General features: G+C 38.0%; 1 pseudogene; it reads left to right on the top strand.

The window, feature by feature from the left end:
• Window positions 1–124,746: 124,746 nt before the first annotated feature.
• Window positions 124,747–266,612, top strand: LOC143394658 (chorion-specific transcription factor GCMa pseudogene; annotated as a pseudogene).
• Window positions 266,613–288,358: the final 21,746 nt, after the last annotated feature.

Here is a 288,358-nt window from a genome sequence, read left to right as displayed (position 1 = left end):
GCTCCTAATCATACAGACAAAGCTGTGGTCCCACTCTGGTAGAGACCAGCTAGCCAGAAGTCTGTGTTATTTTTGGAATTTTTCTAAAGAAAAATCAGAGCTCATAAGTCTGGGCTTAACTGTTCCTGTCGTCCACATATACAAACACACTTACCAATGTTAACCTTGGGTTTCCAGGTGGCTTAATTTTCATTATTCAAGGAAAGTTCTCTCTTTTGCAAGGTGTCTAAAATACTACTAGGAATTCCAAGAATCATAGAAAGCTAGGAAGTTTAGAAATTCTCTACATAGAATTTTTAATATGCAAAGTGTCAGCCTTGTTTGTTTTTCCCATCCTAACTGCATGGCAGACATTATTAATCAATCTGCCTTTCCTAAGACAGCTTCGGACTTCCTCCCAGGAGAGCCCAATCAGTCATGAACACTCCCTCACAAATGATACAAGAGAACAAGCCTGCTCATTGAATCAAGAGCTCATTGAATTCCTTATTTGACAGAAAGAAAGCAGAACATTTTAGATTCTGTGCAACAAAAGTAATGCATCTTCAAGTCTGCACACAAGTTTACATTTTAATAGGATCCCCAGGTGATTTGAAAGCACATTAACATTTGAGAAGCACTGATCTAGAACACTGGATTGAAAATGACACAGAAACAGACCAGAGAGAGGCTGCCTTACAGCCATGGGCAGGACCCCATGGGAATCAATACCTTAGAGAGATCATCACATGTGACAAGTTGGTCCTTCTCAGGTTTATTTTTGACCATTAGATGTCTAGCTTATAGGCGACTGGGTCTTATTAATGAAACTTACAAGGCATTTGCATGCAAATCAGAATTCCTATGTGCTAAATAATAGTACAAAAGTTATAGAATTTTTTTTTTTGGTACTTTTACATAACTTTAGTTTTTTTTTTTTTTTTTTTATGGAGAACACTGTTATGATTTGGACGTAAGGTGTACCCCAAAAGCTCACATCTGAGACAGTGCAAGAAGATTCAGAGGAGAAATGATTAGGTTATAAGAGTCTTAACCCAACCAGTGAATTAATCCCTAATAGGGATTAACAGAGTGGTAACTGAAGTGGTAGGGTGTGGCTGGAGGAGGTGGGAATTGGGGATGTGTGGCTTTTGGGTATATACCTGTATCTGGCAAGTGGAGACCCCTTTCTGCTTTCTGATCACCAAGATGTGAGCTGCCTTCCTCAGTCATACTCTCCCACCACAATGTTCAGCCTCTCCTTGAGTCCCAAGAAATGGAGCTGGCCTTCTATGGACTAAGATCTCTGAAACTGTGAACCCTCAAATAAACCTTTTCTCCTACAATTGTGCTTGTCAGGTCTTTTAGTCACAGCAATGAAAAAGCTGACTAAAACAAGCACCTCTGTGCAGGTATCTACGTGAGAGGCCTAAATATCCACTGGTCAACACAGGATGATAACAATGAGACTGGGTATTTCTGCATGACGATTTCTTCATATGAAGGTTGTTTCTTCTTCAAGAGCATATGATATATCATTTTTAAAGACTTTTCACCAGAGCTATCTTTGCCTAATGCCAAGTAATTTTGGGGAAGCCTTTTTTTTTTTTTTCCTATTTGCTACATTTCACCATTTTCCTAAGGATATTTGTTGATTTCTCTAGTTTCTGGAGCAGTGTCCTTGTAAGCTATTCTATAGGGGTGTTTGCTTCTATAGCTTTCTAAACCCCATTATATTTTTAGTTTTTATGGACTTAATTCCCTAAAAAGGCCCTTTCCCAACTTCATAAATTCTAGGAGCTCTTTACTGTGGCTCCCAACAATGATCACTTTAGTTAGATCTTGGCTCCCCAGTTGATGTGGGACAAATTGCTTAACCAATAAGTATTCAAGTTACCTTTTTGAAAAGCAGTGGTCAGGAAGTTGGAAGGGATTACAAAAAGAATCAATGCCTGAACTGTGAATGTATTTGAAGAGAACAGAATCAAGACGTTCTTTAAATTGAAAGCATTATATTCTCTGCCAGATGGAAAAAAGTACAGTCTTATGGTCATGAAGGGCTGGGTTGGGCCTATGTGGTGCTGTTAACTCCACTTAAAGCCAGACTTCTTGGTTTGCCAAGAGTAGCTACTTCAGACTAAACTGCTAAAGAGCAGTTGGGGATACTATAAATTTGCTTGACACGCATCATTTCCAAACATTTCCTATTTCTGGTAGAGGGGGGATATTCGACTTCTCTAACAAGTGTGAGTGGGAGGACATGTTCTTGGAGAGCTGTATATATTATGGTACATCTATTTCCATAATCAAAAGACAACCCCTACTATTTTATATTATTTGATAATAAAAAAGCCCTTTAGTGCTTTATAGTCCTTTTCCTCTGATTTTTTTTCTGGAACATGGTTACAAATCAACCATTTATTACATGAGGGAATCCATGATGTGGATTCAGCTTTCAATTGATTTCAAGTCAGATCCAAATTTTAAGAAGAAAAAAAATCAATAAATCAGTTATTATATAACATTAGCCAAATGTCTTTCTCAAAGCAAGGCAGATTTTACATTTTTAGGACGCCAGTTCCACTAATGGTACCATCTTATTCAGCAAGGTAGAGATGCAGATACTTAAGTCAGTGTTTTAGAACCACGAACACTGAACTGCAGACACAACCCAGACTCAGAAGAGGAGCCTCATACCTAGTACATATGTGTGATGCTTAATATAAAACGATACAGCAAGGATTTTGCAAAATACTAAATAATGCAAAGGGTTTACAGCTAAGTAAAATGTTTTTATACATTTGGTTCCTACCAGTCTGTCCAGGAACCAGAGAATTTATTTTCTCAAGCTGCTTTAGGAAATGCATTGTCTGAAGATGGGTTCGAGGTCACTATATCCACAGTAGACATTTTCTTCTGTTACCCTCAACACATTTGCCTTTTCTTCTTTAATTTCAAAACCTGAAGTTAGATCTATACCTTGACTGTCCTCTCCATATGTAACAACGCTCAGCCTATCCTCTGTAACTTTTTATCTCTTGCCATGAAATTCCTACCTAGGTGAAGTTTGAGCACAAGTACCAGCTTTTCTGAAGAAGTTGATTTCTCCACAAAGCCCCTCTGAATTTCATAGCTCTTTGAACACTTATTGTCTGGTCTATGCAGCTGAGCCTGATTACATGCTGTTTTACCTTGCTTTTTAATGGTTTCATCTGCATAAGGGTATTCAACAAAACTATACATTGCTTAAAATCCAGAGCTGCTAATGCCTTTTCAATGGTCTCTTGTTTCAACTCTATTTTTATTATAGTACAGAAACCATATTTTATGAGTAAGATAATCAGATGCATATTGAACTCCAAGTCTGTCCATGGGGTAGAATATTTGAAACCTGTTTAATTCTGGAAAATCCAGGATATATTGTTTCTGAATTTATGGTGTTATCTTATACTCCTGTCAGAACTATACATCTATTTTAATAAAAGTAACAGTACTGGCAATCTTTGTATTGCCAGTGCTCAGTACTGTTGGCAATAATGTTACACAGTGTTAGCTTCTATGCCAGACCCTGCACTAAGTACTTTAGATAAATTATCTCATCTACTACTTACAAACTTCATCTTGTTAAGATAATAAAGTTCACTTACTAAGAATGAAGCCACTGGGCACAGTGGCTTGGGAGGCCGAGGCAGGAGGATTACAAGTCAAAGCCAACCTCAGCAACTTTGCAAGACCCTGTCTTGAAATAAAAATAAAAAAGGACAGGGGATGTGTCTCAGTGTTTAAGTGCCCCTGGATTCAATCCCCAGTGCAAAAAGAAATAAAAGAAAAAAGAATGAAACCTCACTGGTTCATATTGGGAGGCACACAAATAATTTTAGAATAACGAATGAATCAACGCTGAAGTGATTGATGTCCAAGACACATGCATGGAAATACTACTCCTCCTGCACCAAGGTAAGGTAAGTTAGCGGCTCTGCCTCTTCCTCCTCTCTCCCCTTCTTCTTTCTTAGGCAGATTAGGAAATGTGAGGATATGAATGCTCATTTTTATCCCATAGTTATTATTGTATTACTTTCAGTGTGGCATTTGCTTGTGAAATAGCTATTGGTTTGTCCTTGTTTAGTCATATCTCAGTGGTAGAAATTATCAACCTTTCTGTATTAAATTGAGAGATTTGTGAAGGACTTCTTTGGGGTTACAGGGGGGTGGTGGAGAAAAATAGCCATGGCAATATTCATGTCATCATTATATGATTTAAACTTACATTTGACCAGTGGCACTCTGGATTCATTTAGTGAAATAGAAATACCACAACTAAATAAAATAAACTCTTGGAATAATAAATTGAAATTCCATATCAAAAATGAAGAAAAATATAGTTTAGAAAATGAATATTTCATGTCTTTTGTGAGTAGAAATTATTTGATAAACTTGATGAGTGTATCAGAGGACTAGAAATTGCAAATTAGTTTACTTTTATGAATATGATTGCCAATTGATGATTTATTTTGATGCAAAAGAAAATAGATGACACATTTCAAAATTACCAAAGCTTCAGGCAACATAATTCTTGTTAACTGTTCCCTGGGATTATTAAATAGGAAAAAACTAAAATTTGACATATACAAAACTCTAATACATGGAAAGTTCAAAACTCTATGTGAGCAAGTATTTTAGTCAGCTTTTTCACTGCTGAGACTAAAAGATCTGACCAGAACAATTGAAGAGGAGGAAAAGTTTATTTGAGGGCTCATGGTTTCAGAGGTCTCTGTCTGTGGACAGCCAGGTCCGTTCCTCAGGGCTCAAGGTGAGGCTGACCATCTTGGCAGAAGAGTATGGTGGAGGGAGGAAGCAGCTCAATGATGATCAGAAAGGAGGGAGAGACTCCACTTGCCTAATACAAAATTTATTCCCTGAGGCCATGCCCCCAGGGACCCACACCCTCCAGCCACACCCTACCTGCCTTTAGTTACCACTCAGTTAATTCCATCAGGTGATTAATTCACTGATTGGGTTAAGGCTCTCAAAACACAATCATTTCTCCCCTAAACCTTCTTGTATTGTCTCACACATGAGTTATTGGGGGACACCTCACATCCAAACTGTAACAGCAAGAACCTGTAAAACATTTTTTGACCTAATGATGGCAGATTGGGTAGAAATCTCTCGTCTGTCATAGTACAACATCATGATGCATGGCTTATTATTATCAAATCTCTGAAGAAACAAAATTTAATAAATTAGAAGACATTATTCCTTGCTCATTAGAAAGTATTGGGAAAACATATAACGGGAGCAGCACCCCAGAGAAAAACTCCAGCATGGCGTCTAACGACCCTCTTTCTCCTCTTTGTTTTTTTCACTGGCGTGAAACATTCCTGCGAACGCCAATGTTCAAACCCTGCTGGTGGGAAGACTTAGCCCCAATAAGAATTAACTTCTTGGGCTCCGGAACTGACATATGGAAGAGCTTGCCAATAAACGGGCGACCTGTTATCTACCTCAGCCCTGCTACCTCTCTTAGACCTATATAAACACACAGCCTTTCGTAATAAAGGGGAAACCTCTTTGGTGATCTGTGTCGTGTGGTGCGGCGTCTTCCAGACTTACAGAAAGGGACTAGTTACAGGGATGTTCATTAACTATTACAAAAAACTGAGGATACAGGATTACTGGTTTTTTGTGTTTTTTTTTTGAGATGGGTTCAGATCTCCAAATTTTTTTGCCCGATTATTTTCTTCTTCTTTTTTTTCAATTTGAAAATAACTTTATTTTCTCAGAGTTACTTGATAATTTGAATGAGCATAGAATTCTAGACTGAAAAATATCTGAAAATATTCTGTCATTGTCATCTAGTATCCATTGTTACTAATAAGACTGACCCTCATTCCTTTGTTGATAACATGTCTTTTATATTTAAAAACTTTTGGGATTGATCATTGTTATTATTATTGGGATTACATTGGAATGTCTCCAGGTATGCCTTATTACTTTCAACTGGGGGTGTGGCTTAATCATCTCAGTGTGGGCAAATTCTCTGTGAGGAGAATCCACACCTTCATGTTTTCTTATTGTCCTCCAGGTTTCAAATTTCTTGCTATATTTAGCCTCACCTGGGTTTTCCTGTAGCGTCCTGGTGATCTGAGATCTAAAATGAGGGTCTTGCAAGATTACGGCTTGGGTTATAGATGGTGGCAACAGCCTGTTTGAGAATTCAGCCAGCACTAAGTGGGCTTTGGATGACTTCTGATCTGTTCAACTACTTAATTATATGTTAAAAATAAAAAAAAGAAGATCCCTGCCACTTTTGCATGGATGGCATTGCAGGTGATTATGCCAAGCAAGTCATTGTGTTATCCTTCTGAGGAGAAAACACTGTGTGAGAAAGTAAGGACTGTGTTAATTAACATCAATTGGGGAAAGGGGATGTATGAGTGAAAACCAAGGCACACATGGAGAGTAGCTGCTAAGATAATAAATGGATATTTTAAGCAACCCAATTAAAGAATTTTAATAGTCCCTCATTTTTTGCAATTCTGCTTTCTGTGCTTTCAGTTATCCATGGTGAGCTGCAGTCTGAAAATATTAAGCAGAAATAGTTCATAAATTTTGAATTGCACACCCTCTGAATAATGTGTTAAAATCTATCTGCTGTGTCCTCCTTGGGAAGTGACTCATCCTTTTGTCCAGAGTATCCATGCTGTATACATTGCCTACCTGCCCGTTACTTAGAATGGCCAACTTTGTTATCAGATTGATTATAGTAATATTGTGATTATTGTGACATTGCAGTGTTGGTGTTCAAGTGACCTTTGTTTTTCATAATAATGTTTCCAAACTAGAAGAGAAGTGATGCTGGAAATTTGGATATGCCAAAGAAGAGACACAAAGTGCTTCCTTTAAGTGAAAATGTGAAAATACAGGAAGATATTTTGAGGAAGAGACATAACATTAATACAAATTTTATTATAGCATATTATCATAAATGTTCAACTTATTATTATTAATCATCTTATCCTATATCTAAGTTATAAATTAAATTTTATCATGACTAAGAATATAAGAAATAGCACAATATGTGCTATGCACAGTTTCAGGCATCCACTGAAATATTTCTTCCATGGATAAAGGGGGATTATTATGCTTAGATTTGGTGCTGTAAGTGAATGAGATTACAAAATAACTGGGAATAATCTTTGCTTTGGTTGAAACTTTGAAAGGTTAAACTTTGGAAGACGGCAAGAGAGAATAACTTTGTGCCTAACTCTACCTTTCAAGTGTCCTAGAATATTAATATTTCTAGAATTAAGTCATGTAATGTCTTGGTTAGGAGTAGGGTATCCAGAAACAAACTCCTTGGGTTTAGTCCTCACTCTGCCACTTAATAGTCCACTGACCATGGATAAATCCTCTCTAAGCTAGTTTTCTCTCTTTAAGTTGAACTTAATTATTGTAGTTCTGAAAACTAAATGTGATAGTGGGTATGAATGCTTATTTAGTACAGTGCCCAGTCCCCCAAAAGTGGGTGGGTTCTGTCAATTCTACCTCCAAAATGTTTTTAATTCATCCACTTCTCTTCACCTCCACTGCCCTCTCCCTACAGCAATAACCCCCAACTCCTCTTCCTCTTTCATGCTTGCCTCCTTAGATCCCTTTATTATGCATAGTCAGAAGCATTGCCTAAATTCTTTAACACTTCTTTCCACTTCATGCAGAATGAAGTTGAAGTTTCTTGCATGGCCATCAAGACCCTAGGAGGTCTGGCTCCTGTTCACCTCTGTGACTTCATTTCCCACCCCTGGGCTTCAGCTACAGTGGCCTGTTTTCTATTTTAAATAAGCCAAACTTGGTCTTGGAGCTTATGCTTTTTTTTTTTTTTTTTCTTCCTCTACCTGAAATTCTTCCTCCTTATTTCTAACTTCAGGTCCCAACTCCACCATGAAGAGGCCTTCCCAGACCACCCCAGCTCTGGGAGGGTCGGGTCTCCCTCCCCTACATATGGTCATTTTCTGTCACATTTTTCACTGTGATTAATTCATAGGATGTATTGTAATCTAACTTACCTCCTTATTTATTTTTATTTTTTTTCCTGCAATCCTGGGGATCAAACCCAGGACCTTGTGCATGCCAGGCAAGTGCCCTGTTACCTAACTACACTCCCATCCCCTTAAAATCTTTGTATTAAATTGTTTCACCGTTTCCTCCATGTTAGAATGCACATGTCAGCCTCACTGTTCCACCTCATCATCTAGAGCAGAACCTGGTGTGTAAGAGGCATTCCATAAGTGTGTATTGGATGAGTGATAAATATCAGTTGCTGCCATTGCTTTGATGATCACATCATGCTTTCTGTCACAGCTGAGTTGTCCTGCTGGCAATATGGCTTAGGAGCAAAGCATTTGACAGCTTTTAAATGTGGTCATCTTTGGATAGAGAGAGGAAAACAGGATAAGCAAACCTCAAGGCGATATTTAAATAACATAACTACTTTGAAGACCCTGTGAAGTATTGGATAGAGAGCCTTGGTCCACCACATTTCCTGGGGGACCATGGTAAAGCACATCAAGTCAGATCTTAGAATGTCTTGAAAGTAAAAACCATCCTTTTTGTAGTAGGCTATTGGCATTGTGTGTACAACTTTGGGGTTATGTTACTTTGTGGGTATGTAGCCAGTTTTCCAAACAAAATCATAAGAACGATAAAAATATTTCTGATCTTTGTCTATGGACTCTGCCCATGGTGAGTACTGAGTCAGTAGTTCAAAAGACCTGAAGGCCCTTCATGACCATGCACAAGTGTTATTTTTCTGTCTTTCCTGTGGAGTTGTAAATATCTCCCAGAATTCATGCATTTCAGCGACTTTTTCTTCATGCCACTCTCCTATGTTTATGATGTTTATGATTCTCAGACCATCTGTCTTTTCTTTCAAAATATACTTCGTTAAAATATTACCCTGAGTGTTCTTATGACTGATTTTCCTGTCTGATCAGAAGCCAGCCCTCTTGACAGAATAGCCTCCATGTGTTGGGTCCCGGGAGTTCAACCATTCACATTCCTGGAAAGCATTTGGAATTCAGAGGAGTATGCTGCTTCTGTATTACCAAAGAGATCGGCACATCTTGGTTTTCTCCATTTTTTTCTTACTGTAGCCTAACTTCAAGGGAAAATTTCCAGTGTTCCTTTCACATTACTTTTCTTTGTTTCCAGCCTCAAATACTTACTTTTTTAAAGATCCTCTCTGCTCTATTTTGCCCATATTCAATACTCCTACCAGCAGCCTCAGAAGTTTTGATGGGCTGTTAATTTCAGTTATTATATCAATTCAGAGAGGGCTTCATTCTTATTTAGCTATATTCAAAGAATGGTTAACATGCGTGCTGGCTTAAGAAACCAATTGAAATCTCAGTAGGCACTGTAGAAATGAGGGCAGCCAGGGAAAAAGTTCATGATTTTCAGCTAAGTGACAAAAGAAACTAAAAGCAGATGTTTAGGACAGTAGATCTATTTTAGAGTGGTAATTTAAACTCTTCTTAATATTCTTCAGGGCTTCACCGTTTTATGGTCATTGTGTCTAAGTACATCTTTTCCATCTATTCCATGGAGCTGTGATCTTTTCCAGATCAATCAAACTGGGCCAGACTGGATGCTATCTTTAAAGCTGGAGCAGAGAACTGGGCTAGGTTCACCCTTTTAGTTGCTGGATGGTGGGAAGATCTCAAATATCCAGGGAGAGGAGCCAGGGTAGCTAGGGTGGGGGAGCCAGCATGGGGAACTCAGTGCCACAGCTCCTTACCAAAAAACTGTACAAGTAAGTGTTTCATTATTTTGACAACAGTATGACCAATGTTTTAGTCTGCTTTCTTGCTGCTCTGACTAAAAGACCCAACCAGAACAATCCATAGAAAAAAGTGAGGCTGAACATCATGGCAGATGAGTATGGAAGAGGGAAACAGCTTACATGATGATCAGAAATCAGAGAGGGAGCTCTCCACTTGCCAGATACAAATATATATCCCAAAGCCACACCCCCCCAATACCCGCCTCCTCCAGCCATACCTCACCACTTCAGTTACCACACTCAGTTAATCCCTATCTGGGTATAAATTCACTGATTGGGTTAAGACTCTCACTACCCAGTCATTTTCCCTCTGAACCTTCTTGCATTATCTTACATGTGAGTTTTTGGGGGACACCTCACATCCAAACCATAACAATCAAATTGGCTTTTATCAGTGGCATTTCAGTTCTACAAGTTGTGCATTAGTCTGTGAAACTCCATCTATCATGCTGCCTATACCAAAGTCACAGTGTGCTGCCAGCCAAGATTGGTGTTGAAGGCCATATTTTTTTGTGTTCATCTCATCACACTACACTTTCTCCTATTAAGGTGGACACAAAGTACTGGTGGAGTAGAGCTGAATAGAAAGAGTTACTGTTGTAGAAGGAGGAGCTACTGGGGAAAATGGGTCAAGGGGGAAAAGCACTGGCTATCAATCACTCATCCCAGCAGAGATTTCAACAGAAATTTAATAAGTTGGTCTCTGTAGTGACTGCAGAACTCTTACGCACAGTTCAGACAAAATCAGAGTGTAGATGGAGGCCAGCTGCCTTTGATAAATTATTCGACATGGCTGAGTGTTCTACAAAAAGAAAGCTTCAGTACTGTGAACATGCACAGATGATGTCATGAGCCCTTCAAATGGATGAAGGCTAATGGATCAAAAGCAGAGCCTGGTGCCAAAACAAAAAAGCCCTCACTGAACAAGAACTTGGGGTTGGAGTTATTCCTTTACACGGGGACTCAGCAAACTTCCTCTTCTTCAAGGCCTTAGTTTGTGAGTCTACTTTAGATTTAACTAGAAAATACTAAATGTTCTTGGACTTTAATTGCCTAATGGGTTTTAAACACTAAAGAATGTTTTTTAATCTAAGATTTATAATGTGGATAATTGCTCTAGGGATTATTCACATTAGCAGAGGAGATTAAAGAGACTGGCTGGTAAACCTTGAATACTCATAACCTTTGGTGCAATTCTGCACACTTCTTGATCTCTGCCGATTTCTCATAATGTATGAATGCATGTGAGCAGAGGAACTGACTTGGGCAGATGAGTCTCAACATTTAACCTTTCAAATGATTGGCAGGATTTGCAGGTAGATTTGTGTCACAATGTAGGTAATGAATGACATAAACAATGATGCCAGAGTGGACGAAAGTCTAGAAAGATTTGGTAAATATAGGTTATACTATTAGAAAAATGAATGCTCTTAGAGATTTATGTTCTCCTCCTTGTTCTTAGAAGTTCAGTTTTACTTAGAAGAGCAGTTTGCAGAAAACAATGTAAGCATTGTGGTCATACGTGTCTATTTTTTTGTTGTTTGTTCTGGGGATTGAACTCGGGGCACTCAATCACCCAGCCATATCCCCAGCCCTGTTTTGTATTTTATTTAGAGATGGGTCTCACTGAGTTGCTTAGGTCCTCACTAAGTTGCTGAGGCTGGCTTTGAACTCATTATCCTCCTGTCTCAGCCTTCTGAACTGCTGGGATTACAGGCCTATACCACTGCACCTAGCTATCCATGTCTATTTTAAGAAATAGGTCATATCTTTTACCTGGGTTAGCACATCCAGAGTTAGGAGAACTTAATTAACAATAGTGGCAAGTTAGCCAAGAAACTAGGTGAAAGGATGACAATACCAGATCTGAGCACAAATTGCCTTAATGGATGGGCAAATAATAAGCTGGACAAGATTTGTTGAAAACAAACCAAGCTAAACAATCCATTGTTGCTATACCCAGAAACAGCAATTTAACTTTTGGGAGACATGGAAAAATAGTAGCTTGGACTGGTGCCCAGGGCTCTCCAAGATAATGTAAAAGGGGAATGTGTGTCTTGGAACAGGGCCAGAAGATGCAAAGCAAGGCAGGGAGTCTTGGGGTGATCTTTCCTTAATATAATGGAATCCCCCTTCAGAGATGCCTTGGTGACTCCTGGTCTTCAAGGAGACAGTGGATTCTAAGCTCTTTTCCCAAATAAGGCTTAATTAAATTGCACTGGGACACATGCCTTGTGTGGCTTCTTAGTTTTCCACAATTGCTGCTCTCTTCCTCTCTTGGTTTTTGCCCCACTTTCACCTGATTGCCCCGTCCCTTCTGGAGTTGGAAGAAACACATCTCTTCAGGTATCAGACAGGGCATCATGGAGGACTTCTGAGGGGCTGGATGATGTAACCAAGAATTGAGTGGTGTTAGCTCCCCATGGAGTGGGACTTGGCCAATGGGAAAGGAGAGATGAGAGGGAGCAGGGCAGATAAACTCCCGCTCAGCTGAATATTCTGAGGTGCAATTCCTCCTGGCAGCCCTTCTGGAAAAGCCCCTTGTGTCATGTAAAGATTCCTGCTTAGTCACCTGCTGGGTTTCTTCCTGGTCATGTGTGTCTGTGGGTGGGGAGCAAAGTGCATCACATAGCAGTGCATTTTCTTTTCTTTTTTTCTCTGATTGCCTCTCTGGCCTTACATTTCCCAAATAAAATGTCAGAACCTGGACTCCTTGTCTCAGACTCTGCTTTCTAGGACACCAAGACTTTGAACATGAAATTGATCATTAAATACTTAGCCAGCACATTAACAGATTGGCCTATGATCAATATATGATATGATTCTTCCTAAGATAGGACTGCTGTGGTTTGAGTGTCTCCTCCAAAATTAATAGTGGAATTTAATTGTCACTGAGATATTAAGAGGTGGAACCTTTAAAAGGTAATTAAACCATGAGGGCAGAACCCTCTTGAATGGATTAATGTTATCACAAGAGTGGGTTAGTGATCTCAAGAGTAAATTTATTAAAAACTCAGCTTCCTTTTGCTCTGTCTCTACCTTGTGCCCTTCCATATTGTAAGGCAGTAAGAAGGGTCTCACCAGATGCAGCCTCTTGGTCTTCAACTTCCCAGCCTCCAGAATAATGAACTGAATAAACTTTTTTGTTGTTGTTGTTCATAATCTACCCAATTAATGGTATTCTGTTATAGCAGTAAAAAATTATGTAAGACTCAGAAAACTGATTTAAACCCTTTTTATATTTATAGCTTAAATTTGTGATAACAATATCATCCTTTCTCAACCAGAGTGTGAAAAAAATTGAGTCCTAACACCCTAAGCCACCTGTTGTAATGTAATGAATCAACTATTGCATCTAGAATGTACCATCCCTGAGTGCATTAAGAAAAGTTATTCAAATCATTTGTTTTACTTAATTCTCTTGAGGAATCCTGATTATGAAGGACTGGTGTAGATATTTGCCTGAGATTGTTCTTATTCACCTTGGCATAGATAAGAAAGGTGTTTTTAATTTATTTATGTTTTTCACCTATGAACCTTGTAAGTAACAAAGGAAGTGGATTGCATGGTTCTCATTTACTGAGTAAATATCTGAACACCTACTAAGAGCTTGATCCTAGGAAAACAAAGATGAATAAACAAAGATGGTGGAGGTTTGCTATTTGACCTCCTGGGGCTCAGAGTCAAGGGGGAATTAATGTAGACAAGATCACACTGTATTGACTGGGACAGGAATACGTGGAAGCTGACTTGAGAACAGAGGAAGCAAATTGTACATTGCCTTACTTTCATGCCACGTGTAATTTAGTTGTATCATAGAGAACATTACTGAAATAAACTACCCATAAGAAAGCTATGATCACATTTTCTTGATCATTCACATTGAAAAAAATTATTTTTGGGTTCTCCAAAAGAAGCTTAGTTCTACATGATATCAAACAGGAAAGAAGTTGAAACTTGCTAAAACGTCAAGTTTTTAGTGTAGCAAACCATCTCTGGGCTGTGTGTGTGAGCTATGCTCACTTGAACGTTTGAGGGGACTGATCTGGCATTGTGTGCTGATTGGGCTGTGCAACACAAATGTGGCTTTCCTCACCCTCTGCCCGTGATCCCACACGGCACCTGAGATGGGTGTGACTTGCTAAGATGTCAATCAATCTGCTGACCACAAGACATTCCAAAGCAAGACTCCACCTCTGAAGCCCTATTCCATGCCTTATTTAGCAAAGAACATTCCATGGACCCTCCCTTGTGTGTTTTCCCCCTATAAAATAAAAAGAATCCAGGTGCACGCTCTTTTTCCAACACTGCCCAGAGTGGAGCTGACCCTTGGGGTCACTGAGCAGTCCCACCCTCAACCTTAGAAACTCCTGTTCGTGTTTTGCATGGTTTCTTCTCTGTTTTCTCAGTTATTGCTGCATCCACTCCTTTGAACGTAGCTCATCTGGCCAGGCTGGACAGCTGGCAACACTTTAGTTCACCAGTTAAGTTTCCAATAACTAAGTTTTTGGTTTGATATAATTTCTTTTTCTTCTGACACTTTCTAAGAAGAAAAAGGTAGACTATTGAAATTTCTATATATTGTTTTTATAAGTTATAAACAAATAATATGTGGGAATTTATACAGGCTTTCAAAGTATTCTTGATGATCTTTCATCAACATGGATAGGTGAGAAGTTTGATGCCAGAATCTAAAGGGTATTTGTCATTTTTATTTTTTATCAAAGAAGCAGATCTTCAAAAGATTTTGCTAAGTGAGGACCCATTTAAATTCTACACACATATTTGTATTTGTGAAAATTATATCTGCTAGTTTCTAGGGTAGAATATGTTTATTACTGAAATTTGCAGTTTCAGAAAATACTCCAAAAATATTTGAAATTACTTAAACAGTTCTAGCAGACTCCCTTGAGAAAACATGGTCTGGGAGAATGACCTTGAGGTCTGTTAATTTATATGCCTCTGAGAAAGGGTGAAGTTAGTTGCAGAAATTGTATTGTATAAGGGAAAGTAAAGACTATACTTGGCATATAATTTTTCAGATACAGATTATAAATTTCTGACACTTATGAATTTAAGTTGTAATGCAATAATGGAGTGAATGTTTTTATTTCAAATATGATGAAAATTTTTAAAATCAAGTGAATAAAACAGAGACATATTTTCTTTTCTTTTCTATTTATTTATTTATTTTGCAGAATTGAACCCAAGGTCTCACATGAGCTAGGCAAGTGCTCTACCATTGAGACACATCCCCAACCCTTTCTTAAATTTCATTTTGAGACAGGGTCTCACTAAGTTGTGGAGGCTGGCCTTGAATTTGTGATCCTCCAGCTCAGCCTCCCAAATAGCTGGAATTATAGATGTGTGCCACTGTACCTGGAGGGACAGACTTTTTCATTGGAACATAATTTCATTCTTAGATCTTAAAATGAAAATTAAGATCCTATGATAAACCTTGTTGAAAACCTTACAGAAACCCATTTTTTTAATGCCTTAGAAAAGAAACTAAACATTACAGCCCTTTAATCATGCACATCCCTAGTTTCCATTGTGGAATATCTATTGAACCTCTCTCCCATTTTCTATAGTACCTGTTGGTCAATAAATGCAAATCTTCCACCTTCTGGACCCAACTTAGGGATCATAATTGGAAAGAACTGCAATCTTAGTTACATTCTTGATGCATGAATCTTCATAATAGTCATTCTTTTCTCTGGGCAAGTGTAGGAGGGAACCTATTTTCCATTTCTAGGAACAATTCCATCAGAAATGTAAGCAGGACAAAATGATTACAATGGTTTTCATTTCTCTGTGACTTCATTTCTCTCTGATTTTGGAGTCACTCCCCATCGGAGAGAAATGAGTACTGCATTCTCCTTCCTCCACCCAGGAATTCTTACTTGTTAATCCTTCATTGAATTTTAGACACAGCCTCTTATCCTGACAGGAATGCAAGAAATACATACGGGCTGTTGGACTATTCTCTTTTCTGCAGCAATGCATCCTTCTAGAATTCACCAGCAAGCAATCTAGGAGTGAGCTATCTATAGGCATTTGGGTGAAAAAGTCAGAGCTTTTTATGTGTAGGGTCAAAGCCTCTGTTCTTCAGGCTGCATGATTTGCCTCTGAAGTCAGCCTTGCCCTTGAATCAATGAAGTTCACAGAATGAACTCTTCAGGGCTCCCTTGGTCGTGAGCCAGGGATAACTGTGCCTGCAAAGCAAAACAAGTCTCCAAAAAGAATGTGTAAACAAGGATTTACTGACTAATGGCTGGTACTAAATGATGCCTGGCATATGTACTTTTGGTGGAAATGTGTGCAAAGGAGTAAACTGATTTTGCTTTTGTTACCAGTCTTTTCCATTGCATGTTCTGGAGAAGGATCATTGATTTGGAATTTATATCTAAGGTGGGGTTAGGATGACTTTACCATGCATTTTTTCTCCTTGTGTAGATGATCTTCCTTTGTTTTTTACTATTTCAGATCATTGGGGAGCAATTTTTGTTTAAAAACAAATTCCAATCTAAACTCCCTAGTTGATTTCTTTAACATGGGACTTATCCCCGGGAACTGACTGAAGCCAAAGAAAACCTTCAGTTCCCCTTGGGAAGCTGAGAAAAAGAGCAGGCTCAGGAAACACTTTTAACTGAGAAATGTTGACTCTTCAATGCTTAATAGTAATATTAGTTGTCTTTCAGTGAGCATATGTTATATAATAGGTACTGTGATACTTGCTTTAAAAGAAAAACTTTTACAATGTCGAGCTTACTGTGTGTTACGCATTGTCACGAGTGCCTAACATGTATCACTCCTTTAAATTTCCTCCTCCTAAGAAGAAGGTGGAATTATTATCCCCACTGAATAACAGAACCTCCCTGGGGCCAGGGACTCTGTTTCACTTACAGCACCCAACATGTACCAGCTGCCCAATAAACAAATGATCCTTTTAGACAGCTGCAAAAACTCTAGCCCAGAGTTTCTCAACCTCACCACCAAGAACATGAATTCTTTTATTTTCTGTTTTTCTTAAGTTGGTTCTTCTTAGTTATACATGATAGTAGAATTCATTTTGATAAAACTATTCAAGCATGGAACACCTCTTATTCTAATTAGGGCCCCGCTTGTATGGGCAGACAAAGTGGTGGGATTCACTTAGGTACTTTCAAATGTATACATAGAAAAATTGTTAGATTTATTCTACTGTCTTTCCTGTCCCTATCCCCCTTCCTTCCCTTAATTCTTAAGAGCACAGAAGAAAGGTGTGGAAGTAGAGTGTCACAGAAGAGATGGAGGCTATGCATGAGTTCAACCGTTAGGACTCCCACTTACCATGGCAGTTCCACACCGGGTCAGTGCATGTCCAGCTGCCCAAAACACAGGCTGTCACTTGGTGGCAAGTTGGCTACCTTTGAACTCTTCTCATCATGAAGGGGTAGTGATTTATTTTGTCAGATACACACACTTATTGCAAGAATGAGTTTGCCTTCTCTGTCTTCAGTGCTTTAAATCGCGCTAAAGATTTTTCTTGAGATTTCTTGGAGGTATTTGAAAAAGCATAAGCCTGAGCGGGAGTAGGGAGCATGGAGAACACCATCTTTTGACTTGCACATAGACTTAGCAGTTTTGTTGTTCCTTCGTGGGAACACAATTATCTGGTTAATATCTGGTGAATATTTTTTTTTTAAAGAGAGAGAGAGAGAATTTTTTAGTTTTTTAGTTTTAATTAGTTTTTTATTTTTTAGTTTTAATTTTAATTTTAGTTTTAATTTTTTAGTTTTTTATTTTTTAGTTTTCGGTGGACACAACATCTTTGTTTGTATGTGGTGCTGAGGATCGAACCCAGTGCCGCGCGCATGCCAGGCAAGTGCGCTACCACTTGAGCCACATCCCCAGTCCAAATATTTTTTAACATGGGATGAGATGACAGGAAAAATGCCATGGGTCACAGTTATATTTAAATTAGCAACCAAACTGGAGTTAGAAAGGTAGGGTAATATGGGGTGCATATGTAGACACTGAATTGTGGGAACTGCTAATTAATCTACTTATTACCTTCAGTCTTAATCACCTCTTGATCTTACATCCTTTCATTAAAAAATTCTTGAAAAACTGCAAAGTAGGGCAATGGGAATCATGAAAAATTTAAAAACAAGATCAGAGAAAAAGGTTATAGTTATTTTTTAGCCTGCAAATCTTTGCATGTAAAAGCTAAATGCAGTTGGTATAAACGAGGAGGGGGCTCTAAATTAATTATGCTATTGTGTAAATAGCTTATGTTGTGCTAAATGGGAGTGATCCACTAACAAATGTAAAGCACCACAGATATTAGTTTTGATGGTTATGTGAGCTTTTCATTGCTGTGACAAAATTCCTGAGAAAAATCAAGTTAAGAGGAAGAAAGATTTATTTTGTTTCTGGGCTGTGGCAAGACAGAACGTCCTTGTGGAAGGATGTGGAGGAACAAAGCCGTTCACCTCAGGACTGTCAGGAAGATGAGAAGTAAGGAGGAAAAGGGAGAAAGAAAAAGACACACACACACACACACACACACACACACACACACGACAGAGAGAGAAGGCTCAGGGCAAGAAATGTCTTTCCAGGGCATGCCCTCAGTGACCTATGCCCTCTAGCTAAGCCCCACCTCCTAAAGATGCTACCACCTCCCAATAATGTCATCAAATGTGAATCCATCAAGGGATTAATCTGCTGATGAGATCAGAGCCTTCATGATCCAGTCCCTTCCCAAAGCCCCACCTCTGAACACTGCTGCATTGGGAACCAAGGTTTCAACACATGGGCTTTTGGGAGACATTCCAGAACCCAACCCTAACAGTGGTTGAGGAAGGGCAGATTTTTAAAGAGTTCTTTCAAAATTTGAAGTCTTCTCCTTGGCACAGCTACCGGACAGAATACAGAAACATGGCAAAAGAGAAATTTTGGCAAGTTCAGGACTGGAGAAAGGAGGAAAAAGCAGAGTCTAAGTTACTGAGCCCATCCCTGGGACTCTCTGGCTCAAATTTGATTTTCTGTGTCAAGGTCTGAATGGGGATCATGAACTTTGGCTCTGAACTGGCAAAGAGCATGGAATAGCAAAGGATGGCGTGTTTGGGTAGAGGAGAGGCGGGAGGTCTGAGTGTGGTTGGGGAAGACATTCTTTATGAAATGTTTTCTAGGGAGAGGGTCATGGTTTGCATCTAATTTGACTGAAGAACAGATTACAAGTCACTGGCCTGACAACAAGGATCACAGTCACACTGAGGGTAAAAGATCTCTCCTGCTGCATTTCTAAGCTGCCTTTCCAGCATCAACACGTCCCCCAGGCCATTGTTTTCTGATGACCATGACCCACTGCTCTTGTTTCCCCCTGGCCATTCTTCGGCATTCCTATTCCTGTTCTCTGGATTGCTTTTCTCTCCTCTTCCTTTAGGATACCACTCCCCTTTGTTTGGAGAACCAGATGAGCTGTTATCTTTTCCACATGGTTTTCTTCTGTGCCCAGCCAGAGTATTTTGTACCCATCTCCACTGCATCCTGATGGGGATGATTCCTTTACTAGACTGTAAATTCCTTAGGCTGAGGGCTGCCTTGCTTTCTTTCTATACTTGAGTGCTTGGTGTATCATATAGCAGGTGCCATAAGTTTATTGAATGTGTAAATTTAGAAATTAGTAACTGAGATGACTAGTCAGGGCTCTTCAACTTGAGTCATGGGTAAGAAAAGCATTTTTTGCATGCAAAGTAGGAGTGTGAGTTTGTCCAGGGAAGAGCATAGTAAGTGCAGTTACTTCTCCAATTACTTTGGGGTTACATCCTGATAAACCTATTGTAAGCTGAAAATGCACTGAATCCACGTAACATATTGAGCACAGTAGCTTAGTAACACAGCATACTGTAGAATGCTGGTTGTTTCTCCTCACAGTGGCCTGGCTGGGAGCTATAGCATATTGCTAGACTGGGAAAAGATCAAAATTTAAAATTGAAGTAGATTGTTATTGCATATCATTTGTGTACCATCTTTTAAAATTTTTGTAATTTGTTCTTTTTAGTTACACATGACAGTAGCATGTATTTTGACATACATACATGGAATATAACTTTCCATTTTTGTGGTAATACATGATATGGAGTTACACTGGTCGTGTATTCATATATGAACCTAGAAAAGTTACGTCCAATTCATTCTACGCCCTTTCTCATTCCCATCCCCCCTTTGCAACCAGCTTAAAGTAAAAAATCTTAAATGCATATGTAGGAAATATCTCTTTCCTTCCTTCCTTCCTTCCTTCCTTCCTTCCTTCCTTCCTTCCTTCCCTCCCTCCCTCCCTCCCTCCCTCCCTCCCTCCTTCCTTCCTTCCTTCCTTCCTTCCTTCCTTCCTTCCTTCCTTCCTTCTTTTCTTCCTAACCCAGGGCCTCTCACATGCTTGGCCACGGAGCTCTACCACCTGGCTACATCTACAATCCTTTTTATTTTAATTTAAGACAGGATCTCATTGGGTTTCCCATGCTGGCATTGAACTTGCAATCTTCCTCGCTTCATCTCTCCAGTAACTGGGATTATAGGCATGTGCCACGGTGCCCCACGTAAGAAATATTTTCTATGGAATCTAAGACCAAAATAGAAATCCATCTGTGTCTGCTGACAGAGACATAATCTGGCTCTTGTTTTCTTTTCTGTGATCTTGTGATATAGCTGATAAACTAGACAAATGTCAGAATACAGACAAGGAGCACCAAACGTTTCCTTTATTTTCCCTTCTCTTTGTTGTGACACTCAGTCAACTATTTCCATCATGGTCATGCTCAAGGAGAAAGGACTAAAATAGATGCTTGTAAAAGGGTTGTATATTTTGGTGGAGGAAAGCACTCTTTTTAATGTCATGTTTTCTTTTGGTTATGAAGTATTATTTATTGTTCATGATCTCCTTTTATTCAGTATTTCCATAGAATAAGATCTCACAACTTTAGATGAAATTAAATGACTATAAAAGTTAAATATCATCAAATATTTTTAAAACAATTCAGCATTAGCACTTTTTAGTGTTTCATTAAAGAAAACATTAAAAGAATACAACAAAGCATTGATGGAGAAATCTATTTAGGCATGTTTATGCAAAGAATTAAAGAAATGTTTATGCAAAGATTGATAAATAGGTGACTCAGTGTTTAGAAGTTTAAATCCTTTTATGTGCAAATAATCACTATAAAGTACTTTCAAATTTAGTTGTCACAAGTAGGACTAATATGGTTTGCTATGTTAATATAATGTCTTCGTTTATTTATACTATACATTTGCTTAAACAGCTTCTTTTAGCATAGATGTTAAATATATAAGCATCAGTTCAATCAGGTCTAATTGTTAAGAATAAAAAAAGAATGTTTATGCAAAGATTGAAGTTTTAACTGTGCTATTTTTATTCTAAGTCAGCTATCTGCATTGAATGAACTATTGGCTTGCATCAAGAAAATACTGAGTATATCTAGAAACATTTTTGAATATTGGGGGAAGAATTTGACCAGCAGGGCATCTTATAGTATAGTCTGCTTGCTCCATGGTGGGAGGATCTGCTTTCTTAACAGATTCTGAAGGTGGAGAACAGAAGGGGTTGGAGGACTCTTGTCCTGCGGTGTAAGCAGATAATGACACTTCAGCTGCAGGAGGTTGGACTTAGCAATTTTGTTAGAGACTTCTTATTTCTTAATATTGGTATCATTAGTTGACAGATGGATTTCTGTCTGCAATCTCATTTCAAGAAAGCTGCCTCCTGCTAGATAATCTCCTTAAACTATAATTGACAAGGAGGATGAATTTCATTTCCCTGCATTTTGGATGAATATTCTAAAAGTTGTTCCCTCTTTCAATCTGTAGAGCACATTGTTTCAATAAATATTTATTGAGCATTTATTATGTGCCAAGGATTATGCTAGAAACTGGGATACAAAGGGGAATAATGATACTATTCTTCAGTGATAGCAACAAACCAGGATTTGGGTACAAATATGTTCACGTAAGAGGAGTTTTCATGGTTGTCAAGAATGTTGCGACAAAAATTCATTGTTCTTTAACTTTTTAGGTGGAAAAGGAGGGACTTTACTAGATAGCAACTTTGCTTTTATTCTGTACAAAATGAGCAGTCAATCTCTCCAATTAATTTTTTCAGACTACAGTTTCTTAATTTGGAAAAGGTTGCAACTGAAGTCACAGAGAAATTTTCTTTGAATTTTGAAGGCTGGTCATTACAGATGTGTCTGTTAAACCACAACTGACTTCTCAGCCCAGCCCTGAGGACTTTGCTGTTGGTGGGAGACTCCATCTATAGTTTGTTCTCCTTGTACTTACTAGTAATATTGGGGAAGGAAAGTTTCCCAGAAGGTATGCTTTGGCTTCCAGGGGCGTCACATATATCAGTCACCGGTGTGCTGAGATATGGCTTCCTCTCCACTCTCTGGGAAGTCAGACAGGCCTGGGGCACCCTCTCATAGCAAACTCGCCAGTCCATTTATCCTGATGTACTGTATGAATTCATCATACCCTGAGTCTATTATGTGTCGTGATCAAGACTGGGAAGGACCATCTTGGCATGTGACTCAGAGGAAAGGACTTCTGTTAGGAAAGGATTATGATGTATTCCATCACCCAGGCCGACTTGGATTTCCAGAAGCCATCAGGAGTAGGGAGAAGATGGAAAGGGAATCCAGAATCCTTATGCACTGTAACATAAAAGACTCTTTCTATTGTGGGCAGAGAAAAAACTTGGCATGTTTTTTGTTTGTTGAAGAAAATATTTTTCTTTGTTAATACAGTTTTGGAGTGCACCGCTTCAGAGAATTACTTTAGTTTTTAGGATATTCATGCCTGCACCATGTGTGCATGTTTCCCCAGAAGTTATCTACAGTACCCTAAGTGGCTAAAGGAAGGATCTGGGAGGAATATCACCTGTGGGGAGATTTCCCCAGGGACCGTATTTGAAATCTGAAAGCCCAGCTTGAATCACTGAGCACACAACACTTTGGAACACTGAGCACATATCACCCTGGAGCACTGAGCATTTTAATGATCGCCCAGGACTAAGAAGAAGTGTTGCTGAACACTGTGGAACCGACAGTGTTTCCTGGTGGGGTAGAACATTGGTCCTAGAGAGGACTGGAGATTCACTCTGGGAAGGACTAAAAAAGTAGCTCTCTTGGGCTGGGGATGTGGCTCAAGCGGTAGCGCGCTCGCCTGGCATGCGTGCGGCCCGGGTTCAATCCTCAGCACCACATACAAAAACAAAGATGTTGTGTCTGCCGATAACTAAAAAAATAAATAAATAAATATTAAAAAAAATTCTAAAAAAAAAAAAAAAAAAGTAGCTCTCCCTCCAAGGGATAAGAAAAAGATGAACTTCAAGACAGAAAATTGCATTTTAGAATTGAGCTATATTTTAAGGATAAACCTTAAGAAGGGTTTACCTTGGTCTGTTGCTGGTGTCACTAAACAAACTTGTTCAGTATGACATTTGTTCCTATATGTTGCAGTATTCTTTAGCTATCTCCAATCCTTTAGCAAGTCTTTTGCATCCATATTCTCTGTGTGTTGAGGGAGGAGCTAGGTGAAGGTGTGCTGAAGGGTTCGCCTCCCAAAGTTCTCTCTGCTTTCGCTAGTAGGAGGGTATCCTATGTCTAGGGGAAACAATGTTCTTAGCTTTCATGTGGTCTCCAGGAGCAACACAAATAGAGACCCAAAGTACCCTTGAGACCAATGTGAGGATCAAGTGATGGGTGAACAGGATGTCAGTCAAAACTTTCTTGCCCCTTGTCTTGTGTACTAGACTAAGATCAGCCTCCAAAGGGAGTGAAGGGAGCCTGGCTCCCACGGCTCACACAAGCCCTTGCATACACATCCTTCCTGGTCCACACTGAAGGACACCTGTTGTTTTCCTATCCCAGAGTGTGCCATGTGTTATGTGCAAAAGTGAAGAAGGAAATATCAGCCATCCTCAGCTAGAATATGGAATGCAATAGACTCTTATAATATGTATATCCTATCTTCAACCTGTTATACTTGGAACAATGGTAAAGTGGAGGTCAATTTTATGTGTCAGCTTAGTTAGGCTGTGATATGCGCCATCATTTGATCAAACACCTGTCTAGATGTAGCTGTGATGATATTTTTAAATGTGATTGACATTTGCAATCAGTAGAATTTTAGTAAAGCAGATTGTCCTCCAAAATATGGGTGGACCTCGTCCAATGAGTTGAAGTCTTTAACAGCAATGACTGAGATTTCCTAAATAATGAGTTCTGCTTCAGGACAGCAGTGAAGAAACCCTGTGTGATTCTTCTGCTTGCTGAACTGCCCTGCAGATTTCAGACCCAAGACAGCACCACCAAGCTCTTATTGAATTGTTGGCCCACCAGCCTACTGTACTCATTTTGGATTTACCAGCCCCCATGGTCACGTAAGCCAATTCTTCAAAATAAATATATGTGCATCTCTCACTGTGTGTGTGTGTGTGTGTGTTCTGTTTCCCTGGACAATCCTGACTAATACAGGCAAACTGTAAGGGAAAAGATATTTAGTGTGTTGCACTGAAAATACTTGACATCCTAATAGATGCAGCATATTTGATTGAATTCCACCTAGAATCCATAAGAACATACAGACTGTTTAAATAAGCGTGGCAAACTCTGCCCTTAGTCCAAGGCCCCTGGTTAAATCTTCTGAAAGCACTGCCTGCCTGCTTCCTATCTCCTTGAGTCCTGTCCCGTGGACCAGAAAAAGGCGATGCTCAGACCCTTATGTCATCCTGTGTTGTCCTTGTCCCATCAGCAACCACCCGTGGCTGTCTGTGGTCAGAAATCCAACAATTGCTCAGGGAAGTGCATGTGCTAATGGTGCATGGCAGCTTTACAAACACTGTCTGTTTGAGTTAGACCTGAATTGTTCTCTGATTTAAAGATTCCTCTGTGACTATCAGAGCCTTGGGGATGATGCTGGCCAGAAAGAATGTGCACGACCATTATTGTGCCAATTTTATAATTCATCTTTTAATAATCTGTAACTGAAGAGCTGAGTGGAATTCATCAAACCCTGCCTTGTTTCTCACTGGGGAGCTTTCTGTGTTTTGTTACGAAGCCAAAGCTGAATGCAGCTGTTGAAGCTGTCACCGGGATTCTGGTTCACCCAAATATTGATAATAATTAGTCCTGCTTCACATGGAAAGCATTTATTTAAATATTTGGAATGGAAAGACTGTTATTATTGATATTAAAGCTTTACAGTGAGAACATGAAAATGTGGACATGACATTCCTAAACCGTCTTTGGAAATCGTTATGCCTCCCTCCTATGTGGTACTCAGGGCCCTAAGCTGGTATTGTGGATCATCTGTTCTTCATAGAAACAAGGAGAAGTTATTACCAGAGAATAATTAAACCCCACAGAAACGTCCAAATACTGGCAGGCTACAGCCATCCCTCACACCACACCACAGCCCCTTATGATCAGCAGAATCAAACAGCCAGGGCTTTGAGTCTGAGGGGGGTAAATAGTGTAATGAATTTTCTTTACCCTGTTATTATTCTTCCCCTGGCTTTCCTGGATTACAGTCACAAGCAGGTCACATCACATTTATGTGCTCTTCATGCAAAGTGCTTTGGAGTGGAGCCCAGTGTAACTGGGAGTGACCAACGTGTCACTGTGAGGGATGAAAAGCTGCTTTTGACCCTTGCCAGCCACATCACTGGGAAGCCATGTGCTAGTGTGGACCGACTGTTCCACGGTCATTCCTCTCTTTTCTCTTTTCTGTTCTCCCCGCCTTTCCTTATTTGCCTGCCCTGGGTGGTCTTCTGCCTCCTGAATCAAATTCTCTTTGTTCTTTACCATGAGGGGCATTTGAGACTATTCTTCCGTTTGAGCTTATTTCAAAGAGAATGTCTGATCACCTCCAAGGGAATGTTAGGACCCTTTCCTGAGGTTTCAGTGGCTGCCCAGGGTGACGAGGACCGGGGCCAGGGTTTAGGGGCATCCACACAATGGGTGGACCCGATGATTGTCAGTTTGAAGAGGGCTAAGGAGATCTTGTGAGAAACACCCCTTGGGAAGAAGAAATTCTATATCAAAGCCTTACCTGTCAGAGGTGAGGAGGGAGGCTGAGTCTAGCTCTAGGGCTGTTAGGGGACTTGAATCACTGTTTAGCTCCTGGAAGCTCAGCTGAGCCTGGAGGAGAGAGAGTGCTGTAAGTAAAAGTGGTGCCATTATGCTCTGTGATAAATTGGGGCTAAATGGCTTGCCTTTCTAGGACTCATCTGCCCGATTCTAATGCAAAGGGAGGGAGTCTCTCCTCTGCTCCAGGAGGCCCGGGGTGCCTGGGACAACTGGGGGAGTAGCTATCACCCTGGCTGGTCTGCTAAGTGGCCATGAGCAGAAGCTTGCTGCACATTCCTCCCAAGCAGCAGCACCCAGCCAGATAGGAGAGCCATCCTCAGGCAGTCTGAATTCCCCTAGAATATTCCTGAACTAATGCACAAGGTACCTTTGTCCTTCTCTCTTGCATGTATTAGGTGGTCCATCCTGAGTGGTCAGTTTCTCACTCCATGTATCATGGATCCTTTTGCCAGGAAGACTGAACTAAGTTCCTTAGGAAGAACACCTGAATTTTCCAAGTGAATTCTGGCATCCTGATCCTAGATTAAAGCAGGAATAAGAATAGGTTTGTCTTAAAATAGAGTCGAAGTCTACAATTTGACCAACTTTCCAATAGTCTGCTGGCTAATGAGGAAGTTAGTTTTCAAGGAGTAGCTTTTTATAACTGGAGTCACTGGAAAGAAAAAACTGGAGAAAAATTTAGGAGACATTATCTTTTAGATAGAAAAATACTGGATAAAAAAGAAAGTGATGAAAAGAACGCTATGCTTAGCCAAGTCAGCCATCTAATGACAAAACTCCTTTTGTTTAAGTTGGGAACTATCTATTTTGGCCAACTAATGTGGTCTTAAGCATATTTCTGATTTCTGAAGGCTTTGTTAAAAGAAAGTCAAAATAAGTGGGACTTACTGATAAGTTTCGGAGCACTTTTCCCATTTGAGGGACTGTTTGAGGTTGAGAAAGATGAATCATGTAATTTCATAAGAATTCTTTATAACATAGTATGAAATTATGCTCACATGCTCAGAAGTGTTTCTAAATAGCTCTGGCCACATCTGAGATATTCACTGTCTGAGAATGTATAATTTAAGAAATCAACAAGACAGCTGAATTTTCTTCTAAAGGATTTCCAGGAGTAGAACTTCACTCACTTCTAAGTTGTGTAACTTCTTTTCTAAGACAACACTCCTGCCATTGTCTCCTCCTTTGCCACAATTTTCAGAGATTTTTTTATTTTTCTGTGGTGCTGGAGATGGAACCCAGGGCCTTGTGTATGTCAGGAAAGCTGTCTGCCAACTGAGCTATATCCCCAGCCCAATTCTCAGAGCTTTTAGGATGAACTCTTCCAACTGGGAATGGTGGTCTGTACCTTCATTGTACAGAAGATCTAGATCCTGGGGACACTTTGATTCACTGCCATGAATTTAGGGTCTAATATTTATTCTCAGCTGGTTGTCAGTTCCTTACGAAGCTGTGATAATTAAGACTCTAGGTGAAGGCAGGGGACTGACCCACTACAATATTTCTGGTAGATGAACATATTTAGGGGAAACTTCTGATCAGGAGAGTAAAGGGTTTTGTAAGCTTAGAGATCTAGAATTTAAGGAATGTGCTTACTGAGCAGATACCCAGGAGCTCTGGGATAAAGTTAAATAATGATGAAATGATTGGTGATAGGACAGAAAATTTAGGACCTGGGAACATTAAACAACACCCTTTAGATTCCACTATTTACAAGGCTGGCTTTGTTTGTGGCTTTCCTAGAAGCTAACACTTTATCTTTGATATAAATCCATAGTTGGAGTAAGTACGTTTTGTGTTTTGTTCACAGGTGTAGTTCTTTTTTTTTTTTTTTCTTTCTTTCTTTTTTTTTTTTTTTTTTGGTAGTACTGGGGAGTGAATTCAGGGGCCTTCTACCACTAAGCTACATCCCCAGCTCTTCTAAGAATTTTTCATTCTGAGACACATTCTTGCTAAATTGCAGAGCGTGGCCTGGAACTGAGATCCTCCTGCCTCAGCCTCCCACCTTGCTGGTATTATGAGTGTGTATGCACCACCACAGGTACAGTTCTCTCAGAGGACCTGTTCCAGTCCAGAAGAGTTTCATGAAAAGAATGTAGGATAAATGGAACACGGCTTTAGCTCCTTAAGTTAACAAACTTTTATAGATTTTTTTGGGGGTGTAATGAAGGATGCCTAAATAATTCACTTATTTGGGAAACCTAGGTCTTTCATGCTTTAATTCTGCTTAAAATGGGGAGCAGGGTGCAGTTGGTTCTGAACCAGAACTTTCAGCTGAGAGGTCACATAAGGGAGTCAGATTCCCTGTCTGATCCTGTGCTGATGCTTCTTTTCTACTTGGACATTGATTAAAATAAAAACCTGTGACTGAAGATTTGGTTTATAAGGAATAGAGCTTATTCAAGAAAGGAAACTCTCAGAGGATTAGAATTATGAATTTTTTTTCAGGAGGATAAAATTGCTCACGATTCTCAGGGAAAATGGTAGATCCTATATCGGCAATGTAAGTTTAATATTTTGAATTTCTTTTATTGAAAGCATGCAAATTTAGAAACAAAAATCCCATGATATTCAATATTTTTCTTAATTTGCATGCACCACTGCACCCAGCAATTTTTAAAGCTGATTTAAGAAAGTACACACTGTCGTTTCTGAATTATATTTGGATATATAACTATTTAAGTACTGTGTTCCATTTTTCTTTTATTGCTATTGCTTTTCCCTAAGGAGCATTGCAGGCACCAACCTTCATGTGGGCTGGACTGAGGCAAGGGTTGGGTGGGCATCCTGGGCCAGGGAGAGCATAAAGAGAACTCCATGTTTGCCACCCTTCCAGTTCTCTACCGGTGACCAAGTGGGTGTGGTTAGTCTGGCTTGCAGGTGGCAGGGTCATGGGATAGCATGGGGGGAGCAAAGGAAGCTCAGCAGTGGGTCAATAGAGTAAAAAAATGTAGAAAGGACGAGAAGAGCTATGGTAAAGAAATAAAGGAGACCCTTTCTCAAAATGAAAAATCAAAAAAGCGCTGGGGATATGGTTTAAAGGTTAAGCTCTTCAGGTACAATTCTCCATACCAAAAAAAAAAAAAAAAAAAAAAAAAAAGCAATAAAGGAGAAAAAGATATGGGAAAGAATTGGAGAATTGGGACATATACAGAAAAGGGAAGGAAGGAGCAGACATTGAAGGGAGAGAGACAGGAATGTAAGTGAGAGTTTGCACTCCATTGTCGGTGGCTGCTTCCATTTCATCATCTAAGTAAACTTGGGTAGGATGTGCTGGGGCCAAGAAACGGGTACAGAGTGGAAAGGGCTGAGAGACGCAGAGCAAGAGATAGGTGAGGGAAGTATAAGCTATATGAGGGTTAAAGAGGGAGGGGACAGAAGAGAGGGCCTGGCCACTTCCAGAGCACTAGGATTTGAGGTGAATTACATAAGACCCAGAGCAGAGGGTTGGCCTCAGAGGAAGGAGTTATCCAGGGTGTTCTGCTGCTTTCTGATTTGCTCTCTGCCACTAAGAACAGGGATAAGGGCTGTGGGGAGACCCTCTTGCACTCCTCCCAGCTCAGGGCAGGGTAAAGTGGGAACAGGTGAAGTTGGGTCCAGATAGTCTTGCTGGGGGGTGGAGACACAGTCCCTAAAGGCAGGCAGCCAGCTGGATGGAGAAACCATGGCTGCCAGGGTCAGACAGATCTTCCTTTGTATGCCTTCCTCAGTGACCTTGGCAGATGTGAAAATCTTTCCCTTCCAAGGTTGCTGCTGTAAATGAGATCTTGGGCAACGTGCCGGAGTTGGATTCATAATTTCCTCTCAGCCCCTCTCTGTCAACTGCCTTATGGGTGTTGACTCTTCTTGCTCTGTTGGAATGTCTTGGGACAGCCACTGAGAAACATATGGTCCCTTGGGGATTGTAGTGCTTTGGTTAATCATGGGCCTGGTCCCTGTTTTCCCACATAGATGTGACAGAACTAGCTGATGGGCACAGTATGTCCAAGATGGGTGGCCTGCAGGGCCTTGATGTTCCAGCTCACCTTCTGCAGGATGAGCTTTGTGTGCCTTACACATATTTTTGGGATAACCTGCTTAATTATGCTACAGTCCAAATGTATACAAGGTGAACATAGATAATTGATTTTCAAATTGTAATTTTGATTATAATAATTACATATGTTCTTTAAAATGTACCTGTAGACCTCCTCAACATGAAGTCATTATAAGTAATGGTGGAATGACTGGTAACAACAATGATATTGTAGGGACTGAGAACCTTGACTAACACCCTCTAGATTCTGATAGAAAAACTGGCCTCTCCTGTAGGTTTTGAAAAATGGCTCCGTTTTCCCTTGTTCCTATGAATCAATGAGTTTTGGAGTCTAGGATCTGTGCCTTGTCTCCAGGTGCAATTTTCTTTTCTTCAAGCTCAGGGTTGAGATTTTTTTCCCCCCTCTCCTCTGTACTCTTCCTCTGTGTTCCTATTCTCATGTTCTTCCTTCTCAACTCCTACTTGCTGGATTCAGGCTCTTATTCACCTTGTTTGTCTGAAACACAGTTTTTGGACCCATAGAATGGAGCTAATATTACTTTCCCCAAGCCATTGTGAATACTAAAAGCAAGAGCATTAATCCCCAGGATATATAAAGAACTAAAAAAAACTTAACATCAAAAATCCAAATAACCAATCAATAAATGGGCTAAGGAACTGAACAGGCACTTTACGGAAGAATAAATACAATCGTTCAACAAACCCTTGTTCCGTGTGGTCCCAATGTCTGACTAGATCTCCATTGTTGAGTTTCTTGAGGCACCACGAAGGGTTTCAGATTTCAAATATATGAAAAAAATGTTCAACATCCATAGCGATTAGAGAAATGCAAATCAAAACTAAGATTTCATCTCACTCCAGTTAGAATGGTAATTATCTGGCAAGAATACAAACAACAATAAATGTTGATGAGGATGTGGTGGAAAAGGTACACTCATACATTGCTGGTAGGAATGCAAATTGGTGCAACCATTATGGAAAGCAGTATGGAGATTCCTCAGAAAACTTGGATGGAACCCTATTTGACCCAACTATCCCACTCCTTAGTTTATACCCAAAGGACTTAAAATCAGCATATCATACTAATGTAGTCACATCAATATTTATAGCAGCTCAATTCAGAATAGCTAAACTATGGAACAAACCTAGGTGTTCTTAAACAGATTAATGGATAAAAAATGTGATATATATATACATATATATATATATATATATGTACATATATATATATATACATATGTACATATACATATGTATACACATATACATATGATAGAATATTACTCAGCCTTAAAGAATAATAAGATGATGGCATTTGTAGGAAAATTGGTGGAGCTGGAGAATATCATGCCAAGTGAGATAAACCAATCCCCCCAAACCAAAGACTGAATGTTTTCTCTGATGTGCAAATGGTAATTTACAATAAGCTGGGGCGACGGGGTGGGGGTTGCAAAGAATAGAGTTACTTTAGATTAGGTAGAGGGGAGTGAAGGGAGGGGAGGGGGTGTGGGGTGTCCCAAGTATAGTAGAATGAATCAGACATTATCACCCTATGTACATATATAACTGTATGACTGGTGGGATTCTACTTCATGTACCACCAGAAGAATGAGAAATTATACTCCATTTATATATGATGTATCGAAGTGCATTCTACTTTCAGGTATAACTAATTTGGACAAATAAAAAAATTTAAACAACAACAAAAACTTTCCCAAGCTTCCCATTGTCTACAAAGGCAGCTCAACACCCTGGCCTCAGAGTTCTCCAGGACAGGCACCAGGAAGGGTTTCAGATTTCAGCTTCCTCTACCTTCTTTTCACTCTTGCCCTCCAGCCCTTAGACCTGCCCCTGGGACCCCAAAGGAGATGTCCATTTCCTGTTTTCTCCAAAAAAGAAAAGAGCAAGTATGTAGCTGAAGCACATAGAACATGCATAAAGCCTCTCAACAAACAATGTTCACGAATATTGATTCATTTTAGAAAGAGATCCTGTATATATTTAAATGATTAATTTGCAAATGACAGGATGAGAGATCGAGCAGGAAAGGCAATTGAGAGCAAGAAGTTCTAAATTCCTGTATGGGTTCCTTTGGAACATTTTGTTCTATATGGGCTTTCTGGAAATTTTCCTTCTACCCACATTATTGCAGTGGGAGCAAGAATGTTATGATGGGAATGGGTTTCTGGGCTGATTTGGTTGAGGGATGGATTTTTTTTTTTAATTGATGTGGAAAGTTGAGGAAGCAGGTTGAGAGAGAAAGAGAGCTGAGCACAGCAGAGCAGCTGGAGAGGAAGCAAGGCTCCAGGTAGGGCCAGTACCCCTTGTTCCATGTGGTCCCAATGCCTGACTAGATCTCCATCGCTGAGTTCCTTGAGGCACCCTCAAGAAAAAGGAATAGTTTTGCTACATATCCTCATAATAATTATTCTACTTTTTGCTTATTCTGGGCTGAAGTTTTATTGCTTGCAACTAAGGGTCTGCTGTAGTTTGAATGTTCATGTCCTCTTCAGAGTTCATGTTGAAGCTTCATCCCATGCAATAGAATCAAGAGGCAAGGCCCCCGGGAAGTGATTATGTCATGAGGCTCTGCCCTCATAGATGAGATTACTGCCTATGAAAGGGCTGGAGGGAACTAGCTGGGCCCTTTTGCCCTTCCCTTTTCCTTTGTGAAAACTATTTCCTCTGGAGGATGCAGTATTCACCGTGCCATCTTGAAACAGACCAGCCCCTCAACAGGTACCAAACCCCTGCCTCCTTCATCTTGGACTTTCAAGCCTCCAGAACTGTGGGAAATAAATTTCTAATCTCAGGAATTTTATTATAGCAGCACAAGTGGACCAAGAAATCAAATACAAAGATTAATAGATATAAAATATCTCAAAACCTGTTTTTCCATTCGTATAATGAATGGCATAAACTGAATTGTCTATACGTTTCCTTTGATTTCTATGATTTGTGTGTGTGTGTGTGTGTTTGTGTGTGTGTGTGTGTGTGTGTGTACGAAGTGATGGCAGGGTTTGGTCAACCATGAGGCCCTCCATTTGCTGCCAGATAAATGCTGAGTGGGCCATAAGTATTAAGTGGAACCATAAACTTCAATTTTATGGATGGCAAACACTTTGAGGAGGTTACTAACTGAATTATAGGGTCGTGATTACATAGGTTTTAGAAATAGTTTTTTTTGGAGCGGGTGTGGGCGGTACCAGGGATTAAACCCAGGTCTTCATGCAAACTAGGCAAATGCTCTCCCACTGAGCTCCATTCCCAGCCCTTTTTATTTTGAGACAGGGCCTCACCAGCTTGCTGAAGCTAGCCTCAAACTTGGTCTTCTTGCTTTGGCCGCCCAAAGTAGCTGGGGTTATAGGTGTGTTCCTCCCTGCCCAGCTGGGAACACAGCTTTTGATTGCTTTCAAGTTACTTCTTAACTCTGAGTGTTGGTGAACATAGATATGAATGAGGCAAAGAAAGGTTTTAAGTCATCATTCCAGGAAAATAAGGAAATACAATTAGAAATTGGTATGATGCTCTGAACTGAGGTGATTACAGCGCCGTGTGATTGTTTCTGACCCCTGAATCTGAGACAGCTCTTTTCAAATAATTTCTGAGAAATGAGTGGTGTCTTGCCTTTGAAACAGGAATGACCGGTGCCCTGCAGCTGTTCCTTCAGAAGGGAATGTGCCAGGTGCAATATGGCATTCTGGCCTCTTGATGATGATTTATGAGCCTTGGGCTCAATTACCATGTGCTTGATGGAGAGGTGATTTGTCCTAGTTTTAGGAAATATAGTTCTAAATATTAAAAAAAATAAAACCCAGTCCTATCTCATTTATTTTAAGGGTTCTTTGTGCCAGTAACTTTAGATGGGGGACATTAGTGGCCTTACATCTGAGCTGGAAAAGCCGTTGACTATGTTTGTTTGCTGGAGTTCACTTTCATCCATTCTAACTTAATTCAGTTTTCTCTTTTCAATACACATCAAAAAGCCATAACTTACCAATCAATACATTGAGTTTGCCTGTAGGGTGGAGCCTGCTGCCCACGATGTTCTCTTATTGTCTCTCTCTTGATTAGTGACCAAGAGGCCAAAGTCTTTCACTGGGCTGCCTGGATCCAAATCCTACCTCTGCTAATGATTATTTGTGTGACCTTGGACAAGTTACTCAGTGTCTCTTCATTTTTCAGCCACTGAGCCAATCCCCAGTTCTATTTTGTATTTTATTTAGAGACAGGGTCTCACTGAGTTGCTTAGTGCCTCACTATTGCTGAGGCTGGCTTTGAACTCACGATCCTTCTGCCTCAGTCTCCTGAGCTACTGAGATTATAGGTGTGCACCACTGCGCTCGGCTTCATCTTTAATATGAGCATAAAAATAGCCTTAACTAAATTGGGAATACATGGCAAGTGCTTAGTACAGTGCCTGGTACCTGGGAAATGCTATGTAAAGGTTTCTATGATTCTTTTTAATTGGAGACAGTGACATTTCTTTATTAGAAAAATAGGCTTAAATATCAATTCTTCTCCCCCCAAAGAGAGATCACCTAAGGCCACACTAAGGTAAAAGTTTTTGATAGCTGAAGTTTTTCTGGGTATAAATTCTGAAAGGATAGATTGGGGATCCAATGATGTAAAAGTCCCTTGAAAAAGCTCAGGACGTTGAGAGACGTCCTAAGGGAGAAATTTGACTCAGACCATCCCTGGCTGCCAGCCTTCCACTTCCAAGCAAGGAGCTGCAGCAAGGAGCTGGGAAATTTGCCTCTTCTTCCTGCTCCTGCTGCCGTCTCCTCAAAACCCCACAAGCCAGTCAGAACTGTTCTGCTCTCATAACATGGCACAATCGTCGGGTGAGTTGACATAAGTTATCTTCCAAATTTTCACAGTGTACTGATGAAGAATAGGGTTCAGGTGAGGGAAATTACCAATCGCTTCTTATTATCCAGGGTATCCATCACCCACTCCAAAGAGCTGGATTGAAGCAGCTGTGAGGATACAGAGCATCAGGCCCCAAACCATCTGGCAGATCAGAAGGGGTGTTTTCTGGCTCGGGAAAGCTGATATTCAGTCAATTGTTGGTACTGGGATCCCGCAGTGATCAGCGGAGCTTTAGGCCACAGGAACTTATGGTGGGGAAAAATGGAGACTTAATGTGTAGGTTGCATGGTCTCATAGACAGCAGCTTTCTCATTCATCGCCTTGTTGCATTGTTGGCTAAAATTCTCCATGGGTCTCTCACGTATTTGCTCATCTCTTGAGTGAGATGCTGGCTACTCTTTGTTCTAAATGATCTTTTCAAGAATATTTGTACAGGGGTTAGCCTGGCAGATGTCATCTCCCTCTTGAGGGCAAGGGAAGCATGTTTACTGTCCAGTAGAATAAAGTCAGTGCTTTGCTTTGGAGAAAGGGCAGGCCCGCTTGCTCTATCTGTTATACGGACTGGGGTGCTCAGGATGGGATTCCTCTCCTGGAATGTGACCCACTATGCATGTAGCTATCTGTCTTTCCCTCTTCCAATGGCCTCAGTATTAGAGATTGAAGTTTGAAGAACTGGCACAAATGAAAACTGATACACTGGCTGCTGCTATTCATGTGAGGAATAGATGGTCTTTCATCTTTGACCCAGGAGTCATGCGTCTTCCACTAGCATCTGGAACAGCCTATTCTGGATTTTTTTTTTTTAATATTTACTTTTTAGTTGTAGTTGGACACAATATTTTTATTTAATTTATTTATATGTGGTGCTAAGGATCAAACCCAGGGCCTCACATGTGCTAGGCAAGCATTCTATCACTGAACCCCCACCCCAGGCTATGGATTTTTTTTTTTTTTTAATCACTGTGAAAAGCTGAGGAAGCAGGTTGAGAGAGAAAGGAGGCTGAACACAGCGGAGCAGCTGACTTGTCAGCTTGCAAGAAGGGTAAGATCCTTTATGATTCTTGATGTGCATTCTCTTTCAGCTTATTGAGATTATGGAGCATATCATGGTATATCAGCAACTTACACAATTGGACATGATTCTCATGGCACATACTAGCTTTATGGTCTGTGTCCCTTTGGGGAGAACTTTTTATTTCTGTTTAGAAATTGAATATCTTTGCTACAGTTCAAGATTTATTAAGATAACTTATATATTATCATGGTCTTCCAGGGAAAAAAGTCTACTTCCCCAAGATCCATCCTGCTTTTCCCCTTCTAACCCTCTCCAATAAAGAACTCAACCTCTGGACTAGAGGCATGGTTCAGACAGAAAGTGCTTGTCTAGGTTGCATGAGAGCTTGGGTTTGATCCCCAGTCCTGGCAGGTGAGGGGAAGAAACTAATTCCTCCAAGATTCCCCTCCTGAAAGATAGTTGTGCATTTGCTTAGTTCTATAAATAGTAAGTTACTGAATAGGGCCTTGTACATCCTCTCCAAGGTCTGTCTAAATCCAAATCTCATATGCTTTCTGCTATATTATTCTGCTTTTCCAAAATAAAAGGTGCAACCACTAATGTGTATTGAAGACTTATTCCGGCTAGGTGCTGAAATAAGAGCTTCAGATGTATTCTCTTCTCTAATCCTCACAGCAACTCCATGGGGTAGATTCTATTATTATCATTTCCACACAGATGAATAAACTATGGCTTAGAAAGTTAGCTAATGTCTGCAATCTAACACAGCTAGTAAATGGTGGGAAGGGATCGGGAGCCCATGTCTGTCTTAACTGCCAGACCACACTACCTCCCAGGGAGGTCCTGCCCAGTTGGTACCCAAATTACATGGTAAATGAAAGAGGCTTTATTGAAATAAATGATGTCTCTTGCAAAATATTCATTTTAAGTTGTAAAGATGACCTAAAGCTAATTGCAATGAAGTGAAGATTACAAAGTCTTGATTCTCTATTGTAAAGATTCTTTGAGAAGAAACAGTATGCTTCCCATCACATTTTTTCAGACTTGCTATTTTGGTCTTTGATAATGTTTTTATATCCATTGAGATCCTTTCTCTCCACTGATGATGAATATCAAGTGACTTACTCATTTTACTTGGTCCAACTCAGACGATGTTGCTTTTATAGTAATGATAATAAGAGTATACAGATATTTTAACCATAATACAATCAGAGATCCTTTTTCTCTTTTGTTTATACCAGTGCCAGGTATAAATAACTATCAGATGGCCCATCAGCTAAGAATTATTTTTGGTCTTTGTTTTGTTACTTATACAAGATTGATCTTGCACAGTATTCTTTTATTTAATTCCTTTGTTAGATCTTTTAAATTCCATCTAGTGAATGCCATATTATTTGAGCTTTTCCTATATGTCATAATATTAATGAGTATTTAATCCAGATAATGGGAAAGAAAGACTTAACAAGGCTAAGAGGTACTTCACAATATCATAGAGGCAGCATGGTAAACAGAAAACAACAAACTGGGTCAAATATGGGTCCACGCTCATGTTTCCATTTACTGTCCGAGTGATTTTGTTTGATTCCTTAATCTCTATAAGCCTTAGTTTTTCATCTGTAAAATGAGATAATGTTATTTAGCATGCACAGTGAGGATTAGAAAAAAAAAATGTATTTAAGGTAACTGGCACACAGTAGGAATTGAAGAAGCTAAACAATCATTGTTGTTGTTTTTCAGATAATTATTATCATGATTATTAATCCATCATTATTTATTAATGTGTCTGAATCTCTGTAGATCTATTTAGATGTATAGGTCTGAAGTGTTGCTCACTAAATAACAATTATGGAGATAATTCCTTTTATTACTTTTTATCTCCAAGCAGATTTAAGTAATTTTCCGACTATCTGCCTTCATGGAATATATTCTACAGAGTAGATATTTCATATTAAGCATTTAATTAAGAATTTAAAACTTTTAACAATAATAAAATTGACCACAGACCTCTCCTCATTTGCAAAATTTGAACCTCGGAGCACCAGGATACCGTTTTCTTGGTTCTGCTACAAACCAGGGTGTCCAGCTTCCTGTATGGCATATGACAGCTATATTTCTATGGCAACTACCTTAGCATTTTTACAAGGGTCAAAAGAAACCATTCTGTTATGTTAGAAGCACCAAATAGCAATTGTTGTTAAACATTAATTCCAGTCTTACTTCCAGTGTTTTCCCTCCATTCAAACACTTCCTTCAATTTCTGAAAACACATCACGTTTCCTTATTTCATTTTGTTCTCTTAGAATGCTCTCTCTCTTCTTTTCTCCTATTGAAATCTTATTGGTCTTTATTCATCTTTCCAGGGAGAGATACAATATCATTTTTCCCCGAGGCCCACCCGACTATTATACAAGCCTGTTTTTCCTACCCATAATAATATATTGAAATTTTCTTGCTCATTAGTGCTTTCACTCAAATATATTCAGGTGGGTGAGTCATTTGTGTGTTTAGATCTTCCAAAGGAAAGATTGTTGCTTCACATCGTTGTGTGCTGAACTGTGTCTAAGAGAGACCTTTGCAATTGCAAATACCCAATTTAGGCTTATGGAAAAAGTAAATAATAAATGACTTGTTTGAAAATAAAACAAACACTGGCTTACGTAAGCAGGAAAGTGACACAAGACAGGGCAGGCGACCCGGTCTTGCCTATTACATGTGTGACTTGGGAAAATAACTTCTTTAACTCAGTTTCTTCATCTAGAAAAACACAAATGATTTTGCCTCTGTCCTTGTCCTGCTGAATTAGGGACAGTTGTAGGAACCAAATAGAGAAATGTATGTATATCCGGAAGTGCACTATACATGCTCACCTAGGTGATTAAATTTCTAGATAGCTGGATAACTCAACTGATATTAGACATTTGAATAGTGAGCTTTATTCACTATTATCTCACCTCATTCAAGCATATTCTATCAAACTCTTTTGATATCACATAGCAAAGAAGATTGGCTTACTCCCTCTGCTATTTTACTTTTGATTAATCCAGTAAACACAGAGTTCATACTAATATATCAGGCATCATGCTAGGTATTAGGTTACGTGCATAAAAAGAACAGATGTAGTCCCTTACTCAGCTTCACGTTCTTATAAGGAGCCCTTATAAGGCCTACAACTGAGCTGACAAGTAACACAATTTTAGATGAGGGTAAGTGACAGAAAGCAAATAAAACAGGGTGAAGTGCTAGAGAGGAAGTGAGAGTAGGCTTCGTTAGAGTGGTGAGAAAAAGAATTTGGAATGACAGAATGAGGAGAAGGAACAAGCTCTGCAAAGGGAGCTCAGCAAGTGATGATGCTAAGTCTCAGGCTTGGAAGAACGAAAGGGCAGAGAGGCCGGCGGACGGGGGCAAAAGTGCCACAGACAAGGGTGGTGTTGGATGGCGGAGAGGTGATCTGTTCGCTCAGGAAGATTAGGAAAGAGAAAAGCAACATATTTTCTCTGGCACTAAAGATCAAGGAGTTTAAGGCTGGTGTAATCCTGGTAAGAACTCACTCCACGGGGTAATACTTTAGGGTATTTACATTTACATAACCATATCAAAAGGGAATTTTGAGCTTTCCATATTTTTATTATTTAAACATTAATAAAAGCAAAGGGATCTGAACATTGTCCAGGACTGCCAGGATTTTACCAGAATGATAATTTTACTTTTGTAAACTATTTTGATGATTTGTGACCTCTCTATTTATCCATGATCATCAATATTTAGTGGAAAGTCTGAACTGAAATACTTAAAAAGATACTTAATAGCACTTTTTTTGGCACGGGGCGGGGGGAGGAAGTACTAGGCTCTTTGTAGGTATTCATTAAAGGGGAAGAAAACTGCACAGCTCCCAAGGAGTTCTTGGGTGTCACGTACACATACACAAATAAAAAATTCAATTGTGATGAGTCCTGAGAAAGAGGCTGCATGGTACTGCGAGAATTCCTAACAGAAGGAATCGACCAAGCCAGAAAGGTCAGGGAAGGGTTAATGCAATCCAGTGTTGTAAACCAGCAGTCCTACTTTAAAGATTGAATTAGAATGGTCTATAATAAGCTTCTACCCTCACTGTAGCTTTGCCTTTCCTGAGAGATAAATTGCACGTAAATAATATAGATTAAAATCTTTCCAATCATTTTGGTTTCAAGTGTAATTTTTTCCTTGATAATCTGCTTCTCCTTTTGATTTACTCAGCAAACCAGTGCCTTTTCCCCTCCTTTTGTAGATTTACAAAAGGGAAGCCAGACCGGCAGTTGCACATATTGTCACTAATGAATGATCACGGATATTTTGTTGACGGAGATATTTATCCCGAGTCCCCTGAGTCCTCTTCTCCCTTTCTGTACACTCCACCTGGGAATTCTGGACACAGTTGCCAGAAGCTGCCCTGTGCTCCATTTGGCCTTCCTCCTTCCAGGCTTCCCCGCATGTCATCTCTCTGGTCACAGTGGTGCCCCAACCTGTGGTCCCTGCTGCTTCCTGATGCTGAACCAGCTCAGCCAGACGGCGTGACTCCCTCCAGGCGGCCACTCTGTGCCAGGCATCGGACTTCCAGGCTCATAAATGTGGAATCTGTCAGGCCGAGAACATAAGTGCTCCAGCCTATTATTAGCTGATAGAAAGCTTATAAAAAAGGACTTTATAAACCAAGGCATGAATAAATAATTTCACGAGCAAAGCGGCAGTGTGGCAGTCCTGGGTTATAGCCGAGAGCCTTTCTAATGTGTTGCCAAAGGATTAAATGCTATCACCATGTTTCAGGCAGTGGTTCTTATTGCATGTTTCATTCAGGATTTGGCATTGGAAAAGAAAGAATTCTGTACACATCAAATTGAAATTAGAAGTCAGTGCACTGCTATTTGAAGACTGGATGCTATTGTTTTGAGGACATTATCTGCAGTCGAGGCAGTCTCTCTCTCTCTTCATTTTCAACAGATACTTACCACCTTGCAGTTCCTAATAAATCCTTTCCATAATGCCTGGTGCTTTTTAAAATTATTGTTTCACAGTGACAAGCACAGTGGTGGATTTGAGTATTAGGAGGGTAACAAGCTCATAGTAGTGGACAAATAGATCTGGGGCCCTTGTCTCTTATGAGAAAAAAAACAAAACAAAACAAAAAAAAAACCCAACATGGGAGGGGAGGGGAGGGGGGATAGTAGGGGATAGGAAAGGCAGCAGAATACAACAGTCACTAATATGGCATTATGTAAACATTGTGAATGTGTAACTGATGTGATTCTGTAATTTGTATTTGGGGTAAAAATGGAAGTGCATAACTCACTTGAATCAAATGTATGAAAGATGAAAAAAAGAAAAAAAAACCCAACAAAACAAACAAAAACCCTCCAACAGAACAGAATTCATGGACAGGCCCCTGGGAACAAGGTTATGGCCTCAGATGGGCCACCTGGGGTTAAGGGGAAACTTGAGGTCTGAGTCTCCTTTAAAAATCATTTCAAATCCTGGTTGATTGACATTATGCTAAGTGAAATAAGTCAGGTGCAGAAAGACATGATATTAGTCATGTAGAATGAATTGGTCTCATAAAACTTGAGGGTAGAATAGTTAGTACCAGAGACCAAGGAGAGATGGGGAGAGGAAAAAAGAAAGGGGAGTGGGGAGAGGTTGATCAGTGTTACAGTTATATAGGAAAAATAAGTTCTGGTATTCCATTGCACAACAGGGTAAATATAATGAACACTATTATGTTTTTTATTTCAAAATATTTAGAAGAGAGGATTTTGAATGCACTCACCATAAATAAGTGATGAAGGTTTAATTACCCTGAGATGACCTTTGCTCACTATTTATATGAATTAAAATATTACATTTTACCTTATAAATATATACAAATATTATGTCAACCAAAAAAAATTATTTCAAGTCCTAGTTAATCGAGCCCTTTAAGAGGGTAGGCCACACTTCAGTTTTACTCAGAGATGGCAGCAGAAGTCCTTAACTCCTTACAATTAGCTCTGCTTCCTTTTTTAATAAAGTGGTTCCCAATTATCTGAGGGTTTTGCCTTCTGAGGTTTTAGTTACCCACAGTCAATCATGGTCTTAAAATGGAAAATGGAAAATTCCAGAAATAAACAATTCATAAGTTGTTAATTGTACAGTGATTCTGAGTAGTATGATGAAGCCTGTGCCATCCAGCGCCATCTTGTGTTGTCCTGCTTGAATGTGAATCATCACTTTGTTCACTGTATCCTCACTGTATGTGCTACCCTCCTGTTAATTATTTAGTAGCCATCATGGTTATCAGTTATGGTATCACAGCAATTGTGTTCAAGTAACCTTTATTTTAATAATGGCTCCAAAATGCAAGAGTAGTGATACTGCAATTTTTATTACATTATATTATAATAATTGTTCTACTTTATTATTGTTGTTGTTAATCTCTTACTGTGCCTAATTTATGAGTTAAAGTTTATCATAGTTATGTATGTATAGAAAAAAACATAGTCTATATAGGGTTTGGTACTATCTGTTTTTTCAGGCATCATAAGGAATCTTGAAATGTATTCTCTGTGTATATAGGGTACTAATATATTTTCTATCCTTATTTTTTCCCTCAAATATGGGAAACAAAATTTTATCCTTATAATGAGGATACCAGAGTTCTTATTTGTAGGGTTACCTTGTTGGGAAAAGGTACCATATTATTAATAATGACAATTAGGAATTGAATATAAGACACAAGAACAGGGGAGCAGGTTGTTATCAATGCTTCATCAAGAAAGGCAAAAAAGTTCTGCCTAAAACCAAGAGGGCTATAATTTCAGACAGGGCTGAGAGGGAGAGGCCATGATAGGGGCCTGCAGGCTGATATTGTGGGGTGAGCAGCTCATGGTGCTCTGGAGGTGGAGAGGCTGAAACTCACTTAACAAGGTAATGCCAGTTTTTCCATTTGCATTTCTGAGATGTAAGTGCCTCCCTCATCTTCCTATCATGTCCTCAGTAAACAAAGCAATGCTGATGAGTCATGCAGAAGACAGGTCCCCAGAAAAGCCTAGTTCATGGAGATGTAGAACAGACATATCCAATCTCTCAGAGGGAGGCAGGAGGCCACCAAAAGGCTGTGACACCAAAAGAGTATGACCCTTCAGGATTTTGTTTTGTTTTTAAACCTCAGGGGTAGGCACTGGACTGTCTTAGTTGTAAAATCTAGAGATTAGAGCTCAGTTTTCCTGGGTCTTCAAAGATCAGGAAAACCTGTTGACTTTGAAAATACTAGATTTTAATGGGCCTACAAATCAGTATTTTTTTTAATTGGTTCTTTTTTAGTTATACATTATAGTAGAATCCATTTTGATATAATTATACAAGCATGGAATATATCTTATTCTAATTAAGACCCGATTCTTATGGGTGTACACAATGGTGGGATTCACTATGGTATATTCATACATGTATATAGGAAAATTATTTTGGACTCATTCTACTATCTTTCCTTTTCCTTCCCTCCTCCTTTCTCTTTATTCCCTTTAATCTATTGAGTAATAAGTGCCATGAGAATGAATGGTAGTGAGGTGGTGTGCAGTGATCTTGGCTTATAGCCAGATAAAATGAGGGCAAAAATATACTTGGTGCCATCAGGCAATTAAGTGATGTTTCTTTTTCTTTCTGTTCTTTTTCATTTTCTAATTCCATTGTAGAATAAAATGCTATCCCATTTTGTTTATATAATCATCTTTCTATTGTCATATATTAGAATCCATAGAAAATCCAGTTATAACTCATTTGGGCTCAAACTCCAACAACATTCTTAGAAATAAGACTGTCAGAAAGATATCGTTATATTTCTTGTTCCACATATTTTCAGGGAACATGGAACATTCTGTGGATTCTTTCTTTCTTGGGTTGCGCCCCGAGGCTCTCCTTTTTTACCTTTGTTTCCCTTCTCAGCTATGAGCATGGAAGCAGTACCACCTTCCCTCTGGACAGCCACAACAGGTGGCTGCCACGTTGTGGGGCTTACATTCCCCTCCTGACCCCTCCTCCAGCAGTTGCCTGGGATGCCCCTCAGACCTCTCCCAGTCCTCTGCATGAGCTGCCTCAAAGTCATCTCAATCAAGCTTCCTTTCAGAGCTTTTTACTCAGTTTCTTATAGCTGGGGACTTAGGGGAAGAGGCTGGTTTTCTTCCCATACATAGATGATAGAATTTCAGGGTGGGTAAGTCCTTGAAAGGACTTTCTTCTGTTCAGAGAGGCATTTACTGTTAGCTCAGAGCAGTGATTTTGGCCATCAAACGGAGTGAAAAGAAGGCAAGGTATGTAGCCGTGTGTGTGTGCGCGTATCTGTATGTGGAAAAAGAATAGAAAAGGAGGGACAAGGTAATATCGTGACTCAGTAGTGTGCAATTATTTTTCATGCAGGGCAATTATGGAGAATGTTTTAAAACATTATCTTTTGTATCGGCACGTGCAATATCAAAACCTGTATTGCAATTGTTTATTATCTTGTCACCAAAAAGATTTCATTTGGGGAGGTCAGATGTCAAAAGACAAGCAGCATACACTGCAGAACTTAATGGGTGTACCATGTCTTTGAAAACTTGTGTCTTAGAAGCTAGTGGAGCTGAGAGGAGGGTTTTGAGGAATTTGGGGATGATGATGTGAATTGTTATTAACATTTAATCATAGATTGGGGAGTGAAGCTTTGGTGGTTGGGAGGCTGGAGGGCAGAAACTGTCATTTGAGAATATATTTTGACAAGAATGGATTTTAAGTCTTCTGTGAATACCTGTCTTTACTTTTCTACCCACAACTTGTGCCTTTTAGGCTTCTTGGTTTCAAGCCACAGAAATGGACTCTATTTATTTTAAATGAAGGGGAATTTGTTACAAAGGATAATTTGGCCTCACAGCCTAAGGCTGTATGAAGAGTGAGCTTTGATAACACAAAGCAACCAGTCACCTCAAGACTAGGTGACAGAATTGTAACATCCCAGGTCCCACTGCAGGGACAGGCTGCTCTGCACACCATCTGCACAACAGTGAGACGTGTGACCTCCACCCACCCATCCTGTTCTCACATGCTCAAGATTTAGAATCCTGGGAGACAATGCTCGCTTGGTTGAGTCTAGCTCAGGGGCTGTGCCTCCCCTACCCCCTCCAGGAGGCTGCACAGGACTGAAGGAGGGGCAGGGCCTGGCCCCTGTGGCATTCACGTTGTTTTCCTTCTTTCCAAGACCATACAAAATGAGCCTCTTCCAAAAAGGGAGATTGTGGAGTGCTAACAGGATGTTGGCAGGAAGTTGAAGAAGGTCACACTAAAAAGCGATTCAAATGGACCACAGACCCTGCAACTTAGAATAGACTGTGTCACTATAGCATATCCTTACAGGGTTGTTCCTGGTTGGTTTCTTTTTGCTTCTGCCCCAGGCCCAGTTTCAAATGCCACATTTCTGTCCAGGTGGAGGCAGTGAGAGGCAGGCTTCGTTTGTTTACCTGTCAAATGAGGATAACATCACCAACCTCAAAGCATTTTGGTGAAGATTAAATGGGCTGTTTGTAAAGTACCTAGTACAGTGCCTAGCCCTGAGCCATGTTCAGCAGATGTCAGGCCATGTCCCTCATTGTGTCGGTTCCCAAAGGATGGGGTGAACCAGTTGTCATTTCATTTATTCTAAAAATATTATTGAAGGCCATTGTCCTCAGTAGGCAAGTTCTGGTGAAGACTTTGGGAATGTTACCACTCACTAGTTTTGCCTCCCTAGGCAAGTGATTTAACTTCTCTGAGAAGCATTGTGATTTCCTATAAAGGGAAAATAATAATCATACCTACATGGAAGAATTCTCCCAAGTATGGCTTATCATAGGAAACATTCAGTGCATGTTAATTATTAATAAGAACCCAAACAGTTTAAAACATTTTTTTCCTTGAACCCCCTTATATATGCAGCCAAATAGTAATATATTCCACGTATTTACCACAATCTCTCTGTTCTAAATGTAGCTCGTTTCTAGGGACCAGGAAACCTCATGTAGACTTAGAGCTGGAAGCGCGTTAGGGATGATAGTTCAACCTCTTTGTCATATGAAGGAGGGCACGGAAGCTGCTCAGTGGCAGATTTGCTGACCCCCAGTCTGCTTCTCTATCAAGCCCATCTCACTTTGATTATTGTCAGAAGCAATAGGCTTAGTTTCTCTTTCTGCCCACCCCCAATTAAAGCAAAAAAAAAAAAAAAAAAAAAACCCCAGATGCTGGTTGTAAAGCAAAGTTTAGCCTCCGTGGGGTTCTGCTGTATGCTTTCCCATTTCTGTTCCTGCTGTTTGAGATGGAGGTGGTTTGGCTGCGTAGGGAGGAGGAGAGGCCTGTCAATCTCACCTTATCTAATCGTTCACATTGACTTATGGCACATTGCCATAGGTAGGAAATGGAAATGGCACTGGGGGGCTTTGGCTTTCTTTTTTTTCCTATCGTTCTCTAAGTGGTTACTTAAAATTCCGTTATTCCTTACATTATTCTTTGCCATTTCCAATTGCCATTGTTTCTCATGGAATTAAATTAGTTTCAAATTATTTTTCTCATGCTATGGTAGTTTGCATTTTTCTAAGCTGACTCTAGCTTATAATTTCCTGGCTCCAGATCCATTTCCTTCAGATCTTTGTGTATTTGAGCACAGTCTTTGCCTATTCAAAACAGAACTTCTACTAATATCAATAACTGAATGCTTGCTTTCTATTCCAAGTCATTAATAAAATTTTTATTGGGACCAGAGAGAAAGACCTCCTGCCAAATATCTTGTCTCAATTGAATACTAAGCCATTTATCAATTTCCTTTGTTTAATGTAGTTTAGCCAATTTTTAATTTATTTGATGATGTTTATTTCCAAACTAATTTAAATTGCTTCAGATAACATTTTATTAAATGCTATATAAGATACCTTATTAATACCCTCCTTCACATAATTCTATGTATTTCCTCAGAAATTTATATGGTTTTGTCAAGAGCAGCTATGTTATTTTATCTGGAATAACTTGTTTAAATAAATGTCTGATATTGCTTTGCTATTGCTAGGAATTTTTAAATTACTTTTTCTCAAAGTAATTGCTTTAAATTAAGAGTTGCATTGGGGGTAAAATTTTGAAGGTTATAGTTCTGTTTTTTCATATGCTCAAAAACATGTGAGCCACATTGTTTCCTTTAATAAACAATTTTTATGTTATAAATACTCATATTTTCCTATACCAAATAAAAAAAGATACTTCTTTAAAAGTGGATGTTTGTAGAGAAATAGCTTTTTCTTTCAAGTTGTGTCCAGTGACTTTAGAACTGAAAATTTTTGTTATTGTTGCAATTTTCTGAACTGCAATATACTTGAAATTAATGTTCTTTAATATTATTTTTAAAGACAGATTTTAAAAATAAAAGAACCTCACATATACATTTTTTTAAAAGTCATTTAGTTCACACCATACTTATTTAAGTTGTGTATATTCTCTGTAATTTCAATTTTTTGGATATGCTTACTGAAGCTAGGCTTTCCTGGGTGGCTCTTATTGATGTGAGACTTAATGTAATCATCGGGTACTTTCTTTGGGCTTATTTTTGCACTCTCTGGCTCAAAATTGCTCTTCATATAATTTGAAATTTTTGGTGCCAAGGGATGGCTTGTGAATAGTTAATGTATTCATTCATACAGTATCATGGGGCATAACCATCTTGTAGTCAGTCTCATTTTCCTCTGTTCCTGAGGGTTTTAAACCAGCAGGCACTGCAATTTCCTTTTCCTGTTTCCAACTACATACTCTTTTCTTGGACTATAGGTGTTTTTTTTTTTTTTTTTTTTTTTTTCCCCTTCCGGAATTGATCCAAATAGCCTCTAGCCACTTTGTATAATCACAGTATATTGTGTTGATATTAATACTATGTGCTCTACTGTCGGTGCACTGTGCCATTGCTCAGCTTCTTTTCTATTACTTTGAAGTTCAATTGACATTATATTCATGAGGAACTCTCTTAACGTTTACTCTGAAGTGACTGGTGACATTCTCAATTAAATCTCAATATTTAGCTTAATTAATCCCTCACATCTCTTGTAGATGAGAATGAAATGACCTGACATTTTCCATTTTCACAGAATTTAACTTTCTTGATCAGGGCTATATTCTTACACAGGATCTAATATATACTAAGTTTTAAAATTAAAAGTGTACATGATCTAGAATGGGATCCTAATTAGAAAAAAATATGTATGTATAATATATAAAAATATAGTCTACTGTCATGTATATCAAAAAAGAACAAATAAAAATTGTACATATCTAATATTACACACACATGCGAATTCCCTTCCTTTACCTGACACTATTCCTACTACTTTATCTGACTCAAACTCTGCTTTTGAGCAGAAATGTTCAGTTCGTGATTTTCTGAACTTTTCTCTTATTTTTCCCCCCAGAGATCTTTTCTTCCTTTGCTTAGAAAATATTATAGTTAAAAAAAATAGAGAATAGTATATAATAGTAGTAGTAATTTATGGAAATAGTAGTAATTTAGTAGTAATAATAGTGGTATTACTATTACCATTACTAGTAATAATAGTAGTAATTTATGGAAAGATATGAAAATAAAGAGACCAAGATTAAATACAAAATAAGCCTCTGTCCAGGGCTATCTACTCCAGTGTCACAAGACAGTGCTAGTTTCTTGGACCTCAAGAGAGTCTGTTGAGGGCTGGCAGAGAATCAGCACACTTCTTTTTTTTTTTTTTTTTTGAAATTTGGGTTTCCTTTATATCCAGCTCTAATTTAAAACTTACTGATTAGTAACTTTAAAGTAAATAATGCAACAGTAGTAATGCAACAAATTTGTTTTTTTTTTAATGTGGTAAAATATATGGCATAAAGTTTATCATTTTAATAATTTTTAAGTGTACAGTTAGTGACTCTAAGTAGATTTGTATTACTGTGTAACCAAAACTACCATTCTTTTGCAGAACCCTTTTCATCTTACCAAGCCTAAACTCTACCCCATAAGCAGTAACTCTTTATTTCCCTCTTTCTCCCAACTCCCTGAACCCACCATCCTACTTCTTGTCTCTGGGTATCTGACGACTCTATGTGTTTGAAATAAGGGGAATCATACAATTGTCTTTCAGTGTCTGGCTTGTTTCGCTTAGCATAATATCTTCAAAGTTCACCCAGGTGGTAACTTGCATCAGGACTTCTTTTCTCTTTAAGGATGAATAATGCAACATTGTATTATATAAATCACATTTTCTTTATCCACTCACTTGTCAATGGGCTTCTGGGTTGTTTCTATCTTTTGACTATTTTGAATAACACTGCTATGAACAATAATATAACAAATATTTGTTTCCAATCTCTGCTTTCAATTCTTTTGGACATATACTAGGAGGTGGAATTGTTGGATCATTCCATATTCAACTTTTTTGTGGAACCCACAAATTTGTTTTTACCTGTAAGATGTTCATTTCCTCTGAACATAAGCCCTTTAGCAGAAATTTTACTCTCTTGTGGCTTCCAGATTCATTTTCCATTTTTAACAGGTGCAAAAACGCTGGTTAAGTAAAGGGCCAGAATTTATGGCACTCCTGGTTTCAATTAAAAAAAAAAAAAAAACTGTGATAAAATTAACCTTGAGGAATGACAAGCTATATTTTTTCTTTCTGTAATCACAATTTAACAGTCTCTAACAAAAACAAGTTTTAAAAATTTTTTCCAAAACTATCATTTAAAAAACAATTTTATTTATGATTGTCCTTTTGTAAGCTTCTAATATTAGAAGTTTTCAAAAAGTTTTTTCTTTGCCATTCCTAAAGTTTACTTTAAAAGAAAACAAGGATATGTATGCTATCTTAATGAGCCAACATCCAAGGTGTCCCCTTTTCAAATAATCCATTCTTAAAGATCTGAACTTAGGAAACAATTCCATCAGAACAAAATTATCTCTGTTGTCAAAAATTCTTGAATTGATCAAAGGTCTCTTTTAACAAGCTGCTTTTTTTTTTTTTCCAAAAGGATTTGATTTATTAATGATTTTCTAAGAAGGCATCGTAAAGACATTATAGCAAAATTGCCTTGATTTGTAGTTGAGTGATTAGAATTTGTGATATTTGTACAGGGGTCACGAAGTTGGCTTTTTTTTTTTTTTAGTCAAAGTTGTCTGGGGGAAAATAAAAGCCTGTTAACAAGACTATAAACAGGATTCCAAAGGAAAGTGATTGCCTATTGAAGAAAGGCAGATTGTTTTCAAGCATTTGCGAAATGGTAATTTAGAGATGAACTGCCATTTGCATGTCCTGCAGAGGCTAACAATGCTTATACTGAAGCCGGTGTATGCTAGCTTCCAGCCATTCTTATTGATTAATGCTTTAATAGACTTTTTTTGCTAAGCAATATTTAGTGAGCACAGTTATTATACACGTAGGACTGCATAAAATTGCATTTATTGAATATCCAATTTGGGGAAGGGAAAAATTATACTCTCTTGAGTTGCCTCATGGCATTATTTTAAGTTGCTGTCACGAAATTAAATCTTTTATCCTGAATTATCATAGTATTTCTACTTTATTTTCTGAGTATGTTTCCACAGTTACTGCTACTGTCAAAGAATGGAATCTGGATAATGTAAATTGGAGAAAAGGAAGAGAAAAAAAATGATTTCCCCAGAGATCAGGATTTTTGGTTTTGGGACAGACATTTATCAACATCTGTTTCAAAAGAGAAAATAGAAGCCCACCCTAGAAGTCTAAGGGTCATCAGGAAATATACAAACATCAGGATATTATATGAAAGCACATCTGTCTCCACTTTGGCATGGAAAGCCTATTTTTAGATGATATTATTTTAAGAGCTAAGTTGAAAAATGCTGATAGAGTGGATTCCATGCTCATTTTTTGGTCAAGTGTGTTATTTTTCTTTTTCACAGATGTGCATACTTAGTACTATAGTCTGAATATATGTTCTACCAAGATCAAAGCTTAGAAAGGAAAAGTGTAGCATTCTTATTTGCTACAGCTTGGCTTATAAACTTCAGAGCATACCTTAAGTAGTGGAGGCATCCCTGATGTGGACACAGACGTGTGTGTATGATGGTACTTTGTTGGGGCCTCCTCTGGCCAAGGGAATATTGCTGGTCTTGAATCATTTGGTCATACCAAGGCCTGGCGGAGGTTTGCTGCCTATTTGCAGCAAATCTGGTCATTACCTTCTGCAGACCTAATTGTTTTATTTATTTGAGTTATCATAGAAAAGAAATTCTATTTGATCCTGAGAGTTAGGCCCACTCTCATCACTGCCTAGAGCTCTGGTTGTGGCTGTCCCCACTGTGTATGCTGAAGCCAAATTTGGGGATAGTTGTGGAGATAGGCAGCATTTGTTTTACACTTCTAGACTTCAAGAGCCTATTAGGAGGTAGGTTGAGTTATTTGATGTAGTCTCTTAGATATTTCAGGCTGCTGTAAAAAAAATATCATGGACAAAGTAGCTTAGTAGAATTCTCATAGTTTTGGAGGTTGGCAATTCCAAGATCAGGATGCTGGAAGATCTGGTGTTTGGTGAGAACTGTCTTCTCATTCTATTTCTATATGGGAGACAGAGAGACACAAAATCTCTCTTGTGTCTCTTCTTATAAGTGCACTAATCTCATTCATGAGACCACCATCTTCATGATCAAATTGCTTCCCCAAACCCTGCTTCCAAATACCATCACTTTGGGGATGTAGCTTCAACATATGAATTTTGATAGGGGGCAACACATTCAGTCCATGGCATGTAGTTGTGGATTCTTACATCATAAGATTCATTTATATTTTTTCTCCTCTATTATCTTTCTGGTCATTGGTTTGCACTCTCCTTTTGGAGAAAACTAAGTGATTTCCCCCTTTGTTATAATTTTTCCTTGAAAGCCCACTAAACCCACTAGCAGAAGCAGGAGTTTATAAGTTTGGAAGGAACAATAAAAGAGATGAGAACAAAAAAGAAAAAAAATGCATTTTTATTTTTCAGTTATTAAGAAACAGAAAAAGTCTTAGTTTGGTGCTAATTGTCTTTAACACTTCCCTAAAATATGCTTTTTAAAGAAAGAGGAAATCAGGACTCAGTCTCAGAGTTTATTAGCAGGTAATTGTTTCCAGTGAGCATTTACTAGCATTGTTGTGCTTTTTAAATTTTTTTTCTTTTTTTTTTTTTCTATTCATGGAAAATAACACAGCTTTTAAAGTATGTTTCTACCTGTTGTTTGGCCAGAAGTGGTGGTAAACTATATAGATTGTTTTAAGTAATCCTCGCAATCACTTGATGTAGTTGCAGCTATTTAAAACTTTTAAAAATGAAAAAAAAAAAAAAAACGGAGACTCAGGAAGATTAAGTAACTTGCCTAAGGTGGTGTAGATTATGGAAATCCAGAATTCAGATGCAGCTGAGTCCGAGTCCAGAGCGTAAACTCTGACACATTACACTCTGTGCATCTCTGAACTGTCCTCACCACAACACCAGAGCCTTGGGCACAGACAGAAAAGGATCAAGTTTCCAGACTCATCCACTGAGGTCTCGAGGTCTCACAGTTCTGGCTGTTGTTCTGTAAGCAGCACAGACGTTTATATGTGCCTGACTTCTGCCCCCAGACTAGCTGTAGGAATGTGGACTTGATCTCAAAGGCAGTAGCATTCTGATGGTGTTTTTTCCTTTTAGAAGTGGGGATTGGTAAAAAAAATACAGTTACTTTCCCCCAGGACTGGTATGTTTTTGTATATAGAGAGAAACAAAATGAGAGAGGAAAAAAATTCAGCAAAAAATATTTAATCCAATTTATGGTCACTCACAAGCAGCTGGGTATACTGGGAGAGACATTAGACTCTCCACCAGGGAGGGGTTCTGACCCAGAGCAGCGAAATCTTTTGCAGGCTGGTTTGGGAACTGGGGACTTCTGCTACTTCACAGACCTAGGCAATGGTTAGATTAGCACAGTGATTTTCAACTAATTAATTAAAAAACAAATCACATACTTCTTAATCTTATGCATAAAAATAGATAAAAGTAGAGCTGTACTGATATCTAAATTATTAGGGGTAGTGTTTCACCTAAGTGTAGTTCCAGACTCCACCTCCTTACTCTGTGATCTTCAGCAGGTTGCTTAACCTCTCTAAAGTCTTGGTCTCCTTAACTGTAAAATGGGGGATAATAAGAGTATTCATCCCATACAGCACTTATGAAGATAAATCTAAATGCTATGACCAACATCTGGTACCTAGGACTTTTGTTTTTATTTTTTTTATTTTTATTTTTTAAAGAGAGACAGAGAGAGAGAGAGAGAGAGAGAGAGAGAGAGAGAGAGAGAGAGAGAGAGAGAGAATTTTAATATTTATTTTTTAGTTTTTCGGCAGGCACAACATCTTTGTTTGTATGTGGTGCTGAGGATCGGACCCGGGCTGCACGCATGCCAGGGGAGCGCACTACCACTTGAGCCACATCCCCAGCCCCTTGTTTTTATTTTTTAAAAACTTGTTTTGGTGCTGGACATGGAACCCAGCACCTCATATATGCTAAGTCCAAGCTTTGTCCCTGAGCCACGTGTTATGTTGTGATTTTATTTCTATTAGAAGGCAGTTGAAAGACACTGATTAAGAACCATTTGGCTGATTGATCTCTCAATTTTGAGAATTCTATGTTTTATGCCAGATATTTCTAGAGCATAAAACACTATAACACAAGAATCAATTAAATAAGTATATTTAGGAGTATTTTGTGATAGCTCATTAATTTTGTGTTTTAAAAAATGTTTCAGGAAACGTTGTTGATAACTGTGTGTCTATCACTTGTGTTCTTTTTCTCAATGTGGTCAGTCTCTAGGAGGCTGAAATCAAAATGTTTTGGAAGTGATTCCACAGAAAATAAGTCCAAGTTTAATTTTTTTTCTTTTCTCCTATTTGTTGTGAAAATGTCTTCAACAACAGAATAATAACATTTGCATGAAGAACCTGCCTTTTTTGGATGTCACATATCGTGTTATTTATTACATCTTGGGAACAACGGTGTGTACGCCAGGTGCATATTGCTGAAGAGCTTAATTTGCCCAAATCCCTCGATTTCATCTGTTCCTCTGGGTCCTTGACCTCTGACCCTTTTGGCTCCAGAAAGGCTGCAGGTACAGATCTATTTGTCTGTTCAGAAGCTCATATGGAGTCTCCTCTTTGCCCCACCCCTACCCCCTTTTTCAGGAAATGATACATTCTAATAAAATAGATGGCCTGATAGCTTATCAGGGAAACTGCCAAGACCCCAGGGCCTCTGTCTATTGGAAAATTACTAAGCCACCTTTAATACTACAGAAATCAACTTCCTGAAACTTGGACTTAGTGTGCCCTCTTGGAATTAAGCAGTCCTGCTGATATAATCTAAGCTAAAGGCAGAAGAGAAAGGGGGATCTGTTCCTAACTGTTTGAAAATAAACACAGGCAAATCTTTGGAAGGACTTCATTACATTTTAAAATTCAGAAGGATGTAAGAATCTGTGTAAATAGATAACCGTGAACAGAGAGAGGATATATGCCTTTGGCACAAATTCTTCATTAGATGGGAATTAGAGTAGATGCTAAAAAAGAATCAATCTGTTCTATATGTCATATCTCCAAAAGTTCATTATCATTTTAAACGAATTCACAGGGGTGGCTATGCTTATAGGCTTTTGAGGCAGGTGGCCTGAGCTGGAATCTCAGCTGTGCTACTGATGAGGTGTGTGACCCAGAACAAGTTATTCCAAGCATTGTGATTTCCATCTGTGAGCTGGAGTTTCAGCCATCCACTGCTGTATAAGGAACTACCTAACCACTAAAAGCTAACATGATGTCCATTTTAGTAAATCTCAAGATTTTGTGCATCAGAAATTTGAGTAGTACTCTGATAGCAATTCTATGCTCTGGGGCACTGCCTGGGTCATTTTGTGGTATTCAGTTGGCAACTGCTCAGGTCTAAAGGGTCCAGGAAGTATTCCTTTATAATCTGGCACCTAAGTAGGTATGGCTGGAAGGCTGGACTCAGGGCCTTTCCTGGTGGTATCTTTCTGCAGGGTAGTTGTGTCTTACACTAGAGGTTCAGGGATCCAAAACCTGCTGTATCAGGAGAGGAAAAGGGATGTTTCTAAGGGTTGGGCATGGAAACTGGCACTAAAATATTTCCCCATAAACTACTGGCCCATGCAGTTACAGAGTCTGCCCAGATTGAAGGATTGGACTTCACCCTCATTGGAAAAGTGTCAAAGAATTTATGGCCCTCTTTAATTAAACACAGGAATACAATAGTATTAAATCGATAAAGTAATTATGAGGATTAAATAAGATGACATATATAAAGTGCTTAAAGGCATTCATTATAGACTAAATGTTCCATAGTGTTAGCTGGGCATGGTGGCTCATGCCTGTAATCCCAGCGGCTTGGGAGGCTGAGGCAGGAGGACCATGAGTTCAAAGCCAGCCTCAGCAACTTAGTGAGACCCTGTCTCAAAATAAAATAAAAGTGGGGGTGGTGGGGGAGAGGGACTGGTGTTGTGGCTCAGTGGTTAAATCCCAGGTACCAAAATAAATAAATAAAGTGTTAGATGTTATGTCATATGTTTGTATATACTCTAATTCCACATCAATGTACATATGTAGGTGTTGAGGATGTAGCTCAGTGGTACAGTGTATGCCTAGCATGTGCAAGGGCTCAGGTTCTATCCTTAGCATCATACATAAAAATGTATATATTTATAAAACTTATGCAGTATATATTTATAAAACTTATGCAGTATATATTTATGTGCTGGCATATACACATATGTGTACAGATGGTCCCTGAGATAACGATGGCTCAGTTTATGATTTTTTGACTTTATAATTGTGCAAAAGTGATATGCATTCAGTAGAAACCATACTTTGAATTTTGACTTTTCAAAAATCCCAAATCTGAAATGTTCCAGTATCTGAAAAATTTAGAGCACTAACGCGATAGCACAAATCTGATGTTTCAATGTACACAAATTCTGTTTCAAGCATAAGCTGATTAAAAATATTACATAAAATTATCTTCAGGCTATGTGTATGGATGCAAATTTTGTGTTTAGATCTGTGTCCCATCCCCAAGATGTCTCATTATGTTCATGAAAATATTTTTAAAAATTCAGAAATCCAAAATGCTTCCAATCTTGAGCACTCTAGATAAGAGATTCTTAACCAATATTTTACTGTTAAGAATTGTTTTTACAGTTTTGTGTATTTAAGGCTCAACTTTAAGAAATCACAATGTAAGAAGACACAGTGGAGAATAAGTTTTCATTTTGAAAGACAATGAAAACGTGGTGGTCTCCTAAGAAGAGAGATTTTCAAATGCAAAACAGGATCCTACATGAAGAGGAGATTGTGACCAGTGTGCCAGCCTGTTCTAAGAAGGCCAAGGATCCAGAAAAGAAATGGGAAATCCTATACACAGAAACATCAGCAGCAGCCTGTACTTATCAAAAGAAAAAGTGTTAGATCAGAGAATGGGAGCATTCAAAGGAGCTAAAGAGGTTTTGGAAAGAATAGTGCACCCCAGCAGTGACCCTCCTCAGAAGGTGTTATGTTACAAAGCTGTTGGGGTAACATTTCCAGGCATGAGATGCAATACTTGCCAACAGGAAGGTAGAGGAAGGAAGAAACTCAATTAGGTTTAAGCAACAACGACACCAGGATCCAATTCATTTTTCCTCTTACAGTTGAAAGGGGAAAGTGTCAAATGAAAAAGTAACTCCTGCCTGGGAGGTTAGAAAAATTCCCCATTTTTCATTCCTAATTCATTTGAGTGAGTTTATCTTTTTATATCATGCTAACATGAAAGCCGTTCAAAATCGTCACCCTAGAAAGCAAACCACAGAAGGTTGTTGGTTACAGCATGTGGGCATGTGGACTGGCGCTGCCTGTGAACAATCATTCTCTGTGCCCGGCTGGTACAGTGGTCTGGTCTGAGCACAGTCTTCAATCCTCTCTGGCCTCCTTGACAGAAGTGTGGGCCTTGTGTTCTTGCTTTTATTCCTGGTGTTTATTAACTATTAGAACCTCATTTCTACAAGTTGTGTTCATGAACTGATTGCCTTAATTCATTTATTTTTTTTAATTGAGCTGTCAATTATTTTCTATTTGATTAGGATAAACTCTTTGCAAATTAAAAAAAAAAAGGTCCATTTTCCACATGTCTTAAGTATCTTGCTAGTTTATTGTCAACTGACTTTATGACTTTTTTTTTCCAAAAAGGAGTTTGGATGAATTCGACCACATAAATATTTGAATTTCCCTTATGGTGTCTAGGTCTTAAATGTATTGCCTAGAAAGTATTTCTTATGCTTTTATTTAGAATATATTAATCCATTGTCTTCTATTCCTATAATTTTTTAAAAATCACTGATAATTTGATAGTTCCATTAAAAAAATTCTCTGATTAATCTAGATTTGCTCAGGGTAAAGTTCAAAAGGTATCTTATCTTTTTCTCGGTGGATAGCCAGTTTTCCCAGTGTAATTTACAGATTAATTCATTTCCCCTTCTGATTATAATATGCTAAATTCCCACATGAATTAGAGTCTATTTCTGCATTCTCTATTCTATCCTTTGATCTTCTCATTTTCTCTTCAGTGACAAACTATTTCTAATTATTGTAGTTCCAACGATACATTTTAATATCTGATAGGGTTCACCCTCCTAGCTTTTTTATATATGAACAAGATCAAATAAAAGAACATAATGAAAAAGAAAGCTGTTTACAATATTAATAAAAAATAATTTGGGAACTTAAAAAATTGTGCCCCTCTCTCTCTTTCTCTGTGTGAATGTGTATATACACACACACAGATATATTTTTAATAATTATACTGAGTACCTAAGGAAAAAATGTAAAGATGTACCTCTATATGTGTTCTCCTTCAATAAATCCACAAATTTAATATTATGCCAATTAAAATACAAGATTTGAGGAAAACTAATGAAACAGTTCTGGGCCTTTCCTGGAGGAGCAAACTTGCAAGCATACATAGCCAGAAAACTCCCCTTCCTTCTGATAACCTGTCTAATTCTCATCATTCTCTTCATGTAGGCTTTTTAATTTCCAGAGGCCACTCCTGCTGGGGGTGAAATGACTTCACCCATCACAGAGGGGTGACAGAATCTCCATCACTGTCAGCTAGCAGCTGACAGTGATGGAGATTCTGAGTGTCTCATGTACCAGCTGTTCATCACCATATGACATCCCTGTCAATTTACCATCCTCACTTTACAGATGGGTAAATTGAGGCACAGGGGAAATAAGTAACTAGCTCAAGATTAACTTAAGTGGAAACCTGTGGAACCTGTTTTAAAATATTTCTTTTGGGGGGCTGGGGTTGTGGCTCAGCTGTAGAGCGCTCACCTAGCACTTCCGAGGCCCTGGGTTCGATCCTCAGCACCACATAAAAATAAATAAATGAAGATATTTAAAAAATCTCTTTCTTTTGGTGCTGAGGAGTACCCTTGGGTCTTGTGCTTCCTCTGACCTACTCCCTCAACCTTTGAGGCTGTTTTATTTATATTTTTAAACCAGTACATTATTTTTTCTTTCATTGAGGAAATAATTTAAAAAGGGAAAGCCCTTTCCATACCCTAGCCCCATTTCCCAAACTCTGTGTATCTGGTTTGTTTATGTACATATAATCATATGAAATGTTTTTATTAAATAGGGTAATTTATTATATACAATGTTCTGCACTTCATCATGATATACCACATAAAGGGTTTCTTCCATGTTGGCACATATAGAGCCACTTACTTTTTATAGTCATTGCTCAGGATAGAGATGCACCATAATTTAACTATCCTTTATTGATGTGCATTTAGGATGTGGCCTCTAATGGTTCCGGGGCTTCCTTCCTCAATCAGCTCTCATTAATGCTCACTGTTTCATTGTGGAGCTCATCACAATCCTCTCCCACGTGCTGTTAGAAGCTGAATGCTGGAATTCTCTGCCATTTCCCCTAGAACCCCGGAGTGAGTCTGCTCCACCCGGGAGCCCTGTCTATTTCCCAATTTGACATAGAGGCTTGCTTTTTGAGCTGTTTTTGTTCAATAAATTGTTTGAGAGCTATACGTTCTTTTAATCCTCAAACATTGCTCCACATCTCTCTCTGCCTTTCTTTCCCCCCTGCCCTTGATTTAGTTCCCCAAAGGCATCCTACATGCTGTCCACAGTTTCTCTTTCAGAGTAATCTGCCGATCTTTATCTCCTGAGGTTGTCATAAATAATTAATCATCAGCATGAGCATTCATTGACTCTTCCCTATGGGCCAGATCCCACATTAGAAGCACCGTCTGCCTGTCACTCACTCCTCACAGCAACCGTGCTAGAGAAAGTAATACCAATGTAAAAATCTTTCTTTTCTCCAATTTTACGTCTAAAGAGAAACTGAGGCATACAGACGTTAAGAAAGTTGCTTTAAAAAAGAAAAAGAGGGAAAGAAAGAAAGGAAGAAAGGGAGGAAGGGAAAAGTGCCTGACATGGAGCTGAGGATACAACCCAATGTGCCTAACCTTTAAACTCAGCCTCTTAGCCTCTATTCTTTATTGCTTCTTTTTTGAACTATCACGACTTCCCTACTCTTTTGTGGGGGGAGGTACCAGGGATTGAAATCAGGGGCACTTGACCACTGAGACACATCCCCAGCCCTATTTTGTACTTTATTTAAAGACAGGCTCTCACCAAGTTGCTTACCTCTTTGCTGTAGCTGAGGCTGGCTTTGAACTTGCCATCCTCCTCTCTCAGCCTCCAGAGCCGCTGGGGTTACAGGTGTGCACCACTGTGCATGGCACTTTTCTACTTTTTGAATATGAAAATGTTCATGAGAAGAAATTCCCTTCATCCTGAATCTCCCCTTTCTTCTCTTCCTGCCTTGATGTTGTCTCAAACATTTCTCATTTGTATGTTTCTTTGTTTTTTGGCTTCAGTTCCCTTCTTTCCCTCTTTCTCTGGGCATTTCATACCACCACAGCTGGGAGCATTTATTTGCTTTTTATCAAGACGCTGGCTTTCTCCCTTCCTTTGAGTTCTCTTTGTATCATTTTTTTTTCAACGTGCCCCCACCACTCTCTTATCCTTTCCAGAGCCAGGAGGGCTTCATCAACTTGACCATTCCTCTTACATATTTATTTCTTCTTGTTTGAAGAAACTCTGGTCCTCTGCCATATATCTCTGCAAAATGTCCCTCTTTTTGATAACTTATTTTCAGTGATTTTCTTTTTATTAATAAAGTAGCTTTACTTCTTTCATAGCTATTAAACTCTTTTGGCCCAATGTTCTTTCAGGGGAATGTTAGCTTGTGAGCCAAATAAGTAACTTTTCAAGTTATCTGTTCTTATTGAGGGATTCCAAATGTTTGGATTTGGGGTCACTTTAGTTTGCTTCCAATGCTATCACCTTTTCCAAAACCCACCTTGCAGTTTTTTCTTGCTATTGCTGCTTCTAGTACCATACTTCGAAATGAGAATGAAGCACTCTTTCTCCTTCCCCCTTCCTTCATCCTGATGACCACGCACATCCCCACACAAGGGCTATTTCTTTTAAATTTTCAGAGTATATTCTTAATAAAAGGAAAACCACTCTAATCTCATGCTCTTTCTGTGTTGACTAGGATGATAGAGTTCCTAGACTTTTCTTTTATAACCCAATTTATTATTCATATTTAGACATGTTTTCTTTTTTTAAAGAGAGAGAGAGAGAGAGAGAGAGAGAGAGAGAGAGAGAGAGAGAGAATTTTAATATTTATTTTTCAGTTTTCGGCGGACACAACATCTTTGTTTGTATGTGGTGCTGAGGATCGAACCCGGGCCGCACGCATGCCAGGCGAGCACGCTACCGCTTGAGCCACATCCCCAGCTTTAGCCATGTTTTCTTATCCTAAAACTTTATTTCATGTGCCTCATCCCCCTCACATCCCAGAGAATTTCTAGTGTGGAGAGACCATGTGATATCAAAGCTTTGGGGTAAGACAGATCTGGGTTTCAATCTGGCTCTGTCATTTACTATCCATGTGACTCTGAATAGACTACTGCATGTCTTCCAGATGATTTTCTCATCTTAGTGCTAAGAGAATTTTTTTTTTTTTTTTTTTTTTTGGTACCAGGGATTGAACCCAGTAGTGCTTAACCACTGAGCCACATCCTTAACCCTTTTTATTTTGCATTTGAGACAGGGGCTCACTAAGTTTCTTATGGCCTCACTAATTCACTGAGGCTGGCTTTAAACTCGTGATCCTCTTGCCTCATCTCCTGAGCTGCTGGGGTAAAAGAATCTAATTGTGGTTGTTTTAAGTACTAGAGGAAATGAAGAAAAATGTGTAAAACAAAGCCTGGATCCAGCAGATGGTCCCTAAATGGGAGCTTCGGTTATTATTATTATTGTCAGTATTATTTATTGTTAATGATCTTATGGTTCTACATTCTGTAAATTGGATTTATGGCTCCAGTAATCTACTATGATACCATTTCAACTGGGTAACATCTTCAAAGGCCTTACCTCCAAATGAAGGTCACATTCACTGGTGCTTGGGGTTAGAATTTTAACTATTTTATTTATTTGTTCTGGAGAACACAATTAAACCCACGACAGAAGGGGAAAGAAATAAGATAAGTTAACATGGACATGAGATAACAGTGATCAGAAGGACCACACCACCAGATGCCTGAGCTATGTGGTGGTCCCATCGGCCTTCCCTGCTGATCATGTGGAGCTGAGGTTTGAGTCAGGGGGTGCAATTACACAGGTGTCTGATTGAGTGACAAACTGCATTGGAGAGAGACAACTGCAGCTATCAGTTAGCCTCCTGAGAGCTAGGGGCAGATGACACAATGGCCCAGGATAGGTGTCACCAGTGTCTAGTCAAATTAGCCCTCATATGAGACATGAGAGTCTCATGTCGCATATGACTTGTCTGCCTTTTCTTTGCCTATCTTGAAAGAACAAGACTTCTATTCTTTTGCCATCCTCTTTCTTTCACATTATTTTATCATTTTTGTTGTTGTTGTTTTTATATATACATGACAGTAGGGTGTATTTTGGCATATTATGCATACATGGTGTGCAACACATTACAATTTTGATCCCATTCTTGTGGTTGAACATGATGTAGAGTTCCACTGGTCAGTGTTCATATATAAGCATAGGAAAGTTATGTCTGATTCATTCTACTGTCCTAGCTACTCCCATCCCTGCCTTCCCTTTATTCCCCTTTGTCTAATCCAATGAACTTCTATACTTCCCCTTCCTACCCTCCATTGTTACGTGTTAGCAGCTGCATATTACAGAGACGATCCAACCTTTGGTTTTCTGCAACTGGCTTACTTCACTTAGCACGATATTCTTTTTTTAATCTAGAAAAACATAAATAGACTATACTCAACAAGTCTAAATATGTTTTTCATGTATGTGTGTGTGTGTGTGTGTGTGACACAAGCACCTGTGTGTTTAATACAAGTTTCATGCATCCCATGTGCTTTCTTGCCCACTGTAGCAACATCAAACTTTCCTAAACAGTACAATAAGCACAGGTGACAAGTATTTAAACAGCAGAAAGCCTTTCCTGAGACCTTACTATGTATCAGCATGTTAGAAGCATTAACCAAGCTGAATCTCACAGTGACTCTAGAAGGAGCTGGTTGTTAATGGAGTAAATGGTAACCAATTCATAAGAAACCAAGAAGATTTTGGTACCCAGAGGTGGGGATGCTGCAGGATTAAAAACTTGGGAGGGGGCGTGGAAGGAGGATGGCCTTTAAGAGAGTGCTGGCAGAAGCTTGAAGGGTCTTGAGGAAGTGGTCAGTGAGGGTAGAAAGGTAATTCAGGACAAAGTTACTGGAAGCTGGAGGGAAGAGGACCCTGACTGTGCAGTGGTGGGAGGTGCAATGTTGCCTGCAGTAAAGTGAAAAATGGGAAATGCACCTGATGCGTGCTCAAGCTCAAGGAGATTTTCAGAAAGGATTTTGCCTGATTTATTCTCATTATCTACAATAAAAAGTGAAAGGAGATAGAAGAGCTGAAGAATGAACTATGAACTATAAGTAAGAAGCAGAAACTCGCTGGATTTGAAAGTAGAGCTATTCCTCCTTTCTACCTACTCCAGATGGCAAACAATTCTCAAATTAAGAAAGGGCCTGAGGCCAAAGAGCAAATCTGGAATGGGACCACCAGATCCTCTGTGAAGACTTCAGAAGGACCAGGCAGCACCCAGCAGAACTCAGAACACAGGTCTTTTAAGTATCCTAGGGATGTCTCTGTTTCATAACAGTTCTGCTGGGAGCCTGTGTAGAGGAGGGCTCATCCTGAATAGATCTGCAATTGTGGCTATTGTCTAATGAAATGAACCCAATATGATTTATATGAAACTCGCAAAGTTTTTAAGGGAATTGTAGTGGACTCACCACCCCCTTAGCATAAGTAGACTAAAAGTACAAAATAAAAAGAGACTTGATGTATAAAAGGAAGAGTTTTGGGGGCTTTGGGAGAATGAATTCTTCACATGGGGGCATTGTCAACATTTGCAAGAGCAGATTCTTACAATTTAAAAATAAATTTTTTAGATGTTGATGGACTTTTATTTTATTCATTTATTTATATGTGGTGCTGAGAATAGAACATGCACTCCTCCACTGAGCCCCAGCCCCAGCCCCTGACTCTTATAATTTTAAAACATGAAACCATAGTTCTTTGACATTTTCCCCATTGAGAGCTGTGTCTGGCCCTGTGTCCTTTTCTCTTGAGTCTGTTCACTGTGACTACTTGGCCAATAGAACAGGACATATGCTAATCTCAGTCTCAGCCGCAAGAAACTGGCAGTTTTTACTTTGTAGAGACACTTGCTTTTGGAACCCAGCCATCATGGCTTAAAGAATCCCCCAAAGCCTATGGAGAAATCCAGAATGAAGAAGTGAATCCCTAGCCCATAACCCTGGCCAAGTCCCTAGATAGCTGTCACTCCCAACTCACTACCAGTTATGCTGAGGCCCCACATTAAGCCTCCCCAACTCGCATTATATGGAGTTCATATTGGTTGTTTCTGCCAAGCCCTGCCCAGATGGGCAGATTTATCAGCAAAATGAATTATTGTTGTCTTATGTGGCTTTATTTTGGGTGTTTTTTTGTTGTAAGAATAGATAACCAGAATGCTCCATTTAATAGATGGAAAAATTAAGACAGGGTTATCAACTGGCCCAGGGCCCTGTGGCTAGCATATGATGAACACATGCTCTCTAGTCCAGCCTTTTAACCCATTGCCACAGGACTTCTCTTGTGCTGATGCCATCTGCACCAGGTGATCTTCCAACTGTTACTGCTCCCCTCTAAAGACTGCCTGCAGGAAGAGTGCCCTTCTGTGTACATAAATTGATATCCTGGTTTACCCATCTCTGTGAGCCTGGGCCCTGAATCCAGTTCCAGTGTTGGCAAAATTTAGCTTTGAGCCTGCAAGTCTGAAGGCCAGACCCTGGAGCTGAGTGGATCCACCCCATCATCAGAGCACGCCAGGCTACACGGTAGGGATGGCAACCAGCATCTTCTTGGGCGCAGAGGTTGGTGATCTTTTATATTAAAAAGCCCTTACTCTTACAACATGAATTCATGAAACGCCTATTTTTTTTTCCCCTGAGCTATGTGTTTCCTGCTAATGTTTTTCTTGCATTCATTAGTTTCTTATTATTCCACCTGTTTTACTCAGTGACCTCTCCGCTCTCACTCCTAAATTCTAAGTTCATGTCTTTTATTTTTCTCATTTTCTTCGGGAAGCCTCTTCCCCTCTGCCTTCTCCTTTTACAGCCTCTGGAGTCTTCTCTACATTCATTTGGCAGATGTTACTGGCTCAGTTGTTCATTCATGTTAACTGGCCAGCTGGGTTGGCTTCTTCTTGTTTTGATATGAACTGGACAGTTTGCTTAAATATATTTGAGTTTTATCATTACAAAGATTGTATAAAATTATTTGAAAGGATGCAACACTAGTATCTTGTTCTTTTAAAACACCCATTTGATGTTTTTTTTTTTTTTTTTTTGTACACATTACCTTATTCTTTGGATTGACTTGTCATTCAGTGGAAATCCTTATCTCTACAAACCCATCCATCTGTCCTTCATCCTTCTGTCATGTATTTTTGGTATCTCATCTTAATTTCTCCATCTTTAATTGAGAAATACATCATAAGAATTTAATACCACCCCTTCTTTGCTATAATTCTTTTCCTTTCCAGATCTATCTATCTATCTATCATCTATCTATCTATCTATCTATCTATCTATCTATCTATCTATCTATCTATCATCATCTGTATTTTAAATCATGTTGCTACTCTGCTTCTAATAGTTAAAACTTTATGAGGTCCTTTTTAACTTGAGCTTTTTTGTCACTATGGAAAAACCGAATATTTACCCACAGCCTGCTCAAAATTATTTTTGTAGGCTTAACCTTTTCCTCTGAAATAGGCTTTTAAAATATCTCATCCTGTCAATGATTCGACACTGTTTTATTTCCTGGAATTTAAATGATTATGAATGGTGCTCCGTGGGTGCATCTGATTCCATTACAGAGCTCCTACCTTGATGTCTCTTTGCAGGGAGCTGCTCTCAGCGTCAGGCAAAAACCACACCACAAATCTTCCCCTGAAAGGCCCTTCTGCTGCCCTCCCTTCACTGACTGGCTTAGCCTTTCTTATCTTCTGCTGAGGCCTTGTGGTAGATAAAATTGACAAGCTAGCATACTCTGCACCGCATCTCTTCCTGGGCCACCCCCGCCTTTTTGTTCCTTCCCTTCTTTGTCCTGCCTCAGTTGTCAGCTTTATCCAGTCTCTCCTCTTTAGTGCTCCCATCTGCTGCTGGTCATGGATGCTTTCCAGATCTCCCAGGGAATCAGGGGAGAAAGCAATATTTAGCCCATCTCAACTTTCACAGTCCTTTTCTCTCTCCTACTGTCTTTGAAGTTCCTACTTTCCCACCCAATGTTTATGTCTTTTGTCCAGAGTATACTTATATCATCACTTTCTCCCCCTCCCCTAAGTTAGCTCTTCTGAAGTGCTACATTAGTCTTCTATTAGCTAATTCACTGTAAATTATTTTCTATTCCCTACCCTTACCACATTAGGAGGCCAGTTGTGCTTCCTATCTTTCTCATACAGAATATGTAACAACCAATAGAATTGATTTGCTTAATATGCAAATACCCATTTTTAACTCTTTCTAGTGCAGTGGCCTATGCAGGCTCATTCGAAACTATTAGATCCTTGGGCTGTGAATGTAGCTCAGTGGTGGGGAACCTACCTCACATGGATGAGGTCCTGGGTTTGAGTTCCAACACTGCAAAAAAAAAAAAAAAAAAAAAAAAGAAACCTATTAGAAATCTATTGATTTTGCTTGAGATGATGGTAATCAACTTACTTTTCATGAAGCTCAATTGGTTTTCTTCCTTTTCTCTTTCAAAATCTTAAAAGTTTTTTTTTTAAAAGATAAAGATATAATGTTTTGAAATTACAACACATGAGTAACTCAGTGTCAAAAATATTTGAACAAAAACTCAATGAGAATAAACGTGACTGGATTCTGTAGGACTTTTGCATATGATGCTTAGATCTAGGAGGCTGGATGACTTTTATAGACATTTACTTATGGAAGATAATACTTTACTTTTTCATGCATAGGAAAAATTTAAGGGGAAATGACAGAATGTTTTCCTTTCTCATTTATTTCCAGTGAAAATCAGACAGCTCTTTTTGTTCTGTGTATAACTTTCTGTTGGCTAACCCACGAAACACTTGCATCGCTCCTAGGAGGGATGCATAAAATTATTTCACAAAAGAAGGGCAAGTTGCTAGAAATGCTTCCCATTATTAGTTTAATACACCCCTGAGAAACAGATGTACAGAGAGCAATCTTTCCTGTCTGGTCTCAGGAGATGGGATCCTTGCCTAAGTGTAACATCAAGCAACTTGCAAGCACTGATTTCCTGGAAGTTGAGAAGCATCTTCAGCCTAGTGCATTGACAGCAAAGCCAGACCTAATAGGCTGTTTTATTAATTTATTGTAGGTTGAGTCGCTTTCACCTCTGGGCATTCCCGTGTTCAGCTGGGACTTTTGCCAAAAGAGCCAGAGCTGCCTTAGTCTCCTCATTCCTCATTAAACTCACAGCTTTGGTTGGTCACAGATCTTGCAGATCTTGGCAGGGCACTCTTGCTCCCTCGTTTTGTCTCAGCACCATATGGCTTTTGACAAAGTCGGGCCACAGCTCCAACCCAAACAGTCCAACATTATCAAAGCCCAGCCCACAGAGGAAATGACCTCTGTTTGTTTCTGTAGGCCATAGAACTGTGAGTGAGAATCGGGTAGCAAAGGCAGCTTGGTGAGAGACGATCACGTGGAAAAGGGAAAGAAAATTGCAAATTGTGGGAGGGGGGCTTGAGGGTGGGGAGGGAGACATCTTACAGACAAGATGTAGTCGATTCTGAGCAACATTTTCGTGTCCAAGAAAAATACTTTGCTCACATTCATTTCTTTCTAAGGATGAGGAACTTTCACCTGGATTTAAAAGAAAAGAGGATCCAAAGTCTGGATTCAATTAGCATGATTTAGAATACACAAGGAGTGTTTTCTATAACCTACCCCGGATGTTTAGGATATAACCATATCTTCTGTGCTCCTACGTGGGAATGTGAGCATTGGGGTCCTCAGGGCTGGTTGTTGTTTTGCCTATCCTGGGTCCTGGGTCCCAGATCTCATTCTACTGTGTGCTATTTTTGGCTCGCAATCTCTTTCCAGGCAAGCCTGATGAATGTCTAAACTTTAAGAGCAAAATACAAGGAGCTAAATGTCTCCCCACCCCTCATATCAAATTTCACTCAATTCCATAAGACCTACAGCACCAGAAACAAGTTTCAAGCCTCTCTACTCCAACCCAACAGATTGTGAATCTGGAGTGAAGATGGATCTAACAACTGCTAGGATCCAAGACTGCCAGATACATCTTTATCTGGTCTTCCTTTAAAAAGTTAGGCAAATTTTGCACCCCACTCCATAATGTCTGGGCTTATTCTAGTAGAAAAACCATTGTGTGTCAATACCTGTTGCTGAATAAATAAAACTTCTAAGGCTGGAAGTATCCCTTGGCAGATCCTCCAGGTTGAGAGAAAGGGAGACTTTCCAGAATAAGGTTCAGATTCATAAGCATGAAATATGAGGGATGTCATGAACTGATCTCTGCTGACATTTTCCAGCACCAACTTGTCTCTGCTCCCTTTATCCCCACTGCCAGCCTAAGTTACAGCATGCCTGACTTGGCTGTATTCTCCCCTGCCTAGCTCCTGTCTATGGCTTCTCACTAATGATTGTGCTGCCCTGAATGTCCTTTAACTCATTTCTGCTTGACCAATTCCAGTTTACCTGACAAGCCTCACACTCCCCAAAGAGAGAATTCTTAAATGTTTCCTTCTTCATTATCCTATTGTTCCTTCTTCCTCTCTGTGATATACATCTTGTTTATTTATATATTCATTTTTCTATTGACTCGAAAGCCTTTGGAAGCCAGAGAATTTGTGTCTTCGTGTCTCCAGTTTCTAGCCAGTGCCAGAGTACATAGGCATTTAGAACCTAGGCACTCATAACTTTTTATCTAAGTTCATAGTAAGTAAATTAAATAGGCATGTAATTTAATATTCTCAGAAATCTTCAAATATAGTATCATAGTATCCCCATTTTACACATCAGAAAACTGAGACACAGAGAGATGAAGTAATTAACTGTGTACTGAAGCCAGGATTGTGACCTGGGCAGTCTGACTCTAGGGACCAGACTCTTAACAATATACTCAATAGCATAGGATAATGAATGAATGAATGAATGAGAATAAATGCAGAAAAGTGTATTCTCATGTGGACCCTCCTCTCCTGTATCTCTATATGCTCCCTGGGAATCTGCTCCCTCCAATGTAAAGCCCATCATGTCTGATGGCAAGGAATAGCCTTGGTGGGAAACTAGGGATGGGCTGCTGTGACCCTGCAGGGCTTCAGAGGCACCAACCTGGCATGGAGGAAATCTCTCCGGGAGCTGAGGAAGCTATGTTCTCTCTAGAGCCTGAATTAACTTCTGAATAAATCCACTAACCTTCATGCTTCTCCTTGAATTCAGTTTGGCCTTGGATAGAAACTTGGCCTATAAGACTTCTGAGGACAGACCTGCACCTTTGGCTCTAACTCATCTTGACTCACAAAAGTCCACTGTCTTGAGATGAAAGATCAGGGATAGGCTGGGCCTGCTGGGGTTCCTCTTCCATGACTGTGCTAGAAGTGGGCAGCCTTTGCGGGGAGAGTGACTGCCTGGTCCCATACCCACCTTCTGTGATAAATGGCAGAACATATCACCAATTTAGTCACCACAAGAACTCGTGTTTTGCTGAGCTTGTAATTGTGGTTACTGAAGCGAATAGAGCATTGCAATGGCATGGGCTACTAAGAGCATTACATAGCTGACCCTGAGATACATAATATTTTTAACTAAAAAAAAAAAAAGTTCCTCTGAACCATTCCTTATGAAAGGGCACATTAATTTAAATTTTCTGGAAAACATTTTTATAATATGTATCAAATGTCTTAAAAACTCTAATATCCTTTGATCTAGTCATTCTACTTCTAGGAATTTATCTTAAGTAAATAATAAACATTATATTTATATTCAGGGATGGTCCATGAAGCATTAGTTATGTAAGCAACAAAAGATTTAGCAACAGAGAGTTTGGTTAAATGAATTATGGCTTTGTCATACATGATAATACTGTAAATAAATCATGGAATAATGAAGTGATATCATAGGGTAAACATGGATATGGAAAGATATTCATAATACATTAGATTTCTAAACCACAATAGGAATAGTACAATGTAGTCCTCTTTACAAGAAGGAAAAAATCCTGGAAGAGCATTCATTAAACTACTCTCTCTTGGATGAGATTAAAAGTGTTTTAAATTTTCTTTTAGTTTTTCTATATTTTCCAATTTTCTGCAACAGCCAGGTACATCTTTTTGTTATAATATTTTAAATTTCAAAACTAAAAAACCACCCAACATGGGCATCTGAAGATTCTGTCCTATGCAGTTGGTGATCAACTTCCCCAGCTTGCTCTGGATGTTCAGTGGACTTGTCAGGAATCGGCTGTTATCTGGGAGAGGCACCCTGAAGCTCTGGGCTGGAAGATCTCCATGGGAGGATGAGCAGACACTGTTCTGCTCTATAGGATATGAAATGAGGCATTGGGAGCCTGTGGAAAGTACTCAAAGCCTTGCTTGCAAAGGGTTGGAACTTGGCCATATACATCTGCATCAGGCAGTTTTATTTTTCGAATATTACAGTTTTATTTAATCTTGAAAAAAATTATTCTTTTTTTCTAAAATTGCCCAGGTAGTCCAGCTACTTCTGCTTAACTTCCAGGCAGTGTCCCCAGATTCCTCATAACACAAAATGTAAGAATATAATTTGGTGACAATTGCTAAAGTAAAGAAGTCAGCGAACAGACTTTAACTCTCATTTGAACAACTATTTCTGTAGTAACGTTTTGTTTTGATCTAAAGAATTGCATTTTGGTTCTTCAGTGTAATCATTTCCAGAAGGAGTTCCAAAATCTGCATTGTGAATCCACTAGAAGAGAGTGAGCATCAGAAAGTCAAGAAAAAGAAACATATTGGATGGTGGTATTCCAGAAACTTCTGAAACTGCTAAAGGCCAATAGTGCAACACATTTTTAAGAAGTGCAAACTTTTCAAACCTGGAATCAAAAAGGTTTTTAAATTTCTCAATCAGTAAAGATTTCCCAAGCACCAGTCATGAACCAAACACATTGCTGGATCTTACAGGGTAATTATGATTGTCACCTCCATCCAGGGAGAGGGAGGGATGAGTTTATTATTGTGCTTGAGGGCTTCTGAAAAGCAGCAAATGCATTAGGGCTAAATATGGCATACAGCCTTACCTTTAGTAAGTTTGAGGTGTTTCCATCTCTATGTCATATGATTTTGGAAAAGCTACTAAACTTCTGTAAGCTTCAGAATGAGGCCATAATGACATTTACTTAACTCATGGATTATCTAGAGAAACAAATGAGATGATACATGCATGTTGTGTTTTAAGAGGCACTTAATGTGTGCTCAACTCGATTAGCTATAATTATAATTGTTTTATTATAAATTTTCTTTTGATGGGCCATGATTTTTTCTCATGAGAGCTTTGCATCATTGAAGCAGCAAATCACAAGTCAGAGGCTCCCTAGCTGATGGGTATTAGACAAAAGGCGCAGACTTGGCTGCAGCCTGCTCTCTTCTGCCCACCAAATTTCCAACGCAGTTAATGAGAACTTCCCTCACAAAGAGCAAAGGCCAGACCATGTTTTTATTTTGGGCAATGAACTGGAAAAGTTATTGGTTATGAAATACTAGAAAGCCTTTTAGGTTTATCATGTAATGTCTGAGCAGGGAGAAAATTGGCATGACCCCTGAAAATGGAAGACAAAGAACTATCAGTGGGCATTTGCAGACCACATAATTTTGAAAATGTACTTCCTTTTTATTCTTCTCGAGTCTACCACAGCATGAGGCATGAAAACAATTTGCTAGCTGGCGAAAGAGAACATTCCCTGAAGAACATTTGTGTCCCAGCTCACATGAAACTTTTAAAAGATATGCATTTATTATTTAAACAGGATGGTGAATGTAGGCCCTCTGTTTTTGCAACAGGTGTAATGAGGGACATCATGACATTGAAGTGCTCTAACATCATCCAAGATGATCACCCAAGATAAGCCAGTTCTGGGGGTTCTTCAGGAAATAGAATAAAATAATTTTGGCTATGTTACTTTGTTTCCACCTGCAAAGGATTTGCATTTTCAGAGAACTAAAGAAATACAACCTGTTGGTTATTCTTCAGCAGCCTAGCCACCACAAGGTGCAAAGATACCCTTTTTTGTTGTTGTTGTAAGCTGGACTCCAAGGCCTGTTGAGAATCCAGGTGGGTTGCTGGTGGACAGGAAAAATGCAACCAGACTGATCCATGGTATTTTAACTTTAGACTTTAGATATGACAGCCAGGTGGGAGAAAACAGCTGTGGCCCCATTCCTCTCGTAAGCCTAACTGGAGAATATCATTGCATAGAGCCTTTCTGTACCCCATAGGATCATATCATGTCTCACACATACTGTACATAGCTATTTTCAGAAGAAAAAGTTAAAATACTGTCTTGACGGCATAGTATAATTCTTGAAGTTAAATGTTAACTAGTGCCATTAAGTTAAAGAACTCTTAAGTTTTTGTCAAAAAATAAAACAAAACAAAAAATACAATATTAGGGAAGCCTGGTTGGACAGTGCTTTGCCACAATGAAAGCATTAGGTTTATACAGGCGTTTTTCTGTAATTTGCTTTACAGACGTTATTGGCTGTCACTTAAAAGAGATAGTGTGAATGATCTTCTCTTAGTCTGATCAGCTTCCTTGTCATTTTAGCAACTGGATATGGAATGAATGCAGAGACCAGTTGCCACAGCAACAGCATCTTCAGTAAAGGTGATGAGAGAAATCATTTCTCTCTGAATTCTAATAGGTTGTCACTTTCGTTAAACCGGCTGTTTCCCACTGTTTCCCTGATTGCCACAGAGCTGGAGAGATTATCCACAGATTAAGGGCTGCCGCTTCACCTGATCATCTCTGTCCTAATTTATGCTGGATCTTCCAGGAGAAGAAAAATAATAATAATTTGAAGCAAAACATTAAGGAGAATATTTTCTGAGATTTGATATTTGTGACTTTTACTCCAGAGAAGTAAAACTTTTCTATGGTAGACTTAGAAGGTCACTCTTAGCAGAAACCATGTAGCATTGAAACAAATCCAGCTACCATCTGTAAATTACCCAGTTACCTGTGCCTGAAGGTGGACTGGTTGTGAGACCTGGTTCTCTCACTAAAAGGCAGCTTGAGGATGTGAAGATCATCCTAAAATACATCTGCTCTTGAGATTGTATTTCCAAATTTTAGAAGTCGCTTCGAACAAAGGATTTTAGTTTTTCTCATCTATAGTTCTAGAAGCCAGGATTAAAGATCTCATTCACTAATGGAAATAAAGGATTATGCAAGTTTCTTCTACAAATGACCTGCTGTTCAGTAAATTGTGATTGTGGGATGGGATGAGTTTACTGCTGCAAGTCACCCTCTCTTTTTTTCAGAGTAGAAATTATGATTGGGAAAGCATGAGATGAATTATACCCAATGTCCAATTCTCTGGATTAATTGAGGTTCGGTCCTAAGCCTACCACATACTAGAGTGACCTTGATTAAGTTAATAACTACCTTAAGCTTCAGTTTCCTTAGGGGAAACACCAGAAAAGCAATAATTTTGTGTTAAAAGAGGTTGATGAAATTAACTGAGGTAATCCATGAGAAGTGCCTAGCATGGTGTTTGACATATAATGGGAACAAAAATTATCCAATCCATTACTATTACTATTTTCTTGACATGAAAGGTCTCTGATGGCCTTATGCTAAGGTACAGAATTAGAAGAGGTGTTTATTTACAGTGTATATCCCAAATATCAAAGTGTACTAGACTAAAACAATGTCCATTTGCTGTGAGTGGTTTTCAAATTATAGTATGAATTGTGAGTGGTTTTCAAAAGTGGAGTTGAAGCAAATATGTTTTGAAAAGTAAAATTTGTCCTTGAATACTTACCATCTTCTAAAAAAAAAAAAATGGAAAAAACTTTAAGGACATGGGAACATGCCCAGGATATACTGTTAAGTGAAAAATGTGGATTACAAAATAGTAAGTATGGTAGATGTTATGGTTTAGATATAAAATGTCCCCCAAAAGCTGATGCGGTAAAGGCATGGTCCCTGATGCAGCCATTCTCAGAGGTGGGGCTTTGGGGAAGTAATTGGATCATGAGAGCTCTGATCTCATGAATGGATTAATCCCTCCATGGGTTCATAACTGAATGGACTATTGGGAGGTGGTGAAACTGTAGGAGGTAGGGCATAGTAGGAGGAAGTAAGTCCATGGGGGCATGTCCTTGAAGGATACATCTTGTTCCCAGCCCCTTCTCTCTTTCTCTTTGCTTCCTGGGTGCCATGAAGTGAGAAGTTTTGCTCTACCAGGCCCTTCTGCCATGATGTTCTGCCTCACCACAGACAAGCCCAAAATGCTGACCATGGACTGAAACCTCTGAAATCATGAGACAAAATAAACCTTTTCTTCTCTAAGTTGATCTTCTCAGGTAATGTCACAGTGACCAAAAGCTAACTAGCAAAAAATGATTCTATTTTAAAATGGTATACAAGAAAAGAAGAGATGGTGAACAAGGCATACACACATTCATGTACACATGCAGACATACTCATTGAAAGAATATTCTTGAAAATATTAAGATTAGATATCTCTGGATTTTGAGATTATGAGTGATTTTATTTTTTATCATTATCTTTTACTTAATGTATTTCTCACAATGAACATGTACTGCCTTTGCAGTTAAAGAAAAAAAAATAGTCACTTTAAAAAATGAAAATGGAATTGACCCTGAAATGTGAATTGACCAGAAGCTTCTTGTCTTGCTATTATTAAATCATGCCTATGGCTGGAGAGCAGAAACAGAAATCCCCGAGGGGCTTTGCACACCAGCCTGGTGCCTCATTAGAGTCATCTTTTGTTTTTCTGGGAATTCTGAAATCAGCTGTATCTGTTCTTGGGCTCAGGACCCAGGAAGATTGAGTCACAAGTGTCACCTTGTCATCCTGAGATCCTTCTCAAACATGTCTTCTATGGACATGACCCCTGACAATTCCATTCATGCCGATGTCTAAACTGTAGCAGTTGAGACTGAGCTCTTCCCAACTGCTTACTGTGGCTTTGATTGACCACTCTGAGCCCAGGGAACTCTCTCACTCTGTATCTGCAGCCAGGGAGAGTGGGACTGTGAAAGCAAGTAGGAAGGGGTCACTTTTCCTCTTACCCCTGGGGTTTATGTGATTTTTTTCAACAGAGACTGGATGAACTTTCTTAAAAAGAAATGATGCCATTAGATTCAGAGGCATGCTTGGACATAATCAGAGGTTACCTTTCCAAAGTGGCACTTTGGACTCCCTATGTTGAAATCCAATTACTTCCTACTGGTGACCTATATCTCACTCCCATGAAGTGCTGTGAAACTGCAGCCTGGGGCATAGAGGAAATGTCCGTGTTGCCTTTATGAAGGTGAGCAAACCTGGAGTTAAGAACTCAGAAATCCACTAATGAGACTGAGCTCTTGGTGTTATTGTGTTAGAGAAAATAACCTGACTCACTGCCTCCAGTTTACACAATTTTTAAAAAGCAAGTTCTTTTTTTAAATTTCTCACCTAGGAAAAAATAATCCCAGAAATTGAATTTAATGAATAGAACCAATAGAATATTGCCATTGAACCATATTAAAATTTAAGAAAAAACAAAAACCCATTACAGTAGAAAATTTTTTTTCAATAATAGGCATTTCAGAGAGGCTCTGGAAGAAACTGTTTATTTTTCTAAGACCAGGAAATTCATTATCCTATAATCTTCAGAGTGCCTTATGCATGATATGGGGTAATAAATTAAGTGCAAAGTAGCTCTTGCCTAAGAGAGCTACAAAGGGCTGCTTTGGGAGCACCTTAAGATGATAAATAGGCATTGTCTATTGCTGAATTGGAAATGTTGTCAGGTCCCCACTGAAAGCTGTTGGGGAAGTGGTAGGGTAAAAACTGGGCTTTAAGAAATTATCGGATAAGTGTGTGTTACTAGGAGTCCTGGAGGAGAGATAGAGTTAGGGACTTAGTAAAGAACTTGCCAAAGGTATAGAAAGAAGGGGATGGAGTGAGAGATGACAGGAAAGTTGATGGGGTGTACTCAACTGCTCTAGCAGCAAATTAGCTGTGGAATTGGGTCACTGAGAGTTTTATGGCTGGGTGAAAGGTATTCATCATGGGAAGGGAAACCTGGAGGAAGAGCTGGTTTTCTCAGAAGGCAAGAAGAGAGAGTCTCACCTCTGCTTGCTAATTTGTGAACCTAGCAGAACAAGCAGCCAGAGATCTCTAGCAGGAAAATCAAAGAGACAGGTCTAGAAATAATTTCTTTGCATTGGCTGCAAAGAAAGCACTGGGCATCATCCAAGTGGCGAAATTTCAACAAGTGAAAGGTATGAAAATACCATGCAAAAGGGTTTAGAAAGTTAAAGAGCACTGAAAAGAAAACTTTTAGGGCAAGAGATAGAAGGAGAGTGAACAAGCATTCTTTTAGTGACTAATATGATTTTTTCCACTAGTCTCTTATGTTTAAAATAAGTTAGTTTTACTTTTTCTTCTCAAATTGTCATATTTAATTCATTAGCTCCCATTGATTATTCTTCTGAGTGACTTGTTTTTGGTACCGGAGATGAAACCCAAGGGCTCTTTACCACTCAGCTACATTCCCCAGTCCATTCTATTTTATTTTTTATTTTGAGACAGGTTCTTGCTAAGTTGCTGAGTCTTACTAAGTTGTTGAGTCTGATCTTGAACTTGTGAACTCCTGTCTCAGACCCCCAAGTCAGTGAGATTACAGGCATGTATCAGCATGCAAGACTTGCTTAGGTGACTCATTAATTTTTTTCCTCTCCATGAAGGAAACTTCCGGAGTTCTTGTTTGTGAAGGAAATAAAATTCAAACATAAAGCTAGGGTTTATGTGGCCTAGAATAGTGCAGCTGGAATGCATTTCTGCATTTCTCCCTATTTATTTGTGATACCACTTTCAGAACTGTTAATCTAAAGGAGCTCTTATGTTCTCACTATTTCACCGTCTTTCAGTAGTTATCAGAAGGTAAAAGTTAAGCTATTGGCATTGCCTTTAAGGCCCTACCCTACACAATTTGGTCTGTCTGGAGATTGAACCCCAGTGCACTTAACCATTGAGCCACATCCCCAGCCTTTTAAAATATATTTTATTTATAGACAGGGTTTGCTAAGTTGCTTAGGGCCTCACTAAGTTGCTGAAGCTGGCTTTGAACTGGCAGTCCTCCTGTCTCAGCCTTGCAAGCTGCTGGATTTCAGGTATGTGCCACTGTGCCTGGCTGTATTATTATTATTATTATTATTATTATCATTATTATTTATTTTTACCATTCTCCCAATGGTATGTTGCAACCACACAAAACTACTTACCAGGCTTAAATAGCCTATGTTTTTGTGCTTGTTCTCTCTACCTGTCATACCATAGCGACTGCTGAGGTACTCCTCATTCTTCAAGACTCAGAGCAATGTTATCTCCTTAGGCAGCTTCTTTGGCCTTCATTCCTGTTCTTTGGTGGAGGTAATTTCCCCCTCTTCTATGTTTCCATTTCATTTATTCTACTTGGGGAATCATGAATTCAATGTGTAATAGTTTATTCTCCAAGACTGTGAAAAGTTTGAGAGAAAGAACCACGTTATTGTGTTTCCAGTGTTTGAAAAACTGCCTGATTTATAATTAAGGTTTTAAAAAAAGTTTTATATATTAAAAGAAGCAGAGAATGAGCTGCGAGAGACATAGGAGGAAAACCAGATTAATGTCAGTGTAGTCAAGGAAATAAAAGGTTGAAAAAGTGAGTATGGGCTACAGGATCAAATGCATTCCAAGAAGGGATGTTTCTTGAGTGATGACAGCCTTCACTTTCTTGTCCCCTTCTCACCCTTAACCTCCTGCAGCCTGAATTCTGTTTCTATATGTTTACTGTTGCTGTTCTCCGGAGGGTCATCACTGATATCTACTATAGTTTGGGTCTGGAATATCTGCCAAAGTCTTGGTCCTCAGGTTGGTGCTGTTGGAAGATGGTAGAGTCTTAAAGAAGTGGGACCTTAATGGGAGGATTTAGGTGACTGGAGGTGTGCTCTTGAAAGGAGTTATGGGATGTGGGTCTCATCCTCTCTCTCTTTACTTCCTGACTGCCATGAGATGAGCAGCCCACTCATCCTTATGTTCCCCACCATGATGTGCTGCCTTGTCACAGATTCAAAAGCAGTGGGGCCAACCAAATGGACTAAAGCTGTCAAAACTGTGGACCCAAATAAGCCTTTTCTCTTTCTGTTATAGTAACAGAAAGCTGACTAATATACACAAAGTTGGTACTGAGAAGTAGGGCTGTTGTTGTGATTATATTTGAGAAGATGTGGAAGAGCCATTGGCTTGTGGGAGGAATTTGGAAAATTTTGGAGAAGTAGGTTAGAGAAAGCCTAGAATGCTGTCAGTGGAGGTTAATGGGAGATTTGGTAAGAAATCAAAAGACCAGAATGCTGATAGAAATTCAGATCGTGAAGGTTCTGATCGTAAGTTTCAGATGAAGATAAGGAATCTATTTAGACTAAAGGCCAATCATTTACAGCATGGCAAAAATTTTGAATGCATTATGTCCATTTCAGTCTGTGGGAACCTGAAATTCTCAGGTGCATGAAGTTTCAGGACTACACAGGATTTGGGCAGTAGCATAGATATTTCTGGATGCTTTTTGCCAAATTTACTAAGAGAATTATAAGCAAAGAAGAACAGAGAGGAAAAATTTGCAAAACTTGCAATTTGGCCAGAAAAGGAATGTTTTTTAAAGGTGCTTCTGAAGAGGGCATAGTTGCTAAAGAGATCAGCTCCTTTAAAAAGAAGTCAAGTACTTTGCCCAGAGACAATAGGAAAGATGCCATAAGTGTATCTCAGGAATCAGTGGCCAATATCCCCATCCCAATTCATAGGTCCAAAAGTGTACATGTGAACTCATTTCAAAGACTTTCTTTTGAAAAGAGAGCTCCAGGCACTCTGATTGCACAGGGCCTCCTAGGGAAATGTTTCCTAGGGATTTCTCATGTTCAGTCTTAAAGATGCTAAGCGGGAACTGAAACTATGGTTCAAGTGGGCTCTGGTACAGCTTACATCAGTGCTAGATCTTGGCACCATCTGCATGATGTTAGTTTTGCAGGCATGCAAAATTGCAAGATACAAGAGATACAGGATGATGGAGGTTTCCACTGAGATGTCAAAGGAAAACCTGGGAGGTGAGGTAGTGCTGGGTCAGAATTCCTGAAAGAAGCCCAAGATAGGGTAAAAAAATGTGTGAAGCTATGAGAGTGAAGCCAAAGCAGCAATGGAGAAAGCCCAGGAAGTTATAGTTGCCATAGATACGGAACACCTGCCAAGAAAAGATGCAGGCAGTAAGCAGAGCCATCAGGAGTGTGGCCATGTGGGTTTCAGCCAGCCAGGCCAGAGGGGTAGATAACCCAGGGCCTTGGGAGTCCACATTTCACTACAGTGGGTCAGACAGAGAACATTGAGATTTAATGTTTGACCCACTGGGTTTTTGTCTTTGTTCTGATTCTTCCTTTTCATGCACCATTACTGCATTCCAGAATGGGAATGTTACCCTGTGCCATTGTATCTTGGAATTACCTAACTTGATCTTTTGATTTTTATAGGTAAGAGTTTGCCTTGAGTTTCAGAGGAGACTATAGTCTTTAACTTTAGACAATGCTGGAACACTTAAGACTTTAGGGATTCTTGGGGATAGACTATATGCATTTTGCATTGTGAGATGGACATGTATCTTTGGGGGTGGGGCAGAATGGTATAGGTTGGATCTGGAATGTCTCCCAAAGTCGCACATGTTAAAGGCTTGGTCTTGTGTTTGGCACTACTCGAATGTGGTAGAAACTTTTACAAGACAGGACCTAGTGGGAAGATTTATGTCATTGGGGGCAGCTCCACCAAAAAAAAAAAAAAAAGGGGGGATTATAGGCTGCTCATTTTGTCCTCTCTCTCTTGTACTTCCCAGCTGTGTGAAGTGAGCAACTTTCTCCTTCACATGCTTCCTGCTATGATATGCTGCCTTACCACATACTGAAAGCAACAGAGTCAATAGAACATAGATGAAACCTCCAAAACTCTAAGCCCAAAACAAACCTCTTTTTAAGTCAATTTGTGTCAGCCATTTGTTATAGTTACAGAAAGTTGACTCGCACACTATCTTAACCACAGAACCTGATGGATTCCCCTTCTTTCTTATACCATCTTCAGTGTGCCCCATTCTGTTCTTACATATGTGGCCATATCTAAGGTTGAGTAACATGAAGTGGTAACAAATGGCTACAGAATTGAAGAGATTAATTAATCATTTATCAGGATGTTATAGTGGTCATAATCTTGAATGCTGATGCTGCTACCAGAGGGTTGGGATGGGGAAATACATAGCAAAATACCTAGCAAAAGGTGAGAAAGGGTACCAGAAATAAGGAGGGGAGGTAATTGGAGGTGATGATGAATGGGTGGTGAAGGGAAGGAGGGAAGGTTGCCCATTGATGGTAGAAGAACAGTCACTGGAGAAGGAGCTATGGGAAGAAAGGTGTGCTCACCCAGGGAATCGGTTTGACTGAAGGGAGCCAGGTTCCAGCCATAGTGAGGAGCAAAGGGAAACGTGGACTGTGATCGTGATATAACAGGGGTTTACAGGGTTACCTGAAAGGGTAAAGGGCAGGCGGGGGAGGACTGGAGTAGAGCCTGGATGGGGAAAAGATTATATGAGGACACAACAAGGGGCAGGGTTTACTCCCAAAGTGGAAGGGAGAGTTCAGTGGCTCTTTGACATAAAATTTTATGGACTTGTTTTAAAAAACGGTGATTACTTAAATTCCTTTGACTATCATTTTGTGAAAGCTTAAACATTTGAATTTAATTTCAGAAATCAGGACAATTTAAAAGGTTCTGTGTATATTTTTACATTGTCATATTTTAAAATCTGATTTATATTTTAAAATTATATACATTTACTAGAAAGTCACTATATTATAGCTCAGTTGGTAGAGTATTTGCCTCATGTGCACAAGGCCCTGGGTTCAATCCCCAGCACCACCAAAAAAAAAAAAAAGTCACTATATTGTTTTTATTTTTTTCAGTTTTCCATGTAATGTTGAAAATTATGTTTATTTATTACAATTACCAGCAGTATGATCTTGGGGCAATTATTTAACTAATCTTGGTTTCCCCTTTTTAAAAATAGATATAATTACATTATCTATCACACAGTTTTTGTGAGGATTAGATGAGTTAATAGTATGTAGAGTATTTATAGCAGTGCTTGGCACACACTGAGCTATGAATCAGCATGACTAAGATGATGAGATAAGGGAAGCAGGGAATTGGATAACAGATAGAATCACATGTTAGTGACAAGAAAATAAATTTTATGATGTAGAATTTTGTTACTGGAGGAGGATTAACTATCTCTTAAGTTCCCAGTGAGATGTTGCAAGCTTACTTCCCTGTGGGACTGACTGAGTTCAACGGGCTCTTGGTTCATTAATGAATTAAATAAAAGATTGAGGCTTACTTTTTCCTCTACTGTAAGTATTCTTCTGTCCTCTGTTGGCCTTAGTCCTTTTTCTGTGGCTATAGAAGAATGCCTGAGACCAATAATTTATAAAGAAAGCCAATCCCAAAAAACAAATGCTAAATGTTAGCTCTGATATAAGGAGACTTATTCATAGTGGAGTTGGGAGGGGGAGCATGGGAGGATTAGATGAACTCTAGATAGGGAAAAAGGGGTGGGAGGGGAAAGGAGGGGTTATGGGGGTAAAAAAGATAGTGGAATGAGATGGACATTATTATTCTAAGTGAGGAGCAAAGGGAAACATGAACATGTATGAAGACTCGAATGGTGTGAATATACTTTGTATACAACCAGAGACATGAAAAATTGTGCTCTAGATGTGTGATATGAACTGTAATGCATTCTGCTATCATATATAACAAATAAGAATTTAAGAAGAAAAGAAAAGAGGTTTATTTTGACTCATGGTTCTGGAAGTCCAAGAGCATGGTGTAAGCATCTTCATGCTCTACTGAGGGTATCAGGTGAAAAGCAGAAGAGCAGGTGAGAACATGTAAAGAGAGAGGGAAGAGATGAAGGAATTGACCTGCTTTATAATAATCAGGTCTCCAAAGAACTAATCAATCTCTAAAGGAATACATAAATCTCTCTTAAACATCTAATCACCTTTTAGAGGCCCCATCTCTCAACACTGCTGTGCTGGCAACCAAGTTTCGACATGAGTTTTGGTGGTGATAAACCACATTCACCCCATAGCAAGGCCTTCTCTGTTTCCTTTTCTTAAATATGTCTTTGTTTCCCACATAATTTCCTTCATGTGTTAGTCAGCTTTTCATCACTGTGACTAAACTACCCCACAAGAACAATGTATAAGAGGAGACGTTTATTTTGGCTCACAGTTTCAGAGCCTCAGTCCATGGTTGGCTGACTCCATAGCTCTAGGCCCAAGGTGAAGCAGAGCATCACGGTGGAGGGGTGTGGCAAAGGAAAGCTTCTCAATACATGAAAGCCAGAAAGCAGGGAGCTTGAGTTCAAGGAGCCAGGAATAATATAATCTCCAAGGGCATGCCCCAGTGACCTTCTTCCTCTAGCCATGCCCTACCTTCCCACAGTTGCTACCCACTAATCTATTCAAACTATTAATCCACTAATTAGATCATAGCTCTCATAATATTATTATTTCACCTCTGAACATTCCTTCATTGCCTTAAGCTGGGACATGAGACTTTGGGGACACTAACAATATTCCACCCCTGATCCGTAAAAGCTCATGCTCATCTCACAATTCAAAATGCACTTAGTTAATTTCCAAAAGTCCCCATAGTCTTAACAGTTCCAGCATTGCCTGAAAGTCCAAGTCCAAATTTTCATCTAAGACTCAAGGCAAACTCTTGAATATTTTTCTCTATAATGATCAAACCAAGTTACACATATATCTCCAATATATAATGGCACATAGTCAACATTTTTATTCCAAAAGAGAGAAATAGGGCCATAGAAAGAAGGGATGGGACCAAAGCAAGACTTATATCTAGCTAGGCAAACAAGTTCTGTAGCTCCACATCCAGCATCTGGGGCACATGGCATTGTGATGTTTTCTCCAAAGGGATTATCTAGCTCTATCCCTTTGGCCTTTCTGGTTGGAGCTCACATGACCTCTTTCTTGACCATTTCTTCTTTATTCCTGCAGCTTTCCTTGCAGACAATTCATGTTACTGGCATCTCTTAATCCCAGGGCTCTCCACTGCACTTTGGCTTCCTTCTCATCTTTGCACATCACCTTCCCAGGGGATGCTTGCAGGGATTCCCACCCTGCAAGGACTTCCTTTGAAATCTTGGTGGAAGTCTCCATGGCTTCCCTACTCCTGCATCCTACATTCCTGCAGAACCAGTGCCAAGGTCTTCCACCATATTAAGCAGTAACCAGGCTTCCTGGGACCACGGCTGCAGCAGCCTCTGAGTGCCTGAGTGAGTGAGCATGGTAAGACGACTTTCTAGGCCTCACTCTGCAAGTAGGGTGTCCCTGTGGTCTCTTCTCAAAGGAATTTTTTACTTTTACACCCGTGAACCAGTCATGCCCACAAACCAGCTTTCCTATTGTCTTTGTATGAAGTACTTAGCATATCTTTAGTAGCTATGATATTTTCAACAACCACACTTTCCTTGGCCCCAGTTCACATGCACTGTTCTGGCCAAATTTCAAGCATTTCACATCTTTCTACTCTGATTTCTGCTTCTGCTTCTCTCAGTAACCTTGGCTAAAACATGAGCTTCAGGGGACACCTCATATCCAAACTATAACACATGAGAACATGGACTTCCAGTTTGATGAGTCCCAGCACCTAATGCAGGGCCTTACACATTGGTCATTATTTATTAAATAAGTGAGTGGAATACCTAGGCATATACATTTTCCAGCCCTTATGATGTTTCTGTTTCTTTGCTAGTTGTTCTAACACTTATGAAAAGACTTTAAAGTAGTTGATAATTTAATTACCACACATACACAAAATGGAAAAGGTCTAACTTTATCCATTTTATCCATTGAAAAGATCTGACTTTATCCATTTTATCAATCATGGTAAATGATGGTTTTCTAGATAAATAAAATTGCTATTCTTTAACTGCTAATATTTCTCTTTTTAGCTATTATACATGTATTATATATGCATATAGCATATTATATATGTATATATTGCATATTTAATTTTTATTAATTGTATGTATGTCCTTGGCTAAAGCAGAATTTATCTTGATATATTGATAATTCAAGATTATTATTATTAACAATGATTTTTCTTCAAGACTATTGAGATATATGAAATTGTCCCTATGATAAATCAGTTCTTCCATCTGATATTCATAAGAAGAGGAGAAAATTAGGGTTGTTTAGTTCAGGAGATACCATTAGGCTGAACATTATTAGTTTTCACTATAGAATATATTCCTTTCCTAGCAGCCTTTGTCCTTCTAGTGTGATCTATCTGACTGAAAGGAAACTGAGAAACATCTCCTTTATTCCAGGTATCCATGTGTTCCCATAGGCATTGGTGGTTTTATTGTCATTTATTCATTTGAGAAATTTTTACTCAAGACCATGTATGGTGGTAACTCTTAAATTTTTTTTTATTGCTGGATACTAATTAGACAAAATAGTGGGTTTCATTGTGGTGTATTCATATATGCATACAACGTAATTTAATCAGTTTTATTCCCCAATACCTCCCCTTTTCCTCTCCTTCTCACTCCCTGATTTTCCTTCCTCTACCCCTAATGGTCTCCATTCTATTTTTATGATATCCCCCCTATTTTTTCTCTTTTTCTCTTGTGTCTTTCACATATGAGAGAACATATTCAACACTTAACTTTCTGAATCTGGTTTATCTTGCTTAATGAGGTACTCTCCAGTTTCATCCATTTTCTTGAAAGTTACATAATTTCATTCTTCATTATGGCTGAATAAAGTCTCTGTTGTGTGTGGAGTTTATGCGTATATATGCCACATTTTCTTCCTCCATTTATCAGTAGAAAGACACTTATACTGATTCCATAACTTGGCCATTGTCAATTGTGCTGCAATAAACATGGGTATGCAGGTATCTCTAAAGAATGATGTCTTTAAAAAAATTTTTTTTGGGGGGGGGCTGGGGTTGTGGCTCAGCAGTAGAGCACTTGCCTAGCATGTGCAAGGCCCTGGGTTTGATTCTCAGCACCACATATAGATAAAATAAAGGTATTGTGTCCAACTATAACTAAGAAAATAAGTAAATATTAATTTTTTTTTACAAATACCGAGGAACAATATCGCTGGATAATATGGTAGTTCTATTTTTAGTTTTTTGATGAATCCACATACTGATTTCTATAGAGGCTGTACTAATTTATATTCCCCACCAAGAGTGTGTAAGGGTTTCTTTTTCCTTGAATTCTTGCTGGCGTTTATTGCTGTTTGTGTCCTTGATGATTGCCATTATGACTGGAGTAAGATGAAATATCTGTGTAGCTTAGATCTGCATTTCCTTGATAGCTAAAGATGTTGAACATTTGTTCATAAAATTGTTGCCATTTACTGAATGGGTTGTTTGATTTTTGGTGGTTTTTCTTTTGTTGTTGTTGTTCTTTACATATTCTGGACATTAATTCTCTGTTGAAATAGCTGGCAAAAGTCTTCTTCCATTCTGTAGGTATTCTCTTCACTCTCTTGTTTCCTCTGCTGTGCAGTTTTTAAATTGATTCCCTCCCATTTATTGATTCTTAGTGTTGTTTCCTGTAAGACTCCTATTCAGGAAGTCACTGCCTGTGCCGATGTATTGGAGTATTTCCGGTATGTTCTTTTTCTAGAAGTTGCAAAGTTTCTTGTCTTATACCTAGGTGTTTGATCCATTTTGAGTTAACTATTGTGCAGGGTGAGAGAGAATGACCTAGTTTTATTCTTCTGCATAGGGATGTCCAGTTTTCCAAACACCAATTGTTTAAAAGGCTTTCTTGTCTCTAATGTAGGCTTTTGGCACCTTTGTCAAGGATCAGAAGACTGTATCTGTGCAGGTTTGTTTCTGTGTCTTCTATTCTTTTCCCTTGGTCTATGTGCCTGTTTTTATACCAGTACCATGCTGTTTTGGTTACTGTAGTTTTATAGTATAAATTGAAATTGGACATTGCCATGCCTTCAGCATTGCTATTTTTGCTCAGGATTGCTTTGGATATTCTGGTTTTTTTGTGAACTTTAGGATTCACATGTGAGTTTTAGAATTTCTTTTTCAGTTCAGCAGAGAGCATCATTGGTATTTTTATGAGGATTGCATTGAACCTGCAGATAGTTTTTGGTACTGTGGCCATTTTAATGATATTAATTCTGTCAAGAACATGGGAGAACATGAGAAGTCTTTCCCTTTTCTAGTGTCTTCTATTTCTTTTTTCAGCCTTCTTTATTTTTTTATGGTAGATGTCTTTAACTTCCTTAGTTAGATTTATTCCTAAGAATTTAATTTATTTTATTTGAGGTTATTGTGAATGGAAGTTCAGTTACTCTTCTAGATGCTTGAAATATATCAATGAACAAAATAGGCAAAGTTTTTTTTTTAATTAAGGGGGCATTAAAATTATACAAAATAGTAGGATTCATCGATACATTCATATATGCACATAATATGGTCAATTTCATTGCTAATTACCTCTTGTGGCCCTCCTTTTCTCATTCTTTCCAGATTCCCATCCTCTCTTCTCCTGGTCTTCCTTCATTTCTCATGAAAAATCTCTATCCCCTTTTTTTCTTTTTATCTTCCACATATGAAGGAACCAAATGGCACTTGATTTTCTGAGTTTGGCTTATTTTGCTTATATAATGTTCTCAAGCTCAATCTAATTTTCCTGCAATTGACATAATTTCATTCTCATTCCTGCACAAAACTCTATTTAGAGTATATATATCCATTCATCGATTGACATGCACCTAGGCTGGTTTCCTAACCTGGCTATTATGAATCAAGAAAAATTTCTTGCGTTTATAAAGCTTGTATTCTTAGTAGAAAAAGGCAAACAAATAATAAATGTAACAAATTAGTAAACTGTATAGTATGCTAGAAGTGATAAGTGCTATAGAAGAAAGTAGAAGGTAAAATGAGGATTGAGACTATAAAGACAAGAGTCTTCATATTAAAAAAATTATTCATATTAAACATATAGGGTAGTCTTTATTCATAAGATCATATTTGAAAAATAACCTTGAAACAGAGGCAGCAAATTAGCCACACAGATATTTGGGAGAAGAACTTTGGAAAGAGGATACAGCCAGCACAAAGGTCCTGTGGCAGGAGCATGACTGGCAGGTTCAAGGAACAGCAAAGGGGTCAGTGTGTTAGTGAAGAGTGAGGGAGGTAGGTATGTGGCAGATGATGTTAGAAAGGCAGTGGTGCTGTTATGATTTGCATCTTAAATATTACCCAAAGGCCTATCTACTAATGGCTTGATCACCAGTCTGTGGCACTACTGGGAGGTGGCTATGAGTGAAGAGGGAAATGTTCTAAAATCTTCAAAAGAGCACTTTGGCTAATCTGTTTTAAATAGACAAAAGTGATAAAAATAGAAGAAAAAAAAAGACACATCATGAAATTAGTGTAGTAATCCAGGCAAGAAAAAGTCATTACATAGATAAGGTGGGTAGCAGTGGAGGAGTTATTAGCAGGTGTTTTATGGCTGTATTTTGGAAGTAGAGACGTGTGTTCCAGAGCCAAGTGGAGATGTTAAGGAGATAATATTTAACTGGATTTTAGAAGAGGTGGTGTCAGAGAGAAATCTGGGAGTTGTCAGCACATAGTGATTCAAGTCTTGAGACTGGATGAGAGGTCCTCAAAGGATAAGTGTAGATGGAACAAAGAGGACCAAGACATTAGCTCTGGAGTGCTGTTCAGGAAAGGCGAGGGAGAAGAGAAGGAATCTACCAAGGACGCTAAGAAGTGGTGGCCAATGAGGAAGGCCAAGAAGGGACACTGGATACCAGTGGACAGCCAATAATTTTTGCCACGGCTGAGAAATTGGCTATCCATATTTGTTGGGAGACAGTGAATAAATTCAGTAGAGCCCAAGAGGGTTTCCTGTGTCAAAACCAGTTGTAGTAGTAACAACAGTAAGAGTAGAAATTATAATAATAAAATTAGCAGCTGCAAACATTTCATGAGCATTTTTTACTTTCCAAACAAGAAGCTGAAGCACAGAGGGTGTGGAACTTGTTCGTGGTGCAGTTTCTTAGATCCACAGCTGAATTGGTTGCTAGAGGTGCTGGGCTTTGGCTTGAGTCTCACAATTCCACGCTGAGCAGTGACTTTACTGGGTGTGACTCAGGTGAGGTTCTCTCTGCAGTTCTTTTTCTTACATTTGCTTGCCTGTTAACTCAAGTGATAAGCCTATATGCTGAGTGCTTAGTTTTATGTTTTAAGCGACCCTATAGAAAACAATTTTTTTTCTTTATTTCCCAGTTAATGAATTTGAATATTTCCCCTGAGTTTGTCCCCAAATAGGACACAGTCTTTTAGATTGATCTCTGTGCCTTTGAAACAGATGATAAGTGTTCTTTTATCCAGTGACAATTACTGGTATTCACCTTAGAACTTCCCTTTTCAATGCACACCCTCTGCCAGCTATCTCTTGGCTTTGCCTATGATAATATTGCTTGAATATGATTTCTGTTTCTATTATTATCTTTCTTGGTCTGTGTTCTGCTTCTGTGGCAGAATAGCATAGAATGATAAATTAAAAAACAATGGAAGTTTATTTGGCAAGTCCAAGGTTGAGCGGCTGCCTCTGTTGAGGGCCTTATTGCCGCATCAACATGGCGAGTGGCATCTCCTGGTGAGAGGGCACCCTAGAGAGAGGGGCTGCTGAGCAAGATGGCACCCTGGAGTGCTTGTCTATCAAAGCTACTCCTGCAATCACAACATTATCCATTTTTAAGGTGAGTCCTCATGACCCAATCACCTTTTCGAGGTCTCACCTCCCAGTATTGTCACCGTGGCGGACAAATTTCAACACGAGATTTGTAGGAGACATTCAAAACAGCATTATTTCTAACACCAAAGAAAACAGTTCCCCAAACGTCGACTCTGGGAGTTCTCAAAGTGCCTGTCACATTTCTCATACTTTTTCTTGGCTTATCCTAATTTTAAAGATAGTAGGCCCATTCCAATATTTGGAGCTTTTAGTTACTGTGTGAAGAGCAAAATATGGCACAAAACTGAAGAGGTTTTCTTGGAGTAAATGAGATGAAAATTTTATTTAAAATGTCATAATGATCAAGTGGAGGTTGCATTTTATATTATTCTGCAGAAATAGGCTTCTCATGTGTCCTTCTGAATGCAGCTCTCTGATGAAAGGCCTTAAGAAAAATTTGGCATGTGCTATATTAACAAAGGCAAACTCCACTCACATCTGCCAACAGCTGAAAGGCAGATTCTTGTGGTAACATCTCTGAATTATAAACAATGCCATAATAACACTTGTAATTTGCAATGTCATCAGCTAAAACAAGAGGCGGTTATTGCAAATTGTATTGCTAATATTTGAGAAACGGAGCTCTAATGTTGCTAAATCTAATTCCTAGGAATTCCACAGAGCACTGAGCACATTATAAGATTACACTGCTCTGAGCGTGTCCTCATTAAGACTGCTGGCTACTGAGTTTTTATTGCTCCCCTGGGAGGTTTGTTGAGTTAATGCTGCCAGTAAGAGGTCCTGTTTCCCAAGCCTCCCCGCATAAGTCTGTGGCCAGTGACGTTCGAGGGTAGGTCATAACTGTTTGCCTTTGCCACCTCTTCAATAAGTGAAGGCCATTCGAAATCAGCATGAAGTGTGGTATAGCGATCAAAGATGTAAGTGTCTAAACCATCACACAAAAAGAAACCACAAAAAGGAATGCTGTAAGAGATCCAGGATGAAAACACGGAAGGTTAGCAGTCAGAAGCATTCAAGGTCTAGGCGGATGCTCAATAGACTCAGTGTTTTCATCATTAAGGTCACTCGTATTTACCATAATTATTGTTATTAATTGCTGTTGGGCACTTCCTGTGAGGCAGGCATTAGGAAAAATGCCTCACATGCATTTTTTTTTGATTCTCCTTACCAAATTTTACTAAGCTAGGTGCTATCATGGACCCTGTTCTACAGATGAGAGGACCGAGGTTCCCATTTACAATTTACAGTTTAGAAGAGGCTGAGCTGGCATTTGAACCCAGGTCTATATTGAACCACTCTGCCCTGATGCTGCCTGTATGGTACAAAACTTATAAATCTGGGGAAATCCCATTTTAAAACAGTGTTAGAATCTTTATCCATTGGCTTCTTTCTAGCATCTTCTAAGGGTTAAAAAGTAGTGAGGAGCCAGGCATAGCGGTGCAGGTCTATTATCCCAGTTACTGCAGAGGCTGAGGTGGGAGAATGGTGAGTTTGAGGCCAGCCTGGGCAACGTGATTAAGAACCTGTCTCAATGACAACAAAAAAGGTAAACAATGGAGGTTTAAAGTATTAGAAGGTGACTTATTTGGGGTAACCATTGTATCTATCTGATTTAGGAATTATGTTTTCCTAAACCTCATAAAAGAAATTATAAGATACATATCAGTTTTCACCAATACAAAATAAACAAACAACAAACAAAACAGAACCAGAATTTAAATTGCTCGAGAACATTCAACCAGTAAAAAATGGAACCAAGATTTGAGCCCCCATCTAATTGAAACTCTGGTGTCTTCCAGCTATTTCCTACATACTCCAGTGTGTGTGTGTGTGTGTGTGTGTGTGTGTGTGTGTACATGCATGTGTGCACTTTTGTATCTCTGAGAATAGTGGGATATGTGTAAGTTTTTTTTTTTTTTTTTTAGGGATTACTGTATTAGTCATAAGATTTTTCTAAAATTCTAGGATTTGGAATAAACTTCATAGGTTATCTTCTTGGGTCTGGGATTTGTTCCATGCTTGATTGTGGTCTACAGTCACGCTATCAAGTTTGTTTCTTCTTCTTTTTATTTTTCTTTTAAATACTTCAAGTATTGGAAAATTCATTGCTGAATTAGTCCTCCCTGACATATTTTTTAAAGAAGCCTTAGCTTTGTTTCTCTCCCCATCTCTGTCATTGGTCCTGATTCCAAAACTTTGGAATGTGCAGAACAAGTCAATAAACTTTAGCAAGGAAACCATGTAAATAATTCAAGATGCTCACTGTGGTCCACCTAGAATCTCTTCTAGTCTCCATGGTCTCCCATATTCTACAAGCATTCTTCTTAGGACATAGATTCGGTTCTATCCTAATCCTATTTGTTCTCCCATAAAGGGAGCTATATCTTTCTTAAACCACAATGCTTAGGATTAATAACTCTTCCCTAGGTGAGATCTTATCAGAAAAGACCAATCTGGCACATCCATAACCTTGTTCTTCTAGATACCATGTTAATATCTTCAATGGTCTCTCTCTAAACTTTTTCCTATTTGGTGCTATTAAGTTAGACTGCCTTTAGATCGGCAGTTACTTTTTGGTTCTAAGTATCAAACTTTTACATTTATTCTTAGTTAACTCAATCATGTTATACTTGCCTTCATCTTAGTTCCTTCATTCAACATATTTTCAATCTCCCGAAGTCAGTATTCAGTTCAGGAAAAAAACTTCTCTAGGTCTTTTCAGCAGGAAGGAATTTCACACATACAATTAGGTGCTTATAAAATCACTGAAAGATGCAATTAGTTTGACATATGGAAATCAACAAAAGTTGATCACATCAATAGACTTAAAAACAAGAATCATAAGATCATCTCAACAGATGAAAAATACAGCACTCTTTCATGTTCAAAACACCAGAAAAACTAGGTATAGTATGGACATACTTCAACATTGCAAAAGCTATATATACTAAACCCAAGGCCAGCATCATTCTAAATGGAGAAAATTTGAAAGTGTTGCTTCTAAAAATTGGAACAAGACAAGGACGCCCTATTTCACCACTTCTATTCAACACTGTCTTGAAACTCTAGCCAGAGCAATTAGACAGATGAAAGAAATTAAAGGGATATGAATAGGAATAGAAGAACTCAAACTATCACTATTTGCTGATGACATGATTCTATATTTAGAAAATCCAAAAAATTCCACCAGAAAACTTCTAGAGAGAATAAATGAATTCAGCAAAGTAGCAGGATATACAATCAATACCCATAAAGCAAACATGCTCCTATACATCAGTGACGGATGTACTGAAAGGGAAATTAGAAAAACTCATCTCATTCCATTCAGAATGATAATTATCAAGAATACAAATAATGATAAATGTTGGTGAGGATGTGGGGATTAAGGTACACTCATACATTGCTGGTGGGACTGCAAATTGGTGCAATTATTATGGAAAGCAATATGGAGATTCCTCAGAAAAGTCAGAATGGGACCACCATTTCATCCAGTTATTCCACTCCTCAGTTCATACCCAAAGGACTTAAAATCATTATACTACAGTGGCACAGCCACATCAATGTATATAGTAGTTCAATTCACAATATCTGAACCATGGAACAAAACTAGGTATCCTTCAGTGGGTAAATGGATAAAGAAACTGTGGTATATATACACAATGGAATTTACTCAGCCTTAAAGAAGAATAAAATGATGGCATTTGCCAAATGTTTTCACTGATATGTGGATGTAATTTACAGTAAGGAGGGGAGAAGGGGCAGAATAGAGGTACTTTGGATTAGGTGAAGGATTGTGAAGGGAGGGGAGAGGGAATAGGTATAGAATAAATTGGACATTATTACCCTGTGTACATATATGACCAGTGTGACAGTGTGATTCTACATCATGTACAACCAGAAGAATGAGAAGTTATACTCCATTTATATATGATGTTTCAAAATGCATTCTCCTGTCGTGTATAACTGATTAGAACAAACAAACAAACAAATAAACAATTGTGCTCAAATTCTGTATCTCTTTGGGGCAGCTCACCCTCACATACCCTGTACTTCCAAAGTCACCAACTGGGCTATGATGATCATTCCTAATAATCCAGAAAATCCTGGGAAATAGTCACTGGAGTTTGTGATTCCCTGATAGTCTGCCTCAGTCATTTTCTCCAGCTCAGCTGGGTCATTTTTTTCCCCACTTGAAGGTCATCCTTCTCAAAGACAAAAGAGAAAGGAGATGGTGCTCATCACCTTTTCTGCTCACACTCTCCTGTAACCTTCCTAGAGATCTCTCCTCAGGTTCATCCTTTCATTCTTTGTGCTTGAGAATGGCCAAAGTTTCTATGTGTCATTTTTATTCTAAGTCAGTTAATTCTAAAATTATCCTATTTTTTAAAATTATAAGTCTGTGTCTTCCTCTTGCAATAACTTTTGGTCATGTACCACTCCTACTCTCTATATTCTTTAACATGGTTTTGAAAAATAAGCCAATCAGGAGTTTCTCATGGTTTGAAAAGGAAGGAAAATTCTAGAGAGTAGATACCAAGAATTGTCCATCACCATTATGCTAGGGTATTAGCATATGGCTTTCAGATAAAAAACTGATTGATCATTCAAAACCTGAACTTTGTCTCCCCCCACTCCTTTCGAACAGCTCCACTTAATGATTTGAGTAATATGGTTAATCCCACTTGGCCAAAGAAAGGTAAATGACCAATGGAACTCCCTTAACCCTGTGAGAAGAATGTGGAAGAACTTTCTTATAAAGATTTTTGTAGAGGCAAATTTCGGTACTCTGTCAACTGCATTCACATTTATTTCTGCCCCTTCACCAAAATTCTCCTGATGAATTGGCTTGTCTTCTGCTGCCTTCTGTAGGTACTAATTTTCAAAATATTTTAGTGCTCTTTGTCTCCTACCACAGCCCTGATTGCTTTGTAGGGCAACCGTATTTGGTTTGCTTATCTCACACTTTGGGTTGTATGACTCTTGAGGCTTGGTCATTGTTGTGTGCCCACTCAGCAAATATTTATTGAAAAAAGCAGAGCATATCTGGTGCATGCAACCTGGCCAAGGCAGGACTTTCTGCAGGGTGGATGACCAGTCTTGGGAAGCAGAATTTTTTATGTAAAATCTTGAGCCTGCTACTGGTTACTGGGAAACCAACTCACTGGCGTCTTGCCACACTTTGTAATCCTCTGGAAATTACATTTTGAGAACACAACATCCCCTTTGTGACAGGCAATTAAATAACTCATGATTGACTGAATATAAATTATACAGGTATTTTGATTTTAAAAAAATGTTAGGAACATTTCCAATTTCAAAATATTTTTGGTGTTTTTAACATGTTTGTGTTAGCTGATAAAGATTTCTATTGGTTCTGTTTATTTCTATTCAAGAATCAGAACTTGACCAGTGGTACTGGTTGTATAGAATCTGGCCTCGTCTGTTACTGTGGGGCTGTGAGTGGCAGGGTAGGAAGCACAGCATTTTGATAAAAAGACAGTAGTCTTTATTTGAAGACAATGAGAAATATGTAGCCTAAGAATTACTTGGGAAAAAAAATGCACACTTCTTTTAGAATTCTCTACTGGAATATGAGCTAATGGTGAAAGGAGGAATGAAGTTTTCATTAACCTAAGAAGATTCACTTTTTTTGTTCCAATCATATACACCTCCCACCATTCTCTTCAACAACATTGCCTTTTGAATATGACACATTTTATGAGATTTTATGTTTCTCTTTTGATATTCAAGAGAACCAGAATTGGAACATTCTTTTAATTAAGCTCAGAAATCTTTGTTTTCTCTGAATGACACTTGCTTATCACATTGCTTTTGAGAAGGGCTGAAAGAATTCTGGACTTAGCACAAAGCAGAGTCACCAAAAAATTTCCAGACCTACTTGAGCATGCTAACATTTCAAAATGGTACTTGAACACGGAATCTGTTTGTTTCTTCCCCACTAGCTTATCTATAATGCTCATGCAGAGATTCAAGAGTTGTTGACTTTGCTTTTAGTTTCTCTCCGAGTTGTTTTACAGCCTCTGTGGATTTTCTGAGTTTTGTCTCCAGGGTCTTTCTAGTCCTGACCACAAAAGAAATCTCTCATTTGGATTCTTTGTTCTCTGCTTTAATAATTCGATGCAAAGTTTGTCTCAAAGTATGTGGGCAACCACAGTATACTTTATCCATTGCAGAACTGAACTGTGAGTTCCAAAATAATCAGTCTTGACTTTTTACTTCATTCAGATATGTGAGAGCTCCCAGTGTGCAATTATATGCAAACACATTTTCTAAAGTTTGATTTATGTTTAGATTATACCAACAAACAGAAGGCTATAAAACGTGGTAAAGAAAAAGGGCTAATCTTTTAGGAAAAAAAATCAGTTTGATGGCAGCAGAACTATTGATTAAGTTAAAAATCCAAGGGAAAAATAGTCTACATTTTGCAATTCAACAGATTACATTGACTGCTTGAAATGTAAACATTGAGTCTAGTTGCTTGGGGAGACAGAAAAGTAAACAGAGTAAAGCACATTAGTGTGATGATCTCCATGATAGAGATAGACCCATGAAAACATAAAACAAGGATATCTAACCCAGTTGTTGGTTTTAACAATCAGCTTTTTATTGAGTGTCTATTATGTGCCAACCACTGAAGTGCTTTATATACATTGTATCTCTCTACAGTTTTATGTACTCATTTATTTCATGGCCAATAAACTGAATGGGGACACTGATGTCACAATCAAAATTGTGCACCATGTTTGCTGGCATCCTCTTACTTGCCCTGTATCCAAACTGAGATCACAGCAATGACTTTCTGACACACAATGACTTTCTTTTGGCTAGAATTAGAACCACACTGGATGTAATTGGTTGTCCCTGATCCATACAAAGAAGGAGGACAGACTACAATAGACTTCTGAGTTAATTACTTAGTGGCAAGCTGTAATTCCAAAACCACAAAAGAAGAAGGCAAAAGAAATTCTAATAAAAATATGCTTCAGCATGACCTTGGGTCATATGGTGTAAACATTTTCAGGGCTTTTGTTTTGTTTTGCAGCCAGAGTTCCATGCTACAGTCAGAAATATGTGGCACATTTTGAACAAAGGAAATATGTACCCAACAAAGCATAGTGGCTGAGCTGCCAACCAGACAAACCATAGAAATATGTAATCACTTACCAGGCAGAACATGAGTACATGTGTTTCCAATGGAAAAGGCATTCTGGGTGTGGATGCGTTCACATTTACATGAGATGAGTTTCACTGTCAATGTAGTATGAAAACCATGATAATACACAAATTATAACCCTTCAGTGAAGAAATCCATTATCTTAACGTTTTTTGTAGTTATTAAAAGTGAACAAAAATTAAACCCCTGCTAGAATCTTTGCATTTCAAAGATGTAGTTTTGACAACTCCCCTAAGTCCAGATCTCAAAGATTCTGAAGGTGTTTTATTTCTTCCTCAACCTCCAGCAACTACCCACCTTTTCTGAGATTCCTTTTTCTCAACAATTTGGAGTTGTTTGGGGCCAATGCATTCCATTTATTGCTGTCATCCTTCAATATGCACTTCAGTCGTAACACAGGTAGAAACACATTTGCAACTTAATAATCAGGTTGATAATTTGCCAGGTGGTAATGCAATTCTCAAGAAAGAGAAAGCAATATTGAACTTTTCCTTCTCTTAGATAAGCGCCACAGCACAAAACTGAGAAAAATCCAGCAGAGAGTGAGAGTCAAGCATTGACAGAAATGAAGCTTCTCATCTTTATTTTTCTTATCTCCCTTATGTTTTTCTGTTTCTGATTTCCTGCCTCCATTTCTTGCCTCCCAACTCTCATTGTTGGTGCCATTTCACAGAGTCAGAGATCTAAGTCAAAAATGAACTTGGAGCAGACAATCTTTTTTTGGATCCCCTCCCCAATCAATATACTCACTTGCCCCTTCTAGGTAATTCCTGGCAGGTGGTCTTGGAGCCTCTGGATGAATATTCCAGGCAAAGAGGAAACTATAGCTGCAGTTCTCATTTTGAACAACTTCATAGAGTCTTCTTTCTGTTCCACCAAATGTGTCCTGCCTTGAAATCCCTCTAAAACATATTGATTCTAAGTTACTTCTGTGGAGCCAATCTCACTTACACACCATAGCTGGTCCTCTGACTGTTGAAAACCAGCTTGTGTCCTCTTGATTTTTGTTTTCTACCTTGCTTTGTTCCCCTCTAGGCTGAGCTTTCATTTCCCTGGACATTCTCATTTGATACATGCTCTAGTTCCTTGTGCCCAGATTGTTTGAGGTGCTTTCTAGTCTTGCAGGCTCTCAGATCTCGGGCTTTCCTCCACACCTTAGTACCATGTGTCTTTGTGTACCCCACCTGCAGCCACAGCTTTTCTGTGTCTCGGGATGACTTTACATTTCACCAACCCTCTTAGTTTTCTCTTCCTATGAACTCACGATGAGCTGCATGGGGACAAAAAACATGACTCTATGTCTCCTCCATTCTCATTTGTGCATGGATCCACGCTGTCAGGTGGTCGTATTTAATACTGAAGCAATCAGTCAATGTAGTTTGACATCCATGTCTATTAAATTGCTGGCCAGAGCTAAATTCAGCACAGAATCTGGTAAAAAGCCTCAACTGTGAGGGCAGGCTCTGGAGTTTGACAGATTTGGGGTGAAATTCTGGCTCTGCCCCTCATGTGACCATGACTGAGTTACTTAACCTCTCAAAGCTTCCATTTCCTCAACTGTAAATGGTTCCTTATGAGGTAGCTGCAAGGACTAAATGAGATAAATTGCTACAGAATCTGACCTCTATAAGGAATCAAAATGTTAGCTGCCTATTAGTATTTCAATACCTTTAAAGACCTTTGCATAATTTAATGTACATGCAGTTGTTCTAATAATGGCCGATCTTCTTTGGGCCCTATTGCATTGATAGGAGGAAAAGAAAAGTGTCTTAGAACTCTAGGGGTGTTAGAGACATAAAAAGAGGTTGAGGGCAGGGATCAAAGCCCCTGTACAGATCTAACTGTGTGGTCTTAGCAAGTCACTTAGTCTCTGTGTCTTTGCATCCTCATTTTTAAATGGGGATGATAATATCATTGACCCCTGTAGGAGCAGATAGGTGGATAATTTTCTTTATCCATCATAAGGGTCCAAACTAACAGTCCTATAAGAAAGACAGGTTAATATGTGTTATGATTTAGATATGAGGTGCCCCACAAAATCTCATATGTGAGACAATGTCAAGAGAGTCTAGAGGTGAAATGATTGGGTTATGAAAGCATTAATCCACTTGAATGGGTTGACTGGTGGTAACATAGGCAGATAGGGTGTGGCTGAAGGAGGTAGGTCACCTGGGGCATGCCTTTAAGGTTACTAATTTGCTCCTGGTGAGCAGAGCTTTCTCTGCTTCCTTGTTGCCCAGTTCTGAGCTGCTTCCCTCTGCCACACCCTTCTGCTTGGCTGTTCCACCTCTCCTGGAGTCCAGAGCAATGGAGTTAGCCGTCTGTGGACTGAGACCTCTCAAATCTGTGAGCACCAATAAACTTTTCCTCTTCTAGGTTGCTCTCGTCAGATCTTTTGGCTACAGTGGCAGGAAAGGTGACTAAAACAATCAGTGGGAAAATACAAAAAATTTATTTAATCAAAGCTTTATGTAACAGGAGAGCTTTCAGCAATGAAGATCCAAAAATCCAGGGAGAACAGTCTATTTTTATTCTTAGGTTCAATGAAGAATGTAAAGCCATGCTGAAATTTTATTGGACAAAATGGTATGACTTAAAGGTAAGTTTTAGTTTCTATGACTGGCTTGCAGAAGAGTGATTCTGATTGCTTTGAATTATTTTGCGGGTAGAAAGAGGGTAGGAGACAGGAGAATGGGGGGGGTCAGAAAGCCCTTACTTTGAAACCTTCCAATCTTCATTCAAAGTTCAGCGTACATGGGTACTACACTTTGGGGGTATTTTGTCCTGAGTTCTGACACCCAGTAGGGGGTTATGAGAATTTAATGAGTTTATAAATGTAGATCAGTGCCTGGAATATTAGGAATGTGCAATTCATGTTTATTATTCTTGTTTGCAAGGGCCTTATGCCTTTCACATTTGAGGGTTCCTATCCATTGCTTATTTTCTGGACAAATCAATACTAGGGTGTCCAGGTATTATACAAGCTAGATATTTAAGCAACTCACATTTTGAGATAGGGCAGAGGAGAGAAGATGATCAAATGAAAATAACTTTTTCATCTAAATATAGATAATTTTATATCTGAGTATGTTTATCATTGTGCAGTTACTAGAACAATTGTCAGACTTTTATTTATTGAATCTGAGTTTACATGAAAATGTAGAAGAAGATTAGACTCCGCAGAGCCTTTTATTTTTTTAAATATCTTTCTATATTCCCTTAATTTTCCATAAGGAGCATATATTCATTTTATAATTGTAACGTTATTTTTAAAATAAAAGAAAAAATATAAAGTTGAATCCTTCCTATTCTGTCCAACTCCACAACCTCTTTGATATGTTCAGCCTCTGCCAGGTGGCTGGCCTGTTTCTTCTCCATGTATTTCAAATTATGTTCAAAAATGCTACTAAACTATTTAGGAGAGAATGTGACTTCTTTTCATACATTTGGAATTGTATATTGCTTCAGTGAGAGCCCTGGTTATCGTATGTGATTTTGACAGTAAATTCTGCAGTACTTAATTTGTTGGTTCCCAAATCAAGGTCATATTTTCATCCTCATTCATAGGCATCTTCCGTCTGGGAAATCCGAGGATGATCACGGGTAAATGATCATAGGCAGAACAGAGGTCAATGCCAAAAGCCCCAGAACTCGTGCATATGCTATCTAACATGGCAACAGAGATTTTTCCAATGTGGCTACCATCAAGGACTTTGAGACAAAATCATCCTGGAATATTCAGATTGGCCCAATCTAATGGCATGAGTCCTTAGAAGCAGAGAACATATTTCTGTTTCTTCACAGAAGCAAAGGAATGAGTGGCAGTTGGGAAGAATTCTATCATGGCTGATTTTGCAGATGGAGGAAGGGAGCCATAAACCACAGGAAAGCAGGTGGCCTTTAAAAGATGGAAAAGGCAAGGAAACAGATTCTCTCCCAGCCTCCAGAAAGGAATGCAACCCTGTCGACCCTTTAGCTGTGGGCCCTGTATACTACTTCTGATCAACAGAACTGCCAGCCTTGTTGAAGCTGCTAACTTTGTGGTAATTTTGGACAGCAGCAATAGAAAACTAATACAGTACATGAACAGTATGAAAGTCTCACCTTACGCAAACGTATTTTCTCAATGAGATGAAACTTGAGGAACTGGTGTTGGCAGTTATGTCTAAATCCTCTTTGTTCATTAATCAGACAGAACATTAGAAACAGAGATCTGAGGTTTTTTGACTGTGTTACAATAGACAAGTGGAAAAACAACCCTTATCAGTGAATGTCTTGGGCAAGATGACCCAGAGGAACCAACACAAACACGAGCAAAGGGACCCATAAAAGATCCACCTTTGCCCTCCCCTTCAAGCAGAGGAAAGTGATTTGCCTGTGATGAAGTGGCAATTCAACTTGAAGTCCTGAATAAAACTGTTATCCCAATCGGATTCTCACCCATCCACACAGTGGGAATTACAGCTATGTTAAAGCACAGGTTTGCATTATCTACCTGTGAAACAAAGCATTTTTGGTAGTGACACTATCAAATTTGTCAACTTTATTATTAGAAAGATACAGATTTGATCAGGTATTTTGCAAGCTCATAGTGCTGATGTTTCTTCATGAGACCAAGTTCCATAATGACATTACATAGAAGCTGTGAACTCACAGCAACGTGATCAGAGAAAAAAAGGAAAGTAAAGGAGTAAATGAAAAAGGAGTGGGCCTGGGGTGAAAAATGGAACCACAACCAGAATTCTAGAGATGTTGTTTAGCTAGAAGAAGGCAACATTAGATACAGGACTGACAACACAGCCATTCAATCTTCCACTGATAACTGGCAGAGAGCATGCAGTCACTTGAGGAATCACAATGGAAGTTGTGATTAACTGTGGCTTGAGAGCTCTGTTTGAGATTTTGGAAGAAAAGTTTCTTTTTAATTGTCATAAAAATATTACACTTATATGCGGATCAAAATTCAAATAGTGCAGGAGCTTAATGGCTATTATCCATCTATTATCCATCTCACCCCATCAACCTGTCCAAGTTCAAAGATAACCTGTTCTGACTGTTTTTGTGTCTTTTTCATTTGGTCGTCAACTGCACAATGTCGAAAATACATATTTACCATTATTATCTGCCTGTTTGTGATGGAGGATTTAAGTTCCCTAAGAGTCATCTTACCCTAACCTCATTTTAAATTTCGACTTGTGTTTTTATTTTCAGATAGTCTGTTGGGAACCTTCATGATTTCAAAAGATATAGTTAAAAGTCTGGATCCAGATTTATTACATTATTCAGCATTTAAAAACAGATAGTATCAAGAAACTAGTGTCCCTGCAGTGCTTTGTGTCCTCCACCACCTCTGCCTGCCCTTTTATTCTTTACTTTGTTTTGTACAAGTACATCCTCACCTTTCAAAAATTACCATTAAAGAAAAGATTAATAGGAGGGAAATTTTGAGTAGGTATATGTATGGAATTCTGTATTCTACTTTTATGCTCAGTCAGGATGTTTCTGCATATAGAATATTAGATTCAAAATCACTTTCCTTCTGAACTTTGGAGGTCAAGGTCCTTTCTCTAAACTCTAGGGTTACTGATAAGACGTAGCATATCAACCTAATTCTCTTTGTTTTGTAGGTAAATTGGGATTTATTTTTGAAATATTTGAAACTCTTCTTTCTTGATGTTTTGGAGTTTTTCGAGTTTTTATTTTCTTCCACGATGTTCAGTACTGTCTGATATTTTCAACCTGAAGGTTGACCTTTTGGAAAAAAAAAAAAGATTTCTTTTATTGTTTCTTTGAGAATTTCTTCCCTCCATTTTTTATCATCTTTTTCTTCAGGGACTCCTAATAGAACACTATTAACTATTCTGGTTGATTTCCTTCTTTAAAATTTTTTGTTCTTGATTTTCATCTATCTTTCATTTCAAGTTGTTCCACCCCCATTCTCCTGAATTGTCTTGAAATCCCTTTGTACTATTCTATTTTTTTCATTACTGTAATAATATACCAAAGGCAGGCTACTTTATAAAGAAGAGAAGTTTATTTTGGCTCATCGTTCTGGAAGGAAAAGATCTAGGCCTTATCTGGTGATGGCCTCTTCTGGTGATAGTGCAGAGCTCCACCAGGCAAGAGTCAGTGAGAGCACATGTGTCTGTATGTTTGTCTCCACGAAACTCCTCTTATAAAAAGCCACAAGGTCTCATTGACAGTGCCATCCTAATGACCTCATCCAAATCTAATCACTTTCCAAAAGCTCCCACCTTTAATCACCAAAGTCAGATTAAGTTATCAACTTCTTAATACCTCACAGTGGAGACTAAATCCAACACTTGAATCCTCAGAGAGGGAAACTATATTGGAACAATAGCATTCCTGGACTTATTATTTTTTTTTCTGCTCTCTCCTCTTCTTACCTTTAACTCTTCATTTTCTTCAAATTTCTGGTAATCCTTTTTTTAAATTCATATTTTAAATGAAAAAAATATGTCAATTAAGATAGGGAGCTAGTGTGGATTTCTTTATCTTTTCATAGTTGACTTCCACCAAGAGATGGTTCTCCTGAACGTGAGGACCCACGGTGAGCTGGGTGTTAGTGGATGCACTGTGTGCCCAGTGATGGCCTTCACTTCTGACTGCATGGCTAAGGGAGGTCAGGCGGGTGACAGTCCCAGTGTCCAGGCAAGGGCAACTTCTCAACCACAGAAATGCCTAATATCTGTCCATGCCTACAGCTTAATTCCCTTAGAGCTCATCATTCCAACTTCAAATGGCAAGATCTCTGCAGAATCAGGAATGAGGTTAACCCAAATCATGAGCTCCTCCTTACCCAGGTCTTGAACAGTCAGCCCTCTCCCCTGCCTCCTTCTCTCCTGTACTTTCATAACTGACTTAGAGCCGGGAGTCCTCCGGTCTCCTCCCTGTAGCATGGTCCTCACACCCACTTCAGGTCTCTCCTCTCACCAATCTATCTGCCTCGTGCCTTTCTTCACTCTGAATTATCTATCAGTTGGTTTCCAATCATCTTTTGGTCCTCACCCCCCGAATTACCTACTTTTTTTTTTTTTAACTTCATGCCTCTAGTTCTTTTTGTGGGCTGAATTGTGCCTCATTTATTTATATATAATAGTGTCACGATGGGCATCTGTAGGCTAGAGCTCTGGGCAACCAGAATGATTTGATCCCTATCTAAGGCTAAAGCCCAGGAGTCCCCTGGAGAATTACCAGTGCAAGTTCACGTTCAAAGGCTGAAGAATCTGGAGTCTAACATTGGTGAGTAAAGGCAGCAGAAAACACACCTGCTCAGGAAGGGTTAGAGAGTGCTGCTCTCTTCTTCTGGGGACGAGAGTGCTGCTCGTCTTCTTCCTGGGTCCCTAGCCTATTGGACAGTGCTTTCTCCACTCAGTTTGGTGACCCACATGCCAATCTTCTCTGGAAACACCATTGCAGACACTCTGGGTTTTCCATCCCTCAGGTGTTTCTCAAGCCAGTCAAGTTGAAAGTGAAGATTAACAGGATCTTTTAAAAAGAGGCAATTAAAATGAAACGAAGTCATTAGGGTGGACCCTAATCTGATATGACTAGTGTTCTATGAGAAGAGAAGATTAGCACATAGACATGTACAAAACTAAGACTATGTGCAGACCCAAGGAAAAGATGGCCATGAATAAGCCAAGGCAAGAGGCTCTCAGAAAAAGCCAATCCTGCTGGTATCTTGATACTAGACTCCTTGCTTCTAAAATCATAAGGAAATAAATTTCTGTTTTTTAAGCTACCCACTCTGTGGCACTTTGTTGAGGCAGCTCTAGAAAATTGATGAACTTTCCATTCTTGGGGCTTTTATGAATGAATTTCTTCTTTTTAAAAATTTTTATTTATTTTTTATTTTTAAAAACGTGGTGCTAAGAATTGAACTCAGTACCTCATACATTCCAGGCAAGTGCTCTGCCCCAGCTACAGCCCTAGCCCCTGAATTTCTTCTTATAATTATTTGCTATGATTCCATGTTTTGGGGGGAAAAGGAAGTTAAATGCACATTTTTTGATTTTATTTTAAGCCAGAAACCCAGAGTTACTTTGAGCTGGCTTTCCTTTCCTAGGTCATTTAGGCTATTGTAACAGAATATTATAATTAGGTGGCTTATAAAAACAGAAAACTATTTTTTTTTTTTTGCAGTTCTGGAGGATGAATAGTACAAAATTAAGGTGCTAGCAAATCAGAAGGGTAAGGGCCCACTTCCTGGCTGATAGATGGCCAACTTTTTTTGAGTCATTACGTGGCAGAAGGGGCAAGAGATCTCTCTTAGGTCTCTTATATAAGGGCACTGGTTCCATTTGTGAGCATCTCCCTTCACAATGAATGACCTGCTGAAGGTCTCACCTTCAAATACCATCATGTGGGAGGCTTGGTTTCAACATAAATTGTGAGGCATACACACATTCATTCTATAGCAATACCTGTGATACAGTACAGTAGTTAAAGAGGTGTGGCATTGTTACATTCTCCTGGATAACCCTCATTTCTTAAGTGTTTACTATGTGCCAACATTTTGTGCTCAGGTTTTATAAGTATCATTTTTATTTAATCATCCGAGCATGCTAGAGGGAGGGGACTGCTATTATGCTTTGTACATTAGAAAATTGAGCGAGAAAGAGAGAGAGAGAGATAGATATGAGTCAGGTTGACCAGTTGGCTGAGGACTTAAGTGATTGAGAAAATTCATCTCATGTGCAATTTTCCTGATCATTTTTGTAACTTCAGTTTTTGTAATGTTCTTTGTATTTCATGTAACAAAGAGTTACTTAAAGGAAGAAAGTATCTATCTGAAAACTTGAGGCAGACTGACATTGACATCATCCCTACTGCTAAATTAATTGCTAATCTCCTATTTTCTTTAACATTTGGCTAGCCTCACTTGGAACATAAATTGGACAGATTTTCGCACTACTGCTTTTGATTGACAGTACTGGCTTAAGGTAGGTATAAATGGAGGGAATTAGGAAAATCTCCCTTATCTTGCCTTCACTTGAACAAAACCCATGTGAGAGCACAGCGCAGTTCCTACCTTCCAGACAGACAAAAAGTACACAAATAACCCTGAGAGGAGGGAGATATCGTTTAGTTTCTTTTTAGAGTTTGCTTCATGGTCCTCAAACTACAGAAATAATTAAAACTTTGCTCTGGTCTCATAGTTCTTTGACCTTCAGCTCCACTGACTTTTGTTTCCATTTCTTTTTAATTTCACAATCCCTGGACACAACCTATCTCCCAAATAGTTCACCTTGGAAGATTTAAAAACCAATCAGAACTCTTGCACTCCCTTATTCCACTGAATCTTCTGGTTCATGAAAGCTTCTGTCCTTGTGAGGTATTCTGCCATAATTTTGTGTGTGTGTGTGTGTGTGTGTGTGTGTGTGTGTGTTTGTGTAACTTTCTTTCATTCTAAATTCAGTCTGATTCATTTATGCAGTTCCCATAATTTTTTTATATGCTCCCTCACTCCTTTCCCATCCTAATTATTCTTCTATTCTATGCACACAACTCATGCCTCGTTTGCAGTATCCCTTTTGCATGCCAATTAGTTTGTTCTTTCTTTTAAAAGCTATTTATTGAGATCTATGTGCTACTAATGAGCAGAGGAAGTGATGAGCAACATTGATACAGTTTCCCCTCTCAGGGAGCTTCTGTTTTGGTGATGGGGATGAACAATGCATGGACCAACCAGGCTGTTGAGAGATGCTGGTAGAAAGCACAGCCCAGCAGTGCAGGTGGGGGCTCCTGTGCATTGGGGCTTTCAGTTCAGCAAGGCCCTCAGCAATGCTCTTCTACTTAGATTGCCTTGTCTCCTGTTGCTTTTAGCAAGTATGCCATACTCCTCAGGCCCCTATCTTGCCCTACCACATTCACTATCAGAGATGATCTTCCTTCATACCTCTCTGATTATCAGTCACCACCTCAGTGTTAGCTCTCCATTTCTATAACAAAATATTTAAGATAAACTTAAGAAGAGGAAAGACTTATTTTGGTTCTCAGTTTTGGAAGTTTTAGTCCATGGTCACTTGGCTGCATTGTTTTTAAGGCCCACGGTGAGGCAAAAATACATCATAGTGGGAGATCCTGGCAGAGGAAGCTGCTCACCTCATGGTGGCCAGGAAGCAAAGAAAGGGAAGAAGGGCCAGGGGTCTCAATATCCCCTTCAAGGGCATGTCCCCAGTTACCCAGCTTCCTCCACGAGGCCCCCATTTTAAAGTGGTTCCACCACTTCCCAACTGTGCTAGGAGCTGATGACCAAGCCTTTAACACATGAGCCTTTGAGGGAAACTTATCCAAACCATAACAGGCTTAATTTAAAATCTCCTCCCTTCAGAGGCAATCATTTGAATCACCACTTGTCACTCAACTTCTTTTGTCCTTCTTGGGCGAGGCCAACATCTTCATCTAGTTAATCTCATTTGTTCAGGTCACAGGACTTTTCCTGATCATTTTTCTCTTAGGTACATTATCCCCATTAGTTTCTTCTTGTCAGACTAGAAATATAATGATTTCTCATGTTCCTCCTTTAACAATAATGGCTATCATTTAAAGAGCATATGTCACATGACACACACCTAACCCTCATCTAATCGAGTCCTCACAGCCCTGAGGGTAGCTATTATTACAACTTGGAACTTTCCTAAGATCACGTGGCTTATAAGTGGTAGAACTAGGGTTCAAAGTGAGGAATATTTGACTTTAAACCTGAATTCTTAAACTTTGCTTCCTGAAAGAACCCCCTTCTTGGGCCCTTCTAGTTGGTACCTGATCTCTGTCTTATCACATAGGTAAAGCTTCTCAAAAATGTGTCTCCATTTCTTACCCTATTTAATCAGACTTTTGCCCCCTATTCTGTGATGTCACCATCAACCTCTCAATCCCTAAATCCAGGGGACACTTTAAATATCAATTGTATGTGAACTTTGTTCAACCTAAGCCATTGCTGTTCACTTGGAATTCCTGCCTCTCTTGGATTCCATAATATTATTCTAATCTGGTTCTCTTTTTATCTTATAACCACACTGTGTTGGTCAAGGTCCTCCAAAGAAACACAACCAATAGAATGCATATAATTATAAGTTTGTTAGATTGGCTTACATGATCAGAGGTGGAATACTCCCACAATGGCTGTCGAAGTCTGGAGTGGTAGCTACTGAGTCCAAGAAATTGGAAGCCTCAGAATGAGAAAGAGAACAGTGATGCATCCCCAGTCCCTGGTCATCTCTCCTCCGGAGAGATGCTGGTGCAGATCTGCATTCAAAGCCCGAAGGACCTGGAGTCTGATGTCCCCGGGTGACAGCAACAGAAAAGCATACCCACTCAGAAAGGGTCGAGCTTGCAGGACAGCAAACTTCCCCTTTATTCCATGCTTTAATTTCATCTGTGCCCCATTTTATAGATGGTGCCACCCACCTTCAGGATGGGTCTTCCCAATGTAATTCCCTGACCTAATCTACTGGGGAAACTACCTCTTGGTCACACCCAGCAATTCGCTTTACCAACTCTCTAAGCATCTCTCTCAGACAAGTTGAAAACCAAAATCAATCATCACTGATGCCTCCTCGGCCTTTCTCTCATCAAGACTAGGTGTTAGCATTCTCTCAGGTTTTTTTCTTGATGTCCTTTCTCTTCTCATTTTGACCCTTTGCTTTTGGATATTCATAACTCTCCCTGAATGCTGTGTGAGTGTGTGTGTGTGTGTGTGTGTGTGTGTGTGTGTGTGTTATCGGGAATCAAACCTAGGGATGCTGTACCACTGAGCTACGTCCCCAGTCCTTTTTTCTAATTTGTTCTAATTAGTTATAGATGACAATAGAATGCACTATGACACATCATACGTAAGTGGAATATGATTTCTCATTCTTCTGGTTGTACATGATGTAGAATCACACAGATCGTGTAGTCATGTATGTACATAGGGTAATAATGTCAGATTCATTCCAGTCTTCTTATTTTTTATTTGAGACAGAGTCTCACTAAAGTTGCCCAGGCTGTCCTTGAATTTGCAGGTTGCCCCAACCTTCCAAGTAGCTGGAATTACAGGTATGTGCCACCATTGCTGGATCCATGAATGATTTTTATTCTTTTTTTTTTTTTCATTCCTGAAACTGTAGCTCTGGCACATCTAAAATTAAAGACCAAAAATCCACTAAAATGAGTGTCATTGAGTCGTTGCTTTTGGTGTGATGATGGGACAGAAGCCTCCCAGGGCGGACTGAGGAGTGAAAAGCACCCTGGGAAACAGGACATCATCAGAAGGAAGGAGGGGAGATGGGGCAGATGCAGGTACATTTGCTGATGAGACAAGGTCACACCAGGAAAGCTTATGAGTAGGGAATATTGCTGCAGCTATCTTTGGAAAATGCAGTCTCCCACAGGGATTAACGGGAGACGTGACATTGGGGAGCAAAAAGCACACCAACCCTAGGTACTTAGTATCTGAAAGAAAAAGGAGCCTCCATCTGTGAGATCTATGTGGGAGTAAGTATCCTGAGAGACAGTCCGCTTTCAGTTAATGCAAGGAAATACAGGAAGCCCACCACTGCAGATGGCGGTGAAGCTGATAATAGAGTGGGGATTCTGGGAGTTCAGGGAGGGTTTAGGTTATTAATTTGGAGACAAGGAAGAACAGAGTATTATGGCAACCGTGGTACCTGCAGAATAGATTCAAGGAGCAGGAGGCTGACACTTTGGGAGTTTACTGATAAACACAGGGATGAAAGACATGTGGGTGTCATCCTGACAGTCTTCTCTTGGAAAGTTGGCATTGAACCCAAAGGATGAGTTTCTTGCCTCCATGATCTTGGGGTGGTTTCAACCTGGTCTCAGAAGTTTCAGGGTACAAGGCTCAGAGAATATAGCACCCTGTGGTCCTACGTGTTTTGAAGCGTCATCCTGGTTTTGCTGTGTCCTGGAGAGTAAAGTCTCTCCCAGTGGAGGGAAGTGTTTTGAGGTTTGGTGTCTTACCTTGGTATCCAGCATCTAACACAGGGTTCAGGGTCTCCCAGTCCTTAAAGGTAGTTGAGTAACTTCAAACATTAATGACAGAACATGGATTCAAGCCCAAGCTTCTAAAGCCAAAGCCTCTACTTATAGTATGCCATCTTTTGATCCTCCTGATATCTAGAACCAGAGAATTAAGGACACATTCCCTCTTAGATTATGTGTGAACAGGACAGAATGTTAATAAAGCCTGACTATGTCCCAAGGAATTTGATCAACATAAACATTCAAATCAGATATTTCAGGCCAAATTACATCAACTTGATATAATTACTAGAAATCCACTCCACTGCATGCTGCCTGAGGCATATGGCTTCCCTTCAAACATAAAAAACCACAAACCTTTACGATGAATGCAGTACGACGGGATCTGTGACAATGTCCTTGATTAACAGCTGCTACCAATTAAGCAGATAACTGTGAAAAAGATAACTCTGAGAGCCAACCCACACACAGAAGACATGCCTGGCAATTTAAGGCCATAGGAGCAGATTGGCATAGTCTAAAAATATACTTGTGAGATTTATCTAGTAGAAAAAATAATACTGCCTTGGTATCTATTGCCACTCCCACACCACTTTCTACAGCACGAAGAAAAGCCTTTCGCAAATATATTCAACTCTATATACATCTGTCCAAAGTGTATTGTTGCAAAATTTATGGCATTCCCATTAACTCAAGTTTTGATCATGCCCTGCTGTAAGGAAACACGAATGTGTTGAAGCTGAGAGCATAAAGCCTCAGATGATGGAGTGATTACCAAAAAGAATACACCTTTATGAAAGATATGTAAAGCCTTTCTTCCTTACATAGCAAGTTTCCCTTGGATATTTAAGATATAAATTTATATATATCCATAACATTTTTCAAGGATACCTCAGTAGAAAGCAAAATATACCTGCATATTATGAGACAAATATTTTTATCAACATCCCTTACTAGGTAAACGTATTAGATTCCTTTGGATTTTTATACGTCTTTCAGGATCCAAAATATTTTTGATTTGTTTAAAATTTTCTAACTTTAAGATTCACAACTATGGAGAATCCCTCCCTGTTTATCACAGTAGCATCTGATCTAAAGGGAGTTCCAAGTTGGAAGATATAATATATAATATAATATAAGAACCAAAGCAAGTATATCTGTTCACACCTCATTTAATAACTGTTCAGTTTTTTCTGGCAGTACACTCAGCCGAGGTGAATTCTCCCTTTTGGAGAAAGGGTAATAACTATTAGTCAGTCACCTCACAGGGCTGTCAAACATTCATGAGCTTACAATGCAGGTTCTCATGGGCCACTACAGAGAGTATTCAGCAGGGTCGTTCTTTTTGGTTTCTGGAATGACACATTGGGTTCTAGACAATTTGGGGACGTGTCTCATAGTCCTGAAAGGTGTCAACAAAGAAGATGGTCTTTTAAGTTGCCTATCCAAGGAAAGGAGATATGATTATAACATTCCAAAAAAACAATGTCATTGTAACAATATTTTTAGAACTCCTACAAAGTAGTGTAACCACACTAACATTTCATCTGTGATATTAAGCAGCATTCCTTCTTGCCCAAGTTTAAAATTATATGAACTTTTAGACTGAAAGGGTAAGGTGACACATGATTTGTGATAAATATTATGATTTCTGATTCTGCCTCAATATCCTTCAATGTTTTAGTTCCCAGTTCCTTGGCTACTATTGCAGATTTCAAATCCACCTTGAAAAAGTTGCTGAATCTGATTTACTTCAAGTTCACAATGTGCCCTTGTATGCAGTTGAATTGCCCTCTGTGAGATGGAAGACCAGTAGCTTAACCACAGTTCCTTTTAATACTTCCCTTAACAAGGCTTAGTAGCCAAGAACCCACATTCTGCTATTAACTTAAAACTCTCAGAAAACTTTAGTAAAGTCAGCAATCAAAATAGAGAAGATAAAAATCCATCAAACAGCAATAAATCATTATGCTAATCTTAGAGCTGTTTCTCACAAGGGGTTCTTTGTTCTGTGAGAAAAGTCAATGCTTAGTGCTTTCTGAACTTTCCTGGAGGATAGTGGGCCACACTTCAGCCAACAGGATAGTAAATAACTGTAAGATGGACCCTGTGCTCCTCATCCTGGAAGAAAAGAGGGAGAGTCAAGAGAATATTTTACTGATTAACCTGTGATTGGTCCCACCTGGCTTATTTGCTTTCTGGTCTTGACTATCAGAATCCAGGTGATTGGGGTGAGGAGGGCCTGAGGCTAAGATTTCCCTTAGCTGAGTAAATGCATACCCAGGCCCCAAAGGCCTGGGATTCTAATGACATGATCCGACGAGTGCAGAGAGAACTTTTCTCTTGCTGACTTGTCGTATGTTCTGTCTGCAGGTCTGGGGCTCATGGGCTGTCCACATGCCTCAGGTGGCTGCTCCCCTCAGCATCAGACAGCACCACCTTTGACCCTTTCTCTCATTCCCCATCTGCCTTCTTGGCTTAGCCCCTTGGCTTTGTGGCGAGTTCTTTTCTTGGAAAGTTTCTTTATCCAACTCTTGACATTGTCTGGCATGGGTGGTCACTCTCTGCTGCGAGGCTTGACAGGATCAAAAGAAAGCTCAGGAACTAAAGTTGTGATGGAGCAGGAAAGAGTAGGCCACTTGAAGGGAAACCAGCTTGCTTGTTTGTAAAGACAAGTTCCTTTCTAGCTTCTATGCTACATCCTATGCTTAAAGAGAGTAGGACTGTGCTCAGACTTGAGTTTCCTAACAAAACTTTCCATCCTGTTACTTTATTACTGGGTTTCCCAGCATCTAGCAAAAGAAGAGAAAAGAAAAACTTTACCAGCCCCTAGACGGTGACTTTATATTATATAGCACTTGACAAATGACTAAATCTATCCCTAAATATTATAGATGCCTCAGAAGCTAAACTGAATTTAAAACTGCTTTCACAAATTTCATCTCACATTGCACTCTAAAAAAACACAATAAACGAACAACAATAACAACTTGTGAAATAGGTGGGATTGTTTATGAATCTTCTCTCTATAAACTCAGCCTGTCTAGAAATTCAGACTGTTTCTTCAGAATCACATGGCTAGAAAGAGGTGAAGTCAGAATGTTGACTCATGCCTTTTTAACTGTCCAGTTCTTTCCAATCTTTGGGACTAATCATATTCCAGACATCTACTAGCAATGAGATTCCCTTGAGAGGCTGGCATGGAAGTCTTAGGTATCAGGCATTAGACTAGCTTTTTTCTCTCTGTGCTCCCTGTTTCTTCAAAGTTTTACTCTCCAGATGTGAAGTTGGCATGTTTGCTAAGCATTTAGTTTCCTTCACTGCATTCTGGTCCTTCTGTCTTTCCTTACTAAACCAACTGTAATGTGTCCAAACTTGTGCCCATTAATGCCTTGAGCATGATCTTTCTCAACAATAAATTGGACTATTAAAGCCCATACCTTTAAATTCTTCAACAGCTCCCTTTTGCCTCTAGAAGTGTCCCCAAGCACCTGCAGTGACATTCTTGTAGGAACAGGGAGGTCTTGTTCAAGTTGTTTCCTTGCATTTTGCCTTTAAATGTTAATTTAAAAGTCTTTTAAAACAACAATGTATCTTCTGAATCATTTGAGAGACTGTTATCGCTGTCATAAAATTTCACGGTGTGTTACAGATGTCTTTATGATCTTATTGGTCCTGGGTTATATGTATTTAAATGTCATGAATTGATGAAAAATGAAAAGAAAGGGACTTGATTTGTAATAATGAGTTTGACCTATGAAAAGGCCAAATGCTGTTTTGAAGACAGTAGCTCCCAAGGAGAAAGTCTAGGGAGAATTGGGTCTCTAGCTGTCACGCCGCAGACTGGGTGTTCCTGACTACGTTGCAAACATGAGCCACCATGAAAACAGACCAGAGCCTTTGTACTTTGTAAAGTTGCTCTCATACTGGGTGGAGTTTTGTTTTTGTTTTTTTTTTACACAAAGTTATTTATTTAACCCTCATAACACACTTGAAAGGTAAATATTTTTATATCTATTTTAAATTTATTTTATATCTATTTTTATTTTTTGTAAGTTATTATTTTTTATTATTAGTTGTTCAAAACATTACAAAGCTCTTGACATATTTCATAATTTGATTCAAGCAGATTATGAACTCCCATTTTTACCCTGTATACATATTGCAGATTGTTTTGGTTTCAATAAAATATCTAACCAGGGCTGGGATTGTGGCTTAGCGGTAGAGCACTCGCCTGGCACGTTCGGGACCCAGGTTCGATCCTCAGCACCACATAAAAAATAAGGGCATTGTGTTGTGTCCATCTACACCTAAAAAAATGAATATTTAAAAAAATATTTAACTAATAGCTCTTAATTTGAACTTTATTGAGTTTGTATCTTTCTTATGAAATTGATTGTTAAGGCTTTCAATGTACTTGAAGTCTTTAAATAAAAAGACAGCCCAGTTTTCTATTTCCCATGTAAGTTCTCTTATTTTTTAAAAGTAATTCCCATCTCTCACTACTGGGTTCCCCCTTGTAGGAAAACAACACTTCCCACCCTACTAATTTTGGGTCTTTGGATGTGCCACTTGTGCCCAATGAAGTGTGAGTGGAGGTGATGTATGCCACTTTCAAGAGAAAGCTTTCAGAGTCACTGTTCAGCCCATTCCCTTTCTTCCTTCTAGCACAAGCCCAGTAATGTCCCAGAAAGGCCTTTACTCCTTTAGCCTGGATCCCAGAATGAAGATTATGCAGAATCAAAGAACCCAGGGCTTCTGCCAACTATGAAGGATATCTAACATGAGTGGGAAATGTGAGTGTGTGTGTGCTTGCATAAATGTAAAAGACATGTATGTGTGCCTGTAGGTGGGATATGCACATATATGTTTATGGACGTGTGTGTGCCTTTAAAAGTGTCTATGTACATCTATGTATATGAGTGTGTGTGTGTGTGTGTGTGTGTGTGTGTGTGTGTATAGTGATTTAACGCTGGGGGTCAAGAATAGTTTTTCTATAGAATGGGATTTATAAATCAATTAAGAAACCGATCTGTAGAAAACATTCATGTCCTTTAGTTTTGTAAGCACTTTTGAGATCTGTTGTACCTCTCTCTTTAGCGCTGTTACCCTTTGCTCTATTCCCCTGCCATCCTCACTCTTCTTAATCATATCCTAGTCTTTCAAACTTTTCTACCTTTGTTGATCCTTTTTCTTACCGGATGAGCTTGGAAAAATCACCGCAGTCAGTCCCATCAGTGTCATGGTGACTACTCAGGTGGGAAGTACCTGAACAGTGCCCAAGGAAGGCTGGCTTCTGCTGCCAGGTCCCTGGTTTGTGTGACTGGCTCACAAGTGGTAACCACGGGCACTGTGAGTTTCTCCACTGTCCTTTTCCCCACCAGGCCCCACACAGAGGTGCCAGGAAATAATGAGGTCCCCAGACAAGGGCATCAGTTTCTGAACAATGGAGAGTTTGGCTGTACTCAATTTCACAAGCCCCTTATGAAACATCTCGGGGTGAGCTGTGTCTTTTGAGTTCTCATGAAGGGCATAAATAGGAGGTTATGTGTTATCACATCTGAAGCATGCTGCTATGTTTCCAAATTATCCCTTCTTGGATAGCTCAGGGACCAGGATTAGGCCAATTAATCCTAGAAGTTAAGCAATTGTAATCTTAGAGAAAAGATTTTGTGCCCTCCAGGCCCTGGCAGCCACACACATCAAAATTTCTCATTTAATTTATATCAAGCACGGAATTAATAAGAGTCCACGATAATACATTGTCATGGCAAAAAATGGAAAATAGAGATCATAAAATATTTATGTAATAAAAAATAATCTCCTTCACTAATATACCCACATTTCTTTTTCTTGACAGAACCTAGTAATAAAAGTATTTAAATTACTGTAGGAATATTATTATACTCTGTATGATATATGTAAAGTCCCAAACACAATGAGCTTACCAAAAACACAATATCCTGAATAAATGATCTTTGAGAGAGAATAAAATGTGCTGCTGGGTACTTCTCAATTTCTAATGGCAAATTCAACATCTATTCAATAAATTATCCCTCTTGGAACACGTCTGAAATTTTATAATGAATGCAGCTGGCAGAAAAATTGAAATGTAATTGAGTGACATCTTTTAATCATATCTGTAGGTTGGAGCTAGGAAATGTAAACGGGAAGGGTAGCTCCAGGATTTTTTTTTTCCCCTATTGCTTGTGGTAAATGGCTGTCTGTATTGTTTTAGCCACTGAACAAACCCATCAGGATTTAATATGAAGGTGAGCTGGTTGTATCCTGGAAGGATGGGTTGTAAATGACACATATTCATCTGTGAGTTTCCCATTTTTCTGCAGGCATAGTATGTCATTTTATTTTATTTTTTAAAATCTTCTCTAGAGAAGCTGTAATAAAATCATCTCTGAGTAGAAAAAAAAAATGTGATTAGGCAATACAGGATCGCAAAGCCCATCTAACGCAGGAGTTCGGAGAGGCTCTCTGCATGGGTGTATTTTAAAGTCTTTTGAGATGTGACCCGGACTGAAACCTTAAAGGCTATTAACAGGGTTTCACATTCCTCAGTGAGCACTTTGGTGACACTTTCAAATGTTCCATGTGTTGAGATGAAAAACATCTTGCCTTGTTTGCATGATTTTCCTGTTGTCAGTTATTCCGATGGAGTTTTCTATGATAGGAATATGGAAATAGACATGTTATGATTCTAAAACTGTCATGTTCTGTGTTCTAAGTTTTTGTTGACTGTCTTTTCTCTCAGGAAATCACACTTATGCCATCCTTCACAATTCCCTTGGAGTCCGTACTACAAAATCATATTATAACAAGATGCTTTTGATTCTTTGTTAATTAAATGCTCTTTTTGAATGGTGAGAGACATATCTGCTGTGTATAAAATGCTTCTCTAAGGAGAAAGGAGGTTGATAACACCCCCCAGATAGTAATAGGTAGTGTTACTGTAAGATAATGAGCTAATTGCCACAGGCTAGTTTGGTATCTTTACACAATGAATGTAAAATACCATTTTATCTTTATACTATAAATGGGCAAAACATATTATGGTTCAAATTTTACTTTTAGAAAGAATTCAAGCATCTATAATTTTGTGAGCCAAGTGGCTTAAATAATTTTATTTGTGCCTAGTAACTCTATTTACTGTATAAAATTTGCTATGAAATAGTGTTTTATAAATGTCTAAACCTATGCTTGTACCTGAAGACATTTACCTGATTGCTGGGACCAGAACTGGACAATTTCTCAGAAGCTGTGCCCGCTCAGAAGCCACTGGATGGAGAATATTTGGTTAGTTTTCTGTGGCAACTTGATAGACTGTGGTCCCCAGTTATTAAGTCAAACACTAATCTAAGAGCTGTTGTGAACATGTATATAGATTGTGGTTAATCTCCATAATGAGTTGATTTTAGGTAAAGGTGATTACCTTCACTAATACGAGTGGGGCTCATCTACTCTGTTGAAGGCCCTTAAAGAGCAAAAACTAAAGTTTCCTTGAGAAGAAAATCTTCTGCTTCAAATTACAACTCTACTCTTGCCTGAAATTTCAGCCTGCCCTACAAATGTGGCTTGGCAGCTCCCACAGTCATGTGAGCCAATTCCTTAAAATAAAACTCTGTATGTACATACAGTCATGCATCGCATGAAGATGTTTTGGTCAACGACAGACTGCAATCTATGGTGGTTGTCTCTGGAGATTATAATGGAGCTGAAAAAAATCCCCGTGGCCTAGTGACGTCACAGAGCCACGAATTATGAGTTTGTGGTCATGCTGGTGTAAACAAACCTATTGCACTGCAAGTTGTTTAAAAGTAGCACATTATATACTGTCCATAATACTAGATGATAGTAAATGAATATATTACTGCTTTATGTATGTATGATACTATACTTATAACCATTATTTTAGAGTGTACTCCTACACAGGGAGAGAGACCTGCTCCGTGTGGGTTTGTGTCAGTGCACTCTGTGATGTTCACACAGAGACAAAATCATTTAATAATACCATTGTCAGAATGTATCCCTCTCAGCAAGTGACATGAATACATAGATTCACTATTGGTTTTGTGTCTGTGGAGAACCCAGACTGATACCAGTAGTAAGAGCGAGATTGATACAGGTGACTCACAAAATCCAGAAGACATTATTGGACCATTGAGGCAAGTAGGTGTCATGGACTTAGCCACATCTAACTGCCAGGAGTAAGTTTTGATGATGACTTAGATAGGAAAGCACCTTCCTCACTGCTGTGTGTTTAGCAAACCCTGTCACTTCAAATCATCTCTTCACACATCTTGTCCATCCCATGAGGTGCAGGGAGCAACATGTTGAGAAAGGGGTGGGGGGAGCACCGTGCTCTCAAACACAATCTCTACTACAAATTTGGAGGTGCTCTTGTTCCGTGTTCTCCATCTATGGTATATATATATGAACCAGTGGCCATTCAGCATGAAGAAGCTCTATTAAATATTAGGTGCTTTCAAATTCTTGAAACCAGATGTCCTACTTAGAATCACAGTGTTCTCTCCAATAGCTACCTTGACTTTTATCCCTGTGCATCCAACTGTCTTGAGAAACTTGCCTAAACTTGAGGTCTTCATTTCCACATTTGCTGGGATATGGCCTTAGCCACCAGCACTCCATAATGTTCTCATTAATCAAACAATGGCCTTCTGTGGTCCCAGTTATTAAGACTGGTATGTACTTAGTCTGTCTTGTTGATCCATCTACTTTGATTGGCCTGCCTATTGTGCTGACAGCCTTTTCCTTTGTCTTCTGTAACTGATTCTCTTTCGGTTTGCATCTTGTTCCTCTATCTACATTCTTCCATCCTCCTTCAGCAAAAGTGGTCTACTGTGGTTCAATATGACTGGTGGCCTTAGAAGAAGAGGAAAATACCATGTGAAGACACACCTGCATCAACACTAGTATGGCAATATGTAAAATAGTGGATGTGTAACCAATGTGATTCTGCAATCTGTATACGGGGTAAAAATGGGAGTTCATAACCCACTTGAATCAAATGTATGAAATATGATATGTCAAGAATTATGTAATGTTTTGAACAACCAATAATAAAAATTTTTAAAAAAGACACACCTGCAAACAAGACAGACATATGACAACAGAGGCAGAGGTTGGAGTGATGCATCTTCAAGCCAGAGAATGCCAAGAATTGCTGACAAATGCTGGAAGCTAGAAGAGGGACAGGTGAGGAAGGATCTCTCCTATAGATTTTCAAGGGCACTAACACCTTGATTTCAGACTCATTGCCTCCAAAATGATGAGACAGTACATTTTTGTTGGTTTAATCCACTTGGAATGAGGTGCTTGTTATAGCAGCCTTGGGAAATTAAGACATGTTCCCATGGGTTGCCCTGATAATCAAAATAGTTTGAGTACATCCTTATATTAGATGTTCTTTACTTAAGCTAATAACCTTTAGGCTGATGTGTGAGTAATTTCTCTTAGTGGAAACAGAGGAGGCATGCTTACTGCAAGCTGCTGTGCACTGACTGTGGTTCTAAATCACACTGACTTATGTTGGAGTCTGTGAGGTACAGCCACCCAGGCCTCTGGTAGTGGGCCCTAACGCTGCCTGTCTGGACTGTTCTATCTAATGATGTCTGCCCCTTATTTGCTATGCTTCCTGGGGATTTGACAATGACGAAAGGCCAATGTGCTCTCAGGAAAGATGCTCATAGATACATTCTAGTGTTCGAGCCTTCCAGCTCAGTCACTTCTGCAGCTGCATTTCAATTTGCAATAAATTCCGGTAAGAAGCATGTCCTTGGGCGACTCTATCCCCGGTGGAATTGTCTGATGAAGTGGGCTTCGTTAACAACTCAGGAGGCTTCATATGCTTTGATTACTGCTCATGAGGTTTCCATTTCTTCAAGGAGCTTAATGAAGTTTTTCTGGGGGCAAACACCATAAATTTCCATTTTTTAGTAAATCATCTGACAGGAGGACAAATTGTGCATTCCTTTCACAGCCCATACAACAATGTACCTCGTTTATGTCTCTTGTGAGGTAATGGTTCAAATATCATCCAGTCCACTGCATCTAAGAAATATTGAGAAAAGCACAATTAAATATAAGTATTAAATATCTTTTGAAGGTACGTGCTTTAAAACATATAATTTCTCAGGTGATGTTGAATGTGCCTTGAGTAAGAATCAGTTTCGATGGTAAATGAATGATTTTGTAGCCTTAAAATATCTGCATTTATTTACTTTTATATGGACACGATTACAGAGAAGACAGGCTTTTTAGCCAATTCTAACTTCTTAAAATTATTCTTTCCCTCTCTCCACAAATCTTCCTTGATTTATTTATTAATTTTCAACCCTTTCTTTTAAAGTACTTCTGCAACTTAAATGAGTCTAACCAAATTCATGGTTGACAGCCAAGTGTTTTAATAACTTTCCCCCTTAGTTTGATGGCAAATGCATCAATGTGTGCTTGACTGTCTGTCAGATCGCTAACAGTGGCATCCATTTCTCTGAGGAGGCTGAGAATATAAAAAATGTGCAATCAGAAGCATTCTAAATGAAATGGCAAATTTAGCCGATGAAACGTGCAGAATACTAATGAGCAGTCTGCCGGGCCTGCTGTGCAGTTGTGCATGGTAGACTGAGAATAATGACCTTGCTCAAGACTTAAACAGAGAGAGTCGCTGCAGCTGGTAACAAATAGATGCCTCTGATTACACTCCAGCCACCTAACCTCTCTTGGGACCTGGATATTAGCTCTGCACAGGGAAATGTCTGCCTTAATTCAGGTTACGTATTTGCCTCCTTCCTGGGGGTGGCACAGAGAAGGGAGTGCTGGGGGGACAGTCTTTAAAGCCCACACCCATCTAGTTTAAAAATGCCTTACTTTGTTAACTGAAATATTTTTGAAATTAATTTCTAAAATTAAATAAAACACCTATTCACTACTTTCCTATTGTTTACAACCTTTAAAGATAAGAGAACAAAAGATCTCTTAAGCAACATCTGTTTTCTACACTAAGCTAAAAGGACTTCCTTATACTGAAAGGAGGGGAAGAGTAAATGGGTGGGCACACAACTTCCTAAAGGCCCTTGTACCCTGTGTGAGTTCAGTGCAGAAGCACAAAAGCGTCATTATTGACGGGCAAGTGCACTTGGCCACTCCTGATTTTCATGCAAAAAAGCTCAGAAGTCAGTATCATTTGTGTGCCCATTTTATAGATGAGGAATGATGTAATAAGCCTCAATTTATTAAATCAAATAGCTAAGAAAGGGCAAAACTAGGGGTTTGCACTCAGGACTATGTGATTCGGGGATTTGGATCTGAACTGCTACATTCTGTTGCCTTTCCAGTCTTTCAAATGGCTCATACTATTATAATAATGTTCATATTTTCTCCGGGAAATCCAATTCCAGAAAAATGTACCAAAAATTCTAATGATGTTAGCATGACAGATCAACTATCATGGCAAGTAAAGCTACCATCAGAAGATCAAAAGTTGATTCAAATTTTAAGATTTTTTTACTAAATTAAGATCATTATTTTGGGTCTCCCTTTACCTTGAGAAGACCCATCTTCTCCCTTGGGAGTGTCTTCTTTCCCCCTTTTACCTCCCTTCTAATAAGCTCATGCCTATTACTCTAAGTGACATGTCTGAAATCAGGGTAAAGTGGCATGACACTTGAGCTTTTGCATACCTCATTTTCTAGAAGGCCCTAGCCCTCTAACACTTGGTGTTGCTGCCTAATTATCATCAGTTATAATTGGTTATTCCAATTTTTTCCTGATTGTATTCTCTTTTCAGTCTTTTCTGAATTCTGTTCTCTCCCTCAGATTCTTGGTGACTAGAGGAAAAATCTTGGGATAATTGATGGGTTTTTGGCTAGCGTACACTCTAATAAAGACCAAAAGGTCTCTTGATTGGAACTCGGATGCTGCAGCTCTTAGGGACTAATAGAACATATGGGACCACACTCAAGGACCCTAATTCACATCTAAATGTTTTGCAGAAATTCTGCTTCTAACAGAACAACCTGAGTTAATGTGGGATAGTAAGCCATCAACTTCAGAACAAATAGGATATAATATTAACTCTCAGTATTAATACTGACCCCAATTAAATGGAAGGGGTGAAGGGAAATTACTGACATTGAAAGTTAAGACCCATTCCTCTCACTTCAAGACTGGTGAAACCAACCTGATGAATGTTTAAGATCAAAACATGAAAACCATAGTCAAGGAAGCAAAAGGGCTAAGGACAAAGCAACCAATGTTCCAGTCCTTTCCCTTAAGGTCAGGCAAACCCAGGGAATGACAGGACCCGTCTAAGGGCCCTACATCTCTGCATGATCCCTGCCCTATGTACAACTCATCAAGCCACCCACGCACCAACTGCCACCACGGACCTGTGGACTGCCCTGATGCTACATAACCTTAACTTTCTATGCCCCATGTGATAGTGAATAGGGACTTTGGGTCACTTCTCCCCAACTTTGTCCTCTCTTAGCAGGAAGTAGCCAGATGTAGTCAACATACAAATATCAAAAAAAGAATTTAGGGACCCAAGTCCATAATAAGGAAAATTTTAGGAGCTAGTCAGCTATGAAAGGGTGTATTGGCATCAGATCAATATTGGTACTAGATCCGCCATTTTAGGTCTGGAGCCATTTTATCTAGGAACTCCTAGGTTTTGATTTAGAAGCCATTTTATCTAGGGACTCCTAGGTTTTGATTTAGGAGCTATTTTATCTAGAGATCTTGAAGCTTTGCTGTTTAACCTCCCGTAAGAACATGTGTCTGCTAAAGGGTCGACCCCAACTGCTTCATGACATAATCCCTAAAACATGCTTGTAAAATTCCTCTTGCAGGCTATAAAGCTGCCTGTAAGTGCTGACATGCTGCTGCTCTCCTTGGAGGGACAGCCTTGTCAGTTTGCCCCATGCTCTGACAGTAAATCTCTAGAGTGGGATTCTGGTGTATGGCGTGGTCCTTGGACTTTGCATGGACTTTGTGAGTGTCCTTTCAGGGTGAACAGGAAAAAGAACATGAAGGATGACTGAAAGCCACACCTGCAAAATGGAGACTTGGATGTCAAAACCTCCCCAGCCATAGATACTTCCCCTTAAGAAAAACTGTTGTTTTAAGCCATGTCATAACCTACTAGGTGGACTGGACCCTCCCTATCACTTAAACTATGTCACAACCACCATTCCCTCATGGCTAATATATCGAAGCTCTCACAAAGAAAAGCTTGCATCTACAAATGTAATTAAACCAGTTAATGGGATAAGAAATTGAGGGGAAAAAAAGAGGGATTCAATTTCCTTAAAATCTCCTACTCTTTGAGTACTCAGCCATCCTCTCTTGGAGGTGCTTCATGCAGTTCCTATGCTGTCAATCAAAAGTTAATAGGTAGACGTGGAAGCTTCCTTGGAACTCCCAATAAAACTGGAGGGCAGGAGGGACATAGCATCCCTTTCTTCTCTGAGAGGACTCACTGTCTCCCTTACAGTGTCTCCTTTTCCCTCTTTGTATCCCTTCTGATAAATATGCCTGTTACTCTGTTAAAAAGTTATTTTGGAATATTGTACTTTAAATGTACTTTCTTGGATATGATCCTGCAGCTGGTTAAAATATGCAAGAATGTGAAAAACCTGACTACCACCAAGTCAAGAAGAAATTGCTGGGTGAACAAACAAACAAATCATTTTATGTAAAAGCTATGGCGGCCAGCTTCCAAGATGGCGCCCAGTGTTCCTAGCCACTTAATGGTTATGCCCCCCCGCTTTTTTTTTCTTTTTTTAGGAAGGAAAGAAGGAATCTCTGCATCAGTTATTGAATGGTCCTTTGTTAAGTCCTTATACAAATAGTTAATGACAAACTCTTTCAGATCCTGCCAATAACTTGTCAGCTAGTGTTATTTTTTGGTAATATATATATATATTTTTAACTTTTTGCATGCAAAAGATTGACTAAAAGGAATATTCTAAACCCAAATCAGGGACTACTTTTAAAATTTTAAACTTTTTCTATAACAGAAAACTGAGTACCCACTGTTCAGTTAATTCCCCAATCATTTCTGGGATGGACCTTTTTATGTTGATTTATCGGATTTGCTTGGAATTTAGTATGCCACTTCTGGAAGTTGTCTTTCTATGCCTTTTAAGAATGACACCTGCTGCTACTACCCATTAACTGCCTGTCACAGAATAGTGCCAACTAGATTTTGTATATAACCTTGTATCTCTCCTAACAATCCTCTAAATCATGCATTTTTATCTTGCTTTTATTGATGGGCTGTTGTAAGTGGCCATTAGAGAATAGTTGAAAAATACCAACTACAAATGGTATTTTTCATAGATTGCATTTTGTGTGTGTGTGTGTGTGTGTGTGCAAGACTCAACAAAATACTTAAAAATACATTTATCATTTTAAATTTTTTTAAAATTTTTTAATTTATTTGTTCTAATTTTTTAATTTATTTGTTATACATGACAGCAGAATACTCTTCAATTCATTGTACGGAAATGGAGCGCAATTTTTCATCTCTGGTTGTACATGAAGTAGGGTCCCACCATTTGTGCAATCATACACATATCTAGGGTTGTATGGAGATTCCTTTAAAAACTTGGAATGGAACCACCATTTGACTTAGCTATCCCTCTCCTCAGTCTATACCCAAATGACTTAAAAACAGCATAATACAGTGATGCAGCCACATCAATATTTATAGCAGCACAATTCACATTAGCCAAACTGTGGAAGCAACCTAGATGTCCTTCAATAGATGAATGGATAAAGAAACTGTGGTATATATACACAATGGAATATTACTCAGAGAATAAAATTATGGCATTTGCAGGTAAATGGATGGAGTTAGAGAATATCATGCAAAGTGAAGTAAGCTAATCCAAAAAACCAAAGGCCAAATGTTTTCTCTGATAAGTGATTGCTAATGCATAATGGGGAGGGGCATGGCATGAGTGGAGGAGCTTTGGATTGGGCAAAGGGAAAGGAGGAGAGGGGAGGAGGTGTGTGGATAAGAAAGATGGTGGAATGTTTATGCCTTTTTGCACTTTCTTGTCACACCATATTGAGATTGTACATGACAAAAGTGAAGATATGCCAGTTTTGAGGACAAGTTAAAAGAGACAATATGGTTTTCATTTTGTGGTTCCTTGCAATCTTACTGTCTTGGTTCATTCACTTTGAGGGAAGCAGATGCCACATTTTGAACATCTCTATGATGAAGCCCAGGTCATGAGGAATTGAGACCTTCTGCCAACAGCTAGCAAGTGACTGAAGCCTCCTGCTCACAGTCACAGCCCTGCTCATGCTTTCAGATTACTGATGACACTGACAACCTCTGCCAACAATGTGACTGCAACCCAGATAGACCTGGAGTTAGAACCACCCCCAGCTCAAATTCCTGACTCTTAGAAACTGCGGGATAATAAATGCTGTTGTCTTAATACTGCTATGTTTTGGAGATGATGTGCCATGCAGCAATACATGACTGCCACAGAATCTACCAGGTGCTATGGACACAAATGATCTAATGACACTGAACTCCAAAGACCAAGCTCTTTGCAGTAAAGCATAAAATATAAGACGCTTTTTGTTCTTTTTCCAGTTGCTGAGGAGAGGGTAGGTGAAAGACTAAATTCTATTAAGGAAGGACAGGGGGAAACAAGTGGGCTTTTGACAAACATGTGAGCTGGCATACACGGTGCAAATTGAATCTTTGGGAACAACGAAAGCAGAATGCGGGAAGCCACCCGTGAAATGTGCGTGGACCAGATCAGCATTGAAGCCATTGAGTGGGAAGATCTGGTATATGGGAACTCACAGCACACTCCTGCTGGTGAGATGGCCCAATACACGTGAACTCCCACCCAGCTCTGCCAAAAGGTCCCGCACTACACTGAAGAAGGGCCTGATCTGTTAAGAGCCAAACAGCCTGCCTACCCCCACCTATATCCTGTTTTTCCTGCAGAAGCAAGCACAGAGACAAAACTCCTCCCACACTGAAACCTTAGACCTACCAAGCCCCTTGCATCTGTACCGCTGCCAATAAAGGCTCCATCCTTGTTAGAAGCTGCACCTGTCTGGTCAGCGTGGCCTGTCACTGCCCCCACTCTGAAACTATATTTCTGTGCCCTGTGGTTATTTCATAGTACTATTTTCTTAGCTTTTACTTCTCAGTCAGCCCATCCCTCTGAAGGGGAACCCTTTCCCCTGCCCACGCAGGACTTGTGCTTTGCATGGGAATTTCGTAGAGTACATTGCAGCCAGGATAATGCTGGAAAACAAAATAGGATCTAGGAATTTTGAAGTTTCAGATTTTCACATTCTCAAGATCTCATAGTCTGGAACCTCCAGTTTTGAGACCTAAAACCCTTGCAGTTTAGTTCCAGTGGCCTCTTGGGGAATATTACCTCTTTAGGGGAAATATACATATGTTATGTATACACATACAAACACACACACAAATATATGAATATATACACATGCATATATATGCATACACATTTATGTAAAATACTTGCTACAATCTCCAGTATTCTTTTTTTGGGGTGGGGGTGGGGCATGTACCAGGGATTGAACTCAGGGGCACTCCACCACTGAACCACATACCCATCCCTTTTTTTGGTATTTTATTTAGAGACAGGGTCTCACTGAGTTGCTTAGAGCCTCCCTTTTTGCTGAGATTGGCTTAACTCACAATCCTCCTGCCTCAGTCTCTGAACCTCTGGGATTACAGGCATGTGCCCCAGCACCTGGCTTAGTGATCATTGATATTATGTTTGGGATATTACTAAAAATCATGAAGTGTAAAAAAAGAAAATGTAATCTAAAATTAAGGAAAAATAATTTAGTGCAAATATACCTTTGGATAACCAGAAGCTAATTAGCAGAAAAGGCCTTTAAAATAACTATGATAAGTATATTAAAGAATCTTCAAGATAAAATGGAAGCAATTAAGTAAGGAGATAGGAATTTCAGAAAATGTTCAAAAAAGTATATGTGTATATATTAGATATATGTGTATATACATATGCACACACATATCAATACTCTGGAATATCTAAGCACCACTTACAACCAACTTAACTTGATTAACATGTAGAAAACTATGCCCGACAGTAGCAAAATAATGGAAAATGAAATAAGAATTACCATTGCAATGTCATCAAGAAGTATCAGACACCTAGGAGTACATTTAATGAAACATGTACAAAACCTGCAAACTGAATACCACAAAAAGTGGAGAGCAAGTAAAAAAGAACCAAGCAAATGGAGCCATCTACTATGGTTATGGATCAAAAAACTCAATGTTGTAGAAATATTTGTGCCCTCAGGAGATCTTTACAAGAAATGGACAAGCTGATTGTGACTTATGTGGGGCTGCAAAGCTAAAACTATCATGAAGCAGAAATTGGAAAACGTAAACCACCTGATTTTAAAATTCAATATAAAACTATAATGATCAGGACAAGGTTGTATTCGCATAATGATAGCTCAATGAAGCAGAATTAAGTCTTTTTTATTTTGAGACGGGGTCTTGTTAAGTTGCTGAAGCAGGCCTCAAAATTGCCAAGGATGGTCTTGGAAATTTGCAGTTCTCATGCCTCAGCCTCTCAGATAGCTGGGATTACAGGTATGCGCCACCACACTGAGCTTGGATATTCTTTTTTGATAAATGGTAATGGAACAATTGGATATTCATATTTTAAAAAATTATCTGGACTTCCCCCTCATAACAAACCAAATTAAAGGAAAAGATCACATGCCCAAGTATAAAATCTAAAACTATAAAACTTCTACAAGAATTTTAGAACAATATTTTTGTGACCATTTAAGTAGACAAAGATTTCATCAGGACAAAAATTACTGACAGTTTAAAAAAAAGGTTAAAAAATGACCATTGCTTCATCAAAATTTTAAAATTCTACATTTCAAAAGATACAATTGATAATATAAAAAGATAAACCACAGACTGAATATTAGAAAATATTCCTAATAGATCTATTTGACAAAGATCTTCTATCCAGAATATATAAGAAATTCCTACAGTTCAATAATAAAAAGATAATCCCCCATCCAAAGTCAAAAGACTTAGACACTTAAGGAAAGAAGATTTATGTTGGATAATAAACAAAGGAAAATGTGCTTAACATCACAATTAGTTCACATAAGGGAATGTAAGTTAAACACACTATCAAATATTATTTTATCCCACTTTAAATGCTAAAATTAAAAAAGATTAATTAAGATACCGGGTGTTCTAATCAGCTTTTTCACTACTGTGAGTAAAAGACCTGACCAGAACAATTGTAGAGGAGGAAAAGTTTATTTGGGGGCTCAGAGTTTCATAGGTCGCAGTCCACAGGCAGCTGGCTCCATTTCTTGGGGCTCAAGGTGAGGCTGAATATCAGGGCGGAAGAATATGTGGAGGGGAGTAGCTCACAGGATGACGAGGCAGTAGAGTGAGAGAGATTTAATCTCCACTTGTCAGATACAAATATGTACCCCAAAGAAATACCCCCAATGCCTATCTCCTCCAGCCACATCCTACCTGCCTTCTGTTACCAGTTACTCCCATCAGGTGATTAATTTACTGATTCAGTTAAGGCTCTCATAACCCAATCATTTCTCCTCTTAACCTTCTTGCATGGTCTCACACATGAGCTTTTGGGGGACACCTCATATCCAAACCATAAAACCAGGTGTCTAAGGACGTAGAGGGACTAGAAGTCTCATAACTTCTGGCGTGAGTGTGAAATGGTATGACCATTTTGCAAAGCTGCTTGGTCATTTCTTACATGTTAAATTTACACTTATTTTAAAAATTAAAAAAAAAATAAAAACTTTTACACTTACTTTATGACTCATCAGTTCCACTCCTTGATTTTTACTCAAGAGAAATAACATATGTCCACTGAAGTACTTGTGCAAGAAGTTTCATATCAAATTTATTCATAATATGCTTTACTTGGAAACAACCGGGTTAATTCAAGATGTACTAACCAATTGGGGCATATGCCGACCATTGAATATTCCAGAAAACTATACATTAATAAAAAGGAATCAGATATTATTACATGTAAGAACATCAGTGAATCTTCTAAAACATTGTGTTATTTGGAATAAGCCAGATACAATAGAGTACTTAATCTATCGATAAAAATCAGATCGGGGCTCCCTGGGCAATGACTGGCCCTGAGGGAATCCGAGGAAATTTTCTTGCTCTGGGAAAAGATCCATATCTGATTGTTGGGGTGATTACAAAGGTATATGCATTATTAAAAACAGATAAAGTTGGGCGCCGTGGCGCAAGCCTATAATCCCAGCCGCTTGAGAGGCTGAGGCAGGAGGATGGTGAGTTCAAAGCCAGCCTCAGCAAAAGCAAGGCAATAAGCAACTCAATGAGACCCTGTCTCTAAATAAAATACAAAATAGGGCTTGGGGTGTGGCTCAGTAGTCCAGTGCCCCTGAATTCAATCCCTGGTACAAAAAAAAAAAAAAAAAAAAAAAATCAAGATTTTTACCTGAAATCTATATATTTTATTCTATTAAATTATGACTTAATAAAGTTGGTGACAATGTTTTACTTCATTTTCATATTAAAACAATTTGTTATTATCTTCCTTTGTTATATTTGTATAGAACTCTAACAGTCACATTATTTTTTGTGAAGTTTTGTGGTGGATATTTTTAGTTACCTATTTCAAAGAGAGTGAGGTACAAAATAAGTTGTTGATTTTTAGTGGTAACTTCAAGATTAGATCTTTCTCTTCCTAATTCCCATGTATTTTTTTTTTCTACTAGCTCCAATTGTGAACAAGACAGTGTGATCATATAGTTTAATTAAAAGACTACACAGCTATTTTTATTTGAGATGAGAGAAAATCACAATCATTTTACTTATTCTTATACATAAATAAAACCTTTTACTTTTCAATAGGAAAATTCTATCTAATAGGACCTCTTTTAAGCAAGGAGCCAGGAAATAAGTATGATTTTGGTTTAGCTAGTGACTGATAAGGAATCAGCTTTTATGATATTCTCATGAGTTTCAGAGGATAATGATGCTACTAATGCTGAATTTCCTTTTTAGGCTGATATGAGAAATTACTAATTATTGTTGACAAAATGCCCCAGAAAAATAGACTACTCTGTGAATGAGAAAGAATAACAATTAGCAATACTGTAATTTCACAAAATTGCTAAAACGTACGTTAGGAGATGTCCCCCAAAAGCTCATGTGTGAGTCAACACAAGAATGTTCAAAGGTGAAATGATTAGATTCTTAGAGCTAAAACCTCATCAGTGAATCAATCCACTTGAATGGAATAACTGAGTGGTAATTGTAGGCAGGTAGAGTATAACTGCAGGAGGTAGGTCACTGGGGACATACCTTTGGGGTTTATATTTTGTCCCTAATGAGGAAGCTCTTTCTGCTTCCTGGTTGTCATACCTGAATTGCTTTCCTCTACCACAACCTTCCACTATGATGCTACTCCTCACCTTGAACCCAGAGCAATAGCATTGGCAGACCATGAACCAAACCTCTGAAACTGTTCACCAAAATAATCTTTTTCTCCTCTAAGTTGACTAAAGCAAAATGCTCTCAGAAACTCAGTGTGATATGCAAACATGTTGTCCTTTGTATCCTGAACCATAGCTAGGTGGTGAGTAAAGATGACTTAAAAGAACCATGTTTTGTTTTTACTTTATTTTCTTTCTTTCTTTCTTTCTTTCTTTCTTTCTTTCTTTCTTTCTTTCTTTCTTTCATTCTTTCTTTTTCCATATCTTCTTTTCTGAGATCAAACCATCCCTGAAAAGGCTGATTTGAAAATGTTCTCGAAAGTCGGACTCTTTCTCCTCCAAAGAAAATGTGGATTGATTGCATAGCTTCAGCCTACTGATTATTCATAAATGAATAATTGTTATCCCGACCAACTTAGTGACAGCCTCCTGACTAGGATCTGATGATAATAGCTCTGCTCACCTGGGCTGTCTCTACTACTATTTCCTTTTCCCAACATTGACCCTGAGGCCTCTTCTAAGGCTCACTTACCACCTATTGTGATGTGAACAGGGGTAAAGAAGAATGAGAGACTGATTCCTCAAGTTATCCCTTCCACCCGCCAGAGGGGCCAAGATTCCAGCTAGTAGGATTATTGTTTGGAGCTAAAAATTCAATTCCCAAGAAGGTAACATTTAGTTTGAATCCACCCCATTTACTGATTCTTGATATTATTTCTTGCGCTAAAGGATTCTTGTTAAGGAAGTTGGGGCCTAATCCAACATGATGCAGATTTGGCCTACTTTTTCTTCTATTAGGCACAGGGTCTTTGGTCTAATTCTTAGGTTTTTTACCCACTTTGAGTTGAGTTTTGTGTATGGTCAGAGATAGCGGTTTAATTTCATTTTGTTGCATATGGATTTCCAGTTTTCCCAGAACCATTTGTTGAAGAGGCTATCTTTTCTCCAATGTACATTTTTGGTGCCTTTATCTAATATAAGATAACCATATTTATGTGGGTTTGTCTTTGTGTCCTCTATTCTATACCATTGATCTACAAGTCTATTTTGGTCCCAATACCATGCCATTTTTGTTACTATTGCTCTGTAGTTTAAGGTCTGGTATAGTGATGCCACCTACTTCACTCTTCTTGCTAAGGATTGCCTTAGCTATTCTGGGTCTCTTATTTTTCCAGATGAATTTCATGACTGCTTTTTCTATTTCTATGAGGAAAAGCTTTTTCCTCAGCAAAAGAAACAATCAGCGAGGTGAAAAAAGAGCCTACAGAATGGGAGCAAATTTTTACCATATATACATCAGATGGAGCACTAGTCTCCAAAATATATAAATAACTCAAAAAAATTAACATTGAAAGAAAAAATAATCCAATCAATAAATGGGCTAAGGAACTGAGCAGATACTTCTCAGAAGAAGATGTGCAATCAATAAACAAATATATAAAAAATATTCAACATCTCTACAATTAGAGAAATGCAAGTCAAAACTACTTTAAGATTTCATCTCCAGTCAGAATGGCAGTTATTAAGAATACAAGCAACAATAAGTGTTGGCGAGGATGTCGGGGGAAAGGCATACTCATACATTGCTGGTGGGACTGCAAATTGGTGCAGCCAATATGGAAAGCAGTATGGAGATTCCTTAGAAAACTTGGAATGGAATCACCATTTGACCCAGCTCTCCCACCCCTTGGTTTATACCCAAAGGACTTAAAAATAGCATACTTCAGAGACATCATATCAATGTTTATAGCAGCACAATTCACAGTAGCTAAATTGTGGAACCAACCTAGATGTTCTTCAATAGATGAGTGGATAAAGAAGCTGTGGTATTATGCACAATGGAACATTACTCAGCATTAAAAGAGAATGAAATCATGGCATTTGCAGGTAAATGGATGGAGTTGGAGAATATCATGCAAAGTGAAGTAAGCCAATCCCCAAAACCCAAAGGCTGAAAGTTTTCTCTGATAAGTGAATGCTGATCCATAATGGGAGGGGGTGGAGATGGAAGGAATAGAGGAACTTTGGATAGGGTAAAGTGGAGGGAGGGGAGGGGAGGGGGCATGGGGGTAGGAAAGATGGTAAAATGAGATAGACATCATTATTCTAGGTAACATGTATGAAAACACGAATGGTGTGACTCTACTTTGTGTACAACCAGATAAATGAAAAATTGTGCTTCATTTGTGTACTATGAACTGAAATGCATTCTGCTGACATGTATAACAAATTAGAAAAAATAAATAAAAAAATAAGAAATGATGCCCCCCCCCAAAAAGAAGGTGATATTCAAGTGTAAATAAATTCACAAAGAACAAGTCCCTGAGAAACTGGGACACACAAATTTAAAAAAAATACTGATCATAAAATACATGCTTATTATGGAAAACTTGAATATAAGTTTTTTTACAAAAGAAAATAAACATGAATTTATTTACTCATTAAAGGTATTTACTAGTAACATTGTATCATATTTACTTTAAATTTTTTTCTCTATGTCAAGAAGTTCTATGCCAAAATTGGAAAATAATATGCTTTCCTATGTTATTAAGTACTCTTTGAATTTATGATTTTAATAAATTTATGATATTTCATTATTATAATTTATTGAATTATCATAATTTATGTAAGCAATTCCTTAGTATTAGATATTTATGATGAGATAAAATTCATTGTTTTCCCATGTTATTAAATACTGTAAAATTATCTTTTAGTTGTTTTGTTGTCAAACTAATGCTGCCTTGAACTCTCTTGGACATATATATTTTTATTTCTTTTTATTTCCTTAAGATAAATTTCCATAAATGGGTTTACTTGGTCAAAATGCAAAACTTTTTATAGGCTGTTTATAAATTTTATTGTGTATATTTAAGGTATGCAACATGATGCTATATGATATGTACAGATAGTAAAAAGTTTCCTATAATGAAGCAAATTAATATATCTATTATCTCCCATAGTTATTCCTTTATTTTTTTGTGGCTAGAGCAAATAATATCTACTCTGAGTCCCATATACAGTACAATTTTATTACCTGTAGTCCTTATGTATATATTAGATTTCCAGATTTGTTCATCTTACATATTTATTATTTATTATTTTGTATCCTCTGATCTATAGTTTCCATTTCTTCCCACCATACCCATCTGGTAATCAGTGTTCTGTTCTGTATCTCTATGTATTAGAATTTTTTTTTTTTTAGATTTCACATTTTAGTGAGAACAAGTTTGATAGAATTCAGCCATAAAGCATCTGATCCTAAGCTTTTCTTTGTTGGAAGCTTTTTGATTACTTCTTCATTATTTTTTTTTTGTTAATATTCTACTCAGGCTTTCTACTTCTTCCTGAGTCAATCTTGATATATTTTTCTGGGAATTTTTCCATTTTCCTAAGTTATCCAATTTGTGGGCATGTAAATATTCACAATGATTCCCTATTGTCCTTTTAAATTTTGATGTGTCTGTTGTAATTTCTTGACTTTTATTTTTTATTTTATTTATTTAAGTCTTCTCTGTTTTTCTTAGACAGTATCTAAGAGTTGGTTGTTTTTGTTTACTTTTTCAAAAAACCTATTCTTAGTTTTATGGATTCTTTTTATGAGTCTTCTTTTCTCTATTTTACTTGTTTCCTTTCTTAGTTTTTACTTTTCTTCCTTCTGCTAATTTTGGGTTTAGTTTGTTTTTCTTACTCTAGTTCCTTGAGATATAATGTTGGACTATTTACTTGAGATCTTTCTTCTTCTTTTTTAAACATAGGTATTTATTGCTGTATGCTATTCTTCCACAATTTTTGCAGCATCCTGTAGGTTTGGGGATGCTGTCTTTTCATCGTTATTTGTCTGAAGATATTTTTAAATTTAATTTTTATTTCTTTTTTGACCTATTAACTGTGCATAAGAATGATGTTTACTTTGCATATAGTCATAAATTTTACAAAATTCCACCTGTTATTTACATCTAGATTCATACCATTGTTGTTTGAAATGATACTAAGTATGATTTCAGTCTTTTTATATATATTAGGATTTGTTTTGTGGCCTACCATATGGTCTATCCTGAAGAATATTCCATGTGTGTTGTAGGAAAATATGTATTCTACTGTTGAATGGAGACTTTTATATTCTTGTTAGACCCATTTGCTCAAAAATGCAATTCAAGTCCAGTATTTTCTTATTAATTTTCTTTCTGGTTGATCTGTCCATTATTGAAAGTGGGGAATTAAAGTCCCTCACAATTATTGTATTGGTATCTATTTCTCCCTTCATGTCCATTAATATTTGCTTTTTGTCTCTAGATCCTCCAGCGCTGTTTGCATATATAGCTTCAATTGTTATATCTTCTTGATGAATTGACCAGTTGGCATTAAATAATGACCTCCTTTGGCTCTTACGAGAGTTTTTGAATTGAAGTCTATCTTATAAGGATTGCTACTTCTGCTTTCCTTTGGTTACCATATGCATGGGATATCTTCTTCCATCCCTTTGCTTTCAGCCTACACGTGTTCTTAAAGCTTAAATGTTTCTCCTGCCAATAGCGTATTGTTGGATCTTGTTTTTAAATTCATTCAGCCATTCTGTTGTTTGATTGGAAATTTAATCTACTTACATTAAAGGTCATTAATGATAGATAAAAATGACAACAATTTGTTATTTGTTTTCTTTTTTTGTTTTCTGTTTTTTTTTTTTTTTTTTTTTTGCAGCTCTTCTATTTCTTTCTTCTCTTGTTGACTACCTTTGTGATTCAACAATTTTCTATAGTGGTAAGTTTGGATTCCTTTCTCTTTGTTGTTTGTAAACCTGTTATATTGTTTTGTTTTGTGGCTATCATGAAACTTACATAAAAATCTTATTATAACCTACCATTTTAAACTTCTATTGCATATGATACTCTAGACTTTTATGTTTCTGATATTAATTTACATATTTTCATATTGTGTATTCTTTAACAACTTATTGTAGCTTTAGTTATTTGTAACATTTTTACTTATTATTATTATTTTTTGGGTACTGAAGATTGAACCCAGGGGTGCTTTACCACTGAGCTACATGTCCAGGCATTGTTACTTTTCATTTTAAGACAGGATTACAAAGTTGCTTTGGCTGGTCTCAAATTTGTGATCCTCCAGCCTCAGCCTCCTGAGTCACTGGGAGTACCGGAATTTGCCACCATGCTCAGTCTAACTGTGTTTACTTTCAACCTTGATTCTTGATATATATATATATAGTAGTGTGTATAAATCTGAAAGGCTCCCTCAACTGAGCTCAGGGACCCTAGGACAGTAAGAGTCTCCACTATCAAAGGCTGTGTTGTGGTAGGGGCTGCGGGGGTCTCCTTGCTCACCTTTTCCCAGTAAGGGGAAGCCCTTCCTGGTTCTGAGCTGATTCTGAGTAGGTGGATGGAGTAGTGGAAGCAAAATGTTCCCTTCTCTTGTCCAAACAGTCATTCTTGGTTTCTGTGTTCTGCAGAATTTCTGCTGTTTCTTTGCTCTTTTTACTTGTTCCCCTTTACCCATTTTGGTCAAAATGTTTATTGGTAATTTTGGAGGTTTTTGTTTGTGTGGAGAAGGGAGGATATGTATATATATAACAACTTATTATATATATCACTTTATATATATATCACTTTATATATATATCACTTTATATATATATCACTTTATATATATATATATATATATATATACATATATATATATATATATATATATATATATATATATATATCTCACTTCCCAGATAATATATATTGCTATCTTTAGCATATCTCTTTCATACTGCTTGTGATAGTATTGAATAAATGTAAAGCACATTGTTAAGTTTATATAATCATTAGTAAGGTTAAAATTGTAATTATCTATTGGTAATTTGTATATCTTCTTGTGAAAATCGCTGACTGACTTGCTGGGTTTTTAGGTGTTTATATAATGAACCCAGCATTATGATAGAATAATTTTTAGGGAAAGAAAGAATTTCGGATTGGAAGGAGATAGGTTTCTTTAACTGTACCTACTTTCCTCATATTTGGGTATTTACATATAGTTTCCTCAAATTTGAATATTGCAATCAGTTTTCACCTTCAGGCTCTTACATACTTAACTGATGAGTCCTGTGGATGTTTTTCTAATGCCTGAGATGGGTCAATAATCACCTCATGAATGAAAGACTGCTCAGGAGTGAGAAGGTCAGGCTGCATCTCCAAAGTTTACATACTATGACAATAGCTAATATTTATTGACTGCTGATGTGCTTATTAATTCTTTACATAGATTTTCTCATTTAAACTTCTCCAAATTCAAAGAGGTAAGTGTATTGTTATCTTCAATTGGTAGATGAGGAACTGAGACACAGAAGCCGTCAGCAAGCCAGGCGGGTGGGGCACACCAGTAATCCTAGCGGCTCCGGAGGCTGAGGCAGGAGAATCATGAGTTCAAAGTCAGCCTCAGCAATGGTGAGGTGCTAAGCAACTCAGGGAGACCCTGTCTCTAAAAAAAGAAAAAAAAATACAAAATAGGGCTGGGGATATGGCTCAGTGGTTGAGGGCCCCTGAGTTCAATCCCTGGTAGCCCACCCCAAAAAAGAAAATAAAGGGGTCAGAAACTTGCACAAGGTTGCAGAGCTAGTGAGCAAAGGAGCCAATATTCAAATCTAGTTCACTCTGCTCTCAACCCTAACCCTTAATTATGTAGTGAGGCAGCAGTATGCTAGACAGATGTGAATGCATGCTGTTTCCTGTGTGGAAGCCCAGCTGGCATTTTGACTTATTATCTTTTTGGTCAGAAGCATCATGATCCATGTAGACGGGCAGAGGATATTCAGAGCATCAACGGGATTGAGGGTGTCAGCTTTTGGAGATGGAACTCTGACTCTGAAGGGATCTGGGATAATGCCATCTGTGGAGGGGAAATGCTCCCCTTGTTTAGGTGTTCTGTTAGGATAATTAATGGTCTCAGTGCTTTAAAGCATTCTTTCTCGTCTTTCAAAGACTCTTGGGACCCTTCCAATCTCAGCAACTGAATCACACGTTTTGGGGTTTAGTGCAGCCAGGTTGGGATAACCTCGTAAAGCATGTTGGAATGAGGGAAAGGATAATTCCTCTGAAGTCAAGTACAAGGACTTCCACAGAAGCAATAGTCTCTTTGATTTTTTTTTTTTTTTCCGTAGCTGGTGAAAGGAATTCTATGTTAGAGTTAAGCATGTGGTGGAACAGCTATTGAAAATGTTAAGCCACAGAAAATAACTTGGGTTAGATATGGAGGGATACTCTGTCTGGCTTCTAAGCTCTTTGTAACAGCTAGTTTATTATTATACTGCATGGGGAGTATCCGTGTTTATGGCGGATCTGAAATATCTTTGTGTGGCAAATGAAGAGCAGCATGTTAAAAAGGAAAAGCAGTGTGAACCATGAATGTAATGAAGAGATTATTCTTGCTTCAAGCAATATATTGAAAGCAGCAAAGAATAAACCTTTCTTTGAAAGTACATTCAGAATCCTTTAAGCATGTTACTTGTGTCTCTTGAATTCTCCTATGGAATTTTCTTTTTCACCATCTAAAATGAATTTAGCTGTGTCTGAGTTCTGAACATGGCATAGATTTACTGCTGGTTTCTTGAGTTGTTTCAGCATCTTAATTGTACCACCATATAAAGGCAGCACTCCATGTTTGATAAGGGACATTCGACTTGTCACTCTCATGAGTCTGGGGAAAACCTAGTTTTCAATGCATACCTTTCATTTAATTTATACTTTCCAAAGTCTATCTATTCTTATAAATATACTGAATACGTCTTTGTCCCTCAAATATTACTGTGCCCACATAACTGTTCTGTGTTCATGATCCTCCATTCCACCCAGAAAGACCCTTAATTCATACTTCTAGAAGCTGTTTAGTTGGATCCTGCTGACGAATCACTTTCATAGCCTCACCCTTTCCCATTTTAGTTTTCCCTTGTCCTGCTCTGTGTTTCTCTGAGTGTAAAACAAGAGACCCAGCTCCACACTGAGACAGATTTCTGGGGAGTTATTTTCGTAAATAGCTTACAGTAATTGAGGGCTGATTATGTTCTACGCATTGGATTAAAACTTTGTATGGATTATCTAGTTTGATCCTTACAATACCCTCATGAAGCTGTTAATGGTAATGTTCATGTTTATAGATGGGAGCATTGAAAGTGAGACAGGGAAAGAGATTTACCCACAGCCACTCATTGGAAGTGTTATTGATGCATACTATGAGCCAGGATCTGAACCCCTGTTCACATCTGAACTCTGAAACCCTGTTCCCTGGAGACGGGGAGCATCCAACAGGGGCTTGTTGCCCCAAGGAAAATAGGTAAGGGAAACCATAGGGATGGTCCTCGGGAGAGGGATAAAGAGGTTTCCTTTGTCCTAGGCCAATATTCTACTCTGCAAAGAAGATTCTGGACAGAGGATGTAGTGATGTAAGCGGACGTTACCACTTCCTTCTCCTGAGAAGTCAGGGGAGAGAGATCGACATTCTCCAAAACTGCAAGTCCAAAACAAGTATTCTGAATTCTATGTTAGAGATATTCTGAGTATCCTATCCTCTTGGTTTAGAGAGTGCCTGACACTAGCAAGTCACTGACCTTTGACTTTTGGAGTACTTTTGTAGTGATTGATTTTGCTTTGGACAAATATCAGGGACATAAAATTATATCCTGGCATTTCTACATTTCAGTAGCCAGAGTGATATTTTTCTTGGTTGTAACTTTTCATGTGGAGAAATGAGGTGAGAAAAATCTCATAATCTTTGAACAGTGGTTCTCTCTCACCATCTGTTAATCTTAGCCCTATTAAGATCATATTATTATTTCCCAGACTCACTGCCTCATGCCAGTGGACTAAACTTCGGTTATTCCAAAGCTGTTTTTTTTCCTTTTCCTTGAAAAAAAAAAAATTAGGTGAAATATTTTAACTTGAGTTAATAAGATATACCTGCTTTCTACTTTTTCCTTTAATAGTTTACACAATTTTCTTCCCCAGGAACTTTCCCCACCATTTTTGCTGTTTTTTGCAATTAACACAAATATAATGAGGCTACTATTTAATCAAAATTAAATTAAAATGATATTCTCTGGACCTCAAAGCAGAGGGTGACAGGGAAAAGTATGTCTAAAAATGTAGATTTTAGAAGCAGGATCCCTGAATTCTATCCCAATGCTAGTGTTGCCTCATCCTGTGCCTTAGTTTCTCAACATGCAAAATAAGACTTTTTTTTTTTAAAGAACCTGTAAGGATAATGTGAAAGCATATTTGAAAGATTTCTAAGCACTTAGCAGGAAAGACTTGTAATCTGCCTCCTATTATCTTGTGTTATAAAAGGGACTAGCATAAGGAATAATTTGGGACCACAGTGCTATAAAAATAATTGCATACACTTATTCAACCTGTTTCTTACTCTTCCTTATACACGCCTATTCTATTAGTGTCTGCCCTTGCTCAGGCTGATAGGGTGGAAACACTCCTAGACTGGTTGGCATGGAAACTAAACCCAGAGCATGCTGGGAGCATGCAGGGTGTCCTTGGACCCAGCTGTGTGGCAGGTGAAGAAATATCACCCCCTCCCTCAGAAAAAAATCATTGCAAAACTAGATTAAATTAAAAGAAATATAACTGAGTTGTAAATATGCTATTATTCTTTCTCTTTAAAAAAAAAGAAAAAAAGAAAAAGCACTACCCTACTTATGGTAAGTGACTTTAAATTAGCCTTTCTTGGCACATCAAAACCTGCCTTAGGAAATTATTCAGCTAAAAACTAACTAGGACCTACACGTATCTATTGAGATAAATGCTTTTAGGGCTGTTTTCTTCTATGCCCAGTCCCCATTCTCTGGAAACTTTCTCTCCCCACAAGGTGGTGAACCTTAGGCAGTCTGTGACCCACCCCAACAGGATTAGGAATGAGCCCCAGATTCAAGATAGACAATAAGATTCTTTCTCCCTGGAATTTGGAATTGGAAATGATGGATTTTATTTAGTCTGGATTATTTGCTTAAATTCTGCTATGCACAGGGAGTGTGCCAGAGATTAGTCTGGTAAGTTTTACTGTTAACTGTGTGTGTGTGTATAAGTTTCTCTCTCCAAGTAATGTGTGAACTTGTTGGTAGCAAGAATTTAGTGTTTTGAAGTCTGAATTCATCTGAACCCACCAGCTTGTTATCTTTGACATTTCAAACAAGATCTGTGAGAGCGATGAACCATCTTGAAGATTGAATCGTTCCTTCTGGGATACTGGTGATTCCAGCTTACACGTTAAAGCTGCAAGAACTGTGAAGAAAGGGAATTTAAGTGAGGGTGGTGTTTAGTGATTATATTAGTCAGGATCCTGGCAGCAAATAGCTGGCACACATTTTGCATAATTTGAGAATTTAATAAAGGGACTATTTAGTAAAAGCCTAGCATAGGGAAACCACAAAGGATAGTGTAATACCCTGTAGCTAGTGGGTTTCTGTTACCACTTCATTGCCTAAATGGGAAAGGGAGGGAGTGATTCTGGGAATCAGAACACGAGAAAGCGACTGCACAGGAAGAGAAAAAGTGCAAGAGCTCTTTGCACCCAGGGCTACCCAAAAGGAGAACAAAGCCACAGGTAGGCAACTGGGATTCTCTATTCAGGACACTAGGCTGACCTCACTCCCCCACATTAATCTTCTTCTGCTTTTCCCCATAGGTTGAGCCAACTGTTAGCCAGAACCTATAGGTGCAATCCATGCAACAGAACCTCCTGCAATAAAGCAGAGTTGAGAAAGGCAGAGGATGGATCAGAAAGAGCAAATAGAAATGTACAGCTTGGGGACCTCCTATATTTGTCAGCTTTTTGTCACTGTGACAAAATACCTAAGAAAAACAAGTTATGGACAGTGTTGTGGTTTGGAGATGAGATGTCCCCCAGAAGTTCATGTGTGAGACAAAGCAAGAATGTTCGGAGGTAAAATGATTAGATTATGAGAGTTGTAACCTAATCAGTGGATTAATTCATGAATATGGATTAATCAGGTAGTAGCTGTAGGCAGTAGGATGGGGCTGGAAGAGGTACACTGGGGTTTATATTTTGTCCCTGGTGAGTGTACCTTTCTCTCTGCTTCCTTGCTGCCTTATCCTATCTGCTTTCCTCCTCCACACCCTTCCACTAAGATGGCTGTTGTGTCTCAGGCCTGGAGCTATGGAGTTGGCTGGCTGTGAACTAAGACTTCTCTGAAAGTCTGAGCCAAATAAAATTTTCCTTTTCTACTATGTTGTTCTTGTCAGGTCTTCTGATCACAGAGACGAAAAAGCTGACTAAAGCAGGAGGAAAGATTTATTTTGGCTTATGGTTTCAATACTTTCAGTCCATGTCAGTGGTTCGGTTGCTTTGGGTCTGGGGTAAGGTAGGATATCATGAGAGAAAGGGATACTGGAACACAGCTTCTCACTTCATGGTCCCCAGGAAGGAGGCAGGGTGGGAGAGACAGACTCAGGTAAATTAAGGACAGGATATATTCTTCCAGGGCACACCCCAGTGACCTACTTCCTCCAACTAAGCCACACCTCCTACACTTTCCATCACTTCCCAATAACACCATCAACTGTGAATTAATGAGTTAATCCACTGATGAGGTTAACACCCTCACAATCCAATTGCATATCCAAAGTCCTACCTCTGAACACTGCTACATTGAGGACAAAGCCTTCCATATCTGAGCCTTTTGGGGACATTCCAGATCCAAATCATTATGCCTCCCTGTCCCATATACTCTGACTCAGGATCTCGTCTCCTTCTACCTAGATATTGGTTGATACGTCTTACCGGATCTGATCATAGGTCTGATCATGTGACTCCCTAGGTGTTTCTATTTCATCTGACACTAATTCTGTGCCATCCCCATTTGTACCTTGAACCCCAGACACACAGATTTTTCTACATGCCTCTTTTTGTTTGTAGGTACTCTATTCTCTGCCTTTTGCAGCCTTTGTCAAACTTCTATTTAGCTTTTGGTAACTAAAATTCACTTTTCTCTGAAGCTTTTGGTCCCCTTTTCATAGCCTAAGGCACTTTCTTAACTTGGCTAACAGTTGGCTCAACCTATGAGGAAAAGCAGAAGAAGATTAATGGGTAGGAGGAGGTGAGGGAGGGAGGTTAGCCTAGTTTCCTGAATAGAGAATCCCAGTTGCCTACCTGTAGCTTTGTCTTCCCTGATCATTCTCCACCTTTTATGTTCACGCTGTTGTAGAGCACGGTTAAGGCTGGTTGATGTCTGTCCCTCCTTCTGTGGGTCTTTGAAGGTTCTTGTGTCTGTTGTACTCACTCCAATTGGTGTCTTTAACACTTAACAGAGTGCCTGGCACAGAGCTGATGCTCAGAAAATGCTTGACAAATGAACAGTTTTCTTGCTTTCAATCATGCCTGTCTTCCATCTGCCTTCTACATTTCCACATGCCCTCCACATTAATCTTTCAAAACACCATCTCATGTGATTCCCCCATTCCTTGACCTCTCCAGTGGTTTTTCCACTGAATGTGGAATGATGTGCAAACTCTTCAACCCTCTACTGAGCCCTTGGCCATGGGGACCCCGACTGTATTTCAATCTCATCTTCTCCCATTCCTCCCTGCCTCCCTTCCTACATTCTCTCACCCTGATTGCAAGTCCTGTGGAACTACTGAGCATCCCTCACAAGCCATACTTTCCCATAATTTGTCACATTTGCATCTGTTCATCCTTCTGCCTGGAATGCCTCCTCCGTTTTCCAACACTCCCTAGTTCTTGCCCCCCCCCCCGCCCCCTTTCCCAGCTCTTCTCTACCTGAGAATGGTGGAAAATTGGCAAAGTCCTATTTTTTAAAAAAGATTTAGTTGACATGGCATTTTTCTCAGTAAAAATTTCCTTGAAATCTCTCCCTTGCAACTCAACAAAGTTAGCTACATTTTTTACCTCTATGAAATTCTCTTCATGCTATGTTGACATGATTTTATTACTTATGTGTTTCTATTGCCTTTTTTTATTTGCAGAATCTAATACAAAGCCTGGCATATACCATATGACTAATAATTGTAACTTGAATGAATATATAGACAAATGAGTAAATTAATCAAACCTTAGTTCTATGACCCTGGACTAAGCAGAGAAAAACCAATCCCTTTCCTTTCTGGTTATTTCTACACAGTATGTGAGTCCCTTTTGACTGGAGACACAGGTAGATCACACCATGTGGAAGACGGTCAATGAAAGTAGAAAAGAGTCTTTGAGACTTTGGTCAGTTTTCTTTCAGGAAATGAGAGTGTCCTTCTTTATTCCTTTCTCCTTCCTTCAGGCCCTACTGTGGCTCTGTAGGCGCCAGCTGAGCCATCCTGGATCATGAGTTGGAAGTCACATTTCTGAGAGTGGTGGAGGGACAAGTTAGACCTGCATCTCTGATGTTAGCGGAGCTGCCAAATCAACCCTGCATGACTTCTGCAGTCTTTCCAATGAGACAGAAAGAAAATAAATGTTATGTTGTTTAAGCCATTGTTACTTTGAGATTTCTCATTTTCAACCAAATCCAATCCTAATTAATAAATCTACTTAATCATTTATACTGACTGAATCAAAGTCTAATATGAAAAAATAAGCAAATCATGTCACATTTTACTTACTATTCCTGCTTCTGTTTTCTGATGTTTAAAACCAGCTTTCTGATAGAATTACTAAAGAGCTTAAATATAGAGAAGCGAAGGACACTGGTCTTTCTTTGTTAACAGACCTGTAACATGCAGTTTCAGAATTCCATCTTACTATGACAGCTGACTTTCAGTTGACAGTGTCTATACCTCACCATTACAGAAGTACTCAAAAGAGGTAAGCCTGTGCTGCTGCCTGAGTGTTTCATTTTGCTCCCAATGGAGTAGCTTGCCTTCATTACTAGGAGGACCAATTTACATTGGCCTGTTTATCTCAGACTTATTTACCCCTGCTTTACATTCATGCCCACAGAGCCCTATCTGGAACCTCTTAATCTGGCTCCTCCAACATGTACATTAAATGCATTGTAGCTTCTTGTTCTTGTCCTTCAGTATTATCTTATTTTACTTATTTACTCATTTATTAGTTTGTTTGTTTGGGTTCCCATTTCAGAAAGCAGAAGATGGGCAGCTGTTCAGGAAAGGAGAATCATTATCCACTCCAACCAACAGAGTTCCGTTTTCTCTGTGAATTGGGATTTTTGTATTAGAAAAGCTAAAGAGATTTTTTGATTAGATGGATTTTTCTGGGAGTTTTCCATGAGGAATCAGCAGCCCGTGGTTATATTCCACCTATTAAAAGATGGAGTTGTAAAACTGATGTGTATGTAATCTCTTTTCAGGTTTCCACGGCAACAGTGGCAGCAATTCAGTGAGTAGCTTTTCCATTCTTCCTTCAAGACTTTCAGGCTGTAATATTGTTTAAAAAAAAATCTCTTCTCTTCCTTTAAAAAAATAATGTATGCATTCCCAGGATGAGAGTCCAATAAGTAAATGGTTTTGCTACTAACAATGGTGTGATTTTGGAAAGTCAATTATCCTCTGTAAGCCCCAATTTCCTCATCTACAAAATATAAACAAAAAAGGCATCTACACAAAGAATTGTGGGAGAGGTACATGAATTGTTTGGCACAATCTATAGCTTACAGTAGCAATTAGTAATTATCTTGAATGAAAATTTAGCCAATTGGGATGCCGTGTGAGATTGCAAGCCTTCAATGTGAACATAACAGATAAAGTCCTTTTAGCATCTGTAGAATCCCTGACCAGTGGCAGGATGGGGGAGAGGGGAACAGAGAGTTATAGTTTAAAGGGTATAGTTTCAGTTGTGGAAGGTAAAAAGAATTATGCAGATGGATGGTGCTCATAGTTGTGCAACATTATGGCTGTGTTTAATACCATGGAATTGAACATTTAAAAATAGTTAAGATGGTAATTTTCATGTTATGTGTATTTTACCACAAAGTAGAAAATATTATTTAATATTGTATTGTATCTGATGTTGGCAGTTTGTGTTCTCTCTCTCTCTCTCCCTCTCTCTTCCTTTCTGTTTTTGTCTTTATATTTAGAGTGAATCATTTGTTAATAGCATGTCTGTGTTTCTTTTCTTTATCCAGCAAGAAAAGCTCTCTTTAATTAGCATGTTTAAAATATCTAATATAAACATTCTTTTGATTAGGTTCAAGTCTATTTGGTTTTGTTCATTCTGACTACTCTTTTTTATTCCTTATTTCCTGTTCTCCACCCCTTTTATTTTGGGCTCAGTAGGTCTCCTGGGAAGGTGGTGGGGTAGGAAGCACCAGGAATCTATCTCTTCAACCTAGACAAAAATTGCACGGGTAGCATCTGCCTGATGTAACTGCTTTGGAACTCTGGGTCCTACTGAACTCTTGCAAATTCCAGGGGAAGGTTTAGACAGTAAATTGACACCACCCATCTTTCTGCCCATCCCCTGTGCTGGCTGCCATGCATTGCTCCTGAAGCAGCTTGCACGTCACTCGCTGGAGACAGGGTGAACAAATAGGACTCTGCCCTCAAAATATCAGGGGCCCATGTTCTGATCACCGATTATTAGTTCTGAGGTGAGCATCAGGAACACTGATGCTGAACCTTCTACACTTTTGAAAGCCTTGCCCCCGCTGGTTGAAGGGATTTCCAAATTTAAAGGGCCAGTGAGATTTTGCTATTCCCCCTTCTGGGAGCCAGATCTTAAAGACTAAGATACATTCAAAACCGACCACAGTTAGAAGGCTCTTCTGCATATTCATGGAAAGGCACAGGTTCAGAAAAAAATCTGAGAAAGCCTTAAGTTTACACATTTGGATGATCTTTGGCACAAGATAACCTACCACAACCAAGAAAACAAAAACAATAATATAAAACAACAGACTCTGGAGAAGAGGGAGAATCTGATCTCCAGAGTGACCACATTATTTAAATATTTAGTTTTCAACAACAACAACAATAAAAAAAAATCATAATCACAAAGCATATAAAAAATTAGGAAAATATGGCCCATTCAAGGGAAAAATATAAACAGAAACTGTCCATGCAAAAGGCCTGAGGGCAAATCTACAAGATGAAAACTGAAAAATCATTGTTTTAAAGATGCTCAAAGAACAAAGGGAAGATATGGAAAAAGTCAAGGGAAAAAAGGTGAACAAAATGAAATTATCAATAGAGATGGAGCTGAAAAAGAGGTACCATGTTGTATGTTTCTGAAGTCACGCTGTGATTTATCTAATTAGAGATAAATTCAAATTACAGCATTATAACTTTAGGATGCTCAATACATTCCCCATGGTAACCACAAAAAAAAAAAAAACAGCTATAGAATATACAGAAAAGGAAATGAGAAAGGATTTAAATATTTCACTACCAAAACCAACTAAACACAAAAGACCATAATGCAGGAAATGAGGAACAATAAAGCTACAAGGCATATACCAAACAAATAGCAAAACAACAGCAGTCAGTCCATTCTTATGACCAATTATCTTAAATACAAATAAATTTTCCCGTCTAGAGATTTGAAAAATGCATAAAAGCATGATTAAATCAAGTGCTGTTTATAAAAGATTCATTTTAGATATGCATACAACAGAATATTATTCTGCCTTAAAAAAGGAAAGAAATTCCTACATACGCCACCTCATTGATAAACCTTGAGGATATTATGCTATGTGAAATAAGCCAGTTACAAAAAAGGCAAACACGTTATGATTCCATCTATATGAAGTACTAAGGTCATTCATGCAGTCATCATCCCATGAGGACACAGAATATGTCTATCAGCCCAAGTGTTTTCTCTTACCTCTTAGCAGCAAATCTCCTGTCATCCCTAGCTCTTGTACCTATTGGCCTGTTTCTGTCACTGTAGTTTTTTACCTTCTAAAAATAAATATAAGTGGAATTAAGCAGAAAAGAGTCTTTTATGTTTGGGTCTTTTCATTTAGTATTTGCCTTTGTGTGTGTTAGTAGTTTCATTTTATTGCTGAGTGACATATAGGTATATGTGTGTGAAACACAGCAAAATACATGGGACTGAATGTAGCACAATTTATCCATTCACTGGAGATGGATATTTGGTTTCTAGTTTGGGGCTATTAGGAATAAAGCTATTATAAATAATCATGTACAAGTCCCTATGTGGATATGTTTTAATTTTCCTTGGGTAAATACCTAGGAGTGGGAATGCTAGACTTTATGGTAAGTTTATTTAAATTTTATAAGAAACTGCTAATTATTTTCCAAAAGTACTGAACTTTTGCATTCCCAAAGTTTTAGTTGCTTCACATTCTTGCCCAAATTTGGTATGCCAGTCTTCTTATATTTTTGTCTCCATTGTTGACTTTATTTCTTGCATAGCTTTTAGCTTTTAAGTAATTTTTTAGTGTTTAAAATATGGGTCATTGAGGGTCTGGGGTTGTAGCTCAGTGGTAGAGTGTTCATCTCACACGTGTGAGAATCCACGTTCAATCCTCAGCACCACATAAAAATAAATAAGTGAAATAAAGGTATTATAAAATATAATAATAATAAAATAAAATATGGGTCATTGACTTATCACTATATACCTTTAAATGACATTATACAACTTCGCATGCAGTCCAAACATTTTAGAATACAATGCTTTCTTTATCCTGCTCATCCTTGGTCATGCATTTTACTTCTGTTCAAAATTTCACAATACATTGCTATGTTAAAAATCTATAATACATTGTTATTATTTTATCATAATTGATAAAATTGCTTTAACGAGGTAAAAAATGAGAAAAAGCCTCTTGAATTTGCTCACCCACATATTTTATCAATTACCATGGTCTTTACTTGTCCACATTGATTCAAATTTCCCTCTCATATAATCCTTCTCTCTGAAGAATTTTTTCTAATATCTTACAGCACAGTGTTGTTGGTGAAGATAATTCTCCCAGTTTTTGTTGGTCTGAAAATTCCTAATTTCTCTTCTCATTTTGGAGTTGAGTTTGCTGAGTGTTATCTATTTTGGCGTCTCTCTTCCTCTCCCGTCTCCCTATTGTCCTGTGGCTGGCAGCGTTTCTGAAAAGACATCTGTTCTCATTCTTACCTAGGTAGTTACTCTGAATATAACCCTTTGTTTCTGAGTTCTTTAAAATTTTTATTTTTATAACTGACTTTCAGCAGTTTGAGTAGGATGTGCCTTGGCATAGTATCCTTTGTGTTTATTCTGTTTGGTTTCTGTTGGTCCTTCTCAGGGTTATGGGGTTATAATTCTCATCAGATATACATTGTTTCCTCATTTCTTCAAACATTTTTCTCTTCTTACCTCACCTCTCCTTCTGAGACTACATTTATAAGTAGTTAGACCTCTGAATATTGGTAATATTAATGGTAACAGGTCACCAAGGTTCTATTTTTTTTTCAGTCATTTTTACTCTCTGTGCTTCATTTTTGTTACATTCTCTCTCTCTCTCTCTCTCTCTCTCTCTCTCTCTCTGTGTGTGTGTGTGTGTGTGAGAGAGAGAGAGAGAGAGAGAGAGAGAGAGAGAGAGAGAGAGAGAGAAGTGCTAGGTATTGAATTTACAGCCTCATACATACTAGACTAGTGCCTTACCATGAAACTACACCCCAACCCTCTTCTGCAATATTTAAACTGCTATTCATCCCCTCTTGTTTTACTCCATCTTTTGTAATATGTAGAACACATTTAAAATAAGTGTTTGAACATCCTCGCTTATAATTTCATCATTATCTCTGGGATGGATTTTATTGACTGATTTTTCTTTTGATCATGCATGATATTTTCCAACTTGATTGGGTGCCTGATAATTTTAGATTGGATGTTACAAGTTGGGAGTTTTGGGGTTTGGGTTGCTGGATTTTGTTACTTTTATTTCAGTAGTGTTGGAGTTTTTGAAACTTTTAGAACAGGTTCAGTTCAATTTATTCGATAGCCGCCTTAGCCTTACTGTAAAGGCTTCTGACGTTTCTATAGGATGTCCAGAGGTTGGGAGGTCTTTCCACTCTGGTTAGTGAAACATTACCTATTTCCAGCTTGTGAGAGCTATGGAAATTATTCTGCCTACTTCCACATAGTGATTCTTTTCTTAAACTGAGTAGTTTCTCTCATAGAATAAGTCTATCAGTACTCATTGAAAGTCTCAAGTGGATCCTTCTGGAATTTTATGGAATTTTTTTCTCTGTGTACATCATTCTTTCTCCATATTCTAACCTACCAATTCTAGACATTGTGGTCTTCTGAAATTCCAATTTTTGCCTCCTCAATTGGGAGAGATTATTGGGCTCTATATGACTTCTCCCTCCCTGCACTGAATCCTAGAATTTTCTTCCAGGTCATAAGCAAATTCAATTGTAAGCTTCACACTGGTTTGTCTTTTTCTTAGAAATCACAATTCTGCTTTACCTGTTGTCCAATATCTGAAAGGTATCATCAAATATATTTTCTGTTTTCTGGTAGTTCTTGGTATCAAGGTAAATCTGGTCCCTATTATTTCCTCATAGCTGGAGAGTGAATGTCATTGTTAATTTTCTACTTTTTTAAAACTTTGAGCCATTCTATTGGGTATGACGCAGAGTTTCATTGTGATTTTAATTTTATTTTTTGATGATAAATAATGTTGAATCTCTTTTCCTATACTTGTTTTCATTCTCATATCTTCTTTGTTGAAGTGCATATTCAAATATTTCCTCCATTTTTTAAATTCTCAGCAAATAAGATTTCTGTATGTATTTTCACCAGAAGGCCTTAATCAGATATATATTTTGCAAATATTTTTCCCATAGTCTTTGGTGTGACTTTTTACCTTGTTATCAGGGTTTTAAGGAGACAGATATTTAAAATTTGATAACATTAATATATCAATTTTCCATTTTATAATTCATGCTTTTTTGTATCCTAAGAATATTTTTTGCCTAAATCAAGATAAAAAATCTCTGTTTTGTATTCCTCTAGGCATTTTATAAATTAACTCTTACATTTATAACTATAATCTATTTCAAATTAATTAATGTATATCATGTGAGATAAACATCAAAGTTTATTTCTCCCATATGGATACCAATTGTGCCAATAAAAGACTATTTTTACTGTATTGAATTATTTTAGAAAATTATCCAAGTTAAACATTTCATTTTCCTTTCCATCTCCCATGTCTGCCTCCTTTCCTCCTTACCACATATTTCTCTCCATCCATCATTCAACTATCCACCCATCTGTCCATGCATCTATCTACAACTTACCCATTCATCCACCCACCTACCTCTCCATTTCTTGGTCCAGAAAAAAAACTTAAGTCTTCATATCACAATCTTCCACTTTCAGAGGCTGAAAATCTGCCCCTAATCCTATTATATTCCCATAACTAGTACAGGGAATCTAACACATAATTTTTATCATGTATTTTTAAAAGAAATTCAGAGAATTTTACCAGTGTGATTGTTTACGCCCCAAACCAATATTTTCTTCAAGAAAAAAATTTTAAAAACTTTTTATAAATTTAAAATATTGGACTGTGGCTTAAAAGGCAAATAAGATTGGGGTTGTGGCTCAGTGGTAGAACGTTTGCCTAGCATGTGTGAGGCACTGGGTTCCATCTTCAGCGCCACATAAAAAAATAAACGAATAAAATAAAATTTTTTAAAAGGCAAACAGACAGAAATATAGACTATTTTTTTATTCAGTGCAAAATAATGCCAGTTGGATTTAGAGTTCTGAAGTGATCTGAGGTTGGATGCGGTGACACTCGCCTGTAATCCCAGTGGTTTGGGAGGCTGAGGCACGAGGATTGCAAGTTCAAAGCCAGCTTCAGCAAAAGTAAGGCACTAAGAAACTCAGTGAGACCCTCTCTCTGATAAAATACAAAATAGGGCTGGGGATGTGGCTCAGTGGTAAGTGTCCCTGAATTAAATCCTCCCTAACCTCCCCCCTCAAAAACCAAACAAACAAATAAACAAAAACTTGAAGTGATCTGGGGTGGAAAAGTACATATGAAACCCATATTGTTTAAGACTTACCTTTTGAAAAAGGATTCCTTCTGAAACAGTTTCAGAAATTGCTGTGAAAATCCTTTTGACAATTTAAGAATCATTATTTGAGCAAAAAAAAAATATTATATTTCACTAGCATTCAGTTTTCTCTGGTGTTTCACTGCCCTTAATTACATTATTAAACAGCATCAACTTCAAATATCACAAGAGGGAAGAGGAAAGAAACCATCTGGAATTTGTTTCTGTTGGAAACAAGATTGCTAATTGTACTTGGTGGTATTCTTGAAAACTCCTATTTCTCTTTGAAAGGTTTTCTGTTTATAGGACAATCAGAATATTAGAACATTGTGTCTAGCCTTTTATTTGAAGAGGGGTTTGTAGTTTGAAAAAACACTTTCATGCCCATTATCTTATTTGTTTTTCATCATATTCACCCATTCATTAAACAAATATTTATTGAGGGTTTAACTCTAGGAGGCACTGAAAACACAATATTGAAACCAATGATTTTAAAATGTCTCCATTTGGTTCTAGAGCTGAATTTATTATCTCCAGCTTGTTTATCTTCCCCAGACATCTGAGAGAGTGTATCTAACACTTCTACTTGGATTTCTGTATGTTTCTCAAAATTAATTGATACATCTAAAACCAAATTTTTATCTCTGCTTATATCCTTCTCCTTCTTCCATCTCTTTCTACTTGTTCAGGCTAAAACCTGGGTCACATCGTGAATTCCTTTCCTCTCCCACTGCAACCTGCATCCAAGCTGTGTCAGGCTAACCTGGGTCCTCCACCTTCAGAACACATCTGGAGTCAAATCTCTTCCCGCTGCCATGGCTGCCACCCTACTTAAAACACCTTCATTCTTATTTGCATTACTGTTCTGATCTCCACAGGTCACACTGTTTCCAGTAAGGCCCTTCTTCACTCTCTTGTCCACCCAGCAGCCGCAGGGGCCTCAAACAGAAGTCACCCTTCCCCCTCAACCAGCCTGTCTTCTCTTCTGTCTCAGAGTCAAATCAGACAGGAAAGTATTTAGTGAGTCCTGCATGGCATTCTGCCTCTCTTCATCTCTCCCATGGTGCACCTTCCTTGCTCTGCTCTTGCCACACTACCCTGGGGAGGACTAAGCCTGGCCTTGGCTCCTTGTGCTCCCACTTTCTGGAATACATTAGCTCCAGCTATGTACAGGTCTAGCTCCTTTCTTCCCTTACATCTCTGTTAAAATGTTACCCGCTCAGAGGCCCTCCTTGGCCACCCTGTATACATGTCACCCCCCAGTGATCCATTTTACTTCCTTACCTGCTTTATTTTTCTTCAAAATACCTATTACCACTGGACATGTTATAAAATGATTATTTGTTTAAGGACTAACTTCCCTATTTAAAAACAGAGATTTTGTCTTCTTATTTTTATTTAGTGATACAACTCCAATGTACAGAACATATTCTGGTACCTAGAAGCCACTAAATAATATTTGTTGTACGAACTCACAAAGAAATAAAAGGTCCTTACCTCCATAATTCTTGTACTGTAATTGGGAGATTTAGGCAGCCAACAAAAAAGCAGAGCTTGGAAAAGGAGTTAGAACTCAGAGTTGTGACGGAGTGGCGAGGTGGTTTATGGGAGACTCTTTAGATAGGGTACCTCTCAGAAGAGGTGGCATTTAAAGTAGGACCTAAATAACAGAAAGAAATTAGTCTTGCAGAAGAATCAGTATTATTTTCTCACCCATTTAATGGATCTAAACACTAAGGCTAAAAGAAATCATCTGTCTTTTTGCATCTTTTAAATTGTAGAAGTGAATTTACATCCCAAACTCTGACCACTAGTGGTTCTTCCTGTTAAACTTCAAAGCCTTTCACAACACTTTTTATAAGTGCTGACTAAAATGCAACACAAAAACATAAGCAAAATGAACAAACAAACAAACAAACACCCAATCCAGCCTATGTCTCTGCTAACTTAAAGCAAGATTCACCACCCAGTCTAGGCTGGTTGGCTGCTGGCCACATGGAGACAGTTGGAAAATATATTTAGTTTTTCCTGTTCCATTTTATATCCAACCTTTGTATTTGAGTCTAGGGAGCACTGAGCTAGGGGAAAAAAGAAAGTCCACGATTGTTCTCACTCAGACAGCCACTTCTTAAAAGTCATTTCTCTTAATTCTGCAAAATAGTCCCAGAGGAGTGATCTCGTTCGTTCAGTTGCACAGTGCTGAGCTTGTCCTGGAGTTTCTGGGATGCTGCTCCGGAATTTCTCTTTTACATGGTCAAGCCATGCTGGTGGTTTTCAAGTCCTCAGAGTTCTCCTGGGCTTTTTTTTTTTTTTTTTTTTTTTTTGCAAACACAGAGAGCAATGCAACACTGAATCCTCCCTAGTTTTATTCTAGCTTCCTGCAACTAAGGATACTGAGACACTTGAGGCTGTCCTCTCCTTTGCCTTGTAAATAGCCAGTGAGCCTTGGGAGAGCATGATTGATAACATCCTTGGGGAAACAAAAAAAGAAAGAAAGAAAGAAAGAAAGCCCTAGTGAGAAGATGACCCATTCTGATAGTGGCTTGAGGCCTAGTTTGGAATATACCCAATGTCACAAAACTTTGAAAAGCAGAAGCAAAAATTCAAATATTTGTTCATCCTGGTATTTAGTGAATTACTCACTAAATACTTTCCTGAGTGAGATCTGAGTATCTCATATTTTCTTTTTCTTTTTTTGTATGCATGTATTAACCTAGGGCCTCATACATGCATACAAGTTGGCAAGTGCTCTACCAGTACTGAGACACACTACCCCTCTCTTTTACATTGAGACAGTGTTTTGCTAAATTGATCCTCCTGCCTCAGTCTCTCCAGTAACTGAGATTAAGGAATGTACCACACACTTGGTTTCTAGTTTTTATTTTTATATACATGACTTAATTTATTTCTAGGTCCACTTCCAAAAATGCAATGTGGAAGGGAGCTCTTTCTCTGTAGATAAGTAGTTGGAATGTATTAGGAGTACTGGCTTGCTTGATTGTGGAAGCTGAGAAGTCCTACTACAGGCTATTGTGAGTCAGAGAACCAGAGAGGCCTCTAGGGTTGTCACTCTAATTCTGAAGGCCCAAGAGCCCAGGAAGCCAGCAGCTGGAATGAGTTCAGAGTCCAAAAGCCAGAGAATCTGGAGTTCTGACATCCAAGAGCAGGAGGGTAAACAGCCTTATTAAGACTAATTTAAGGTTGTGGCTCAGTGGTAGAGCGCTTGCCTAGCACTTGCAAGGCCTTGGGTTTGATCCTCAGCACCACATAAAAGTAAATAAATAAAACAAAGGTATTGTGTCCCTGTAAAACCAAAAAAAAAAAAAAAGACTAATTTAAGGTATTATCAAAGAAGAAAAGAGATTAGTAAGGTCTCTACCTGTGAGGAAGAGAGGGATATGCTAGAGTCAGAGGACCAGAAAATGGTTAACTAGAAGGTCCTGCTGAGAATGTTCCAAGATACAAAAGAAAAAAGGGGAGTATTAGCTAGTCAGTCAAATCTAGAACCTCTGAAAAGCAGATTAGAGGGGGCTGAGTTCCTATAGATCCAGAGTGTGTGTGTGTGTGTGTGTGTGTGTGTGTGTGTGTGTGTGAGGGGCATCATATCACACCCCAGCATAGTGTAGTCACATGAATTGGCTTTGCTAATGGGCATGGGGGTGGGGCTGCAGGTGGGCCTTTTGGAAATAATAGCACGATGTATGCTTGATGAAAATAATTTAGTGAAAGCACATGATTGCTACATGCAATTAGAAGTTGGAATAAAACATGATTGCTGTTTTCATGTTTGCATATGTAGGATTATATTATAATTAAATGGAATAGTAACAAGAGGTGTGTGTAAATTATATTTCTGGCTTGTGTGAAATATAGAAACCAGTGGAGGTGGGCCTGGGGCAATGGAAAACTGTCTGTCTGGGGGGTCTGTTTATGCCAGGAGATCCTGGCACCTTGCTCAGAAGCTGAAACTGTTGGGTACTTGGCTGTTCAGGTGAAAAAAAAACCACCGAGATCTTAGCTTTGAATTGTCAAAAGACTAAACTTTTACAGTTTAGTGAGCGACGCAGGCTTCTGTAACCAGCTTGAGATTATCTTGTCAATGCCTTGCTGAAAGCAGTTTTCCCAGGGAGGGCTCTGTTCTTATTGGCATATAGATTTGATCAAGGCAACTCTGTTCACCCACATCTCTACCAGCTCATGACATTTTGACATTGATCTTTTTTTTTTTTTTCTTCTTTTTTCCTGGCTGTCTTTATTTTGCTTGAAGCCATGGAATAATTGGTTGACTGTTCCTCATTAAATGTTAACTATTGATTATAAGCCTAAGCACCTTGGACCTTAGAGTGTGAGAATGAGAGTCTAACATCCACAATGGATAGATTAGGGTTAATATTTGTTACATAATGATATTGTTAAACTTATAGATGGGACCAAGAAGAAAGAAACTGGTTTGGGGAACAGATCTATTGAATTTGAAGTACCCGTGGAATACCCAAATTACAGTGTCCGTGGGAGTAGTGGTTATGTATGTATCTAGAGCTCAGGAAATACAGATTGAACAGGTTGGGGATAGAGATTTAGGAGTCATCAGTATGTACAGGTGATGAATCCAAGCCATACAAGTGTATGAAATAACCTGGGATGATGCAGAGAATGAGAAACTAGTCAAGAGTAAATCAATGGAGAACATAAATGTTAAAGGTGAATGGAGACAGAGGATCTCAGAAACAGGAGGTATTATGGACTGAACATTTGTGTTCCCTCAAAATTCACATGTTGAAATCTAACCCATCATGATGACATTTGGAGGTGGGGTCTTAGGAGGTAACCAGGTCCTGAGGGTAGACACCTCATGAAAGGGGTTTGTGCCCTTATGAGAAGAGATCAGAGAGCTCCCTCACTCTCTTTCCACTATGTGAGAAGACGATGAGAAGTTTACAGCTTGCAACCCAGAAGAGGGCTCTGCTCAGAACCAGTTCTGCTGGCACCTGGATCTCTGACTTCCAGCCTCCTGAAGTATGAAAAATAAGATTCCATTGTACATAGGTCATCCAGAATGTGGTCCTTAGCCAGACTAAGAAGGAAAAGAAGAAACCAGAGATATAGGAAAAGCCAGAGGAACTGTATCAGGAAAGCTATGACAGAAAGAGAGTGACAATGTGAACGTTATCAAGAAGTCCAACGCCATAAGATGGAAAGGACTGCAGTTCAAATGGATGGACTTTCAAGATGATGGTTGGATAAAAGAGCCAGATCCCATAGGTGTATGTCTCATCTTTTAAAATGACTCTAATGAAGTTAGGGCCAGTCTGTGTTTTGACCTTTCCCCTGGTATCTCTTGTCTGTCTATTTTCTAGCTCCTGATTTTTGACTGGCTGATTATAACTCCTGCTGTTTTTCTATTTGAACCCCTGGACATGGATCTTAGCATCCCCGAGTGGGGTGGGTACCAGTCACATCCCTTCTAAGTTGTTCAGTAAGAACTTCTTTGGACTATTCTGTTTTCAACTTCCTTGGACAGGGGAGAAAACGAGACCATTGACTACTAGGTGGTTGGACAACATATTTAGCAGGGTTAGAGGAGCCAGTCAGGACTGATGAATGGTGTGGCAAAAGCAGGCATCCAGCAGGGTGCATTATCAGGGCCCTTGTGCCCTAAAAGGCAAAGGAAAAAAAAGGGCCTAACACGCTGCTGCTGGGCAATGCTGGCCTGGTTAAGGAGGCACCCGGTCTCCTTGTCCTTCTGCTAAGGTGAGTTTGGAATGGAAGAGCAAGTTGCAAGGAGCAGACTCAAACCCGGCAGGTGGAATATGGCTATGGAATGAGGTAAGAATTTCCTCAGAATTTGTACATCTGCCCCAACGTTGCTCCCCACTCTAGGAGTCTCTGTTGTCAGAAGGATGTTGTTCCAGGGTCCCACTTATTACTCTGGATGCCTTCAGGATGCTTCATCCCCTTCAAGGATTCCCTTCATCCCATTCTATATTAATTGTATTAATTGTCATTGCTGCACAACAATTAACACAAATACAGTGGTTTAAAAACTAGATCTAATATTATCTCATAGTTCTGAAGACCAAAAGTCATTGTGGGGCTACCTGGGTATTCTGCTCAGGCTAAAATAGAGACTTGAACTCTGCTGAGTTCTTAGCTGGAGGCTCTGTGGGAAGAGTCTGCTCCTAAGCTCATTCAAGTGCTTGGCAGAACCAGTTCATCATTGGCTCTCAACTGAGGGCCACTCTCATATTCTAGAGGCTACTCACATTCCTTATGATGTGCCGCAGTCTGGCTGGGCACAATAACCGGGAGGTGACAAGCGACTTGAAGGTTGAAGCGGGAACTGATTTATTGTGGGGAAACAGCGGGAACTGAGCAGGAACTCAAGGTAGTGGGCACCCAAGATAGCAGGAGCCGCCTTATTGAAAAAAAGCAGAGGTATATATACCTAACTGATTACACACAGCTTGACTCAATTAGCATCATCCAGTTAAGGCAATCATCCAATAAGGAATCTCCATCAACTTAATGGCTCGGTGGCATTGCTTCAAAAACCACTCCTCTTAGCAAACTGCCAGGCACCATCTTGACTTGATTTGTGGTCCCCAACAATGATGTAGCTCCTCTAGCTCCAAAACAGCAATGAAAGGTAAAGTCATTTTTATGCTTAGGATCTCTCAGACTTCCTCTTCTACTGCCAGCCAGAGAAAACTCCCTACTCTTAAAGAGATCAAATTATTTAGATTGGCTCACCCAGGTCATTTCTCTATTTTATTTATTTTTTATTTGGTACCACTGGGGATTGAACCCAGAGGTGCTTAACCACTGAGCAACATCCACAGCCCTTTTTTTTTAGATATACATTTTAGTTAGAGACAGGTTCTTCCTGAGTTGCTTAGGGCCTCGCTAATTTGCTGAGGCTGGCTTTGAACTCTCAATCCTCCTGCCTCAGCCTTCTGAGTTACTGGGATTGCAGACATGTGCCACCATGCCCTGCTCATTTCTATATTTTAAGTTAAAATGATTAGATCTTTTATACCTGCAATATCTTATTTGTCATGTGCAATAAAAGCTGAATATTTATGTCTCCTGGCCCCAAATTCATATGGTGAAATTCTAACCTTCAGTGTGATTATATCTGGAGGTGGGATCTAACAGAGGCAATTAGGTCACAACGACAGAGACCTCATAAATGGAATTAGTGCCCTTATAAAAAAGTCCTTGCCTATGATCCCAGATGCTTGGGAGGCTGATGAAGGAGGATCACAATTTCACCAGCCTCAGCAACTTACAGAGACCCTGTCTCATAATAAAAAATAAAAAGGGCTGGGATGTAGCTCAGTGGTTAAATGTCTCCAGGTTCAATTCCTGGTACCATAAAAAAAGGAAAAAAAGAAAAGGTGGGGAGGGAACTTTGGGAACTTTCCTTGCTCACTCTGCCTTGTGAGGATAGTAAGAAGACAGTTGATAATGAACCAGGATGTGGACCCTCGCCAGGCACTGAATCTTTTGGTGCCTTCATTTTGGACTTTAACTTTCCAAAGTAGTGAGAAGAACTTTCTGTCATTTATAAGCCACCCAATGGACCAAGAAACCATGTGATGTGACAAAATCCTAGAAGTGACAGAAGTGATAGCTCAGCATATCCACAGGGAGAGAACTGCAAAGGTGAGGGACTTTGAAGTTCTTGGAAATCTGCTGCTCAACTTTGGCAGCCCTCATTTTTTTTTTTTTTTAAAGCTGTCTGTAGCACTGTCTTTTTTTTTTTTTAAAGATTAGATCTGCTCTTTTGGACACAAAGTCACACAGTGAATAAATTGGGTGATAATTGATTTCCTTTTTTAAGAATGGATTTGGATAGGATAAAGGCATGAGAGTGTTTTGCTTCCATGACCCACAAACAAGATCTGAAAGTCATTTCAGCATGGTGGCTTTCTTATTTCACATTTGATTATACTACTGCTAAGAGAAGGGTTTTTTTTATGGAAACCAGTGTGTTGGGGGGAAAATTAAAATAAAACAAAACAAAACATATTTGAATGGAGGCATAAGTATGTGAAGCCCCAAATTCCCTTCCTCAGTTTTAGATAAACTGTTCTCCTGGGCCCAACACTTATTCACTAGCAATGGAATTTGTGTCTTAATTTTCCCTCCCCTCCCACCTGCAAGTGACACTGGGCCAGAGGGGGAAAATTCCTGTCTAGCTCAGCAATTCTACAGAGGAGCAAAGCCTCCTGGGCACTATTTGGAGAGAGATTGAAAGGCAAGCTTTTGCATTTCTGTGGGGTTTGGACAGGCCATGCATCTACCGCAGGTGGGTGGTCTACATGATCTGCAGACAGTTTAACTCCTCAGGGTTTGGGGTCCTGGGATATGCCTAATATTTCAAAAGCAACTCAATTCTGGATAGTTTTCTGGAGGCAAAACCTCAGAGACAAAACTGATCTCACGAAAATAAGGAGAGGCAGCTGAAGTTGAGATCCCAGAGGGAGCTGTTTTTCCTCGAACTTCCTTTATTTGACTTTCTTTGGCCAAAAAGTAAGATAAATAACTAAATAACAAAGCCTGTGTGAGAAATCATCGTCCTAAGTTTCTCCCTTTGCTCGCTGCTCCCCAGCTTTGTCCAATAGTGAGAGGGAGGATTGGCAGCCAGGGAGGAAGAAGGAAAGTCTCTGCGGACTAACCCTTTAGATTAATGTCATCATAGAAAACAACACTGGACCTAAGGCTCAGTGTCAAATTCTATAATAAGAGGGGAGAGACAGGACATATTTATCCACCATGAGAACCATTTCAAAGAGTATTCTATCCCTTGTATTGCGGTAGAATTTTTTTTTTTTTAATTTGTAAGGTTAGGATTTGTAAGACAGGCATTATATAGATGATAGGAAGAAATAATGGCCTGATTAAGAAGATGAATTCTTCTTGGGATACTAGCTTGGGATACTCAAAATATTTTGTGTGTTTATATTCATCTTATAGATTTTTTCATGTGTCTGAGCAAGATTCCCTTTCAACCATCATGCATCTTAAATAAACTGTCATTTTCTATTTTTCAAGTTACTTTGACCAAATCTTTGAAAAAAATTAATTATCTTAAATATTTAATAAAACTAAATTCTGCCTTTTGCTATATTGCTTTCCTTTCCTTTCTCTGGCCTAGGATACAGACATTTTCAAATTGAAGACAGAACTCTGTAATAGAGCTTGAAGTATCTTGGTAGATAGAGATTGGATTTTGAATGTCTTTGAAACAGGAGTTAAAACTTAGTTTGCCATCTATTTAAAAATTACTCTCAAAGCCTTTGTGATACGAAGATTTAGCTATCAACAAGAAGTAGAGGGGAAATTACTTAGAAATAATATAATGAAGAGATGGAATGTATGGGCTTCCAAGTCAGACAGACCCACTGACAACACCTGGCCCTGCCTCTTACATACCCTTGAGCCAGTTTCATCATCTATAAATTGGGAATAATGATAATGACTACTACAGGAGGTAATACATAAAACTAGAACTCAGGAAATACTTAAGTATTAGCTATTAATATATTTTTCCACATTTAAGGACTTCAAGCACAATTATTTTTAAAACTTGGTGGCTTACCAAAATAAGTAAATAAATAAAATAAGCCAAAAGAAAAAAAAAAAAAAAACTTCCCGTAAAGATTGAATCATTAGACTCTTGGAAGAAGAAGCTTCTTCTCCAACTCCATTAACCTCAACCCTGAACTTGAACATCTGCCTCAAGGGTGTAGAAAGGATTGCATTCTCTATTGCTTATCCAAATATTCCCCTCACCCATTTCCTTATCTTTTTGAAAATCACCCACTAGTTTGTAAACATAGCATTGATAGTCATTTCTGTTGGTCTGGGCTGACTGGTTTCCTGAGTGTCGGTAGAAGTGTTAGCCTTCACCTACCCTAGTTGGACTCTCTGATTTGTCTGAGATGCTCCTACACTTGCCCTTTTGAAGGAAGTTAAGTTATATTCCAGGCCTTGTTTTGAAATGACTTTGCCAGTTACAATGTCTTACCTTGATATGCAACCCTAGCAATAAGAAATGACAAAATGGCACTAAGTGCTTTTCTCTCTGAAAGTAAAAGTTCATTTCTACAATTTAGGAGGCTGAAGGAGACAGAGAGAGGGGAATGGGGGAGGACAGAGAGAGATTTTGCATCTGTTTTTATAAGTGTGACATAGACTATTATATGGAATATTGGGAAAGCAGAATACGGGTTTTTTTAATGACATGTTTGCTCTTATATAAAATAATATTCTTGGATATGCTAGAGTAGGAGTTTGCAAACTATGACCCATGGCCAGTATGTTCTCCTTGCTTGTTTTGTTAAAAAAAATAGTGTTAACATAGTCAGGCTCATTCATTTACATACTGTCTATAGCTGCTTCTATAACAACTGAATTGATTAGCTGCAACAGAGACCTTGGGGCCCACAAAGTCTAAAATATTGACTCTAACCCCTTAAAGAAGAAGTTTCTGGTCCATGTGCATTTAAAGTAGCATGAAGCATCCTCAAAGCCTATGTGGGTTTGCCTGGTGTGTTCTGCCTGTCTGATGTGAATACAGCAGCTTATCACAATTTCCTGTACAGTCCTATTAAACATTATTTCCCTATTGCCCTCATAACCATCCATGAAGAAATACATCAATTTGATAGTATGTGTTGTTCCATGGTTTTAAAAAATACAGCCCCTATAGGTAGAATGGCAGGCTTCCTGAAGAAGATGGAACAACAGAAATCAGCAGAGGCTACCACTGTGTTGAACCAGTGTGGCTGTTGTTAGTCCTGAGGCTTTCTGGGTAATTTGAAAATGTCCACATATTGCAACATGACTCTTCATGTTAGAACACAGATTAGAATCTTCTTTTCTTCAGGCTCCCCCCACCTCCGCCAAAAAAAAGAAGCAAAGGGAATTTAAATCAGTGAGTGGTTCCCTAGCCTCCCTCCTCCCCTATGCCTATGGCTATGAAACATGTTTTTAAGAAATATTTTTCAGGCAAACAAGATTCCTGACATGAACAGGGCTAAAAAACATTATTATCTTGTACAAGATAACTTGATAACAGGGCACTTTGAGACAATGCCTTACACTTGTTTCATAGCATTTTTTCATGCTTGTGGGATTTATGGTGATGGGCAAAGTCAAGTCTGTTACACTAAACCAGAGAGCCTAAGAAGAGAACAGAAATCATACAAAGAGGAGCACTGTTGAACAATTTATTGTTCCATTGCTTCCAATAAAAGAAAAACTCACAACAAAACACACAACAGAAATAACTGGAAAATTAGTAAGGACCATCTATTATTTGGGAATTATTCTTTTAATGCACAGCAAAGTGCATAATTATTTCACACTGCTCGAAACTTAAAATGCTTGACTTACTAACGAATTAATTTTCTTACATAACTGCCCCACCTATTTCATGCAATTCCCTTAGTTGCCATGAGAAGGGCAAAGTGGAACTATTTTGGGAACTTGAAGTCTATAAAAGTAGAAAGTTCTGCAACTTTGAATAAACAACAGCTAAGGGAGTTGGTTTGGGCGTGTAATGTTAGACGATGTCCATTATCAGCATCTCCACCCACCCCAGAAAAACATGGGATGCTATGCCCAGACTCAGGAAAGTGGTCCTGCCCAATTCCAAAGCAAGGATATGAGTCTTTGTGTTTTATGAAGGCAGTAGAACAAAAACCCAAGTATCTCATTTGGCTGCAGTGTGAGAGCAAAATAGCTAGATAAAAAGCAGGAGTCTAGATACAGGACCATTTGGAAGGCCAACGGAGACTAGGAATGAATGGAGAAGTGAAATAACCAGTGGCATTTGTGAAGATGTATTTGGGGACAGATGGGATGGGAAAATTTGCTACTGGCATTTCCATGAAAGCATCTATAGACAGCTGGGCGTATCTCAGAGCTATTAGTGTTGTATTAGTCAGGGCCCCATCCGGGGTCAGAAATCGCAAGCACTTATTTTAATAATAAAAATGCCTTTAATATAAAAAATTAATTAGATATTAAAGAATCAAAATGTCAAAATTAGAACCTAAGTTTTCAAAAAGGTGGCAAATTGATGAAAACAGCTACTGCCACTTGGTCTGGGTGAAAAAGAAGGGCTTCCTGGGATTGAAAAACTGACTTGGAGGAAGGGTTGTCACTGTCATCTTGGGCTGCCGTAACAAACTACTATAGGCTCTGTGATTTAAACAATGGACATTTGATTTTCTCACAAATTCTCTCCAGGGGAGAATCCACTTCTTTGCCTTTTTTGACTTCTAGAAACTGGACTCTTTGTCTCACACTCCCTTCCTCACATCAGCCTACCCTCTGCTCTGTCACCATCACATGACCTTCTCGGACGGGGCACGCCCAGAGAATCCGGGATGCTCTGCCTCATCTCCAGGTTTATAACTTAATCACATCTGTAAAGTCTTTGCCTCATTAAATAAAATATCCACAGGTGCTAGGATTAGAACCTGGACGTATCTGAGGGGGATAATCATTGTGAGTCTATGTGCTAGGGAAAGTTATATGCCCAAACAATCCAGCCCTGGCCATGTAGATTCTACATTTTTCCCAAAACCAGAGATTCTTAGAGGGTCTTTAATGGCACAGAGGTCCTCACTAAGCAGGGTTTGTGCCCATGAATATTTAACCGATTTGTCTCCTGAAACTCTCAGATATAGGAATAAACTAGAATTAGTTAATTTGGTGTCATTATGTTATTGCAGAAATGGTAACATTTCCAAGTATGCATTCATCATCCAGTAATTGTTGTTAACCACTCCGAATCACTGTGTGGCTCATAAATTATTCTATAGCACTGGCAGGCAGAATTGCCACTGTTGGCAAGTCTTAAGATGCTCTTTCATTTTTGGCAGCGTGGTTTTTGCTCTAGCTGTCTTCATTCATCATTAGGAATCATAATTCTTCATAAAGTCTTTAACCCTGCATTTGAATCTCCCCAAGAGACAAACTCCACACATGCTCCTCACCAGGGCCCCTGGGCCTCTGCTTCTGGGTCATTATAGCACTCTGTGGGCCTTCAGTAATCTTGCAGACAGTTTGTCTGGTTTGTGAATATTCATTGCAATTTAATTCACATTAAACTGGCCTCCAGGTACTAATGTGGCACTTAGGGAAATCTTGCTAGACTACTTGACTTTTTGCAGAATACCTGCATTATATAGAGCCATGCATTGCAGAATATCTGCAGAAGTCATTTAGCCCTCCCTTGAGGCCATTGTCCTGCCTTTTATAATTCACAGTCTTTAAAGGGCCACCTAAAATCCCATGCTGGAAAGAATTCCTGTTGAATTTCCATTCTCCTAATAGGAAGCACTTGGTGAAGTTCAAGTGTTCAGGGAGGGTGCTTCTCAATCACTGTTGAAGGGTGTGAACTGAGGGGCCAGAGGGCAGATGTTGACACATGAGTCCTGGGGAGGATGCTGAAGTCAAGGCCAGGGCAGCAAATCCGAAAGAAGTTTCATTCATCAAGGAGACTTCAGCAAACCTGGGAAGATAAATTGGCCTGCCAAGAATCAGGGGATTAAGGATACAGGAGACAGAAGTGAGGAGAAGCTGGAGGGAATGGACTATAGGGAATGGTGAGTGAATGTGGAGAGAAAGCACAAACATCTATAGCATATTTTATTTTCAATTTTAGTGAATTTGAGAGATTAAGCTAGATGCATTAAAAGTGCATATTCAAATGTGCACCATAATGTTGCTTACAGCAGCAAAAAAAAAAAAAAAAAAAAGCTGAAGAATCTGGTTTAATAAATTACAATCTCTGTGATAGACTATTTTGCTCTTTATAGAGAAGGAATGAACAGCTGGGCTTGACGGCTCATGCCTGTAATCCCAGCGGCCTGGGAGGCTGAGACAGGAGGATCTCAAGTTCAAAACCAGCCTCAGAAAAGCGAGGCCCTAAGCAACTCAGTGAGACCCTGCCTCTAAATAAAATGCAAAGTAGGGCTGGGGATTTGGTTCAGTGGTTGAGTGCCCCTAAGTTCAAGTCCCAGGACCCCCCCCCCCCACCAAAAGAAAGGAATGAAGGAGATTTGTATGTGCTGTGATAGAAAGACTGTCAAGATCTACTATTAAGTGGCGGGGGGTGGGGGAAGAGTAAGGTGCAGAATATGTACAGTCAGATAAATGTTTGTTTGTTTCCTGAAAGGGAGGACAAGAAAGTGATAACAGTGGGTATTTCAGGGAGTTATACTTCAAGAAGTGAAAGGATCTTACACATTTCTATAAAGTTTGAACTTTCTAATCAGGTACTATATTCTTTTTGTTGCTCTTGGGTGTTAGGATGGGGATCCTATTTTGTTTTTTTCTTTGTATTTCTTTGCAATTTTAAACCCAATGAATATTATTTTTTAAAAGAAATTATATAAAGAAGCACAATAAGACAGATACCCCTAAACAGAATTATTCTTTCCTTTTCTCTAGCTTTTAAAAGCATAATTATCTTCCTTTGGCTCTTATTTTTATTTTGACTATTTTCACAACAAAATAGGTAAATGCAGTTGTAGGGCTTGAATCTCAAACTTTCTGACTCTAAAACCCGGGCTATATATTTTATATCAATTCCAAGTGAAACTGCCTTGCAAATGGGTACCTAGTCTCTTGCCCACTGAGGGAGATTTATTTATGGAAGAGAATATTTGCAATCATAAAATGCATTCATGTTATCTTTTCTTCATGACTAGATTTATAGTCTTCATGTGAGCAGAATTCCTTTTCTTTAAAATTAAAACATTCCTTATCTGCAAACTTGCATAGTAAATACTCAAATTTATGCTGAAAAGATGGAGTAAGTTGTGTGCACATAGACATAAGCAGTAAGAATCCTAAGGTGCTAATTATATGATTGTGCACATTTTCCATCTCTGAAGAGCTGCCTGGAGCACAGTTGAGAAGGATGGTGCAATTAGCAATGTCTGTTGTGGGACTGCCCTGATTTACACCTGTTGCCATCATGAAGTTTAGCTATGTTTTTTACTCTCAGAAGTGTCTATGTTTAGATTATAAATTAAACAATCACCCAGCATAAGGCACGTGTCGTCCTATGCTAAATTGTTTACCTCTGTAAGTGTTGTACAAATTCAAGGGATAGGGAGAGGAGCCTGAGCTGCACAGGTGAGACTTCTTAACTCCTGAAATACAATAGAAATGAGACAGTAAAGATATATAAACTATAGAAGAGTAGAACTGAATAGACACTCAAATGACTAGCATTCGTCATAGGCATAATGAGTCCCAGACATACCCTTCAAAAAAAAAAAAAGGATAAATGAACTTCCCTGAAGATGGGGTTGGGATTTACTCTGGAACTGGCCAGGATCTGAGCTGATAGAACCCCAAATTTGGTGATTCCCATTGGGAAGGACTGAGAAGAAAAGTTTTAGAAACGAAACATCTGTTTTGTAGGGTTTGAGTAGCTGGAGAGATTCAAAACCTAAAAGCTTCTAGAACATCTACAGTTACCACGATTCAATTGTTAAATAGGTATCAAGAGTCCATACGCTTGCATTAAAATATTATACAGTGGGGCTGGGGATGTGGCTCAAGTGGTAACGCGCTCGCCTGGAATGCACGGGGCGCTGGGTTCGATCCTCAGCACCACATAAAATAAAGATGTTATGTCCACCAAAAACTGAAAAATAAATATTAAAAAAAATTCTCTCTCTCTCTCTCTAAAAAAAAAATTATACAGAAAGATGAAACAAATAAAGGTTCCTTGTTTACCATTTCTTCCATAAATGATGTGTGAGAGGGTCAAGCAATGTTTACAGGATTGGTTACCATTGAATGTATAATTTTTTTCATTGAATTGTCCTTAGAGTTGATAGAACAACAATGATGAAGCGCATTGGTCTGAGCTCTGTGTCTCTGGACAAATAACCCAACCTCAGAGTCTTAGGATTCTCCTCTGAGAAATGGGGAAAATAATCATGGTATCCACACAGGGCTGCTGTGAGACTCAAGAAGATGATAGAGATCTGGACACAAAGAAAGTTTTGAATAAATGCCAGCTGTGTCACATTAAGGACAATAGTTTCCCATCTGTGTTCACACAGTTTAGTGTAGAGTCTCATCTTCACTGGACTTGCTCAGGATGGCTGGACCCCCTCGACTGCATGTGATGCAAAGGTCTACTTAGATACGGCAGCTTCCGCTGTGGTCTGAGGCGCTGGTCAGTCGAGGAGAACTCGGCACTGCCAAACAGCTGGGATGTGTCCTGAGTTTGCAGGCAAAGCTGGCCCCAGGGAGAACTGTTGTGGTGATAAAGAGGTTGCTATTTTGGCTTCTTCAGAGCAACGACTCACTGATGGCCCAGAAAGAGCATCCTCTCCACTCCCACCCCAGATAGGTTCCAGCTGTGTTCCGCTGAACTGCCCTTGCTCCCCACCCTAAGATAGCACAAAAATTTCTCCAAGGTATATCTTTTCTTCTTAAAAAGGGGAAGAAAAAAAAGAAGAAAGGGAAAGATATTTTTACTGTAGTGACTTCCCAAAGGAGACAGGGAATAAGAATCCACCATTCATTCACATTTCCATTTTCTTTCTCTCTACTTCAAAGCTCTGGCAAATATGTGGCAAACGTACTCTGACAGCCATGGAGCCGTCCCACAGCCATTTTTCAGAAAAAAAAAATAATGTGTAATAGTTCCTATGTGAGTTTAAGAAAATATTGAGATGATGTCATGAAGATCAAGAAAAAGGCAACTGATCCCATGGGTGGTCTGCTGTGGGTCCCCTTAGACAGAGCTGCTGTTCTGCTGGAAGAACTATAGAAATTGATGATCCCGAAGGGGGTTGATATTGAACTAGCAGATAGGGGTATGGTTTCTTTGAACCTAATCTTCCCCAATATCCAGTAGGCTGCAGATCTCATATATAATTTTTTTTTAGTGTTGAGAAATCAGAGCATAACCAAGAAGCTGTCATCTTGGTATGGCCTCAAATTCGTTTCTCATCCCTTACTGTGCTTGACCCAGGATGGATGTGAGTCCCAGGCTCTGGTGTCAGCCGGCTTTTGACAATTCAGCACCCTGATGAGAGATTTTGGAGGCTGGAAGTGTGGTGTAGGAGGAAGGGAGCACCCAGGACGGCTCTCTGCTTTGGGTGGCTTCTCCAGCAGTGGCTCAGCTCCCACTGCATGGGCTGCTGTCTTACCTCCTACCTCCGAGTACTCTGACTCTGGGCTCTGGGGCTGCTGCTGCCTCCCTTTGTCTCTCTCTGCTACTAATCTCTGGGTTGCCTTCTTATTCCCTATTTGGCTTCCAGCTCTCTATCACCTGTGTAATTAATTCCCTGCATCAATTTCTCTTAAGAAAAAAATAAACTGGATTCTTTCTTGGACTCTGACCATTACAAGTAGACAGATGGGAGAGAAATCAAGCAGATTTAAATACTTTTCAAAAAAAAAAATAAATAAACGCAGCAAACATTTGTTTCAAGATTACCTTGGAAACAAGTCAATTTACTTGATATAAGCGTTTGGAGGCCATTTTTAATTAGACCTTCACTGTTTGAACAATTTACAATGGTTTTAAGATTGGAAAGTCAAGAAAAACATACTAGATATGTGATGTGGAAAACGGAAAGGATGGCCAGCATTCTCCCTTCCCTGTTTGATAGAACTCCTGGAGACTTTCAGCCTTGCCTCTTTCCCTCCTGCCCTCTGTGGAGACCAAGAGCAGGAGGGTGGGCAGATGTGGGTAAAAGGGTCCTGGAACTGTTGGGGTTCTTTTGTTCCTGTGCCTTAAGGCTGGGTGAGCAAAGCAGATTTATTTGTGCCAGGAAAGCTATATGTTGTAGTAACCAACTACTCTTATTTCTTGGCTCTGTCAAGCTCTCGGTCTACTGGAGTCTGAGGTTTGGGTAAAAATGCAAAAAAACATAACTTTCTATTATTATCCTCAATTTTTCAGAGGAGAACCCTCATAAACCTTCAATACAGCTTTTATACACAGGATACATAAAGTGCAATAAATATACACACAGTCACTTGTGCCTTGCTGTTCTGAAAAGCAGGCTTTAAAAACTAGAATTTCAAAAGAGCCTCCTTGAGGACATTTGATTCCACCTGGGACTTGGGTGGCTAGAGCCCCCAGCAGCCAGCAGCTCCGGTGCTGTATTGACTTTGCTCACCTTTATCCACAAGGCAGGAATTCATGGCAAACCAACTTCTTACTATAGTTCCAATAAAATCAGAAGTGCCCAGGCCAGTTCTAAAACAAGGCCTTCATTTTTCAAAGAAAAGTGTTATGTAGAGTGAAATTAACTGCTAGAGAGGCCATGCTGGCTCATTTGATAAGAGCTGCCTGCTGGAACTTTCAGAGCACCTTTGCATGTCCCCAACCCTTCTAAATTAATAAAATGGACATTTCAGGATGTGTTACTTACCTATATGTTAATAAAATGTAATTATCCTCCTACTTTATCCAAAAATTAGAAGCAAAAAGGTGAATTTCAAAGAATCATTTGTGGATTTAAGAGCCTCGTATGCCATAGCCTATCACAGGAGGCACAGAGCACCACACAATTTGAGCAAGGGCGTTGCAGCCGCGCTGCTTAGAATTCTTCAGCCCTTAGTATGCTTGTGTGACAGGATGATTTGTTGATGCATTATCTTCCCATTTCCCCCCATTTTCTCTAGTTTCAAGAGGAAAGGCAGTTTTCTGCATTCTCTCCATTCAGGGATGCTTCGGTCTCTTGCCAGCAGCCTTAACTCATTAAGATGATTATGTCAGGTGTGTGGGAGGTAGGGCAGAGACAGGGGAGGTGTGCACTCCTTCTAAGTGGTCTATCCATTTCTATTAATGCACATCCCCCTCTATAGAAAGGTGGAGGAAACAGTGGCAATTCCCTGAAATGCACAATAATAGCTGATTAGATAGAGAAAATGAGGCCAAGAGAAGCCAAGGAATTTTCTCAAGGCCACATAGTAACATGGCTGGGAATTGAAATCCTATAATAAATAAATGTAAAGTAATCATGTGGACTGTGATTGTTACTAATATTATAATCTATATATAGTAAACCCTGTGAACCCTGGGTTCTATCACTAGAACTCAATTTTTCTCATGAATTCTGTAATGTATTAACACTTTTTGGAATGTAGAGACCTGATATATGCAGCTCTGAAAGTCATGCATATTTAAACATCATCATGTTTAAGTGCACCATCAATCCTATGCCATTTTCTTATCTTTGTTTTCTATAATTAAATACGATAAGTGACCAACACCTTTTCCTAAGCTACATGCTAATCTAAGTACATTCTTATACTCCTCCAATTCTTCCACTCCTTGCTTGCCCCACCCCAACACACACACACACACACACACACACACACACACAGTCTGATAGGATGGTTAGAAATGGAAAAAGTCTTTATACACTGCTCTGTCATCAACAATTCTTAATTTGTATTGTCACCATTGTTTATTAGAAAACCTTAATTAGGACATAATTCACACAGCACACAAATAATCCTTTTACAGTATACAAATCAAGATTTTCAGTACATTCAGAGTTGTGCAACCATCATCACTCTACCTTTAGAATATTTTCCTTATCTCTAAATGAAACTCTGTACGATCTGTATTTTATAAAATATTATGGAAAATCTTTGAGAAAACAGTGAATGCCATTACACATGACTATCAGGTAATCTTCAGAATAAATAGTTCTTAAAACCAGTAGAGTTTGTCTTTTATTAAATCAATCTAGAATGGGAAGCTCAGATCCATATCCTATGTCAAACAATTCTATCTCCAGTTACATGTGAAATTGGAATGTTAGAGAATGTGAACCAGAAGACATGTATAAGAAAGTTCAGAGCAGTTCATATTGGCCTTAGGCTGAAAACAACAAAGTGCCCATCAAAAATAGGATGAGTAAGCAAATAGTGGTATATTCATAGAGCTAAATGCAAAATAGCAATTAAATATTAGAAGAAAAAATCTAGCCATATGCAACAGCATCTGCAAATTTCACGAAAATACTATTGTACCAAAGAATGGGAATTACACAATACTTTTATATCAAAGAATGAGAATTAAACACTCTATTATTCCTTTAATATGAAGTCTTCAAACAGATAAAAAGAAAATGCAGTGTTTGCGTGTATATATAGCATATATGCTATAATAAAGGTACAAGGAATAAAAGGGGAGTGGTTACTATACACACCTGTGGTTGACTTGGGAGAGGAGTGAGGTAGTGGATTAGGGTGCTACTAGGATTCTATTCTTTATTCAAAGAGTGTTTATATAAGTATGTGCATTATACTATCTCATTAAACTGTGTTTACATTTTATGCACTTTTTAGTACAAGTACTTAAATCATTTATATAAATAGTAATAAAAGTGGCATGTGGGCTGGGGTTGTGGCTTAGTGGTAGAGCACTTGCCTAGAATGTGTGAGGCACTGGGTTTGATTCTCAGCACCACCTACAAATATATGAATAAAATAAAAGTCCATCAATGTCTAAAAATTTTTTTAAAAAAGTGGCATGTGAACTAACTGGTTGGCCTATACAACTGATAAATTGACTGAACTCTTAATCTGATGACACTGCCTAGATGGTAGGTAAAGTGAGGAAAAGATATTGAGGAGCCTCACAGGGATGGTGTATTAGTCAGGTTTTTGGTTTTTTTTTTTTTTTTTTTTTTTTTGCTGCTGCTATAACTAAAAGACTTGCTAAGAACAATTTTAAGTAAGGAAAGTTTATTTGAGGGCTCATGGTATCAGAGGTCTCAGTCCATAGAAAGCTGGCTCCACTCCTCAGGGCTTGAGGTGAAGCAAAATATCATGGCAGAAGAGCTTGGCAGAGGGAAAGGGTTTACATAATGATAAGGAAGCAGAGAGAGAAACTTCGCTTGCTAGATACAAAATATATACCCCAAAGCCACGCCACCAATGACCCACCTCCTGCAGCCGCTCTGTACCCACCTTTAGTTATCACTAGGAATGTCCCATCAGGGGATTAATTCACTGATTGGGTTAAGGATCTCATAACCCAACCATTTCTCCTTTAAACCTTCTTGCATTGTCTCACACATGAGCTTTTGGGGACACCTCACATCCAAACCCTAACAGATGTCCTCACAAAGTCAGCAAGGGGGAAATTTAATCTGAAACCAAGATATGCTCCTTGAAGTCCAAAGGGTTCCATGGAGATGCATAAGAATTGCCTTGGTGAATAAAGGAATGGAAGTAGTTTCCAGATTTCCATGCTTTTTCAAAAGCAGCTCCACAGATATTTGTTTTGTAATCTTTGATATACAATTTCCATTGAAAAAAAAGTTCTAGTCTTGAAACTCACAGAAATAGCATCTCCTGGATATCTCTCTCTCTCTCTCTCTCTCTCTCTCTCTCTCTCTCTCTCTCTCTCTCTTTCTCTCTCTCTCTCTCTCCCCCTGAGGAATTCTATTTTGAGGAATTAATTATACAAAAATCTTGCAAAATGAACAAAGATATGCACCATTTTTGTTGTTGTTTTGTTTTGTTTTGGTAATAGTAAAAAAAAAAAAAGAAACAACTAAAGTTTGACTAATTCAACATGTCATTTTGTGTCCCTATCTAGGGGACTAGTAAGTCATTACAATGGAATGCAGCACAACTAGGCTGGTGGTTTTCAACCCTCTTATAGTCAGTAACTTCAATTTGTAGCAAAAGTTTTGCAATGCTTCCTGTTATATTGTAACATGAAATTCTTAAACAAGTAGTTTTTTTAAAAAAAAACAAAACAATATAACTCTAAACTAAAACATAAAGTAAAAGAAAATCAATTTATAAATTAATATCCATGATGATTAATTTTATGTATTGATTTGACTGGGTGATGGTGTGGAGATTATTAGTCAAATATTATTCTGGCTGTATTTGTGGGGCATTTCTTGATGAGATTAACATTTGAACTGGTAAATAGTCAAGAAGATTGCCCTCCCTGATGTGGGTGGGATTCATCTAATCAAGTGAAGTCCTGCACAAAAGGAAATGCTGACTCTCCCCTAGGTAAGAAGGAATTTCTCCTGCTTGATTTTCTTCACACTGGAACATAAAATTTTTCTCTGCCTTCAGACTCAGTCTAAAACATCGATTCTTCCTGGGTTTTGAGACTACCAGCCTTCAGACTAGTTCACTTGGCTTTCCAATACCTGCAGCTTACCAACTCACACTGAAAATCTCTAATCTTGAGATCCATAATGGCATAATCCAATTCATTAAAAAGAAATATATACATACATATTTATTTATTTATTTATATTTCCTGTTGGTTAACTATCTGGAGAACCCTGACTGATACATAATTTATTCCATTATGTAAATGCTCAGGGACTAAGAAATTAGTAGGCAAAACAATATCTGATGCTTTTATAAACACAGTTGCATTGGAATGATTTCAAATAAAAGAAAATTCAAACTTTCCTTACTTAATAGTAATTGTGTTTCTCAAAATTTCAGGAAATGTATGTATATAACTACTATATAGAAACACTTTGTGTTTAATTGTATAAAAACAAAGCTCTTCGCCTTAAATAATTATATTTTTTTTCACCTACATAAATGTCTGGTCAGATAACCAAAAGTCATGCAAAAGGCTAGACAATTTCTCAGTGTCTTCAAACTGCAGAAATATATTCTCTTACAGTTCTGGAGGCTAGAAATCTAAAATCAAGGTGTCTGCAGGATTGGTCCCTCCCAAGCCTCTGACAGGGAATGTGTTCCATGCCTCCAGGTTGCATACAATGCCTGGAATTCCTTGGCTTATAGAGGCATCACTCCAACGTCTGCTCCTGTCTCCACATGTCCTTTCCTGTATCTCAGTGCTTTCTTTTCTCTCTGAGGACTCTCAACATTGTATTTAGTGCCTACCTTGATTCAGGACGATCTCATTTCTAGATCTTTACCATAATTACAACTTCAAAGACCCTTATTCCAAAAAAGGTCATATTCTGGGCTCTGGATGGATATGGATTTTGGGGGGATACTATTAAATGAACTACAGTCTACACATGCACGTATGTGGACAGATAATATTGGAAGAATGCATAGTCAATTGTCATTGGGTTACTTTTGGGACAGGCATTTGACTATGCAAGGGAAACCAAGAGAATTGCACTTTTTATGCTTTGCACTTTTGAATTCAATTTTAAAAGTTTTAAACATTAGTGAACTTCTCATGTTACCAGTTTATAATATATTAATTTGATAATTTTGATCATGAATTAAATCTCTGTATTTTCTATAAGCACAGGATAAACGGGTGATAAGCAGATACAACACACTGAGGGTTCCCAGCCCCCCAGGTGATACCTACTTAGAGAAGTACACATCACAATTAAGCTGGGATACAGAGATATTGTTTTGCATTGTTATGCTTTGTGTTTCTGTGAGGGGGAAAGATCTCTAACTCACTGAGGAAAACACATTGTCTCATCCGTGGGGGCGGGGGGAGTGACTTTTTAAAAGGGGCATCCATGAGTGAAGCAAGGACCAGCTGACATCATCAATTGAAGAGGATCTCAGTCTTCCTGCAGCATGATTGGAGTAGCCATGGCTGGTTATCCTAGCAGAGAATGCTGGTGAAATGGTAATTTTCTTAGGAAATGGCAGGTAAGGAAGACGTTCTTTGTATTTAAATCAGTACTGTTGTATGGCATCATTTGAAATAGAGAAAACTTTAAATTGGAAAGGGGACAAACATGCAGTGCTGAGGCCATTATTCTTTGAGTTTCGGAACTAATAGATTTTTCTTCCATGGTTCATTTCCTGCTTATCTGTATATTGCAGCACATACCTCCCGTATCAAAAGTGACTTCAAAACAAACATGTGCAAGGGCAATTTCAGAATCAAAGATACAGGTACAAGGTGATGCTGAAAGGCAAATATGTATTCATGATTTGCTTTCAATTCTTCATGCTTTGGTGCATGGATGAAGTTGGGTCATTTTAAAATTATTTCCAAATAGTCTTTTTGAAATATTTAAGCTACAGAATTCAAAGTGCTTATGGTATTTTAATTCTGCTAAAATAAGCTGTGTTCTTGTGAACTTGAAAAAATCTAGACTTTTATTTTGATGTTGATTATTTACTGGGAAGTCAAATAGTGACCAATTTAATCAAAGGGCATTTGCTTCAAATTACTTCCATTCATTGTCCTTACCATGAAAGACTGATTGTGCTTTGAACTAGGCTCTTACTTTTTTTTTTATTATGGGGGAGATAAAGAAAAATTCTTACAAAAGAACCTACACATCAAAGAATTAGCTCCCCTACAACATTTCCCTTTTATACATGCTGGCTACATGCCTACATCTGTTCATAAATTGATATGCAGTTTTTAAATGTACATTTGTCATTATTAAACATTATCTGCTTTCAAACATGAAAATACCAATAGACTTGAAAATGAACTTGAGATAGAAAATTACACAGAAAATGCTGGGATTTGTTTTCTCCTGTCTTTGGAGTAGATCTAGCATTAATTTCTATTTAGTCTGAGTTTCTAATAATATTTTATAAATGAAAATTTATCAGAAGTGGCCAAAGCAAAGAGATGAGAAAGCACCGGAAATCCAGAGTTGACTACAATATTCAATATAAACATTTTGATTTAAAGATTTTTTTGGTTATGCCAAGTTATGCTCCAAATCCTCATCTTAGATAGCAGTAGAGATTAAAAAAAAAAAAGAAAGAAAGAAAAGAAAACATATCCACCATCTAAACGTAGGAATACAAAATAGAGTAACATTAATTTTTCCCCTCATAACAACCTAGAAGGAGATTTTGAGAATTGAGATTGAGGTAAGAAATGGATGGGATAAAGCTCTCAGGGTAAGAAAGGAAGGGTGACAGAAAACCCAGGAAGAGATTCCTGGTGGCAGAGAAGGGGCAGTAACCTCTAGGCATAATGATCTGCAAAGTTAACATCTCAAGTCTTCATTTCTAATCTTTAGAAATTTTCCCTATTATCCCCAAATCTTTAATGCATGTGATACTTACAGCAATGTACTGTTGCTACTTTAGGGAATGAAGTGGAGGTTTTCTTTAAATCTGGGGAATTGTTTTACTTTTACTTCATTTGGGCTGCTATAACAAAATGCCATGAACTGGGTAGCTTATAAAGAGAAAATTATTTCCACTAGTTCTGGAGGCTAGGAAGTGCAAGGTCAAGGTACCAACAGATCAGGCATCTGGTGAGGGCTGCTTCCTGGATCACACAGGATGCCTTCTTGCTATGTCCTCATGTTTTAGAAGAAAAAGGCAGAATTCTGGGGTCTTTTTCATACAGGCATTTAATCCAGTTGATGAGGACTGTGTTCTCGTTACCTAATTATGTCACAAAGCACCTACATCTAAAATATTTCATCACATTGCAGGTTAGATTTTCAACATATGAATTTTGGGGGACACATTCAACATTCAGACCATAGCTGGTACAGATGCCCAGAGTGCATTAAGGCAGCCAGTAAAGGTTGTGGTAAGATCCCTAAAGGAGATACAGTACTTTCACAGGGGTAAGAATTCAAAACAGAAGGAGACATTTGAATACAACATTCTAGCCTTGGGATCCTCAGAAATAGGAAGAAGACACATCTGGAGGTGATGGAATTACACAGCTCATATCATGACTCCTATTATCCTATATATAGGGTACCTATAAAAACCTAGAACATTTTATAGGACACCTATATAAGTTGCTCAATTTAAGTTTTTATAGGAATCCAATATATAAGACAATAATACCTAATGGGTTAATTCAGTGAAGATGATTAAAAAAAATTAATCTCCACAGAGAGGGTAGAAATTATACCCTGAAAGGAATTATAAGAATAAGCTAACCTGCACCATTTTAAATCAGGGGATTAACTGTGGAGTTGGATTTTTATTTCCTTTTAATGCTTCTGGTAATTCCTTGTAAGAAATTAGTAGTTAGCAACCAATCATCTCCATCTGTGTCTTGGAATGTTTTTTATTTCCCACTTTTTTTCTCAATTGTAGATGTTCTAGATAGAATTCTTGGTTAAAAAGTTTTTTTTTTTTTCCTTTCAACACTCTGAATGCCACTTCACTGCAATCTGACCCTCTTTGTTCCAGAAGAGAAGTCAGGTGTGATTCCTTTTGCATCACTTTTGCTACTTGCAATTTTATCTTTGTTTCACCTTCAATAATCTGACCACAATGAAGAGTGGGCTTCACTGAACCTCTTGGATATGTACATCATTGTTTTGTATCCAGCTTGGAAATGTTTTGTTGTTGTTGTTGTTAGTACTGGGAATTGAACTCAGGGGCACTTAACCACTGAGCCATATCCCAGCCCTTTTTGTACTTTATATATTTATGAGACAGGGTCTCACTGAGTTGCTTAGCATGGAGGCTGGCTTTGAACTCTTGATCCTCCTGCCTCAGCCTTTGGAGCCAGTGGGATTTATAGGCATGTGCCAGCACACACAGCATAAAGTTTTAAGTTTAATTTCTTTTTTTCTGCTAATTCTTGTCTTCTTCACAGACTCTCATTACACATATGTTGATATGCTAGATGTTGTCCCACATGTTTTAGGTCCTGTTAATTTTTCTTCAGTAATTTTTTATCTATTTTCTTCAGATTGTATAATTTTTATTGATCCAACTTCAAATTCACTGATTCTTTCTTTGCTGTATCAAATCTCTTGATGATAACAAATAGTGAATTTTTTAATATGGTTATTATAGTTTTCAACACCAAAATACCCATTTCTAAAGGATAACTTCTATCTCAATATTGAGAATATTCACTAGTTGGTTCATTACTGTCATACTTTAAATATGGCTTCCTATATTTCTTTAAATGTTTATAATGGTGTTTTGAAGTTTTTTTTTTTTTCTGATACTAGAAACACCCCCAATTTTTTTTATTGCCTGCTCTATTATCAGACTATGAGTCACACTTGCCTGTTTCTTTGTGTGGCTAGTAGTTTTTGTTGAGATCTGGACATTTATTTAATACATCAAAGCAACTCTGGGTTATGATTTTTCTTTTCCTTAAAGGTTGTTTTTGAGGATTTTGTTTGTTGAATAACTTAAGCTAAATCTGGGAAATCTGCATTGTGACTTGAGATTAGTGATATCTCTGCTCAGTGTCTTTGTTTGGTTTCATTTAATATTTTATTTATTTATTCATTTTTGTGGTGCTGGGGGTTGAACCCATGGCCTTGTGCATGTGAGGCAAGCACTCTACCAACTGAGCTATATCCCTAGCTCTAATATTTTTATTTTTGAGTTTACTTCCTTGGAGTCACCCTGTGCCTTTATTGCTTTTGAAAGGCACCAGTTGAAAAGAGGTTGTGCTCAACAATTTAGGCTAATAAATATGTGTGTGGGTAAGAGCAGGGATATTCAAAGGTTATGCCATTTTCAAGTATACCTAAGCTTTTATTCTCTCTCTCTCTCTCTCTCTCTCTCTCTCTCTCTCTCTCTCTCGGTGTGTGTGTGTGTGTGTGTGTGTGTGTGTGTGTTCTGTACATGCATCACCTTTGGGGCTGGCTAGGCACGTGAGTCTGGCTTGAGTTTTCTTCAGTATCTGCTGCATATGCACGCAATTAAGCAAGAAACATTCTTCTCCAACCACAGCTACCACCTCAGAATAAAAGGACTATGAGCCTTACCTACTTTATCGCCATGCATGATTGTCACTTCCACTGACAATGCTATTAGGTGTGGGTTTCCACACACTGAATTGTAAGCTACTGGTCTTTATGATTCACTGGAAAATCTTGATGCTTAGCTTGGGGAGCCATGGGAGCAGCCCAAGTTCAGAACACCACAGATTCCTAGCATCCCTACCCCAAGTTAAGCAAATTTTCAAGTATATAGTTCCATGCTTTTGTTCATTTCCAAATTGCTGAAATAAAATTATTTTTGACAATTGTGTCCAGCTTTATAATTTGCATTTTCTTTTTTCTTTTATTTTTCTGTGGTGCTAGGGAATTGAACCCAGGGCCTTATGCATGATAGGCAAGCACTATATACCACTGAGATACATTCCCAGCCCCTATATTTGCTTTTCTAGGGAGAGAATTTTCCAGTCTCCTCATTTGGCCATAGCTGGGAGTCTTACCTCTACAACAGCTTTCTTAACTACTTTCTCTCACCCAAATGATCATTCTAAAATGAGGTCTGATTTTATCATTCCCATGACTTAAATTGTTCAATGGTTTTCCTTCTTTTTTTTTACACAATAAACTCCCTATAAAACCCAGCATAATCTGGGTCCTGATTGTTCTTCTAACTTTCCTCTTAAAGTCTTTGCTCTGACTGGACTGACTATCACTCAGGCCATTCTTTCTCTGGTCCCTGGGAGGAAGCATGTGTTCTTCTTACAGGACTCACAACTCCTCAGAATCCCCCTTTCTCTTGAGTCTTATTTTCTGGACCAACTCCTTCTCACTCTTCATACTTCCATTTAGATATAATTTCATTTCAGGATTACCTATACTATTGCCCTCTCCATTCTATTATCTGTGTTCCCACAATCTGCTCTATTTTCTCTACTCTAGGTTTGATTGCACTATTGATGCCATTGCTATTTAGTTATCTGCTCCAGTAGGATATCAGCTCCCTGGGGCAGAGACAGAGCTTAGGCTCATTTGTATATTCTTATCTCTGAGACCAATGGCTGTTATTACTGAGACCAATGTCTGCAAAACACTTGTTAAATGACTGAATGGCTGATTGGAACAGAAGCCAGAAAACCTTTTCTATGAAGAGTCCTGTAGTAAATATTTCAGACTTATAAACTCAGTAAGTATGATTTCAGTCCAATCAATTTTACTTTTCAAATCCGTGGCTTGCATGTATGCTGTAGTTTGCAAATCCCTTGATTTAATGAATGAAGGAAAGAATGGTAAGTAGCATAAGTGACTATGAAATATTTCAATGAGTTGAAATAAACTCAGACTTGTAGTTTTTTTTTTTTTTTGTAAATAATTAAAATCCATCTTCTCTACCTTTGGTCTGAATGTTCTATTTTGGATCTTAAGTGTCCCTCAAAGGCTCCTGTGTAAATTTGGTCCCCAGCTGATGGTGCTATTGGGAGGTGGTAGAATACTTGGGAGGTGGGGTCTAGTGGAGGGAAGCCAAGGCTTGTGGTCATGCCTTTGAAGGGATATTGGGACCCTCTGCAACCATGAATCAAAACAAGTCTTTCCTCCTTATAAGTTGATTGCCTCGTCCATTTTGTCACAACAATGGAAAGCTGCTAACATGCCAAGAAGAAAAGTCATTAGTGTTTTCCACATAACCATTCACTATCAGAAGTAAAAATCATGTCATTTTATATTCTAATACTCATAAAAACTTGGGTCCCAGGGTACATTGGATTCCTCTTTGCCTTTCTTCCTTTAGTCTTCTTTTCTTTATTTTCATGATTTTATGAAGTACAAGGCAAGGTTAGAGAAATACACCAAGACAGTTAATGAACAATGTCAAAGGACAATTTATTTAATGTGCTGAGTGCAACAGTCAAGACTATGACTACATGTGACAATTTAAAGTCACCATTGGATAACTTAAAGTTTGGCTTGTTTGGCATCATACATTTTTTCATTAGTTAATAATATTATATTTTATATTTGGTTTTATACATTTTTATTGTTTTTTAAGTACTTAATGCCATATTTTAAATTAATGTACTTATTTTTTAAGCAATGTAGCCATTGAAAATAAGAATTGGTGCACTCTGAATCCTCCTTGAGAATCATTGTATTCTAGTCTATAAATTGACATGCATAATCACAAAGAAACTCAACTTCAGTTAAGAAATATTGTAACTACTATCAAATATATATATACTGTTATGGATAGAATTTATTATATGTATTGTACAGCTGGACTCATGGTCCCGCTTTTGTTCAGGTGTTGGTCATTTGTGCTGTGTGAATATACATATAGGAGTTAATCAGAAACACCTGAACACACACACATTTAATTTAAGGACTTAAAAAAATTACCTCTTCTTTCACTTCCAAGAAGTCTTTTTGTCATTTCAGAAATAAGACAACTTTTCAACAGTTTTATTGTAAATCTTTTTAATGAAGAAAAATTGTTCTTAACTATTAAATACAATTTTTCAAAGTAATCAGATTCAATGTTTTACTTATCAAGAAACAGATAGCAATAGTCAATGTAACAGGGATGTCATAATTCATGTCAAGAAAAATCTGATGTTACATGTCAGTTTGGAGAAATGTAAGAAAAGGAGAGATTACCTGGATGATTTGCCTCTAGGGATCTTGGGGAAAGGCTAATGATCTTGGATTTACATCAGGGACTTCAAGATCAACCGATTTACAATAGGCAGCTGAATTGATCATTTGTTTTTATCTTAGTGGTACATTTAATTGTACTCATTAAAACTCAGTGAAAGACTGTCCTAAAAACTCAGCAAGTAGGGTTGGGCAATTGCATAAGCAAAATATATTTATCTCAGATTCAATAAATAACCACAGTAAGGAACCAGAAATTTCGAATTTAAAAGTGGATGGTCACATGACTATACTTGTACAAAAGGTATCTGAGAACCAATTGGAATTGCATCTGTGTAAACTTGTTGCTATACACAGCATTAAAAGAGAATTGCTTCTTTTAAGAGATTTTGAATGCCACAGAAATTGAGATATTTTTTCTTATCTTACAGTGGCATTTCTGAAATCTCTATTTTTAAATAGCTGTGCCTCAAACAAAAAAGTGCTATATTCAAATACATTGAGATATCTGAATTAAACAGAATAAAGTAGTTGACTTTCTTTCCAACTACTTCTCATATTCCATTACTTTCTTTCCAACTGCTTCTCAGTGAGACTTCTTAGATCCTAAATATGCTGAAATGTACACTAGGTTGCATTAAAAAAAAAAAGGTGCTTTTAAGTTTATAAGTCAAATGTACAAATTTATTTGACCTCGAAATGTTTACCTCTAACAAGATAAGGAATTATTCCTTAAAAAAAAAAAAAGATTGGAAGATCCTTTCATTACATTACTTTTGAAATGAACTGTATTCTGTTTTCTTATTTTTTTTTTGTAGCATCCTGAAAAACTTAGAACTTAAACTTTGCAAATATAGTACAAAAACCTGTTTACCCTTTACCTGGGTTTATCAGTTATTGACATCTTGCCATATTACTTTTTCATTCTCTATCATCTGTTCCTTCATGACCCATTTGAATGGAGTATCTTTTTACCCCCATGCATAGAACAGTGCCTGAAATATGACACAGGTTGGTTAAATAATTGATGATTACTGAATAACATCTTTCAGAATTTTTATCTAAACAAAGTTCAGTTACAAAAAGCCATTCTGGAGCAATACTTAAGTGTGAAGTTTTATTTATTATGAAAGGGCAGCAAGTCAACTTTTAAAGTAAAAAATATCATTGTACTGTTTCAAAGTTTCCAAGCCAAGAATCAGAACAAACACCTGATTATATTCTTTTTCTGAATTATGGATGTGCTTAATGTGGTGAACCAAAGCCAGATGCTCTGCCTTCTGTTCCAGTCCAGGAAGGTACATTTGGCCCTGTGGTTTCCAGTTAGCTGGTACACTTACTTCTTGATTGAATTAAGACCTACACAACCCTCTGGAAGAGTTACAGAATTCTGTCAGCTGGATCTTTTCTGTGATTCTTTTCTCTGTGTGTAATCCTGCTTTCCCACTTTCTCCTTCAGTTTCTATTTCTCCACCCAGAATAAATTTTATTTATTTTTATTTTTTATTTTTTCAGAATAAATTTTATACTAGCACTAACACATTTACAGCTGAAAGAGACCTGTGTATTAGTACTGGCTGGTGGTGGGACAATGTAACATAGTTACATCAAATAGTTATGATTTAAAATACTTCCATCTCCAATCAGCTTTGAGAATAAGAATGCTCAGAGGTTGGTAGACTTCTATAAAATATGATTTTTTTATCTGAGATATCTAGTCCCATTTATAGTGACAAATGGTAGAAAAGTGTGTTTCAGGAACTGAAGAAAAGGAGAGGAGAGGAGTTATTATTTAATAGATACAAAGTTTTTATTTGGGAAAATGAACATGTTCTAAAGATGGATGATGGTGATAATTAGGTACATTCCTTTTTGTGTGGGTGTGTTGGGGCGGCGGGTACCAGGGATTGAACTCAGGGGTACTTGACCACTGAGCCAATCCCCAGCCCTATTTTATATTTTATTTAGAGACAGGGTCTCACTGAGTTGCTTAGTGCCTCCCTGTTGTTGAGGCTGGTTTTGAACTCATGATCTTCCTGCCTCAGCCTCCTGAGGCACTGGGTTTACAGGCATGTGCCACCATACCCAGCAAAGTTACATTCTTAGTGTACCTAATGCCACTGAACTATACATTCAAAAATGGGCAAAAATGGTAATTTTTATGTTATGCATATTTCACCACAATTTTTAAAGGATGCTAAATGCGATTGAAAATCAACAATTTTCCAGTAAGGATATACAAATATCCTTACATTTTCTGAATCATAATACAATTATGGTTACCCAAAATCAAATTTTGCTTACACAAAATCAAATCATGCATGTAATATTATATCTTTTGACATTATATATTTCTTTGGTAAGTTTTTTTTTTCATTTCCAAAAGACAATTTGATGGGAGAGGTGAGAGGTGAGCTTTGTGGGGACTTCAAGAGTCTGACACTTGATGGCACTTGGGGGACATATACTCCTCATGGCTGGTGCATGCTTGGGAAAGACAAAGCATCCCAAGAAGGAAAGAGGCGGGAAGTCGTTTCCCATGGAACAGATGTGGACTGAGCAATAGAGAGCTGGCCTGGAGTCACATAAGTGTGGGACTCTAATGCCAATTCTGTGAGAATGAACTGATTTTGACTCATAAAACTCACTTCCAAATGTGTGTGGCTGTTTTTTCCCTCCCACAGGAACAACCAATTTTCCAACCCTCTGGACATCAACTGAGGGCCCGTGTGATTCAATTCAATTCTAAAACTAACCACTGTGTGTTAGTGTGAGATTCCACATGTTTAAGGGCTCAGACCCACAAGACTGCCCTCACTGCAGATGCCAGACACAAGTGCCAGGTTTCCACTAGACCAGTCAGCTATGAATCAGGGGTTCCCATGACCCTTTCCTCAGGTTCAATAATCCTGGCTGGCAGAACTCACGACGTCACCTTATTTATGTTCACTGGTGAATTGTAAAGGACACAACTCGAAAACAACCATCTGGAAGAGATGGATGCACAGGGCAAGGTATGGGGAAGGATGGGTCTCAGGGCTCCTATGCCCTCTCCAGGGGAGCCATTCTGGCAGCACGTCATTGTTCTCCAATCCAGAAGCTCTCGGAACCAAACTGTTTCAAGAGTTCTTGTGGAGGTTTCACTGCATAGGCTTGATTGACTCTATCCTTGGCTGCTACTATTATTTTTATGGGGTGCTGAGGATCGAACCCAGTACCTCATACATGCCAGGCAAGTGCTCTACCACTGAGCCACAACCCAGGCCCTCCTTGGCTATTACTGCTTAACTCAATATCTAGCCTTTCTCCCTCCCCTGGATTTAAGTAATGGAGTTAATCATTCCACGTTTCTGCTCAAGGTTTGATCTGGAGACTAAGCCCCATGCTGAAGCTATCAAGGGAACCCCAAATAGCAGCCACTTCTTAGCACACAAAATACACTTCAGAGATTCTAAGGGCTTTAGGATCTGCCTGCTAGGATCTAGGGACAAAGACTAAGTTTTTTATTATACTGCAGTAAGAAATTGACTTTTTTTTTTTTGCAACTGCTTTGAGATAAGTAAATAATTCTGTCTTTTATGTTCCTTTCCTCCTCGTCACCTATATCCAAAATATATTCTCAGGTCACTGTCAGTCCTTTTCTTGAAGAAGTTCAATTTCATATTAGAGAACAGCAAGGGGAAGAAGCAAGAAGGTAGTTCAAAGCTTTGATTTAGTTTTTTCTCAAATGCCTTTTTATCAATTTGATTCCTTTTATCCTGGGAGTATCAGGTTTTGGTTTTTTTTTTTTTATGTTCAAGGAAAAAGATCTCTGGTCACAGATATTTGCTGTAATCTGTCCAATGTTAACTTCCCATCTTCCCTCTTTCTCTTATCCCTTCTCAGAACCTCTAACCTTCATGCACTGAAGCTTAGATCTTAGACATATGGAAGCAGAATATCAGTGCAGGATATTCACCATCCTACTTTTATTCTAAGCAAATGACTAGAATGTGCCTTTCAGGACAGTGATACTAGATTTTACATCAACACAACCTGAGGCAAAAAAGAAGCCCAGATCAGAGCAAGTAACAAAAGGACAGTCTTTGAACAACCCAGGCAGGTGGGGAGTAAAAAATAAGTACAGAACACCAAGCAATCCCTGGATTCCCCCTCTTCTCTTCCTCTCCCCAACTCCACATCCCTCAAACATCGGGGTGTACAGCAGTCTCTAGTATTTCTTAGGATTATTGTGCAGTCCCTTTATCCATTCTCTTTAAAACTAGGGACAAAAATAGATTTTTCCCTACTTCTGATCCTGGTAGCACAATGTAGGAATTATAGCCAATGAATACGCCAATAAATTAGAGTTAAAAATTGGAAGGAAAGAAAGTGAATCATTATTTGAAAATGAGATCAATTATGTTAAAAAAAATCAGTCAATGGAGAAACTGTTAGAACCAATAACACCAGCAATAAAAGACTAGAAAAGGTAGTAGCATCAAGACGTCCTCCACCAGAGTACTTTTAAAAACCTGTGAAGTACATGTTCATAGGTAACAGGCAACTTTATCCTTTTCTTCTGCCATTCCTTTTCAATTTTATAGAGGTTATAGAATGTGGTTATAATGATTAACAACAAATACAGTTCATAAGTACGTTCATTAACGGACTAGAGGAGGAATGGACATCACTCAGAAATGGAAAGAATTCAACAAAAATCCACAAACTCTTATGGAGAAAAATTTAAAATATTTTTATAGGACATAAAAAAACCCCAAACAAATAGAGTCATGCCATCTTTGTTGGGGCAACTTAATATTATAACAATGTAAATTATCACAAAGAATTCTATATACTTGATGGGATTTAAAAAATAAATCCAAGAATATTTTAAAGGTTTTCATCAAATCCATTTAAAAATTCATATGGGAAAATAAAATTCCACTGATAAAATCCTGCAGTGACCTATCTTATAATGGAAGCCAGATGCTCACTGCATTCAGACTTAACCTACTGAACAGCCAATTCTAGATTCCCACTTTACTCCATGAGGGCTTGTAACCACTTGTACCAATTATAGTGTAAGCCAGTCTTAGTTGCCAACAACAAAATCCTTTCTATTTTGAGTGGAAACCAGTTTCCTAAAAGGTATGAATAGCTCATGTGAATCATTGGGAGGGCTGATGAATTCTGAGTATCCAACAGCATCTGGTCCAACATCTCCCTTATATATACACAGTCTCCCCCATTCTCAAACTTTGCAACAACATGCTCCCACCTAATGTAATGTAACTACTCTCATGCAAACAAAAACATATACAACCTTCCTGCAAAAGTATAGATCAATATCTCAATGTTGTTAAATTAAGATGCCATCCTATGCTTATTAAATTATCAAAAATTACAGACATGTTATCAAATATTAATGAGAATGTGAGGAGAAAGTCTCATGTACCATTGATGGAAGATTAAACAGGCCCGGCTGCCTTAGAGAGCAGATACTGAACTGCTCAGTAGAATTAAGAATGAATATATTACTATGAAGTTCCACTCCATATCCCGAGGACACTCTCTTAAAGATTCATGAAAGGCTGAACATGGATAATCATCACAGTGTTGCTTGTTGTAAAGTGAAGTGTTGGAAGTCACCTAAGTTTCTAAACTGGAGAATGATAGAAAATGGCAGAAGCACACTGTGGATTACTATGCAGAAACCAGAAGCAAAGCATTTGGTGCACATAGAGTAACATGGTTATATCTCAAAAGCAAATGATTTCTCCAAAGTAAGAAACAACAACAACAACAAAACAATATTCCTACCACAATGTCCCTTTTGTAAGTAAGTGCAAACACACACACACACATGCATAAAAGTGTACAAGTATCTAACATATGTATGTAAGGGAACATATCAAGCGCATCAGAGAAGATAACTATGATATAGAATGAGAGTGGGGAACAGAAATGAAGTAGGAAAACATAATAAAAAATGATGAGCCTTGCATGAGTGTGTAATGTTGTGCCCCACAGATGAATGGGGTTAATTCAACTCCACACCTGATGATTTGATTTTTTTTTTTAAGGAGGAAATGTTCTGATAATGGCATCTCATTACCCTACTTAATTATAATAATTAAAATTCAAAAATTACTCTGAAGGTACTGATGCATTTCACTTTTGAAAACAGTCCGACTCTTTTATGTTTCTAAGGAAAGTCCCACCAAACACTTCAGTCTTATTCATATCCAGGCTGCTTATTTTCTTGATTCCATTGAATCTTGACAAAGGAAAAGGGAAGTCAGAACGACCGTTCAAAACCTTGAAAATGATTCTAATTGCTCTAAATTTAGGTAAAGTTACCGGTTGCTTAATAGCCATTTAGAGCTCTTTGGATAGCAGACAGCCATTCTAACTCTAAAGGTAGTTTCATGGAAATGTTCCTTTTGACAGAAGGAAGACATTGGAGAATTCTTAGGCTATTTTAGCTGACTCTGTGATTGCAATCACACAAATCACTACATTCCAGAGAGATCCATGAACAGGAGGTTTTTCCATTTCAAACTTTCAAGGTAAAACATTATCTTTTCATTTCATATATACTCTGGAGTATCAAGAAATGATGGAATGTAAGTATAATTATGATAGCATTTCTAAGTAGTTCCTAATGGTCAGAGGTAAGGAAGGGAGAGAGAAAAGGCCTTTATTCTCAGTGACATTAAAATAATCTTTCAGATTAATATATATATGTATATATATATTACTGTCTTCTCTTTGTTCAACTTTCATAGTCTCATGAAATCTTACAACATGAGTTAATGCTGCATAGCAAGATAATGACTGTCTTCTACAAGCTATGTAGTGCTGTGGAACTGGAATTGGGTGGTGCAAAGAATTGAGATGAAATTGGAAGGCGAATGGATTGCACATTTGTCATACATTTTCCAGATGTTCATTCTGGCCTTCTGGTCCTTTCCTTGGAACTTTTATTTATGCACATATAACACCATGAAGAAGCAGATAATATAAACAGTGACTATCTTTTGGGCCATTCAATTTTGGCTTTATATTTTTTAACTATGCTGATGATTGCTGGGAACATTTCTATTCCATTTAGGTGGTCTGATTTAACTGCAGAATATCACACAAGGGATGGCCAGAATGGGTACCTCAAGTGAAAGCTTCTACATTCAGTAATACAGATTTAATTACTCAGGAAACGCTAGCCTGGGAAACTCAGCTTATCCAGACTTCCTGAGGACTGATCATTGTCATAGCATCTGCCAAGCTCTGGTGTGTGGCCCCCATTCACTACCAAGGGAAGACTGTCTCTTAGGAGCAGAGCAAGGTTTAGTAACTGAAAACAAGATTTTGTGCTTTTAGAAATTAGGTTTACTAGTTCTAAGTCCACTGGGTATTAAAAATATTTTTCCATGTAGATCAGCCTCTGTGGCCCTAGGCAACAGGCAGGCCCCAGGTTTCAGACCAGCCCAAATCCAGGCCAGACCACAAGGCCCCAGGCTTTCATCTACTGAAGCACCATATCTATACCCCTGACCTCGGACATCAGGCCAGCACCAGGCTCTGGGCCTGCCTAGTGTCAGGCTGGTAGCTACAACTCCATGTTCCAGCAGACTCAAGGTGCTATCCTGTCACAGTGGACCATAGTGTCAGGCCAGACCCCACAGACTGAGACCATGCATCCACTTCTACACATGAGGGACCCAGACCTATGCCTACAGATTCACACCTAGGGCCTGCCCCAAGACTTACCACAGTCTTGAGTTCCAAGCCCATCCCAGTAAATCCAGACACTAGGCTAATCCCAGCACCTGGCTAGTCCTTACAGACTCAGGTTTAAGGGTCATCCCAGTGCAAGGTCAGCCCCTGTGGACCCAGGCTTCAGATCAGCCCCCAGGATTCAGGCTCAGATCTTCATTTGTGAGCCCAGGCTCCAGGCCCACCCTATAGAATTAACTCAACAGTCACTGGAATATCCTAACCTAAAACCTGGAAAGAAAGAAGCTAAATTGTCCCTATTTTCAGAAGACATGATCTTGTATACAGAAAGCCTTCATAAAGATTTCATTAGGAGCAGAGAAAGGTTTGGTAACATTTAAAAAAAAAAGTTAGAGTGAATAAATGAATTCAGTAATGTTGCAGAATATGAAATCGACATAAAAAACAAGTAACATTTCTATACACTAACAACGAGCCATTCAAAGAAGAAATAAAGCAAGCAATCCTATTCACACTGGCTACAATAACAAAAAAATAATAAAATACTTAAGAAAAAATCTTAAGAAAAAAATTTTCTTGGGGGAAAAAAAAAAAAAAAGGAGACGTAAAAGAAGGGGAAAAAAAAAAAAAAAGATGACCTGAAAGTAGAAAAGACATTTTAAGGGAATAGAATTGGAGAGGGAATTGGAAGAGGAAGAAGTGAGGGAAGAAGGGAAAGTGGACATGATTAAGGCACAATACATGTAAATGTCATACTGAAACCCAATAATTTGTACAATCTTAATATGTGTTAATGATGTAAAAGCAGATTTGTACATTGGAAATTATAAAACACTGATGAAAGAAATGGAAGAAGACACAAATGGAAACATACATTCATGGATTGAAAGAATTAATACTGTTAAAATGGCCATATTACCAAAAGTGAACTACAGATTCTAGGCCACCTCCATCAAAATGCCAATGACATTTTCCCCAGAAATAGGAAAAAAGTCCTAAAATTCATGTAGTACCACAAAAGATCCCTATGGCCAAAGCATTTTTTTTCAGCAAAAAGAACGAATCTATTGACATAACACCACCTGATTTTAAAATACATTACAAAGCTACAATAATCAAAACAGCATGGTCCTGGCACAAAAACAGTTATAAAAACCAATGGAAAAGAATAGACAGACCAGAAATAAGCTCAGGTATTTATGGTCAATTAATTTTGAATAAAGGAATCAAAAACAGACAATGGAGAAATTTGTGTTGGGGAAATGGGATATGTACATGCAGAACAATTAAACCAGCCCCTTTTATGACTCAAAATCAACTCAAAATTGATTAAAGACCTGGAGGAAGAAAGATGGCGGGCCAGGGGGAGGCAGCGTTCTGTGTTGCTCTGTGATCCAGATCTCACCTAGTCAGAATACTGCATCTCTGAGAGTGTTAGAGGGCCCTATACAGCTGCTCTCGTGCAGATCACCACTGCTGTGACTCCATGCCGGGCTCAGGGCCTCAACACTGGAGCAGGACTCCTGGCTCCTGACACCAGACCCCGCCAAGTTCTAGCCAACACAGGCTCGCAAGCGCCTTAGCAGAATCACCTATCAGCACCTCTGCAGGACTCCCTGACTTCACTCCACTCCCACGCTGGTCACTCAGCTGCTACCTACCCACAGCACAATGCTATCTCCTGGCTCCCCACACCTCACCAGACATCCCGGTGCTGGAAGCAGACCCTTCCATCTTGGCTCACCTCCTTGCCATATTTGGTGGAGGCAGCTCCCAGATCAGATCTCCAGCTGGCCAGGTACCAGGTTTCCAACTCCCCCCTCTCCCCAGCAGTGGTAACCCAACACAGTAGCTGCCCAACACAAAACAACTCTCAGTTGAACAGATGTGCAGTGCGACCAGGGTGCTGCCCACAGGACCCTTGGTGTGAGAGTTCCCGCAACTGGGAACTGCTAAGGGAGAGGGAGATGGAGCTAAAGTTTGGAGCCTAACAGAGAGACCAGGAATTGGGAAATCTGTAGGCAAGATAGGGAGATAGTACCAGATGCTCAAAGTCATATGAGTGGTCCCCAAAAGAGACCTGTGAGGTGCAGTCTCCCTGAAGGGACTGGAAGGTGCCAATCCCTGTGTCCAGGGGCCCTGCACCAGGTCCAACCTTCTCAACCTGGCTGTATCCACCACCCTGAGGGCAGAGACACCAGCATACAACAGATAGCTCCGCTTATTGGATGAGAAGAGAAGCAGGAAAGATACGGATCTCTAAAAGTAGCAACAACACTGGTTTCTTCCTTTGAGAGTTTTTTTCCCTCTTTTTCTTCTACCTTTCTATCCTCCCACTCTCACATCCCCAACATATGTGAAACCAAGAACTTTGCACGAAATAGGATTTTGCGGACTGAGTCATCTGAATAACATAATATAGAGGTGTTGTATATGCCCTGTTTTTTCTTCTCTCATTCTTCTTTCCCCCTCCAAATTTCACTATTTTAACATCCTGTATTTTTCTAAGTACATATATGTTTGTTTTATGTACTCTACTATCTTCCCATGTACTTGTCTACCCTAAATTACTTCCTTTCTATTCTCTTGCCACTAACCCTCTTATTTAGATTTCTCTTTCACACTTCCTAAGATATATTAACTTTATATCCTCGTATCCTACCTCCTCAGCATATCATCCTAAGCCCCTTGCCCAGTTCATTGTCCACCATCAGAAACTGTAAACCCTTTTACAAAACTACTGATTATATCATAGATAATAATCGAATCCAACATTTCTGTATGTTGAGACCAAACTGTAAACTCTTAATAACAACAAATTGTTCATAGGAGGTTTACTGTTGATATTGGGATCTGTTAACATTGTCCTTTCCCACAAAGGAGAGGTCTTGGAACCCTACAAGAGTACTACAAACCTATAAGGTAAAAACAATAACACCCCAGACCCACAGAGCTGGAAAGGAAGACACACGAGCAACATGAAAAGACAAGGGAAGAAAGTGCCCCAAACAAATCAAGACGTGAAATTATTAGAATCATTGGCAGCCACAGCTGAAGAGATTCCAGGGAGGGAGTTAAGGATGTACCTGGTTAAAATGTTCTGTGAACTCAAGGAAGATATAAGAGAGCAAATACGGGGCTGTGAAAGATCACTTCTACAAGGAGCTACATAAACAAATACAGGAAACAAAAGATCACCTCAACAGGGAGATAGAGGTTCTTAAAAAAAAAACAAAACAAAAACAAATCCTTGAAATGAAAGAAACTATAAACCAAATTAAAAGCTCAATGAAAGCATCACCAACAGAGTAGACCACTTGGAAGGTAGGACATCAGACAATGAAGACAAAATAGATAATCCTCAAAAGAACATAGACCACAGTGATAATGTGCCTTGGTGTGGATCTGTTGTTATTTTGTACACTTGCCATCTTGTAAGCCTCTTAAATTTGGTTTTCCAATTCATTCTTCATGTTTGAATAAATTTTCTGATATTATTTCATTGAATAGATTGCTCATTCCTTTGGTTTGGAACTCTATGCCTTCCTCTATCCCAATAACTCTTAAATTTGGTCTTTTTATATTATCCCATATTTCTTGAATGTTCTGTTTATGACTTCTTACCATCTTCACTGTAAGATCTACATTATTTTTGAGATTATATGTTTTGTCTTCATTGTCTGAAGTCCTGTCTTCCAAGTGGACTAATCTGTTGGTGATTCTTTCTGTTGAGCTTTTAATTTAGTTTATTGTTTCTTTAATTTCAAGGATTTCTGTTTTTATTTTTTTCAGAACTTCCATCTCCTTATTAAAGTAATCTTTTTCTTCCTATATTTGCTTACGTAACTCTTTATCAAAATGATTTTTTCGCTGCCTGTATTTGTTCTCTGATATCATCCTTTAATTCATAGAGCATTTTAATTATGTACATCCTGAAGTCCTTTCATTTCTTCTGTTATGCTAGCCATGGATTCCAAGATTGTAGTATCTTGGTTTGTTTGGGGCACTTTTTCTCTTGTTTATTCATGCTGATTGTGTGTCTTTCCTTGTAGCACTGAGGATCCGCAGTGTTACTGTTTTACACTTTAGCCTTATAGTGCTCCTGCATGGCTTCAGTGCCTCTCCTGCCAACAAGTGTTCCAAGCTGGGAGTTGCTACAAATAAAGATGGTGATGATAGTATCCCAAGATGGAGGCGGCTGCTTTCAGAGATGTAGTGTCGGGTTGAGTGGGGTGGGCCTGGGTGGTGGTGTTGGGCAATGTGTTCAAAGGTGCAGTTCAGACCCAGTGCAGGCTACTCGAGCATTGGTGAGGCTAACCTGGGCCTGCCTGAGCTCTGCAGGTGCCATTGGGGCTGTCCTGAGCCTACCTGTGCTCAGCACTGGCTCAGGGGGCTGTCCTCTGATTTTCTAACATTTTATAAAAGACTTTTGCATTTATGTTTATCAGGGATATTGGTCTGTAGTTTTCTTCTCTTGATCTGTCCTAATCTAGGTTTGGTCCAAGTGTGATACTGGATTTGTAAAATGAATTTGGAAGTGTTTCATCTTTTTCTATTTCATGGAATAATTTAAAAAGCATTGACATTAGCTATTACTTAAAGTTCTGGTAGAATTTAGCTGAGAATAAATCTGGTCCCAACTTTTCTTTGTTGAAAGGCATTTATTATTGCTTTTATCCCTTTGCTTGTTATTGGTCCGTCTAGGTTTTCTAGGTCCTCTTGATTTAATTTTGGCAGGTTTTATATGTCTATAAATGTACCAATTTCTTCTAGACTTCCCAACTTATTGGAGTAAAAGTTTTCAAAATCATCCATAATGATCTGTATTTCTATGATATCTGTGGTAATTTCTCCCTTTTTATCTCTAATTTTATTAATTTTGGTCCTCTCTCTCTCGTTTTGTTAGTTTATCTAAGAACTTATCAATCTTGTTTACTTTTCAAAGAACCAACACATTGTTTCAATAAAAAATTTTTTTATTTTGTTTATTCTCAGTTTAATTTATTTTGGTTCTGATCTTAATTATTTCCTTCCTTCTACTGCTTTTGGAATTGGTTTGCTCTTCTTTTTCAAGGGCCTTGAGATGCATCATGAGGTTTTTTATTTGGGATCTTTCTGATTTTCTTATGCAGGCACTTGTAACTATAAACTGTCCTTTTACAACTGCCTTATAGTGTCTCAGAGGTTGTATCATGATTCTCCTTTGATTGTAATGATTTGTAATTTCTCCACTGATTTCTATAACTTGTTCATCATTCTGAAGCTATTGTTCAATCTCCATGTTTCATACAGTTTCTGTAGGGTTTTTTGGCATTGATTTCTAATTTCATTCCATTATGATCTAATAAGATCAAGAAACTACATTATATATATATATATTTTTTTTTTCTAAGTATTGTTTTGTGACTTAACATATGGTTTATTTTGAAGAAGATTCCATGAGCCTCTGAGAAAAAAATTTATTAAGTTATTCAGTTTTTTTGTACCTGGGATTGAACTCAGGAGCACCTAACAACTGAACCACATCTCTAGCCCTTTTTATTTAGAGACAGAGTCTCACTAAGTTGCTTGGGGCCTCACTAAATTGCTAAGGCTGGCTTTGAACTCATGATCTTCTTGTCTCAGCCTCCCAAGCCACTGGAATTACAGGCATACACCACTGCACTAGGCTTGTATTCAGTTTTTGTTGGATGAAATATTATTTTGATGTCTGTTAAGTTCTTTTAATTTATAATATCTCTCTGGTCCAAAGAGTCTTTACTGAGTTTTTGTTTGGATGATCCATCTATTGGTGAGAGAGGGGTGTTAAAATAACCCAGTATCATTTTACTGGTGTCTATCTGAGTCTTCAATTTGAATAGTGTCTGTTTTATATAATTAGGTGCATCAACACTTGGGGCATAATAAATATTTATCATTATATCATTTGGTTAGATTATTCTCTTTACCAGTATGAATTTGTCTTCTTTGTCTGTTCTGATTAATCTTGTTTTGTAGTCCACTTTGTTGGATATAAGAATAGCTACTTTTTCTTGTTTTCAGACTCCATTTGCATGATTTATCAATTTCCATCCTTTCACTTTTAGCCTGTGGCTGTCTTTGCCTGTGAGGCGGGTCTCTTGCAGACTATGTATAGCTGGGTCTTGTTTTTCAACCCATTCTTGCAACCACTGTCTTTTAATCCGAGAGTTGAGACCATTTAGATTTGATTTTATTATAGAGAGATGTTTTTCTGTTATTATTTCTCTGAAGAGATTATCCATACTATCAGCCTGCATTTCACAACAATTTTCACTTCCAGGGATTCTTAAATTTGGTTTCTTAATGCTGTCCCAGAGTTCTCCTATATTCTGGTTATGATTACTTATTTTCTTTAATACCATCTCAATATTCAAACATTTAGCCACCTTATATTCCATCTCTCATCTATTCTATTAGATACTTTCTACTGGACATTTTATTTGATTTATTGTGTCTTTTATTTTGAAGATTTGTAAGATTCTTTTTCAATATTTCTATCTCCTTATTGAATTTCTTATTCATTTCCTTTACTAGCTTCCTTAATTAATTCAAGGGTTTTTTTTTTTCTGTGTTCTCCTATAATTCATTGGTCATTTTTGTAATTGTCAGGGGTTTTAGCCCCCTGTTCCCTCCTGACCTGTGGGAGAGATTGGGGGAGTACGCCCGGACCAGGAGGAACCAAGAAAGGAACCAAGAAAGGTAAAGGTCGACTGGCCGCCTGCACTCAGCCCTCCCTCCACAGAGGACAATCAGACGCCAGGGAGAACAGTCAAAGCAGGATCTCGTTTATTGAGAAAAAACACACAGCTAATATAATGTACAGGAGCCAATCAGGGTAAAGGTCAGCAGGGTGGGGAGAATTTACATCTACACCCATCCTACAGGCAGTAATGGGAGCTGTCTGTGAGGGCAGAAGGGTTCTGAGCCTATCCTAGAGGTGGTCCGATTCTTCATCACAACCCACAGCAAAGCCTTCTGGCTAATTGCTAAGTACTCTCTTAGCCACATGTGGTCCCAGGACTGGGAAGCGGGTAGGAGCCAGCAAGTTAAGTTTCCTCTTTTCTGATGCAACATGCCCCACGTTACATCAGGCCCTACATGTAATCATTCTTTTGAATTCTTTATCTGATTTTTCATCCATTTCAATATCTTTGGGCTCACTTGTTGGTGAATTATGAATTTTGAGAGGCATTGTGATAACTTGTTTTTACCTCTTGCCAAAGTCTCCTAGAGTGACTAGATTGAAACTCTTCATAGGTGTGGTCTCTGTTTTTGCTGTAGGAGTGAAGTCTGCAAGTGGGGCCTGGGTCCCCATCCCATTCTCAGGCATTTCTACTTTCTCAGTTTGAGGTTTTGTCTCTTCTATTCTCTGTATTCAAGTATAGCTGAAGTTGGAGTATGGTGAATTTGTGTGTGGAGCAGAGTATGTAGTCTTTTGTCTGGTTTAGTTCAGCAGCAGAGTCTCTTCTCTGTGAACTTGCAGTGTTCCTGTAGATTCTCAGCACCTCACTGAGAAGTAACATTCCCACTGCTTGAATCCTGAGCAACTGGAAGTACAACCTTCCTTTAATCCACCATCTTGAATCTCCTGATTTTTTTTTTTAAACATGACTCCAAAAGCAGAGACAACAAAACCAAAATTAGCCAAATGGGATTGCATGAAACTAATAAGCTGAAGAGCCAAGGGAACAATCAACAGGGTAGAAAAGCAAATTCTAGAATGATAGAAAATATTTGCAACTCACAAATCTTATAAGTGGTTAATATTCAAACTATATAAGAAACTCACAGAGTTCAATAGCATGAAAATATAACCTGATTTTTGAAAAGAGCAAAGAACCTAAATAGACATATCTAAAGAAGACAAACAAATCAACAAACATATATGCAAAGATGCACAACATCAGTAATGATCAGAAAAATACAAATCAAAACCACAATGAAATGTCATTTTTCTCCTGTTAGAATGATTATTACAAAAAAGATGGAAGATAAATTTTGGCAAGATTGTAGAGAAGGAAAAACCCTGCACCCTATTGACTGAAATGCAAATTAGTATGTCATTATAAAAACAGTGTAAAAAGTTACTTAAAATTAAAATTAGAAGTTCTATATGACTACCAGCAATTTCACTACTGAAGGAAAATAAATCAGTGTATCAGAGATATCTGCACTCTCATGCTCATTGCAGCATTATCCACGAGAGCCAAGATATAGAATCAACTTAAGTATTCATCAACAGATGAACAGATAAAGTGTAATACACACACACACACACACACACACACACACAGTGAATTACTAGTCAGCCTTAGAAAAGAAGGAATCCTGCCCTTTTTTTTGGTGATTAATTTTATTTTTATTGACTTTTTTATTATTAGTTGTTTAAATACACGACAACAGTGGAATGCATTACAATTCTTATTACTCATGATCTCACTTAAATGTGAAATGGTGGTTACCAAGAGCTGGAGGAACTGGCAAGGGTAATGGGAGATCTTAGTCGGAGGATACAAAGGAATAATTTCAAGAGCTCTATTATACAGCATTGTGATTACAGTTAATAACGACATGTTATATTTTGAAAAACACTTAGTAGATTTTAAGTATTCACTTTAGAAAAATGATAAACATGTGGGGCTGGGGATATAGTTCAGTTGGTAGAATGCTTGCCTCATATGCACAAGGTCCTGGGTTAAATTCCCAGCAACACACACACACGCACACACACACAAAATGCCAACAGAAAAATGATAAACATGCAAGATTTAATTGAGCCATTCTACAATGTACATATAGTTTAAAACATGTTGTACACAATAAATATTTGCAATTTTTGTTAAGAAAAATAAAATAAAATATTCCTCCATGCAATGAAAAAGATATTTCAAAATAATTTTCTTTCAGGATCATTTCTTGAGACATGAATACTATAAGAGATAAGAAAAAATTACAACAAATTGAAATTCATAGCTGAAATTGAACTCTAGCCTATAAAATCTTTATGAACATTCTTTGAAAACTCCTTCTCTTTTCCTTAATTTTTCTGCTTTATATCTCAACATGGCCATGAGCAGTGATTTTGCTAGCAGATCTGGGCAGTGTTTGCTAAAAACATGTTGGCATATAGATTTCACTATTATCCAACTAAACACAAAACTAAAAATTAATGAGAGATGCTAGAAATCTGAGTAATTCCACAATCCATGGTAAATGGCAGCAGACTCAATTGATCAGTCTCCTGGTTGCAAAAAGATAAAACCCATAGTTATAATTGTTTGTGTGATAGTCTTCTGCTTTTTCTCTTCTTGACAGCAAATAAAACCTATGCTCTTCAAATCCCTAAATATTTTTGTGCTTACATTTTCCAAATGTTTAAGGCTGCTATTCCAAGATAGTAGGAACCAGCCTAATCTGTCATCTTATCTTTCTTTAATAATGAAACACAGATTGCCACAATCAACTAAAACTAGGATTCAGAGGTAGCCCTTTGAGATTGTGTGATGTTGCTACAGGAGAAGTACAACTTCCATGGCCTGAGCCTCAGAGTCACAGCCAATGTGTTAATGACCATGGATATCTGAGATACATAGGAACATATGTGAACCAAAAATTTGAGGAGTTCTTAAATATTAAGCATATCTTGTTGAATGATCTTATCTAAGTGAAAGTGTTTAGATATGAGGTGTCCCCCAAAAGCTAACATGTGAGACAATGCAAGAAAGTTTAGAGGTGAAATGATTGGGTTAAGAAAGCCTTAACCTAATCAGTGCATTAATTCCTAATTCCCTGATAGAGATTCACTGAGTGATAACTGTAGATGGGTAGGGTATAGCTGGGGGAGATGGGTTCCTGGGGCTATGCATTTGGGATATATATTTTGTCCTTGTTGAACAGAGCTAGTGTGCTCATGCACATTCTCTCTCTCTCTCTCTCTCTCTCTCTCTCTCTCTCTCTCTCCTCCTCTTTCTTAAAAAAAAAAAAAAAACAGTGTTGGTTATTTACACATTGCAAGGATAGAGGTGGTAGGTAGAAACCAAGACTATAACAAGAAAATTGGAGAGTATAAATTAAACCTGAGAAGTGAGATAGAAAAATCAACAGCATGATTATCCAGAAAACATTCATTCCAGAAAAACATAACAGATGGTGTGATGTTAGTTCAGTTACCTGGTTTAAAAGCTAGGACTGCTTTGATGTGAAGCCTGGCATGCTGCATGCCTGTTTGAAGGAAGCACACTAATTAGATATAAACTCTAACTCAAATTTGGGTGTAGGGCATAAATTATAGGAAAAAATTTTGATAAGCTTGTGGAATAGGCTTCAGGTGGTCACTTAGAGGTTTAAATTTGCTTCTTTGAATTTTGACTCTTATTGGACCTTTTTCTGAAGCATCTGACCTCAGTGGTTGTTCATGTTCTCTGTCCCCAGGGATGCTGCTAAGAAGATTATGAATCAGGCTTTCAGCCTTTTAGGATACCCTGACTTATTTGTTATACTGGGACAACCTCTGCTTTGACTTTCTCTACAAATATATTTTTTAAAAAGCTGGAAATGGGACACTACAAATCCAGCCTTATTAGTTTAAGTATCTTGGAAAAACTTTAGTGCCTGCTGAAGTCAGCCTTATACTTTTCTTAGATTTGGATTTAGCTGACACTAAGAAAGGCACAAATCCAGAATTGACAAATATTGAGACTGCCTCTGCATCTAGCTTTTCCATTTTTGAATGAAATGATTGTGAATTTTGGCAAGGTATTATAGGTAGAAGGGTTTGGAGACTGAATGTCGACCCTATATGCACCCCTAATTGTAGATGGAACTGAAGAGCCTGGGATAGAGTGCCTCCCTGGCATTACTACTGCTTTTACTTGATGAAGAGGGTATGGACTAGGTGTTTTGGCTACTTGAACTTGAAGTGACTTGTAATTGAAATAAAGTGTAGGGCCTGTTGCTTCTTCTTCTGGCTGAGCGTCTTGGAGACGAATAGCTACACTGGGCTGCAGTACTTAGTTCAAAGAATCAAAGAAAGATTTAGGTGGTACTGAATCAAAGGAAAATTTTACTCTAAGGACTGGTTTTCTGCATAGGTGGTTTTTGGTTTCAGATGGGGGCCAATTGATTGCTATACATAGGGCAAGAGAGTCAGTAGTTGATTGGAGCAAAGCAGAGGAATGTTGTCCTTACTTACTGTTTCTGGTATTGAAACCAGTTATTTGAGGTGGCTTTGGAGGTTCACAAGGAATGCTGACAGAAGTGAGGTGACATGAAGACCCATGTCTAAGTTTCATGTAATTATGAGATTATGCAACTCAAGCCCCAGGAAAAGTGATCATGAGTTTGGCAGTGAGATGTGATCTATTACCTGGCTTCTTGATCTTATGTATAATTGATGATAGTATAAAGGTATCCAGTGTTTATGTTTATTTCTACCTAGTACTAGGTATTGAGATTTGTTTTTCTGCTCCTGAAGATTGCTGAGTAGTGTAGGCATTTCAGTAAAGACAGAGTTCACTGAATTTTCCAAGGCCATGTTAAACTGTAGGCTGGTCCTTGACTTTAGACTTCTGGTCTACCTCCAGGTATGATACATAAATGCAGGAGGAGAATGCTTAATTGATGCTTCATCTTGAAATTGAAGCACACTGAAATGGGAGGTAGAAAAACCTCTATGTTTGTGGGTATCTGCAAGAAGTAGAGATGTCCACTGAGTCAAGTACTTGTCCACCAGAACCAGGAATAGAGAAATGAAGAGATATGGATTGTTGATAATTTGTTAATAGGGAGTATGAAAAATTTCCTTTAAATTATGATTACAGATTTCAGACAAGTGTAGAGAGGCTCCAGGGTGTATATGCAGGCTTGCCTTGGATTTGTTGCATATGTAACAGATAAATACTGTTTGACGCCAATAGCTTGAGGGCAGCTGGAATAAGCAGTGGAATCTTGAAAAGGATTTCTGATACCTGAGGGAGCTCCTTGGGATTGACTTCTCCATCAAGAGGCCCTGCAGAACCCTCTATCCACTTACACTGAATCTAAAGACTCTGAGTTAGATCAGTAGTAAAGGCTAATTGCTCAGGTCTGTTAAGTGGACACATCCATTTTCCAACATGCAAAATTACTGGGGTTTGAGGAAACATCAAAGATACATGTTTAAATGAAAGCTAACTAAAATTTTTTAAATTCAACTAGTAAATTTGGTGCAAATACTGATAAAGAAATTCTCATTCTATCCTCAGGCTCTTGGAACAGATATGAACAGAAAGATGCTTTGGTGCTAATGAAGATTCATCCTTGGAACTTGGGCTCTCATGGTTCCTTTGAAGGGGAAAATGTGTTAATTGAATTTATGATCTAAGAATTTTTTACTTTAAGCTTCATACTGACTCACAGTCATTGCTTTGGAAGCCTGTGGCTAGGGAATGAGTGCATCCAAATTCAATATAAATGCCCCTGAAGTTCAAGTAACATGAGAAGGAACTAATCCCTTTCTTGGAAACAAAACTTTGTATTTCTTTAAGTATTTTATCTCATTTTAAACCATACTTTAAGAAGCACTATCAGTCTAAATTATTCTAAATGCTTTACAAAGAATACAATAAATATAGAGCAGTCCATGGTCCAGTATATATAGTCTAATATCATTCTTTTCTTTAAAAAGGGTGAATACATATATAGACATAGAAAATTCTTGGAAGCTTATTTGCTAAAATATTTAATAGAGATTATCTCTGTATATGGGCATTTTTGATAATTTTACTTTTTAATTTTATTTCAATTATTTCAAAATTTCACTTTGATAAGCAAATGGGACTTGAATGATAAGAAAGTTTACAAAAATACTTTTAAAAAATGAAATGAAAAAAGAAAGCATACCCACAATTTGAGACAGTCTGGGAATGATATCAGCAAAACTTCAAAATAAGAAAGCCTAAGATCATGTCCCCATAGATAAAACAATTTTTTCAACCATCCATCAACAAACAAAAGTCTTCCCTTGGGAGGTTTGGGAAATAAGTACGAGATTGCAAAAGTCCAGTGCAGCCTAGGACAAGGAGGACCATTTTGAGAATCTACCAAGGACACAGAAGGAGTAATACCTCTTCTTTGCCACTGATAACACCCCTGCTGACCTCAAAGCAAACTTCAAATACTACAGAAGCCCTGTGATATGACTCTTGCCCCTCTCTACTGCCATCAGGGGTAGTGCTTTATTCCCAGAGATCTAGAGGGACTTAAGTCTTTCCATTTTCCAGTAATGGTCCCACCAATTTTGGAACACCCCCAATAGCAAACACTAACATTTTTCCATCACCCAATTTCAGCCCTGTTCTACCATGGTCCTGGAGGAAGCCTTAACTATCCAAGGACCTTCCCAGGTATATGCAGGAGTTTAACATATCTATTTCTCTGGTAATAGACGTGCTGTCTGCATACCCAACTGCAGACCAACAAATGGCCTGGTGGACCTGGTGCAGGTCTTTTCTACCATGGTTCTAGAGGCAATCACATTATCCCGGTGCCCTTGTAGTAACCACATTCCTAGAAATATGCCTGCTACCTGGGGACCCAACTTTAGAACCAAAATTCACATGACCCAGCTCTATCTCCATTTGACTAGAATCCTAGAAGCAATCCATTATGCCCAGGGACAAAGAAAAAGAAGATCTTTGCCTACAGGATCAGTTTGTAAAGATTGGAAGAAGTGTTTCTTCTTCAAATGCACAAACACCAAAACAAAGCTAAACATCTTACAAAGAATCAGGCAAGCATGTCACCACTAAAGGAAACTTAAAAAAACTGTACTAACTAACCTTAAAGAAATAATGATTCATGAATTGCTTAACAATGAAATCAAAATAATGATCTTCAAAAAACTCAATGAGACATAAAAAAACAGAGAGAGAAGACCAAAATCAGAAAAATGATGCATGGAGAAAATGAGAAATTTAATAAAGAAATAGAAAAATAAAGAGAATCAAGTACAAATGTTAGAGTTGAAGAATTCAATAAGTGATCTGAAAAAATTTAATAGAGAACTTCAACAGACTCAATCATGCAGAAGAAAGAACCTGTAAATTTGAAAACAAGTTCTTTGGAACAGGCTAGTTAGAAGAACAAAGGAAAAAAGAATGTAAAAGAATGAAGAAAATATATGGGACACCACGAAGCAAACCAAATTATGCATTATGATAGCATCAGAAGGAAAAAAGAGATAAAGAGACAGAAGGCCCTTTAAGGAAATAGTGACTGAACGCTTCCAAAACCCAGAGATGGAAATGAATACCTTGATTTATAAAGCCTAAGGATCCCCCTATAGATTGAATCCAAAGCAGCTTATGTTGAAAAATATTATAATTAAACTGTCAAATGACAAAGATGAAGAGAATTTTGAAAGCAGAAAGAAAAAGAGATTTGTCTCATATGAGGGAGCCTCCATAATATCATGAGTGAGTTTCTCAGAAGGAGAAACTCCTTTGTAGAGTGGAATAATATATTTATTATTAAGGAGAGAGTGGAATAATATATTTAAAGCACTGATATAAAAACAAATTGCTAAGCAATAATTCTTTACCTGGCAAAACAGTCCTTTATGAATTAAGGAAAGCCAGGTGGAGTGATTCATACCTTCTCTCTCTGTTTTTTTTATGTCTCATTGAGAGGCCCAGGCATGAAGATTGCAAGATCAAGGTTAACCTGAGAAACTATGTGAGACTCTGTCTCAAACTAAAACTTTAAAAGGGCTTGAGATATATATGACTTAGCAGTAGGACACTTACCTAGCTTGTAATGAGGCCCTAGGTTATCCCTAGTGCCACACACACACACACACACACACACACACACACGAGTAATAACAATTTCCCTAGACAAAAACAAAAAACAAAAAACTGAGAGAGTTGGTCATCATTATACTCACTTATAAGAAGGTACAAAGGGAGTCATTCAAGTTAAAATGAAAAGCTGCTAAGTAGCAACACAAAAACACATGAAAGAATAAATTTCATATTAATGATATCTATAAAGATAAGCATGGATTGTTGTAATGGTGACATGCAAATCACTTTTAACACTTGTATATAAATTAAAAGACAAAAGAAATCATAATAAATAAAGCTACACAAACTGATGATAATACAATACAGAAAGAACTTTGACATGAATTACACAAAGTATGTTATGGTGGAACAAGGAGTCAGCTGAGAGTATCTGTATACAACTAAAATTTAAAACGGACGACTATGACTATAAAATATTTAATATGAGCTTCATGATAACCCACAAAAGAAAATGTACAGTAGATATGTAAAAGATTTTTAAAAAGCCAAAGAACACAAGAAAATAAGCTACAAGGAAAGACAATAAGAAAACAATGAAAAAAAAGAACAAGAGAATTACATAATAAAAAACAATTAATAAAATAAGAGGAGCATGTACTAAACTCCACAATCAAAAGACATTAACTGAATTATATTTAAAAAAATAAAGCCTAACTCTATGTTCTCTAGAAGGGACTTGTTCATATGACACACACATGCTGAATATAAAGGGGTAGAAAGAGAGATTCTCTATATGTGGTAAACAAGAGAGAGGAGGGGTGACTATACTCAGATGGGTCAAAATAGACATTAAGTCAAAAACAGTCACAAGAGACCTAAGAGGTCATTACACAATGATTAAAAAGGTGAATTCAACAGTGAGCCATAATAATTATAAATATATGTGAATACAACAACAAATCACCTAAATATGCAAAATGAATTCTTTCCAAATGCACATGAAATCTCCTCCAGGATGCAGGATATACTAGGTCACAAAACCACTCTTAACTGATCAAAATTATTGTCTTTTCTGACCAAAATGGAATGAAATTAAAAATCAATAACACTCAGAAAACAAGAAATTTTGCAAACATGTGAAAACCAAAATATTCTTGAAAAAATTAGGGGGTAAGATTTGAAAGATTTTACTCCTTTTGAAGAGGACATCAGAAAGAAAGTTTTCAAAATATCCACAGACAAATGAAAACAAACAAAAAAAACACACAACTTTCAAAAACAGGAGACACAGCAAAAGCAGTACTAAGAGTAACGTTCACAACAATAAATGTCTATTTTTTTTTTAGAAAAAAAGGGAAGATCTCGATAAACGCTAATTTATACCTCAAGGATCTAGAGAAAGAAGAAAATTAAGCTTTAAGTGAGTTGAAGAAAGAAAATAATGAAGAATAGAACAGAAATGAAGGGAAGTGAGAACAAAAAAAAATGATACATCAACAAAACTAAGACTTGAGGTGTTAGGTTTTTTTTGGGGGGCAGTGGGGTGGGAATGAACAACAAACCCCTAGTTAGATTAACTAAGAATTAAAAGCTGCTAATAAATAAAATCAGAGATGAAAGAGGAGACAATACAATAGGAGCCTCAGATAAAAGGGATTATAAGGGACAGCTATGAATGATCATATGCCAACACATTGGATGATCCAGAAGAAATGGACAAATTCCTAGAAACTTACAATCTGTCAGAACAGAATCAAGAAGAAATAGAAAGCATGAACAATCCAATAAAGAATAAGGATATGAAATTAGTAAATCAAAAGTTCCCAACAAAGAAAGACCCAGCACCAGAGGACTTCACAAGCGAATTGTTCCAAATATTCAAAGAATTAATACCAATCTTATGCTCTTCCAAAAAATAGAAATAAATTCATATGAACCACAAAAGACCCTAAGAAGTAAAAACAACCTTGAGGATGAAGAACAAAGCCACAAAACTGGAGTCTTCTTGATCTCAAAATATATTATAAATCTTCAACAATCAAAACAGCATGGAACTGGCATAAAAGCAAACATACAGACCAATGCAAGAGAATAGAAAGCCCAGAAATATGTCTACACATTTTAGGTAAACTGGTCTTCAAAAAAGGCACCAAGAACACAAAATGGAGAAATCCCCTCTCTTCCATAAATGATATTGGTAAATCGGATATGGAAGAATGAAATTGGATCCTTGTTTCACATCATATATAACAATTCATTCAAAATAGACTGGACTTAGCTTAAATATAAGACCTAAAACCATAAAACTATTGGAAGAAAACCTACAGGAAAAGCTTCTTGACATCAGTCTTTGCAATGATATCTTGGTGTGACACCAAGAGCACAGGTGACAAATGTAAAGAGATGAATGAAATTGCATCAGACCAAAAACAGCTTCTGTGTGGCAAAGAATACAACCAACAGAGGGAGAGGATACCTGTGAAATGGGAGAAACTATCTGCAAACCATGTATCTGATGAGAACATACAAGTGACTCAAAACAGCTCAGTAGCAAAACTTGATGTTAGAAATGGACTAAGGACTCAAAACAGATATTTCTCCAAAGGAGACATACCAATGGCTGACAAGCATATGGAAATCACTCATTATCAGGGAAATGCAAATTGAAGCCATAATGTGCTATCACCACACACTTGTTAGAGTGGTAATAATAAAAAAGATAAATGATAAAAATTATTGGCAAAGGTATAGAGAAAGGGGAACCCTTATACACTGTTGGTGAAAATGTAAATTGGTACAAATACTGCATGATCTTGCTTGTATGTAGAATCTAAAAAAAAAAAATTGATCTTCTAAAAGGTTTTGGGAGGGAACTAGGGAAATGGTGATCAAAAGGTGCAAAGTTTTATTTAGGGGGGAAAGTTCTGGAATTCTAGTGTATGGTATTGTGACTAAGATTCCCAATGCTGTATTGTATAGAGATGGTCTTCAGCTTCCAATAAGGTTACATCCCAATAAACCTATCACAAGGTGAAAATGCTTTTAATACCCTTAACCTACTAAACTTAGCCTAGCATACTTTAAACAGACACAGAACACTTACATTAGCTTGCAGTTTGACAAAATCATCACAAATTTATTTTATAATAAAATCTTGAATATCTCATGCAATTTATTGAATACCCCTGTATCCAAAAAAGGTTGGCAACACTGTACACTGTAAAGTCTCAGGGGTTTACCCTTGTGATTGTGTGTCTGACTGGGAATTGCACTCATTGCCAGAAATATTATACCTCAAACCGCTAGCCTAGAAAAAAGGTCAAAATTTAAAATACTATTTCCACTGAATGTGTATCGATTTCACACCATTGTAAAATTGTAAAATCATAAGTGGAACCATCAAAAGTTGGAGACTGTCTGTATTTGAAGTTGGCTGAGAGGATCTTAAGTGTTCTCAACACACATACATACACACACACACACACACACACACAGAGTATAAAAGGTGGATAGAAACTAGCTTGATCATGGTGATTATTTCACAACATGTATGTATGTAAAAACATCAAATCAGCATACACAATTTTGTGAAATGTGAAATGGGAGAAACTATTTGTCAATTATATATCAATAAAGTGAAAAAAAATAAAAGACCCTAAAAACAGACTCAATACTTAAATTTTTAACACAAGAATATGACTAATTGTCATATACACACATGCACAGTACCTGAAGTCAAGAGAAATCTATGAATTGATTTATTCCTGCTGGAGAATGTTAAGATTAAGACAAAAGCATGAGCTTTTGTCCTCATGTGTACAGGAAAGCTCAGCAATGTCCTCTCTGACTTATGGCTTATGGTTCCAAAGAAATTAACAAGGTTACTCTGCCTTTTAAGCTGGGCAAAGACAGAAACCAGGTCTGTCATGTTCACTAACATATTTCCACGGCTTTGCACAGTGACTGTTTGTTTATTCATTGGAAATAGGAGTTAAAATTCTTACCTCTCAGTGATAACGAACATTGAATGAGAGGGTAGCATTTGATTATTTCCAATTTCTTTTGTTTCTGGGCACACCTGTAATCCCAGAGACTCAGGAGGCTGAAGCAGAAGGATAGCAAGTTCAAGGCCAGCCTCAGTAACTTAGCAAAACTAAGTAACTTAGTGAGACCCTGTTCCAAAATAAAAAATGAAAAGAGCTGGGGATGTGGCTCAGTGGTAAAGTGTCCCTGTGTTCAATCTACAGTACCTTGCTATCCCCCCCATGATTTTTCTTTTGCTACATAGCAAACTTCCCCAAACCTAGTGTCGTAAAATATTTATTTAGCTCACAAAGCTTCAGTTTAGGCAGAATGGTAAGGATGGCTCCTTTCTGTTCTACTTGCTATCAGCTAAACAGGTGGTGTAAGTCAGAGTGGGAACCGCCTGAGATGGAACTCATTTACCTGTCGAGTGTTGTTGCTGGCAGTCAGTTGAGACTTCAGCTGGGCCTTCTGTCATGCACCTACAGGAGGCCTTTCAGTGTGACTTGTATTTACAACATTGTCCCTGGGTCCCAAGTGTGAGCATCTCAAGAGAGAGAAACACTTGGAACTCTTACCACCTTGACTTCGAATTTGTACCCCTGCTTCTATCACATTGTGTTTATTGAGGCAAAGAGTCACAAAGATCAGCCCAATTTCAAGAAGAGGGAAAATAGACGCCACTACTAGTGAGAAGTGGCATGTGGAACCAGGAATACTGGTGAGGTCTCATTCAAAAATACAATCTGCTATAATGACACATAATGGGATATTGAACGTTTGACATTATTTTTATTTTAAAATGTAACGTTTTATGTGTTATTAATCATTGTATTTACAGTTAAGCCATCACTCAATGATGATGTGGCCTTTTGTAGCAATAAAAAAGCTCTTTCTGATGAGAAGATCCTAGTTTCCTACAGGGTAATCTGAATTTGTGGTTGAAATTTGAAAGTATCACAGCCTCTCCTCCTGGGAAATTTAAGTGAGAATTAAAATGAGAAATATTACTGATACATTTTTAGACAAAGATAAAAACAAGATTGCCTCAATCAATGAATACATTTTTTTTAAGGTGTGACCTGGCTGTCTTTCTGTTGAAGCAGAGTATGAGCAAACAGCATGGATACTGTAACCAGAGAAGTTTTCCCCAAAACCAATTTTTAAATCTTATTTTGTGTTCACATTGGACTTCTGGACTTCTGAGCAGGATAAGGAAAAAGAACCCCTCCCAGTTCTTGAAGTAGAGCAGAGAGCTATGTCCTCCACTATGTGAACAGTTAAAACCTCTCTTTTTAATCTTCTGGATCTCCACTTCTAGTCCCTGGGTATATGCATTTCCTCCCACTCCTTAATTGAAAAAGTGGGAGGAGAACCTTGTGTTTGACTCACTTAAAAAGAAAGAAGTGCAGTTCCTGGAGAACATATAAATGAAATAAACTAGGATTTGCTTTTATTAAAAAGTCATTTGTTTGACAAGGCAAGGAAGAAAATGCTTCAGGTGTCTGTTTAATTGGTAGGTCAGGATATATTTCAGGCCTTTGATTCAGTTACTCATTGGTTTGTTGAACAAGTATTTATGGAAAGCTGACTAAATGTTGGGTTCCATTCTGGATACTCAAAATAGAAAAGTGAACAGAAGAAACAAGGTCCCTTACCATCACAGACATTATGGACACTATAGATAAAAATTGTAGGGGAATTCTGTTAGTTCTAGGGTTTACACAGCAGCCACAGAGTGACACAGATTGATTTTAATTCTGCTCAGCTCCAATCCGAGCCATGCCACCCTATGGCTGTTCTAAACCCTAGAACTATCATGGTTCCATATGATCCCTAAGCTATTTGTCTCATTTTGGCTTCTGTGTTCTCTGTAGTAAGAGTGAACTTCCAGCTGATCAGATGGAACAAATGGGGATTTCACTGGATCTCTAGATAGATGGAGTAATCCCCCAAATTTTCTTACAAAATTTACTATTTTTACAGCATCGCTAAAGAAATAGACCAAGGGAATACCACAGACATCAGAAACATTGATTTGTTGTTTTTTTGTTTTTGTTTTTGGTACCAGGGATTGAACTCAGGGGCACTCAACCACTGAGCCACATCCCAAGCCCTATTTTATATTTCATTTAGAGACAGGGTCTCACTGAGTTGCTTAGCGCCTCATTTTTGCTGAGGCTGGCTTTGAACTCATGATCCTCCAGTCTCAGCCTCCCAAGGTGCTGGGATTACAGGTGTGTGCCACCACACCTGGCCAGAAATGCTCATTTTATTGAGGTCACTGTAAAAGTTGTCATGATCTCTTTGTGGATAAGCTTGAGAAACTGGATAATTAGGTAGTGAAAATGTACATCAAGAATAGTGATAAATTAATCAATGCTCATCTGTACAAATTTTGGTAGTATGTGGATCCTCTCCAAAGGGAAAGTATTCTCATGCTTTACTATAAATTTAAAATTTTATTTTAATATTATAAAACATATGAACCTAAAACTACAAATAAGCTCTTAACATGCAAGTCTCAATCCATGATAACATATTTTAAACCCAAACAAATGTGTGCATTGAATAAAAACAGTTTAAGTTAATAGTATTAACTTAACAAAATAGATAATATTGTTCACTGATACTAAATTATTGATGCTGCATTTAATTTTAGAATGGCAAGGCTTCATGTCAGGTTTTATATCTTTAAGTATTTTGGCTTCTGTTTCTATTTAGGAAAAAAACCCATATATATGTACTAAATGCAATTTAAAACTTTGAGATATTTATCCTAAAGAATTCAAATCAGCGTACTGTAACAATATATGCATGCCATGTTTATAGTAGCACAATTCACAATAGCCAAACTATGGAGCCATCCTAGGTGTCCATCAATGGGTGAATGGATAAAGAAAATTATATATATATATATATAACATATTATAAATATGATAGTTTATATAATATATACTTACAAATATAATTATAATTATAAAAATAATTATAAATATATAATTCTAATTATTATATAATAACCATTATATAATCATACATTATAATATTAATTATAACAATATAGTGTTTGTTATATATAATTATTATATAAATATTATTTATTATATATTAGTATGTATAATAATTATAGTTATGAATAATATATAGTATAATATAATATAGATATAAATGATTATACCTATAATTATAAATATTATATAATTATATATTATATGATTATATATGGGCATTTTATTCAGCTATATATAGAGAGATTAATGCATGAATAAATAAAGCAAATAATGAATACATCATATTTTATATATATATAAAATGGAATTTTACTCAGCAATAGAGAAGAATGAAATTATGTCAGTTGCAGGAAAATGGGTGAAATTTGAAAGCATTATGTTAAATAAAATAAGTCAGACTCAGAAAGTTAAGGTCTCGCATGTTTTCTTTCATATGTGGAAGCAAAAGAGGAAAATGGAACAGAAAGGTGGGGGGTAATCACATGAAAATCCAACGGACATCAGTAGAGAAAAGGGACTAGAGGGCTGGAGAAGAGGAGGGAATGGGGAAATAGTGGAGAATGCTATTGGGCAAATTTTATTGTTATATTGTGCAAATGCATGATTATGTGACAAAGAATCCCACCATTATGTATAATTATTAACTGATAAAAAGGGAAGAAAATATAAAACTTCAAGAAGTTAATAGTTCAAGTTAGTTAGGACTTATTACTTATCAAAATTCTTCCAGTAAGAAATTTTACATGCCAATTTTGATAATTATGTTTAGCATCAATTGTTAGTATTTTTAGGGAAATGAAATCTGCATTCAATGGAATTTAATCCATGTATTTCTGAAAGTGAAAAGAGAATTTCTTTATATTTATTATAATATTTCCTGCCAAACTGAAATTCTAAAAGAAAAAGTTAAATATTATTTTCAAAACTAAGTATTCAATCAACACCAGCATTTTCTGAGCATAGTTCTCCAACCACCATATGTTCTGTGAACACAGATCTCTCATTACATTTTTCTCCTTGAACTGTTGAACCCGTTTTTTGTGGGACACAATGAAATTATTTGGTTTTCACACAGAGTGAACATAATTGCTGGAATAAATGCAAACTTAAACACTGAAAAATGAAGTAGCAATCTCAATTAAGACAATCACCAGATGATAAAGAATATGCTCACGTTAATTTTTTAAGATTATCCTTCAGTGTAAACCCATATTTAAAATTCTGGTTACAAATTCATGCTTCAGAGTGGATATTTTTGAGCAATTCTTAGCTTGATGCTTGGAACTGCTAAACAGATGATAACTACTATTGTTGCTGTTGCTGTTTATTCATCAAAAACATTTGTCTGACAAAAGGCCACAGTAAGTATTCAGTCTTTTCATTCTGGTGCTGAATAGACAACTCTTCTTGGATATCCCTGTGCTTGAGTGTTCCTATCCATAAATGAGATTAAAACCTAAAATTGCTGGGAGGGTCAAAGAAGTTTAAAATTTCATTCAATAGATATCTATTATGTAAAAACCTTGAGGTAAGTCACATGGCATTATGTTCCAACACTCTGAAACACCAAACAGTGCTGCACACATCTTTTAATAAACATGAACCAATTTGGAGAAAATAAATTTCTTTACAATAAAAAAAAAGAATAAAGCATTAAATCATTGCTCCTGGACAATTTTGTTGGTATTCTACAACAGCATTGTGATTATTCTCAAATGAGATTTTTCTGCAGCTGAAGAATAATTTCAAATGCAGATTTTTAACTTGGAATTCATGGATAGGCCTCAGGGAATGTTAGTCTCTGAAAATACATGCAACATTTGGTATGTGTGTGTGTGTGTGTAGATGGGTGTAAGAGAAAAAGTTTAGGTTTCATCAGATTCATAAAGATTTCTGTGTTAGCTTTGTGGCACTCTGAAAAAAAAAAAAAATACCCGACAAGAACAACCTAGAGGAAGGAAAGTTTATTTGGGCTTCAGGTTTTAGAGATTTCGTCTATGGTGGCCAACATCATTGCTCTGTGCCCAAGGTGAAGCAGCGTTTCATGGCGGAAGGGTGTGGTGGAGGGCAGCTGCTCAGGGCACGGCAGCCAGGAAATAGAAAGAAGGAGAGGAAGGGGACAGAGCACCCGGAGATGAGCTCTTCCAGACAGGTCCCCAGTGGCCCACCTCCTCTAACCATAACCCACCTGCCTACAGTTACCACCCAGTTAGTTCATTCAAATTAGGATGGACTGATTAGGTTATATCTTTCACAATCCAATCCTTTCACATCTAATATTCTTGCATTAACACAGGAGCTCTTGGGGGATACTTCATATCCAAACCGTAACAGTTTGTAAAAACAAAAAATTATACGAGCCACTGTTTTGGAGTGAGATTCTTAACTCTTAGTACCACTTGAGAATGCATACTTTACTTTGAAAGGTACATCTTTCTCTATTCCTATCAAAGCAAATTAGGTCTAGATATTAAACAGTGGTACATCCTACAAACATGGAACTGATGCTATTGGACCTCATTACTTAATTTGGAATTACAGTCCTAAATAAGTGGTACTCTGTAAACATGCAGTTGATCTTTGCAATTCATCTTTTTAGACAAAACACACTGAAGTCATAAGGCATCTTTTTAGTTAAGTGGATATGAGTCAGTATTTATCTGGAAACTAACCAGATTCAGACTGGTTTTAGCCTTCAGTTATTTTATTGAGGCATTTACAGTGAGATCATGAATACCAAATGTACAACAGGTTGGTCTTGACAAATGCCTATACGTAGATTACCCGTGTCCCATATAGAGCACTACCAGAAAGTTCTTTTGTTCCCTTGTCAGGTATTCTGCTGGATAGAGACTGATCTGGCTTTTCTGATTGCTGACTAATGCTCCCGTTATTTTAGAGTTTTGTGCTAGTTTTGTATTCAGAGAATCACTGGTCAGCGTGGCAAGACCAACTTTGTCAATTTGTGCTTCCGGAGTCTTAAGGAACCCTGACAGTGACGTGGAGTTTTTACTGCCAGACAATTAAGGAAAGAATGAAGGAGGATCAAAAAGAGATTTCGACACTTCCTTAACCCCCACATCAACTGGATCAGCTCCCCGCTCTGAATTTTTTATAACTAGAATCCCATGTGGAGTTTGGTTTTTTAAAGGGACTCTGCTTCTTTTAAAAAGTTGTCTGGCATAGACTATTGAGTCAAAAATAACTGCAGTACTTAAATTTAAACCATTAAAGAATTTGACTCTTAAAATGACAATGTAGTCTTCTGAACACCCAAGGGAATCAGTACAAGTTAGCAGTTGTGCAGAATAAAGACTAAGGAAACAAGGGGGTCCCATGTTGAAACTCATGGCAATTGCACCCCAGAAAGTGGGTTCTCAGTAGGATGGTCTCTCATGAGTGAGTGACTTCTGAAGTTATATGGAGGAGTCCATTAATGTCTATTAATTCCTAAGTGGTGTTTTTGATTTTCTGCCATGTTTTCGCTAGGAAGGCGACCATTTAATTTTTCCAGGTCAATCTTGCACTTTCAAATCAACTGGACACAGAAAGAGAATGGCTAGTCAGTTGTCACAATATCTTACTAGAGTTGGAATTTTCCTGTTTTCTCCCAACATGCAAGTTGATTCCTTTGCGAATTACAACCTAAGGTCTTTCTATACTTCGAGTCTTTGCTTTAATAGAATAAACCATAAATTATATATCTTATAAGAATTTTCATATTTAAGATAGGTAAATAGAGGCAACTATATTTGGATAAAATTTGATTTTTTTGAGTTATTGCTCCTAGTTGTTAAATTTTATAAAAGACTCATTAGAGAAATATCTTTTTGTTGGTTGTCAGATTTGGTGCTGTTTTTCTTTCAGTTTTTAATTCCCCCCAAAAGAGCATAAATAATAGCACTTTATATTTGTCTCCAGATTTATAGTATTTTAAAATAGTACATCTGGTTTTTTTCATAACAACCATGCAAAGCATATATCATTATCTCTATTTTAAAGGTGACTAAATGAGACTGAGACTTGGTCTTAGAGGTAGAGAGTATTACCTTCTCCTACCACCTTCTCAGTAACCTTCTCATAGACATATCCCTAGTAGAATGTCCTATATCCTGTTCCCAGCATGGCTTACCTGCATTTTGAAGAAGTACTGATGTGTGTGGATAAGACACAACGAAAAGGTAACTGTTCTTAACCCTAGATCTCAGTATCACCCATTTACTAGTCCATTATTAAAGATGGTTTTATATATATTTCAATGAAATTTGGCATCATATCTTATATATATTTTACAATTTTAGTTTCAAAAGAATGCTTCCATGGAAAAAGGGAACAAGATCATTTCCAAATCTTGAGCAAGTGCCAGGAAAAGTGAAGTGGTTAATTTCCCATAGAATGGATCCGACATTTCATTTTGGCAACAAATGACTCTGAGTTTGAAATCTTTCTTATGTTGGAGATAAAATCCTCAGGAGGTTCTCTGAACCAAGAAAAAGCATAGTTGTGTGGCAAGAAGAATGAGAAGTATACAACAAAGCTGCTGGGAAAATGCTCCCGAGAAATACCTGGAAAACACACAGTGGACAGGCCAAGCTCTCCTAGTAGAGGTGCCTGGACTGCTTATTTAGCTGATGAAGGGGCAGATTTTAATCGAGGACCGAGAGAGCGTTTTTTGAGTATTCACTTATTCAAATGCACCATTACTAAGAATGTACACCTCCCAGCCCAGAGGAAGACAGCACCTATTCACAAGCAAGGAGCACAAATGCTGGAAGGGAGATAGAGGCCAGCAGACGATAACACTGCAGTCCTCAGGTCACATTGGAGCCATGAATCTGAGTGAGTCACTGAGGGACTGAATTCTTCCAGATATCACAGCTGAGATTACAGAGGAGACTGAATGACAGGGAAGCAGAGGACAAAAGGTGAGACCTGGCAGCTGGACAAAAGACTGCAAAAATGGTTAAGATCCAGGGAAGCCACAGGGGGGCAGCAAAATCAAGCAGCCCAGAGGTAAATACAGAGGGCCCTTCAAAGAAGGATTCTTTTTTTTTTTTTTTTTTTTTAAGAGATCAATCTGTTCCAGACTTCAAACTGCTGTGAGTCAGTGTAATATTTCTTAACAACTCATTAAATTGAATCCAAAATACTGTTCCTATTCAATTTAAAGATTCAAAGAATGATGTCGGAAAAGTGGGTCTGGTGAAAAGATTTTCTGAGTAGGGGAAGAGGCAGATGTGGTCTTCCTTTCATTATTTTCTTATTGTCTGGCAGGATGGGTGCAAAATTCAAGGACTAGTAGTAGCTGAGAGTTCAGGACAGAGGTTGTGGCCTTTCTTTAAGTGACAAGCAGGCAGCTAAAGATATACTTACAATATCTATCAGAACCTGGGATGAATGAAAGTATATCTGAGGAAACTGATGATTGACTGATGAGACTTCCCAAATGCTCATTAAAATTATACCTGGGGAGTTTCAAAGAGGGTCTCTCCATATAGGACCCTCTTAACCACTTTGTGTACTCCCATGAGCTTTCAATAATTGTCTGGAGGAAACAGCACAGAGTTTTGCTTAATCACATTTCTCTTTAAAAGGAAAAGTGAAAATCCAGAACTGAAAAGCAGACACCATTCCAGCAGATCATCTGAGTAGACCTGCTGGTACATTAGGAGTTAATTTTGACCTAGGGAGGAACTTCATTACTTCAATTTAAAGGCAGGATGCTCAATTTTGGAGGAAATAGGCAAATCTACCCTGTAATGTTGGAACCAGATAACTAAGATGGAAAGCACTTAGTTTGCTCAGAAAATGTATTTTCATTCCTGTTTCTTGAAGCTTGAACTTCCTGCTCATCTATTTTTATCAAAGTCTGATAAATTATTAAAAACAAATATACATTAACCAGCAATTCCCTTTCTGGGAAATGAGTCCAAAATTAATCAGAGATGCAAAAAGTGATTTATGTTCAAGGATGTTTTCAGACATGGATGTTCTATTCATATCTGAGAAGAAGGAAAATGACCCAAAATTTCATAATAATAATAGCAATTAACCTTTACTGAGTATTATTACCTTGTGCAAGATCCTATTTTTAAGCCCTTTTACACTTTCATTTCTTACAACAATCCTAGGAAATAGATGTTATTATTGTATCCATTTTAGAGATTAAACAACAAAACTCCAAAAGATTAAGCAACTTGTCCAGGGACATACATATAATAAAAAGTAAAACTGGGATTTTGATTATAGAACTTCTGTATTATATATCTCCCTTCTATGTAATGGAATGATTAAATATATTTTTGTAAATCTCATGATAAGATTTTTCACTGAACTAAATATAACGATTTTAAAGAATAGTGATAAGAGATGAAAAACACTATAATGTTGAGTAAGTAAATCAGGATACAAAATAGTACATGCAGTATGATCTTGATTGCATCAGATTCAAAGGAAACATATTAAAATGTTAACATTTCTAGATGGTGCAATAAAATTTTTATCTTTTGATATTTTCTAGTTCTTTATATGAACCTGCTTTGCTTTTATGATTATTAAGAAAAAAATTATTGTGTAGCTGCTGTATAGTGAGGAAAATCTTCATATTTTACTCTATAAGAAAATTTGATATGATGAACTTGACAATTGCCTAGGAATTTGTAGGCAAATTTGCATAAGGAGCCCACACATTCGCTGAGAGGTGAGGAATGAAAATGTGATTTTTATCAGTGATTCATAGTTTTAAAAACTCGTTGGGGAGAATGATAATGGCTTAAATAAGTAGCCATGAAATGCAATTAAGTTCTGTAAAACTAAGTAACTGTAAGTGTGGAAAAATGTGGGGTCAGTGGGATGACCCCTATGATTATGGACCTTCCCATAGTGACAGTATGTTCCAATTAGAATGTCTTTGGCAATGAGTGGCAGATTATCAAACTAAAAATCAGCTTCAGTAATAAGGATATTTATTACCTCCCCATAAAATGTCCAGAAGCAAGTGCTTCCAGATTTGTTTCCACAAAATAGATGGTGATGACCCCAAGCACTTTGCAGTCTTTCCTCTGACTACCTTCAGCATGTGGACAATATCTCTGCTTTTTGTCACATGATGACTACAACAGTTTCAGGCACCCCATGTGGACCTGATCACATTGGACTTACATGGAAATGTAGTTTCCCCATCCCCTGGGAAACCACAGAGGAAAACCTGATTCTGAAGTCCCAATATGCTTCTGATTTGTCCCTAATAAGCAGAATTACCAACAAGAAGGTAGGGATAGGGGAATAGCTTTTTGGTAAATAACAAGCATTGGGTGCTCAAGTTATTCTGAGTGATGTGGCAGATAATACTCAATCTAGTCCTTCAGGTAAAGCAGCTGTACCTTAGATGAAGTGGGGTAAAGACTGGGGACCAACTTCCTGGCAGATCATGTATTCCGGAGACTTCTCAGTATCACAGCACGTTTAAAGAAGATGTAACTGTATGTCATGCTGGTAAAGTGGGATGCTGTGATTACATTTTTATAGGATGAAATTATCTAAGAAAACATTTTGCAAAGTGATGTAGTAAAAGACAATATTTTTTTAAATAAGATAATAGAAATTAGAGAAAAAATATAATTTAATGGGTAAGGCCTTAAAAAACTGAAAAATAAAGAAAATAAATAGTATTTTATTTATGGAAAATGGTTTCTCTATCATTTATTGAAGGTGGATGTCTCCAGGCTTTTATTTTTTCAATCTTCTGGGAATAATAATATTACCAGAAAATGTATGCATAAAAATTTTAAAAATATGACATTTATGTATCACATAAAATCAAAAAGAATAAGAATTAATTTAGCTAAAAGAAATATTAGAAGAACAAGAATGATCAAATATACTGATATGACAATTTCAATTAAATGGACATACTTAAAAAACAGGGTAAAAAATCGTCCCAGAAAGCATAGATATAAATTCATATATGAATTTAGTTACAGCCCTTTGGGTTATGGTAGTTACAAGAGGCCAACAAACATCTTAAGTTTCTTATGTGAGTCTGAAATTTAAGAAATGTTTTCCTTATTATTTATTGAAGGTGGATGTCTCCAGACTTTTATTTTTTCAATCTTCTGGGAAAAAGCATGCTAACTAACCTTGGCCAGACTCCAACCGTTCTTTCTTCCCAGCCCCAGAGGAAATGCAATCTTTTCCTTTTTCCTGCTTAGGCAGACTGATGAGTACACAATTGGTTTTTGCTATTTTAATAAAGGCATCGTTTTTCAATAGAAAATGCATAATTGACTAAATCATGTGCAAATCACACCCATGCCTGGGGAATCTCTAACTGTTCAGTCCACCAAGGACAGCTATCCAATTTACAAGCACAGCATCTAAAAATAAACCAAGAGTAACAGATCATGTCAAATTCCCAAATGATGATGGTCATTTTCTCCCTATGCTCCTGCTAGGATCCAAGAGCCCCCTTGAAAACTCTTGAGGCTTAGAAACTCTGCTGTATTTTGTACTTTAATTTGTTCCATCTCTCCTTATCAGACACTTGCAAAAGCTGCCATTTCTACTGCACGAAAGCTGATGGTCCTGCTGAATGAATGCACCCTTAGCTCGGTTTGAGTCCTGAGTTGGGTAATGATGAATTATAGGTAGTCCTGATAGTGGATATTTTCCAAAAACTTATCCTTTAAATAAACACTGTGCTATATGTTTATTATCCAACATGTTAGTTTTCAAGGCTAGGAAACACAAATAAATATGAAGAAAAGATTAAAAACATCCCATTAATATAGTGGGAAAAATACTTCTGGTTTGGTGTTTTTGTGTGTGGATGAATGCTTTTATTCATTTTTCAAGGCTCAATAGGTATTTATGGAATATGTCCCAAGTCCTAGATACCTATAGATAGAGGGGATAAGTTCTTTTCATGGAGTTTACCTTCTGGAATCTTAAAAAAATGGAATAATTCTAAATGTAAGGTATTTAAATCACTTTTATCAATTTGTAATATACATTGCATGTATTTTCATGCTAAATATTTATCTATGCAATGATCTTAATTGACAGTGGAATTATGTTTGAATGCTTCATATTTTTATTCAATTCCATAATTATAAAGAGTTTCCATTGATTTCAACATTATTTATGAACACACCTTTTGCGGAACTTTGTACACAGGAGCATAAATAAATCAGCACATTTATTCAACTACACCCATAAGATGAATTTCACAATACAGTGTTTCAGTCCTAGATCACAGACCTCTTCCCCAGTCAATATGCAGATCTACTTTATCATTACCTTTACACTTCTTTGTGCGGATATGCCACTTTTTAAAGCACTTTTCCAATTTCCAATTCAGCTCCTTGGAGGTAAACCACAGATATCCTCTGTGTGTGTATTTCCCTTATGAATTTTCTTTCCAGATCCCATGTGCACCTTACAATGCTTTTTTTTTTTTTTTTTTTTTTTTTTTTTTTTTTACCAGAGATTGAACTCAGGTGCACTGAGCGACAGAGCCACATCCCCAGCCCTGTTTTGTATTTTATTTAGACAGGATCTCACTGAGTTTCTTAGCAAGCCTCACTTTTACCGAGGCTGACTTTGAACTCATGATCCTCCTGCCTCAGCCCCGACCCCACTCCCTGCCAACTGCTGAGATTACAGGCATACACCACTGCTCCTGGCCTTACTAGCCTGACAATGTTTTTGACACACAGCATCTATGTTCTCTCTTTTGCAATTGCACTCTGATTTGGGGAAGTATGCTCTCTTCCCTGGCTAAATCTTCTCTGGTTACTATAGTTTCTCTCTTGTTCCTTACACGGTTTAAAACAAATGAAAGAGCATTTCAGCCTCAAGGCCTTTACATCTTCTGTTTCCACTGCTTGGAAAACTCGCCACCAGATTCCCATAGCTCCCTCCTTTATCCTTTGTCCTTTGTTTAACTTTTATCTTAAGGGTGTGGTATTTTCTGATCACCCCATTTTAAATGGCAGCCCCCCACCCCACACCTCCCACCTCACTTCCTGGCTCTACTCTCTTCCAGGGCATTCTTTATCATCTTACATTCTATTTTTCTTACTTATTCATTTTTTCATTACTCAAATGTAAGCTCCATGAGGGCAGGAATTTTCGTCAGTTTTAGCTGTTGTTATGTCCTCACTCTCAGAATAGTTATTAACATATAATCAATACAGTCTCAACCAATACTTATTTAATACATGAATGGACCGTACCATGAGTTGGGGGTAAACTAGAGACTGGTTTGAGTCTCAACTTCACTGGGCCACAATAACTCCATGACCTTGGACAAATTTCTTCAAGTAACTTAAGGTCACAGCAAGTACTCAACAAAACTTCTTCTTGCTACTGTTGTTGGGTAAAAAGCATAAACTTGAAATTTTTCTTCCTTAGAGTTCCAACTTTTTGCTTAGCCCCCAAATATCTGGGAACTTCCGTTTGCAAAAAGCTGACTCATTTTACCCTTGAGTGTATCTCAGCCTTACACTGGGGTTAACCCTGCCAGCCTCATTCCACCAGGTGATTTGGCACTAGGGCAGTTATTCAAATAGGAAGGCACTGTGGCCTCCTTCTGCCACACCGTGTCACAGCCTCAGAGGTTGGTCCAAGCTTTGTTGCTCCTGCTCATAAGAACCTGGAACATGTGTTTCCCTGAGTGTTCTAGGACCACCCTCTTGGTCCATACTTTCCAAAGAGCTTTTTCATTCTGATTTCATTGCAGCAAAGGACAGATTAGCAGAGGAAAAGCCAATTTGGTTTCTCAGCATTCAAGAACAGAGCACATGACCCAGCGGTGTGTCTCACAAACTGACTTCCTGGAACAATTTCTGGCCAAGACTTGGGCTCTAAGTCTATGCACATCACCATATTTTTCACTCACATAACAAACATTTCTGGTTTCCCTTTTTTCTTTTCCTTTTTTAAATAAAAACTATGGAGAATTCACCATAGAATAATCCAAGAAGATCCTTTCTGCCCCCAAACAACTGTTGCTAATTATGAAAGCTGTTTATTGAGGAGTCATCTTGTTTCCACCATTCATGGTTCTACTCATCGTCCTATATAAAGTTCTCCTCAGAAACTTAAATCTAAAATGATAATAGTGTGGGGGGGGCATGAAACCTGCATTACAGATAAACTGAGGTTCGGAGACCAAGTCACAAACTAGATAATGAAAGGTCACAAACGAGTGACTGAGGCAGGTCTTCAAATCCAGTGCTTAAAAAACACTAAAGCCCACAGATTTTGTGATATTTTATATTGCCTCTGAGTCCTTTAATCTAGAGAGGAAAAATATAAAACTTGTCAATAATACAACTTTTATGGAACTTAATTAGTTGCATCCAAGAAGTATTTATTGAAGGTGAAAAGCAATGTTAGGGGTTTGAAGAAGCTGTAAAACATGACTAAGAGAAAGTCCACACCCCCTCTAGGGGCTTGCTTATAATATATAACAAAGGCCATGCAACAAGAGCAGAGAGCCTTAGTCTAATGAGAGGAGAGCAGAAAAGGGTTCACAGATGGTGTCAGGGAGACTGAATAGCATTTCAGCAAGTGGAGAAGAGTGGTGGGGAATACAACAAAGGCACAGATACTCACAGTCATGTCCAGTGTCAGTGAGTAGTGTCAGGGGCTAATGAAGAGATTCGTTGATCATAGGAGGAAGCCACCTCGACACCAGGAGAAGGGTCAGTGGGGGAACTGATAGAACAGGAAGGTCGAAATGAATGAGGTCACAGCAAAAATGAGGCAGCTTGGAAAAATTGGGGTACTGAATGATTTGAGTCCCAGGGCTGAAGGGGTTGGAGAGGTGTGATAATAATGAGGAGATGTCTGTGTTTAGAGCTAGCCATGCCTGAGGTTCCACATGACTGTGGTGATAAGTTTATTTGGACAGGCACAAAATGCAGCTGTCATCTAGTTCTGAATCATCTCAAAACCTTCAATCTGGTGGTGAGATTACCATTGAAACAGCTTCACTAGAGCTATTCTTCGGAGATAGGAATAGTGGAAGCAGCCTTGGCTTGGTGATATGAATACTGAAGTTGCCAAATGTTGAAGTGTTAATGTGGAGTTTAAAACCTTCCCAGTGTAGTACCTTACCCCAATACATCAATGAAGGCCCTTTGTAAACATGGCCATACGAGATAAATTCATTTTGAATGTTCTACTAATGGGTCCTGAAAGTTTTTGTTCCTTTTTTTTCCCAGTGTTTTATTGAAGCCAGAGAGGCCTAAGAAAGACTATGGAGATTTAACTCAAGTGTCTGTTTGCTTTGTCACAGTATTTATTGCTAATTTAAACATGGAAATGGAAAATAAAAGCATACTACTATTCTGGTAGAAATTGAAAGAGTCCTTCAGCTAACACCATACTGTTTTATCGCTATTCTGAATTATTTACAAGTATATGATTGATTTTATTATTTTATACTGAAATGTGCACCGACTGTGGCTGCAACATAGTCCCTTGTGCAATTGATTATGGGTGCATTTTGGTTATTTAAAGCACATTGGTTTTAAAATGTGCTTTTTCTTGCAACTACTTCTTATAGTTTTGTATGTCACATACAAAACCTAACTGCATGTTTTCATTCTAAAAATACCACTCAGAAGGAAAGCTCACCCAAGTGCTCCTGAGATGTGCTGAAGCAGATTCAAGTAAGGGCTCTGCTGCTTTAAAGTTAGAAACCCCTGCCTTAAAACATTGTCTGAGAGTCATGCTAAACACACAAGCATTTCACCTTTCTTAATGTTAGAATCTGCCTTGTCAAAATGAGTCTCCTTTATCTTGCTGACAACTATTTTATTCCTTTCTATCAGGTGCTTTAAAGGGCAAAGGGGTATAGGAATTAGGAGAAGACCCTTCCTCCTCCTGCTCCTACTACTGCTGTTACTGCTTCCACAAACACTACCCTTCTTTGGATATTACCTGAATTTTTTTTTTTTTGGTATTTCCTATTTGCTAGATTTCATTGTGGGCATTAAAATATATTAGATTATATTTTAATAACAACCCTATCAAGAAGCTGTTATTATCTCCATTTTGCTGACAAAGAATCTGAACTACTAGCAGAATGGGTCCAGCTAGTAGTTGGTAGAGTGTGAATAGTCTAGCAATCTATTTTATTGCTAAAATGTGAACATGTACTCTTTAAAAATATTTACTGGAATATGCCAATTTTAACTCTGTAATAATTTTTTTCTAAGGAGACTGAATAAATAATTGAGTCATGTGGCCAATTGAGACCCTCCATTTTTCCGTATCCCCAATTTGCACAATTCATTATTTCTCATAAATAAGGAATAATTATAGTCAGCAGTAAAGTGGAGTCATATTTTAGCTTTTTTTTTTTTTTACTTTTTTGGAATTGATTTCTTTTGTACAGTTGTGTGAATGTAAGTTAAGAAACAAGAGGAAATTAACAATCCACATCTGGAAATTTTGTTTTGCTTTGTCTTGTCAGTATCTTTTTTTTTTTTTTTGGAGAAAGTTAAAGTGATTTGAATTCTTCTGACACTCATTCCAAAGTGTGAAGAGGAGATTAACACCAATGTGCAGAGGGTATACTATTACTTGCTTATATACATATCTTTTACCAGGAAGGATGATATTTTGAGACTTGGAGAAAGAATTTCAGACACAGTTGTGGTATTTGGCAGTAAATACAAAAATTGGTTTTCTTAAAAACTGTTCTAAAATGACCCAAGGAGACATTGAATTCTTTCTCCAAGTAAGAAACCCGGGTAGAACTATTCAGAGTCATAATTCTGCAATCCACTCAGAGAAGCCATTTAGTGTGAAAATTCCAGGACATAATTCCTTTCACTGAAGCTAAATATAGTTTACCAAAACAGGACACCTCATTTTACCTATGGACCAAACTGGGAAGACTAAGAAGTGGGGAGGAAATCATGTGGGACGGAAAGAAAGAAGAAGGTCACACATAAGAGGTGAGGGAGGGGAAAGCCCTAGAAGGGACAGGTTATATCCCAACCATTAGATAACTGGGAAACTAAATATGGTTTGACTGAAATCATTCTAAGAGTTATCTTTTACCAATATTCTATATGAAAATAGGTAAGTTCAAAAAATTTGGCAGAAAATATGCCTATTTCCTTTCATCTTTTCTCAGAGATTGTCATGCTCAGTTATAGACAATCTTTTTCTTGTGTTAACTGCAAAGATAGAGAAAATTTAATCCTGCCATAATCATTATTACTATTTTTCTTTAGCATTATACAAATTAGGCCAGTCTTTCCCAAATTTAATGTCCTAAGACATCTCCTTAAGCTTTCTTCTAAAAGTTTTATAGATTTTCTTTTTTTTGCACTTAAATCATTAGTTCATCTGGAGTGTATTGTGTGTGTGTGTGTATGCGTATACACGTGTGTGTCCATGTAAAGCAGGATCAAATTTTACACAATTTTTTTCATATGGGGAGCCAATTATTCCAGAACAATTTATTGACTATTTCATTATTTTCCCATTCATTTTTAATGTTATCTGTGTCATATTCCAGGTGCTCATATGTTCATAAATCTGTTTCTGGGCTTTTGATTCTGCTCTCTTCTGTTTAAATTACAGTTGCCTTGTTATAAGTCCTGAAAAGAATTTTTCTTCTCTTTTGCATAAATTTCAGGATCAATTTATCAAATTTCATGATATACTTTGCTGAGGTTTTGATGAAATTTTTTTGAATTTGGAAAGAATCATTTCATAATGTTGTGTTCTAACGATAATTCTTCATTTGTTCAGGGTCTCTGAATTTTTCAATAAAGATGTATAGTTTTCCATTAATATCTATGTACATATTTAATTACATTTATTCTCAAGTCTTTTATATGATTTTTATATGGTTTTGTTACTGTCATAAATGACATCATCACTATCATTATCATCATCACTGCTATTATTATTAAATATTCTGATAGATCATTTAGTTGATTATTTCAGGCAAAAAGGATCAGTATTGGTTTTTTTTATTTCTTGGTACTAGGGATTGAACTCAGGGGCACTCAACCACTGAGCCAATCCCCAGCCCTATTTTATATTTTATTTAGAGACAGGGTCTCACTGAGTTGCTTAGTGCCTTACTGTTGCTAAGGCTGGCGTTGAACTCATGATCCTCCTGCCTCAGCCTCCTGAGCCATTGGGATTATAGACTTGGGCCATCATACCGGGCCAGTATTGGTTTTTGTGTATTGTTTTCAGTGAACTTTATTGTTTGTTCTAGTAATTTATTTTCTTACATTTTTCTATGTAACAATTAGGCTATCTGTGAATAATGGCTTTTCTTTTTGTTAAAAAAAAAAAACTGATTATAGATTGACTCCAATATGGTGCCAAATAAAAATGATGACAGCAATCATCTTGTTTCTGACTTTTACCGTAGACAATGAGGTTTAGTGAAGATAACATATTTATTATTATGCTATTCTGTATTTTATTTTTAGTTTTCATGAATTCTTAATATCAATTTTACTGAGGTATAATTTTATAAATTATAATGTACTCATTTTATATATATAGTTTGATGAATTGTGCAATATCAATGTAAAGACTATCAAAATCAAGATTTAGAAAATACACATTATGTCCAAAATCTTTCTCAGTTTTTCTAAAATTCCTACTACTATTACCAGCCCTAGAAAACAATTGATTATCTTAGTTGCTATAATTTGCATTCTTGGATGACAGGTTAGATGAGGGCAGGAGAGATGGTATCCGGAGGCAAAAGAGTACAAGATTTATAGACCGCATCCTCTTGCTGAGTTTTTACATGGTGAAAGGTTGAGGAGGGTCAGGCCAGTTTTATAAGAGCATTGATCATTTCCCAAAGCCTCTACCTCATACTATTATCATACTGGGGTTGTTTTAGTTAGCTTTTTTGTTGTTGTGATCAAAATACCCAACAAGAACAACTTAGAGAAAAAGTTTATTTGGGGCTCGTGGTTTCGGAGATCTCAGTCCATAGATGAGCATCTCCATTGTTCTGGACCCAAGGTGAGACAGCACATCAAGAGGCAAGGACCCAGAGGAGGAAAGTTGCTCAGCTCATGGTAGGGTCAGCAATCAGAAAGTGAGAGAAGGCACAGGGCCACTGGAAAGATGCACTTTTCCAGGGCATGCCTTCAGTGACCTATCTCTTCCAGTCAAGCTCCACCTCCCTACAGCTACTCCATCATTCAAAATAGAAAGGGTCCTCCATGATCCCTTATTATTAGGTTACAACTCTCACAATCCAATCATTTTTATCTCTGAATATTCCTGCATAAATAAGCATTTTGGGGGAACAACTCATATCCAAACCAAACATCTTGCCTCTGGACCCCCGAAACTCATATGCATCTCAAAATGCAAAATGCAATTAGTTCATCTCCAGGAATCCCATAGTCTTTACAGTTCCACCATTGCTCAAAAGTGCATTCCAGTTCCAAAGTCTCTTTTGAAACCCAAGACTGTGAGCCCCTGTAAACATAAAAAACAAACAAACAGATGGCCGCGAAGGGAGTGCAGTAACTCCGAGTACTGCGTCACTGTGAGGGAAAATGATGAGTTAGAACGGCTAAAAGCTATCTGGTTAGGAATTTCCAGCAAAATTGGGGTGCTCCAAAACCTAGTGGAAGGATTTTCATCGCACGAGGATCAGCTTCAGGGGCTCAAAAGCGAGCGATTTGTCCGTACGGAGCGCTTATTGTTCTGCAGATCGCCCTGCGGCTGGAGTCTGCGGAGCGCACTGGGAAACGACGGGCTGGTGGCGCAGAGATACAGCGATGCTGATTCTGCGGGCTCCTGCCAGCTAGGCATTTGCTGAGCTCGGAGCTGAATTCTGGGTTGGAGACGGGGAAGGAAACGGTCCAGTTCGGTTCTCCACACCGGTCAGACCACGGAGGAAGCCAGCGGCCACCATCTTGGAGAGCTGACGTCACCATCCTTGTTTTTGACTGATTGCAGCTCTTTCAGCTATAGAACAGGTAATTTCAGGCTGACAATTGTCTGCGTCTCGCAGACAAATTGCTCAGACTTAGTGCTAAATAACACGCGGAAACTGCTTCTTGGAGCCTGCTCCTATCAGAACACGCACCGAGCCCGGAGCGGCGGAGCTCCGGCTACCGGAGCTGCTCTGGCCCAGGGCTATAGAACCCGTGGAAACTGCTTCTTGGAGCCTGCTCCTGTCGGAGCATGCACCAAGTCCGGAGAGGCCGAATTCTGGCTCCCGGAACTGCTCTGGCCCAGGGATAAAGAACCCGCGGAAACTGTCTCTCGGTCCGGGTCCTGCTGAATACTGTGAAGGCCAGAGGGGCGGAGCAGAGCCGCCGCCAGAGCCCGGAACAGGCCTAGCGACCTGCCAGCGTGGTGTCGCGTCGCCCCGGCTAGAGCAGGGGCCGAACAGAGCCGCCGCCAGAGCCCGGAACAGGCACAGCGACCCGCCGGCGTGGTGTCGCGTCGCTCCGGCTAGAGCAGGGGCCGAACAGAGCCGCCGCCAGAGCCCGGAACAGGCCCAGCGACCCGCCGGCGTGGTGTCGCGTCGCTCCGGCTAGAGCAGGGGCCGAACAGAGCCGCCGCCAGAGCCCGGAACAGGCACAGCGACCCGCCGGCGTGGTGTCGCCTCACTCCGGCTAGAGCAGGGGCCAAACAGAGCCGCCGCCGGGGCCCGGAGCAGACCCAGCGACCCGCCGGCGTGGTGTCACGTCGCTCCGGCTGGAGCGGGGGCCGATCAGAGCCGCCGCCTGTGCCCGGAACAGGTCCAGCGACCCGCCGGTGTGGTGTCTCGTCGCTCCGGCTAGAGCGGGGGCCGAACAGAGCCGCCGCCAGAGCCCGGAACAGGCCCAGCGACCCGCCAGCGTGGTGTCGCGTCGCTCCGGCTAGAGCGGGGGCCGAACAGAGCCGCCGCCTGCGCCCGGAGCAGGTCCAGAGACCTGCCGGCGTGGTGTCGCATCGCTCCGGCTCGAGCAGGGGCCGAACAGAGCCGCTGCCAGAGCCCGGAATAGGCCCAGCGACCCGCCGGCGTGGTTGTCAAGAATCCCCAATTGGAGTAGGGGGAAAGCAGATCCTCCACCCGCGTCCGCAAGGTAGGCAGGCCTGTGACAGTCTGGCAGAACAGCCCCAGCGGCCTGCCGGCGTGGTAGACACGTCACACCACTTGGGGGAGGGGCAGAGCAGAGCCGCTCCCCGAGCCTGGATCAGGCCCAGCGGCCCGCCAGCGTGGCAGTCACATCACTCCATTTGGAGTAGGGGCAGAGCAGAGCCGCAGCCCGCGCCCAGAACAGGCACAGCGACCTGCCGGGGTGGTAGTCACGACAACCCAATTGGAGAAGGGGCAGAGCAGAGCCGCCGCCCACGCCTGCAAGGTAGTCAGATCCGCGACTAACTGGTGGAACAGGCCCAGGGGTTCACGGACGTGGTGACGTGGTAGACACGTCACACCAATAGGAGGAAGGGCAGAGCAGAGCCGCTGCCCGCGCCTCCAAGGTAGGCAGACCTGCGACCGACCGGCAGAACAGTCCCAGCGGCCCACCAGCGTGGTAGACAAATCACCCCAATTGGAGGAGGAGCAGAGCTGCCGCCCGCCCCTGCAAGGGAGACTTTTCAACTATACAAGAGCAATATAAATATATAGGGGGAAAAATTTCAAAAACACAATAGTTTCACTAAGCAGAAAGAAACACGAGCAATATGAAAAGACAAGAAAAGAAAGGACCACAAGCAATGCAGGTCAACTCAACTTTAGAAGAGGTTATAGCTGCAGCAGATGGAATGTCAGATAAAGAATTCAGGATATACATGCTGCAAATGATCTGGAGTCTCAAGGAAGACATTAGACAGCAAAATCAGACAATGAAAGATCATTTCGACCACTTCGACAATGTATTACATAAACAAATCCAAGAAGCAAAAGATCAACTATACAGGGAGATAGAGGTAATAAAAAACAAACAAACAGAAATCCTAGAAATGCAGGAAGCAATAAACCAACTTAAAAACTCAATTGAGAATACTACCAGCAGAGTAGAACACTTAGAAGATAGAACATCAGACAATGAAGACAAAGTATTTCAACTTGAAAAGAACATAGATAGCTCAGCAAAACTGTTAAGAAACCATGAGCAGAACATCCAAGAAATATGGGATAATATAAAGAGACCAAACTTAAGAGTCATTGGGATACAGGAAGGTATAGAGGTCCAAACCAAAGGAATGAACCACCTATTCAATGAAATAATACGAGAAAACTTCCCAGACTTGAAGAATGAGACAGAATCCCAAATCCTAGAAGCATACAGGACGCCGAATGTGCAAAATCATAAGAGATCCACACCTAGACACATTATAATGAAGATGCCCAACATACAGAATAAGGAGAGAATTTTAAAAGCTACAAGAGAAAGGAAGCAGATTACATTTAGGGGTAAACCAATCAGGATAACAGCTGATCTTTCAACACAGACTCTGAAAGCTAGAAGATCCTGGAATCACATATTTCAAAAACTGAAAGAAAATGGGTTCCAACCAAGAATCATGTATCCAGCGAAATTAAGCTTCAGGATGGAAGATGAAATTAAAACCTTCCACGATAAACAAAAGTTAAAAGAATTTGCAGCTAGAAAACCATGTCTTCAAAACATCCTCGGCAAAACATTACAGGAAGAGGAAATGGAAAATAACAATGAATACCAACAGTGGGAGGTAGGACAGTAAAGGGGGGGAAAATAATCAAAAAAGGAAAACAAACCATGTTTAGTAACATAAATAAACAATTATGGCTGGAAGAACAACCCATATCTCAATAATAACCCTAAATGTTAATGGCTTAAACTCACCAATCAAGAGACACAGACTAGTAGAATGGATCACAAAACAAGACCCAACAATATGCTGCCTACAGGAGACGCATTTGATAGGAAAAGACATACATAGACTGAAGGTGAAAGGTTGGGAAAAATCATATCACTCATATGGACTTAGGAAACAAGCAGGAGTGTCCATACTCATATCAAATAAAATAGATTTCAAGCCAAAGTTAATCAAAAGGGATAAAGAGGGACACTACATACTGCTCAAGGGAACCATACACCAACAAGACATAACTATCATAAATATATATGCCCCAAACAATGGTGCAGCTATGTTCATCAAACAAACTCTTCTTAAGTTTAAGAGTCTAATAGACCAACATACAATAATCATGGGAGACTTCAACACACCTCTCTCACCACTAGACAGATCTTCCAAACAAAAGTTGAATAAGGAAACTATAGAACTCAATAACACAATTAATAACCTAGACTTAATTGATATATATAGAATATACCACCCAACATCAAGCAGTTACACTTTTTTCTCAGCAGCACATGGATCCTTCTCAAAAATAGATCATATATTATGTCACAGGGCAACTCTTAGACAATATAAAGGAGTGGAGATAATACCATGCATCTTATCTGATCATAATGGAATGAAACTGAAAATCAACGATAAAAGAAGTAAGGAAAAAACATGCATCACTTGGAGAATGAACAATTGGTTACTAAATGATCAATGGGTTATAGAAGACATCAAGGAGGAAATTAAAAAATTCTTAGAGATAAATGAAAGCACAGACACAACATATCGGAATCTATGGGACACATTAAAAGCAGTTCTAAGAGGAAAATTCATTGCTTGGAGTTCATTCCTTAAAAAAAGAAAAAACCAACAAATAAATGATCTCATACTCCATCTCAAAATCCTAGAAAAAGAAGAGCAAAACAACAGCAAAAGAAGTAGAAGGCAAGAAATTATTAAAATCAGAGCTGAAATTAATGAAATCGAAACAAAAGAAACAATTGAAAAGATTGACAAAACTAAAAGTTGGTTCTTTGAAAAAATAAATAAAATCGACAGACCCTTAGCCATGCTAACGAAGAGAAGAAGAGAGAGAAATCAAATTACTAGCATACGGGATGAAAAAGGCAATATCACAACAGACACTTCAGAAATACAGAAGATAATCAGAAACTATTTTGAATCCTTATACTCCAATAAAATAGAAGATAGTGAAGGCATCGATAAATTTCTTAAGTCATATGATCTGCCCAGATTAAGGCAGGAGGATATAGACAACCTAAACAGACCAATATCAATTGAGGAAATAGAAGAAACCATCAAAAGACTACCAACTAAGAAAAGCCCAGGACCGGATGGGTATACAGCAGAGTTTTACAAAACCTTTAAAGAGGAACTAACACCAATACTTTTCAAGCTATTTCAGGAAATAGAAAAAGAGGGAGAACTTCCAAATTCTTTCTACGAGGCCAACATCACCCTGATTCCTAAACCAGACAAAGACACTTCAAAGAAAGAAAACTACAGACCAATATCTCTAATGAACCTAGATGCAAAAATCCTCAATAAAATTTTGGCAAATCGGATTCAAAAACATATCAAAAAAATTGTGCACCATGATCAAGTAGGATTCATCCCTGGGATGCAAGGCTGGTTCAATATACGGAAATCAATTAATGTTATTCACCACATCAATAGACTTAAATATAAGAACCATATGATCATCTCGATAGATGCAGAAAAAGCATTCGACAAAGTACAGCATCCCTTTATGTTCAAAACGCTAGAAAAACTAGGGATAACAGGAACTTACCTCAACATTGTAAAAGCAATCTATGCTAAACCTCAGGCTAGCATCATGCTGAATGGAGAAAAATTGAAGGCATTCCCTCTAAAATCTGGAACAAGACAGGGATGCCCTCTCTCACCACTTCTGTTCAACATAGTTATCGAATCACTGGCCAGAGCAATTAGACAGACGAAAGAAATTAAAGGCATAAAAATAGGAAAAGAAGAACTTAAATTATCACTATTTGCAGATGACATGATTCTATACCTAGCAGACCCAAAAGGGTCTACAAAGAAACTATTAGAGCTAATAAATGAATTCAGTAAAGTGGCAGGATATAAAATCAACACACATAAATCAAAGGCATTCCTGTATATCAGCGACAAATCCTCTGAAATGGAAATGAGGACAACCACTCCATTCACAATATCCCCCCAAAAAATAAAATACTTAGGAATCAACCTAACAAAAGAGGTGAAAGACTTATACAATGAAAACTACAGAACCCTAAAGAGAGAAATAGAAGAGGATCTTAGAAGATGGAAAAATATACCCTGTTCATGGATAGGCAGAACTAACATCATCAAAATGACAATATTACCAAAAGTTCTCTATAGGTTTAATGCAATACCAATCAAAATCCCAATGGCATTTCTTATAGAAATAGAGAAAGTAATCATGAAATTCATATGGAAAAATAAAAGACCCAGAATAGCAAAAAGAATGCTAAGCAGGAAGGGTGAATCAGGCGGTATAGCGATACCAGACTTCAAACTATACTACAGAGCAATAGTAACAAAAACAGCATGGTACTGGTACCAAAACAGGCGGGTGGACCAATGGTACAGAATAGAGGACACAGAAACCAACCCACAAAACTACAACTATCTTATATTTGATAAAGGGGCTAAAAGCATGCAATGGAGGAAGGATAGCATCTTCAACAAATGGTGCTGGGAAAACTGGAAATCCATATGCAACAAAATGAAACTGAATCCCTTTCTCTCGCCATGCACTAAAGTTAACTCAAAATGGATCAAGGAGCTTGATATCAAATCAGAGACACGGCGTCTGATAGAAGAAAAAGTCGGCTACGATCTACATACTGTGGGGTCGGGCTCCAAATTCCTCAATAGGACACCCATAGCACAACAGTTAATAACTAGAATCAACAAATGGGACTTACTCAAACTAAAAAGTTTTTTCTCAGCAAAAGAAACAACAAGAGAGGTAAATAGGGAGCCTACATCCTGGGAACAAATCTTTACTCCTCACACTTCAGATAGAGCCCTAATATCCAGAGTATACAAAGAACTCAAAAAATTAGACAACAAGATAACAAATAACCCAATCAACAAATGGGCCAAAGACATGAACAGACACTTCTCAGAGGAGGACATACAATCAATCAACAAGTACATGAAAAAATGCTCACCATCCCTAGCAGTCAGAGAAATGCAAATCAAAACCACCCTAAGATACCATCTCACTCCAGTAAGATTGGCAGCCATTAGGAAGTCAAACAACAACAAGTGCTGGCGAGGATGTGGGGAAAAGGGTACACTTGTTCATTGTTGGTGGGACTGCAAATTGGTGCAGCCAATCTGGAAAGCAGTATGGAGATTTCTTGGAAAGTTGGGAATGGAACCACCATTTGACCCAACTATTCCCCTTCTCGGTCTATTCCCTAAAGACCTAAATAGAGCATGCTACAGGGACACTGCTACATCGATGTTCATAGCAGCACAGTTCACAATAGCAAGACTGTGGAACCAACCTAGATGCCCTTCAATAGACGAATGGATAAAAAAAATGTGGCATTTATACACAATGGAATATTACTCTGCATTAAGAAATGACAAAATCATAGAATTTGGAGGGAAATGGATGGCATTAGAGCAGATTATGCTGAGTGAAGCCAGCCAATCCCTAAAAAACAAATGCCAAATGTCTTCTTTGATATAAGGAGAGTAACTAAGAACAGAGTAGGGACGAAGAGCATGAGAAGAAGATTAACATTAAACAGGGACGAGAGGTGGGAGGGAAAGGGAGGGAGAAGGGAAATTGCATGGAAATGGAAGGAGACCCTCAGGGTTATACAAAATTACATACAAGAGGTAACGAGGGGAAAGGGAAAAATAATACAAGGGGGAGATATGAACTGCAGTAGAGTGGGTAGAGAGAGAAGAGGGGAGGGGAGGGGAGGGGAGGGGGTAGTAACGGATAGGAAAGGCAGCAGAATACAACAGACCCTAGTATGGCAATATATAAATCAATGGAAGTGTAACTGATGTGATTCTGCAATTTGTAAACGGAGTAAAAATGGGAGTTCATAACCCACTTGAATCAAAGTGTGAAATATGATATATCAAGAACTATGTAATGTTTTGAACAACCAACAATAAAAAAAAATATTAAAAAAAAAAAAAAACAAACAAACAAGTATATCCAATATACAATGGCACAGGGTAAACATTCCTGTTCAAACAGGGAGGAAAGGGCATAGGAAGAATGGATGGGGACAAAGAAAGACTAAAACCCAACTGGGAAAACAGGTCCCCTATATCTGCATACAGCATCTAGGATACAAGATGGAAAGAATTTATTTCCAAAGGGCTTGAGCAGTTCTACCCCATGGACTTTGCCAGTTGCAGAGCAAATAGTCTCTCTTTTGGACTGGCTCTTTACATAGCCAGTATCTTTTCTCAGCAGAGAATCTACATTACTGGCCCTCCTTAATTCCTGGGGTTTTCATTTCAGCTTCAGCTTCGCCTGCACAGCATCATGCATGGTCCTTTCAACCCACAGTGGCTCCACCCTGCTACACTTTGCCTGGCCTTCTAGGTCTTCTTTGAAACCTCAATGGAATCCTCCATGACCCCTTAACTTTAACATCCCGTATTTCTGAAGAACCAACATCACATGGATGACACCGATACCTGGGCCCCTGGAGTCTCAGCTGCAATGGCCTCTCAGTGCTTGCATGGCTCAACATGGTGAAATAACTTTTTAGTCCATCTCCATGTGAGCAGGACACTCCTGTGATCTCTTCTCAAAGGAATTTTTCTTCTTCACCTTGGAGTCTGTATTGGGTGAGGTCTTTCGGATTCCTAAGATGTCCTCAAGGCACCTTTCCTATTTTCTCTGTGCAAAACTCTTAGGAGCTATACTCTCTTCAACATCAACACCTTCCTTGTTCCTAGCTTTACAAGCATTTTTCTGGCCAAACTGCAAGTTTTTAAAATTCTTTAGTTCTGTTTTTTTTTTTCTTCTGCTCCTATATCTCACAGTAAACTGGGCTAACCATATCCATGCCACTGACTGAATACTGTGCTGTCTTGAAATTTCTTCCACCAGATTAATTAGTCCATCACTTTAGATTCAGTCCCATTTAAAGTCTCAGGGCATGGGGAAAATATAGACAAGTTTTTTGCTAGAATATAGCATGAGTGACTTCTAATCCAATTCCCAGTAGAGTCCTCATTAACTCTGAAACCTCAAGAGCACAGCCTGCATTTCTATCACCATTCTTATCTTTCTGAACCATCACCAGGATTACCCATTAAGCTCTGCTACAACATCCCAAAGATTTTCTGACTTGTAGCTCTAAACTTTTCAAAATCCCTCCCACAAACCAGCTCCAAAGGCTTCTGAAACACACGGTCAGGTTAGTTACAGCAACAACTCCATTTTTTGATATGTTTTGGTTAACTTTTTTGTCACTGTGACCAAAGTACCCAAAAAGAACAACTTAAAGGAGGAAAAGTTTATTTGAGGCTCATGATTTCAAAGGTCTCAGTCCATAGACAATGGAGTCCATTGCTCTGGGCCCAAGATGAAGTAGCACATCATGGAGGGAGGAAGGTTCCCGCAAAGAAAATTGTTCATCTCATGGCAGTGTTGGGGAGCAGAGAGTGAGAGAATGTAAGAGGTCACAGGAAAGATGAACCTTTCCAGGGCAGGCGCCCTGTGGCCCACCTCTGCCAGCAATGCCCACCTGCTATAGTTACCATCCAGTCATTCAAACTAGAATGGATTGATAAAGTTATAGTTCTCACAATTCAATCATTTTACCTTTAAATATTCCTGAATTAACGGTAGCTTTTGGGGTATACGTAATAATCCAAGAAATTACAGAGGGTTAGATTTCAAATATGAATTTTGAGAGAACATAAAGCTTCTTTTAGATCATAGCAACCATTGCCTACTCTTTTCCTCTTTCCTTCTATGTTTTTGAAGTTTCTCAGGGATGCTTAGGAAATAAAGACCTCAACATCTTGAATAGATCATTACTCTTACTGTTTCAGATTGTTATTTGGCTGAGGTTTCTCCAGCAAGAGAATTCTATGTATTTTAGACTTTCCAGAAATTCCCCACCCTGTCATTCTCTTTTTGCTTTTGTACTGTAACTCTGTAATAAAATATGTTTCTTTTTTTAATTTCAAAAATTTTCATCATCTCCCTCATAATTTCAGTTTACACGAATATAGCTTTCATTCAGCTGTATTTGGCCCAATTTCGCTAAAAACTTGAAACACTTGAACTTTATTAAAATTTTAATTGTTGTATTACAGCCATACATATCACAAAGTTTCTCAAAAAATATGGTCGCAAATCCAACCCACATACACTTTATAAAAGGATGAGCATCGCTAAAACAAACAAGGCTCTCCATTATCATTCACCTTTGTAAACATTTCAATTTTATTTGATTCCATGGAAAATGTCAAATTTGACCCAATTAAATGTGGGTTTTGGTTTTAATATAACTTAATGGAACTATTTTTCCTTGGAGTTGCACACTAATAAATACAATTATAAAACCTCAAATTTTGCTTTTATTTATCTTGTTTTAATTTGTAGATGTATGACTTGTATTATTAGGAATATCCCCCACAGGAAATAAGACATGTGTTATCTTTTGAAATTTTAGAAATTCTCTTGCAACTTCCATAATCATTTTATCCACAATAGTTAAGTATTATACTTTTTTCCACTTAGGACATTAAATATTGTCTAAATATTTTCCTGAAGTACTCTGCATATACTGTCCATAAATTTTATAACTTTTATGGCTTAATAGATCTTTTCTTTAGCATTGGATAGTACTGCATTATCAGGATATAACATAGTTTATTTATCCATTCACTTATTGAAGGACATCTTGTTGTTGCCACATTGTGAAATTATGAACAAAGCTGCTACAAACATCTATATGTAGGTTTTGTGTAGAAATAAGTATTTAAATTCTTTAGGTAAATACCAAAGAGGGTAATGGCTTGGTGTTGTTAAGAAACTGTCCAATTGACCTCCAGAATGACCACTTTGCATTCCTATTAGCAATGAATGAGAGTTCCTTAACTTCTTCTCCAGTTATTTGGTGTCGTCAGTGTTCTGGATTCTTACTTTCCTAATAGGTGTTCAGTGGTTCTGCTTTTATTTTTAACTTAGCTTTTCTCTATAACTCAATGTTCTAATACAGTTCTTTTTTGGGGGGGTAGGGAGAGGCAGGGGGAGGGGGACCAGGGATTGAACTCAGGGGCACTCAACCACTGAGCTACATTCCCAGCCTTATTTTGTATTTTATTTAGAGACAGGGTCTCATTGAGTTACTTAGCGCCTCACTTTTGCTGAGACTGGCTTTGAACTCACAATCTTCCTGCCTTGACCTCCTGAACTACTGGGATTATAGGTGTGCCCCACCACATCCGGCCTCCAATACCATACTTATATCTTATACCTCCTACATATCAAACATCACATTTTTGCTTATATGTCTTTTCTAATTAATGAGTTATCTTGAGTCTTTAGTGCTTCTAAAGCACCAAATAAATAAAATCTATTTTTACTTCTTAACCAGTAAACAGTCTTCTAATGTAATGGTAAAATTTGGAAAGAAGTAAAAAAAATCAGCTAGTTTTTTCAGAGCCCAAAAGAGAATTACAAAGTGAATCACAGCATCTTGTAGAATCCATCTGCCATAACATGCATAAAGGCTCTAAAATGATAATATCATATTGTAAAAATAAGGATAAATCATTTGCATGTCTAGAATTAATTCAAAACAATGTGTTTCTAGTTTGAGAGCCACAGATCAGAGCTGCTTTCAGCGTGCCGTTGATTGAGTGTGCATACGACTGCCAGGTTACATGATTTGAATCTGCATTGTTACTTACAAGCTGTGTGATCATCAGCAAAGTTCTTAAGAAGCTTAATTCCTCCACTTTTCCATCTGCAAAACTGGTCTAAATAGCATAAGCTTATGAAGAGCATTATATCTGACAATATGTACAGATCTTGGGGAAAACATTAAGCTGTGGACTTACCTTTAGCTGTAAAATACTATTTTTGAAAACGTGAGTGAGAGATTGTGTCTAATTTTGACAAACATTTCATTAAAGAGTAGTTCTATGACCTGTACAAATTATTTGGCTTTAAAATGATGTCAAAGGACATAGTTTGGGAAGTAATTTTTTCTTTGTATCAGGCATTCTCCAAATTAAATCTTTAAAAGTACCTAAGCAGTAAAAAAAATTATTCACTCATAAATTTATTCAATAAGCATATTCTTTTAGAAACTGTCTAAAATATGTTCATGTGTCTTGGCCACTTGAACAAAATATGTTTATGAGAAACTGAGGATTTCATTTCATCATTTTGAGAATAGTCTGTTTTTCTTTAAATGTTCTCAATGGGACTTCTTGAGACATTTCAACTTAAGTTTTTATTGATTTTCAATTATAGTGAAGAGGTTCTGAGAAACTATTTCATTGTTCTAACTCAGAGTGATGTATCATTAGAATCTTTTTATGTCATATGTATGACGAAGATTCTTTGCTTGACTAAACTTAAGTCAATCACTTGAACCTTCTACTAGATGCATCTGTGTGCTTCCTTTTAGAAATCATTTCAGTAAGAATCCTGCTAAGTGAGTTTAACAGGAATCCTTCATCCTCCACATCTGATCAGCATCAGCCATGGTACCTACTGTACCTATCAGGTCCTCATCCCCCACCATCCCTCAGATGATGTCTGATCACCCAGCCTGTCTTCAGCAAGAACTCTAGGAGATCTGTTCAGCCAGAATCTCCCTTACACCTGATTTCCCTCTTTGTAATTTGGTGCCCACATACCACCACCCTGCTCTTTGATCCATGCTGTTTGAAACTAATTAAGCCCATGACCATACTGAGTTCTTTACCCCTATCGCAGTAGTTCTGAATAAAATCTATTTTTACTTCTTAACTACTGTTCAGATATGGTTTTCCTTTGGCACATACTTCACATAATTCTTAAAAACATCACAGTAGTTCATTGCATCAATATATCATAATGCACATAGTCTCCAAAGTAGAATATTTATGCTGATCCCAATTTTCCAAAATTTGAAATAGCAATACTGTGAAAAAAAAAAATCTCAGCTCACATTTCTTGACAATTTTCTTAGAACTGGATATTAGGTAAAATTTTAGTCATTCTCATAAAAAAAAAAAAGAAAGGAAAAGAAAGAGCAGGGGAAGGCAAATAGACCGTAGTAATCATTCCACTATGTGTATCAAAATATGTTGTACCCTTTGGAGATATGTATAATTTTTATTAAAAAAAATACTTGGAGTGGTAAAGATTTTTTATTGTTGTGTTTTGCTTTGTTTTAAATATGTGCTGTGTGTTCTGGGACTCTAGAATATCAACAACTGACAATTTTCTCCCAAAGCCCAAGTTCAATTGTGTATATTAAACCAAGTTTTCATACTGAAGGGCATTGCATTTACCTTTTTTCCCTTATTAGGTTATGGGACAGTTTTTCCCAGAACTTCTGGTAGACAGATGTTCTGTGTTGACTTTGCTGTAATACAATACCCTAAATATTGTATTATATAAACATGTAGGTAAATTGATTTCTCTGCCTTGTGAAAAACAAAATTCAGAAACAACCTTGACATAAAAGAGGTAAGTCAATTTTTCTCTCTTTCTCTCTCTCTCTCTCTCTCTCTCTCTCTCTCCACACACACACACACACACACACACACACACACACACGTTATGTGGATTCACAACTTTAGATTGGACATATGCCACATTATTACTGAATTTATATTGAATGAAATTTGCAGGAATAGAAGTTCTGTTATGAAACAGAGGTGAGACAATACATTGTTTAGGAAGCACTAACTTCCTCTTAGTGGTTTGCCTCATCATCTAACTTATCATGAGCAGAAGTGATTTCTTTATGAACTAAAAGTATTTCCAGAAGTTATTTGGTCAATTCTTGTTTTACAAAAAAGTAAAAATGAACAACAAAATTCACAAAGGCTGGGTAGCCCACCCAAGTGTTCCCAGAGAGAGTGCTCCTCGGTGGTACTGACATTAACCCCAAAGAAGATTAGACCAAGGCTTTGTCCATATAAAGCTGAATACTCAACTGAGAAATTAGCACAGGTTTTACTTGTGCCAATTTTTATTTAAAATTAGAAATGTAGTTTTTTTTATTAAAGTGGTTTATTTTGTGCTAGTAAACTTAGTTGTTGAGATTATTTAAGAATTTATTTTTATTTCCTGTGGAAGAATTTAAAAAATGGGTCCCTTTCACATGCTCATGGGGAACAGGTGAACAGATGAGTATCTCACTACTAGTTGGTATAATCAACATTTATCTGGGGCCTGAGTCCTTAAGAATATAGAGCCATACAGTGGTCCTTCAAGTATGTCCCAGGAAAAGCAGCGTTAGTGTCACCAGAGAATTTTTAGCAATGCAAATTTTCCGTCTCCATCCCAGAGTAGGAAATTAGAAACTCTGGATGGGGTCCACAAATCTCTGTGTTAACAAGCCCTGGAGGTGATTGTGACGCACCCTTAAGTCTGCAAAAACACGGACATAAGACTAATACCTCATGAATATTAAAAGTTTTAAAACCTCTGTTCTTCAAAAGAAATAGCTAAAAACAACATGAAAAGCCTAACTATACACCAAGAGAAAATATTTACAAATTACAAACCTGATAAAAAAAGACTTGTATCTGAAATATTTTATGACTCTCAAAAACTCAATAATATGATAAAAAAATCCAATTTTTAATGGGCAAAAGATTTGAACAGATACTTTGCCAACAAAGACATACACATAGCAAACAAACATATTAAAAAGTGCTAAGATAGAGGTGAGACATCTTATAGCCATCATGGAAATGCAAAGTAAAACCATAAGGAGATATCAATAGATACCTAATACAGTGACTCAAAATAAAGCGACTGAGCACACCATGTCTTAGTAATGATATGGAGAAGCTGGACATTCTTTATTAAGAACTCCAAAGGGCTCTTGAGTGCTTTTCTTGAGGAAAACTACAGATCTCAGTAAGCAGAAGTTTTTTTAAGTATACATTCTCATGTTTTCATAACCCAGAATATTAAAAGTTCATAGTCTCAAAGTCGATATACTTTTTAACTACTCCAAGACATTCCTAAGTGAAGCTGGCTTTTTTCTTTAAACTGTGACTATACAGCATCCAAGAATGTAATGGCTGCTCATGCAGTCAGCTACTGTGGTGAGTCTTGTGAAGGTGCCAGTGGTTTTACCAGTGGTAGAGCATTTGCTGAGCATGTGCAGGCCCTGGGTTCTATCCCCAGGACCATAAGAAAACAAAACAAACAAACAACAACAAAAAAAAACAAAACACTGCCATAAGAAATTTAAGGAATTGACTAATTGATTCCTGTAAGTCAGGATAGCAGTTACTTTAAAAGGAACAGGTGGGTGAGGTACATGAATGGGACTCTCACTTTATTAATGTGCTATAATCATTCACTAAGATTAAATAAAAGTTGACTGTGTGTCCAGAATTTTCTGTACATATATAGAGATCTATATGTACACGGGACTTTAAAAAAAATTAGAGCATATCTCTTTTGCTTAAAAATTATTACACCCTCTCATCATAGTATTATAAAGAACTACCTAGCCAGGAACAGTGTCACATGTCTATAATCCCAGCAACTGGGAAGGCTGAAGCAGGAGCATTACAAGTTTGAGGCCTGCCTGGGTAACTTAGGGAGATGCCATCTTAAAAAATAAAAAAAAGTGCTTGGGATGTAGTTCAGTGGTAAAGTTCCCCTAGATTCAATTCCCAGCAACTATAATAAATAAATAGCTACCTTATTAATTTTAATGGCTTAATTGCATACTATTATTCTGCTTTCACAGTTTATAGTTATTGTGTATAAAGTATCCCCACTGATAATGTCACATTAAATTATATTTATAATAATAATTTAGAAAAACCATTTACAAACCTTTAAACAGAACTTTAATAGTAGTTAAAATGGATTCATCATGATATTGAAACATTATTAAAAGAAAAAGTTATGTATATTACATTTACCTTCTAATCATTTTGCTCTTAATAGGCAACTAGTAATTCTTTGATGTTACTATTAGTGCAAGTGAATTTTTATTGTCCCTAGCAACCAATGATTCATGGACTTTTTATTGCTAGTTGTATAATATTGTCTAAATATTTTTATTTCCAAAATATAGGAGTGAATTTGTCTTGCACAAAGTAAGACAAAGTAAGAATCTGGCCTAAAGAACACTATTTTATTCACTTTTAAAAGTTAAATGTATAAAAAATAATTTGACATAACGTTGTTTTAGAAATGGAAAAACAGGCAATGAGATCAAGAAGATAACATTAAACATTCTGAAATATTTAGGGCCAAGTGATTAATTTCCGTAGACAACTACAAAATTTGAAAAGAGTATACCATCTGAATAGTTCCTTTAAAAGTTATATGTATGAGATGGATGCAGTGGCATACTAGAGGCTGGGGCAGGAGAATTGCAAGTTCAAAGCCAGCCTCGGCAAAAGCGAGGTGCTAAGCAACTCAGTGAGACCCTGTCTCTAAATAAAGTACGAAATAAGGCTGGGGATGTGGCTCAGTGGTCAAATGCTCCTGAGTTGAATCCCCAGTACCACCCACCACAATAAAAAAAAAAAAAGTTATATATAGGAATAATTGCTTGGAGATTCTTAGCATATAATACATGTTTTAGTTTGTTTTCTGTTGTCAACTGCACATAATTCCACAGACTAAGTACATTATGAAGAAAAGAGGTTTATTTTAGCTCCTGGTTCTGGTCTAAGGTCAAGGGGTAACATCTTGAGATAGCTTTAGCTGACAGATTCCCAAGGCAGTTCCAAGAAATACATGGTGGGATAAAGGGAGCATACAAGAGAGCTACTAAACTGGCCTTTGTAAGAAACCCACTCTCAAGATAATTCTTAGCTCATTAATCCATTAATCCATTGATTTTATGAATGGATTAATCCATTCATGAGGGCAGAAGCCTAATCACCTCTTAAAGATCCCACCTGGTCCCATCGCTTACTATTTCATAATCTAAATTAAATTTCACCATGAATTTTGAAGGGAACAAACCATAGCAGTATAGTTTTATAATATTATCATTTGGTCCATGACAACCCTGCAAAGAAGGCAGAGAGGCTATTACTATCCAAAACTTAGTAGAAAGGATAGAGTTGAGATTTCTAACCTCAGAGTCAGAATGTAAACCATTTAGTTCTTTTCATTCCACTTTGCTTAATAATTGACAATTTAAGTTTAAGTCAAAAAATATTTCTCCTGTCTTTGTCTGTTTTGTGTTGAGTTTATGAAAAAATTTTAATAAAAATGTGGATAAAATGAAGCATTCCATTCTGATAAACCCACTACTCAATTATGTCTCTGAGTTATATCTATGCAGATGGGGGAAGGATTAAGGAAGTGTTTGCTTTAGCTGGTGCAGTGGTACACCTCTCTAATCCCAGCTACTCAGGATGCTGAGGCAGAAAGATGGCAGGATTGAGTCCAGCCTGGGCGCCTAGGCAAGATCCTGTCTCAAGGCAAAATAAAAAAAGACTGGGGGTGTAGATTAGTGGTAGAGCACCCCTGGATTCAATCCCCAGTACTTTTTCAGTAAAGAGAGAGAGAGGGAGGGAGGGAGGAGGAGGAGGGTGTGTGTGTTTTCTTCATATAACTTTGTAATACTTGCCTGCAATATATTTGGTCCTATGGTGACTAAGTATGGACCATGAAAAGAATTTTAATGGTCCGTTTTAAATCGGGCTTCTTTGTTCTCATTTCTTGGGGCCCACCTTTACACATAGCTCTGATGAGAGGAAAGGTCCTATTAAGCAAACACCTTACCATTGGGAAGAACAAATACTAAAGACATGAACATGTTCACCTAAATAATGAATAGGGAGTAAATACTTCTCAAGGCTTCCAGGTAGATGCAAAATCTTACTAGCTTTGTGGGAGAAAAGATATTGTATTAGTTTTCTAGGAATGCCATAACAAAAATACCATAGATTGGGCAATTAAGCAATAGAAAGCTATTCTCTTACAGTTCTGGGAGACTGGAAGTCTAAGATCAAGGTGCCAGCAGTTGTTTCTCTTGAGGCGTCTCTCCTTAGCTTGTAAGTGACTGCCCTTTTATGAATTATTCACATGGTCACTCTTCTTTGCACATCCACCCTTTGTGTGTCTCTATGGATCCTAAACTCCATATAAGGACACCAATCAGATTGGATTAGGATGTTTCCTAATGGCTTCATTTTAAGTTAACTACCTTTAAAGATTGTGTTTCCAATTGAAATCAAAGAGTTGGGACTGCAACATATGGATTTGAGTGAGGGACAACTCAGACCAAATAGAATCCAAAGAGGCAGAGGCTTTGATCCTACCTATCGCTTGTCCCAGGATTGTTCCTTACCTTAACCCTGGGAAAGAGAAGTGGAGTAGAAATAGCACTCAACTCTCACTAGGAGTCAGCTTTGCTCATCTTTTTGTTTCTTCTGCTAAAAATGGACGTAAAGGAATAGGGTGAACCCTGATGCTGCTGTGCTACTCAGGAAATCTGGCCATGCCCTCAAGGGACATCTTCACCAGTCTTTCTTCCTTCTCCCACAAATCAACATAGGAACAGAGACAGAGGAATGCTGAGTTGGGGTCCCTCCAATGTTGGTTGATTTCCAAGCTAAGTCCCTCAGGTGTCTCCCTTTTTTAGCATTCAGGATCACCAGTGAGTTACGTTAGAATATTGTGCTCCCAAAGAAGAAAACACAATACACCTCCCCCTCTAATGGGAATCTCCACACCAAATCAGTATCAAAATGTCAAGCTCCTATGCAATAATATTTTAAACATCTCCCCTGATGTTATGGTGATAAACAGTCCTTGGTTCAAATGAAATAGGCTATATTTAAATATAAGTAAATGATGTGATTTACATGTGTAAATGATAAATATATTCTCTAAAGGTTTATTTACTCTTTCTTAACTGTGAGTTTGGAGAAGAGATAAAATATGTCCTCTTTTCCTTTGTTTGTCTTGCGTCTCATACAGTGCTAGTCAGCAGTAAGGACAAAACATCCTGGATGAATGAGTTATTAATGATAAAATTATAAATGATGACTCTATAATAAACCAGTAGAGACTTGAATCATGATAAAAATAAATTGATAAATACGAAATCAAATTACAAAATGAATATTTTCATTTTGTTTAAAAGTGTAAATATAGCTTCCCCTGAGGGTTCTCTAAATAATAAATGATATATGTATTTATGCTAATTAGCACTCTTCCAGCAGACAGTTGTCTGGTTTACCTTTTCCTGAAAGGAGGCAGGAAGGTTTGAGGCTGTGTCTAGATGGAATTTCTTGGGCTGGATTGGAGGTATGAGTGGAGATCCCAAAGCAAAGGGAAACTCTGACCTTATATCTAGGTGCTATGCTCTGAATATTTATGTCAAATTCATATGTTGAAATCTAATCCTCAATATGGTGATAATAGGAGGCGAGGCTTTTGGAAGATGACTAGGTGTTATGGTTTACATGTGGTGTCCCCTGAAAACTCACATGTAAGACAGTGCAAGAAGGTTTGGAGGAGAAATGATTGGGTTATAGCCTTAGCCCACTCAGTGAGTTAATCCTTGATGGGTTTAACTGAAGTGGTAGGATGTGGCTGGAGAAGGTGGGAATCAGGGCGTGGCATTGGTGTATATATGTATATCTGGAGAGTGGAGTCTCTCTGCTTCTTGATCACCATGATGTGAGCTGCTTTCCTTTGCCACACACTCTGCCATGATGTTCAGCCTCATCTTGAGCCTGGAGAGATGGAGCCAGCCTTCTTTGGACTAAGAGCTCTGAAACCATGAGCTCTCAAGTAAACTTTCCTTCCCTAAAATCATTCTGGTCAGAATTTTTAGTCCCAGAAGTGAAAAATCGGACTAAAATACTAAGTAGTAGGGGGCAGAACCTTTATTATGGAATTGCTACCATTATATAAAAGGGGCCCCAGAACTCTGCTTCCCCTCTTCCATCATGTAAGGACACAACAAAAAGGTGCCATCTGTGAGGAACTGGGCCCTCACCAGACACTGAGTGGACTGGTGCCTTCACTTTGGAGTTTCCTGCTTCCAGACTATGATAAGTAAATTTTTGTTGTGCATAAATTTGCCAGTTTATGGTATTCTGCTATTTGCAACCCGAATAGACTAAGAGTAAGCAAGGACCAACTGAGAAGGAAGGGTCTACTATATGGAAATTCATCTTTAATTATAGTCTATATTCAGAAAAGAGGAAAGAAAGAAAAAGAGGGGAGAAAAAAAGATGAGAGAACAAGGAACAACAGCAGGAAAATTGACAAAGCCTGGATGTACTTCCAATGGCAAAATGACTGAGGGAAGAAATTTTTATTTGGTTTAGATCTTTGAGCAGTGAAGGAGCAGAGAACTAACCTAGTGGGGTCGACGCTGATTTAAATGGTACTGGTTTATAACTGCTAACATTTGTGTATTTTTTTCCAAGTCTATTTTAGAAAAAGGTTTATCTTGGGAAGACCTTATTTTTTATTATGGCTGGAACACTTTTGTTGGTGGCATTAACTCCATTTGTTTTCATGTCATCAGAATATCGACTTATGTTGAAGGAATGTATTATGTGTTCAAAATCATTAGAGCCATTGGTTTTGGAGACTGTACAATAGTTGAGTTTTAGTAGTCCTGAAATAAAACATGCTATCACAGCAACAGATTGAAACATGATGTTAAATAAAGGATCAAACAGAAACGTTAACTGATTTCTTTGAAAGATGAGATAAAGGTCAAAGCCCTTTAAATAAAGCCTCTTTTAAAAAATAATTCCACACTATTCACCTCTTTCTTATTATCACAGTGATCTCTGATCAAGGGATAAAATAAAAAGTAATTCCTTTCAAACTACAGTCATGCAATGTTTAACAATGAGATAATTTGAGGGATGTGTCCTTAGGTGATTTCATTGATGTAGAGTGTACTTCACAAGCCTAGAAGGTCTATGTCAATTGATGAGGCCTCTTTGTGCATCAAGAGATGCAGAGAACTGAGATGTATGAAGCTGCTTCTGGTTTAACGTGGCATATCTTACAGAAAGCTTTTTTCATTGCTAAGAGCCACAGCCAAGTAATATGATACATGGCATTTTTGGTTGAAAGGTGACGCCAGCAAGCCATTGAGATGATATGATTATGTTAAGATTTGCATTCATATGAATATTGGACTCCTGCTGTCCACCTCAGCCTGCTACGGGACTCTTGGAGAGTTCCCATTGGTTGGGGAAGTGCGGTAGGAGGGAATTCCGGAGGAGGAACCGCCTCTTGGGTTCCGGGAGAAGGCGGGGTTCAGGGAGAAGGCGGCGTGGGTCTACTGGGAATCTTCCGGTCCGCGTATGGAGCATTGGCGGCAATTTCAAAAAATAAAGTTTGTTCCTGCTTGAGTGGCTCCTGATTTTGTGCCCAGCCAGACTTCGGCATTTCATAAGTAGAAGCACATTCTAAAATAACAATAAAAAGTATAATGTAGTAAATGCATACACAGTAACATAGTGCAAAATTTCATTATGCAGTTCATGGCTGGGGTATCTCTGCTTGATCATGCATTATAAACAAAAGTCATATGTGATCAAAATATTAGGCTTAAGGGATTAATCTTATATCTGTATATTATGTAATTTTTTTTAAAAGGCATTTCAAATTCCAGCCTAACATAAAGATGCAATAAGAAGATACCTCTATTCATTTATCAAATGTTTGAAGCTGGGTGCGGTGGTACATACTTGTAATCTCAGCAAGTCAGGAGGCTGAGGCAGGAGGACCACAGTTTGAGGCCAATCTCAACAACTTTTCAAGAAAATTTAGTGAGATTCTGTCTCAAAATAAAAAATATTTTTTTTAAAAAAGGTTGGAAGTGTAGCTCACTGGTAAAGTGCCTCTGGGTTCAATCCCCACTACAAAAAAATCAAATCTTTCTGTAAGTATCATCTGTGAATCATGTATTCATATATAAAATAGCCCACAAATAATTTGGGATATAGAGTTTTAAATTGGAAGTTATTGTCTTTCAGCATTTTAAAGGTCTATCCAATTGTCTCCGACTTCCATCATTTCTGATGATAAGTCAACTGTCAGTTTTCTTATTGTTACTTTAAGGTAAGTAGTCTTTCCCTCTGCTTTTAAAATGTTATCTTTGTTTTGGAGTTTTATAAGTTTAACTATTGTCTATTTTGATGAAGTTTGTTTTGTTATTTATTCTGCTTGAATGTCACAGAGACTCTTTTTATTACTTGTTCTTTTTAGATATATATGACAATAGAGTATATTTTGATATATTATACATACATGCAGTACAACTTATTCTACTTAGGATACCATTCTTGTGGTTGTACATGATGTAGAGTTTCATTGGTCATGTATTCATATATAAATATAGGAAAGTTATGTACAATTCATTCTATTGTTTTTCCTATGCCCATCCTCCTACCCTCCCTTTCGTTCCCCTATGTCTAATCCATTGAACTCTGGATTCCTGCGTCTACTTTGAAAAATTCTCAGCTACTCTAGGTTCCAACATTGTTTTTTTTTTCCCCTGTTTTACTTCTGGAATTCAAATTACAATTGAAGAGGACATTAGACCTTTTCACTAGGTCTAACAAATGTTTCTGAAGTACTTTTCTGTATTTTTCTCTTTTTTCCTCTGACTTCACTAAGGACAATTTCTATTTATTTGTCTTTCTGTTTACTAATCTATCTTCTGTGTATATGTGCATTTGATTTGTTTTAGTTCTAAAATGTCCATTTAATCCCACCCATACACATTTAGTAGATTTCAATTCTCTGGTGAAATTTTTCATCTATTTTTACATATTACCTTATGTTTTAAAAACAGAATAGTCATAATTATTTTAAAGTTCTTATCTCTTAATGTTAATATGTGGATTACCTATGGATCTATTTCTATGGTTTTTTTTTCCTTCCAGTTTTTTGGCCTGATTATTCTGTCTGTTGGTATGCCTAACAATTTTTGACTGGATACTGACATTATGTTTATCAAAAATTATAGTTGCTCTAGTTAATGTCATCTTCCTCTAGAAGATTATATTCTTTCTTCTGCTAGGCAGACAGAGATAAAGCGATGTGGGGAGGGTAACTGAGCATGTTAATCTCATCACAGAATGATCTGATTTGAGACTGATTGCGGATTCTGCAAGATTTAGTCTCTGTTTTCTTCCTATTTCTAATCATAGTTCTTCACACACTTCAACTAAAAGCCTGGTGTGTTCACCAAGGCCATTCCTGTATGTTTTTTTGAAGCCAGTCCTTTGTTTCCTTTTATTTGAAACTAATAAAAGCTCTGCTCCACTTTCAGAACTTTTTTGATTTACTTTTTTCACCTTCAACCTCATGAAGCTTCAGAATTTGCAAATGTATTACCAAAAAGGGTGGAAAAGAAATTTTAGATATAAAATGCTCCCATTTTGTCATTCCAATTCTGTGGGATCACCAAAAGCTTTACTGATTTCTTGTTCCTCAATTTGTGCTTAAATACTTAGACAAAGCCCAGATGTCCAGCTTTTTGCCTATTCTCAGTAACTGCAAAAGACCCACAGGATAAAGCAACTGCACGTTTGACGTATCCCCCTCTATAGAATTTACTCCCATAGTCTTTGTTACTTCAGCAGCTCTCTAGTGCCTTTAAATATATGATTCAGGATGAAGAATTTTAAAAATGTATAGGATTTAGGTGACATATCAACAGTAGGTACTGCAATTATATTGTGATTTTTTTTCCTGCTTAATGATCATTATAAGCTTTCGTGTTTTAAAATATTTCTTATTTTTTCTTTATTAATGAAATAACACGATTTGAAAATTAAAGCTGAGCACAGAACTTCATAAAAAGCTCAAAATTTTGTGAAGGTCAGTGAAGTACCATCAAACTTGACACTGGGAATCCAAAAAAGCTTATCAGAGACTCTACCGAGTGATACTTTTTAAATTCTTGAATTTTAAAATAATATCCTCAAAATGTTTATTTATTTTAAAATTATCAATCTATTAAATATTCCTGATTTGAATTTGTTATTCTTCTGACCCTCTCCCTGCCCCCCCGCACCAACCCACAGGAAGTACCTTATGATTCTTTACGGACAATTCTTTCAATAGGTTTAGGGGATTTCAGGGTTGGTCAAGGAAAACCATATGATCATGAAGTAGCAATAGCATGCAGGAGCTTTACTTCAATGAGCTTGCACATGAAAGAAAGTCCCTGCCAACAGGAGATCATTCAGAGACTAGAGCTGGGGTTGGGAGTGGGAAGAAAAAGAGGATAAGGGAATTTCTCCCAGAGAGGAGAACCAGAGAGGGTTTTGTGGGTCTACCTGAAGTCTGCTCAGCAGCCTGATGGGGGTCTCTGGGTCAGAGGGCTGCAAAGACAGCAGTTGCTTGAGGGGGGTTTTAGCTACAGAGTTGTATTATCCGTGGCTAACGGGTATTGGGTGTTGTTTCAAAGTATGTGTAAAGCATGCAAGTTCCTAAAGCCTGAATATCTGCTTCACTGAGCTGTATCTAAAACAACTGGATGTGTAAAAATTACAGTTTGGCACTGCTGAGTTTTTGAGCAAATTATCAGAACTACTAGTCAACTCAGCATGAAAGTAAAGGTCTTCCCTGGGCCTCTGTGTGGACACTCATCTTAACTTCACATGATAGCTTTTCAGTTTCTTAATTTTCCTTGAAGTTTTGCCCCTGCTTATTCTCAAAGCTATATGTATTCTATTATATTCCTCTCTGTAATCTTGCTCCAGATGGGTCTGCAGATAAATATTGAATAATTTAATGTCTGATAATTTAAAATATTACCTTTATGTCATGCTCTCATAAGCACAGCATAGTTAAATTGAATTATGTGACAAATCACAACGTGTTTATTATGTTGTTTGGCTCTGGTCATTTCTTTTTTTACTTCTAAATCCATATTATTTCAGTTATACCTTCTCACACTTGCAGATTGCAGTCATGAAAAATAAATGACAGGAACTGAAGGGATCTGTAAGAGTTATAGTAGTTGCTGTGTTAAGATGATTAAATTACAGATGATTTTATTCCTTTTACGCAGAGTTCTCCCAAGATTTTTAATAACCAAAGCAATGCAATTATAGAGTTTTAGAATGTTAAATTCAGACATGCAGATAAGTGGCACAATGAAGTGGATGGTCTTTTTGTTAAAATAAGTCTCATTTGAAAGGATTTTTGTGTTAGATACTTTTCCTCTCCTCATTTTAAAGTTTTCCTAGCAATAGTAACAATAAATAAAATGACCTCATTGCAAAATATTATGTTTTACAGTGTTCAAAATAAAAACTGGGGAAGGGAATTTTTCAAACTCCAGATGTGCTCTAAAGAAACGAAGTTGACAAATATTTGTATTTAAATTACATTCTTTCCTTAAAAGTCATGAGGGCGTTAAATATGCTGTATCTTAGTTTCTAATTTTAGGACCACATTCTAAAAGAAGGCATATTTCTAGACTGGAAAAAAAATATTAAGGGGGAAAGTCACCATTTGACTGTTACATGTTATTTGCTTCCTGTCTTTAATTTCAAATCCTATGAAAGAGAATCGGCACATGATTTACACAATCTTATTTCTCTAGGGTCTTGCCTGCATTGCCTTTCTATTTAATTTGATAACAAACTTTTTGCAAGAAGTAGAAATAAAGCTAAGTAAGAACACACCTGAAACAGAAGCTGGAGAATAAAGAAAAAAGTCAAGCCTTGGTAAAAGTTTGAGAATAGAAAAGAGTTGCTTCTTCATAAGCTTCTTATGTGGGTTACATTTCATTGAAATATATTTATTTTAAATTAGTATTGTCATTTTAAAATATTTTGAAAATATAGTGCAAAACTCCACCTTAAACACCAACCTTCCTCATATCAGACTCACTCCTGTTTGGATTTGCATTGGCATTTATATATAATAGAAGCTTATTCTGAAGGCTGTGTTTCATTTTCCCCCACCATGTACCTCAGTAAAGGTAGGTATACACGCATGTGAATCTGTGGGGCTATTTTCATTAGATTCTATTCTTGTACACATTATTTCTTTCACACATTATAACTAACTACCCAATTTTTAAAAAAAAAAAAACTGTATGCATTTTTTACATCTGTTAAACAAAAAACATATTAATTAAAAACAAGTGTGATTGTGATCTGAAGGATTTATTTAGGAAGTTATGGTCCCTATACTACAACAGTATTTGGGGGGGGAGCAGTTAGGAGGGATTAGGAAACCTGGTATTTGACTTTATTTGATGTAAACTTTTTTGAAAAAGGCCAAAAATTCTCTATAGATATAGTGAGCTATGGATATAGATATGTGTATTTCTACCTTTAGTAGACAAATGTAAGAGCCAAAGATCATCTGGGTAGATTACAGAAAGATCCCCCATCTCCTGCATTCAAAGGAAATAGCTGAGCAAGACCCTGAAAACCAAGCACTTAGAACCACAGAGGTCTAGAAATCTGTGAGTGATCAGTCAAGGCAAATCTATTATGCAAACACTGGGGCTTTAGAGAGCATCATCCAGAAACATAGGAAAAGAAAATTCCATGTTTGGGATACTCCTAAGGATATTTATTCTGCATCTGCGTCTCCATCTCTGGACCATCTGGGCTGGTGGAAATGTCCCATCTTTCTCTAGGAAGAGTATGCACTTGTGCTGTGCTAAAATGCTGCAGAAATCTCTTACTTTCTGACAAGGCAGCAGACACTCTTCTCAGAATATCCCTCACCTCCAATCCTAGTTGCCAGGTCAACCATTAAAGTTAAACCTTTGCATAATCTATGAGGGGACATGCTGGGCTAGATAAGAAGATCCTATATAACAAAGAATTGTAAGAATTCATTGATCTGTACTGGAAAATAGAGTTTGATCCAGCCACATAGAATATAAAACTGCCCGTGCAAGAAATCATTGGTTTGGTAGCACCTGCTCAGGACATGGTATTTAACACCCTAAGAAAGGAATGTAGAGGATGGAGCAAATGTGCTACTGGGGTAGCTCTTGGAAACAAGGAAAAGGAGTGATAAGCACATGAGAAATGAAAATGCTTGAGTTGGCCCACTAGTGGGTAGGGAAAGGTAAAGGAAGGAATGAAGAGGTGGAGTGGAGTGGGAATGCTGGGATGGATACATAAGGCCAAAGACCAACCAGAGAATTATGCTCCACGTTCACTCCCGGCCACTCACTGCAAGTTCCTTTTATATTTCTGTATGTCTCTATCATGTAACTCTAAGTGCATTTCTTTGATAATTGTGAGCCATCACATAAAACAACAGCATGGACCCCTTTTTTGTCCTTTTACCTCAGTGAAATGGGGACCCCTAAACCAAAAAGTAAATGTCTGCACTTTTAATTCCGTGGAATCATTCTTGGGTCCTCTAGAGGGAAGGCTCCTTCTTTGGATAATGAAATATTTTGTGAGTAGATGCTTCCATGGAGTTTTGAGAAACATCACCTCCTTTCCTTCAAGTCAAGTATCTGAGATAAATAACAGTGTTAGGTTTTGAGTGACAGCACAACACCTCAACTTTATAAAAGTGTGTGTTGACAGCTAGGAAGCTTGGGCTTCCATAGATAATTATCAACTAGCTGCTTCTGGGTGAAGGATACATGAAAATACAATCACTTCCCATCAGAGTCAATCCAATGCCATTTTTTTAACTGGGAAGCATTTTTTAAACTGGGAGATCCATGTATTTACAGCTAAGTGCCAAGTTTTCCAGAGGTGGCGATGTGTAATAATTTAATGGAGTTATTCAGTGTTATAGTTTGGATCTAGAATTTTACCCAAAGGCCCATGTGTTAGAAGCTTGGTCCACATTTTGTAGCAATACTGGAAGGTGGTAAAACCTTTAAGAGATGGGGCCTGGTGGAAGGAAGTAGGTCATTGAGGGCGTGTTCTTGAAGGAGATTTTGGAATCCCAGCCCCTTCCTTGCTGCCATGAGGTACACCTGCCATGATGCACTGCCTCACCACAAGTCCAAAAGCAACAGAGCCATCCAACCATGAACTGAAACTTCTGAAACTATGAGCCAAAATAAACCTTTCCTCCTTATAAGTTTTTTTTTTTTTTAACCTCATGTATTCTGTCACAGTGACAGAAAGCCGAACCAACACAATGTTGACTGTGGCATAAAATAAAAAGTGAAACAAATCAAGCAGAAATTCAGGCTGTTTATTTTGTGCTAAAAAGTTTCTGCTTTCTCTATGACAGAATGTAATTAACCTGCCACTGGATATTGGGCAAGGTCCCTTTCAGTGAGGTATGATTTATCCCCTACAGACTGCGTCTCAGAAAAGGAATAAATCCTATACAGAGCTCCATGGACTGCTTTAAGTGCTTAGACATCTCTTAACTGAGACTTTGTTGGGGTAAGTCTAATCAGATAACAGAAGTGATCTTTGAGGGAAAGAAACTTGGCTCCCTTAGCCACTGTTCCTGGTACCAGGAATAACTGGAGGCTCTTATTGCTGGTTTGCATAATGGTGACATCTATGAAGCTGAATAAAGCTAAATGGAGTGCAATGATGAGGAGCAGTCCATGCTGGATCCTGTATTGCAGAATATATTGCTAGTGACCAATTGAGGAGATGCAGACTGGCCTGTCCCATTCTTGCACAGGATCTATAAAATGACTTTCCTAAGACTCTGAAGCAAATGTAAATTACCCATACTGAGTATGAAGCTGTCTGCACACAGCCTGCTCTGTTGGAGGGCAGGAGTTATCTGGGAGATCCATGTATTTACAGTTAAGTGCCAAGTTTTCCAGGGCATCTCCTAGTGCCTGGGGGGGGGGGGAGACATAACAAATTTAATGCCAATACCAGGGCTGGACCCATATTGAAAGACAGAAGAGCTAGAGCAGGTTTAGGGATAGAACATATGTGGAAATCATCCAGAACATCAGAAAAGAAGGAAAGACAGTCACCCAAAAGACTTCAGCTAAGAGACTCTTCTTTAGGGAAGATGCAATGTCGGAAGAACCTGCTAATTTCACTCATGAAAGCTTGTTCTTTAACCAGCAATTGTTACCCCAAGATATTATTTGCCCCACAGAGGATGCCTGGCAATGTCTATAGAAGTTTTCTGGTGGTCATAACCAAGGTAGGGCTGGAGGTGCTATTGCCATCTAATGGGTAGATAAGGTTGCTGCTAAATATTCTCAAATGCATGGGACTGCCCCACACATTTGGCCCCAAATGTAGGTGGTGCCAAACTTCAACCCTTACTGTGTGGTGCTGCAACATTTTTTTTCTACTCTTTTTGTATAAAGATCTGATAAAATAATCAATAATAATGGGCAATTCTCCTGGGAATATATCCTAAGGATACCAAAAAAAAAATATGAAATTAAGTTACATTTTATTTATAAATTTGAAAAATTGGCAACCACATAAATAACCAATAATAGAGAATGATTTGTCTTTCTTTCTTTCTTCCTTTTTTTTTTTTTTTTTGGTACTGGGAATTGAATCCAGGGGAGCTTTATTTCTGAGCTATATCCCCATTATTTTTGAGACAGGGTCTTTGCTGAGGGTCTGGCAAAGTCTCTGAAGCTAGCCTTGGACTTGTGATCCCAAGTCACTAGGATTATAGGCATGTGACACCATGCTTGACTAGTAATGAATTTTGATCTTGCCACCTAGTAGAATTTTTTGTCCTCTTAAAAATGATTGCACTGAAGAATATTTGGTGAGATTAAAAAAAAAAAAAGGCAATAGCAATATCACTATAGTCTAAAGGTTGTATTTCCCCCAAATTCGTATGTTGACACTTAGTCACCAAAATGAGAGTGTTTAAAAGGCATGGCCTTTGGGAGGTGATTAGTTGATGAGGGCTCTACCCTCATAATGGGATTAGTGCCTTTATGATATGAAGAAGACCCTGTAGTTCCTCTCACAATCTGAGGATTCAGTGGGAAGGAGCCATCTATAAACTAGAAAGCAAGCCCTCACCAAATACCAGATCTGTTGTTGGCATTTATTTGAGACTTCCCAGCCTCTGGAACTATAAGGAATACATTTCTATTTTATTTTATTTTATTTCTATTGTTTAAAAGCCAGTCTATGGTAGTTTGTTAACACAGTCTGGACAGACTAAAAACAAATATTAAATGATCAAATTAACTGGACAATTGAATATACTCATACTGCACAGGGTTGTAGAATTGACCTTTAGTCTTACATGATTGCCCCGTACCTGGATCTCACCACTCTAGATCCTCATATTTCCTGGGGTCTTTTTCAATTTCAAGTCCTCCCAGAAGACTTACTGGGAATGGAATAGACTAGAGCATTAAATGAAATTGTCCTGTTCCAGTTAATAACAGCTAACCTCTTAAAGAAAAGTATGTTAATCTCCCAAAAGCTATTAGCCTCTAGTCTGATTCCTTGGGTGTTCTATCTATCTATCTCATTGTTCTTCTCATGCAAGGTTAAGGCGCCAGGCCTATCTGCTTGAGAAAGCCAAATATGTCGGTCAAGTGTATTGCTCCTGACTTCCGGGAGCGATAAAAAGAATTTCTGTGAAACCTCCTTTGCTTTGGTACCAATGACTCTTTGCCGCAGTCCGGCTGCAGCAAACTAACCGGGGGGTGATGAACAACTTGTGTAGATTGATACAGCAGGAATGGAAGCCGTTTATTGTAGGACTGGAGCGATATTTATACATTCCACACAGCTTATCTTAATTAACATAAAATAGATACATCAGTCAACCAATAAGGAATCTCCACACTTAATGGCTCGCTGGCATTACTTCACAAACCACTCTCTCTGGCATTTTGCCAGGCGCCATCCAGACTTGTTTACAGACTCTAACAACTCTTCACTAAATAATTTGCCTCCTTAATAGAAATAGGTTATTTATACTTTTTCTTATGGATAAAGATTCTCTAGTAATCTCTTTGACAATAGTTACCCATCTTTCACCTAGAAGCCAGGGGAAGTTTTAGGCAAAATAAATTTCATTTCTCCATCACTATGTCTGTGTAATTATTTGATCCATTCCTTTGATGACCATAATCCTATCTGGCCCAGTCTTCCCTCATAGATATGGTGTGTTGTTGTAAATTTAAATCTATGGTTAGTCTGTCTATGGCCCCTCTGGCCATGGAAGGCAAAGTGTAGTTCTGGCTACCCCATAGGGTTAGAACTGTCCTGTTTCCTAAAGAGAAGTAGTTTTACAGAAAGTGAAATTATATTTCCTTGTGTGCATAGTAATTCTACGTGTTAACAGAAGCAACACACCAAGGAATCCATTGGAAAAGAGTTGAAATAAATGTTGAGTAGTCATTTCTATTTTCTGACCTTAATTAAGCCAAGTATTCAGTGTCTCTCATACTCAAAGCCTCTGAGCTCGGGCCCCAGTGTGGCTCATCCAGACCATGTTTCCATTTGACAGCAGAGGAGACTTTCCTTTAGTCCCTTCAGTGAATCATAATGTTGTAGATCTCTCTGTGCAGGTTTAGGCAACGGATGGTGTTAACATGGATCTCTATAAAGTTTTGTTTATTGTCAGTGTTTTTAATTGGACCATTCTATTGGCTATGTTATAATTTCAATTTAGAAAAGGTATATGTCTATTTCTCTGCCTCAACAAATGTTTAATTGTTGTTTCTCTTTAGTTGGAAATTTTTTTTCAGTAAGCCTTCTGCTCTTTCTCCTTGCCAAGTAAGTGAGGTTATTGTAATTTTAATTTAAGCTCAAGGCTCTTTATTGTGTATTCAAGTTTTTTCATGCTGCACACACAGTGGCACATGCCTATAATCCCAGCGGCTCAGAAAGCTGAGGCAGGAGAATCACAAGATCAAAGCTAGCCTCAGCAATTTAATGAGGCCCTAAGCAACTCGCTGAAATCCTGTCTCTAAATAAAATATTTTAAAAGGGGTGGAGATGTGGCTCGGTTGTTAAGACCCCTGGATGCAATCCCTGGTACCAAAAACAAAAGGATTTTTGTGTGTGGACATGACCAACTGTTATCCATAATGCTTCCTTATTTTTTCCCACTACATGCAACAGACTGAGGATCCTATCCTGATGACATCTTCCTAATAACCTGGATAAATGAGTATGAAGAGTTGTCATATTAGAGCCCAAGCCAACTAAGTGTGGATGACCCCACAGTCCTGAGTGAGGACTAAAGGGCACGGGGTTCATTCTCTGTCACTTTGAGGATTCCTGAAGCTCAGACAGAAATCCACACAGGGCTCAGTGGCAGTAAAAAGAGCAGAAGCTCAACCTTGATGTTTCTTTGGACACAATTGAGGAAGAGATCTTCAGCGGTGGTAAGAAAGGTGTTCAACTTTTCAGAGTGCGGCTTGATACATGTTCAGAGAACCAGTTTCTAAAGTGGGTAAGGTGTCCTGTACCCTTAAGAGGGAAGATGTCTGAGTTCCAATCCTAGAGCTGAAAAAGAAGAACTGTTTAGTCCTTTGGACAGAAAATGCTTTGTAAAGACTTCTGGAAATTATCTGAGGAAGGGTGGACGCCAAGGAAGAAAGGAAGGCATTGAGACCACTAATGAGGCAGGGTCTCCAACAATGTAACTCCAACAGTAGAACATTGGCAGAATTGTAGTTTCACATAAATTGTACATGTACCATAAATATAAGTTGTTCTGCAAAGGGACAAGTATAGTCTTTCAGTAGAAAATACAGGTTATAAAGCTACAACTAAAGTAACTGAGAGCACATACTTCAATTTAAAATGTCAAGATAACTGCAAAAAAGACTATATAAAATGGCATAATAAAACTAAGGATAAATAGGCATGTCCAGAGAAACAAAATAAAACTAAAGGACAAATACAAACTAACAAGGGCATAAGAAGTGAAGTCCACATTCGTAAGCACTAAAATGTTAAAGAATATACGACTGAAGTGGGCAATTAAAATATAATCACTCCAGCTAATAGCACAAGCTAAACATGCAAGTTCGGATGCTGGGCTTGTCTTAACAGCCTGTCACTTCATTCCCCACCCCCACCTAATCCATCCCACTCCACACACCCACCTTCTCACCCCGACAAGAGCAAATGGGTTCCTTTGAAAGAGTCATTTACTGAAGCTCTCAGAATTCCTATTTCAGGATTTGTCCAAGGCAGGCTTTCACTGTGTGGCCTCCCAGGGCTCAGGCCCAAGGGGGGGGCCTCCAGGCACATTGTCAACTTTCAGGCAGAAACGGTTCCCACCTGACCCTGTCCTATCTGCCTTTTCTTCCTGACCCGAAGGCGCGTACAATACCGTGGCCCACTTCCATCTCAAGCAGTATGTTGCCATAGATACAGGTTTTGTCTTGTTAGTTTCATTTTTTTTTAAGCTCTGTTGTTATTTTATTTTATTAAAATAATTTCCAATCAATTGAATCATGTGAATCTGGGCTCTTCTTTTCTCATGCCTGGGGGACATCCTACCTGGTGGTTCACAAAGCCGACACTTTGAGGAGCATTGTGTGTTCTCCTAGGAGCAGCCACTTAAAGGGTAGATGTAATATCCAAAAAGAAATCAATTGTCTTTTTTTAAGATAGTGTGTGTCTCTTTTAAGGACTAGCCTTATAAAGTAGTCCTTAATGACATTTTCTAGGGCTTTCCTCCTGCAGCCCATCTGGTGCACGTAAGAAGGACAGTGCCCTGCAACTCACAATGTATAGAATTGTGGCTTTATTTGGCCACATATCTTGGTGGTTGCATCCTCACACTGTCAAACACAGCTCCTTTTACTATCAAAAATGCCCATAGTTCTGCCCAGAGATCCATGCTAGACAGGTCACAAATGATCAGTCTCTGAATTTGGGGGTCAAGGTTGAATATATTTGTTCTCTCACAGCTTTGATGATATTTTTCTTTGATTTTGGTAATAGAAAGTCCAGGGCCAGGGTGATTTTTATTGTTTGATGGTAATTTTTCTCTCCCTCTATCTTGCTTTTAGATTTTTAAAAAATTTTTATTTATTTATTTTTTAATTTCATATTGTGATCCAACATATGGGAAATTCATTTTTTATGATGTTGAGGCCTTTGTGATCTCTTTAATATGAAGAGTAGTATCATTCATCTCTGGGAAAATATACTTTATTGTTTTCTGATATTGAAATTTCCATTATGGAGATAAAAGTCTCCCTAGAAAGTTCCTCAAGGTATTTTCTCTAAGAAATATGAGCCTTTGTCTTTTGTCTACTTTATTGAATATTTTGTTGGATTCACCTTTCAACCATTTTATTAAATTAATTTATTTAAGGGTAAAGATAAGAGTTTTAAGGTCCATAGTTTTATTAAATATAGTTTTAGATGTTGTTGGACTTTTATTTTATTTATTTATTTATATGCAGTGCTGAGAATTGAACCCAGTGCTTCATACATGCTAAGCAATCTCTCTACCACTGAGTCACAACCCCAGCTTTTTAACATACAGATTATTTGTTTTTACTATCATTTACTTCTTATTTGAAAGAGCTTCCTAAAGACCTCTGAGGATAGTAATTGGGTTCTCTTCTGTTCCATGTGCTCTCTCTATTTCCCTCAGGTCCATTTCTTTTCCTGTTTATTTTGGTCTTTCACTTTGGAGACTAATCTTAAGACTGCTGTAGTCTTAAGGTGTATATTAATGTTTGAGAACATATGTGGAAAAATCCTTAGCAACTCATAGACTTTGTTTTTAGGAGCATTTAGAAAGTCCCTAACACCAGAATGTGGACAACTTTGCCTCTGGGGCACTCAATTTCCTGAGAGCAGCATTTTTTGGCTTGGGGTCTGAGGAATATAGTGGCTACAGGGGCTGGAGAAGACATGGGGGTAGTAACAGTTCTATATATAAACTCTTAATTAATGCCTGGGTTTTTTAAAAAAATATTTACTTTTTAGTTGTAGTTGGACACAATAATCTTTATTTTATTTTTATGTGGTGCTGAGGATCAAACCCAGGGCCTTGCACATGCTAGACGAGAGCTCTACTGCTGAGCCACAACCTCAGGCCAATGCCTGGGTTTTTAGCACCACATCTCATTTAATTCCCATGCTATGGCTTCAAAGCCTCAAATCTCTTTGAAGCTGACTCCATGACCATCTGTGTGTACAAAGCTCTAGTTTTCTCTTGCAGTTCAAACATTTATCACTCCTGTTTACTTACTGTCTCCCAGAAATGTATTGAAATCTCTTGTCTGCTGATGGCTTCCCTCCAATTTTCTTCATTAATCTAATTTGCCTGAATTGAGTATTGGAAGAGAGATGAACATGTGTAATAAGTCTGCCACTTATGCCATTATGTATTTTAAATCATCTTTGGTATGTACAAAATTTATTTGGTTTTATATAATCATTTTTGCTTTCCATAATAGTCATATAGTTGCTACCTACTTGATTTAATGTTTAAGTTGTTCTCGGTTGTTTCTTAGTTTTTTAAAAGTTTCTAGGTAAATGATAATATTTTGACATATCCTTTTTAAATTTATTGCTCTTCCTTCTTTATCTTAATTGCATTAAAACTCCGTCAGTATAATGTATAAGTGATAATTAAAGGTAACTTTTTTTCCCTAACATAGATGAGAATATTTCTGGCTATAAATATTTCTGAAAGATATTCTATCAAGCAATGGAATTTTCCATCTCTTTCTAGCTTATGAAATGTTTTCTCAGAAACAGATGTCCAATTTCAGCAGATGGTATTTGGCTGAGGATCATTTTTCAAAATGACAATAGATATTTTTAAATGGAACTTTTATGTCATTTATATTTGCCATTTTAATTTCATATCTTATTTATTCTCTGTTTTTCTGGATGAATTACTCTAGATAGTCTTCTAATCTGTTTCCAGTTCCATCCATTCTAGTCCTTAATAAATATTTCATAGAAGTATACCAATAACTATACTTCTTACTTGTTCTTATTTTATACTTTCAAATAAAATAATAAATTTACATTATTAACTTTCTCTGTTTTTTGAATCAGTTCTGTTGCTGTGGTGACCATCTGTTCTGAGTGGGTGAGCTTAGCCACTTTTTTGGAGCTTTTAAAAATTTCAGTGAGAATTTTATACTGTTTACTATGCTCTACATCCAAATAGATAACCAAGAAAACAAAGATATAAGAGGGATTCATATGTCATTTATCCTCCTTATAGAATAGGCAATAATTCTTAATCAGCTTGATTTTAATCATATACTTAATAAGTTTTCAAAATCTGCCTATATTTATAAGTGAAAGTCTTATTATTTATATATTTTTGAGATGTTCCATGAGCACCATAAGTATTCATTTATTCATCTATTTAGCATTTTTGTTCTTGTGTTCCAGATTTGGAGCCTGTGTGTACATTCTTTCCCATCCTTAATCCCAACTGGTTAGTGGGCTAACCAAGTATCAGGGAGGCACAGATAAATTCATGCCTTTGCATTGTGATCATCAACCTTGTGAATGAGGGAAAAACATTAGGAGATGGCAGAATAACAAGCTAGAAGCCTGAAAGCCCTGATATTTCATCCTGGCCCCTACTGTTGATGCTACTATGTAAGAAACGTTACTCTTTTGTCTTGTTGGGAAGTTGGTTTCTGAACTGGCTTGTACCTATAAACTTTGTTTTTACATATTGCTAGCACTTATTTAAGTTGTTCACTGTGCTTGTTAAATTTTCCAGGTCATTTAAATCTAATCAACTATATGGCACTTTTCTTCTGCAAATCAATAAACCATTCCACGACTCACCATGAATTAATTCATTAGTCTGAAAACCAAGAAGAAATGTCATTAGGAAATGCCCAGTGTTGAATTCTTAAATGAGAGAGTGTGTGCTTGAAGCCCAGAATCAACAAATACATGGGACAAGGACAGCCTCAAGGGGATAATTGTTCTCACTTCCTTGGCCCTTTCTTCCCCCTACCCTTCTTCTCTTTCATCTTTGCCTTTGCTTCATGGGAGGGATGATTCTTGGTAGTTTTCGTCCACCGACTCCAATGTGAGCACCAGAGACAGGGACAGAGAAGTCCTCAGAGAGCCAAGGGTGGACAGAGATGAAGAGAGGGCCAGAAAACTAGGATAGAGGTCATCGATGGTGGTCCACTGGGTACTGGCATTCAATTTACCTGGGGCTCTTTTTAAAAATGCAGATTTCTGGAGCCTACACTAGGCACACCACATCAAAATCTCTGGTAGCTCTCTCATAGGAAGGTAAATATTTAACAAGCTTCACATATGAACCTCATGACTCAAGTGTGGCCCTCACATCAGCAGCAGTAGCAGCACTGTGAGAAATCCTAACCTCAGGCAGATACCAGACTTAGGCAGTAAGAATCTGCTTTTTATCAAGATTCTGAGGTGATTCCTATGCATACCAGAAGTTGAGGATTACTATTTTCTGATTCAATGCAGCAGCAGAAGGCTTTGGGCTGAGAATTTCAACAATGTAAATGTAGCCATAGAAAGAGCTGCTGCCCAAAGAGGGGCCTGCCTGTATTTATCAAATCTTCCAGTTACTTGTCTCCTTAAAAGGTATTTGGAAGCAGTTCTCATTGATTTTGTTGTTTGCTTGTTTGTGTGTTGGACTGAGCAAATCCTTGGATTCTTAGGGATAATTTGAGAGAGGTGAACCCCTGAGAGACAAAAATACTTCCCAGCCATTATAAACTCTTTCAGGATAAGACTAATGTTTTACCTCTGGCACAAAACTTGAGCTGGCTCCAAAAACCTTAGTCATCAAAATATTTTAGTGCAATATTTATAAAAATAAAAGAATGCTAGGCAAAAAAAAAAAATCCGTGGTCAACATTAATATCAAATTTTTAAATAAAGACAATCATCATTGCTGATTTTACCTATTGCTTCAGACTTCAATATGGTTCTGAATGGCACTGGTACTAACTCTGTGTTTAAATTTTTGATATTCTATACATCATAAATCTATTTGTATTTTAAGGTATCACATTAAACTATTATGCATCTTGATTACTGGGTTATTTGATACATATCTCCTTAAAATTTTGCAATCAAGGCAAGAACCTCATTGCTCTCAGCCTAGACCCTGGCCTCTTCTTCTTCCTCAGAGTGCACAGCACACAGATTCACAGAATCATAATCATGTACTTCACTCCATGAATCTGATCCAGAATCATAGATTTTAATAGGCATTTTCAATTCACTCAACCAATTGTACCTTTCCTTGATTTTAAGACAGAGCACAGTGTAATGGTTAATTAAGGCTCTGGTCACTAATTGTTTTGGTTCCAAATATGGCTCCATCACTTACGGTGACCTTGGGCAAGGTGTTTACCCTCTCCCAGTCACTGTTTGCTCACCACCACGAAAATAAAGGAAACAGCAATACCTCAGAACTGGTTCGATATATCTATATTTCTATATGGAAAGTGTGTATCCTAGTACCTGACCCTTAGTAATCAACAAGTATTACCTCTGTTATTATAATTGCTATTTTTATTATTGTCCTCAAGCCTGATGAGATTTTGCCTTGCAAATCTTTTAGTTATGGACCCTGTCAAACTGTTTTCTCTTTAGTTTTCATTCTGAAGCTATACTTAAAGTCACCCATGCCTTAATCTTTTATGGCTTCTTCCCAAAAGCACAACTTTCTTGGCAAAAAAAGGTGAAGTTCTACATACTAACAACTATTAACAGTTATCACTCTGAAAGTTTCTGCTGATTCTTTAAAGAACTCATCTTTTCTTCTTTTTACATTTTTTTGGGGGGGAGGGGGCACTCAACCACCGAGCCACATCCCCAGCCCTATTTTGTATTTTATTTAGAGGTGGAGTCTCACTGAGTTGCTTAGCATCTTGTTTTTGCTGAGGATGGTTTTGAACTCTTGATCCTGCTGCCTCAGTCTCCCAAACCGCTGGGATTACAGGCATGCACCACTACACCCAGCTCTTTTCTTCTTTTTAGCCCTGGACTTGAATTCCAGCTAATAATTCTAGAATTCATTGAATGTGAAAAAGACTGACTGGTTCCAGGAGTGGCCAGATTCCTATGTGAAGCACATCTACAGCTCAGAGGACAGGAATGCACAGCGGCACCTGAGTAGCTGGGCCATGCGCAACACGAACAACCACAACTCTCGCATCCTCAAGAAGTCCGGTCTGGGTGTGGTGGTGTGCGGCCACAACTGCTCTACCAAGGAGGGGCGCAAGGTCTACCTGAGACCTGCGATCTGTGACAAAGCCCGGGAGAAGCAGCAGAAGAAAAGTTGTCCCAACTGTAATGGACCTTTGAAGCTAATTCCTTGCCGAGGCCATGGGGGCTTCCCCGTCACCAACTTCTGGAGACACGATGGACGCTTCATATTCTTCCAGTCAAAGGGAGAGCATGATCATCCAAAGCCAGAAACCAAGTTAGAAGTTGAGGCAAGAAGAGCAATGAAGAAAGTGCATGGGGCACCTGCCTCTGTCTCCCTAAAGCTGAAGGGGAACCCAGGATCGAAGTCTCTTCCAGGTGAAACACAAAGTCAGGGAAGTTTACCTTTAACTTGGTCATTCCAGGAAGGTGTCCAATTGCCTGGCAGTTACAGTGGACATTTAATAGCTAACACTCCCCAGCAGAATTCACTGAATGATTGCTTATCCTTCTCCAAGAGTTATGGTTCAGGGGGAACCACTGATCTGGCAGACCCGACTTCCACCTTAGACCCCACTAAGCTGTATGAAAAATGCAGATTTTCCAGTAATAGGATCTACAATAGTGGAGACCTGTTTCAGCCTTCTGCCTCTGGAGTCTACTCAGATTATGACAATCTGCAAGCATGGAATAAAAACGCTGCTTTGGGGAGAAGCCCTCTCAATGACAACTATTGTCCCAGTTATCCTTTTCCTCTGACCAGCTGGCCTTGTGACTTCTTTCCTTCCCAGAATTCTTTGGAGAACTTTCCCCAGCAGATTCCCCTGGAACCACCTGCTGCCAAAACTAGCTGCCACCCATTATGGCCAAATCCAGGGGGGCGAGCTTTATGAAGAGAAAGTGCCTGTGGATTTCAACAGCTACTTTCCTTCTCTCGCTTACCATCCACCACAGGAAGACCCCTTTCTGTTCACCTACACCCCCCATCCTCACCAGCAATGCTCCCTGCCAGGCAAGAGCACCAAATGGGATTTTGAGGAAGAAATGACATATATGGCTTTGGATCATTGCAACAATGAAATGCTTCTAAACCTCTGTCCTTTAAGATGACTTAAATTTTTCGACAATCCCTTCCCTCCTAAAAAAAAAAAAAAAAAAAAAAAAAAAACCCAAAAACAAACAAACAAACAAACAAAAAAAACACAACTACTCTGAGAAATGGCTGGAAGAATTTCCTTAGGAAGCAGCTTTTAAAACATAACTACAGATAAATGGGAATCACAACAAGTGGTAGGCAAAACATTTTTCATGCAAATAATCTTTTTGCCTCCTCCACCCTGATGCTTCCATCCTCAGTAAGGACTAGAAACTTACCCAGCCTGCTGTGTGAAATGCCCTCTGATCTCCCCACCCCACACTCATTGTTTGAGGCTTTTAGCACCTCTGCTACCTATTGGGTTTCATTGTCACAGACACATATCAAATGGAGCAAAGATGTGAAGAGTCCACCTGCTTAGGATCTCCTCCATGCCTTCTTTTTCATAACAAAAAATGACAGAACCCAGAAACAGAGGGTAGAAAGAGCTGCAGAAGTATATAAAGATAAATAGTCTAGAACTGATATATTTAATACTTTGTTTAGTAATCAAATTCATTTATAAAATATATATTTTCTAGTTGATTTCTAAGACTTGTCAAGACAAGAAGCATGAACTAACTCCATAAAGGACAGCAAAACTAAATGGACGCATGAAGAGAATTCCAGTGATCTACTACATTACTCATGTCCTCCTCCCTCCTCCTCGCTGACTTCACCTTCTTAAGGGATTCGATTCTGTCCTATTTATGTTTATTCTTTATGGCACCTAGCTCAGTGCCAAGTTCATAATATATAAGAACTGTTTGGTTAGAAAAGTATCTTTGGGGACTGGGCATGTTGCTCAATGCTGAGGTGTATTTAGAACGCACAAGTCCTTGGGTTCAATCCTCAGCACCGAAGAATAAGAAAGAAAAGTCTGTACAATTAACATGGTCATGATTGGCTAGCCATATTTGAATGCCAGTTCCTCCTCTTTGCTGAAGTGTGTTAATGCAAACAAATAAGTATTTTTAAAAATAGATGATTTTTTTATTTGTAACAAACGCACATGATATAAAATTAAAAAGTAAAAAAGAAAAAAAAAAGAAACTTTTTAGTATGGAAATGTTCAAATACACAGAAAAAGTAAAGAGAATAATTCCCCTGTAGCACTCATCTTCAATAGTTATCACCACTTTCTTAGTCATCTTCCTTCCCCTTACACACACACACACACACACACACACACACACACACACACATTTTTTTAAAAAAAATCTAGATACCAGGGGCTGGGGATGTGGCTCAAGCAGTAACACGCTCGCCTGGCATGCGTGCAGCCTGGGTTCGATCCTCAGCACCACATACAAACAAAGATGTTGTGTCTGCTGAAAACTAAAAAATAAATATTAAAAAATTTTTAAAAAATCTAGATACCATCTCACTTCACCCATAAACACTTTCACATCTGAAAAATTTTGAACCTAAAATCCTAAAAAAAATTTACATTTTTGTTAGTGCATTGTACATAAGAGTGTGATTTATTGTGACACAGTCATATGTGCCTATAATATCATTTGATCAATTTCATTCCCCAGTAAATCCCCTTTCCCTTCCTTCCATCTTCCACCTGATTCCATTCCTCATCTCTGCTGGTCTCCCTTTTTTCTAATGAAGACTATTACACAATTCTGGTGAAGTATGAGGTAGCTCAGATTTTACTTTTCTCACATGGTAATGACATAGAATGGAGGTACAAAAAACAAGTGGATTCTTTTTTCCAAGGTACAGCAAATGGGAAATTTCAAAATTGGGTCATAAACTAGAACCTACGTCAGAGGTGACCTGAATGAGGTGCCAGTGACACTAGAAGGCCTTTACATGGATATTTTGTGGTCTCAGTTTATTCGAATGCCTTACCAGAAACAGATGTATCTCATTTTGAGAAGGATATCATTTGTCACCATAATCAACAATGTCTGTCATGTGGGGAAGGTATATCGTGAAGATTACTCGAAGAGCTCTGCATACAAATAAAATAATGTGGGGCCAGATGAAATATTTCTATATACAAGAACAGAAGGAGGGAACACACAGACATTTCTAAAGGGAATGAGAGGATCGAGCAGGAGTGTGACTACTCTGGCTGTGGCATCTGGCCACTTTAGTCACTCTCTCCTCTAAACCAAGATGCCAACTCTGTGCATTATGGAATCTTGTGGGACACTGCTTTTGATCAGTTTTGTGGCAACCTGCTATTAAATTCCTTCTCCCATCCACCGCACCCATCAGTGGGCCATGACACACACACAGCCTGACAGAGAAACACATTCCCATCCTGCACCATCAGCCTTGGGGAACTGAAAATAAAATTCTTGACAATATGAGGTATTTTGCTAAAAGCCAATAAAAACTTTGAATTTCACAAGTACTTCTTGCTTTTCAGCTTTTAAAGTATAAGATTTGGGGTTTTTTAATATAAAATTTGGAGGCATATCAGTCAATTGAGACATAGTCAATATTACATCATAAAACACATACACACACACACACACACACACACACACACACACACTTGAAAACTGAGTTGAAAATGAATACTGAACTATAATCCCAAGAAAATGAAATAAGAGCTAAATGAATAAAACTATAAAACTCTGATCAAAAATTCAAAGAAAATCCAAATAAGTGGAGAGAGATTCCATTTCCCTGTTGATGGATAGGAATACTTGAAATTGTTAAGATGGCAATTCTTTCCAACTACAGATTTTCCTTGTCTTACAATGGAATTGCATCTCAATAAGTACATCATAAACTGAAAATATTTTAAGTTGAAAAATGCATTTAATAGTCTAACCTATGGAGCATCCTAGCTTAGCAACATAATACACTACGGAATGTGGCTAATTTTCCTGGATGATGGGTGGCTGAGTGGGTGACAAGTGCCCTGCCTCACTGCTGCAGCCCAGCACTGGGAGAGAGCACCACACTTCATTTCGTTAGCTCAGGGAAACGTCAAATTCTAAATTCAAAGTATGGGTTTTAATGAATGCATACCACTTCTGTACGATTGCAAAGTCAAATAACTTGGAGTCAAACTATAATTCAGAGGCTGTTTTTGTTAGTTTTTTCTCTGCTACAACTAAAAGATTTGACCAGAACAATTTTAGGGGATGAAAAGTTTATTTGGAGTCTCACAATTTCAGAGGACTCAGTCCATATACAGCCGGCTCCATTCCTCAGGGCTCAAGGTAAGGCTGAACATCATGGCTAAAGAGTGTGGCAGAGGGAAGAAGCTCACATGATAATCAGAAAGGAGAGAGAGGCTCCACTCTCCAGATATAAAAAGGCATGTCTCCAATTATCCACCTTCTCCAGCCACCCCCACCACAGCCTTCAATTACCACTCAGTTAATCCCATCATATCTTCTCTAAACCTTCTTGCGTTGTCATGAGCTTTTGGAAGACACCTCACATCCAAACCATAACAGAGGCCTTCTATAAGCCTGTAGATTCAATGAAATACTAAAGTCCACCAAGCTATTTTGTAGCTATGGATAAACTGATTGTATAGCTCCTATGGAAAAGCGAAAGATACAGAGTAGCGAACACAATATCAAATAAAAACAAAAAGAACTGACAGTTCAACTTTAAGATACACTATAAGGCTACAGTAACAAAGACAGCTGACAGAAGACTAAATAAACAGATCAATGAAACAGAAGGGAGAGCCCTAAAATAGACCTACAGGAATATAGCCAAGTGATTTTTGACACAGAGCGAAGCAATTCAATGAAAGGGAAAAGGAGAATTTTTTTTTTTTTTTTTTTTTTTTTACAAATGGTGCTGGAACAACTGGACACTCACATGCAAAGAATTTAGACATAGTCCTTAACATCTTTTACCAAGAAATAAATTCAAAATGGATCAGAGACCTAAATGTAAAATGCAAAACACAATACAACTTCTAGAAGATAATTCAGGAGAAAATACTAGAGTGGGGCAATTTATATATACAACACTAAAAGCACAATCCAGCGAAATAAAAATTGATACATTGTATTTCTTTAAAACTAAAAACTGCCTTTCTGCAGCAGTATGGAGATTCCTTGGAAAACTGGGAATAGAATCACCATTTGACCCAGCTATCCCTCTCCTCGGTCTATGCCCAAAGGACTTAAAAACAGCATACTACAGGGACACAACCACATCAATGTTTATAGCAGCACAATTCACAATAGCTAAACTGTGGAACCAACCTAGATGCCCTTCAATAGATGAATGGATAAAAAAAATAATGGCATATATGCACAATGGAATATTGCCCAGCAATAAAAGAAAATAAAATCATGGCATTTGCAGGTAAATGGATGGAGTCAGAAAAGATAATGCTAAGTGAAGTTAGTCAATCCCAAAAAAACAAATGCTGAATGCTTTCTTTGATATAAGGAAGCTGATTCATAGTGGGATAGGAAGCGGGAGCATGGGAGGAATAGATGAACTCTAGAAAGAGCAGAGGGGTTGGAGGGGAGGGAGGAGACATAGGGTTATAAATAATGGTGGAATGTGATAATCATTACTATCCAAAGTACATGTATGAAGACACAAATTGATGTGAATATACTATGTATACAACCAGAGACATGAAAAATTGTGCTCTATATGTGTAATAAGAATTGTAATGCATTCTGCTGTCATATATAGCTAAAAATTTTTTTAAAAATAGGAAAAAAAATGCCTTTCTGCAAGAGACACTCTAAAAAATGAAAAGACACCACAGACTGGGAGAGAATATGTGCAAAATGCTTATCCAGTAACTAGCCTTCTTGCTATTCCTTCCTCCTGTACCTTCACTCGTCCCTCTCCCTGAAGTGATCTCCCCAGAACACACCTCAGCTGCCTCTTCTACTTGCTCCAAATCTATGCAAAATGTCATTTTAAATAGACCACATTGAACAATGTATTTTCAATATTTCCCTTCTCTTCTTTTTTTGATCTAGAGCATTTATAATCTGCTAAAATACCAATTATGCTTGCTTATTTATTTAATTATTTATTTACTGTCAGTCTCTCTTCCCCAAAACGTCAATCCATGAAGACAGGGATTTTATCTGTTTGATCACTTCTGTATTTATAACACCTAAAATCTGCCTGAAACATAATAAGCATTCAATAAGTATTTGGTGAATGAATAGCAATGCCTTCTAAGAATAAACTTCTTGAGGTTTCTGTACTAACACCCATAATAAATCTGTGCTGCTTTCTAGATTGCTTTTTCATGGTTTTCATAGACAGGGAACTATTTTGGGTCCCACTTTCTAATGGAAAGGTTTCTAAATATGTAGTGCACTGCTGTGGGATATAGAATGACAGACATGGCCTCTGATGCTATTGAATAATTTTTGAGGACTCACAAGATGGATATCGTAAGCCACAAATAATAATCTCATTCCAAGAACAATTGTTAAATTTAACATTCTTTTCTCATTTTCATTTGTGGGAGAGGTGTCTGCTTTTCTTGAAGTGGGACTTCATTCATGTAGTTGTTTTATATCTTCCATACCAGATTTAAGGTGAAAAGTCGAAGACACTAATTTATTTATTACCTTTTAAAAATCATTGTGCATTGACAGTGTTATTTAATATAAAAGCACAAAGGAGCTTTAACCTTGCTAAAGTTTCAGACAGTAACTGCCTCCATCAATCAAGTTCATACTGACACCTAGAGACCAAATCCTGGCACTACACAGGGCTATTACAACATCAGAGTAATTAGTGCCATCAGCAATCTTTAAAGTAAGAAAAAAAAATCTGAAATGTTTAAAAATACCAAAAACAGAGAAAAAATATAGTTTTGAATTTTTCTGTGCCTACTACATAGAATTATGTAAGTGTGAATTTCATACTTAAGTGTGAATCTAGGAAATTAATAACTGTAGGCACAAATGTTGAGTGACCAATAGATGCCAGTTTATCCTACTGCAGAAGTTCTCTAGGAAGGATCATGCACAGGATCAAAGGAAATTCCAGTGAACATTCGGAGTATTTCCTACAGGAAAGATACATATCTTTCTAAGTTATAAACACTAAAAATATAAAATAAAAAAAAATGTTTCTTACAGGGAAAACTACTGGAGAAGCCCAGAGAGTCTCAGAAATAATGTTAAAACTAAGTCTAAGTACTTTAAAATAAAGTACTTTGTTGGGTCAAATGATTGGACCTAAACCTATTCCAGCAAAGACCCAATGAACCATTTACCCAAGGCCTACATTTGTGAAGGTATTCAAAATATGGATCTCCAAATGGAATATGCTGATGATACTTAAATATCTGCATCATACATTTTAAGTTTTTCATCTAACGTTTTTGCAAATGTTTTCACTATCTTTTAAGTGGCATAATTATATTGCACCATATTCTTTCATTAAATCATTAATTTGTTAAGTATATACACACTACACTTTAATTAGAGATTTTTGGCATTACGATTTTTTTTTTTTAATAAACTAAGCATCTCCAGAGATGGAAGGAACCCAGGTCTCTATTGCCCTTTTAAAAGATGAATAGCTCTAAAATTCCACAACCTCACTTGACACATGGAGCCAAAACAGTGCTGATTTTTGGTATAAGTATTCTCTTCTCAAAACTCAGTTTTTTTACTCTAAGGAATAGTTTCCCTAAGGGATTGATAGGACTTTATTAAGTCAAATAATTTCAAAATCTGAAGGCATGGCCAAAAATAATATCTAAGAAATTAGAAGAGACTTTGCTTTTGGAAGGTGAATGACTAAGTAATGAACTTTACTCAGAGCATTTGGGCTAATGTGGTTCCTGTACATGGCTAAAGAGTCTTTGCTAATTTCAGTGTCTCTCAATGATAGAATACTCTTAATAATGAGGCTATGCTTTTTATAGAAAGATAAAAATAATTTGTTATATTAATAATTTGACATTTTAATTTTCCCCTCAAAAGAGGGGAAATTGATGGATTTTTCAATCAAATGTATCGTAGGACTGGCAAATGTCAGTAAGCACAATGCTTTCTCTGTCCTCTTCCTAGCCATAGATCATAAACTATTGGGGTACTTCTCACTCATTGTCTCTCCATGTTTTCTTTTGTTACAAACTCTCCAACTCAATCTGTTGATGATAACAGTCTGGCTAGACCCAGTGTCTGTCTACCAGCATGGGAGAAAAAAAAAAAAAAAAAAAAGATCCATTAGGACCAAGATTGTCTGCTTCTCATTATTTCACTATAAGCTGTTTCTGTGAAGCAAGTGAAGAAACTCATTTCAAAGCCCTTTATATCTCTTCTCCTGAGCAATATGTCTGTTATCACCATTATTACTTACATGAGAAGCAAATGTATTATGGTGGTCGATGGAGTAGAAATTATATAAGCTGGAAAGCTTAGTCATCCTTGACTCCTTATATTTCTTCACCTACCTTTTCTCTCCTGCTCCCTCTTTTCCCCCCACCATGATAACTGTATCCCACTCACTCACTCACTCACTCATTCTATCATCTATCTATCTATTTAATTTTTCCTCAAGTCTTTCTTCATAAAAGCACACAAATATTCAATGTTCCAAGGTCATCATGCTGTCACTGGCTAACTAAGGTCCTTATATGTATTTTTTAAGTCCAAAGGGGCAAATGAGAGAGTATGTACCCAAACCCAGAGAAAGTATTTGTAGGAGAGGACCACAGGAAGATGTTTTAATAAAAGACTTCAGCTGCCCCATGTAGACCAAGTAGACAAAACTGAGGATCCAACACTGAAATATCACTCTCTCCCTAGCTCTGTCTGAACTGCTTCCAGTGATTCCCATCCACCAAAGCAAAATGGAAGCAAAGGGCAGGGAAGTAGACACTGGTGCAGTTCCCCAGCTCAGTGTGCTAGAGAGCAGAGCAGGTAGAGGCATGGTGAAGGGCGGAACAGGAAAGGCCAACAGAAACTAGAACCAATGCATGTGAAGCACTTAATACTTCCCTTTTAGGATGTGGAATTCTTTGCTCCTTCAGTAATAACAAGGATAAAGGGGACAAAATAAAAACTAGAGTTTTCTGTAGAGCCATTGAGCCATGGACACAAAGAAGCCATGACGAATGAATGCACAAGAAGAAGGAGCCCTTTACAGGACCCAGAGCTCCACGGCAGCTCACCCTTAAGGCCAATGTAGACAACTGTCTGAAGACAGGACCTGCTAGAGATGAAGAGGCTCCAGTGATGGAGAGAACAACTGAACCTTAAATATCAATCCGAGTTAGTGGGACTAATCTGAGCAGTCCAGCCCCAGGCCAAGATGCTATGTGTGATCTTTCGGGCCTGACCATAGGCAATTACAGGGCTTTGCCTGGCAGCCCTTACAAGGGGGAGCTGCCCACCCCCACCAGTCTTGGAGAACAGCCAGTGAATTACAGTCTCTAAGGGGTTGCAGAATAGAATTCTGCCCACTCCCTCTTGTGCCAGCCATGCCCATTCACCTATTTATATTTCTAACCCAGGTGCCTTCATTCAATGGGGCTTGAAGCTGAAGGGAATGAAAGATATTCCATGTTAATGGTAACCAAAAGTGAACAAGGCTACACTTATATTTGATAAAACAGCACTCAAGTGAAAAACTGTCGCAAGCAACAAAGAAGGTCATTATTTAATGATAAAAGGGCCAATTCATCAAGAGAACAGAACAATTATACCTACACCCAAAATTTGAGCACTTGAATACCTAAAGCAAATATTAATGGATATAAAGGGAGAAAAGATAGCAATAATAGTAGGGGACTTTAATATCCCTATTCAACAGTGGACATATCAAGAAGACAGCAAATTAATAAGGAAATACCGAACTTGAATTATAATTTTGATCGAATGGACCCAACAGGCATATATAGAGAGAAATACTGGACTCAAATTGCACTTTTGGCCCAATACCTAACAGACATGAACTTTCTATCTCCCAGCAGCAGAATATACAACACAGGATATACCCCATGTTAGGTCTCAAAACAAATCTTAACACATTTTAAAAATTTCAAGTTATTTATAGTATGATTTCAGACCACAATGGGATGAAACTAAAAATAAAAAGCCTGGGGGAATCTTGTATATTTAACATGTGGAAATTAAGCAACATCTTTCTGTACAACCAATGGGTCAAACAAGAAATTAAAAGAGAAATTTAAATATATCTTAAGGAGGGCACCAAGAGAGATTGTCATCTATCAAGGAACCTAAAAGTCAAAACAGGAAAACTGTTGAAATCAAAATGGAAAAAGTATGAGGCAAGAGGCATCACTTCTGAAATAATACTGTGCACAAAATACTAGACGAGTAGAATGTCAAGACACCAAAAGTTTTGTAGTCTAACTACCACCCAGAGCCTGAAGGCAATGGCCACTTTTCCAGTGATTTGATCTGCCTTGCTAAGGGACATGCTTTCATCCCCATTATCATCTTGTTGGCTGTCCCCACACTGTTACCGTCATGTCCAGCCCACTTGTCTCAGGGTGTGAGATGATCCAAACACTGTACACTTGGGCTGACCAGCTGGCAGTGAATTCTCCCCTCCTACTGCTTTAGTAGAATAGTCCCTGCCATGGAGGACCCTGGACCCTCTACATCCCCAACAAGAATAAATGGAAGGAGAGTAGAAGTATCTCACCAAAAGAGAAATTTTATTTTGATTTTTACCATTCACTGTTATTTTTAATGAAAATAACATTTATGGCAATGAATTCAATTTTAAGATATGAAAGGCTATTGACTGTGCTAACAGTTACTGTATCTATAAATAGCAACACTCTGGCTTATCCTGGAGTTTTGGATAGCAGGTGAGTGCTACAGGAAATGTTAATTTACTCTGACAGACATGCTCTGTTACAGTCAAGTTCACCTCCTGATTAGCCCCACAGGAAAGAGCACTTGATCCAGCGCCCTCTAGGCAGGACTAGAGGAACTGCATGGCTCCTCATTCTCTGTTAATATTTAAGAAGCCCACAGGTATCCAAAATGGCCAAGAGAAGTCACTGGACCAAGAAACAAACAAATTCACCAGCAGAAGCAGTAGATTAAGGTAGATAAAAGGGATTTTTACTTAGCTCACCTTAAAGATATATTTCTTAGAGACTAGGGCCATTTTTTTAAGCGAGGGTTTAAAGATCTGTTGGGAAGTACACACTGTTAGATTGCTAACAAAAGGTGTAATTCAGATTACTGTGATTTGACTACTACAGAAAGAAAATGCCTGACACAAATGATAATGGGACTACAACATATCAAAACCTATGGATGCAGCAAAAAACAATTCTAAGAAGGAAGTGTATAGCAATAAATGCCTATATTTTTTAAAAAAGAAGAAAAAGAAAGAAAGATCCCAAGTCAATGGTCCAAACTTATGTATGCCCCAAGGAGCTGGAAAAGAAACAAAAAACAACAAACACTAACCCCTAATATAACAGAAGGAAGAAAATAATAAAAATCAAAAGAGAAATAAAGAAAATTATAAAAGAATCAATAAAGTGAACAGGTGGCTTTAAAAATAAATGATCAAATCTTACAAGCCTTTAGCTAATCTAACTAGGAAAAAACAGAGAAAACTCAAAAATAGAATAAAAAGTGGCCAGGAAGGCTGGAGTTGTGGCTCAGTGGTAGAGCACTAACCTAGCATGTGTGAGGCACTGGGTTTAATTCTTAGCACTGCATATAAATAAACAAAATAAATGGTCCATTAATAAATAAATAAAAGTAGCCAGGCATGAAGGACCATAATCCCAGCAACACCAGAAGTTGAAACAGGAAGATCACAAGTTTGAGGCCAGTCTCAGTAACTTAGTAAGAATCTCAGTGACATCCTGTCTCAAAATAAAAATAAATAAATAAAGTGTTGGGGATGTAGCTCCATAGTAAAGCACCCCTTGTTTAAATTCTCAGAACCAAAAAAAGAAAGAGATGAAATTAAAAGAATCACAAGAAATTATTATATGCAATTATATGCCAACAAATTATATAAGCTAGAAGAGTCTATAAATTCTTAGAAAAATATGACCTTCCAAGATTGAATCAGGAAAAAGTAAAAAAAGTCCAAACAGACAGGCAAAGCATGCCTGTCAGAACTGGAGAATAATTGAAAACCTCTTAACAAAATAATTTCAGGAGCAGATGGCTTTATGACTGAATTCTACCAAACATTCAAAGAATCAATATCAGTACTTCTTAAAGTCTTCCAAAAAAAATGGAACTAGAGAGAATATTTCCAAACATATTTTATAAGGACATCATCATCTTGATACCTAAGCCAAAGACATCATGAGAAAAAGAAAACTACGACCCAATCTCTTATTGAGGATTGATGTAAAAATCCTCAACAGAATATTGGCAAACCAATTCCAAAAATGCATCAAAAAGATTATATATCATTACCAAATGAGAATTATCCTTGGCATGCAAAACTGGTTTTACATACAAAACAATCAATATTATCCATCACATTAACAGAATAAAAAGCCACATGATCACCTCAATTGATATAGAAGAAGTGCTTGACAAGGTCCAACGTATTTTCTTGATTAAAACTCTCAACAGTTTAGGTATAGAAAAAAATTCCTTGACAAAATAAAGCCATGTTTGAAAAAAAAAAAAAAGATAACTAACATTATAATCAATGGGTAAAAACAGAAAGTGTTTCCATTAAGATCTAGTACATGGCAAAGTGACTACTCTCACCACTTTATTTAATATAGTACTAGAAGTACTAGCAAAAGAAATCAGATAAGAAAAAATAGAAGCCTTTCAAATCAGATTGGAAGAAGTAAAATTATCTCTTTTTGCAGATGACAGGAACCTACATGTAAAAATTCCAAGATTACACACATACACACACAAACACAATAAAGTTGAAACAAGTAAATGAGTTGAGTAAAGCTGCACGATACAAAACCAGCATATAAAAAGCAGTATCATGGTTCTACACAAATGGCTACCTAACTGAAAAAGAACTCAAGAAAATAATCCAATTTTTACAGCATAAAAACATACCTAGGAAAAAGCCCAATCAAGACAAAATATCCATAAATTAACACTGTAAAACACTGATGAAGGAAATTGAATACAATACAAATAGATAGATCTCCCATGGTCAAGAATGGGATGAAGTAATTTATATTTTTTAAGTAATCTTCTTAAAAAGTCCATACTACTCAAAGTAATAAACAGATTCAACACAATTCTATCAAAATCCTAATAGTGTTCTTCTCAGAAATATAACAACTATCCTAAAATTCATACAGAAACATAAAAAACCCTGAATAGTGAAACTAATTCTAGAAAAAAAAATAAAATTGAAGACATCACATTTCCTAACTTAAAATTACATGACAAAACTATAGTAATCAAAATGCCATCAGGGCTGAGGATGCAGCTCAGTGGTAGAGAAACTGCCCAGTGAGAGAAGCCACCTGTGAAATATGTGTGGTCCTTTTCAGCACTGAAGTCATTGAGGGGGAAGGTCTGGTATTTGAGAATTTTCACTGGCAATCCTGTCCGTCGTCAAGATGGCCCGATATAGGTGAACTCCCTCTCAGCTCTACCCCAAAAAGTCCCCCATGCACCAGAGATGGGTGAGACCTGTTAGGAATAGAGCAGACTACCTATCCCACCTCTATCCTGTTATGGTGAAGAACTTTCTATCAGAATTCTTTGATTTATTCCACACAAATAAAGCAAGCGGGGGTTCCCTTCTTTGTTTGAAGCTGCACCTGTCTGGTCAGCTTGGCCTGTTGCTGCCCTCACTCTGAAACATACTCTTTTGTGTCTTGTGGTTATTTCATAGCTATTTTCTTAGCTTTTATTTCTCAGCCAGCCCATCCCTCCAGAGGGAAACCCTTTCCCTTGCCTATGTGGGACATGAGCAAGAGTCTAGCATGTGCAAAGCCCTGGGTTTAATCCCCAGCACCATTAAAAACAACAACAACAACATGGCAGCAGCATAAAAGCAGACACACAGACAAGCAGAACAGAATAAAGAGCCTCAGAAATAAATGCAAACATGCACAACCAACCAATTTTTGACAATTATATCAAAAGAATACATTGAGAAAGTATAGTATTCAATAAATGGTGCTGGGGAAATAGTATTTCCATGCAAAAGAATGAAATTGAGCCCTTATTTTATGTCACACACAAAAATAACTCATACCACTCAACAGTAGAAAAATACATGATCTAATTTAAAAATAAGCAAAAGGTCTGAATGTAGATTTCTCTAAGACATACAAATGGCAAACAGGTCTATGAAAAGAAATGCTCTCCATTGCGAATCATCTGAGAAAAGCAAATCAAAACCACTATGAGATAATACTTCATACCTGTTAGGGTGGTTATTATCAAAAACTCAGAAAATTTCAAATGTTGATAAGGGTGTGGTGGAAAGGAAACCCTTTTACACAGTTAATGGGAATATAGGTTGGTAGAGCAATGACAGAAAACATCATGGAGATTTTTAAAGAAATTAAAAATAAAACTATCAAATTACCCTCAATTCCTTTTATGGTCATATTTAAAGGAAATGAAATCACCATTTCATAAAGATATCTTGCATACCCACGTTCATAGCAGCATTTTTTTTCACAATTAGATGAAATAGGAAAGTACTTAAGCTTTTGTTGATGAACAAATGGATAAGAAAAAATGTGATATACATATTTCAATGGTATGTTATTCAGCCCTGAAAAAGAATGAGAGCTTGTTATTTGCCACAGTATACAGGAGCCTAAAGGGCATTATATGAAATGAAATGAGTCAGACAGAAAACGAGAATTATTAATATGATTTTATTTACATGTGGAATCTTTAAAAATTCAAATTTAAAGAGATAGAGAATAAAACAGTGTTTTCAGAGGTAGGAGAGAGGTACAGAGGAAATAGGGAGACATAGATCAGAGAACACAATGTAGCAGACACATAGGATGAGAAAATAATGAGGACTATAGGTAATAAAATCGTATTTGAAAAACATGCTACATGAGTAGATTTTAGTTGTTATTGCCACAAAAACAACCACAAAAAAGAATCATTGTGTGATACAGTGAATATGCTAATTTTTCACTATAGTAATTTTTATTATCTCCCTACATTCCCTGGTATCATGTTGTACACCTTAAATATCCTTGACAAATTTCATTTCTAAAGAGAAGCCTTTCTGAGAACTTCCTAAAGTATACATGCTACTATGTTAAAGTGATCTCCTTCCTAAGAAGAGAAAGTCCAGAACCATGGTACATATGGTCTAGCCTCATCCCTCCCTTGAGCTGATCCCCAAACATAAGGACCTTGCTTCTTCTTCAGCATAATACTGGGCAGTGACTCATTCATCCTTTAAGTTCCCGAGAGGACATTTTGAGCCTGCCTAATGGATCTCATCACTTGGATCTTTGGTAATGGCTAGTTCCCCAGCCCCACATGCATACAGTGGTCAACACCTAGAAATATTATACTTGTGATTCACAGACTTGGAGCATCAAAAAACCTTCAGAATTTCTCTTCTCTCTTAAAATTCTTTCAGCTTAACTTTGTCCAGTATGCACTTTCTGTCTCCCCTGTCTCCTCCTTCCATCTAAGATGCAGCTCCAAGCTGAGGCCATCAAGCCTCCTAGTGTTTTCAACCTCACCTCCTGCCCAGCTGGGTTACTGGGAGTCCTCCCTTTTCTGAGTGCTTATAGGCCCTGTGCCTTTGCCTCATCTTCCCAATCTGCTCCATAACTGGGTATTTTTTTTCAGCCATCCAGACAGATCATGCCCACCTTCTTTTATCCATACCAACTCTAATTCTGTGCTGCCAGCGCCTAGACTTCTTCCTCTTTGAACCCACAGCACTTTGCTTTCCATGATGGCACTCATTTATCTGGATATACTTGCCTGCATGAACGAGTGAACACCAGAAGACATAAATCAGTACTCTGGGCCTAACAGGGCCTCAAAATGAAAATTCTAAATTTATCCGGATTATATTATGTTTATTTTCTCAAAGTATTTAAAGATGACTTTGAGACATTACTATGTTTGAATGAAACATGTTAAGCTTCTAACATGCCAAGTGTCTTGAGCAAATTATTATAAACCTATTGCATCATCTGTACAATGATATTATTTGCTTACTTCTGAGGTTATTGTGAGGATTAGATTAAATGATGCATGTAAAAGTATTTAGCATGTAAGTGCTCAGTGTATTTTAGTTATTCAAAATATTTACACAGTGACTGGCATTGACAAGTGAAGATCCTTTGCTTGGCTAAACTTTAGTCAGGCTTCTGCGCCCTTCTCCTACTCCCATCTGTGTACTTCCTTATAAAATCCAATTTTAGCACAGAACCCTGCTAACTATTTTAGTCATCAACCCCCATCCTCAATATCTAATTACCCTTGATATCTAATCAGGTTCCTTATCCTCCACCAGACCTCAGGTGATGTCTGATCATCTTGACATCTCTTCAGTAAGAATCCTGTTAGGTTGGCTTAGCTATAATCCCCCTTTGTCCTTGGTGATTTTCCATCCAGTGACCCCCAACACTGCTCCTTGGCTATAAATTTCCACTTGCCCGTCTTGTATTTGAAGTTGAGCTCAATCTCTCCCCATCAGCAAGACCCTGCTGCAGTAGTCCTTATACCTATTATAATGATATTTAATGCTTTAACAAGTATTATTGAATAACTTTTTCACTAACAGCACATAATAGGCATTCCATACTCTATACCTAATATTAGTCCATGTAATTATCACTGAGACTGTGACTCTTTGTTCGTTTTATATTCCTCACAGTATTTAGAACATTTGCACAGCTTAATTTGTTAATTTGGTTAAATATATTAATCAGAAAACATTCACATACTTAGTATAGGTATGGAAGGATTTCTAGAAGAGATGAAAAATAATAATTATAAAAGAAAGACACATTACATTATAGTCAAGATCTTCTTTTACCAAGTTACCATGAAGAGTAGAAGAGTCACAATCTGGAAATGATATCTGCAATAAATATAACTGAAAATGGGTTAGTATTCAAAATTTATTTAAAAGAAAAGAAAATTTATTTAAAAGAAAAGAAAATAAATTCTACAAATCACTAAGCAGAAGACAAATAACCCATTTTTTAAAATTGACAAAATTCATGAAGGGGCATTTCACAAAAGAGGTGCAGTGGCATGTGCAAGACTGAATCTCTTGAAAACAAGAAGGAGGAAAAGGAAGAAGAGGAGAAGGAGAAAGAGGAAAGGGGAGAGGAAGAAGAGGAAAAAAGAGCCAGAAACATAAGGTCCTCATCATCTGCAGTCACTGGAAATAAGCAGAACAAAACCATAACTGGGTATCATCTTATGTCTATTAGATAAGCAAAAATATATAAATCTAACAATATCAAGTAAAACTAAAAATATGGAAAATGGAAATTCATGCACTCCTGATAAGAGCAGAAATTGAGCTACTGCTTGGGAAAATACTGGGTAACTGGGCACTAACAATGTGGATCAATATAACTATCGTCCCTGGAGAGCCAGGAGCATGGAACTGGAAAGGTTCACACAAACAGGCAGCCTCAATTATATTGGCATCAGTTCTACTTCATAAATTGTATAGTGGGTTCAAGGGAGTTTATTATTCTTTTTAAGTTATGTGATTATATAAATTGTTATGAATGTATCACACATTATACCATGAAAGCTTTTGAAAGTGAAAGGTTTGATAATGACAGTTGAGATTTTATATCTTTCATTCTTATTATAATTAAAAATAAAATATAATTACAAAGCTTCACTGTAGATGTAACCCATGTGGAAGGCTAATGTAGTAAATATGTTTCTTCTCTTTTGCATCAGCTTGTCCCACTACTTAAAAAAAGAAGCTTGAGATGTTTGTTTTCATCATTCATCCAGAATTAGCCAGAAGTATGAAAAACTTTTCCCAGATGAAATTCTTTTTTCTTAACACAACAGTTGACAAATGAGTTCTTCTTAAAGTTGCTTTTCAAAACTTTTGTAAACAAATGAAACAAGATCAATCCAAGCAAGATCAAAGGTACACCAAAGCTTTATTACTAATAGATAAATTGGTGACTAATTCTTAGAAGGATTTACACCTGAATGCAAAAATGAAATCACATTTAAATTACTGGCAGATAATTTTTGCCTCTGACCTTCTCTTTCTCATTAGCATAAACCCATTAAAATATCTACATTGAGATTCTAATCACTGACTATTAAAGATTATTAAGGACCAAATGGAAATTAACAGGAAGTGCTTCAGAAATGAATATCATAGTCATGAGAATAAAATATTACAGTTACAATTTAAACTTATAGTTGTTTATTATTTTGGATTTCTTTCATGAATTACCAGGTGACTAAAATTTTTAAAATAGTTTTTGGCCTGTATCCTACCCCAGTAGATAATTGCCATATTCCTAGTTATGCTTTTAACAGCTTATTGATTCTGTGCCTAATATTAATATAGTCCTAACTATATCAATTTCTTACCTATTATATAGTCACCAAATGCAATGGTGTATAAAATGACATGCAAAATATGATTCTTCCTGTGAGTCTAGCTCTCCATATGTATAAACATCAATGGTGGCAGCAGGATGAAAATGAGCATTCCAGTTCCCAAGAAAAGCAGGAACATGTCAATTTTAATATGTCTTTTAAAAAAGAAAAATAAGGAAGGAAAGGAGGGATGGAGGGAGGGAAGAAAAGACCCACCCAAGAGCAGTCAGAGAGCTGTTAACTAAACCACATTTGCCCCTTACAGATCTTTTCCTGACCCAGAGCTCCGTTGGTGTCTCCTACCACATTCTAAATTAAGACTTCACTCATGTATGGGAATGTTTCCTGGTTCTAACAGCTGAATCATCTATTTTATTTCATCTCTTCCTCTTCATGCATTTTGTTGCACTACATATTTATTTATTTATTATAGTTAAGTGCTTATGTAAAATGCTTATTGCAATTGTTACATTGATTATGGAATAATCCACCATACTTCTAAATTTTGTGGGAAATGGAGTTGATATTTTAGGGATCCTAGTAAGAGAAGCTAAAGGTTTTAGCTTAGAAAGCCTAAATTGTTATAGGATAATTGCTTTAAATATGAAATTCTTTTGTGCTTTGTTGTTTCTCTAGAAATTTGGGAACAAAGATTCTAATTAACTTTGGAGAAGTTCCAACCAAATACTGATAGAACATACTTATAGCAACAGAGAGAAGGATTTGAAGAGAGTGAAAGACATAGAGAGCTGACTCTTAGCATATTTGGGAACTTTTAAGAAGCTTGGAAACAGAGGAAAACTTATACTGATGCTTCCAAATCCTTTGGGAACTACTGTCAACAGCTTTTTTGTTTAACTTTGTATAGTCATGACCAAGTCAGAGCATTCTAGATCACCAATGTAGATGTGATTGTGGTTATTCTGTTATCTAGCCCATTTGCATGGCCCTATCTGACAGATTTACTTAGTTATAAGTCTACATGTCTATAAAGTTACATGTCTATAAAGCATGTAATAATATTACAGCTGTGGCCTTATGTAGGCTTTGAAAGGCAACATCTATGAAATCTTTAGTTTTTAAAACAGTCAAATCTTTGATCTTACACAATTGTAAAGATCGGTGACAATATCCCAGGGACAAGGGGGGAGTGGGCAAAATTTTTTAGATGCTGTCTGGTATCTTTCCTTGAACGGAAAACAACTTTTCTGGTTGGACTACTTTGTGGAGGATTTTTGGTCCCCAAGAAATGCTCAAAGCTTCCCCACTTTTCTACCCTTCCCAGGACACATGCCAATAGACACTTGCTGGTGGCAATGAATCAAATATAAGAACTTTCACTGACCACCACTAGAGGGAGTGCTCAAACACCATATCTTCCCAGAGTTTCTTTGAGACTTTGTGAGCACATATTATATATACACACAAAATTCACAGCCCAAGCAAATGTATCCCTTCTAAGCTCAGAGTTTTTAAGTTCAGTTTTTATTTTCAATGATATAACATGGAGAAAAAGAATTCTATATTATGAAAGAAAGAAAGAAAAAAGAGGGAGAGAAAAGGAGGGAGGGAAGGAAAGAGAGGGGAAGAAAAGAAAGAGAAATAAAGGGAGAGGAGAGGGGAGGGGAGGGGGAAAGAACATCGCTCCAAATTTTCAGTTTTCCATGGGGTTTGCACATATGCTCCCTTGGCTGCCTGTGGTCATATTCTAAACATCCTATCAGGTTTTAAAGCCATTACAAGTGAGGAGTTCATGCCCATTTGAAGTCATGTCTCAACTCACCATGTAAATTCACAGTCTGGCTTGACTCACAAAGAGAAAGAAAAATAGGCTTATTGACTATTTTTAGGACTGAAAAATAAGAGCCATCTCCTGTTTTCAGGCTAGTTTGTACTTTAACTCAGTCTCAGCAAGATGAAAACTGCAGAACAACAAAAGTTAGTGGTCAAAGGTTTTACCTTTATTAACTAACTTCACGTTAAACAGGACCACTGAATGCTACCTAAGGGCCTGAAGAGAGGATTCTTCAACTTCTTTGGCTGCATTCTTCAAATTCTGGGATGGCCCCTGGGCATGGGGAGAAGATGGCACCATGCAAGCCCATCATTCAGCTGGGTCTGCACAAACACTGCATCAAGGGAGACAGAATTCTGATCTCTGTTTTTACACTCATTGGGGCAAAATCTATGGGTCATGTGATATCCAATGCCAAGACTTTTTCCTCACATGAGCCCCTGAAATCTAAGTTTCCCCCAATTCTTTTATTGAGACATTACAAGTAATTGAACTAGTTTCCAAACAAATAGGATTATTTTGCTCTGAATTTTTAGGTATCACATTCTCCTCCATGACTGTGGATATGTAGTCTATTTTAGTAAAAGAAAATAGACCTAAGCATGCCATACTTATAACTGTCATCTATATTAACCTCCTCTATCCCAGGAGAATGAAAATTCTCCGGCATAGCCAGAGGTCCCTAGCAGTCTAGAAAGGTGTTTCCCAAGAATCTCCTGAGGATCTTCCACAACCACCAACTTAAACCATGCCTTTTTTCTTTATCAACCCTAAAAATTCTTGGTTGATAAATAAAACGTTTCAGAATTGTCTAAAGTTCAGCAGAAGCCTATGGTAGCTTTTTATTTTTAAATCACAAAATTAGGCATATTCTAGTCAAATTCCAGAGAAATTTGTGGACACTATATTTCTATCAGGATCCAGGAAAATTTCTGGCTGGTTCTGACTTCACTAGTATATTGGAAGTCTAGGTGGAAACATAACTGTCAAGACCACCCACCAAAGAGAAGAGGCACATAGCTTACTATAGAACAAATACAAAATAAAGAAAAGCTGCTTTATTATTGAGATGTTATCTTAAATATAAAAGCAAGGCCTGAAAGTGTAGGATGCAGGGCTATGTGAGACAGTTCCATGTTATAAATTTTCAACATACTAAATAAAAAAACAAACATAAACTTGAAAACAAAAGACCTTACTCACCTATTGTGAATACCATGAGTACCACCAAAAAAAAAAAAAAAAAAGTTTTTAAAATCCTGACTGATATAACTTCTGTTTCTTAAAGGAATTATTTCATTTTTTTAAAAAAATGTCAGCTTCTCTGAGTTAAAACAAAAAGAAGCAAGCACTAATTTGATTAAATTTATAAATGTTTCCTTAAAGGAGTAAAGAAAAACTAATCTTCTGTTGGGTTAGGCACTTATATAGGAATAAGTCATTATAAATCACAGATAGGTACCTCAAGTGTTCAATATGGTAACTCTTAAGTTGTATATTCATTCAATATTATGGAATATCAGAAATATTTCAGTGATCACAATAAATATCTCTGCCTTTGTAGAATTGTTTTTATCCTATTCAATGAATCCTTGTTCCCCAGTTATTATATGATTTCTTTTTAAATTTTTAGAATTTTAGCTTCCTCATTTAGGTCCTTGATCCATCTAAAATTTTGTGTGTGGTGAAAGTCAGGGGTTAATACTCATTTTTTATACAAATGTCTAGCACCATTTATTTAAATTAAAATTCTTTCTCCTAATAAAAGGATATATGTACTAGTAAGAATCCATTTGGTTAAGAGTGATAGAAACCCAATTCAAATTTTCTTAAAGAAAAATAAGGGTGAATATAGCTAATAATAATGTATAGAATGTCTCAAAACAACTAGAAGATACGATTTTTTGAATGCACCATAAAGAAGAGATAAAAGTTTAAGGTGATTGATATGCTAATCACTGATTTGACTGTTATACAATTATGATGTTATACAATGTGAATAAAAAACATCACATTATACCTTATAAATATATATAATTGTGCCAACTGAAATTATTTTAATTTAAAAAAGCATAATTCTACTTCAAAACAATAACTCCAAATAAGAAAATTTTCAGTTTAACATAACCCAGAAATGTAGATCTAGATGACCACCAGAGTAGTTGCTTGTTTTAGTTAGTCCCCCCCCCCCCCCCGGCCACTGCTGTGACTTAAAGCCATGACTAGAACAACTGTAGAGGAAGTAAGGTTTATTTAGGGGCTCATGGTTTCAGAGGTCTCAGTCCATAAGTGGCTGGCTCTGTTACTCAGGGCTCAAGGTGAGGCAGGACATCATAGTAGAAGAATGTGGAAGAGGGAAGCAGCTCACATGATGATCAGGAAGCAGAGAGATCTCCACTTGCCAGATACAAATATATACCCAAAGTCACTCCCCCCAAAATTCCCACCT

Source organism: Callospermophilus lateralis, chromosome 3, assembly GCF_048772815.1.
Source record: "Callospermophilus lateralis isolate mCalLat2 chromosome 3, mCalLat2.hap1, whole genome shotgun sequence".
Taxonomy (NCBI): Eukaryota; Metazoa; Chordata; class Mammalia; order Rodentia; family Sciuridae; genus Callospermophilus; species Callospermophilus lateralis.
This window is presented reverse-complemented; position numbering and strand designations above follow the sequence as displayed.